Source organism: Ranitomeya variabilis, chromosome 5, assembly GCF_051348905.1.
Source record: "Ranitomeya variabilis isolate aRanVar5 chromosome 5, aRanVar5.hap1, whole genome shotgun sequence".
NCBI lineage: Eukaryota > Metazoa > Chordata > Amphibia > Anura > Dendrobatidae > Ranitomeya > Ranitomeya variabilis.
In genome coordinates, this window is record NC_135236.1 from 489,121,854 (window position 1) to 489,327,253 (window position 205,400).

At 44.7% G+C, this 205,400-nt stretch overlaps 3 protein-coding genes and 1 long non-coding RNA gene across 9 annotated transcripts; 2 read left to right on the plus strand and 2 right to left on the minus strand.

Moving 5' to 3' along the window:
• Window positions 1-28,898: 28,898 nt before the first annotated feature.
• ACTR6 (actin related protein 6) lies at window positions 28,899-60,749 on the plus strand. Its single transcript, XM_077265571.1, has 11 exons — window positions 28,899-29,461; window positions 40,226-40,343; window positions 43,922-43,990; window positions 45,207-45,330; window positions 45,412-45,547; window positions 46,916-46,972; window positions 48,632-48,730; window positions 50,402-50,480; window positions 56,051-56,222; window positions 56,526-56,664; window positions 60,467-60,749. Exons 1-11 carry the CDS (start codon window positions 29,262-29,264, stop codon window positions 60,594-60,596), a joined length of 1,323 nt encoding a protein of 440 aa, XP_077121686.1. The 5' UTR covers window positions 28,899-29,261; the 3' UTR covers window positions 60,597-60,749.
• On the minus strand, window positions 49,333-55,088 carry LOC143776318 (uncharacterized). The gene is made up of 3 exons (XR_013215803.1): window positions 54,637-55,088; window positions 50,101-50,249; window positions 49,333-49,792 (listed from the first exon to the last, which is right to left on the minus strand). It is a non-coding gene; the product is annotated as an uncharacterized LOC143776318 (long non-coding RNA).
• Window positions 60,750-76,489: 15,740 nt separating the features above from the next.
• Window positions 76,490-154,226, minus strand: DEPDC4 (DEP domain containing 4). 3 transcript variants are annotated; one of them, XM_077265579.1, is made up of 10 exons: window positions 154,160-154,226; window positions 151,515-151,685; window positions 126,483-126,873; window positions 110,998-111,146; window positions 110,265-110,445; window positions 108,537-108,763; window positions 107,499-107,641; window positions 103,296-103,421; window positions 84,783-84,861; window positions 79,971-80,957 (listed from the first exon to the last, which is right to left on the minus strand). In XM_077265579.1, exons 3-10 carry the CDS (start codon window positions 126,716-126,718, stop codon window positions 80,776-80,778), a joined length of 1,323 nt encoding a protein of 440 aa, XP_077121694.1. In that variant the 5' UTR covers window positions 126,719-126,873; window positions 151,515-151,685; window positions 154,160-154,226; the 3' UTR covers window positions 79,971-80,775. The 3 variants fall into 3 exon arrangements, with proteins under 3 accessions (XP_077121692.1, XP_077121694.1, XP_077121693.1); XM_077265578.1 differs by lacking the exons at window positions 151,515-151,685; window positions 154,160-154,226 and adding an exon at window positions 128,916-129,128 and having other exon boundaries at window positions 79,974-80,251; window positions 80,729-80,957; XM_077265577.1 differs by lacking the exons at window positions 151,515-151,685; window positions 154,160-154,226 and adding an exon at window positions 128,916-129,128 and having other exon boundaries at window positions 76,490-80,957.
• Window positions 129,250-186,574, plus strand: SCYL2 (SCY1 like pseudokinase 2). 4 transcript variants are annotated; one of them, XM_077265572.1, is made up of 19 exons: window positions 129,436-129,636; window positions 134,383-134,578; window positions 143,588-143,745; window positions 145,703-145,847; window positions 151,876-152,025; window positions 155,773-155,994; window positions 158,156-158,272; window positions 159,150-159,275; window positions 159,536-159,712; window positions 161,910-161,921; window positions 162,033-162,155; window positions 174,608-174,721; window positions 174,878-175,010; window positions 175,100-175,218; window positions 176,127-176,227; window positions 176,429-176,495; window positions 176,906-176,995; window positions 181,486-181,608; window positions 182,503-186,574. In XM_077265572.1, the coding sequence occupies exons 2-19, from the start codon at window positions 134,402-134,404 to the stop codon at window positions 183,154-183,156; spliced, it is 2,808 nt and encodes a 935-aa protein (XP_077121687.1). In that variant the 5' UTR covers window positions 129,436-129,636; window positions 134,383-134,401; the 3' UTR covers window positions 183,157-186,574. The 4 variants fall into 4 exon arrangements, with proteins under 4 accessions (XP_077121690.1, XP_077121687.1, XP_077121688.1 ...); XM_077265573.1 differs by having other exon boundaries at window positions 181,489-181,608; XM_077265575.1 differs by lacking the exon at window positions 161,910-161,921 and having other exon boundaries at window positions 129,250-129,636.
• Window positions 186,575-205,400: the final 18,826 nt, after the last annotated feature.

A 205,400-nucleotide genomic window follows, 5' to 3' on the forward strand; every position in this document is an offset into this window, starting at 1 on the left:
GGGAGCGGGGAGTTGCTGCGCTGCCGTTGTTGTGGAGACGCTGACAGACCGTGACCTCGGGCTGAGGTGTGAGGAATGCGCGCCAGAAATGCCGCCTGCTGTGCTGCTGCTGGGGAAGGAAGGCTCATACCTCCGTGTGTAGTGTGTGAGGAGGTCCCCACAGGAGCTGGGCAGCACATTCCATGGTCACTGGGGGCGCACACATCACAAACCTGCAGCGTGTCAGTTCTTTCAGGAAAGACGAGTCAGAAACACGTGTCGGCTGAGTCATACATAACGATACCGTTGCAACGTCACGCTTTTGGTGACGTAAGCAACGATCCCGCTTAGGCTAGTTTCACACTAGCGTTAACTGCAATACGTCGCAAATGCGTCGTTTTGCCGAAAATACGCATCCAGCAAAAGTTCTTGCTGGATACGTTTTTTCGTCATAGACTAACATTAGCGACGCATTTGCGACGCATTGCCAAACGTTGCGTCCGTTTTGCGACACTTGGGCGTGTGGTAGCGGACCGTCGGGAGAAAAAAACGTTACATGTAACGTTTTTTGCTCCCGACGGTCCGCTTTTTCCGACCGCGCATGCGCGGCCGGAACTCCGCCCCCACCTCCCCGCACTTCCCCGCACCTCACAATGGGGCAGCGGATGCGTGGGAAAAATGCATCCGCTGCCCCCGTTGTGCGGCGGAGACCACGCTAGCGTCGGGAACGTCGGCCCGACGCACAGCGACGGGTTGTTCCCGACGCTAGTGTGAAAGTAGCCTTAGGCTACTTTCACACTAGCGTCGGGCCCGGCCCGTCGCAGTGTGTCGGGCCGAGGTTCCCAACGCTAGCGTTCTCTGCGCCGCACAACGGGGGTAGCGGATGCATTTTTCCAGCGCATCCGCTGCCCCATGGGGAGGTGGGGGCGGAGTTCCGGCCGCGCATGCGCGGTTGGAAAAAGCGGACTGTTGGGAGCAAAAAAAGTTACATGTAACGTTTTTTGCTCCCGGCAGACCGCCACAACACGGCGCAACCATCTCACGACGGTTGCGACGTGTGGCAATGCGTTGCTAATGATAGTCAATGGTAAAAAAAAGCATCCTGCAAGCACTTTTGCAGGATGCGTTTTTTCTGCAAAACGACGCATTGTGACGGATTGCAGTTAACGCTAGTGTGAAAGTAGCCTAAGGCCGGCCTCACACTCAGCGTATGTAAATACGGTCCGTTTTTTATGGCCGTAATACGCAGAAAAGTCCCCAAAATAGTGATCCATATGTCATCCGTAGGCAGGGTGTGTCAGCGTATTGTGCGCATGGCATCCTCCGTATGTAAGGCTTCTTTCACACTAGCGTCGGGCTCGGCCCTTCGCCGTGCGTCAGGCCGAGGTCCCCGACGCTAGCGTTGTCCCCGCCGCACAACGGGGGCAGCGGATGCATTTTTCCAGCGCATCCGCTGCCCCATTGTGAGGTGCGGGGAGGTGGGGGCGGAGTTCCGGCCGCGCATGCGCGGTCGGAAAAAGCGGACCGTCGTGAGCAAAAAACGTTACATGTAGCGTTTTTTGCTCCCGACGGTCCGCCACTGCACGACGCATTCGTCGCACGACGGGTGCGACGTGTGGCAATCCGTCACAATGCGTCGCTTCATGTTAATCAATGGCGAAAAAACGCATCCTGCAAACACTTTTGCAGGATGCGTTTTTTCGGCAAAACGACGCATTGTGACGGAATGCAGTTAACGCTAGTGTGAAAGTAGCCTAATCCGTATGGCATCCGTACTGCGAGATTTTCTCGCAGGCTTGCAAAACCGACATCTAATGGATTTATGTGCTCAAATGTTTGTTAAAACATATATACAGTATGTATGTATATATATGTCAATGAGACACATATATATATATATTCTGTATTTATATTTAATTCAGCGCGATATATGTGAAAAGCCGGTAATTCAATTGCCGGCTTCTCATTTCTCCTTCCCAAACCCGACAGGATATGAGACATGGTTTACATACAGTAAACCATCTCATATCCCTTTTTTTTTTTGCATATTCCACACTACTAATGTTAGTAGTGTGTATGTGCAAAATTTGGGCGCTGTAGCTTGTAAAATAAAGGGTTAAATCGCGGAAAAAATTGGCGTGGGCTCCCGCGCAATTTTCTCCGCCAGAGTGGTAAAGCCAGTGACTGAGGGCAGATATTAATAGCCAGGAGAGGGTCCATGGTTATTGGCCCCCCTGGCTACAAAACATCTGCCCCCAGCCACCCCAGAAAAGGCACATCTGGAAGATGCGCCTATTCTGGCACTTGGCCTCTCTCTTCCCACTCCCGTGTAGCGGTGGGATATGGAGTAATGAAGGGTTAATGTCACCTTGCTATTGTAAGGTGACATTAAACCAGATTAATAATGGAGAGGCGACAATTATGACACCTATCAATTATTAATCCAATAGTACAAAATGGTTAATAAAACACACACACATGATTACAAAGTATTTTAATGAAATAAAGACACAGGTTGTAATATTTTATTAGACTCTTAATACACCTGAAGACCATCGTCCTGAAACAAAGTTAAAAAAACAACAATATTCCATACCTTCTGTCGTTATGTCCCACGATGTAAATCCATCTGAAGGGGTTAAATCATTTTACAGCCAGGAGCTGTGCTAATGCACTCGCTTGTGTCTGTAAACCCCGGGTACTGAATGGAAAGCTGGGTGATCTGTAGTTACCTTGAGTTGCGGTGAGGCGCCCTCTGCTGGATGTCGTCATGAACTGGAGCCTTGGAAAAGTTCCCACGCTCGAGTTCATATGAGGACATCCAGCAGGGGGCGCATCACCGCAACTCAAGGTAACTACAGATCACCCAGCTTTCCATTCAGTACCCGGGGTTTTACAGGCAGGAGCGAGTGCATTAACACAGCTCCTGGCTGTAAAATGATTTAACCCCTTCAGATGGATTTACATCGTGGGACATAACGACGGAAGGTATGGAATATTGTTGTTTTTTTAACTTTGTTTCAGGACGATGGTCTTCAGGTGGATTAAGAGTCTAATAAAATATTACAACAACATGTGTCTTTATTTCATTAAAATACTTTGTAATCATGTGTGTGTGTTTTATTAACCATTTAGTACTATTGGATTAATAAAGGATAGGTGTCATAATTGGCGGCTCTCCATTATTAATCTGGCTTAATGTCCCCTTACAATAGCAAGGTGACATTAACCCTTCATTACCCCATATCCCACCACTACACGGGAGTGGGAAGAGAGTGGCCAAGTGCCAGAATAGGCGCATCTTCCAGATGTGCCTTTTCTGGGGTGGCTGGGGGCAGATGTTTGTAGCCAGGTGGGCCAATAACCATGGACCCTCTCTAGGCTATTAATATCTGCCCTCAGTCACTGGCTTTACCACTCTCGCAGAGAAAATTGCGCGGGAGCCCACGCCAATTTTTCCTGCGTTTTAACCCTTTATTTTACAAGCTACAGCGCCCAAATTTTGCACATACACACTACTAACATTAGTAGTGTGGAATATGCAAAAAAAAAAAAAGGGATATGAGATGGTTTACTGTATGTAAACCATGTCTCATATCCTGTCGGGTTTGGGAAGGAGAGAGGAAAAGCCGGCAATTGAATTACCGGCTTTTCACTAACACCGCTGCGTATTTCTCACAAGTCACACTGCTGGTCCATGTGTAATCCGTATTTTTCTCGCCCCCATAGACTTTCATTGGCGATTTTTTTGCGCAATACGGTGACAAACGCAGCATGCTACGATTTTCTACAGCCGTACAAGACCGTATAATACGGATCAATAAAATACGGCTGATAGGAGCTGGGACATAGGGAATCATTGGGCCGTGTCTTATGCTTATTTTACGGGTGTATTTTCTGCGCTCATACGTCCGTAAAACTCGCTAGTGTGAGGCCGGCCTCACGATCTCGTTATGTGTGACAGCGATGAACGATCAGGCCCCTGCTGGGAGATCGTTGGTCGTTGGGGAATGATCAGAACCTTTTTTTGGTCGCTGATCACCCGCTGTCATGGCTGGATCAGCGTGTGTGACGCCGATCCAGCGATGTGTTCACTTGTAACCAGGGTAAATATCCGGTTACTAAGTGCAAGGCCGCTCTTAGTAACCCGACATTTACCCTGGTTACCATTGTAAAAGTTAAAAAAAAAAAAAACACTACATACTCACATTCTGATGTCTGTCACGTCCCCCGACGTCCACAGGGTTAAAACTGCTTTCGGCAGGAGCGCTGATAATATGCATGCGCTGCTGCCGAGAGCTTCCCTGCACTGACTGTGTCAGCGCCGGCCGTAAAGCAGAGCACAGCGGTGACGTCACCGCTGTTACTGCCGGTGCTGACACATTCAGTGCAGTGAAGCTCTCGGCAGCAGCGCGTGCATTACCAGCGCTCCTGCCGAAAGCAGTTTTAACCCTGTGGACGCCGGGGGACGTGACAGACATCAGAATGTGAGTATGTACTGTTTTTTTTTTTTTTACTTTTACAATGGTAACCAGGGTAAATATCGGGTTACTAAGCACGGCCCTGCACTTAGTAACCTGATGTTTACCCTGGTTACCCGGGTGTTGCAGGGGGACTTCGGCATCGTTGAAGACAGTTTCCCCTGATCGTTGGTCGCTGGAGAGAGCGGTCTGTGTGACAGCTCCCCAGCGACCACATAACGACTTACCAACGATCACGGCCAGGTCGTATCGCTGGTCGTGATCGTTGGTAAGTCGTTTAGTGTAATGGTACCTTAAAGGGCCACTGTCACCCCCTCCAGCCGTTATAAACTAAAAGAGCCACCTTGTGCAGCAGTAATGCTGCATTCTAACAAGGTGGCTCTTTTCGTTTTAGGTGCATGTAGTACCAAAATAAAGGGTTTTATATTTTCGCCAAAATACCTTTCTTTAGCCAGGGAGGCAGGTCCTCACCCCCCTGCTTGTAACGCCACATTGCCATCACTCAAATCTTCAGGGGCGCCGGGCACCGCCCCCTCAGCGCTGTTTACCCATGAAATCCGGCGCCTGCGCTGTGTATCGCTGTTTGGTGCAGGCGCAGTGAGCTCTGGCCGTCTGACGTCACAGCCAGGCTTGCAGACTGCGCCTGTGCGGCCGCCCTGCTTGTAAATCCCAGCCCCGCACTCTGCATAATGCATAACACACTGCGGGGCTGGGATTACCAAGGTGGGTGGCCGCACTCGCCGCACAGGCACAGTCTGCAAGCCTGGGTGACAGTGGCCCTTTAAGGTACCATTACACTAAACGACTTACCAACGATCATGACCAGCGATACGACCTGGCCGTGATCGTTGGTAAGTCGTTGTGTGGTCGCTGGGGAGCTGTCACACAGACAGCTAGTGTGACGGCAGCCTTAGGGTATGTGCACACGCCAGGATTTCTTCAGGAATTTTTGCGGTTTTTTTTGTGGATTTCCCTGATAAAAATGCTATAATACCGCATAAAAAATGAAATGCATACATTATGTATCCTATCATTTAGAATGCATTCTGCATTTTTTGTGCACATGTTGCGTTTTTTTCCGCAAAAAAAAAAACGCATTCCGGAAAAAGAAGCAACATGTTCATTTTTTTGCGGATTTCCCATTAAATTGGAGTGTCAGGAAAAAAACGCAAAAAATCCGCATGCAGATTTCTGGCAGAAATGTCCGGATTTTGTCAGGAAAATTTCTGCAAGAAATCCTGACGTGTGCACATAGCCTTATGCTGCACTTTTCCCGCCATCACATCAGTAGTTGCAGCCGATGTTTCCCCTTTAGGATGAGTGCACACGTTTAGGACCAGATTTTCTACTGCAACTACTGATTTGTTGGCAGGAAAAACAGCATAAAATACAGAGGGGTGGAAATCAGAAGCATGTCTGCTGAAAGAATCAGTGTGCTACAGTGATGATTTCCACCCCACAAGGAAAAATTACCAAGTATGGTTTCTCCTTGCGGAGATTGACATGCTAAGCATGGCGACACCTCTCACACAGCCAAACCAGATCTCCGCTTTGCCCTGACGAGGGCAGTACCCCGAAACACAGTGTCTGTAAACTGAGATTCTGGTTTGGCTATTATTCTAAGTCATGTGAAGGCTCGCTAAAGGGTCGATGTTGGCATGTAGGATTGCTACCTTTCAATAGGTGGCACTAGAGTTCTAGTCCTCCTCTCTGAAGAGACAATTTGCATAATTAGCAAGGAAAAATAAGCAGCATGTGCATGAGACTTGAGGAATCTCATTCACTTTGCTGGGACTAGGAAATCCTTCTGGTTTGGTGACAAATCTGCACAAAAAAACACACCTTGTGCACACAGCCTAAAATAGCTAATGTCACGGGTGTAACAACTCTGCTGGCATCACGGCATGGCCTCACATCTCTCACACTCTTACCCACTGCTCCAGGTCATGATGTGGTTTCTGTTTCATGCCAGCTCCATGTTCTGCTCTCTGCATACTTCATGGCTGTGTGTGTATAGGGGGGCGGCGCCAGAACTCTCTGGATCTTATAGGAATCAGGTGCATCTGTCCAATCTGTTCCTGACCAATTGCCAGGAGGCTTCCAGTATTTAGTGCAGCTCCACCCAGTGGTCTGGGCCTGTGCAATGTGTTAGCTCAGTTAGTGTTTAGCTTCTGAGTTTGCCAGGCCTTGCTCTATGTTACTCCCTCTCTAGACGCTTTTTTCCTTGCCTTGCCTAGATCTTGTTTTCCGCTCTCCAGGAGGCAGAATATCCTGGTCCCTGTGTCTTTGTCCTTGTTTCTTGTCTTATTTCCTTGTCTGAACTTAGTCTTATCTCGGTCTCCTTGTCTGTGGCTTCCTTCCCTGCTGTGTCTTTCCTCGTGTTCTCAGTCTGCTTACACTCCGCACTCTTGCGGCTCTGCCTGCTCTGTACCTTTGTGGCTTTACCTCTGCTCCGCACTGCTGCGGTTCTGCTCCTTTCTACTCTGCTTATCATCTGCTGCTGCAGTTATCCCTTGCTGCAGCTCCTCTCCACATTCCTTGTGGCTCCGCTCTGCTTCAGAAACCTCTCGCTGCAGCTCCTCTCCGTATTCCTTGCGGTTCTGCTCTGCTTAGCTTTTGTTGCTACTCTATCTCTTGCTGCTCTACCATTCCTATCCGCAGCCTTGTGGTTCTCTTCCTGTGTGAACAGGTCCCAACCTGTTCCTTCATTCTCCTTTCCTTCTGGCTTGTTTTTGTACCTACATCTCCTGTGTGAACAAGTCCCAACCTGTTCCTTCATACCTCATTCCTTTCTGCTTTTTTCTTTTCCTGCATTTCCTGTGTGAACGGGTCCCTACCTGTTCCTTCATATTTCATATCTGTTCCTGCACCTCTTGTGTGAACAGGTCCCTACCTGTTCCTTCATAAACCACATCAACCAGTCCTGTGTTCCCTGCCGTGCCTTCCAATCCAGTGTTCCTGCTGTGCCTTCCAGTCCTGTTTCCTGCCGTCCCTGCCAGTCCTGTGTTCCTGCCAGCCCTGTGTTCTCTGCCGTGTCTCTGCCAGCCCTGTGTCTCAGCCGTGCTAGCCTACTCGTCTGAGTTTCAGCCGTGCTCTTCTGCCAGTCGTGCCTGATGCCCGCACCAATCCTGGTGTTCCTGTCTCCCAAGTGGGATCAGCAGCCACAGCCAGACACCACCCTGCAGTAGCACCCGGCAGCTGCCTGCTGCACAAGCCTGACCTCACCATCAGAGGCTCCAGTGAAAACCCAGGCAGCTGTCAGTCGCGCCCCTTCCAGGGTAGTCTGGTTTGTGGTCCAGTGGGGCCACAAACCCCCCCCCCCCCCCCCCCCCTGAGCTCACGCCCACCAGTCAGGGCGTGAGAGTTACAACGGGGTTACTGCGATAGTGTGAAGCCAGGAGACAGCAGCATCTGATTGCTCCTACTCCGGCGCTGAGAAGCACTTCTCTCATTTTAATTTTTTACTTTTGGCAGAACAGGGGTTATCGGCCATGTTGGGAATCCCTGTGCTCAGTTGTCCACTCTTACCCTTTATAATCTGGTCTCTGTTACAAATCCCTGTCAGAGCTAGCTTTTGCTGCATGGCTACAGGAGAAAGAGGTGTTCATATGAGGAGAGTTGGAGGAGTTATCTGTGACTGTAGCTTGGTTTGTAAGTGTGGTAATTCCCTTTCTTTCTCTACTTTTGTTTGTTCCCCTACCTTCACACCCTGATGCATTCCTCTGTTATATGTGAGCGGATATTTTGTATGCCTGGAGTTTTCTGTTAACTCTTGTTTGTGTAGCTTTATTTGTGGGGTTGTTGTACAACGGTGCACAGTAGCGCTCCTTTTCCCTGGGTTGGGGAAGAGACCAGATGGAGGGCTAACTCAGGAGATAAGGCTAGTGTAGAGGCCCCAGTATCTTCACCTTCAGAAGTATCCCAGAAAATAGCGTGAGCTAGGGTGCTACCTGGTGGTAGGGCCAGGGAAGGAGCCCCTGGTCACCCAACAGCTGTGTATTGACAGCTAAGACTTGTATAGCAGAGGCCTATGTATGATCAGGCTCAGTCACTGATACATAGGACATTTCTGGACCTTGGCATTCCAGGGAAGAACAGTGTCCATGGTTTTGTTTGGAGGTCACAATGCTAAAATAAGATCACAATGTGTTCAGATGCCCATCGTTGTAGAAGATTTTGAATAATGCAGAAATTATCCCAGGAGCAGAGCATGTAAGGAGGTTCAGGAATAACTTCTCTTGAAGCAGTACTATAGCATCCAACCTCCTCTACAATGGTGCAATTGTAGCATTATCCTGTACAATCCACACAAGAGGAACCATGTTCTGTTCATCATGGCTCACTCTCTACACTTGTATGTGCATTGTTCATTACCACTCTAATCCCATGTCCACTATGTGTACATGTGTACACCTGCACCCTGTGGAGACTGACATGCAGCGCGTCTTTCCAGACCGCAGCATGTCAATTTAAATCTCACCGGTCCAATGTATAGCGCGGTGATTCCGCACGGTTCAGAACGCAGAATCACAAGCCGGCAGCGCATTGGACACAGCGGACCTGTGCTGCATCCAAAGCGCTGCCGATTACGGACCGTGGGGACGTAGCCTAATAACAATTGCTGTTTTGCTATAGAATATGTAGGTTAATTATGTTAATGCTCCTACATAGGCTGGTGATTGTGTGTGTGTGTGTATTTAATGTTAATGAGGGTATCTGGCTGAAGAGGTTGAACAAGGAAACGACACCTTTTTTATTATATATATATATATATATCTCTTACAAATCCGCATCAAATCCACGCAGAATTTGCGTTTTCTGCCAAGACAGACAGAATCCGCGCTGAGTTATACACAAGCAAATCTGCAACATGCGCACATAGCCTTAGGCCGGGGTCACACTAGACCGTAATACGGACGAGTGCTATGCGATAAAAAAATCGCATAGCACTCGGCCCAAGGTTAATCTATGGTTCAGCTCCCATCATCCGATATTTTCTCCACCGTATTTCGGATCCGAGGGAACTCGCAGCAGGCTGCGATTGTCAGCGTATCTCGGCCGAGACTCGCCAATGCAAGTCTATAGGTGCGAGAAAAAATCGGATTACACACGGACCATGCGTGTGCATTGCGAGAAATACGCAGCGGTGTTCTATAGAAAAGCCGGTAATTCAATTGCCGGCTTTGCATTTCTCCTTCACAAACCCGACAGGATATGAGACATGGTTTTCATACAGTAAACCATCTCATATCCCCCTTTTTTTGCATATTCCACACTACTAATGTTAGTAGTGTGTATGTGCAAAATTTGGCCGCTGTAGCTGCTAAAATAAAGGGTTAAATGGCGGAAAAAATTGGCGTGGGCTCCCGCGCAATTTTCTCCGCCAGAATGGTAAAGCCAGTGACTGAGGGCAGATATTAATAGCCTAGAGAGGGTCCATGGTTATTGCCCCCCCCCCCCCCCTGGCTACAAACATCTGCCCCCAGCCACCCCAGAAAAGGCACATCTGGAAGATGCGCCTATTCTGGCACTTGGCCACTCTCTTCCCACTCCCTGTAGCGGTGGGATATGGGGTAATGAAGGGTTAATGTCACCTTGCTATTGGAAGGTGACATTAGGCCAGATTAATAATGGAGAGGCGTCAATTATGACACCTATCCATTATTAATCCAATTGTATGAAAGGGTTAAAAAACACACACACACATGATTTAAAAGTATTTTAATGCAATAAACACAGCGGTTGTTTTAATAAATCTCTCAATCCATTTTCAGACCCTCGCTTGGCAAAACAATAAACACACAATATACATACCCTCTCTGATGTCCTATCACGTCCCACGAGGTAATCCATCTGGAGGGGTTAACTAATATTACAGGCACGAGCTGCGATAAACCACTCGCTCGTGCCTGTAATCCCCAGGTGCTGAAAGGAAAGCAGTGATCTATACTTACATTCAGTCGCGGTGATGCGCCCCTGCTGGATGTTCTCATGAACTGCAGCCTGGGAACTTTTTCCCACGCTCCAGGTCATATGAGGACATCCACCAGGGGGCGCATCACCGCGACTGAAGGTAACTATAGGTCATTGACCTTCATTTCATTCAGTCGCGGTGATGCGCCCCCTGGTGGATGTCCTCATATGACCTGGAGCGTGGGAAAAAGTTCCCAGGCTGCAGTTCATGAGAACATCCAGCAGGGGCGCATCACCGCGACTGAATGTAAGTATAGATCACTGCTTTCCTTTCAGCACCCGGGGATTACAGGCACGAGTGAGTGGTTTATCGCAGCTCGTGCCTGTAATATTAGTTAACCCCTCCAGATGGATTACCTCGTGGGACGTGATAGGACATCAGAGAGGGTATGTATATTGTGTGTTTATTGTTTTGCCAAGCGAGGGTCTGAAAATGGATTGAGATCAATAAATTATTAAAACCGCTGTGTTTATTGCATTAAAATACTTTTAAATCATGTGTGTGTGTTTTTTAACCCTTTCATACAATTGGATTAATAATGGATAGGTGTCATAATTGACGCCTCTCCATTATTAATCTGGCTTAATGTCACCTTACAATAGCAAGGTGACATTAACCCTTCATTACCCCATATCCCACCGCTACACGGGAGTGGGAAGAGAGTGGCCAAGTGCCAGAATAGGCGCATCTTCCAGATGTGCCTTTTCTGGGGTGGCTGGGGGCAGATGTTTGTAGCCACGGGGGGGGGGGCCAATAACCATGGACCCTCTCTAGGCTATTAATATCTGCCCTCAGTCACTGGCTTTACCATTCTGGCGGAGAAAATTGCGCGGGAGCCCACGCCAATTTTTTCTGCCATTTAACCCTTTATTTGAGCAGCTACAGCGGCCAAATTTTGCACATACACACTACTAACATTAGTAGTGTGGAATATGCAAAAAAAGGGGGATATGAGATGGTTTACTGTATGTAAACCATGTCTCATATCCTGTCGGGTTTGTGAAGGAGAAATGCAAAGCCGGCAATTGAATTACCGACTGTTCACAGATATCGCGCTGAATGAAATATAAATACAGAATATATATATATGTGTCTCAATGACATATATATATATATATATATATATATATATACACACATACATACAGGTCCTTCTCAAAAAATTAGCATATAGTGTTAAATTTCATTATTTACCATAATGTAATGATTACAATTAAACTTTCATATATTATAGATTCATTATCCACCAACTGAAATTTGTCAGGTCTTTTATTGTTTTAATACTGATGATTTTGGCATACAACTCCTGATAACCCAAAAAACCTGTCTCAATAAATTAGCATATTTCACCCGTCCAATCAAATAAAAGTGTTTTTTAATAACAAACAAAAAAACCATCAAATAATAATGTTCAGTTATGCACTCAATACTTGGTCGGGAATCCTTTGGCAGAAATGACTGCTTCAATGCGGCGTGGCATGGAGGCAATCAGCCTGTGACACTGCTGAGATGTTATGGAGGCCCAGGATGCTTCAATAGCGGCCTTAAGCTCATCCAGAGTGTTGGGTCTTGCGTCTCTCAACTTTCTCTTCACAATATCCCACAGATTCTCTATGGGGTTCAGGTCAGGAGAGTTGGCAGGCCAATTGAGCACAGTAATACCATGGTCAGTAAACCATTTACCAGTGGTTTTAGCACTGTGAGCAGGTGCCAGGTCGTGCTGAAAAATGAAATCTTCATCTCCATAAAGCATTTCAGCCGATGTAAGCATGAAGTGCTCCAAAATCTCCTGATAGCTAGCTGCATTGACCCTGCCCTTGATGAAACACAGTGGACCAACACCAGCAGCTGACATGGCACCCCACACCATCACTGACTGTGGGTACTTGACACTGGACTTCAGGCATTTTGGCATTTCCTTCTCCCCAGTCTTCCTCCAGACTCTGGCACCTTGATTTCCGAATGACATGCAAAATTTGCTTTCATCAGAAAAAAGTACTTGGGACCACTTAGCAACAGTCCAGTGCTGCTTCTCTGTAGCCCAGGTCAGGCGCTTCTGCCGCTGTTTATGGTTCAAAAGTGGCTTTACCTGGGGAATGCGGCACCTGTAGCCCATTTCCTGCACACGCCTGTGCACGGTGGCTCTGGATGTTTCCACACCAGACTCAGTCCACTGCTTCCTCAGGTTCCCCAAGGTCTGGAATCGGTCCTTCTCCACAATCTTCCTCAGGGTCCGGTCACCTCTTCTCGTTGTACAGCGTTTTCTGCCACATTGTTTCCTTCCAACAGACTTACCATTGAGGTGCCTTGATACAGCACTCTGGGAACAGCCTATTTGTTGATAAATTTCTTTCTGGGTCTTACCCTCTTGCTTGAGGGTGTCAATGATGGCCTTCTTGACATCTGTCAGGTCGCTAGTCTTACCCATGATGGGGGTTTTGAGTAATGAACCAGGCAGGGAGTTTTTAAAAGCCTCAGGTATCTTTTGCATGTGTTTAGAGTTAATTAGTTGATTCAGAAGATTAGGGTAATAGGTCGTTTAGAGAACCTTTTCTTGATATGCTAATTTATTGAGACAGGTTTTTTGGGTTATCAGGAGTTGTATGCCAAAATCATCAGTATTAAAACAATAAAAGACCTGACAAATTTCAGTTGGTGGATAATGAATCTATAATATATGAAAGTTTAATTGTAATCATTACATTATGGTAAATAATGAAATTTAACACTATATGCTAATTTTTTGAGAAGGACCTGTACTGTATATATGTTTTCCCGAACATTTGAGCACATAAATCCATTAGATGTCGGTTTTGCAAGCTTGCGAGAAAATCTCGGCATACGGATGCCATACGGATGACACACGGATGTCACACGGATCATGTGATGCGAGGAAATCGCATCCTCGCACTGCACACGGATCACTGTTTTTGAAACATTTGCGCGATTCTCGGCCGTGAAAAACGGACCGTTTTTTTATACGTTAAGTGTGTCCCCGGCCTTATAGAGAGGGCTTAGGAGCATAGTCCGCTCCAAAACAGGGCAAGCTGGAATGAGTTGTACAGCCGGCACCTACCTCTAACAGCAACTTTTTTTTTTTTTTTGCATTTTACAAGTTTCTGGGGTTTTCTTTTTGGAATACTAAAATAGATAAAAAAACCCACAAACTAAAGTTTAGTATTGCCATAATCAAACTGACCAGAAGAATCACGATGCAAGTTTTTTTTTTTTACCATACAATTAACATAAAAATGAAACCCCAAAAACGGTTGCATTTCTTTTCCATCGTTTCACCACTTTTGGTTTATTTCCCCGTTTTTTTCGGTATGAAATTTGGTAAATGTAATGGTGTCATTTAAGACTACAACACATGCTAAAAATAAATAAACTAAGCCCTTCGATGGCAAAATATAAAATTGGATTTTGGAAGAAGAGGATTAGAAAACAAAAGTACAAAAATGTGAAATGCCCTGTTTCCTGAATGAGTAATGGGAACCCATCAGCAGCACAGAAAAACTGTTCAGACAAGCACCAATGCTAAGTGAACCTTTGCTGTGGCCAAGTAGTCAACTGCACCTTTCCACTTGTTTTCCATTTGTTTTGTCCTCCTGTCCCTTAAACATCTTTGGTTTGACAAAAGACAGAGAAGGGTAGAGATTAGTGATGAGCGAATGTGCTCACTGATGTCTTCAGCGTGCTCGAAAAATATGCTCTAGTGCTCTCGGCTGCATGTCTTGCAGCTGTTTGACAGCCGCAACACATTGCAGACATTGCTTGTTTCTGAAGCTGAGCCCACTCCATATGGGGCAGATGCTGGCTGTATTATACAACCAACATTTACCAGTAACAAAACACCAGCTAACTCAGAACACTGTTTAATTATTTAAATGGACTGCTTGCCTGTGCCTCCATCATGACGCGGTCGCAGGCCAGTGGGTTACCATGGCATCCAGTGGCTTGATATTGTGCTCCGCCTATCATAGAGCAACATCGATTACACAATACATTGCAATACTGTAGTGTTGCGGTATACAGCATGTTCACTTGCAGTAGTACCCTTTAAATGGTTACCTGATGCACAGCTGACTGTTGGTGATAGTTTTCTCTGTGGAGACCAGCCTTGCAGGAGCAGCTCTCTGGTGTCCATCACTTCTGGTGTTTGGAGTTCTGTTGCTGTGCTATCTGAGGTGTGGAGCTCGGACATGGAAAAAGCCGGATAGGAAGGGACGGGGTTTGACTTTTTTAAAGGGAATCTGTCACCCCTAAATTGGCCTATAAACTAAGGCCCCCTGCATCAGTGGCTTATCTACGGCATTCTGTAAGGGTACCGTCACACATTGAAATTTTCATCGCTGCGACGGCACGATTCGTGACATCGCAGCGTCGTATAATCATCGCTCCAGCGTCGTAGACTGCGGTCACACGTTGCAATCACGGCGCTGGAGCGATGCCGAAGTCCCCGGGTAACCAGGGTAAACATCGGGTAACTAAGCGCAGGGCCGCGCTTAGTAACCCGATGTTTACCCTGGTTACCAGCGTAAACGTAAAAAAACAAACAGTACATACTCACCCGTCGGTGTCCTTCAGGTCCCTTGCAGTCTGCTTCCTGCTCTGAGTGCAGCCGTACAGTGAGAGCAGAGCGCAGCACCGCTGTGATCTGCTCTCACTTTCCGGCCGGCACTCAGAGCAGGAAGCAGACGGCAAGGGACCTGAAGGACACCGACGGGTGAGTATGTACGGTTTGTTTTTTTACGTTTACGCTTGTAACCAGGGTAAACATCGGGTTACTAAGCGCGGCCCTGCGCTTAGTTACCCGATGTTTACCCTGGTTACAAGCGAAGACATCGCTGGATCGCTGTCACACACAACGATCCAGCGATGTCAGCGGGTGATCAAGCGACGAAAGAAAGTTCCAAACGATCTGCTACGACGTACGATTCTCAGCAGGGTGTCTGATCGCAGTAGCGTGTCAGACACTGCGATATCGTAACGATATCGCTAGAACGTCACGAATCGTAACGTCGTAGCGATGGAAATTTCAATGTGTGACGGTACCCTTATGCTGTAGATAAGCCCCCCCCCCCCCATGTATCCTGAAAGATAAACAGGTTATTATACTCACCACGGGCGGTTCGGGTCCGGGGCCTCCCATCTTCATACGATGTCGTCCTCTTCTTTTCTACCTGCCGCGGCTCGCGACGCCCATCGGACCGGACTGCAACGGGACCTCCCCTGGTGAGTATAATAACCTGTTTTCCAAGACGTCCCTCCTGACAGCACCCTGGAGGACGTCCTTTGCTGGGACAGGAAACACACGAGTTTAAAAGGTCATGTCCCACCCCCAATCCTGCTTTTCCTGTCCCTGCAAGGAGGGACGCACGAGAGAAGCTGCGCAGACTTACTGGAGCTCAGGGGGATTGTGCGGCTTGCCAATACCCTTCCCCCTAACAAGTGGCTCAGGGTAGAAACTCTCCAGGTGGGGGGTCCCTCTGCTCCAAAGACCAGGAGTGGGACGAGGCTCCTGGTGGCAGCTGCACCTCCCAGAGGGAGGCTCTCGGCTGCGGACGCGGTTCCAGGTGGCAGGGAGTCGCGGCATTCAGAGCAGCGTCTTCCGGGAACTCCCAGGGAACCTCATCACTTCCGGTTCCCATAGCCAGGGAAATAAGAACAAGAGTTTCGTCTTCAGCCCCTCCTCTAAGTCCAAAACACAATGACGCCACATATATCGGGGGAGGGCTCCGCCACTTTGCAGGGAGTTGGGCCCAAATCACCCAGAAGCAGTGGGTCCTCCGGACGGTGGCGGAGGGATACAGTATTGAGCTTTATTCCCCTCCTCCAGAAAGATACATCGCACCTACGGTGGTCACGCGGGACTCTGCCATGCTGTCAGACTTGCAAGAGATGCTCTCTTCAGAAGTCATAATTCCGGTCCCGCCCCTAGAAGTAGGCCAGGGACACTACTCTTCCCTATTCTCCATCACAAAGCCATCCGGCGACTCCCGCACGATAATAAATCTGAAACCTTTAAATGCCTGGGTCAGGTACAAAAGGTTCCGTATGGAGTCCATACAATCAGCAATTCACCTCATAGACCAGGACGCTGTGATGTGCACTCTTGACCTGAAGAGTGCCTATTATCAGGTCCCCGTCCACCCCTCATCTCAGAGGCTTCTGAGGTTTGCTGTAGCTCTGCCGTCCCGGACCTGACTACCAGTTTCAATGCCTTCCCTTCGGGCTTGCCTCAGGCAATATAAATAGGCATTAGACCTACCGGTAATTATGTTTCCAGGTGTCCATCCTGACAGCACTGGTTGTTCCCTCCCTGATTTGATATGCATGATGTAATGTGTTTCTGACATATGATGCAATATGTTCTATTTATCATTAAAGTATTTTCTTGCATTTCATGAGGCGGTTCTTGTTACAACACTGAGGATTGGGGTGGGACATGACCTTTTATAAATAATAATCTTTATTTTTATATAGCGCTAACATTCCGCAGCGCTTTACAGTTTTGCACACATTATCATCACTGTCCCCGTTGGGGCTCACAATCTAAATTCCCTATCAGTATGTCTTTGGAATGTGGGAGGAAACCGGAGTACCAGGAGGAAACCCACGCAAACACAGAGAGAACATACAAACTCTTTGCAGATTTTAAACTCTCGTGTGGTTCCTGTCCCAGCAAAGGGGAGGAGGACGTCCTCCAGGGTGCTGTCAGGATGGACTCCTGGAAACATAATTACCGGTAGGTCTAATGCCTGTTTTTCTTATCTTTCAGGATACATCGGGCGGGGTGGCTTATCTACAGCATTACAGAATGCAGTAGATAAGCCCCTGATGACTGTGGCCTTAAGGTACCGTCACATTATGCGACGCTGCAGCGATATAGACGATGCCGATCGCTGCAACGTCGCTGTTTCGTCGTTGTGTGGTCGCTGGAGAGCTGTCACACAGACAGCTCTCCAGCGACCAACGATGCCGAAGTCGCTGGGTAACCAGGGTAAACATCAGGTTACTAAGCGCAGGGCCGCGCTTAGTAACCCGATGTTTACCCTGGTTACCAGTGTAAATGTAAAAAAAAAACAAACACTACATACTTACATTCCAGTGTCTGTCGCGTCCCCCGGCGTCCGCTTCCCTGCACTGTGTAAGCGCCGGCCCTAAAGCAGAGCGATGATGTCACCGCTGTGCTCTGCTTTACAGCCGGCCGGCGCTGACACAGTGCAGGGAAGCGGACGCCGGGGGATGCGACAGACACCGGAATGTAAGTATGTAGTGTTTGGGGTTTTTTACAGTTACAATGGTAACCAGGGTAAATATCGGGTTACTAAGCGCGGCCCTGCGCTTAGTAATCCGATGTTTAACCTGGTTACCAGTGAAGACATCGCTGAATCCGCGTCACACACACCGATCCAGCGATGTCAACGGGTGATCCAGCGACGAAATAAGGTGCTGGCCTTCTAGCTCCGACCAACGATGTCACAGCAGGATCCTGATCGCTGCTGCGTGTCAAACACAACGATATCGCTATCCAGGATGCTGCAACGTCACGGATTGCTATCGTTAAGTTGTTCAGTGTGAAGGTACCTTTAGTTTATAGGCCAATTTTGGAGTGACAGATTCCCTTTAAAAAGAAAGTACCCTTTTGTAGAGGAAGCGTCCTCTTCTTGGGATAAGGCCCCTAAATTGGACATAGCAGTGTCCAAGATCTCAAGATGATTCTCCCTGCCATTTGAGGACTTGGGGGTCGTTAAAAGAACCATTGGACAGTAAAACTGACAGCTTCCTTAATGGCGGCCTGGGAGTCCTCAGGGGGGCCCTAAGACCGGCCATCGCGGCTATATGCATGGTCAGATCTTTGAAGGTCTGGCTGGAGAACTTCAAGGACCAGTTGGAGCAGCAAGTCCAAAGGGATACAATCCTGATGTCAATTCCACCCATTAACCCCTTCATGACATGTGCCATACTAGTACTGCGCATGTCGTGTCTCCCCCTTTGATGTGGGCTCTAGTGCTGAGCCCTCATTATTCCTGGCACATGTTAGCTGTTTTGTACAGCTGACATGTACCCAGAACAGCTGCGGGTGGAATCGCGATCCATGCGCAGCTACAGCGGCATTTAACATGCGCTTCTGGCAATCACACCGGAAATCCTCCCATCAGTGACCCCCGGGTCACTGATGGGTTGGCATGACAACCAGAGGTCTCCTTCAGACCTCTATGGTTGTCATTGCTGGCTTGCTATGGACCCCACTCAGTGGCTGGCGCTCATAGCAAGTGAGGAATTCTGCTACATACAGGTGATCTGCTCATCGCCTGTATGTAGCAGAGCAGATCGGGTTAGGCAGCTTATAGTCTCCCAGGGAGACTATGGAAGCACGCCAAATGGAAAAAAATATATATATTAATATATAAAAGTTCAAATCACCCCCCTTTCGCCCCATTCAAAGTAAAACAAAAAAAGTAAAACTTGCATATTTGGTATCGCTGCGTTCAGAATTGCCTGATCTATCAATATAAAAAAAGAACCCGATCGCTAAATGGCGTAACAAGAAAAAGTCAAACTGCCAGAATTATGTTTTTTTCGGTCGCTACAACTTTGCATTAAAGGGAACCTGTCACCCCAAAATGGAAGATGAGCTAAGCCCACCAGCATCAGGGGCTTATCTAAAGCATTCTGTAATGCTGTAGATAAGCCCCCGATGTATCCTGAAAGATGAGAAAGAGGTTAGATTATACTCATCCAGGGGCGGTCCCGCTGCAGTACGGTCCTATGGGCATCGCCTCCCATCTTCATAGGATGACGTCCTCTTCTTGTCTTCACACTGTGGCACAGGCGTACTTTGTCTACCCTGTTGAGGGCAGGGCAAAGTACTGCAGTGCGCAGGTGCTGGGCCTCTCTAAGGCCACGTTCACACTGTGCGTTTTTTACCGCGGAGATTTTGATGCTGCGGGTCCGCAGCAGTTTCCATTGCGTTTACATTAACATGTAAACCCTATGGAAACCGCAAACCGCAGTGCACATGCTGCGGGAAAAACCGTGCAGAAACGCAGCGGTTTACAACCCGCAGCATGTCACTTCTTTGTGCAGAATCGCAGCGATTCTGCACCCATAGGAATGCATTGAACCGCTTACTTCCCGCATGGGGCTGTGCCCACGTTGCGGGAAGTAAGCGGATCATGTGCGGTTTCTACCCGGGGTGGAGGAGAGGAAACTCTCCTCCAGGCCCCGGGAAGCATAAATAGTGTAAAAAAAAAAAAAAAGAATTAAAATAAAAAATGATGTTATACTCACCTCTCAGCGCTGCACGCGGCCGCCCGGTCTCAGTTGCTGTGCGAACAGGACCTGTGGTGACGTTGCGGTCACATGACCGTGACGTCACGAAGGTCCTTCTCGGCACAGCATCTTTGGAACCGGAGCGCCGCGTGCAGCGCCGAGGAGATCCGGACATCAGAGGGTGAGTATAACCAATTTTTAACATTACTATTGATGCTGCATATTGATGCATATGCAGCATTAATAGTACAGGAGTAATCCCGCAGCGGAAACCGCAAAACAAACCGCAATAAATCTGCAGGGATAACCGCAGCGGTTTTGCCCTGCAGATTTATCAATTCCGCTGCGGGATAACCCGCAGAGGGACGCCGCAAAGTGTGAACATGGCCTAACCTTTCCCGGGGCCTGTGCACTGCAGTACTTTGCTCTGCCCTCAACAGGGCAAAGTACGCCGGAGCCGCAGCGTGAAGACAAGAAGAGGACGTGATCGTAAGAAGATGGGAGGCCCCGGACTGCGACGCCCATCGGATCGCCCACCCAGGTGAGTATAATCTAACCTCTTTTTCTCATCTTTCAGGATACAGCGGGGGGGGGGGGGGGGGGGGGGGGGGGGGGGGGGCTTATCTACAGCATTCCTGAATGCTGTAGATAACCCCCTGATGCCGGTGGGCTTAGCTTAACTTCCATTTTGGGGGTGACAGGTTCCCTTTAACCCCTTCATGACCCAGCCTATTTTGGCCTTAATGACCTTGCCGTTTTTTGCAATTCTGACCAGTGTCCCTTTATGAGGTAATAACTCAGGAACGCTTCAACGGATCCTAGCGATTCTGAGATTGTTTTTTCGTGACATATTGGGCTTCATGTTAGTGGTAAATTTAGGTCGATAATTTTTGAGTTTATTTGTGAAAAAAACGGAAATGTGGCAAAAAATTTGAAAATTTCGCAATTTTCACATTTTGAATTTTTATTCTGTTAAACCAGAGAGTTATGTGACACAAAATAGTTAATAAATAACGTTTCCCACATGTCTACTTTACATCAGCACAATTTTGGAAACAATTTTTTTTTTTTGCTAGGAAGTTATAAGGGTTAAAATTTGACCAGTGATTTCTCATTTTTACAACAAAATTTACAAAACCATTTTTTTTAGGGACCACCTCACATTTGAAGTCATTTTGAGGGTTCTATATGGCTGAAAATACCCAAAAGTGACACCATTCTAAAAACTGCACCCCTCAAGGTGCTCAAAACCACATTCAAGAAGTTTATTAACCCTTCAGGTGTTTCACAGCAGCAGAAGCAACATGGAAGTAAAAAATGAACATTTAACTTTTTAGTCACAAAAATGATCTTTTAGCAACAATTTTTTTATTTTCCCAAGGGTAAAAGGAGAAACTGGACCAGGGACGTTGTTGTCCAATTTGTCCTGAGTACGCTGATACCTCATATGTGGGGGTAAACCACTGTTTGGGCGCACGGCAGGGCTCGGAAGGGAAGGAGCGCCATTTGACTTTTTTAATGAAAAATTGGCTCCAATCTTTAGCGGACACCATGTCGCGTTTGGAGAGCCCCCGTGTGCCTAAACATTGGAGCTCCCCCACAAGTGACCACATTTTGGAAACTAGACCCCCCAAGGAACTTATCTAGAAGCATAGTGAGCACTTTAAACCCCCAGGTGCTTCACAAATTGATCCGTAAAAATGAAAAAGTACTTTTTTTTCACAAAAAAATTATTTTAGCCTCAATTTTTTCATTTTCACATGGGCAACAGGATAAAATGGATCCTAAATTTTGTTGGGCAATTTCTCCTGAGTACACCAATACCTCACATGTGGGGGTAAACCACTGTTTGGGCACATGGTAAGGCTCGGAAGGGAAGGAGCGCCATTTGACTTTTTGAATGGAAAATTATCTCCATCGTTAGCGGACACCATGTCGCGTTTGGAAAGCTCCTGTGTGCCTAAACATTGGAGCTCCTCCACAAGTGACCCCATTTTGGAAACTAGACCCCCCAAGGAACTCATCCAGAGGCATAGTGAGCACTTTAAACCCCCAGGTGCTTCACAAATTGATCCGCAAAAATGAAAAAGTAATTTTTTTTCACACAAAATTTCTTTTAGCCTCAATTCTTTCATTTTGACATGGGCAACAGGATAAAATGGATCCTAAAATTTGTTGGGCAATTTCTCCTGAGTATGCCGATACCTCATATGTGGGGGTAAACCACTGTTTGGGTGCACGGCAAGGCTCGGAAGGGGAGGCGTGCCATTTGACTTTTTGAATGGAAAATTAGCTCCAATCGTTAGCGGACACCATGTCGCGTTTGGAGAGCCCCTGTGTGCCTAAACATTGGAGCTCCCCTACAAGTGACCCCATTTTGGAAACTAGACCCCCCAAGAAACTTATCTAGATGCATAGTGAGCACTTATAACCCCCAGGTGCTTCACAGAAGTTTATAACGCAGAGCCGTGAAAATAAAAAAATAATTTTTCTTTCCTCAAAAATGATTTTTAGCCCAGAATTTTTTATTTTCCCAAGGGTAATAGGAGAAATTGGACCCCAAATGTTTTTGTCCAGTTTGTTCTGAGTACGATGATACCCCATATGTGGGGGTAAACCACTGTTTGGGCGCACGGCAGGGCTCGGAAGGGAAGGCACGCCATTTGGCTTTTTGAATGGAAAATTAGCTCCAATCATTAGCGGACACCATGTCGCGTTTGGAGAGCCCCTGTGTGCCTAAACATTGGAGCTCCCCCACAAGTGACCCCATTTTGGAAACTAGACCTCCCAAGGAACTAATCTAGATGTGTGGTGAGCACTTTGAACCCCCAAGTGCTTCACAGAAGTTTATAACGCAGAGCCATGAAAATAAAAAATAATTTTTCTTTTCTCAAAAATGATTTTTTAGCCCACAATTTTTTATTTTCCCAAGGGTAACAGGAGAAATTGGACCCCAAAAGTTGTTGTCCAGTTTCTCCTGAGTACGCTGATACCCCATATGTGGGGGTAAACCACTGTTTTGGCACACGTCAGGGTTCGGAAGGGAAGTAGTGACGTTTTGAAATGCAGACTTTGATGGAATGCTCTGCGGGCGTCAGGTTGCGTTTGCAGAGCCCCTGATGTGCCTAAACAGTAGGAACTCCCCACAATTGACTCCATTTTGGAAACTAGACCCCCAAGGGAACTTATCTAGATGTGTAGTGAGCACTTTGAACCCCCAAGTGCTTCACAGAAGTTTATAACGCAGAGCCGTGAAAATAAAAAATGTGTTTCCTTTCCTCAAAAATATTTTTTTAGCCCAGAATTTTTTTATTTTTGCAAGAGTAACAGGAGAAATTGGACCCCAAAAGTTGTTGTCCAGTTTCTCCTGAGTACGCTGATACCCCATATGTGGGGGTAAACCACTGTTTTGGCACACGTCGGGGTTCGGAAGGGAAGTAGTGACGTTTTGAAATGCAGACTTTGATGGAATGCTCTGCGGGCGTCAGGTTGCGTTTGCAGAGCCCCTGATATGCCTAAACAGTAGAAACCCCCCACAAGTGACCCCATTTTGGAAACTAGACCCCCCAAGGAACTTATCTAGATGTGTGGTGAGCACGTTCAACCCCCAAGTGCTTCACAGAAGTTTACAACGCAGAGCCGTGAAAATAAAAAATCATTTTTCTTTCCTCAAAAAAGATGTTTTAGCAAGCAATTTTTTATTTTCACAAGGGTAACAGGAGAATTTGGACCCCAATATTTGTTGCCCAGTTTGTTGTGAGTACGCTGATACCCCATATGTGGGGGTAAACCACTGTTTGGGCACACGTCAGGGCTCGGAAGGGAAGTAGTGACATTTGAAATGCAGACTTTGATGGAATGGTCTGCGGGCGTCACATTGCATTTGCAGAGCCCCTGATGTACCTAAACAGTAGAAACACCCCACAAGTGACCCCATTTTGGAAACTAGACCCCCGAAGGAACTTATCTAGATGTGTGGTGAGCACTTTCAACCCCCAAGTGCTTCACAGAAGTTTATAACGCAGAGCCGTGAAAATAAAAAATAATTGTTCTTTCCTCAAAAATTATGTTTTAGCAAGTAATTTTTTATTTTTGCAAGGGTAACAGGAGAAATTAGACCCCAGCAGTTGTTGCCCAGTTTGTCCTGAGTACGCTGGTACCCCAAATGTGGGGGTAAACCACTGTTTGGGCGCACGTCGGGGCTTGGAAGGGCGGGAGCACCATTTGACTTTTTGAACGCAAGATTGGCTGGAATCAATGGTGGCGCCATGTTGCGTTTGGAGACCCCTGATGTGCCTAAACAGTGGAAACCCCTCAATTCTAACTTCAACACTAACCCCAACACACCCCTAATCCTAATCCCAACTGTAGCCATAACCCTAATCACAACCTTAACCCCAACACACCCCTAACCACAACCCTAACCGCAACACACCCGTAACCCTAATTCCAACCCTAATCCTAACCCTAATCCCAACCGTAACCCTAATCCCAACCCTAACCACAACTGTAACCCCAACACACCCCTAACCCTATCCGTAACCCTAACCACAAGCCTAATCTTAACCCTATTTCAAACCCTAGCCTTAATTCCAACCCTAACTCTAATTCCAACCCTAACCCTAAGGCTATGTGCCCACGTTGCGGATTCGTGTGAGATTTTTCCTCATGATTTTTGAAAAATCTGCAGGTAAAAGGCACTGCGTTTTACCTGCGGATTTACAGCAGATTTCCAGTGTTTTTTTGTGCAGATTTCACCTGCGGATTCCTATTGAGGAACAGGTGTAAAACGCTGCGGAATCCGCACAAAGAATTGACATGCTGCGGAAAATACAACGCAGCGTTTCTGCACGGAATTTTCCGCACCATGGGCACAGCGGATTTGGTTTTCCTTAGGTGTACATGGTACTGTAAACCTGATGGAAAACTGCTTCGAATTCGCAGCGGCCAATCCGCTGCGGATCCGCGGCCAATCCGCTGCGGATCCGTGGCCAATCCGCTGCGGATCCGCGGCCGATGCGCTGCGGATCCGCGGCCGATCCGCTGCGGATCCGCTGCGGATCCGCTGCGGATCCGCTGCCAATCCGCTGTGGATCCGCTGCGGATCCGCGGCCGATCCGCTGCGGATCCGCTGCGGATCCGCTCTGTGTGCACATGCCATAACCCTACCCCTAACCCTACCCGTAACCCTAACCCTACCCCTACCCCTAGTTCTAACCCTAGTTCTAACCCTAACCCTAGTGGAAAAAGAAAAAAAAATATTTTCTTTATTTTATTATTGTCCCTACCTATGGGGGTGATAAAGGGGGGGGTTTATTTATTATTTTTTTATTTTGATCGCTGTGATAGAACCTACCACAGCGATCAAAATGTACCTCTAATGAATCTGCCGGCCGGCGGGCGCACTGAGCATGCGCCCGCCATTTTGGAAGATGGCGGCGCCCATGATGGAGGCGGACGGGGACCGGGAGCCTCGGTAAGTATAAGGGGGGGGAGATCGGGGCACGGGGGGGGCGTCGGAGCACGGGGGGGTGACATAGGAGCAGGGGGGGAGCGGACAGCAGGACGGGGGAGCCGGCAGGCGGACGGAGGGGACCGGACCCTATAACGGAGCACTGGGGGGGCGATCGGTGGGGTGGGGGGTGGTCACTTCAGGTTTTCCAGCCATGGCCGATGATATTGCAGCATCGGCCATGGCTGGATTGTAATATTTCACCTGTTTTTTAGGTGAAATATTACAAATCGCTCTGATTGGCAGTTTCACTTTCAACAGCCAATCAGAGCGATCGTAGCCACGGGGGGGTGAAGCCACCCCCCCTGGGCTGAAGTACCACTCCCCCTCTCCCTGCAGATCGGGTAAAATAGGAGTTAACCCCTTCACCCGATCTGCAGGGACGCGATCATTCCATGACGCCACATAGGCGTCATGGGTCGGATTGGCACGGGTTTTCATGACGCCTATGTGGCGTCATGGGTCGGGAAGGGGTTAAAATGCAATAACGGGTGATCAAAAGATTGTAACTACAACAGAATCGTATCATTAAAAACGACAGCTCGGCACGCAAAAAGTAAGTCCTCACCCAACCCCAGATTCCGAAAAATGGAGACGCTACGGGTCTCGGAAAATGACGCTTTTTTTTTTTTAACAAACTTTTGAATTTTTTTTTCACCACTTAAATACAAAAGAACCTAGACATGTTTTGTATCCATGAACTCGTAATGACCTGGAGAATCATAATGTCAGGTCAGTTTTAGCATTTGGTGAACATGGTAAAAAAAATCCAAAAGTTTTGGAATTGCACTTTTTTTTTGCAATTTCACCACACTTGGAATTTTTTTCCTGTTTTTGAGTACACGATATGGAAAAAACAATGGTATCGTTCAAAAGTACAACTTGTCCTGCAAAAAACAAGCGCAAACAACTACGCCACCAATGGAAAGATAAGCAAGATCTGGGGGAGAAGAAGCGATTTCACCACACCCATTTGACCAGACCACCTTGATTAACAGGCGAAAACGGCGACTTTGGTAAGGTATTTCGGCAGCATAGGTGGGGAATCAGGGTACACAAAATACACTATTGTCCAGGACAGCTCAGGCCCTATTTAATTGTATTTTTATCTCATACTGAAAAAACGGGGTGACAGGTTCCCTTTAAAATGTAAATACATTTCTCGTCATGTTTTGAATTAGAAAACCGTGTGCTATGTTCCCAATGCTGGAAATAAAAACAGGTATAAAGATTTTGTGATTAACTCATGGTTTTGAACACTACTGTATTAGATGTGCCAATTCTGGCGGTTTGCCCAGCTCTTCCCATTTGCCCTGTAGTGGTGGCAAGTGGGGTTCATATTTGTGTGTTTGATGTCTCGTTTGTATTAAAGGGACTCTGTCACCTGAATTTGGAGGGAACAATTTTCAGCCATAGGGGCGGGGTTTTCGGGTGTTTGATTCACCCTTTCCTTACCCGCTGGCTGCAATATTGGATTGAAGTTCATTCTCTGTCCTCCGTAGTACATGCCTGCACAAGGCAATCTTGCCTTACGCAGGCGTGAATAAAACACCCGAAAACCCCGCCCCTATGGCTGAAAATTGTTCCCTCCAAATTCAGGTGACAGAGTCCCTTTAACTAGTGACATAAAGCCCACGGGCTAGTAATAGAGTGACATCTGTAAGAGCCTACAGTTATATGGTAAAGACACAGCCAGTATAAAGTCCTTTATTTGAAAGGTTACTGCCGGTCACTGAGTCTGAATTCCCAACTGGGCTCAACTGCGGTGACCTCAGCACCGTGGGAAAAAGTCACTGAGTTCACCGCAGTTCAGCTCAGTGAGTTCACCGCAGATTACCATGAGAAAGAGCAGAAAAATGATGAGAGCTGTCTTCAGCACCAGGCGCTGTGGAATAGCGCTTCCCTGGCACACAGTTGCCATACGTCTTATACAAATGGACATCTCTGGTACTGTTTTTTTTTCTGGTACTGGAAAAATCAGGATGTGTGAAACAGGCCTAGAAAAAATACACAGGGCTTCTTAATTTACTAAGTATCGTATACCCCCGAGTATAAGTCGAGGCACCTAATTTTGCCACAGAAAACTGGGTAAGCTTATTGACTCGAGTATAAGCCAGGTATGCATTGTCCCCTCATCCCTGTCCTGCTATTTGTGGCTCCACCCCATCCTGTTCTGCGTGGCTATCCCCAGTCCCGTCTGTATGCATGGCTCGGCTCCCCCTTGGCCCGTCTGTATGCATGGCTCGGCTCCCCCAGGGTCCTTTCTGTATGGATAGCTCCGCTCCCCCAGTCCGATCTGTATGGATGGCTCTGCTCCCCCAGTCCAGTCTGTATGGATGGCTCACCCTCCCCCAGTCCAGTCTGTATGGATGGCTCACCCTCCCCCAGTCCAGTCTGTATGGATGGCTCACCCTCCCCCAGTCCAGTCTGTATGGATGGCTCACCCTCCCCCAGTCCTACTCACCCTCCTCGCTCTATCTCCGTCGTCCCGGCGCGACAGTTCTTCCTGTGCTCAGCGGTCACGTGGTACTGCTCATTAAGGTCATGAATATACGCTCCACTCCTATGGGAGTGGAAAGCGTACATATTCATCACCCTAATGAGCGGTACCATGTGACCGCTCAGCACAGGAAGGGCTGCCACCCGGACAGAGATGCAGGGACCGAGTTGCAGCGACGGCGTCAGGAGGGTGAGTATGATGTCTTCTACTCTGCAGGCCCCCTCACCCGCAAGCTTTCTGGACAATGACTTGTGAATAAGCCAAGAGGGGCGTTTTCGGCACAAAAAAAATGTGCTGAAAATCTCGGCTTATACATGAGTATATACGGTAGATTCTTGTTCTGTAGCATGTAGATGAGATTTCAGAAAATGACAACCACCACACCAGTACATTTCAGTCTTTCACCCCTATCACTCCAGTTAAAAGTTAAGAATTATTGCATGACATTCAGCCACCAATGCAATAAAGTCAATATAAGGTACTCCAAAACAGAGCACAAATTTTCCAGTATATTGTTTGAGAAAAAAAAAAGAAAAAATTGGTGACATTTAAAATTACAAGCTATGCTGCAAAAAAAAACAAACAAAAAACAAGGCCTCATACGGCTATATTCTTGGAATAATCCATACAATGTATATTTGCTTTGCAATCATGTACAGTGCATAGGCAGAAAGCTGCTAATCAGCACTGAGCCGGGGCTATACAGAGCTCATGAATATGGAGAACTACATGGCAGCAGGTTTACTAGTCCCCTAGTGATGATCTCCTGCTGGTAAAAGTCCTGTTATCAAAATTACAGCAAACAGCCCAGAAAGTGACACATTGCTGTCATCAGGGTCTCTGTCCCTACATTATGCTGGAGATAGATGCCCTATACGTGACATGTGCCTCTTCATGAATTTGGTGGATCTTATACCCAAACGCCGCTCTTATTGAATCTGGAGCTGTTGGAGTTTCTACTCTGCTCAGCAAAAAAAATTATTCTATGTAACCAGCCTGGAAAAGCACTAAAAAATGTAGGAAAGAATAAACAGGCATTTCTATGTAAAATGGGACTGGCTGTGCATGTGCTCGGTCTGACAACCAAAAATAAACCCACAGAAAACCGCTTCTGGTCAGAACACCAGAGTTTCTTGAAGCGTCTTTCTTCCGGAAAATTGGGAGGCTTCCCACTGAGCCCCAGACGCATTAGACTTGAGGAAATCCTGCAGGTTCTGTGCTAACTCTGTGCAGTTCCAGCGACAGCCCCGCGGGGTCAGGTGTGCTCAGAGCCGGCGTGCTGGGGAGACATGCCCCCTGGCTGAGCTCTCACACCTGGGCGTCGGCTCTGGCCGCCATAGAGAAGCCTTCCCTTAGGTAAAGGAAAGCTCCCAGAGAACAATGGCGGCACACTGAGGCGTCCTCCCGCCTGAGACACCACAAGGCGTGTCCGACTCCGCTTACTTCCACGGCGAGAAGTCACTCCCATCTGCTGTATTGCCGCGCCACGCTTTACGGCACACTCACACAGTGAAACAACCCGCAGCCAGACTCTCTATGCCCAAGGAGGTGAACACGGTCCTCCCAGTTCCCACAATGCAGCGGGAAGAGCGGCGCAGGGCTCGTACGGTTCACGTCACACAATTCCCGGATGATCCCTATACTGTGTGCGGGGTTTCCAGACCCGGGATGACCACCTTGGTGTTAGATAACGGGGCCTACACCGCAAAGATCGGCTACAGCAACGGAGAAGTCAGGTGGGCTCACAGCTGAGAGCAGCCCGCCGGCGGGCTGCCTACCATAGAGTCCGCCCAGAGTGGCCGACTGGAGGACTCTCTATCCTGCGCTCCTCTCACTGGCCCGATGTTGGAGGACCAGCTGCCGCCTATATAGCACCAGTAATCTGGGTAGTAGGCACGGCGCGGGAATGTGCACACTGACACTGCGGGAATGTGTCCTCTGTGCACACTGACACTGCGGGAATGTGTCCTCTGTGCACACTGACACTGCGGGAATGTGTCCTCTGTGCACACTGACACTGCGGGAATGTGTCCTCTGTGCACACTGACACTGCGGGAATGTGTCCTCTGTGCACACTGACACTGCGGGAATGTGTCCTCTGTGCACACTGACACTGCGGGAATGTGTCCTCTGTGCACACTGACACTGCGGGAATGTGTCCTCTGTGCACACTGACACTGCGGGAATGTGTCCTCTGTGCACACTGACACTGCGGGAATGTGTCCTCTGTGCACACTGACACTGCGGGAATGTGTCCTCTGTGCACACTGACACTGCGGGAATGTGTTCTCTGTGCACACTGACACTGCTGTCATGTATCCAGCTAATAGGAGCAGCAGTGAAGGCACGGTGCAGGAATGTGTCCTCTGTGCACACTGACACTACGGCCATGTATCCACCTAATAGGAGCAGCAGTGAAGGCACGGTGCGGGAATGTGTCCTCTGTACACACTGACACTGCGGCCATGTATCCAGCTAATAGGAGCAGCAGTGAAGGCACGGTGCGGGAATGTGTCCTCTGTGCACACTGACACTGCGGCCATGTATCCAGCTAATAGGAGCAGCAGTGAAGGCACGGTGCGGGAATGTGTCCTCTGTGCACACTGACACTATCTGCGGCCATGTATCCAGCTAATAGCAGCAGTGAAGGCACGGTGCGGGAATGTGTCCTCTGCACACTGACACTGCGGCCATGTATCCAGCTAATAGGAGCAGCAATGTGTCCTCTGTGCACACTGACACTGCTGCCATGTATCCAGCTAATAGGAGCAGCAGTGAAGGCACGGTGCGGGAATGTGTCCTCTGAGCACACTGACACTGCGGCCATGTATGCAGCTAATAGGAGCAGCAGTGAAGGCACGGTGCGGGAATGTGTCCTCTGTGCACACTGACACTGCGGCCATGTATCCAGCTAATAGGAGCAGCAGTGAAGGCACGGTGCGGGAATGTGTCCTCTGTGCACACTGACACTATCTGCGGCCATGTATCCAGCTAATAGGAGCAGCAGTGAAGGCACGGTGCGGGAATGTGTCCTCTGCACACTGACACTGCGGCCATGTATCCAGCTAATAGGAGCAGCAATGTGTCCTCTGTGCACACTGACACTGCTGCCATGTATCCAGCTAATAGTAGCAGCAGTGAAGGCAAGGTGCGGGAATGTGTCCTCTGTGCACACTGACACTGCGGCCATGTATGCAGCTAATAGGAGCAGCAGTGAAGGCACGGTGCGGGAATGTGTCCTTCTGTGCACACTGACACTATCTGCGGCCATGTATCCAGCTAATAGGAGCAGCAGTGAAGGCATGATGCGGGAATGTGTCCTCTGCACACTGACACTGCGGCCATGTATCCCTCTTATAGGAGCAGCAGTGAAGGCATGGTGCGGGAATGTGTCCTCTGCACACTGACACTGCGGCCATGTATCCAGCTAATAGGAGCAGCAGTGAAGGCACGGTGTGGGAATGTGTCCTCTGTGCACACTGACACTGCGGCCATGTATGCAGCTAATAGTAGCAGCAGTGAAGGCACGGTGCGGGAATGTGTCCTCTGTGCACACTGACACTGCGGCCATGTATCCAGCTAATAGGAGCAGCAGTGAAGGCACGGTGCAGGAATGTGTCCTCTGTGCACACTGACACTGCTGCCATGTATGCAGCTAATAGGAGCAGCAGTGAAGGCATGGTGCGGGAATGTGTCCTCTGTGCACACTGACACTGCGGCCATGTATCCAGCTAATAGGAGCAGCAGTTAATGCACGGTGCGGGAATGTGTCCTCTGTGCACACTGACACTGCGGCCATGTATGCAGCTAATAGGAGCAGCAGTGAAGGCACAGTGCGGGAATGTGTCCTCTGTGCACACTGACACTGCGGCCATGTATGCAGCTAATAGGAGCAGTAGTGAAGGCAAGGTGCGGGAATGTGTCCTCTGTGCACACTGACACTGCGGCCATGAATGCAGCTAATAGGAGCAGTAGTGAAGGCATGGTGCGGGAATGTGTCCTCTGTGCACACTGACACTGCGGCCATGTATCCCTCTTATAGGAGCAGCAGTGAAGGCACGGTGCGGGAATGTGTCCTCTGTGCACACTGACACTGCGGCCATGTATGCAGCTAATAGGAGCAGCAGTGAAGGCACGGTGCGGGAATGTGTCCTCTGTGCACACTGACACTATCTGCGGCCATGTATCCAGCTTATAGGAGCAGCAGTGAAGGCATGATGCGGGAATGTGTCCTCTGCACACTGACACTGCTGCCATGTATCCAGCTAATAGGAGCAGCAGTGAAGGCATGGTGCGGGAATGTGTCCTCTGTGCACACTGACACTGCTGTCATGTATCCAGCTAATAGGAGCAGCAGTGAAGGCACAGTGCGGGAATGTGTCCTCTGTGCACACTGAAACTGCGGCCATGTATGCAGCTAATAGGAGCAGCAGTGAAGGCATGGTGCGGGAATGTGTCCTCTGTGCACACTGACACTGCGGCCATGTATCCAGCTAATAGAAGCAGCAGTTAATGCACGGTGCGGGAATGTGTCCTCTGTGCACACTGACACTGCGGCCATGTATGCAGCTAATAGGAGCAGCAGTGAAGGCAAGGTGCGGGAATGTGTCCTCTGTGCACACTGACACTGCGGCCATGTATGCAGCTAATAGGAGCAGCAGTGAAGGCACGGTGCGGGAATGTGTCCTCTGTGCACACTGACACTATCTGCGGCCATGTATCCAGCTAATAGGAGCAGCAGTGAAGGCATGATGCGGGAATGTGTCCTCTGCACACTGACACTGCGGCCATGTATCCCTCTTATAGGAGCAGCAGTGAAGGCATGGTGCGGGAATGTGTCCTCTGTGCACACTGACACTGCGGCCATGTATGCAGCTAATAGGAGCAGCAGTGAAGGCACGGTGCGGGAATGTGTCCTCTGTGCACACTGACACTGCGGCCATGTATCCAGCTAATAGGAGCAGCAGTGAAGGCACGGTGCGGGAATGTGTCCTCTGTGCACACTGACACTGCGGCCATGTATGCAGCTAATAGTAGCAGCAGTGAAGGCACGGTGCGGGAATGTGTCCTCTGTGCACACTGACACTGCGGCCATGTATGCAGCTAATAGGAGCAGCAGTGAAGGCACGGTGCGGGAATGTGTCCTCTGTGCACACTGACACTATCTGCGGCCATGTATCCAGCTAATAGGAGCAGCAGTGAAGGCATGATGCGGGAATGTGTCCTCTGCACACTGACACTGCGGCCATGTATCCCTCTTATAGGAGCAGCAGTGAAGGCATGGTGCGGGAATGTGTCCTCTGTGCACACTGACACTGCGGCCATGTATGCAGCTAATAGGAGCAGCAGTGAAGGCACGGTGCGGGAATGTGTCCTCTGTGCACACTGACACTGCTGCCATGTATCCAGCTAATAGGAGCAGCAGTGAAGGCATGGTGCGGGAATGTGTCCTCTGTGCACACTGACACTGCTGTCATGTATCCAGCTAATAGGAGTAGCAGTGAAGGCACAGTGCGGGAATGTGTCCTCTGTGCACACTGACACTGCGGCCATGTATGCAGCTAATAGGAGCAGCAGTGAAGGCATGGTGCGGGAATGTGTCCTCTGTGCACACTGACACTGCGGCCATGTATCCAGCTAATAGGAGCAGCAGTTAATGCACGGTGCGGGAATGTGTCCTCTGTGCACACTGACACTGCGGCCATGTATGCAGCTAATAGGAGCAGCAGTGAAGGCATGGTGCGGGAATGTGTCCTCTGTGCACACTGACACTGCTGTCATGTATCCAGCTAATAGGAGCAGCAGTGAAGGCACAGTGCGGGAATGTGTCCTCTGTGCACACTGACACTGCGGCCATGTATGCAGCTAATAGGAGCAGCAGTGAAGGCAAGGTGCGGGAATGTGTCCTCTGTGCACACTGACACTGCGGCCATGTATGCAGCTAATAGGAGCAGTAGTGAAGGCATGGTGCGGGAATGTGTCCTCTGTGCACACTGACACTGCGGCCATGTATCCCTCTTATAGGAGCAGCAGTGAAGGCATGGTGCTGGAATGTGTCCTCTGTGCACACTGACACTGCGGCCATGTATCCCTCTTATAGGAGCAGCAGTGAAGGCATGGTGCGGGAATGTGTCCTCTGTGCACACTGACACTTCGGCCATGTATCCCTCTTATAGGAGCAGCAGTGAAGGCATGGTGCGGGAATGTGTCCTCTGTGCACACTGACACTGCAGCCATGTATGCAGCTAATAGGAGCAGCAGTGAAGGCACGGTGCGGGAATGTGTCCTCTGTGCACACTGACACTGCGGCCATGTATCCAGCTAATAGGAGCAGCAGTGAAGGCACGGTGCGGGAATGTGTCCTCTGTGCACACTGACACTGCGGCCATGTATCCCTCTTATAGGAGCAGCAGTGAAGGCACGGTGCGGGAATGTGTCCTCTGTGGACACTGACACTGCGGCCATATATGCAGCTAATAGGAGCAGCAGTGAAGGCACGGTGCGGGAATGTGTCCTCTGTGCACACGGACACTGCGGCCATGTATCCAGCTAATAGGAGCAGCAGTGAAGGCATGATGCGGGAATGTGTCCTCTGCACACTGACACTGCGGCCATGTATCCAGCTAATAGGAGCAGCAGTGTAGGCACGGTGCGGGAATGTGTCCTCTGTGCACACTGACACTGCTGTCATGTATCCAGCTAATAGGAGCAGCAGTGAAGGCACGGTGCGGGAATGTGTCCTCTGTGCACACTGACACTGCGGCCATGTATGCAGCTAATAGGAGCAGCACTGAAGGCACGGTGTGGGAATGTGTCCTCTGTGCACACTGACACTGCGGCCATGTATCCAGCTAATAGGAGCAGCAGTGAAGGCATGGTGCGGGAATGTGTCCTCTGTGCACACTGACACTGCGGCCATGTATCCAGCTAATAGGAGCAGCAGTGAAGGCATGGTGCGGGAATGTGTCCTCTGTGCACACTGACACTGCTTCCATGTATCCAGCTAATAGGAGCAGCAGTGAAGGCACGGTGCGGGAATGTGTCCTCTGTGCACACTGACACTGCGGCCATGTATCCAGCTAATAGGAGCAGCAGTGAAGGCACGGTGCGGGAATGTGTCCTCTGTGCACACTGACACTGCGGCCATGTATCCCTCTTATAGGAGCAGCAGTGAAGGCACGGTGCGGGAATGTGTCCTCTGCACACTGACACTGCGGCCATGTATCCAGCTAATAGGAGCAGCAGTGAAGGCACGGTGCGGGAATGTGTCCTCTGTGCACAGTGACACTGCGGCCATGTATCCAGCTAATAGGAGCAGCAGTGAAGGCATGGTGCGGGAATGTGTCCTCTGTGCACACTGACACTGCGGCCATGTATGCAGCTAATAGGAGCAGCAGTGAAGGCACGGTGCGGGAATGTGTCCTCTGTGCACACTGACACTGCGGCCATGTATCCAGCTAATAGGAGCAGCAGTAAAGGCACGTTGCGGGAATGTGTCCTCTGTGCACACTGACACTATCTGCGGCCATGTATGCAGCTAATAGTAGCAGCAGTGAAGGCACGGTGCGGGAATGTGTCCTCTGTGCACACTGACACTGCGGCCATGTATCCAGCTAATAGGAGCAGCAGTGAAGGCACGGTGCAGGAATGTGTCCTCTGTGCACACTGACACTGCTGCCATGTATCCAGCTAATAGGAGCAGCAGTGAAGGCATGGTGCGGGAATGTGTCCTCTGTGCACACTGACACTGCTGTCATGTATCCAGCTAATAGGAGCAGCAGTGAAGGCACAGTGCGGGAATGTGTCCTCTGTGCACACTGACACTGCGGCCATGTATGCAGCTAATAGGAGCAGCAGTGAAGGCATGGTGCGGGAATGTGTCCTCTGTGCACACTGACACTGCTGTCATGTATCCAGCTAATAGGAGCAGCAGTGAAGGCACAGTGCGGGAGTGTGTCCTCTGTGCACACTGACACTGCGGCCATGTATGCAGCTAATAGGAGCAGCAATGAAGGCAAGGTGCGGGAATGTGTCCTCTGTGCACACTGACACTGCGGCCATGTATGCAGCTAATAGGAGCAGTAGTGAAGGCATGGTGCGGGAATGTGTCCTCTGTGCACACTGACACTGCGGCCATGTATCCCTCTTATAGGAGCAGCAGTGAAGGCATGGTGCGGGAATGTGTCCTCTGTGCACACTGACACTGCGGCCATGTATGCAGCTAATAGGAGCAGCAGTGAAGGCACGGTGCGGGAATGTGTCCTCTGTGCACACTGACACTGCGGCCATGTGTCCAGCTAATAGGAGCAGCAGTGAAGGCACGGTGCGGGAATGTGTCCTCTGTGCACACTGACACTGCGACCATGTATGCAGCAGTGAAGGCACGGTGCGGGAATGTGTCCTCTGTGCACACTGACACTATCTGCGGCCATGTATCCAGCTAATAGGAGCAGCAGTGAAGGCATGATGCGGGAATGTGTCCTCTGCACACTGACACTGCGGCCATGTATCCAGCTAATAGGAGCAGCAGTGTAGGCACGGTGCGGGAATGTGTCCTCTGTGCACACTGACACTGCTGTCATGTATCCAGCTAATAGGAGCAGCAGTGAAGTCACGGTGCGGGAATGTGTCCTCTGTGCACACTGACACTGCGGCCATGTATGCAGCTAATAGGAGCAGCACTGAAGGCACGGTGCGGGAATGTGTCCTCTGTGCACACTGACACTGCTGTCATGTATCCAGCTAATAGGAGCAGCAGTGAAGTCACGGTGCGGGAATGTGTCCTCTGTGCACACTGACACTGCGGCCATGTATCCAGCTAATAGGAGCAGCAGTGAAGGCATGGTGCGGGAATGTGTCCTCTGTGCACACTGACACTGCTGCCATGTATCCAGCTAATAGGAGCAGTAGTGAAGGCACGGTGCGGGAATGTGTCCTCTGTGCACACTGACACTGCGGCCATGTATCCAGCTAATAGGAGCAGCAGTGAAGGCACGGTGCGGGAATGTGTCCTCTGTGCACACTGACACTGCGGCCATGTATGCAGCTAATAGGAGCAGCAATGAAGGCACAGTGCGGGAATGTGTCCTCTGTGCACACTGACACTGCGGCCATGTATGCAGCTAATAGGAGCAGCAATGAAGGCAAGGTGCGGGAATGTGTCCTCTGTGCACACTGACACTGCGGCCATGTATGCAGCTAATAGGAGCAGTAGTGAAGGCACGGTGCAGGAATGTGTCCTCTGTGCACACTGACACTGCTGCCATGTATCCTGCTTAAAGGAGCAGCAGTGAAGGCACGGTGCGGGAATGTGTTCTCTGTGCACACTGACACTGCGGCCATGTATCCAGCTAATAGGAGCAGCAGTGAAGGCACGGTGCGGGAATGTGTCCTCTGTGCACACTGACACTGCGGCCATGTATGCAGCTAATAGGAGCAGCAGTGAAGGCATGGTGCGGGAATGTGTCCTCTGTGCACACTGACACTGCTGTCATGTATCCAGCTAATAGGAGCAGCAGTGAAGGCACAGTGCGGGAATGTGTCCTCTGTGCACACTGACACTGCGGCCATGTATGCAGCTAATAGGAGCAGCAATGAAGGCAAGGTGCGGGAATGTGTCCTCTGTGCACACTGACACTGCGGCCATGTATGCAGCTAATAGGAGCAGTAGTGAAGGCATGGTGCGGGAATGTGTCCTCTGTGCACACTGACACTGCGGCCATGTATCCCTCTTATAGGAGCAGCAGTGAAGGCATGGTGCGGGAATGTGTCCTCTGTGCACACTGACACTGCTGCCATGTATGCAGCTAATAGGAGCAGCAGTGAAGGCACGGTGCAGGAATGTGTCCTCTGTGCACACTGACACTGCGGCCATGTGTCCAGCTAATAGGAGCAGCAGTGAAGGCACGGTGCGGGAATGTGTCCTCTGTGCACACTGACACTGCGGCCATGTATCCCTCTTATAGGAGCAGCAGTGAAGGCACGGTGCGGGAATGTGTCCTCTGTGCACACTGACACTGCGGCCATGTATGCAGCTAATAGGAGCAGCAGTGAAGGCACGGTGCGGGAATGTGTCCTCTGTGCACACTGACACTATCTGCGGCCATGTATCCAGCTAATAGGAGCAGCAGTGTAGGCACGGTGCGGGAATGTGTCCTCTGTGCACACTGACACTGCTGTCATGTATCCAGCTAATAGGAGCAGCAGTGAAGTCACGGTGCGGGAATGTGTCCTCTGTGCACACTGACACTGCGGCCATGTATGCAGCTAATAGGAGCAGCACTGAAGGCACGGTGCGGGAATGTGTCCTCTGTGCACACTGACACTGCGGCCATGTATCCAGCTAATAGGAGCAGCAGTGAAGGCATGGTGCGGGAATGTGTCCTCTGTGCACACTGACACTGCTGCCATGTATCCAGCTAATAGGAGCAGTAGTGAAGGCACGGTGCGGGAATGTGTTCTCTGTGCACACTGACACTGCGGCCATGTATCCAGCTAATAGGAGCAGCAGTGAAGGCACGGTGCGGGATTGTGTCCTCTGTGCACACTGACACTGCTGCCATGTATCCAGCTAATAGGAGCAGCAGTGAAGGCATGGTGCGGGAATGTGTCCTCTGTGCACACTGACACTGCTTCCATGTATCCAGCTGATAGGAGCAGCAGTGAAGGCACAGTGCGGGAATGTGTCCTCTGTGCACACTGACACTGCGGCCATGTATCCAGCTAATAGGAGCAGCAGTGAAGGCACGGTGCGGGAATGTGTCCTCTGTGCACACTGACACTGCGGCCATATATCCCTCTTATAGGAGCAGCAGTGAAGGCACGGTGCGGGAATGTGTCCTCTGCACACTGACACTGCGGCCATGTATCCAGCTAATAGGAGCAGCAGTGAAGGCACGGTGCGGGAATGTGTCCTCTGTGCACAGTGACACTGCGGCCATGTATGCAGCTAATAGGAGCAGCAGTGAAGGCACGGTGCAGGAATGTGTCCTCTGTGCACACTGACACTGCGGCCATGTATCCAGCTAATAGGAGCAGCAGTGAAGGCACGGAGCGGGAATGTGTCCTCTGTGCACACTGACACTGCGGCCATGTATCCAGCTAATAGGAGCAGCAGTGAAGGCACGGTGCAGGAATGTGTCCTCTGTGCACACTGACACTGCGGCCATGTATCCAGCTAATAGGAGCAGCAGTGAAGGTACGGTGCGGGAATGTGTCCTCCGTGCACACTGACACTGCGGCCATGTATCCAGCTAATAGGAGCAGCAGTGAAGGCATGGTGCGAGAATGTGTCCTCTGTGCACACTGACACTGCCGAGTCTCCTGCGTGTCTGCTGCCATGTATCCCTCTTCTAGGAGCAGCACTGGCCAATGACGGACACAGGCAGCGCCAGGTTCACCTGGTAACTGATGGGGTCAGACTGCCTGCCTGTCACTTAGCCCCTTGAGAAGAAATAAAGCAGTTCCAGTTAACCTCTTCTAATCACTTCTCTATCTTGTATTCATTGCCTGTTTTCACTGCTAAATTCTTCAAAATTTCACCGCTGTTCATGAAATTTGTAGAAAGTTAAAAAAAATATATATCTTTCTCCTTTTTGTCTTTATTTGTGACATGTTAGCACAATAGTCTCACGTTTCACAAGCTAGCACAGAAATTGCATAAAAAAGACACACATTAAATCGCTCCAGGGAGGGGACTGGAGCACGTCTGAGACAAATTTGTGACTTCTGGAAATGTCCCAAATGATGAATCAAGCAAACACACGTCGATGTAGAGTATTCCCATAATTGCAGACTGAAAATAAAGCACACAAATTGAAAGATTATGTAAAAAAAAACAAACATGTATTGGGGCTGTCGAACTATAGTGAGACAAGCAGCAGCGGGGACTCAAACATAATACAGCACACCGAAGCCCGTCTATTAGCAGTAGAGCATGCTCACATAACACCTCATCCGAGCGTGCTCGCTCATCACTAGTAATAATGAGTCGGGCCCTTAGGTCTTTTCAGGTTCAGATGGAGTCCCTGATGGCATCCTCAGTGCGCCCCAGGGTGGGCTATGCCCCAGGCCTTGGGGTATGTGCTCACCTCACAACGTTTCGTTCAGGTGGATTCCACCTGGAAAGAGCACTGCAAAAAATGAACCTAATGCACAGCAATGTAAAAGCGACACCGCTGTGCCCATGGTCAGTATTTTGTTATTTGTTTTAACCCTTCAGGCTTCTGAGACCATGATGCAGTTAGGAGACATACCGTTCCTTCTCCAGGCGTCTTCGTTGGGAAGCTGTGCGCTCTGCCCTGATAAATGCCATGAATGTGCCCACTAGCACAAGGACAGAGTTTGGTTTTGTCCGCACGTCGCTTCCACTCCTTCTAGAGCTTTTGATGTGTTTGTAAGCTTTCTTTTCCCAGTTACCATTAGCGCAGTAGGCCACATATTAGTAGTGTGAACAGGGCCTTCATTTCTCCGACATCTGTAACTGATGTTTTTATTTTTAGTGTGATCCCAAACTGTCAATTCAGATCAAAGACAGCTCGCTTAAAGACATTCACAGCCAATCAGATTGATGAAGTAAAAGATCCATCTGGACTTTTTTATATTCTTCCGTTTCAGAAGGTAATTGATCTTTTTTTCATAATAATGTATTGATAAATCCTCACGGTGTCCCCTTCAGTTATTTCCTATCTGTATTGGTTTCTCCAGAGAGTGGTTGAGAACTACTGTAACATGGCTCCCATTATATCTTGTCACCAAGTGTTCTTAGGCCACGGTCACACTAGCAGTATTTGGTCAGCATTTTACCTCAGGAAGGATGTGTAAGCCAAAACCAGGAGTGGGTGATAAATACAGAAGTGGAGCATATGTTTCTATTATACTCTTCCTCTGATTGTTCCTCTCCTGGTTTTGGCTTACACATACTGAGGTGAAATACTGACCAAATACTGAGCGTGTGACCATGGCCAGTCCTGATTGATAAATCGTATTAGTTATCTAGTAATACTTCTTCACTAATCAGAAGTGATGACCTTATTTGTGACAATATTGATTGTCATCCAGTTTACCTGAACAGATGTAACTGAAAAATAGGCTATATGACAATTATTTTTTTTTTTAGTTAAAACTTTTTTAATAAAGGCTTTTGCTTTTTGGTGGCTAATGAATTGTGATAAAATGGCAGATTGTGACTCTCTTCCCTGACTGATTACTCATTCACCAAATTCTCAATTTCCGGGTAAAATGTGTATTCAGTGAGGACAGACTGAGCTAGGAGATGGCGGTGGCTATTGGTGAGATTCTGTGCAGATGGGAAAGCAGGCAGGATTAGGTAGGAGCTCTGCCTGCTCCTCATCCCCCTCTGCCGCCTGCTCCTCATCCCCCTCTGCCGCCTGCTCCTCGTCCCCCTCTGCCGCCTGCTCCTCGTCCCCCTCTGCCGCCTGCTCCTCCTCCCCCTCTGCTCCTCCTCCCCCTCTGCTCCTCATCCCCTTCTGCCGCCGGCTCCTCATCCCCTCTGCTCCTCATCCCCCTCTGCCGCCTGCTCCTCGTCCCCCTCTGCCGCCTGCTCCTCGTCCCCTCTGCCGCCTGCTCCTCGTCCCCTCTGCCGCCTGCTCCTCATCCCCCTCTGCCGCCTGCTCCTCATCCCCCTCTGCCGCCTGCTCCTCATCCCCCTCTGCCGCCTGCTCCTCATCCCCCTCTGCCGCCTGCTCCTCATCCCCCTCTGCCGCCTGCTCCTCATCCCCCTCTGCCGCCTGCTCCTCATCCCCCTCTGCCGCCTGCTCCTCATCCCCCTCTGCCGCCTGCTCCTCATCCCCCTCTGCCGCCTGCTCCTCATCCCCCTCTGCCGCCTGCTCCTCATCCCCCTCTGCCGCCTGCTCCTCATCCCCTCTGCTCCTCATCCCCTCTGCTCCTCATCCCCTCTGCTCCTCCTCCCCCTCTGCTCCTCCTCCCCCTCTGCTCCTCATCCCCCTCTGCCGCTGGCTCCTCATCCCCCTCTGCCGCTGGCTCCTCATCCCCCTCTGCCGCTGGCTCCTCATCCCCCTCTGCCGCCGGCTTCTCATCCCCCTCTGCCACCAGCTCCTCATCCCCTGTATAGAGTTTGATCAGTGGTGACTCCCTTCTATCAGTAAGGTAACAGTCTGTCTTCACTGAATACAGGTTTTACCTGGGAATTGAGAATTTTGAGAATGAATCATCCGTCCAGGCAGAGAAAGATTTCTGTGATAAGATACATTACATAGTTTCTTATTTTCACATGTACTATTGATTTTATGCAATAAAAATTAAACTGACGATTATTCTTTAACTTGTAAAACAAGCCCTATAATGATTTTAGTTATGTCTATACAGACCTCAAATGGTGTGCTGGCAAATTAAAGATTCTCTAATATAATATCATGCCAATGTATGCAGGTACAGTTAGGTCCATATATATTTGGACAGAGACAACGTTTTTCTAATTTTGGTTATAGACATTACCACAATGAATTTTAAACAAAACAATTCAGATGCAGTTGAAGTTCAGACTTTCAGCTTTCATTTGAGGGTATCCACATTAAAATTGGATGAAGGGTTTAGGAGCTTCCGCTCCTTAACATGTGCCACCCTGTTTTTAAAGGGACCAAAAGTAATTGGACAATTGACTCCAAGGCTATTTCATGGACAGTTGTGGGCAATCCCTTCATTATGTCATTCTGAATTAAGCAGATAAAAGGCCTGGAGTTGATTTGAGGTGTGGTGCTTGCATTTGGAAGGTTTTGCTGTGAAGTAAACATGCGGCAAAGGAGCTCTCCATGAAGGTGAAACAAGCCATCCTTAAGCTGCGAAAACAGAAAAAACCCATCCGAGAAATTGCTACAATATTAGGAGTGGCAAAATCTACAGTTTGGTACATCCTGAGAAAGAAAGAAAGCACTGGTGAACTCATCAATGCAAAAAGACCTGGGCGCCCACAGAAGACAACAGTGGTGGGTGATCGCAGAATAATCTCCATGGTGAAGAGAAACCCCTTCACAACAGCCAACCAAGTGAACAACACTCTCCCGGAGGTCGGCGTATCAATATCCAAATCTATCATAAAGAGAAGACTGCATGAAAGTAACTACAGAGGGTTCACTGCACGGTGCAAGCCACTCATAAGTGTCAAGAATAAAAAGGCTAGACTGGACTTTGCTAAAAAACATCTAAAAAAGCCAGCACAGTTCAGGAAGAACATTCTTTGGACAGATGAAATCAAGATCAACCTCTATCAGAATGATGGAATGAGAAAAGTATGGGGAAGGTGTGGTACAGCTCATGATCCAAAGCATACCACATCATCTGTAAAACACGGCGGAGGCAGTGTGATGGCTTGGGCATGCATGGCTGCCAGTGGCACTGGGTCACTAGTGTTTATTGATGATGTGACACAGGACAGAAGCAGCCGAATGAATTCTGAGGTATTCAGAGCCATACTGTGTGCTCAGATCCAGCCAAATGCAGCCAAACTGATTGGTCGTCGTTTCATACTACAGATGGACAATGACCCAAAACATAAAGCCAAAGCAACCCAGGAGTTTATTAAAGCAAAGAAGTGGAATATTCTTGAATGGCCAAGTCAGTCACCTGAGCTCAACCCAATTGAGCATGCATTTCACTTGTTAAAGACTAAACTTCAGACAGAAAGGCCCACAAACAAACAGCAACTGAAAACCACCGCAGTGAAGGCCTGGCAGAGCATCAAAAAGGAGGAAACACAGCGCCTGGTGATGTCCATGAGTTCAAGACTTCAGGCAGTCATTGCCAACAAAGGATTTTCAACCAAGTACTAGAAATGAACATTTTATTTACAATTATTTAATCTGTCCAATTACTTTTGGTCCCTTTAAAAACAGGGTGGCACATGTTAAGGAGCTGAAACTCTTAAACCCTTCATCCAATTTTAATGTGGATACCCTCAAATGAAAGCTGAAAGTCTGAACTTCAACTGCATCTGAATCGTTTTGTTTAAAATTTATTGTGGTAATGTCTGTAACCAAAATTAGAAAAATGTTGTCTCTGTCCAAATATATATGGACCTAAGTGTATATGTGTGTGTATTAAATCTGTGCTGAATATACTAAAATAGTAGTAATTCAATATGTTTCTGCATTGTCAATGGTGATGCGTTCAGTACTTCTAATACTTTTTGTTACTTTACTGATATGTTCTTTTATTACCAGGGTTATTTGGTGAATTGGGATGTCCAAAGACAAGTATGGGATTATCTTTTTGGCAAGGAAATGTTTCAGGTAATGAACTGCATGTGATATGCCTGTAATATTGAGCTTATGAGTATTGGTAGTTGAGAACTTTTCATAAATGGATTCATTAGTTTTTATGACATTGAGTCCCATGCATTATTTATACTGGAACCAAAACCATCTGGAAATGTTTCTTATATTAAATTTCACAAACCATTTGATATGCAAGTTATAAGGCGTTTATAATAGGCTCGTTTCTTCTATGCAACACTAAAAGATCGTCCAGCGTGATTCTGCTGTACATAATGCAAACTTAAAGCAATCATCAACTATACATGCTGGAGACAAATATATGGTATGTACTATATTTAAAGGGAATCTCGGCAGGTTTTTGCTACTTATTTTGAGACCATGAATGATGTAGGCAAAGAGACCCTGATTCCAGCGACGAATCCCTTAGTTTACTAGGTGCAGCAGTTGTGACACAGAGTTCTTAGATGTAGCAGAGCTCAGAATGCTATCCCCACCCTCACCGCAGCTCTCTATGTACATGCCAGTGCTCTATGCAATGTGGTCCAGGCGGTGATAATCTCCTAGCGATAAAACCTTCATTGCATATAAACAGCTTAATCAATGACACACTGCTGAACTCCGTGTCTTTGCTGGCTCATGCTGTGCTTAGATTACATAGCAAAAATCTGCTGATAGATTCCCTTTAAGAAACCACTGCACAACAGTTAGTGTTGTCAAAAGAGAACAGGATGCCAGCGTTGTACAGAATATTGCTCATTTATTAACTTTTCCTGACCCTTGAAAACAAGAACATTTCAAAGCTGCCGCTTCAACAGGTTAGGTACTTTATTTTTTTTTCTGGTATCGAACATCCTTCCTGATGGGGGAAGAGGACGCTTGTGGATAACTTTTAGAACATGCCATGTGTTTTTTCCTCTCTTCATATAGGTCATGGGATATAAGTTGGGCGCTGGCCTAATCTCCTCTGAGCCTTCTAGTAGACATAAATATGAAGAGTAATCCCGCTAAGAATGCACCATTGTTGGCCATTGCGCAGCTATACAGTGGCACTTCACCCATTGGTAGCGTTTTTTTGCGGTGCCCAGCAGCAGTATACTGATGTTGGCTCTACAGATTATATTTTGAGAATGGAGCCCTCTGAAAAGCTCTGAAAATGTATTTCTTTTTCTTAACCACTATAGAATGTGCTTCTTTACATTTGTAAATGTAAAAGGTTTTATTTTTCTCTAAGGTGGACTTTGTGGAATCAAACATAATAATCACGGAGCCATATTTTAACTTCAGTTCAATTCAAGAGTCTATGAATGAGATCCTCTTTGAAGAATATCAGTTCCAGGCAGCGCTAAGAGTGAACCGTATGTATTTCCTGCAGTCATTTCGATATTGGGGTAAGTGACAGCCAGATGTTAATATTCTGCTCCGTTCTGTTTTGGAAGCTGGGGCTCTGAGCGCCCACCGATACTTTCATGACAACCCTTCAGAGCTGTGCTGCGTCATCGTAGACACCGGCTATTCCTTCACTCACATTGTACCCTACTGTCGCAGTAAGAAGAAGCAAGAAGGAATAATCAGGTAGGAGCATGGCTGAGGACACTGACCTGTTTCTTAACCCCTTTCTGACCTCGGACGGGATAGTGCGTCTGAGGTCAGAACCCCCGCTTTGATGCGGGCTCCGGCGGGACATATCAGCTGTTTTTAGTACAGCTGAAATGTGCCCGCAATAGCTGCTGGTGGAATCGCGATCCACCCGCCGCTATTAACTAGTTAAATGCCGCTGTCAAACGCTGACAGCGGCATTTAACTAGCGCTTCCGGCCATCGGGCCGGAAATGAGCGTATCGCTGACCTCTGTCAAGTGATCTGGGGGTCAGCGATGCGTCAGAATGACAACCAGAGACCTCTATGGTTGTTGATGCAGGATTGCTATGAGTGCCACCCTGTGGTCGGCGCTCATAGCAATGCAACAATTCTACTACATAGGAGCGATCTGAGCTCCCCTCCTATGTAGCTGAGGCAATCAGGTTGTGCCAGCTTCTAGTCTCCCATGGAGGCTATTGAAGCATGGCAAAAGTAAAAAAAAAAAAAAAAAGTTCTAAAAAATAAGAAATGTGTGTGTATATATGTATGTGTGTATATATATATATATATATATATATATATATATATATATATAATATTTAAATCACCCCCCTTTCGCTCCATTCAAAATAAAACAATAAAAAAAAATCAAACCTACACACGCTAAATGGCGTAGCGAGAAAAATTTTGAAACGCCAGAATTAGGTATTTTTGGCCGCTGCGCCATTGAATTAATATGCAATAACGGGCGATCAAAAGAACGTATCTGCACCAAAATGGTATCATTAAAAACGTCAGCTCAGCATGCAAAAAATGAGCCCTCACCCAACCCCAGATCACGAAAAATGGAGGTGCTACGGGTATCAGAAAATTGCGTAAATTTTTATTTTTTTTTTAGCAAAGTTTGGAATTTTTTTTCACCACTTAGATAAAAAATAACCTAGACATGTTTGGTGTCTATGAACTCGTAATGACCTGGAGAATCATTATGGCAGGTCAGTTTTAGCATTTAGTGAACCAAGCAAAAAAGCCAAACAAAAAACAAGTGTGCGATTGCACTTATTTTTTGCAATTTCACCGCACTTGGAATTTTTTTTTCCCGTTTTCTAGTACTTGACATGCTAAAACCAATGATGTCGTTCTAAAGTACCGCTCGACCTGCAAAAAATAAGCCCTCACATGGCCATATTGACAGAAGATAAAAAGTTACGGCTCTGGGAAGGAGGGGAGCGAAAAACGAAAAAACGAAAATACCCTGGGTCATGAAGGGGTTAAAGCTTGCTGCTTTCTAGTTAGAATGAGAAGTGCTAGTGTCTTAGTCGTTCTGGATATGCCTGTGTACCGTTGTCATTTGTTCTTTCAGGATTAATGTTGGAGGAAAGTTGTTAACAAATCATCTCAAAGAGATCATATCGTACAGGTAAGCTTCCTCTGGCATCGTAAAACCAGTGTAAGGTCTGTACCTTCAGATCCATCGATCACCTGTCCACACAGTAGGTGTAGAAATGTGGTAGTACTCGTGTGTGAATATCACTCCAACATTAGCTTTCTTGTAACGAGTGACGATAGCAGTTCTGTCAGTCCTACAGCAGTGAGCAGGTAGTAGACGTGTTTGCGAACTACCACTACAAAGGATATTGGGACCCTTGTTTTTGGGATCACTGTCAAATCCTCTAGGAATCATACATATATTTACCTATTCTGCCAATGGCTAATAAATGTGTTTTTCAGGACACTGTTTTCTAAAATATTTTAAATTGTCTCAATTTAAGCTTTAAAGGGAATCGGTCAGCAGGTTTATGTAATCCGAGGGCAGCATGAGGTAGAGGCTGAGACACTGATTTCAGCGATGTGTCACTTATTTGTCTACGTGCTCTTGTTTCAATGCAATGATTGTTTTAACAGCTCATGTAGTCTTGGTCCAAAGAACGCCCCCAGCTATGGTAGATTTTGACCCATTTATCTACATATATGTTTATTTTCAGGTTTTAGTAGTGTCTTATTTTATGCCAGGAATAGGACAGTCTCTGTTACATATACTTACCATTGTTATCCTATAGATTGTGCTAGCTAGCTGCTAATTAAAACCCTGTGTGCATCGTTTGTTCTGATTGGTCCCGCATGCTCCTGGTGGTGTGATGTCACCCCCAGGAGAAGGCAGTGCACCAAAATGCGCGTCGGGGCCTTGCACCACATCTCACATGAGGTAATGTCTCTTTCCGTACTTCTCTTTAGACTTTTTGTTTTTCTAGTTCTCTTGTTCCTGTTGGTCTAAGCTATCCTAGTCTGGTATGTTTTTGATACCATACAGTGTAAGTGTATAATACCTCGAGGAACATTGACTTGTTTTCTGTAGAATATAGACATACCGTACATGTGTTTTGACTTGCCTCCTGTTACATATTATATGTGTGATTGTGGCGCCATCTTGTGGTTTCCCAGTTTTTAACAATTTTTAATGTACAATTCTCTCTTCTTGTTGTAATAAACTTTCCATTTGCTTTTGCTACATGTGGTTCTTGTGTACAATTTTTGGTAGGATCCTAATGTTCACAGAAAGATGTGGTGTGAGCATGATTAGCTTTCTGAGCTAAAAACTCCTGCTGCCCCCAGTAAACTGAGTGATACATCGTTAGAATCGGGGTCTCTTTTCCTACATTATGCTGCTCCCAGATGAGGTAACAAAAACCGGGTGACCGATTCCCTTTAAGCTGTGTGTGCAAAATGTGAAGCATTAACATAATGTAAATAGATTTTTACCTAGATTATTTATGTCTAAAAGTCCTTATAGAAGTTGTTGGGATAGAAATAAGGGTCTTTCAAATTGTGGTCTCCGGAGAAGTTTCACTTTTCTATTTTGCCACGTTTTGATAATATTTACTTGTGAGCAAGCAAGGTGGCAACTGATTGAGACAGTGAGGCCATGTAAGAGCCTTTTTCTATCTGGGACAAGCAGTGATTTGCTGCCTTCTCTGACATGATTTTTTTTTAAACAACTATATTCAGTTCAGTTGGCTTCTTTTGTATCCATATATTTTTTTCTATATATTCAATATGCACATATTAATTTTTCCCACAGACAGTTGCATGTTATGGATGAGAGCCACGTAATCAATCAAGTAAAAGAAGATGTGTGCTATGTAGCTGCCGATTTTTATAAAGACATGGAAGTGGCAAAGTACGTATCGAGATGCTGATTAGATTTCTGATGAAACTGTGAGGTTTGGATGCCGCCTTCAAAGCTGTCCCAGCCAGCGCTTAGCAGGGAATGGCTCCTTTCATAAAGGATTCCAAGTGTCCCAAAATGAAGTGGGTTTTTTTTGCAAAATACGAGTTAGCAAACATACATTTTTCACCAGTTGTGGGCATGTCCTAAAATACAGGAATTGTGGGAGGATGTTCAAAAATGCATCCAATTTTCTTATGCCATTGCCTTCACCTTGACCTCACCGGAGTGGGAGATTTTTTATATACATTCAACAACTAATAGATGTCTTAGTGAAGTTGTCCACTACTTGGACAACTTCTGCTCATACCCCACGCTTGGCCCACATAGAATAATAAACCTTATACTCCCCTCCCGTGCCAGCGCCATTCCCGCGGTGTCGACACTCAGTCTCCAGGTGCTCCCTACTCCACGCTAGTGTCACTGTCCCCGCATCATGTCGAATTCAGCAGGAAGAGGAAGTCCAGGATTAGCTGCAGCCGAATTCCTCCTCTTGTTCGATTTGTCTGAAAAGCTGGGGCAGTGATGATTGAGCTCTGACGTCACATGTCACAACAACCGCACGGGAGAGCAAGTGCCGACACCGCGGGAACAGTCTCGGCACAGGTGGTGGTGAGTATAGGCTTTACTATTTTATCGTTGCCAAACATTTTGATCAAGGAGTTGTCCTAGTAGTGGAAACCTCTTTAAAGAGAACCTGTCATTAAAACTTAACCTGTTTAAAGTAAAGGTATGGCTATAATGGCCCTGTTATACTGATTTTAATAGATGCCTGTAGTGAAAAATCTGTAGGCTAGTTCTTGTTTATTTTACTTTAGAAAATTTGCTTCAGTAGCTGTTCGTGCATAGAGGTGGGACTGTGTGGGTAGGGTCTTCGGCTCTGCCATGGCCCCTCTGCATTTGCATGAGCCTCCATTTTCACATTTCACGCTAGCGCTGCCCTCTCCCATGTCTCCAGGGAGAACTAAAGAATCAGCCATTGACATTTAACAGGCTTCTCTCCCTCGTCATCATCTGTTGGAAAAGAGACAAGAGTCCAATGTTGACCTTTAGTATATCATCAAATAAGACCTCACGTATAATCTTGGAAATTGATTTTCAGAATTTGTATTGTGTTTATACATCCCATAGAGATGCTTTCCTGTACATTAGAAACATGGCTGCTTAAAGTAGCACTCTTCCTCCCATAAAAGGTTTTATCCTCTTAATATAGTGCAATCATCATATGCACTGTGTACTTACAATTACTCATTTTGCCTTTCTACCCATATAATTCTTCTCTTTACTATTAGGTCTATGATATCATGTGATTAAAAACTTACTAGATCAATCCTGCTAAACTCTGTGTAGAAAGGTGGCCAGTTTTCCCTGCATGAGTTATCAGTAATTGAAAAAGTCAATGGTAAGGGGGAGAGGCAGAGCAGCTGGGTTAGGAGTTGGAGAGTTTCTACCGGGACAAGATGCTTCCTGGCTGTAGAGAGAAGAAAGGCAAAATGAGCAATTGTAAATACAAGTTGCTATATAATATGATGATTGCAATATATCAAGAGGGTAAAAACTGTGATGGGAGGAGGAGTGCTTCTTTAATTTGCATATTACAGTGCTAACAAGTATGGTCTTTAGGTTAAAAGGGGAAGACAACTCTGTGATGGTTGATTATGTTCTTCCAGACTTCAGCACTATCAAGAAAGGTTTTGTTAAGGTACGTTGAATTTTGGTACATCACATTTAGAGGATGATGATATGCACTACAGACAAATATATATTTGAGAATATTGTACTCTTGCTGCAATTTTGCTAGAATCCCTTCCCACAATCTTTGTGCCATGATAATGAATGTGCAAGTAAGGCTACTTTCCCACGATGAGTTTTTGTTGTGTTTTTGACACTACAGAATTTTTACACCAATTATTTAAATTGGGTTACTTGCCTTGTTTCAACAAAGTTTTTCTGTATCACTTCATTGGGGACACAGGTAACCATGGGTGTATGCTGCCATTGCTAGGAGGCTGACATTAGGCAAAGATTGGGCTTCTCCTCAGCAATATACACCCACTGACTTGCACAAAATCCGACAGTTTTAGCTTGGTGTCAGTAGGAGGCAGACCTGGATCTGATTTCAGATTTGTCTTTTTCTCCTTAGGTCACCTTGTTGTGTTTTATTGTTTCTATTTGTTTTTTAGGTTCTTCCCTTCAGGGTAACAGGGTGTAACTTCTCACCCTAATTTCCCAAAAATAAGCGACCGAGAGAACCGTGTTGTGCTATCCACATTGTACCCTCTCAGGTCTGCGAGGCAGGACCTTACCCTTCAAGCGTGTCTCAGGGTGGTTTGTGGCAGTCGGTCTTTGCCAAGGAGAGGTGCGGGGAAGGAGGACGCCTTTTCCCAGTGACCCCTTTCCTCACCTGGGTTCTCCTGTTTCAGTCCTGGATATAGGAGGAGTTGGGTCCTTGACCAGACAGGCGCTGTCCCTCTTTTTCTCCACAATCCCTCTTCAAGGTGGTGGGGAGCATCAGTAAAGATAGAAGAGAATCCAGCTGCTCTCCTTTACAGCATGCGATTTCCGATGCGCCAAAAAGATCACCTAAACTTAGTCACCGGCTTTCTAAGACCTTCATTCTTTAGTCATGCCCCTTCCCGCTCGTGCGCACCAGCCACTGGCATTCAAGGGCTTTCCCTCCTATGGGAACGCTTGTTTCATTTCCTTGGCGGGCTTGTTCACACCCCCCCCCCCTCTTGCGAGCCAGCCGGATTAGGGGGGCAGTCTTCCTTCAACACAGAGTCCGGTGTCACTGGAACTCTTGGAAAACCTCTCTTCTAGTAGGACCTTCTAGCGGGCCGACCAGTTCGCATTCAATCTGACAATGTCATAGCAGTGGCATACGTAAACCTCCAGGGATACCGACAAGTCCGTCATGTTAGAGGTCTCACTGATTCTGGCTTGAGCCGAGCGGCATGTGCCAGCAATATCGATGGTGCACATTCCAGGCATGGGCAACTGAGTCACCGACTTCCTTAGTCATCAGGGCCCCTCCTCGAGCAAATGGTCCCTCATCCCGTCTGTGTTCTAACAGGTCTGTCAGGTGGGGCACTCCCGACGTCGATCTGATAGCCTCTCGGATGAATCATAAGGTGCCTCATTTCGTAGCCAGGTCTCATGACACCTGTGGTCATTCTATGGTCTCCGTTTAAACTTTCGTATCTTTTTCCACCTCTTACCTTGATCCCCAGAATCGTCAATGAGGAATAAGTTCCAGTCATCTTGGTGGCTCCAGACTGGCCCAGAAGAGCCTGTATGGAGAGTTAGTCTACCTACTTGCAGATGTACCCTGGAAACTTCCAGACCGACCAGACCTACTCTCTCAGGATCCCCTTTTCCACCAAAATTCTTTGTCTCAATTTAATGGCATGGCTCTTGAATTTGCAGTCCTGAGGGAGGCAGGCTTCTCATCCCAGGTCATACAGACCAAGACCGGGGCAAGGAAACTCTTTTCTTTCGCTGGTGTAAAGGCAGCCATACAGCTCCCATGACTTTTTCCCTTCTTTCCGTCCTTGCGTTCTTGCAATCAGGGCTAGAGTCCGGTTAGTCTCTTAGTACCCTCAAGGGTCAGGTCTCTGCATTCTCCATTCTGTTTCAGCAGAATTTGGCCTCGTCCCCAGGTCAAGAACTTCCTTCAATGAGTTGCTCTTCTAGCGCAACAATATCATCCCCCTGTGGACCCGTGGGACCTTTAACCTAGTTTTGAGCATTATTCAAGGACCTCCCTCTGAACCCCTTCAGGACATCATCTCTCCCCTTCTCTCTTGGAAGGTAGCCTTTCCTGTTGCCATCACTTTCATCAGATGGGTCTCAGAATCAGCAGCTCTCTCTTGCGGCTCTTCTTTCCTCGACCTCCACCAGGAAAATGTGGTTTGATGACCAGTTCCTTCATTCCTTCCTAAGGTAGTCTCCCCGTTCGTTTTCAACGAGGATATTGTCCTTCCTTACGCCCGTCTTCTGTCCATCCCATGGAAAAATCTCCACAAGCTGGACCTTGTCAGAGCCTAACTTCTCCACCTCTCAAGGACTACATACGTCAGACGTTCGGATTCCTTGTTTGTCGTTCCTGAGGGTTGTCGTAAAGGACTTCATGGCTCTAAGCCTACTATCACCTGCTGGATCCACTTAGCTATACTGGAGGCTTATTGAGTTAAGAATAGATCGCCCCCCCCCCCTCCGGGAGTGAGGGCTCACTCCATCCATGTGGTAGGGGCCTCCTGGGCCGTTCGCCACCAGGCCTCTGCAATCCGAATTTGCAAGGCCGCTACCTGGTCATCTCTTCAAACATTTGCAAGATTCTACAGGGTACATACCTACTACGCCTTAGAAGATACTGCTAACAGCGCTCGTCCGTCGCCCGACCTGATTTGTGCATGATAGTCTATTTCCTTCTTTGGGACTGCTTTAGGACGTCCCATGGTGACCTGTGTCCCCCAATGAAGAGATAAAGAAAGGATTTTTAGTATTCGACATAAAATCTCTTTTTTGGAGCCTTCATTGGGGGACACAGCAGCCTCCCTAGTTTGGGCCTGAGGGGCTCTGTTGGGCCTGTGTATAGTTCTTTGTTGTTGCTTTTCCCACTTCTTTTTCATTAACTGACATGCTATGTGCCAGTCAGTTAGTGCACACAGCTGAGGAGGAGCCAACTTTTTTTTTTTTTTGTTTTGTTTTGTTTTGTTTTTGCCTAGTGTCAGCCTCCTAGCGACAGCAGCATACACCCATGGTTACCTGTGTCCCCCAATAAAGGCTGCAAGAAAGATTTTACGGTAGCAAAAAATCCTTCTTTATCATGCGTTTTTGACGCTGTGCATTTTGTGGCTTTTTGGCATGACATGCTTTTAAGTATAGCTGCTTTGTTTGTTTTTACATACTTCCTGGTATTTGGCTTTGACAAAACTTTATTGATATATTTAGGTGCAGATTACATGTGTTTTTTTTTATGCATTTGTGCCGCTGAAGTGCACTAAAAATGTACTGTATGTGCGTTTTTTACCTGCGGATTGTCCGCATTTAATTCAAGTCTACGGAGAAAATCCACAAAGAAAACTCAGCGTACCTGCAAGAGAAATTTATGCACGAAAAGCTCACTGTGGGAATGTAGCCTAAGGGTATATTTTGATTAAATTGGTTTAGGGCAATCCACTCTCTACACTCCATTTTTCATTTTATTGGATCCCGTGTTGAAGATTTACAATGAGAAACTATTATGGAGGAACACAATTAAAAAAATTAATTTTCTCATGTGGGAACTTTTGATCCAGCAGTGGTAAAATATTGTGGTCCAGATCAGAATCTCAAGAATTAACAATGAATATATGCTAATGACTAACCTCTTGAAGGTCATTTTAAGATGTCCATACATGTTAGATGGTTGTCTGCAGAACAATGCTTCGACTGATCGTCCAGCAGACAGCGATCTCGGCCGACTCTCACATATGCTAGAGTGTTAGTTCGATTGAGCGCTCTTCTGTTCTCAATGGGAATATGTCTGCCTACAGCTCATCTCCAAAAGAACCAAGCGATCTGCAGTCTGAAATCAGACATTTCTGATTTTATATATTTTCCACAATGATCAGTTTTCTGGGGCCCCACATACACATTAGATGAACCCACCGATATCGTCTGCCTCGGCCGACAGTAGTCTAATGTATAAGGGGACCTTTGCTTGCATACCGGCATTTGACCAACAGCTCTATCAGATCTTTATAAGAGGTCGATAAAGTGCAGCAGTTCAAACCTGTAGACCCTAGTTCCTACTCAAGAATACTTATTAGTTTATGGGTTCCTTTATAAAAAGACATTGGTTTAAAATTGCGTACAATGTGTGAAAATGGAGAATTCAGATGTTCACCAAACACCTTAGATAGCTGTCAGCTGAACGTTCGTTTAGCAGATGGCTAACTCCTCCTTACACGAGACCTCGGACATGCAATTGTGTTTTCAACAAGAGTAGAGGAAAAGCGCTCCTCCAGACACCTGAAAATAAAAGGATTGAGTGTTAAATAAATTTTTGAAGCGATATTAATTCCATGGTGCTGTATATAGGAAAAGGGTTACATACTTATACTTGACATTAAGCACACTAACAGACTTATACAGAGGGGGGAGAGGACCCTACATTCATGGGCTTACAATCTACATTTTAAAGGAGAAGTAGGTCGGGTGGGTGCAGCAGCGCTGGTGGTAGTGAGATGGCTGGGAGGTTAGTGCAGAAATGAGTTTTCAGTTGTGCCTTAAGGTTTCAAATGTGGGAGACATTCAAACTTGTTGAGGCACTGAATTCCAGAGGATGAGGGATGCTTGGAAACAATCTTGAAGGTGGTTGAGTGAGGAACATAGGAGGTCTTGTGAGGACCAAAGATTACGTGTGGGGGAAGTATTGAGAGATTAGTTTGGAGATGTATTGGGGAGGGAGAAAACTGGATTCAATTGAAACTGGATTCACCAGAAAATTGGAAGCAAGTGAATGGATTGGCATATAAGTAGTGAGGAGAGCACTGCATTAATTAGACAGCAGCTTTTAAAGGGGTTGTCCACTACTAGGACAACTCCTTCTCAATCTGAATGTTTGCCCTGTTAAAGTAAATACACTTATACTCCTCCCGTGCCAGCGCCTTTCCAGTGGTGATGGCACTTGCGTTCCCAGGGCTCACGTGAGGTTGTTGCGTCATGTGGACCCCGCACTCAGTCAGCGCCAGCTTCACTGTCCCTGCAGACGTATAAGTAGTCAACAGGAAGCGAAAGCTGCGGCTGGCCGATCTCTTCCTTTTGATTACTTATACATCCGAAGGCAGGGACAGTGATGCCAGCACTGATCAAGCGCAGGACTTGGGACCTAAAAACATCATGTGAGCCCTGGGAACGCGAGTACTGACACAGCTGAAACGGCGCCAACACGGAAGGGGAGTATAGCTGTTCTTAGTTTAATGGGGGCAAACATTCAGATTGAGAAGGGGCTGTCCTTGCAGGATAGAGTGCCTAATGCCTCTCATCTTCAAGAGCATCTGTTGGGGGGCCACTAAACACATTAGATGGGTGGCCGAAGTTGGTGGTCTTTCATCTAATTTGTATTAGTGCCTTTAGAGTGAATACAATACTCTGATACAAATGTTTTGTATTTTGTGATGTTTTGGGTGTATAACTCCCTGGATATACAGTATGAGTGAAATTATAGATGTCAGGGAAGATTTGGGAGTATATTAATATGTCTATTTTACTTGCAATTTACAACAGCCAAGGGAAGAGATGGTGTTTAGTGGAAAGACCACCGCTGGAGAGCAGATCCTTCGTTTAACTAATGAACGGTTTGCCGTCCCAGAAATCCTTCTACATCCTTCTGACATAGGAATTCAAGAAATGGGTATTCCAGAAGCCATAGTACATTCCGTCCACAATCTCCCTGAAGGTAAGCCAGCAAAGAATGTGTGCGCCTGATTGCAAATGGATCCGAAACGTGGCTAGAAAGGAAAAACTTCCCAAACAGTCCTTTTGGCAATTGGTTACGTACTTTGTCTAAAGATTATTTGTTAAAATGCTCAAATAAGCTGATATACAACTGTTGGTTAGGTGTTCACTATGTACATCAGGTTGTGGCCTGGTTAGTCTTTTAGCTGCTCTGCTGATTTATAATGTGTATTAATCCAATAGACTTTCCTCCTTTAACTCATTCTTTAATTAAAATAAAAATTACCATTAAACTTTCTTTTAGAAATGCAACCTCATTTCTTCAAGAACATAGTTCTTACTGGAGGAAACGCATTATTTCCGGGATTCAAAGAGCGCGTGTACTCTGAAGTGCGGAAACTTACTCCAACAGACTACGATGTGTCTGTCATATTGCCACAAAAGTAAGTTTAGTGAACTCGTAGAATAATGATCCAGCATATGAGGCCTCCAATGCTGTGCTAAATTTAGAGGGATTGCCCTGTACGTGAAAACCCCTTCAACAACTGGCTGAGAGAGGGGAAAAAAATGCCTTGTGGATTGGCCCTTCTTCTTGATACTCCATGTGACTTAAGACGAGTATCAGTTTTTTCCCACATCCCATTTGTCTAGTAGCAGAAATCTTCATTTAATGACTGTTATTTTAACCAGTTTGGGACCAGGCTACGTTGCCCTATTCCTAAAATAACACATTTTCGGTATTTGTCGCAAATGCACTTTGAAATCCCCTTACATATTTTTTTTTACTCAGATATTCAAGTATTTTGGCCTCCTTTTTTGTCATGTGGCAACATTTTTATATTTTTTTCCACATTTTTCTGATATTTTAGAAAAATAGGAAATACATGTGTATTTTTCCACTTTTTTTTTTTTTTTTTTTTTTTTTTTTTTTACAATAACAAAGGACTTCTAAAATACATTTTAAATTGCATCCCCACTTTCCGTAGGTGATAATTTTAGATATTTAACATATTTTATTTTTTTTTACAGCACCAGGGCTAGAAATAGCGATTTGGACTGGCATTGTCTTTTTTTTTATTTATTCACCTTTACACTCTAAAATTATTGTATTAACTGACCTTTGTCTTGCATTTTATCATATTAATACATTCTTTTTATTGCTGATTTCCCCTGTAACTTTGGCTACTATATATACTCCAGTAACAGGAAATTCACTCACCTGCCTGAATAGCAAGGCTGATTGTTTATTTTCTAGGGCCCAGCAGCTCTTGCTTACCCCTATACTTAAGGTACCTTCACACGAAACGACTTTACACCGAGAACGACAACGATCCATGACGTTGCAGCGTCCTGGATAGCGATATCGTTGTGTTTGACACGCAGCAACGATCTGGATCCTGCTGTGATATCGCTGGTCGTTGAATAAAGTTCAGAACTTTATTTGGTCGTCAGACCGGCGTGTATCGTCAGGTTTGACACCAAAAGCAACGATACCAGCGATGTTTTACGCTGGTAACCAGGGTAAATATCGGGTTACTAAGCGCAGGGCCGCGCTTAGTAACCCGATGTTTACCCTGGTTATCAGTGTAAAAGTAAAAAAAACAAACAGTACATACTCACCTGCGCGTCCCCTGCCGTCCGCTTCCTGCTCTGACTGAGCGCCGGCCCTAAAGTGAAAGTAAAAGCACAGCGGTGACGTCACCGCTCTGCTGTTAGGGCCGGCGCTCACACAGTACAGGAAGCGGACGCCGGGGGACGCGCAGGTGAGCATGTACTGTTTATTTTTACTTTTACGCTGGTAACCAGGGTAAACATCGGGTTACTAAGCGCGGCCCTGCGCTTAGCAACCCGATGTTTACCCTGGTTACCCGGGGACCTCGGCATCGTTGGTCGCTGGAGAGCGGTCTGTGTGACAGCTCTCCAGCGACCAAACAGCGACACTGCAGCGATCGGCATCGTTGTCGCTATCGCTGCAGCGTCGCTTCGTGTGAAGGTACCTTTAGCAATAACAAGATTACTGGTTCCATAGGAGGAAGTGCTGTCAGTGGTTCCTAATCAGTGTACACAATATTTACTCAACATTGTATATACAACTATTGACACAGCACACAGGGTAATAAACCTTGTTTACCTCTTCTATGGAGAGTCTGGCTGTGTCTGACAGCCGACTCCCCATCCCCACCACTATTTAAAGAGATTGACTACTACACTAAATCAGTTACTGGTTTTGCCATGAATGCCTAAGGGAGCTGTCACACAGACAGCTCTCCAGCGACCAACGATGCCGAAGTCCCCGGGTAACGAGGGTAAACATCGGGTTGCTAAGCGCAGGGCCGCGCTTAGTAACCCGATGTTTACCCTGGTTACCATCGTAAATGTAAAAAAAAAAAAACGTACATACTCCCATTCCGGTGTCCGTCAGGTCCCTAGCCGTCTGCTTCCCACACTGACTGAGTGCCGGCCGTAAAGTGAAAGCTGAGCACAGCGGTGACGTCACCGCTGTGCTCTGCTTTTACTTTCCGGCCGGCAGTCAGTCAGTGCGGGAAGCAGACGGCTAGGGACCTGACGGACACCGGAATGTGAGTATGTACGGTTTTTTTTTTTTTACTTTTACGATGGTAACCAGGGTAAACATCGGGTTACTAAGCGCGGCCCTGCGCTTAGTAACCCGATGTTTACCCTGGTTACAAGCGAACGCATCGCTGGATCGGTGTCACACACACCGATCCAGCGATGACAGCGGGAGATCCAGTGACGAAATAAAGTTCCAAACGATCTGCTACGACGTACGATTCTCAGCAGGGTCCCTGATCGCTGCTGCGTGTCAGACACAGCGATATCGTATAGATATCGCTGGAACGTCACGGATCGTGCCGTCGTAGCGACAAAAGTGCCACTGTGAGACGGTACCCTTAGGATAATGTCCCTAAATTACCCAATTATACTTTTCTGCCAATTTTCATGTTTTATACCTTTTTTGTTTTACTTTTGGTCCTCTGGCTTAAGCTCTGTTGTCACAGCCATCACTTCATATTCAGAATCCTCTGCTCCCTTCTATATAAATTTTCTCCCTGTAGCTGCAATTCCAGTGCACCAAACTAACATGATTTAATAAACCCACAGGGTATGTGCACACGTCAGGATTTCTTGCAGAAATTTCCTGAAGAAAACCGGAAATTTTCTGCAAGAAATCCGCATTTTTTTTTTTTGCGTTTTTTTCACTTTTTTTTAGCATTTTGCAAGCGTAATTAGCTTGCAGAATGCTAAAGTTTTCCAAGCGATCTGTAGCATCGCTTGGAAAACTGATTGACAGGTTGGTCACACTTGTCAAACATAGTGTTTGACAAGTGTGACCAACTTTTTACTATAGATGCTGCCTATGCAGCATCAATAGTAAAAGATAGAATGTTTAAAAATAATAAAAAAAAATAAAAAATGGTTATACTCACCTGCAGACAGCCGATCTCCTCAGCGGCGTCCGTTCCTATAGATGCTGTGTGTGTGTGTTCAGGACCTTCGATGACATCGCGGCTTGTGATTGGTCGCTGAGCGGTCACGCGACCAATCACAAGGCCGTGACGTCATCGCAGGTCCTGAACACAGACCATCTAAAGGAACGGAAGCGGCAGCATGCCTCCGGGGCCATTGAAGGTGAGTATATCACTATTTTTTATTTTAATTCTTTTTTTTTTACCAATTATATGGTGCCCAGTCCGTGGAGGAGAGTCTCCTCTCCTCCACCCTGGGTACCAACCGCACATGATCTGCTTACTTCCCGCATGGTGGGCACAGCCCCGTGCGGGAAGTAAGCAGATCAATGCACTCCTAGGTGTGCGGAATCCCCGCAATTCTGCATTTTTAATGAACATGTTGCTTTTTTTTCCGCGATGCGATTTTTTCGCGGAAAAAAATGCAACATTTGCACAAGAAATGCGGAATACACTGTAAATAATAGGAGGCATATGTAAGCGTGTTTTTCGCGTTTTTATAGCACATGGCCTCACCCTTCAGGAAAATGGCATTGTTGGAGGTGACCGTTTCCCTTTTAAATATCTACAGATTATTACAAAAATGGCACGCTCAATTTTCCTTAAACCAATGGCACAAATCCAACATATTTTGCAGGTGTCCTCCCAACTTGCCGAGGAAAGATCAGGCTTCTTGGACTCAGTGTCAATCAGTTTTAGAATATACTGTACTTGTCAATTTCTTTAGATCACAGGCTGAACTTTTTTTTTCTTTTAGTCCCATTACATACTCTTGGGAAGGAGGAAAGTTAATATCCGAAAACGATGATTTTGAAGACATGGTGGTGACCAGAGAGGATTATGAAGAAAATGGCCATGAAATTTGTGAAGAGAAATTTGATATCTAGTATAATTTATACTGTCTTGTAAATATCATTTTTTTAACCCATTTTTTTAGTGATGTAAATATAGGAACTTGTCAAATATTTATTAGATACACTTGTCATTATTAATGAATTATTTGTATGCATTAAAGGCAATAATGAATTGCAGATCAATCTCTGATGTTAATATTGAATCATTCTCATTACTTGTACCATTCTGGCAAAAAGCAGACCCAAAAGCATCTAGGCCTTCAATGGCTTACTCCATCTTAAGTAGATTTCTGATGAGGAATGTGTATTGAAAGGCCTGGTTCACACACGTAGTTGTTCTATTAAAGAAGTTGTCCGGCGACATGCAGTTACACATCAGTAGGCAATCAGTGCTGATATTCCTATTCTTCATCGCCATTTGTTTGATGCCAATAAATTTGTGTCCCTAGATACCGCCAAGACATTTGCATCATGCACCAATCTTTAAGCTGTCCATACACGAGAGATAGCTGTTGGCCAAAGCTGCTGAATGCCTCTTACAACTTTTAGACATGTAGATCAGGAGAGCAGACTGTCAGTCATTACATGTCTCACACTGGAAATGCCACCTTTCATTTAGAAGAAGCTCTGAATGCAGATTCTTAGGGACATCTTTGTCCAGCCCTTAGTTTATTTTTATATTCTAGAGATTCTATGATTTTCTTCATACAATTGATTCACAAGTTGTTTCCAAGTTAAATGCCTAAAGAATTGATATATTGCCTTTTTTCCACCCTGAGAAATAAGTATGGAATAGATATGCACTGTAGGATTATTTCCTATTGAAATCAATAGGACGCTTATTTTAACACTAGGTTAGGGTGCAGGCAGACTGACGTATAAATCAGAACGTAGTGCATGAACTAACTGGTGGCTCTCCCTACCCGAGTGCGAGACAGCTGCATAGGAATACATGAAGCTGGCATGTCTTGTCTGGAGGGCAGCCGGGCAGTCCGTGCACTGGCTTCCAGTCTTGTTCCAATGAACATATGCATTTCTATGTAAAAAATGGTGGCTAAAAGAAGCGAGCAGACCATTCATCAGGCATCTCCTATTCAGAAGCAACGCTCAAAACAAACACACAATCTTTTTGAGCTTTTTTATTTTTCCAGCTAACTGTTTCTAAATTTTTGGAGAAAATAAACGATTGTGAAACACCAATACAATAGATGATTCAAGTCGCTAAAAAAATTCTAAAAAAAAAAAACTGGCAGTAAAAAACATTAACAAGTGCTAACGAAACCACCAAAAAATACTTCAGGACAAAAAATTTGGAAACCCCAGATTTTTATTTTTTTTTACTTTGATTTTGGAGCGGAATTCGATCTAATTTTTCAGAAATTGTGTTAAGATACCCTGAGCAAGACACTTTATATGGCAGTTTGTCAGGAGGCAAACACAGGACAAGGCCTGTTTTGACTTGAATGATTTTTTATTTTTTTTTTACAAACGGAAAAACCAGTGTCATAAGTGTTTTATCCAATTGCAGTCAGCATTTCAATTTTTGCCATGAGTTTCATCAGTGGTTTTCACAGATGAAAAAAATAAATTAGAGCGCTTGTCCTGTTCATGCCAATGTTAAAGGGGTTAACCTCAACTCATTCCCTATATTTGCTGTTCCAGCAGTGTCAGCACCAACTGTCCCAGTAATTGCATGACATTATGTCATGCCATCCCTGCAGCCAATCAGTGGCTGCTTCAAGCATGTTCTTGAGTTTCAATGGCCCAGTGAATGTTCAGACCTAAATGAAGCTATGGCAAGACTTGAAAATTGCTGTTCACAGACACTCTCCATCCAGTCTCACTGAACTAGTTAGTTTGCAAAGAATGGGCAAAAATTTCAGACACTAGATGTGAAAAGTTGGTATGTATTCGTTAATAGTGATGAGCGAGTGTACTCGTTGCTCGGGTTTTCCTCTGAGTATTTGACTGCTCGGAGATTTAGTTTTCATCGCGGTAGCTGAATGATTTACAGCTACTACCCTGCTTGATTACATGTGGGGATTCCCTAGCAACCAGGCAACCCCCACATGTACTCAGGCTGGCTAATAGCTGTAAATCACTCAGCTGCCTTGATGAAAACTAAATCTCCGAGCAGTCATAAATAATCAGAAGTCACCCGAGCATGCTCTGGAAAACCCGAGCAACGAGTACACTCGCTCATCACTATTTGTTAACACCTACCAAAAGTGGTCCAAGGGCAAATAATGAAGCATGAATAGGGTCATGGGTGCTCAAGGCATATTGATGCACGTGGTGAGCAAAAGCTAGCCTGGCTGGTCTAATCCCATACCAAAGATACTGAAACAGTAATTGCTGAAAAGTGAAACACCTGCTCTGGTGTCTCGGAGCTCATGCCAGAACTGGCTTGGCTTCTGTCAGTAGATTGGAGTTGGAGGGCACAAACATTGTTCTGAAGTAGTTTGAGGAGCACCCAAAAGCGTTCAAGGTTATGTCTTGACATCTATGTGATGTGGTGATACTACAGGTGTAAAAAAAAAAAGGGGGAAAGATTCATAGGAATACTCCTCTGGTTAAGTAGCAACAAGTGGATGTTTCCCTCTCAGGGTAAAACGGATGATATCTGTGCCCAGCCAATCTCTTCAGTCAGAATGCAAAAAATAGAATGATGTGTAGACAAAAAAAAAAACCCCACCCAAAAGTACTACAGCTATCTTCATTGTACCAGATACAACATGGCTAGATCAGAACTCACGTTGAGTCAATAGCCTTGATTCATCAAGACAGGCGTTTTGCACCTCTGTCTAGTCAGCTGCAAGCCACACGTGTCTTAATTTTGGTGGACCAGTCAGCTGCCATCTACAAGGCAGGAAGTGGCAGAAATTATACTGTTTCAGCAGCTTCATAAGCTTCGACCATTTAAAAAAAAAAAAAGTACTGACGTAAAGATGTCTCTAAAATTTGCTACATTTCAAGCTGTATTACGTAAGATTTACATCAAAAGGTTTGATGAATCACTTTTACTTGTTGTGTTGCCTTAACCTATAACTTCAGATATTCACTTAAAAACCCTTTAGGATATGCCTTTAGACGTGTAAACTTGAGTACTTTTCTCCTTGCAGTGAGCTAGCAGCCATAGATAAATTGAAAGAGACCCACTATATCAATTGCAGGGCAAAGAATTAAAATTAGTGGAAATTTGCATGCATTTGCCTCATCAGTAATCTGTCACCACTGGAAGAAGCCTGGACAACTGCCTCCTACCTGACTATCAACAAGTCTACTTTGAGTAGCTGGCGTGGAGTCAGGTCATATGTGCGTCAAGCCACCACCATGACATTGCGCCAGGTCGGCTAATCAAATGAACCAACAATGTTGTAAGGCAGAATCTCTTGAGGCTATGTGCACACGTTGCAGATTTTGCTGTGGATCTGCAGCGGTTTTGATGCTGTGGATTCGCAGCTGTTTTCCATGAGTTTACAAACCATGTAAACCTATGGAAAACAAAATCCGCAGTGCACATGCTGCAGAAAAAAAGGCGCAGAAAACGTAGTGTTGTTTATTCCGCAGCATGTCAATTCTTTGTGCGGATTCCGCAGCGGTTTACACCTGCTCCATAATAGGAATTCGCACAAAATCCGCAAAAAAATTGCGGTAATCTGCAGTGCGGTTTACCTGCAGATTTACCAAAATCAGTCTGGAAAAATCCACCAGACTTTCCGCAACATGTGCACATAGTCTGAGGCTCCCAACCAGTGGCCACAGATTCAAGATGCGGCCCATGGACCAAGTCTTGTGAACGGATTCATATAAACTCTACACAGAATTCGTGAGCTAGGAAAGAGGTCTGTAGGGCAGTGTTGCCAACCTACAGCCTTTTCTGTAATGGACACTTCTGAAAAAAAATAATTTAAGTTTGTCAAAGATTGCAGCTGGGGTGGGGTGTTATGCTGAACTCATCGCGCTGTCACCTTTTTGTCACGAACAGCACTCTGCTGCCCCTTATTGTCAGGACAACTGCGCAATTGACTGGCGATTTGTGGAGTAGGCCGCAGGCTGTTACCACTACTAGGCCACTTATCGGGGAAATCAGTGAGCGTATTGTATATACACAACCGATTCCAACACATGGAAAATTTTATACACACACACTTTCACCCCTCAGTTCAGTCACTGCCAACTCCACAATAACCCAAGAAAGATTATTAGCTGCCACCAAGAATCTATATATATATAATCATATAAGGGTCACTTCCTTCTGTTTGTCTGTCACAGAAATCACACATCGCTGACTGGTCACGACCGCCAGGCACAGTCCGGCCGCGAATTCGCCCCTTCCTACTCGGTCAGTGCCCTCTCCATACTCCCCTCCAGTCAGCGCACACACAGGGTTAATGGCTGCGTTACGCCGCGGTGTAACGCAGTCCATTAACGCTGCTATTAACCCTGTGTGACCAACTTTTTACTATTGATGCTGCCTATGCCGCATCAATAGTAAAAAGATCTAATGTTAAAAATAAGAAGAAAAAAAAATCATTATATACTCACCTTCTGTCATCTGGGTAATTTCGCAATGCATCGCTGGGAACGGAAGCTGGCGGCCGCACCGCGCGCATAGGGACAGCTTCGCTGGACCCCGGAGGGTGAGTATATAACTATTTTTTATTTTCTTTTTTTTTTTTTTTTTTTAACAGGGATATATAGTACTTGGGCTGTTATATACTGCAAGGCTGCTATATATTACGTGGGCAGTGTTATATACTGCGTGGGCAAATTTATATACTACATGGGCTGTGTTATATACTGCATGGATGCTATATATTACGTGGGCTGTGTTACTTACTACGTGGCAGTGTTATATACTACATGGGCAGTGTTATATACTACGTGAGCTGTGTTATATACGTGAGCTGTGTTATATACGTGAGCTGTGTTATATACTACATGGCTGAGCTATATACTACGTGACTGTTACGTGGCCTCTGCTGTATGCTATGTGGCTGCTATATATATGTACATACATATTCTAGAATACCCGATGCGTTAGAATCTGGCCACCATCTAGTTGTTTATACAGACCTATTGGACACCTAACAGGTAACATGGCTTTCAGGAGTGCAGGATATTGTTATGAACTGGTGGCCTAGGAGCAGCATGGACAAGCTGTGGAGTAAGGTGGCCTCTATACTGACCGCAGACCCTGAACTTAACACATCAACTAGAAGTAGCCGTGGGATGTTCCTGTCACTCCCTATACACCTCGTCACGGCCGGAGGACTAATTACACCTAAAGAAAGAAACAGGAATACTATCTTGCCTCAGAGAAAATTCCCAAAGGAAAGGCAGCCCCCCACAAATATTGACTGTGAGAGGAGAGGGAAATTACAAACGCAGACTGAAAACAGAATTTAGCAAAGGAGGCCACGCTACCTAGAAAGAAAAGACAGGAAAGAGTACTGTGCGGTCAGTATAAAAATACTACAAAATCCACCACAGAGAATACAAAAATCTCCACACCTAACTAAAGGCATGGAGGGTAACTCTGTGACTCCAGAGCTTCCAACTTGGCTGAATAAATCTTAACACAGACAAAGCTGGACAAGAAAAAACATAGCAATTCACAGAACTATTAAGTCCACCGCATGTGGACTGCAAAAACAGAGCCAGGACTTATCTTTGATGATTTGGACAATCCAGAAGGAGAAACCAAGCAGAGATGTGGATCCCTAGAAAACAATGGACAACTGGCACTCACTAAAGGAAGGAGCCAGACTAAATAGCCCCGTCCAAAGTGGAAGCAGCTGATGACTGTTGTGAAGGACAAACAGCAGCACTACCACTTATAACCACCGGAGGGAGCCCAAGAGCAGAACCCACAACAGAATTCACAACAGTACCCCCCCCTTGAGGAGGGGTCACCGAACCCTCACCAGAGCCCCCAGGCCGATCCGGACGAGCCAAATGGAAGGCACGAACCAAATCGTCAGCATGAACATCGGAGGCAACAACCCAAGAATTATCCTCCTGGCCATAACCCTTCCACTTGACAAGATACTGAAGCCTCCGTCTAGAAAAACAAGAATCCAAGATCTTCTCCACAACATACTCCAACTCCCCATCAATCAACACCGGGGCAGGAGGATCAACAGAGGGAACCACGGGCACCACATATTTCCGCAACAAAGATCTATGAAAAACATTATGGATGGAAAAAGAGGCTGGAAGGGCCAAACGAAAAGACACTGGATTGATAATCTCAGAAATCCTATAAGGACCAATAAACCGAGGCTTGAACTTCGGGGAAGAAACCTTCATAGGAACATGACGAGAAGACAACCAGACCAAATCCCCAACCCGAAGCCGGGAACCCACACGCCGATGACGGTTGGCAAAACACTGAGCCTCCTCCTGAGACAACACCAAATTGTCCACAACATGAGCCCAAATCTGCTGCAACCTGTCAACCACAGAGTCCACCCCAGGACAATCAGAAGACTCAACCTGCCCTGAAGAAAAACGAGGATGAAACCCAGAATTACAAAAGAATGGTGACACCAAGGTAGCAGAACTAGCCCGATTATTAAGGGCAAACTCGGCCAATGGCAAGAAAGCCACCCAATCATCCTGATCGGCAGACACAAAGCATCTCAAATAAGTTTCCAAAGTCTGGTTAGTTCGCTCGGTTTGGCCGTTTGTCTGAGGATGAAATGCGGAATAAAAAGACAAATCAATGCCCAGCTTAGCACAAAAGGACCGCCAAAACCTAGAAACAAACTGGGAACCTCTATCGGACACAATATTCTCCGTAATGCCATGCAAACGAACCACATGCTGAAAAAACAACGGAACCAACTCAGAAGAGGAGGGCAACTTAGGCAAAGGTACCAAATGAACCATCTTAGAAAACCGGTCACAGACCACCCAGATAACAGACATCCTCTGGGAAAGAGGAAGATCCGAAATAAAATCCATAGAAATATGCGTCCAAGGCCTCTCAGGGACCGGCAAAGGCAAAAGCAACCCACTGGCGCAGGAGCAGCAAGGTTTGGCCCGCGCACAAGTCCCACAGGACTGCACAAAAGAACGCACATCCCGTGACAAAGAAGGCCACCAAAAGGACCTACTAACCAAATCTCTGGTACCAAAAATCACAGGATGGCCAGCCAACACAGAACAGTGAACCTCAGAAATCACTTTACTAGTCCATCTGTCAGGAACAAACAGTTTCCCCGCTGGACAGCGATCAGGTTTATCAACCGGAAACTCCTGAAGAGCCCGTCGCAAATAAGGGGAGATGGCAGAAAGAATCACCCCCTCCTTAAGAACACCAACCGGCTCAAGAATCCCAGGGGAATCAGGCAAGAAACTCCTAGAGAGGGCAGCAGCCTTAACATTCTTAGAACCTGGAAGATACGAGACAACAAAATCAAACCGGGAGAAAAACAGGGACCATCGGGCCTGTCTAGGATTCAGCCGTTTGGCAGACTCGAGGTAAATCAGATTCTTATGATCGGTCAAGAGCACAATACGGTGCTTGGCCCCCTCAAGCCAATGTCGCCACTCCTCAAATGCCCAATTCATAGCCAACAACTCACGATTGCCGACATCATAATTGCGTTCCGCAGGCGAAAACTTTCGAGAAAAGAAGGCACACGGTTTCATCAAGGAACCATCAGAATTCCTCTGAGACAAAACGGCCCCTGCCCCAATCTCAGAAGCGTCAACCTCAACCTGAAAAGGAGGAGAAACATCCGGCTGACGCAACACAGGGGCAGAAGTAAATCGGCGCTTAAGCTCCTGAAAGGCAGAAACGGCCGCAGAGGACCAATTAGCTACATCAGCGCCCTTCCTCGTCAAATCGGTCAGGGGTTTAACCACACTAGAGAAGTTGGCAATGAAACGGCGATAAAAATTAGCAAAGCCCAAAAATTTCTGAAGGCTTTTCATGGATGTGGGCTGGATCCAATCGTGAATGGCCTGAACCTTAGCCAGATCCATTTCTATAGATGATGGAGAAAAAATGAAGCCCAAAAAAGAAACCTTCTGTACTCCAAAGAGGCACTTAGACCCCTTCACAAACAAGGCATTATCACGAAGGACCTGAAATACCATCCTGACTTGTTTCACATGAGACTCCCAATCATCGGAAAAAATCAAAATATCATCCAAATATACAATCATGAATTTATCAAGATAATTCCGAAAAATATCATGCATGAAGGACTGAAACACAGATGGGGCATTAGAGAGTCCGAATGGCATCACAAGATACTCAAAATGGCCCTCGGGCGTATTAAACGCAGTTTTCCATTCGTCACCCTGCTTAATACGAACCAGATTATATACCCCTCGAAGGTCAATCTTAGTAAACCAACTAGCCCCCTTAATTCTGGCAAACAAATCAGAAAGCAAAGGCAAAGGGTATTGGAATTTGACCGTGATCTTATTCAAGAGGCGATAATCAATACAGGGTCTCAAGGAGCCATCCTTCTTGGCAACAAAAAAAAAACCTGCTCCTAATGGAGAAGAAGATGGCCGAATATGCCCCTTCTCCAAAGACTCCTTTATATAGCTCCGCATGGCGGCACGTTCAGGCACAGACAGGTTGAAAAGTCGGCCCTTAGGAAACTTAGAGCCTGGAATCAAATCAATAGCACAATCACAGTCCCTATGCGGTGGAAGGGAACTGGACTTGGGCTCATCGAAAACATCCTGGAAATCTGACAGAAACTCAGGAATTTCAGAAGAGGTGGAGGAGGAAATTGACATCAGAGGAACGTCATCGTGAACCCCCTGACAACCCCAACTAGTCACAGACAGATTTCCAATCCAACACCGGATTATGTACCTGTAACCATGGAAACCCCAGCACAACAGCATCATGCAAATTATGCAACACCAGAAAACGACAATCTTCCTGATGGGCTGGCGCCATGCACATGGTCACCTGTGTCCAAAACTGAGGTTTATTTTTAGCCAATGGTGTAGCATCAATCCCCCTCAAAGGGATAGGACTCCGCAAAGGCTGTAAGGAAAAACCACAACGTCTGGCAAATTCTAAGTCCATTAAATTTAAAGTGGCGCCTGAATCCACAAATGCCATGACAGAGAATGATGATAATGAGCAGATCAGGGTCACAGATAACAGAAATTTAGGTTGTACAGTACTGATAGTAACAGAATTAGCGATTCTCTTGGCATGCTTAGGGCAATCAGAAATAACATGAGCAGAATCGCTGCAGTAAAAGCACAACCTATTTTGACGTCTGAATCCTTGGCGTTCCGCTCTAGACACAATCCTATCACACTGCATTGGCTCAGGACTCCGCTCGGAAGACAACGCCATAGTGTGCACAACTCTGCGCTCACGCAAGCGCCGATCAATTTGAATGGTCAGAGACATAGAATCACTCAGACCTGCAGGCGTGGGGAACCCCACCATAACATCTTTAACAGATTCAGAAAGACCCTTTCTGAAAATTGCCGCCAAAGCATCCTCATTCCACTTAGTAAGCACAGACCATTTTCTGAATTTCTGGCAATATGACTGCCGCTTCTTGACCCTGATACAGGGCCAAAAGTGTTTTCTCAGCATGCTCTACAGAGTTAGGTTCATCATACAATAACCCAAGCGCCTGAAAAAAGGTGTCTACATTAAGCAAGGCCGGATTCCCAGATTCCAGGGAAAATGCCCAATCCTGCGGGTCACCACGCAACAGAGAAATGACAATTTTTACCTGCTGGATGAGATCACCAGAGGAACGGGGCTTAAGAGCAAAAAACAGTTTACACTTATTTTTAAAGCTCAAAAATTTGGACCTGTCCCCGAAGAACAGATCGGGGGTAGGAATTCTAGGCTCTAAAACAGGAGTCTGCACGATATAATCAGAAATACCCTGTACTCTAGCAGCAAGTTGATCCACCCGAGAAGCAAGTCCCTGAACATCCATGTCAACGCCTAACTCCTGAGCCACCCAGAAGTGAAGAGGGAAAAAAAAACACAACAGAGTACAGAAAAAAAAATGGCTCAGCACTTTCTTTCCCTTCTTTTGAGATGCGGTTAACTCATTGTTGGCCAGTTGTACTGTTATGAACTGGTGGCCTAGGAGCAGCATGGACGAGCTCTGGAGTAGGTGGCCTCTATACTGACCGCAGACCCTGAACTTAACACATCAACTAGAAGTAGCCGTGGGATGTTCCTGTCACTCCCTAGACACCTCGTCACGGCCGGAGGACTAATTACCCCTAAAGAAAGAAACAGGAATACTATCTTGCCTCAGAGAAAATTCCCAAAGGAAAGGCAGCCCCCCACAAATATTGACTGTGAGAGGAGAGGGAAATTACAAACGCAGACTGAAAACAGAATTTAGCAAAGGAGGCCACGCTACCTAGAAAGAAAAGACAGGAAAGAGTACTGTGCGGTCAGTATAAAAATACTACAAAATCCACCACAGAGAATACAAAAATCTCCACACCTAACTAAAGGCATGGAGGGTAACTCTGTGACTCCAGAGCTTCCAACTTGGCTGAATAAATCTTAACACAGACAAAGCTGGACAAGAAAAAACATAGCAATTCACAGAACTATTAAGTCCACCGCATGTGGACTGCAAAAACAGAGCCAGGACTTATCTTTGATGATTTGGACAATCCAGAAGGAGAAACCAAGCAGAGATGTGGATCCCTAGAAAACAATGGACAACTGGCACTCACTAAAGGCAGGAGCCAGACTAAATAGCCCCGTCCAAAGTGGAAGCAGCTGATGACTGTTGTGAAGGACAAACAGCAGCACTACCACTCATAACCACCGGAGGGAGCCCAAGAGCAGAACCCACAACAGAATTCACAACAGGATATGGAACAAAAGGAACAGAACTATTACATTTATTTTTCATCCAGGAAGATAGGCAATGTTTAAAAAAAAATATACAATTATTTTAGAGGGGACAAAACAATACAGCATATACAATTACATAAAAGGTTTAACAAAAAAAAAAAAAAATACCACTAAACCTGACGTCATTGCAATGGCTTCAGATTTATGGGAGAAAGGGGGGTGGGAGCGCTCCTAATAACTGTCTGAAAACGTGGATCAAGCCTACACAGCAATGAAGATATTCCGGCACTGAACACATAATTTGTCTTGTCTTTTTATCAGCACCTATGCTCCACCCACACACTTCCCCTTGATGACTCATAACAGGGCTGGTCATGGGATGTGACTTCAGTTTCAGAAAATTATGATATTCCCAACATTCATGATATCTTTGCTCCAGCGGGTTGCAGACATATTTAATTGGGATTTTATCTTTTCATAGATAGCAAACATGGCAGGGCTGTTGTCAGGTATCTTGCCACTATTGATTTGGGGCTGATTGGCATGTCTCAGTGATGAGAAAATACACCATGACATTCTTGTCCTATTAGTCCTGAAGTTGAATATATGTCCCATCAATACTAACCCTAATCTATATATATAATTGTCTAAGGGTTTTTCTGTCTGTCCTGGAAATCCCGCGTCTCTGGTCGAGGCCGCCAGGCCTCGACCAATCAGCGACGGGCACAGCATGGCGACGATGATGTCATAAAGGTTGCCTCAACCAATCAGCGACGGGCACAGTCTGCCGTGAATTCGCCTCGACCAATCAGCGACAGGCACAGTATCGACGTATATTGTTGATTTTTTATTTTTCCTTTTTTACAGAACGAAGGTCTTCAGGTGGATTAAGAGTATAATAAAATATTAAAACACCCTGTGTCTTTATTTCATTAAAATACTTTTTAATAATGTGTGTGTGTGTTTTATTAACCATTTCGTACTATTGGAATAATAATGGATAGGTGTCATAAAGATCAAGTGTCTGCTCAGATCCACAGCTGGACGCTCTAAAAGGAAGATTCCATCCTTTTTAGTGTAGGAAATGATACAACACACTGCAATATATTTTTCAGTAAAAAGACAGACACCATAGAATTCTGGAATCATCATTGTCCATATACTACGGGGACATGCATATTCTAGAATACCCGATGCGTTAGAATCGGGCCACAATCTAGTCTACTATATAATTAATAACAAAACCAGGCGACATTGTAGCAGGTAAATTAAAGCACTGAATAGTGCCGTAAGAACCCGCAACCAAAAGGAAAAAATAGCTCCATGTAAACCATTATAAAAAAGGAGTACCAACGGAGCAGAAAGAATGGTGCAAAATATAAATATTTATTTAATTTACAAGCATAAAGTGCATATATATATATATATAGTAAGCGATACAACAGGATGATTAAAATGAAGCGAGTCTCCCCCGGTGCACACACTGCCAGAGTGCCGTATAATAAGCATAAGTACCGCAATAGAGACAGCCGGATAAATTTACCAAGTCACCACCGTGGGTATACACCATCTACCAACGGAATCAAATGTCAGTGACAGAAGGCGGCTCTTACCAGTAAAGTATGCAGGGGCAGCGTGCACCGGACAGGATTCAACTCGTGAAGAGCCCCCGACGCGCGTTTCGCTAACGCGGATATTTAGCTTCCTCAAGGGGAGTTGCCCCAAGACATACCAGGACCCCTAAAGTAGGCACACTCAGACACACGTGACTAATCACGTGGAGCGTCTCGGCCACTCACAGCCGTGTGCATGGCGCATGCGCGCCCGGGGCGCCTCGTCCCACGTCAGAGACGGCGTCACGCATCGCTCAGCCGTTGTGGGAGAGGAAAAAGTCCCACAGCGCCTGCGCGAGGCATAGAAGACACCGCTCGGACCGGGGACCCAGGAGACCAAGAGCAGCACATGCGCACAGGCTGGACCTGTAGGAAATGATACAGCACACTGCAATATTTTTTTCAGTAAAAAGACAGACACCATAGAATTCTGGAATCATCATTGTCCATATACTACGGGGACATGCATATTCTAGAATACCCGATGCGTTAGAATCGGGCCACAATCTAGTCTACTATATAATTGTCTAAGGGTCACTTCCGTCTGTCTGTCACGGATATTCATTGGTCGCGGCCTATGTCTGTCATGAAATCCAAGTCGCTGATTGGTCTCGGCAGCTGCCTGTCATGGCTGCCGAGACCAATCAGCTACGGCCACAGTCCAATTAGTCCCTCCCTACTCCCCTGCAGTCAGTGCCCGCACCATACTCCCCGCAGTCACCGCTCACACAGGGTTAATGCCGGCGGTAACGGACCGCGTTATGCCACGGGTAACTCGCTCCGTAACCGCCGCTATTAACCCTGTGTGACCAAGTTTTTACTATTGAGGCTGCCTATGCAGCGTCAATTGTAAAAACATCTAATGGTAAAAATAATTAAAAAAATATATAAAATCATTATATACTCACCTTTCCCGCTCCTCGCGACGCTCCAGGCAGGTTCCGGTGGAAGGATGGTCTGCGAAAAGGACCTGCCATGACGTCACGGTCATGTGACCGCGAAGTCATCACAGGTCTTGGGCGCCTGCGCGAGAAAGACCTGCCGTGACGTCACGGTCATGTGACCGCGACACGGTCATGTGACCGCGACACGGTCATGTGACCGCGACACGGTCATGTGACCGCGACGTCATCACAAGTCCTGCGCGAGAAGGAGACGACAGAACTACTAGGGTACCCTCGGAAGGCGAGTATATGTTTATTTTTTAACCTGTCACATACGTGGCTGGGCAATATACTACGTAGCTGGGCAATATACTACGTGACTGGCCAATATACTACGTGGCTGGGCAATATACTACGTGGCTCTGTGCTGTATACTATGTCGCTGTGCAATATACTACGTGGCTCTGTGCTGTATACTACGTCACTGGGCAATATACTACGTCACTGGGCAATATACTACGTGGCTGGGCAATATACTACGTGGCTGGGCAATATACTACGTGGCTCTGTGCTGTATACTACGTCACTGGGCAATATACTACGTCACTGGGCAATATACTACGTGGCTCTTTGCTGTACACTACGTCGCTGTGCAATATACTACGTGGCTGGGCAATATACTAAGTCACTGGGCAATATACTACGTGGGCTGGGCAATATACTATGTGGACATACATATTCTAGAATACCTGATACGTTAGAATCGTGCCACCATCTAGTAATTCATAAATGTACATTTGGTACAAAGTCTGGGGAGGGTCTTTCCTCATAGCGGCTAATCCCTGAGAAGAGCCTATGTCTCTGCCTTTTATTAAGCAAACCCCAGACTTCATGTCCATTCCCAGCAGATATACTACACCAGGGGGTCCTAGCCTCACTGGGTGTTTTTAGGAGGTTTTTCTCACCTCTTCGCTAAACATAATTTCTTCTCTTTCCCTATGTTAACCATAAAAAAAAAAAATTGTAAGCTTTCTCCTTCTGTAGTTGACTTATGGATTTTAATGATTTCTCTGACAAGTTTTAAATATCTTTATAATGAAGATACTAAAACTTATCAGCACCACTGACTGAACTATAAAATATTGATAATTAAAAAAATACACAAACTTCTCCATTCTCAAAATCATTGACATGTCAATTTTATTTTCACACAGTCCAGAATTTCAATGACGAGAACAACAATGTAATGATTTATTATTTTGATGTATGTGCAAACAGAAAAAAACACCAACAACATTAATACAATAATTAATATTTTTATTTTCCATGAAAAAGTTATGAGTTCATTTTGTAATTAAAATTAAGGTAAACAATAATTTTCCCTCCTAATTTCGGCTTTTATACAATATAGCTTTATTTCCTGATTTTATTAAAAATAAAAACCTCAACATCTAGATGTTGGATATGTAGGAGAAAAGGCAACATTTTTTTTTTTAATACACTTATCAATATTACTCAACTATACAGTTCTATATTAGTGTGTACAGTGCAGAGTTTATTGCTAATCCATTATCAAATCACAGCTATGAAATACTATGCTGATAAATGTTCTTCGGTGGTGTCAGAAATGTGTATTAGTGCCATGATACTGGTAACCAGTGTTTTAAAAAAAATCTAAACGTTGCAAATCAGTATTATTATCAGCTATATTATTATTACTATTACTAGCAATAATACAGCTAGTAATAATAGTATTATCCGGAGGTAAAGGAGTTGTGTTGGTTAGAGATCCCTGGTGACAACAGCTCATTTTGATGGAGGCTGTAGTGGATTGCTAATTTGTGATGAACGGAAAGGCCGGATACACCCCCGATTAAAGTCTGTATTCCCTCATCACCATTCATTTATCAAACAATGATCTTCCTAAAACTCTAGGAATTCACTACATCTAAACTTATCAGCAGAAATAAAACTATTAAATTCCTACACACACACAATTATTTGCACTTATCCCATGAAGGTGAATTGCTACATAAAGGTACCTTCACACGAAACGACTTTGTAACGATATCGCTAGCGATCCGTGACGTTGCAGCGTCCTCGCTAGCGATATCGTTTCGTTTGACACGCAGCAGCGATCAGGATCCTGCTGTGATGTCGCTGGTCGCTGAATAAAGTCCAGAACTTTATTTGGTCGTCCGATCGCTGTGTATCGTTGTGTTTGAAAGCAAAAGCAACGATACCAGCGATGTTTTACACTGGTAACCAGGGTAAACATCGGGTTACCAAGCGCAGGGCCGCGCTTAGTAACCCGATGTTTACCCTGGTTACCAGCGTAAAAGTAAAAAAAACAAACAGTACATGCTCACCTGCGCGTCCCCCAGCGTCTGCTTCCTGACACTTACTGAGCGCCGGCCCTAAAGTGAAAGTGAAAGCAGAGCGGTGACGTCACCGCTGTGCTGTTAGGGCCGGAGCTCAGTCAGTGTCAGGAAGCAGACGCTGGGGGACGCGCAGGTGAGTATGTACTGTTTGTTTTTTTTACTTTTACGCTGGTAACCAGGGTAAACATCGGGTTACTAAGCGCGGCCCTGCGCTTAGCAACCTGATGTTTACCCTGGTTACCCGGGGACCTCGGCATCGTTGGTCGCTGGAGAGCTGACTGTGTGACAGCTCCCCAGCGATCAAACAGCGACGCTGCAGCGATCGGCATCGTTGTCGCTATCGCTGCAGCGTCGCTTCGTGTGAAGGTACCTTAAGTCTATGGCATTTGAGTAGCCTCTTTTAGGCTAAAGGTAGAATAAATTAATTTATATAGTAAAGTGTCATCCCAGCTATGTATATACCATAGAATGAAGAGAAATGGTCTCAGCATGCAACACCTGCACAGAATGAGGGTTCAAGACTAGTACAGGCGCTCGGTGCATCATGATGAGGTTCAACAATTAACCCCTTAGTGACAGAGCCAATTTGGTACTTAATGACCAGGCCAATTTTCACAATTCTGACCACTGTCACTTTATGACTTTATAACTCTGGAACGCTTTAATGGTTCCCACTGATTTTGAGGTTGTTTTTTCGTGACATACTGCACTTCATGTTACTGGTAAAATGTCTTCGATATGACTTGCGTTTATTTTTTGAAAAAAGTGGAAATTTGGTAAAAAATGTTGAAAATTTTGCAATTTTCAAAGTTAAGTTTTGTACCCTTAAATCAGAGCATGGTGTCACACAAAATAGTTAATAAATAATATTTCCCACATGTCAACTTTACATCAGCACAATTTTGGAAACCATTTTTTGTTTGTTTGGAAGCTATAAGGGTTAAAAGTTGACCAGCAATTTCTCATTTTTCCAACAAAATTTACAAAACCATTTATTTAGGGACCACCTCACATTTGAAGCGAGTTTGGGGGGGTCAATATAACAGAAAATACCCAAAAGTGACACCATTCTAAAAACTGCACCCCTTGAGGTGCACAAAACCCCAATCAAGAAGTTTATTAACCCTTCAGGTGCTTCACGAGAACTAAAGCAATGTGGAGGGAAATAAATTAACATTTTACTTTTCACTAAAAATGTACTTTAGACCCAAACTTTATTTTCACAAGGGTGCAAAGGTACCACAAAATTTGTTGTGCAATTTCTCCAGAGTATGCCGATACCCCGTATGTGGGGAAAAGCCACTGTTTGGGCACATGGGAGGGCGCCGTTAAAAAGTGGCGCTGAGGAAAAAGTACCCTTAACTGCCGCCATTAAAAGGCGTATCGACAATTGTTGAGGGGTTAAATACACGTTTACACCTGCATGGTTCCCATCTATCACCGCCCTTCTCGGGCTCTATCAAGCTAGAGCTGTCTATCAAAGAAGAGGGGAAAAGGTGGTGATAGAGGGAAATAAGCAGGTGGGAAGGTGCACTTAAATATTTGGCCATGCCATGATGCACCGAGCGCCTGTACTTGGTTTCAATAGCCATTTTGTGCTGGCAGACTCCTTTTAAAGGCGATATTCGGGACTTTAAAAAAAAAAAGCATGTAGTTACTAAGAGGCAACTGTCTGTTGTACCCGATGCCGGTCACTAGAGATTCAGCTATGCCCTGCCAACATAGCAGCAGTTTCTCTTGACAGGTCAGGACTACTGGTGTCATGTTGATTGACAGCCGGCCTCCCCCAATTAGGCAGCAGAGACACAGCTCTCAATATCAATGACCGGAGCCAGGTACAACAGGACTGTAGTTGCCTCTGTTAGCAACGACGTTTTTTTTTCTTTCATTTTTTTTTAAGTCCCGGATATCCCCTTTAGACATCAGTCTTCAGGTAAGAACACAGAGCAGCAAAGGGTCAATGCTTGTCAAGGGGGTCATACAGGTTTAGAAGCTCAGGGCTTCCCTCTTCCAAAAGCAGAACTACTCCTGTAAGCAGGTTGCGTGTTCTTATACAGTCTACAGTCATTAGCTTCAATAGAATGGAAATTCAGTAGAAGACAACCCACTGATAGGTATTTCAGTTTCTGACAGCCACATTTTTCTCATCCTGAACAAACACTTTATGCAACATTCCCACATGTTAAACTTTTTTTTTTTTTTTTTAAAAGGTAAAAAATGCTTGATATTTTAACCCCTCCTTGTTCCATGACATACAGTGGGAAAAATAAGTATTTGATACACTGCCGATTTTGCAAGTTTTCCGACTTACAAAGAATAAAGAGGTCTGTAATTTTTAGCGTAGGTACACTTCACCTGTGAGATACAGAATCTAAAAATGAAAACCAGAAAATCACATTGTATGATTTTTAAATAATTAAATTGCATGTCACTGCATGAAATAAGGATTTGATCACCTACCAACCAGCAAGAATTCTGGCGCTCACAGACCTGTTAGTTTTTCTTTAAGACGCCTCCTATTCTGCCCTCATTACTTGTATTAATTGCATCTGTTTACACTTGTCACCTGTATAAAAGACACCTGTCCACACACTCAATCACACACCAACCTCTCCACCATGGCCAAGAACAAAGCGCTGTTTAAGGACACCAAGGACAAAATTGTAGGCCTGCACAAGGCTGGGATGGGCTACAGGACAATAGGTAAGCAGCTCGGTGAGAAGGCAACAACAGTTGGCACAATTATTAGAAAAAACACAAGATGACTGTCAATCTTCCTCGGTCTGGTGCTCTATGCCAGCTCTCACCTCGTAGAGTAAGGATGAGTCTGAGAAAGGTCAGGAATCAGCCCAGAACTACATGGCAGGACCTGGTCAATGACCTGAAGAAAGCTGGGAACACCGTCTCAAACATTACGGTTAGTAACATACTATGCCATCATTGATGAAAATCCTGCAGGGCAAGCAAGTTCCCCCAGCACGTCAAGGCCTGTCTGAGGTTTGCCAATGACCATCTGGATGATCCAGAGGAGGCACGGGAGAATGTCATGTGGCAGATGAGACCAAAATAGAACTTTTTGGTATCAACTCTACTCGGTGTGATTGGAAGAAGGACGAGCACAGCCCCAACCATCAAGCATGGTGGAGGAAACATCATACTTTGGGGGGGCTTTCCTGCAAAGTGGACAAGGCGACTGCACCGTATAGAAGGGAGGATGGATGGGGTCATGTATTGCGAGATTTTGGCCAATAACCTCCTTCCCTCAGTAAGAGCATTGAAGATGGGTCATGGCTGGGTATTCCATCATGACAATGATACAAAACACACAGCCAGGGCAACTAAGGAGTGGCTCCGTAAGAAGTATTTCAAGGTCCTGGAGTGGCCTAGCCAGTCTCCAGATCTGAACCCAATAGAAAATCTTTGGAGGGAGCTGAAACTCAATGTTGTCCTGTGACAGCCCCAAAACCTGCAAGATCTGGAGAAAATCTGTATGGAGGAGAAGGCCAAAATCCCTGCTGCAGTGTGTGCAAACTTGGTGAAGAACTACAGGAAACATCTGACCTCTGTAATTGCAAACAAATGTTACTGTAACAAATATTAAGTTCTGTTTTTCTATTGTATCAAATACTTATTTCATGCAAAAAAATGCAAATTAGTTATGTAAAAATCATACAGTGTGATTTTCTGGTTTTCATTTTTAGATTCTGTCTCTCATAGTTTGAGTACCTACGATAAACATTACAGACCTCTCCATTCTCTGTAGGTGGGAAAAGTTGTAAAATCAGCAGTGTGTCAAATACTTATTTTTCCAACTGCGTATCATTAGTCCTGAAGTGGGCTCAGGAGCTATACCTGCTCCACATGGAGTAGACACGGGTTTGTGCGAATACCAACAGCAATGAGCAGAGCATTTAAGTTTGTGGTGTGCTGATGGGATGTCATGGCAGCTGGCTGTTTGTAACATTTTAAAAACCTGTAAGAAAAAAAAAAGTTACCAAACATAGTGAGACCTTAAGGTAATTTTTCTGCATTTACTGTATACACTATATCATGGCTGTCAATCATGGCAGGTCAATGAAATTGAATACCTATTGTATTTCACAGCTTCAATGTTAAGAATCACAGACCATACTCATCAGAAGAAAGGCAGTCAACCTCTGGTCCTATCACATCAGTCCATTTACTTCCCTTTAAGAATCAGTAGTTACTCACAGTACAAAGTATACCAGTGTAGGTACAAAGTTCTCTCTATAGAACCACATAAAAGAGCACTTGGTCAGTCTCTAGTAAAGAGCTTAATATACCATGGAAAGCATTCACCATAACTACTAGAGCATTTCCCAAATGACAAAAAATTGCATTGGTCATGTATTGCAAGGACAATGCTCCTGATCACATTTTTATGTACAGTAGATGGAAAACCTGGGTTCATAGGTGGGCACAAACCCACCTACTCGTAGTGCAAAGGGCCATTTCATCAAAGCAGATCGGTGAACCTTAGTTGCTGGAGGCTGAAGGGTGATACTTTTGGAATTCTTTCATTAATTTCTTCCTTTTTTTCTCAGGAATAACAGAACTCCCGTCCACCATAATTAGTAACCGATGAATTTCCCTTCTTGTGTAATCATACCTCTGTGCGTCGTATTCTTTAATGGTTAACAGTTCACAAAACGTAAAACCTGTAACATGGATGCAAAAAATAAAAAAATATATAGGCATTTCGGGATATCAATGAACATAAAACTAGCAGATGGCTAGTTAAAAACTTAAAAAAAAAGTAGTCACAATTCCTTCTTAGACGGCTGCACATGTACACTGCACCCAGCCGCTGCAAATATTGGGGTCTTCTCAATACTGTACATGCTTTCTAACCAGTGCAAAGATAAAATTAACAGATGGTTACTGGGACACCTTTTTCCAGGGTTAGGCACTCATTGCCCTCTTACCCAGGCCCGACTAAAGAGCTCTGTAATAATTGTGACCTATATTATACATGTGAACCCTGGTAAGACTGTTTCATTATTATTTGGAGCTATTTATTGTATATACTGGAGTGCTGGATAACTCCTTTAAAATATAATTATATATTACATAGATACACAGTTGTGTGAAAAAGTGTTTGCCCCTTCCTGATTTCCTATTTGTTTGTATGTTTGTCACATATAAATGTTTCAGATCACCAAACAAATCTAAATATTAGAAAAAGATAACACAAACACAAAATGCAGTTTTTAAATAAATGTCTATTATTAAGAGAAAAAAAAAATCCAAACCTACAGGGCCCTGTGTGAAAAAGTGATTGCGTTTCCAATAACTGGCAATGAGTCTTTTACAACGCTCTGGATGAATTTTTTCTTGGTGAACAAAAAGAACATGAACCGCACCTCCAAAAATTCATACATTGATCTGACGCTAGGCAAAATATATATTACTGAACATGAAGTTCTTAGTTTAACATTCTTCTCGGACTGTATGAAGTCCACTGCCACGTCTAACCGCTCAGTGGGTTCCTATCGCCTTAACAGACTGGAGTCATGCGCTGACCACCGCTGCAGCGATAATGCACCAGGAAGAGGGGCACGGCCTGGTGCCTCACAGCGCCCATGCTGTAAAACTGCATCTCCGTAACTCCAGACCGCACCGCACCACCAATGGCCACCGCACAGCACCAACAAGGAAGAATTTTGGCCCACTCATCTTTGCAGAATTGTTGTAATTTGGCCTCATTGGAGGTTTCCGAGCATGAACCGCCTTTTTAAAGTCACAGCATCTCAATTGGATTAAGGTCAGGACTTGACTAAGCCACTTCAAAGTCTTAATTTGTTTTTCTTAAACCATTTAGAGGTGGACTTACTGGTGTGTTTGGAATCATTGTCCTGCTGCACAACCCAAGTGCACTTCATCTTGAGACCAGACATTCTTCTTCAGGATTTTTTGGTAGACAGCAGAATTCATGGTTCCATTTATCGCAGCAAGTCTTCCAGGTCCTGAAGCATCAAAACAGTCCCAGACAATTACACTACCACCACCATATTTTACTGTTGGTATGATGTTCCATTTCTGAAATGCTATGTTACTTCTATGCTAGATGTAATCTTCCAAAGAGTTCAACTTTTGCCTCGTCAGTCCACAGAGTATTCGCTCAAAAGTCTTGGGGATCATCAAGATATTTTCTGGCAAAACTGAGAGGAGCCTTTATGTTCTTATGGCTCAGCAGTGGTTTTCGTCTTGGAACTCTGCCATGCAGGCCATTTTTATCCAGTCTTTTTCTTATGGTGAAGTCATGAACACTGACCTTAACTGAGGCAAGTGAGACCTACAATTCTTTGGAGGCTGTTGTGGGGTCTTTTGTGACTTTTTGGATTAGTTGTCGCTGCGCTCTTGGGATAATTTTGGTCGGCCAGCCACTACTGGGAAGCCTCACCACTGTTCCATGTTTTCACCATTTGTGGATAAAAGCTCTTACTATGGTTTGCTGGAGTTACAAAGATTGAGAAACGGCTTTATAACCTATCCCAGACTGATAGATTTCAATCACTTTGCTTCTCATTTGTTCCAGAATTTCTTTGGATCATGGCATGATGTTTAGCTTTTGAGTATCTTTTGGTCTACTTCACTGTCAGGCAGATCCTATTTAAGTGATGTCTTGATTTAGAACAGGTGTGGGTGGGGAATTTGAACTCAGCTTCCCAAAGATGTGATAAACCACAGTTAATTAATGTTTTAATGAAGGCGGGGTGGGGATCACTTTTCTACACAGGGCCCTGTAAGTGTGGATTTCTTTTTCCCTTAATAATAAAGACCTTAAATTTAAAAACTGCATTTTGTGGTTACTTGTGTTATATTTAAAAAATGTTTTCAGATCACCAAAAAAAAAGTTTGAAAAACATGCAAAAGAATAGGAAATCAGGAAGGGTGGCAAACACTTTTACACACAACTGTACATATATACTATGGGCAGCTTCTTTTACTCTCCATGTTGACGGGGCATAACCGCTAACATTATGCTGATTGCCTTACTGCAGGGAACAGACTGTTAATCAGCATTACATTGGAAGTCACGCACCACCGACAGAGCAGCCCAGAAGAAGAGGAGCTAATTTGTTAATGTGGAGCCGCTGAATCGCAGACAGGAGCGGTCTGACTGCTCTCAACCGGTACTGGGTAGAACAGGCAGCAGGTAGTTGCCTCTGTTAGAAGCTACCTGACTGTTTTCATGCCCATAGTAAAAAAAAAAAAAAAATATCTAATAATAATAGAACTGGACAACCCCTTGAAGATTACATGCACTTACACAAATGTTTTCTCAGTTGGCAGGCTTTTTTTAGTGTGAGTTTTGCCTTTGCATGCCTATAATTTGGTGGGACATGGCTGTCTGATAGGCCTGGTGTTAACGCACCAAGCTGCTATGAAGAGAAGGTCTTCAGATGGACACTTGTGAGTAGCTCCACACAAAAGACTAGATATGAATGTGCAAAAAAAGGGTGGTATAAGTAAGTAAAAAAGGGAGACAGATTGATATTCAAAATACCAGGTATCCAAACCTTTTTCATGAATTAGAAATGCACCCTTGGGCAGAGTGTCTAAATAAGCGCTCTCCAAGACATGTCCGAGGAAGGAGAATGTCCCTGAACTTACTTCTTAAAAGTGTCAATATGGAGCAGATGGAAATATACTGCTAAAAGGGGACATGAGCACATGGGTGAATAGTTCCCATATATTATCTTTGCATCTATAACTGTCCTCATTGAATGATGTGCAATGTGATTTGGATCTGGAATATGTCACTAGTACATGAAATCACTGTGCGCACATTTTAGATAGAATGATATTGCCAGTTAGAGGAGTGCATGAAACTGTATGCAATCGTGTGGTGAGCTCAGCATTGATCTGAGAATACTGAATGGGGGGGTAAAGTGGAAACCACTATATGTATGTATACTGCCCACAAGGGAGGGGGGCTCAATTGTTGGAGTGGGGAAGCTTTGTCTGTCATTAAAATGGGAGACTCGACTTGGCTCGCCACCATCTCATCATTAAAATGGAAGACTCGACTTGGCTCGCCACCATCTCTCAGAGCAGAATGTGGCTCACAAATTGAGAAAGGTTGGGGACCACTGGTGTAGAGGGAAAGCACTATAGCCGATTCCTCTCTCCCATGTAGAATTTCTCCTATTACCACAGATTTTGTGAAGACTAAAGACATTTAAAAACATTTAGAGAAAGTGCAGTGAATGGTCAATTACAGGCTGCATGAGGGCAAGAAAGATGACACTTTCCTCTACAAATATATTAAAATATCTTCATATATTCACATTTACCAATTCATTTCACCTTGGCAGTAGCAGAGCAAAGGTCAGATACATCAATCTAAAGAATTAGACCTATGTATTACCACTATAGACCCTAAACCCTGGCAAGTATAAAATGCCAGGGAGACTTGTATCATTAATAAAATTAACTTTATCCTTTAACTCCTTTATAAGTAGCTAATGAACAAGTACCTGAAAAGTCATCTGGGTCTTCTCCACTCTGCAGGCTCCTTAGCTTCGTGCTTACAAGGTCAAGTAGCTCCATGGGTGTCTGCAACATATTATTAAAAAAGAAATAAATGTGCAGTTTCAGTAGTGTAGCAATGCCGCACAATATAGTTTTATGTCCTACTAGAAAAAAGCATTCAAACAATCCTTTAAAAGGGAGCTGTCAAAGTTTTTGCTGTGTAATCTGAGAGCAGCATCATGTAAGGACAGCTTGATTTCAGATTTCTGATCACTTACTGGACTGCTCGGTGCAGTTTTGATAGAAACCCTGTTTTCTCTAGTCACCTTCCACGACGGCATATGGAGGTTGTCTCTTTGCCCTAATGGGGAACAGGAAACACAGGTTAAAAGGACCTCCCACTTGCCAGTGTCTTTCCTGTTCCCCATGGGACAGGGAGAGGTTTCCATGAACTGTAGTGGCCGGCGACTGCAGTACCTTCTCAGGCTTTGCCTGTTAAAGCCGGGCAGCTGGCGGTCGCTTTCAGCCTCCTCCTTATGCTGCTCCCGTCGCCCTGTGTGCAGGTGCCTTGGGGACCCCCTCCTGGCCTTCCCGCGCCCCCACAAGGGTAAAGCAGGCCTGGGATCCCCGACCAGGTTCCTCCTGGAGCTGCCCGGCGTTTCTCCCCCTCCATGCGGTCAGCTCGGCGTTCCAGAAGTGACGTCAGCGGCTCTCGCGCGTCACTTCCGGTTTCTTCATATCTCACTGAAGCCGGTACTTCCGGGTTTCGCCGGCCGGCGTGTCGGGCCTGGGAGCTCCCTCACATGGATCCTGGAGGGGGAGGGGGATGCCTAATTGCTGGAGGCAGGTGCTAAGGACGGCGTCCATAAAATCCTGCTGAACCACCACTGAGGTAAGGCTAGTTCCCCAGTATGGATGGTTCCTCGTGCCCTGCGTCTGCGGAGCCCAGCACTACCCCTGCTACTGTGAGTGTTTGCAGGGGTGGGATCCGGGAGGAGTATTGTAAGGGGGTTAGTTGTCCTCACCCCTCTCTCCCTTTGTATATTTCAGGGAGAAAAATCTGCCCCTAAAGCCGCCTATAGGAAGAAGTGCCCAGTTTGTTCTGCTAAATTCCCTCCTAACTGGGATAAAAAAAACTCTGCCAGCCATACACTGACAGGGTAATAAAAGCTGAGCAACCATCTCTGCTAGATGAAATTCGCTCACTGGTAAAACAGGAGGTACAATCTTCCCTGGCAGCTTTTACACATCCACCTCCGCCGCTGCAACCTCATTCCCCGGCTAAGAAGAGAAAAATTCAGGTCGTGGAATCTGATTCTGATTCAGACCTCTTTCATGCCTCATATATTGGCTGGGAGGATCCAGTATCACCTAAAGCTGAGGTCAGGAAATACCTTTATTCCTCAGATTATATTGAGGATCTAGTCTCTGCTGTCCGTAACACTATGGGACAAGAAGAGGAACCTGTACCGCAGTCCATACAGGATCAGATGTTTGGTTGGCTTAGATCGGAGAAGAGAGTGGGTTTCCCAGTTCACGCTAACATTGTTAGTATGATCGATCAGGAATGGGAACTGCCTGAGAAACGACTCAGTACCCCTTCAGAAATGAAGCATAGATTTCCTCTAGAGGGTGAACTTATTAAATTGGACATTCCTAAGGTTGATGTGCAGGTGGCTAGGGTTGCCAAAAGAACTGCACTCCCCTTTGAGGATTCTTCACAATTGAAGGATCCTATGGATAGGAAGATTGAAAGTCTCCTGAGGAAATCATGGGAAATTTCTACGTCTGTCCTTAAGGCTAACGTCGCCTCTACTTGTGTGGCCAGGGCCCTCTCCTGCTGGCTAGAAAAATTGGAAACCCACATATCTCAAGGTACCTCAAGAGGCGAGATATTGGATTCACTCCCCATTCTGCATAAGGCTACGGGGTTTTTGGCGGACGCTTCTCTAGAATCTGTAAGAGTCGCCGCCAGATCCCTTGTACTTTCCAACTCTCCCAGAAGAGCTCTCTGGCTTAAATTATGGAGCGGTGATATCACCTCTAAAGCCAAGTTGTGTGCCATACCCTTTAAAGGAGATTATGTTTTCGGTCCAGCCTTAGATGACATTCTTGACAAGGCTACCGACAAGAAAAAAGCGCTCCCGGAACAAAAACAACCTAGGAAACGTTTTTTTCGTGGCCCACAATCTCAGCCCTCTCAAATGAGAGGTAAAGGCAAAACAGGCAGATGGAGCTACGCAAAGGGTAGGGGAAAAAATATTTTCGTCCCACAACAGCAGCAGCAGCAGTCCCAACAGGACAAACAATGACTCCGACCCGGTGGGGGTAGACTCTCAAAATATGTGGGTCAGTGGGAAAATATCACCAGTTCCCACTGGGTTCTCAACGTTATCAAGGAGGGCCTTTTAATAGAGTTAATTTCTCCCCCCCTCAGGGTCTAAAAATTACTACCCTTTCGACATCAAGAGATCGCAGTTTGTTGTCTTTGGGTCTCAAAGATCTTATGAGGTCAAACGTGATCTCCCCAGTTCCACAATCGGAATGGGGAAAGGGACATTATTCCCGTCTTTTCCTGGTTCCCAAACCTTCAGGGGACGTCCGTATTATTATAAACTTGAAGGGTCTAAATCAGCATGTGAAATATCGCAAGTTCAAGATGGAGTCTGTAAGATCTGCAATCCCTCTGATAGAACATCACACCTTTATGGCAACCATCGACCTAAAGGATGCGTATTTCCACATTCCTATTCACCCGAGACACAAGAAATATCTCAGGTTTGCGATACAGGGGAGTCATCGGGTGGAGCACTATCAGTTTGGAGTCCTTCCCTTCGGCATTTCCTCGGCACCAAGGGTGTTCTCCAAGGTAATGGCAGAAGTAGTGTCATTTATCCGGAAACAAGGTGTCTGCATAGTGCCCTATCTGGACGATCTCCTGATAGTAGCTTCCACCGAGATAACCCTGATATCCCATGTCTCGACCACCCTAGAGATATTGAGATCCCTAGGTTGGATTACAAATATAAAAAAATCCCAGCTTCAACCCTCAAAAACCAGGAGATTTCTCGGAGTGATTCTGGACTCAGCAAAACAGATGTCCTTTCTTCCAGACGATCACAGACTTCCTTTAGTAGCAAAAATCAGGAAGTTCAAAGAGATGAGATCTCCTACTCTGCGAGAGGGAATGTCGCTTTTGGGCTCCATGACAGCCTGCATACAATCGGTGGCTTGGGCTCAAGCTCACTCAAGGACCCTCCAAGCCCACATTCTATGCAATTGGGATGGTCGACCTGGCACTCTTACCAAGAGGATCCACACACCGGGCAGAGTGAAAGCTTCCTTGACATGGTGGATGAATCCCAGAAACCTCCTGAAAGGCGTGTGCTGAATTCAGTTTCCTCTGACCACGATCAAAACAGATGCCAGCAAGAGGGGCTGGGGAGCCATAATAAACCATGTTCCTTATCAAGGTCTTTGGAACCAGTCGATCAGCGAGAAATCGTCAAACTTCAGAGAGCTCAAAGCTGTGGAAGAGGCCCTATTAGCGGCAAGTCGTCAGATTTCTGGACAACATGTTCAGATATACTCAGACAATATGACCACGGTGGCTCACATCAGGCACCAGGGCAATACAAAGATCCTCAGTTTAAAAAAGATCTCCGCTCGAATCTTTTCTTGGGCCGAAAAACACTTACTGTCCCTGACGGCAATTCACCTGAAGGGTGCTACAAATATTTAGGCGGATTACCTAAGTCGCCAGGATATTCATCCTGGCGAATGGAGCCTGGATCTTCAAACATTCAACATGTTATTACACAAGTGGGGTCGTCCAGATGTCGACCTCTTTGCCTCTCACCAGAACGCAAAAGTCGAAACCTTTTTTTTCTTGAACCCAAGAGGCAATCCCAGGGGGGTAGATGCCTTGATCCAAGACTGGCATTTTCACCTAGCTTACGCGTTTCCACCAATCTCAATTCTTGCCAAGGTTCTACGGAAGATACGAATAGAAAAGACTCCGACTATTCTGATAGCTCCATTGTGGCCCAAAACAAGTTGGTTCAACTTGATCATCCAACTACAAGTGGATGGGCCGGTAATGTTACCAATAAAACACAATCTCCTCTCTCAGGGTCCCATTCTCCACTCAGACCCTCAGAAATGGAACTTGGCGGCATGGTTGCTGAAGCCCAGGTATTAAAAGCAAAAGGATTATCGATCCCTGTCATAGCTACTCTCCAAAAATCGAGAAAGCCAGTAACCAACGCCATCTACAATAAGATCTGGAAAAAGTTTTCATCATTCTGTCTGCCTAACCTTCCAGACCCTCTCAAGCCAAATATACCTATCATATTAGATTTTTTACAAAAAGGCTTGGAAATAGGTCTTAGGCCCAGTACCCTCAAGGTCCAGGTCTCTGCACTTAGCTCTGTTTTTGATCAAGATCTAGCTGGTCATCGCTGGATTAAAAGGTTTATGACATCAGCAACTAGAATGAATCCTAGAAAACAAATCATAGTTCCCCCATGGGATCTCAATGTGGTGCTCCAAGGTCTGACTGGTCCACCCTTTGAACCATTGTCTTCCTGTTCTCCACAAAATCTGGCCTATAAAACTGTGTTTTTGGTAGCCATAACTTCGGCTAGAAGGATTGGTGAATTACAGGCCTTGTCTATACGAGAACCTTATCTTCTAGTAAGAGATGGTTCAATTGTGCTTCGTCTTGATCCTTCTTTTCTTCCGAAGGTTATCTCTGACTTTCATCGTTCCCAAGAGATTGTTCTACCGACCTTTTGCCACAAACCTGCAAACTTGGAAGAAAGAAGAAGATTTAGCACTCTAGATGTCCGGCGTATTCTATTACAGTACTTAGATCAGACCCGTGCTCTCAGAATTGATCATAACCTCTTTGTCCATCTCTCAGGACAAAATAAAGGGAAGAAAGTAGCCAAAAGTACCATCGCTACGTGGATCAAGAAAGCTATAACGGAAGCCTACCTCGCTCAAAACAAATTGCCTCCAGTAGGAATCAAGGCCCACTCAACCAGATCTACATCAGTTTCCTGGGCAGAAAGGCAGGCACATCTCCAGAGCAGATTTGCAGGGCAGCAACGTGGTCTTCACTCCATACCTTCTCTAAGCATTACAGATTAGATGTATTGTCCAATAAGGACTTAGCCTTCGGCCGTAAAGTTCTCCAGGCCGTTGTCCCTCCCTAGTGCCAAATTAGTTGGTATTCCTCCATATGTCGTCGTGGAAGGTGACTAGAGAAAATAGAATTATTCTTACCGTTAATTCGGTTTCTAGGAACCTTCCACGACGGCACTAATTTCCCACCCGATACATATTCCTGGATTAGTTCTGGGATTCTGAAGGTACCGGTGCTATGGTCTCAGTTGTAAGTCACTGGCAAGTGGGAGGTGGGAGGTCCTTTTAACCTCTCTGTGTTTCCTGTTCCCCATTAGGGCAAAGAGACAACCTCCATATGCCGTCGTGGAAGGTTCCTAGAAACCGAATTAACGGTAAGAATAATTCTATTTTTTCTGCTGTAGATGTAACAGTGGTCAGAATGCCAAGATGTATATAGCCAGTTCACACTCCTGATTGGCAGCTTGCTGACAATGTACATAGGAAGTTTTCAATCAGTGGGGGGCAGATTTACAGAGATTAGCTTGACTGGCTTGCACGTAAAACCTAGTCCTCCAGTAATGATCGCCTGCTAATAAAACACTGATTGTATTGAAACTACAGCACACACCCTAATAAGTGACAAATCCCTGAAATCAGGTTCTCTGGCCCTAGCTTTTGCTGCTTTCAGATTAAATAACAAAAATCTGCTGACGAATACCCTTTAAGAAATATTTATATATAAAAGTAACATTTAAATAGGTAAAAAAGGGCATGGACAGCACCTTCAAAAAATCATGCTGCTAGGCAAAAATATATATTACTGAACATGAGGTTCTTAGTTTAACTTTCTGATCAGACTGAACCTCTCAGTGGGTCCCCATTGCCTTAAAGGAGCAGCGTCGTGTGCTAACCACCGCCACAGCGACAGTGCACCAGCAGGGCGGGTGGCCTGATGCCTCACAGCACCCACGCTGTATTATTTAACTCCTTTCCGACATGTGGCGCAATAGTACGCACATGTTGGACTCCGCCTGTTTGGTGCTGGTTCCAGGCACTGATCTATACAGCTGACATGTGCCCGCAACAGCCACAGGTGGAATCGAGATCCACCCTTGGCTGTTAATTAGTGAAATGCCGCTGTCAATATCCAAGAGCAGCATTTAGCTAACACTTACAGGAAGCGCGTCACTAATCCCACCCATCGGTGTCCCCATCACATGATTGCAGGTCACCGATTAGTCAGCATGACAACCAGATGTCTCTATGTTTGTCACTGCCAGATTGCTATGAGTGCCGCCCGCTGGTCGGCACTCGGCACTGGTCGGTTATTAGCAAGTGAGCATTTCTGCCACACACAGGCGATGTGAACATTGCCTGTGTGTAGCAGAGACGATCATAGTACTGCAGCTTCTAGTCTCCCATGGAGACTATTGAAGCATGCAAAAAGTTAAAAAAAAAAAGTTTTTGAAAATAAAATATAAAAAGTTCAAATCACCCCCCCCTTATGCCCCATTCAAAATAAAATAATTCAAATATACACATATCTGGTATTGCCATGTTCAGAATCACCCAATCTATCAATACAAAAAAAATAATGAACATGATCGCTAAATGGTCTAATGAGAAAAAAGAAATTCAAAGGCCAGAATTACGTTTTTTGGTTGCTGCTACATTGCAACAAAATGCAATAACGGGCGATCAAATGACCTTATCTACACCAAAATGGAATTAATAAAAATGTCAGCTCGGCGTGCAAACAAATAAGCCCTCACCCAGCCCCAGAAAAATGAAGAGACAACAGGTCTCGGAAAATTATGCCATCATTTTTTTTTTTTTTAAACAAATTTTGGAGTTTTTTTTCACCACTCAAATAAAAAAGAACCTAGAAATGTTTGGTGTCTGTGACCTGGAAAATCAAAATGGTGGGTCAATTTTAGCATTTAGTGAATATGGTAAAAAAAACAAAACAAAAAAAAACAACAACTGTGGAATTGCACTGTTATTTGCAATTTCACCGCACTTGGAATTTTTTTCCCGTTTCCCGTTACATGACATGCTAAAACCAATGGTATCATTCACAAGTACAACTCGTCCCGCAAAATTCAAGCCCTCACATGGCAATATTGACTGAAAAATAAAAAAAAGTTATGGCTCTAGGAAGAAGGGGAGCAAAAAACAGAAATTCAAAAACTGAAATACCCCTGGTTGTTAAGGGGTTAAATAAGGTTTACATGTACAATTCCAATCAAAATTATTCAACCTCCATAGCAAATAAGGTTTATTAGCAAATGTTACAAACTAAAATGACACTTCTAATGACTATTGCAGTCTCAGAATTAATCAACCCGTTCATTATAAGGGTTTTTAGTATTTTGAGCACCTTCTGGCTGCTACGACCTGTCAGCTTCTGACAGCGTTCTGAGAAATATTAGATCATGACACTTGGACTGTGACCTCTAGGTCACTAACATTTTTGGGTTTCCACGCTGCAACAGCCCTCTTCAAATCCAAACATTTTTTATGGGTTTTGCATCCGGTGACTACAACAACCATTCCGAAATTTTCCACTACTTTTTACGAGACCGAGCTTTGGTGAACTCTTGGGTACACTTGGAGTTATCCTGAAAAAAAAATGGTCCAAATAAAGATTTGAATTTTTTTATTTTGATCAGGTAGCACAAAATATTTATCTGCTCCAAGGTTTCATTTTTCTCTAAGAAGGCAGTATAATACCTCATAGGATTTCCTGATGCTTGACCAAATCCATCTTGCCTTCCACATGCTGCAGGTTTCAAAACGCCAGAGGAAGGATAAGAGCCCTCAGATCATCACCGAGACATCAGCATGCTTCACTGTAGGCTAGATGCTTTTTTTATTGTATGATTTGTTCTTGCTACTCTAGACATACCGCTGACCCCCTAGGCCTGAAAAGTTCTGGTTTTATTTCATCACACCACAGAACAGAATTCCATTTCTGTGGCCCATCAATATGGTTTTCAGCACTTTGGAGAGGACACTTCTTGTGTTTTTTGGATCAGTTGTACATCTTGGACCAAATTATTCTGCTGATCTTTTTAAAGGATTTTTGACCGCTGCCTGCTTCCTCAGGAATCTGGTGGCAGCCAGTGATAACCTCCTCTTGTGATGTATGCTTCCACCTGTCTCTCTATGAACATTCAATAGATTTGCTACTATTTTGTATGCTTTTCTTCCTTGGTGCAAGAGAATGATATATTCTCTTAAAAAGGGGTTGCTTCATGTTCTTAGCATTGCAAAATGTTGAAAATTGCAACATGCATGTAAAAACAAGTAACTTTGCAATTTACCTCTTATTAAAATTTCTTTTAAATCCCAATAACAGGACTTTTTAACTCTATAATTTTCCCTGCATTCTTAAAGTGGCTGGTTATCCTGGCAGTAAAGCATGTCCGGCTGGCAGACTCTTCCCTTTAGAGCCTGCAACTGCTGCTCTGACGCAGGCTGGATCATTGGATGCGGCTAGCTTCAGTGCACAGTTCAGACTGGCTGCTCAGCTATGCTACCGGTGTAAAATGGCAATCTTCTGGAGCGCACCCACCAAGGCAGCCAAGAAGTGTGAAGGAACAAATTATGAAAGGTTCTCCATTTTGTGCTAGATTCTCCATTTTGTGTTTTTGACTCCATTTTCTTGTTGCTTAAAGATAAATTCTGTTATTTAATTAGGTAAAAGGTTACAGCTGCCATGAAGTAACTTTATCTTTTTGTTCACAAGCCTGGTATGCAACTAGGCTATGTTTCATAATTGGTATAAAGACCTTGAGTTTTCTGTCTCGAGCCAGATAAGAGATTCGGGGGTGTATCACTATACAAGACTGAGGCATCTGTTAGAAAAACACATACTGTGCCAAAAAGACATGACCATATCTGTAGTTTCCATTTTTCCTGTATCCTCATGGGTTAAGTTTTTCCTGCATTCTTATAGGTTAAGAACTGTGAGCGTGTTCTTATGCTGATTGGTTGAAGTATAATTTCTGTGACAATGAAAACTGATATACAAAATAAACGGGGGCCAGAGATCAGCTCGATCCCCCATACAGAGACACACGTCTCCGTCTGGTCATTTTCAGTTGCCGGCAACACCTTGTATATTAATTTGGAAATCACTGGGTTAACCGTGAAGGATCAATTTAAATCCTCCCTCAACAGTTGGCGCTTAACGTGGGGCTCCAAGCAGGAACGCCTCTGCCGCCCGGAGGACAACAAGACAAAGGACCCTCGGACCGGACACAGGCACTGGAAAATTGGGACTGATCATCCCCCACAACAACCACGGTAAGTTGGCAGTTATACTGTCCAGACTGACCGTTTGGTGTGGTTTTCCTGTGTTTGTTGCTGCAAAGAGGATCTGAGGTTTGTCCCCGGAGGTGGGATGATTTTTGGGTGGAATCATATAGAGGTGTAGTTCCGTTGGAAGCCCAGTGCTCGAACCGTACCTCATAAGGGACGGACACCCCGGATTGACCAGTGATGTAATTCTCTTTATAGTCAAAATATCCTGAATTCCTGATCACTGTTAGAATCAGGCGCGGTGAGGTGATCGAAGATTGGGTAGGATGCGTAACTCAGGAATCATATATTTATGTATTTCCAGGGGTGTCCGGAGGGTTAAGTCTAAGACGCCCTCCTCCTTTCACTGAGTACCGCGTTTTTGGGTTGTCCCAGCGGGGGACAGAGAGAGACCCAGTGGAATAAAACCGTAAGGCCGTCGGTATTATGCACAACTAAGAAGGATATTTAGCTCTAAAGGAGAATCCGTTTTTGTGGAAGGAAAAGAAGTCTTTGAAGTTGTATTATGAATCTGATATTGTTAGCCCAAAAAAATGGGGAAAATATTCTCAATTATAGGTTTTTCTAAGGTGTTCTGGTATGTGAATTGTGTGATGAAGGTTTCGTAGAAATTAATTAAGTCTAAGAACTGCTATATTTTGTGTCTGTGTTTGTCTTTGGAATATCCGATGGGAGGGGTCGCGTAGCTGCGCTATTGCTTGTCTCTTTTCTCTGTGTAGAGGAATGCTGTGATCTCTCTTGTCTCTGTGTCCTTGGAATGGAGAGAGCACATACTGTAACGGTGTTCTCTGTATTTTCTCTGGTAGATCTGTGTCTTGTTTAAAGCGACAACATTGTTTTTAAGTATAAAGAAATATTATAATCTGGAATTTGAAAGTGAAATCTAGTGTCTAGTTTTAGAAGGAAATTTGTAAGTGATTGGTAAAAGCAAGTTGAGTGGTTGATATATAGCAAATTGAGGATCAACAGAGAAAATGAATTCTGATTGTTTTTTGCTACATTGAAAAATGAAAGCTGTCTACTCCTATGATAAAGTCTGGATGTTTTGTGGTGCAGGAAGGTATTGAGAAAGCGTTTGAGAATAATGTGTCAGAAAGACAAACAATTAAAAATGATGATCTGGAACAGGGGGTCTCCCTGCTTGAAGATAAGGTCCCTCCCCAGCCCCATGTCAATTCTCAGATCAAGAGCTTGTTTTAATTAGAGTAGATGACAGACCCAATAAATATACTCTTATAAAACCTAACCCTGTGGGACCTTTCCCTGAACTTACTGCTCAGTTCGTAATCTCTTCCTCATGTCCGGTAAATTTACTGGGGGCAGATTTATTATCACAGTTCCGCTCCAGAATACAATTCCAAGATGATGGTCAGATGGTCCTTGCGTTATATAACTCCTATGCAGATGAATATAATGAGATCTGTATCCTACATGCCCTTCCCACAGTTATGATGGTCCTGATAGACCCAGATTCTCCCCCAATAATGCCTGTAGAACCAGTAAAAGTGTTTCTCAAACCTGGTGACCCTTTTTCTAAAGTCCATCAATACCCTTTGAAACATGATCAGGAGCAGTGCCTCAAGGGGCAAATACAAATGTTATTCGATAATGGTGCCCTGGTACCGTGTTTCCCCATGTAACACGCCCTTGTTTCCCGTTAAGAAAAAGACCCCACCCGGCCAACCCCCTGTGTACCGGCTGGTACAAGGTCTACGGGCAGTTAATGCAGTTACTGTTCCAGAAACTCCGGTGCCTAATCCACATACTCTTTTGTCCCAGATATCTCAGGATGCTGCTTGGTTCACAGTTATTGACCTTGCCAATGTCTTCTTCAGCATTCCATTACACCCAGATTGCCAGTTTCTGTTTGCATTCACTTATCAGGGATGACAATTGACGCGGACAGTTATGCCACAGGGGGCCCAAAAAAAAAAAAAAAAAAAAGAAGTCCCAATCAGTTTGCAAAAAATATGGGAGAGTGTCTTTTGCCCTGGCAATTAGAACACCCCTATGTCACGCTGCTTCAGTATGTGGATGATCTTTTGTTGTGTGAACGGACAGAGCAGGAAACCATTGTTGCCACTGTTAGTTTTCTCAAGTATCTGGCAGATCTGAACTGTCGGGTTTCGGCCTCGAAATTTCGGTTCTGCCTTGGTCAAGTGATATTTTTGGGTCACTGTCTCCTTCAGGGTGCCAGACACCTCACAAAAGAAAGAAAAATAGCCGTCAGCTCCCTTCCTTTACCAAAAGATGAGACTGAACTCCAGCGTTTTCTTGGACTATGTACTTATTGTTGTCAGTGGATACCGGACGCATCCCGTATAATGCAACCTTTCTACAATGCCCTCAAAGACGGTTCAAGATATGCTGATGATTTGGGCAGATTCCACCCGGATACGCTGTTACTACGGAAGATACTGTAGTGCACGGAGCTGCACTCCCTCCCTCACTGTCAGCACAAGAAGTAGAACTTCAGGCTCTGCCTACTGCATGTGTTCTGGCCAAAGACAGGCGGGCTAATATATACACGGACTCACAGTATGCATTTGGTATTGCTCATGATTTAGGAGCCCTATGGGCCAATCGAGGGTTTATTACCACCGCTGGGACTCCAGTGAAGAATGCTGAAGCTGTTAAAACCCTCATGGACTCAATCAAATTACCCACTGATGGTCCATACCCCACACGATGTATATAGTATCCCTAACCAAGTATAATCTAGCCACATGTCCATGACCAGACAGCTGCGACTTCGGTGTGCTATTCTCATGCCTACTAATGTGACTTTGAAAAGGTGCACTGTCCTAAACCCCGTTACTCTTCTCCTAGTTCCTATGGATCCAAAGGGGGGAGGAGTAGGTGACATGAAAAAGGACACTCTTTTTCTTTCTAAAATGGATCCAGAGGAACAAGATTAGGTTTCCAAACCATATGATGTCTAGAATTGATGTCTCAGGAAACGGCTGGTCTCTAGTGTGCCCATTCTAATGCTGATTTTGAGCTTTTTGTAGATGGATCCCGTCACCAAGATGACCAAGGACGCTACTGTACCAGATATGCTGTGGTCTCAGAACATGAGGTAATCAAGGCAGAGTCAATGCCAGCTTATATGTCTGCACAAGAAGCAGAGCAAACTAGTAGAAGGTAAGACTGTAAATATCTACACTGATTCCAGGTATGCTTTTGGCATTGCACACGATTATGGGCCTATCTGGAGAGCCAGGGCTTTCCTGACAGCAAATGGCCACCCCATTAAACATGCTGAGGCAGTCCAGCAACTTATGAATGCATTACAGTTTCCCACCCAAGCAGGCATCATAAAGGTAAAGGCACATACCAAAGGCACTGATGGACTGACAAAAGGGTAACGCACTGGCAGACCAGGCTGCCAAGAAAGCAGCAAGCACTCCTGTGGCTTCTAGAGTACATCACCTAGACACCCCACCATCTCCACTTGTGTTGAAAGACATCTTAGCCCGGTTACAAGAACAGGCAAGTAAGGAGGAGAAAAATAGGTGGCAAAAGATAGGGGCTTGCTCTGATACCGTTACCGGACTATGGGGGAGGGGTGAAAAGGTCTGCCTACCACAGGTACTGTACCCAATGATGGCACAGGTTCTGCACGGGAATGTGCACCACTCGAAGACGGCCATGTGTGACACCCTACAGAAACAATGGATTGCCCCCGGGTTTTCCACCTGCGCAGAAAGGCAGGTACAGAGCTGCATGATATGTGCCACACATAATCAGGGTAGGACAGTGAAAACCCCATCTAAACACACTCCCCGGCCCTTTAACCAATTCCAGAGACTGCAGAATGATTATATTCAGTTACCCAGGGTAGGGACGTATGAGTATGTGTTGGTCTGCATTGATTTATTTTCAGGTTGGCCAGAAGCCTACCCAGTTGCCAAAGCTACGGCTAAGACAACGGCGAAGAAACTGATGGCTGAGATCATATGCAGGTATGGAATTCCTGAAGTCATTGAAAGCGATCAGGGTTCCCATTTTACTGGAGAGATCATGTCAGAGGTAATGGCAGCACTGGGGGTAAGTCAAGCATTGCATACTCCATCCGCAGAGTAGTGGAAAAGTGGAGAGACTAAATGGAACTTTTAAGCTTAAAATCCAGAAGGCAATGACAGAGACTGGTAAACCATGGACAGAATGCCTTCCTCTAGCTTTGTTTTCAGTAAGATATACCCCAAACAGGAAGACAGGACTGTCACCGTATGAGGTTCTGTTTGGCAGGAGCCCCAATCTTGAATGTTTCTTTCCACAACAGTTGCAGCTCAAGTACCAGGACTTGACTAGCTATGTGCAGGCCTTACATGGACACTTTGTCAAAGTGCATTTAACTGTCTTCAGTTCTCTTCCAGACCCAGACAAGGTTCCTGGACACCATCCCTTTGTGCCAGGAGACCTGGTGTATGTGAAAAAGTTTGTGTGCAGAGATTGTCTCCAGACAAGATTTGAAGGACTTCACACGGTGATCCTGGTTACCCCCACTGCAGTAAAATTTGAAGGAAAGAGCACCTGGATCCACGCCTCACACTGTAAAAGAGACCGAACCAGTGTTTAGTCACAGTAGTGACTGAAGGGAAATGTTGCTGTTGTTTTTGATCCTGGAACTGAGGGCCATCCTTGCCCCTACCTCTTCGGCCCCTATTGTAAATAAGAATTCTGGCCCCACTATTCTCTGGGTAAACCTGACAGCCCCGGTGAATATCTGGCGATTTGATTTCTGTGATGTAGTCAAGTGCCTCGAGACTGAACGGGTGGTAGAGGGGATCATCCAGTTTTATATATGTGTTACCAGAAATGACAACAATAACTGTTATTATTAGACAGATGCTGCCTGGAATACGGGAGATGATTGGGGATATAAATCTAGTGAAGCCATGTTCCCAAGGATGGGACGGGTAGCAGTCTTTGTGAGAGAATGCATCTAACAGCCCTTCTGCAACCACTTAGGGGCTGTAAATGGGGTAGAAGCTGTCACCCCCTCCTCCTAAATCTTGAAAGCCCCCAATCTGCTGACCTGCAGACATTTGTACTGGGAAGGCATTATAATTATGTATTTAGTAGTGGATACCATGGGAATTTAGGCCATATACAGCTCCGGGATATTAGCTTCAGACCAACCATGACCCCTGTTACCAGTATACCTAAAACAAGCCCAGGTGAGCGTTTGCAAAATGTAGTTAATGAAGTGATACCCATTCCAGGTCTCAGTTGGCAAGAAGTTTTCTCCATAGAAACACAAACAGCCCCAAGGAAAAACCTGTGGTTAGAATGGGTGAGATACAATGTAAGAGTCCAGAATATCTCTGTAGGATGTATTGCTTGTGCTGCTGCGAATACACACCTATACACACATGCATTGCTTTTCCCTGATGACAACACCACTGCCTGTGTCATGAATCGTTTGAAAGGTTTGAAGTCCACTGATTGCCCAGATTATGTCCCACTAATTCATAAGGAACCTAGACTAAAGGTCCCAGGAGAAGTAACCGTATTAGCTGACAATTACACCTGCTATAATTCCCACGACACCACAGGTACACCAGTAGGGATCTTCAAGACAAGTTTCTGCAAAGAGAACAGTTCTCTAGATACTGATTTGCTAATTAAACATACACAATATATGTACACCAAAGATACCTGATGAACCTACCAGAAAGAGGAGAAGTCTCGATCAGCTCCACATGAGTTATGAAGAAGATCCACTAGTATATATTGATGCCATTGGAGTGCCAAGGGGGGTGCCTGACCAGTTTAAAGCCCAGAACCAGATTTATGCCGGCATTGCTTCTATAATCCCACAGGTGCAGATTAATAAAAATGTTGAATGGATCAAATATATATATATTACAGTGAACAAAGATTTGTCAATTATAGCTGTGATGCCTTCTAGGGTATAGTTGAGGATTTGGGCCCTAACACTTGTATGACCCGTGCTGCAACCCGACCTAAGAGAATTACACTGAATCCTGTCCAGACAAGATCACATGCAGTGATATAAGAAGCTGACACAGGATTGTGGTTGGTGGATAGTGGGGACATTAACTTTTGGGAGTAGGCTGACAGTAATCCTTTTGGGAAGGAGCTGTAGACCAGTATGTCATGTCGCTCCCACCACCAGAGAACCAACCACATCAGGTAGGGTAAGACAGATACAGGAATATTATCCCTGGAGGCCCTCTGACTAGCTAGCTATGCAAAAACAATTGGCTGACCCTGAGAACCAACCTTTCTCATTTTACAAACAAATAATGACAATATGATAGATGTATAAGTACACCTGGGCAGGCCTAGGTAGTTAGTGAAAGCAATCTCGACTGGCGCCTTCCTCAATCAAGAAGTAGACCCACCAGAGTATGATGGTACTGATCCAGGGGAGATCCCTAAGTATGTCCCCCTCAAGAGAGTAGACAAAAAACCCCATTCTCAGATGATGCTAAGAGATTTAGTTTAGGGACAGTGGGAGAACTCCATGTGAGGTTAGTGAAGGGTTCAGCTGCCTGGAGGCCTCTCGCTAGGGGAGAGTTTCTGAGGTGTCTGGATGAAGAAATCCACCTCCCCTTCTCCCATCACATGGACAGTCTCGAAGGATCTTTCTTTAAGGGAAAAACTTAGTGTTTAGGGGGATTGTCAAGGTGAAAATATATTTTCTTATATACTTTTTGTACTGCTATATCTTAGACTGTGAAATAATAAGATTTTTCCCTCGCTTGTAGATATTAATGAAACGGTATTTAAAATGGCTGGTAACATGGCACCAGTCATGTGAAGACCAGTACCCCTCGAGCTTAGAGCTCGGGATAGTATCTCTGATGCTGGACAATAATTAACAAAATTTATCTAGGGGGGAATGTGAAGGAACAAATTATGAAAGGTTCTCCATTTTGTGCTAGATTCTCCATTTTGTGTTTTTGACTCCATTTTCTTGTTGCTTAAAGATAAATTCTGTTATTTAATTAGGTAAAAGGTTACAGCTGCCATGAAGTAACTTTATCTTTTTGTTCACAAGCCTGGTATGCAACTAGGCTATGTTTCATAATTGGTATAAAGACCTTGAGTTTTCTGTCTCGAGCCAGATAAGAGATTCGGGGGTGTATCACTATACAAGACTGAGGCATCTGTTAGAAAAACACATACTGTGCCAAAAAGACATGACCATATCTGTAGTTTCCATTTTTCCTGTATCCTCATGGGTTAAGTTTTTCCTGCATTCTTATAGGTTAAGAACTGTGAGCGTGTTCTTATGCTGATTGGTTGAAGTATAATTTCTGTGACAATGAAAACTGATATACAAAATAAACGGGGGCCAGAGATCAGCTCGATCCCCCATACAGAGACACACGTCTCCGTCTGGTCATTTTCAGTTGCCGGCAACACCTTGTATATTAATTTGGAAATCACTGGGTTAACCGTGAAGGATCAATTTAAATCCTCCCTCAACAGAAGATGGAACGCAAGGAACGGTGTATAGTCTCTTGATAACCCAAGCATGCTGGTGAACTGGAGGCTATTGCCAATGAGGAACTTGCTAAAGAGGCTTGGCATGTAGAGGCTAAATAATTCTGAGGCTGCAGTTGTCAATATATGTGGCATTTTGGCATGAATTTGGAGAAACCACTTCTCATTAGTTGTGTTCAGATATTTAAGTTATTCTTGCTCCATTAGTTTATTGCAAACAGCAGAAATTTGTAAATTTTTATAATAAACCCAATTTGCATTGGGGCTGATGGGTAGGTTTTGAATAATTTGGATGCCTACTGGAATTATTTAAAGAGGGTTTTCCCATGACCGAAGTATATTTAAATGACAAGTTCTACTGGATGCATTGAAAATAAAAAAATTGTCCCTGTGCTGATATAATCTTATAAATGTGCCCTGCTGTGTACTTTAATAACAAGCAGCAAAATCTTTATGCCCTGCTGTGTACTTTAATAACAAGCAGCAAAATCTTTATGCTGCCGTCACACTAGCAGTATTTGGTCAGTATTTTACATCAGTATTTGTAGCCAAAGCCAGGAGTGGGTGATAAATGCAGAAGTGGTGCATAAGTTTCTATTATACTTTTCCTCTGATTGTTCCACTCCTGGTTTTGACTTACACATACTGATGTAAAATACTGGCCAAATATTGAAAGTGTGAGGGCAGCCTTAAGTTACCGTCACACTAGGCGATATCGCCAGCGATCCGTGACGTTGCAGCGACCTGGATAGCGATATCGCTGTATTTGACACGCAGCAGCGATCTGGATCCCGCTGTGAAATTGCTGGTCGCTGCTAGAAGGTCTGCACTTTATTTGGTCGCTAGGTCGCCGTGTATCGCCGTGTTTGACAGCAAAAGCAAGGATACCAGCGATATTTTACACTGGTAACCAGGGTAAACATCGGGTTACTAAGCGCAGGGCCGCGCTTAGTAACCCGATGTTTACCCTGGTTACCAGCGTAAAAGTTAAAAAAACAAACAGCACATACTCACCAGCGCGTCCCCCAGCCTCTGCTTCCTGACACTGACTGAGCGCCGGCCCTAAACTGAAAGTGAAAGCACAGCGGTGACGTCACCGCTGTGCTGTTAGGGCCGGAGCTCAGTCAGTGTCAGGAAGCAGAGGCTGGGGGACGCGCTGGTGAGTATGTGCTGTTTGTTTTTTTAACTTTTACGCTGGTAACCAGGGTAAACATCGGGTTACTAAGCGCGGCCCTGCGCTTAGCAACCCGATGCTTACCCTGGTTACCCGGGGACCTCGGCATCGTTGGTCGCTGGAGAGCGGTCTGTGTGACAGCTCTCCAGCGACCAAACAGCGACGCTGCAGCGATCGGCATCGCTGTCGCTATCGCTGCAGCGTCGCTTAATGTGACGGTACCTTTACTTTACAGAAAACAGCCGCTGCGATCTCATGCTGTCCTGGTTGTATACTCTTGCTTGCACCCCTGTCAGTAGCGCTCCTCTAATCCATGCGGCTACATGAAATTAACAACTTGTCCAATATAATCAGATCTGGTTTTGGAACAAAGGCCTAAAACACACAATCCTAAATCCAGACTTACCTTGAAGAGGTCCTTTGAATGATCCAGTAGAAACATAGTGAATTGTTCGCTTTGTCCTCTTGATACTGTGGGGTTGTGAACTATGACTTTTGTGAATGTTTTTAACACTATCACTTTGTTATCAAACTGGACAAAAAAAAATAAAGAGAGGGAGTAGATTTGCAATAAAACATATAGGCATTTTTTATTATCCACATTTAAAAAATGACTGTAAGGCTGTGTTCACATGTCCAGTAGTGACCAGTTAGAACGGACCCAGCAGAAACCCGTTGGCAATAAAGTAGTGCAGACAACTTTTTAATCCGTTTTTAAATAACTGATCTCTACTGGTACCCTTTTTATAACATTGAAGTCTATGGAAAATGGATCCGTTAATCAGTCACCTGTTTTGTTTGTTTTTATTTGTAATGGATCCGTTACTGGATCCAGTAAGCGAAAAACGTACCCGTTACAAAATTATGGAAAATGGATATGTTAATCAGGCATCCATTTTTCTTTAGACTCCAATGTCAAAAAACGGTACCAGCAGAGATCAGTTATTTAAAAACGGATTAAAACGTTTTGCCTGCACTACTTTATTGCCAACGGATTTCTGCTGGATCTGTTCTAACTGATCACTGGACATGTGAACACAGCCTTACAGAAATAAGCAGTGATCAGCATATCAAGCCTATCACTTTAGCACACACCTAAAAAGTTATTACTTTTCATAATAGCAGCTCTGGCAACTTTCGGTTAGAAGAGGTTCTCACCTATCCACTGGATTGATGATAACTTTTAAATCTGACTGCTGGGACCCCAGTCGCTAGAACTAGGCACTTTCACCACTGACAGAATGGAGTGGCAGTGTGCATGTTTGAGCTGCACGCCAATGATTCTCTATTGGACTGCTGAAGCTCTGGACTTGTCTTTCTCTGGCAGTCCCATAGTGAACAGATGGAGTGGCGGTCGTGCATGCACTCGGCGGCTTTATTCTAATGGAGGACAAAATAAGCTGTCCGTTCTGGCAATCATTGGGTGGTCCCAGCAGTCAAACCCCCACTGATAAAGTTATGATCTATCCCGTGGATAGGTGATAACATATCTACTGGAATATCTCTTTACATCAGTAGTGCACAGGCATTTCTGGCCTAAGGGCCACATTTAACGGCTTACAAGGGCTACAATAAAGCTGAAAGGGGTATTACATTTAGAGAGGTTTATGACATTAAAAGTATATACCATAAATGGAGAATTGGGGTCCTCTTCTCCCCCAAACAGTACTGTAGAAAGGAGGGAACCCTGCATGCCTGTAACTCTCTCTATTGAAGAGTACGGGTGTTGTAGTAGCTGACTTCATGTTACAATTGTGAATGAGTAACATCAGCACTGAGAACACAGGAATAGATGGATTGCTCAAGTGATATCTTATTACATTAGTAAGTAGAAAATACTTGGCACTCAGAAGAGTTTTTTTGCAAACTTGAGAAATAGATTTTTATTCGGTGCATCCAGTTCAATATTTAAACGTTTTCGGTCTTATACAATCAGACCTTCATCAGAAATAGTTGTGAAACTGGAGACCACAATCACAAAATAAGCGGATATAACCATACACTGGTTAGGAGTCAGCAGGGGAGCAGGAGCGCAGGGCGTCTTATAGCAGGCGGTGATGGGTGACCAATACGCTGAAAAGGGCAACAGACTGGCCGGGACAGAAGCGCTGTAACCGCCAGTGTAGAGGACGCCGTACCGCGAGGAAAATGCGCTCCAGGGCTGCCCCTTAATTCCCCCCTCAATAATGGCACTTGTAGCTCTCGCTTTCCCCCCCACTAATGGCACTGTAGCTCTCTCGCTTCCCCCCCCCACCCCCCACTAATGGCACTTTTAGCTCTCTTTATACCCCCCTCACTAATGGCACTTGCAGCTCTCTCTTTTCCCCCTCACTAATGGCACTTGTAGCTCTCTTCCCCCCCACTAATGACACTTATAGCGCTCTCTTTCTTTCCCCCTTCACTAATGGCACTTGTAGCTCTCTCTTTAATTCCCCCCTCAATAATGGCACTTGTAGCTCTCTCTTTAATTCCCCCCTCAATAATGGCACTTGTAGCTCTCTCTTTACCCCCCCCTTACTAATGGCACTTGCAGATCCCCCCCCCCACTAATGGCACTTGTAGCTCTCTCTTTCCCCCCCTCACTAATGACACTTGTAGCTCTCTCTTTTTCCCCTCACTAATGACACTTGTAGCTCTCTCTTTTTCCCCCTCACTATTGGCACTTGTAGCTCTCCCTTCCCCCCCCCTCACTAATGGCACTTGTAGCTCTCTCTTTTCCCCCCTCGCTAATGGCACTTGTAGCTCGCTTTTCCCCCCTCACTAATGACACTTGTAGCTCTCTTTTTCCCCCCTCAATAATGGCACTTGTAGCTCTCTTTTCCCCCTCAATAATGACACTTGTAGCTGTCTTCTCCCCCTCTCACTTACAGCACTTGTAGCTCTCTTTCCCCCCCACTAATGGCACTGTAGCTCTCTTTCCCCCCTCACTAATGGCACTTTTAGCTCACTTTATACCCCCCCTCACTAATGGCACTTGCAGCTCTCTCTTTTCCCCCTCACTAATGGCACTTGTAGCTCTCTTCCCCCCCTTACTAATGGCACTTGTAGCTCCCCCCCACTAATGACACTTGTAGCTCTCTCTTTCTTTCCCCCCTCACTAATGGCACTTGTAGCTCCCTCCCCCCCCCCCCACCCCACTAATGACACATAGCTCTCTTTCTTTCCCCCCTCACTAATGGCACTTGTAGCTCTCTCTTTACCCCCCCCCTTACTAATGGCACTTGCAGATCCCCCCCACTAATAGCACTTGTAGCTCTCTCTTTCTTTGCCCCCCTTCCCCCAATGGCACTTGCAGCTCTCCCCCCCTCACTAATGGCACTTGCAGCTCTTCTCCCACTAATAGCACTTGCAGCTCACTCTTTCTCCCCCTCACTAATGGCACTTGTCGCTCTCTTTAATTCCCCCCTCAATAATGGCACTTGTAGCTCTCTTTACCCCCCCCCCCCCTTTACTAATGGCACTTGCAGCTCCCCCCACCACTAATTGCACTCGTAGCTCTCTTTCTTTGCCCCCCTCAATAATGGCACTTGTAGCTCTCTCTTTACCCACCCCCCCCAATGGAACTTGGCGCTCTCTCTTCCCCCCCACCCCCACTAATGGTACTGGTATCTCTCTCTTTTTCCCCCCACTAATGGTACTGGTATCTCTTTATAATTTTTTTCTTTCTTCGCATTTGTTAGCAAATGGTTGACATTTTTCTCTTCCCTTGATTTTCCTTTTTCCCTTATCCTTCTTTTCTCTTTTTCTACCTTTCTCTACTCCTTTACTCTTTACTATATTCCTTGTTTTCATATACATTCCTGACACAGCACGACAAGTCCCACATTCCAGGTGCCACATGTCTGTACCGACCTCTACACCATACAGAAAACCTAGATGAAGGCGGCCAAAACGTTGGTTTAGTTTTTGTCTGTCCCACTGGCCGGAGACTAATATAATAAAATATCACTTGATAAATCTATCTGTTCTTGCGTACTTCCTGTGTCGGAGCTACTCATTCATATTCATAGACATTACGTCATTCTTCGGGACACAAACCTTTCCACTACTGTTGGCATCAGCCACCTCTCTACTGTATGCCTTTGTACAGTGCTAGACAGGGGTCAAGCAACCATGGTCTCTTGATGTGTGGAGGACCCAGCTTTGGTCATACAGTGCTGTATTAGTGTCTGCCCATTTCTGCTCCTGAACAGTGTGACTTCTTCTCTCATGAAACCTACTGTATACAGAAGGTTGGAAATCGCACAGAAAGGTACCCATGGAAATATGTGGTACATACTCCACCCCTGCTTTAAATTTTTTTTTTTTTTTTTTTTTTAAAGAAAACCTTAATTATGTTACACAGTATGATGTGTGGTTACCACTATGCACTGTACTGTAGTAATTTTTCTATTTAATGTGTACCTGTCAGATGTTTTGATCTGTTAAAGGGGATAAGACCCCATTGATTACCAGAAAGAGGGGACAAATGCTCAGCCCTTTGTCTCTGAACTGCACCTTTTGTCACTGGTCTTCCCTAAGAAACCAAACAATAGCAAATTCGCTCAGTTTTGACATGTGTCATTAACTAACTATAGCAGGAGCGGCGAGGCCCCGATGATCACCTTACCTGCCTCTGCAGCCGGTAGGCATCAGCTTCAGAAGCAGCCGCCAGGAAAATAATTAAACGACGAAATTCCTCTCTTGCTTGTGGCATGAGCAACCTAAGGAAAAGCTGGACAGCTTCCAAAGCTTGGCTTTGCTTTCCATTTTCTGCAACAAAAACACTATTAACACCTATTAAATAAATATAGTGGTTACAGTAAGTAAAGCATCACGTCACTGAATGTCTGTATATTGCACATCTTGGTGTATCAGACCGTGGCATTGACATGTCATGCCTGCTCACTGGAATGAACCCATGATGGGAAAGGTTTGTTCTTTCCATACAGGGTGAATACGATGGATACATGCAGAGCCTGATCATGATGGCAGCTGCCCACATACTGACCATGTATCAAGCTGCAGATTGAGAAATTCTAGGGCATAATTATTAACACTATCTAATCCTTGAACATTACAAACTTACACATGACAGTCTTAAAAATCGCCAGATTTATTTTGACAAATTTAGCATATTTTAAGACTGTCTGGTGTAACTTTGCAATACCCATTAGATTACTTTGTGCCGTAATTTTGGTGCACAGTGTTGCATGTTAGGCAGCGTCCCTCTTGTGACAAGGTCCGGGACAAGGCACACAGTACAGGGACTGATGTCTACATTGATAATCTGTACAGGGTTACTGAATATGTTGCCTCTACACAAGCAACATGAAGAAATAAAGGAATAAATGTAACATTTCTCATTAAAACATCAAATCACAATGGTAAACGACTGAGTCACAGTATTCTTGATATATACCTCCAATGTATTCCACCATAAAAGCATCAGAAAAATAAGCTTTTCTGTTCAGTTACTTAAGAAAAAAAAAAGGTCTAAAAATTATCCCTACAGATGCCTGCCTGATAGATGTGAATAGCACACTTGTCATTGCTCCTGTCAATGGGCCACTACGAATAGACTCACTGTATGTGTAATGTGAATATAATGGAAAACCCTCACTGGTTACTGGTCTCACTTCTCAAAACATAGAATAATGGTTCTTACCCAGAAGCTCCACAATTCCCATAAGAATCTGAACCATTCTGCAGTCCAAAAAGGGATCTCTTTCCTGGGAGTAATATTTAGTAATAACGTCAAAAAGCATCTTCTTGTACAAGTCCAGATTGTCACCATTCCCATTAGTCTGAGATAACTCCTGGCTCAGCATCACAATTTGTTCATCTGGAAAATACTCCAAACACTCAACGGCCGCAGCGAGCCAACGGTCCAGCCTGAGAAAAGAAGTCATATTGTTAGATAATGTTATTACCACCGCCTGTAGTTCTAAAGGCAGAATAAAGTAGCATTTTGCATACAATGACCGCATGGCTGGTAAGGGAATTGCTATTTATGCAATACACTAATGGAGAATGAAGATCTTGCAATCTACACGTTGGCCACTAGGGAATTTTTTTTTTTTTTTTTTTTTTTAGACCAACTTCCCATAGCATCAGGAAACAACACATGCACATTGACATTGATCCCAACTGTATCTTTTGTATTACACAGAATTTAATGAACCTGTACAAAGGTCATTGTGAAGGGGAGCAAGGTCAGCGGTGACATTGCCTATTGTGATTGATGGACCCTGTGTTACCAGCTGTGTGTAGAGGCCATTGTAATCCTGCCTCTGCTGACAAGGAGCTTGGCTGAAAACTTTTACTGAACAAACAGGAAGTATTAGTCTAAAAAGCCCCAGTGACCGATGTGAAAATTGCAATATTACAGATTAGGTTTTAAATAAATATATGGTGATATGAGGAAAAAAAAACAAAAAAACGAAACATTCCATCCATGCACTTTCCATTTGTCACTGAATAGTTAATTGCAGAGGCTTTGTATTTTTTTTCTCCATGTTTGAAAGATGGATGACATGCGGACTCCAAAAACTGACACATGGACTAATAAAATAAATCCCGGACTTTAGAAAAAAAAAAAAAAAAACACCCCGATTTTCCCCATCCCCCCTCCCTCGCACGCAAAACAGTGACACAATTTTTAGGAATCTTTTGAATTTTCATCTGTTTTTGCTCCATGTGACTGTTTTTTACCATCCCATTTATCAGTTTCTCGTATGCAAGAAAAAAAAAATAGTAAAAAAATATTTATCTATTTAATGCCATGATCTATTTTAATGACAAATTCCCTATCCTTCCCCAACTACACTAACTGGTTTATTCTCCCTCTCCTTTTTGAGGACGCTTCATCTGAGAAGTGCATGCTGGGATACTCAAAGAAGTGTCATCAGGGGGCACTTGTGGAGGCAGAGTTTGTTTCTGCCTGCCGCTGGGTATTCTGGCAACCCGCTCTAGTGCTGACTTGTTACTGCTGATCTGAGCCAGCAACAGAGTGCACTGTCATTGTGCAGATTTCACAGGGACTAGCACTGCCCCTGAACTAAGTGTCACTGATGATGCTTCGCTTCAGGGAGGGGGCTGATGATGATTCTTTGAGTATCCCAGCATGCACTAGGATTCTCAAATGTTAATAGCTGTCAATAGTTATAGATCACTCCACCTATCAAAGTTTTCAATGTACTATATGTACACCAAAATGATGCTATTTAACTACATGTACGGTACTTGCCCTACAAAAAAACACCCCCATATGACTACATTCTTGGGAAAATGAAAAAGCTTATGGTTCTTGAAACACAGTAATAAAGAATCAATAAAAAATATGCTGTGTCCTTCGGGCCCAAGTTAGTTAGAATTGCATATTTTAATGACTTACTTGGGTAAGTTTAGAGTCTGTAGGACTTCTCTGTCAAGAAAGGTGTTGGATACAATGAAATCTGCAAAATGCTTCTTGTATTCGGCCTTAACTGGGGAGTCCAAGATGCCTTCCAAGACAGGAATGTGAATTAGCTGAAGAAGCCGAACCATCACTTGCTGTTTCCACACATTTTCAATGTCTTTAAGGATAAAGGCAAAAAGATTAACCACTTGGATTATTAAAAACAAAAACACACCATAAGGCTATGTTCACAAGTTGCATTTTTGCTGCGTTTTGTTTCTGCAGTCAAAACCTGCTCTCTTGGCTGTAAAGAGGCTGCTTAAAAAAAAAAAGCAGGTTCTGCTGAGTTTTTCATGCTGATACAGTTTAAGGCCTGTTGTTGCTGAGTTTTCTGCACCAAAATCTGATACCTGATTTTTGCACTCACTCATTGCAGTCTATGGGTGACAAAAAGCTGAAAGAAGTGACATGCTGCAGTTTTCAAAAAAGGAGCAGTTTTCCAATTTAGTCAGGAGAAAAAAAAACTTACACAAAATAAAAAACAGTGTGTGCATGAGATCTGTGAAATCTCAGACTTTGCTGGTACTGTAAAACGCAGCTTAAAATGTGCATTAAAAAAAAGCAGCGAAAAAGCAGCGTATGAACATAGCCTAGGCAGCCAATGATTATTTCTTTGTAAAGAGAGACAAGGAAATGTCCATGCAGCAGTTAGCACTGTCAGATACGTTACCTTTAGAAGAGGGGGTGCTGTGAGGTTTATGGGGGTCTTGGTGAAGATGTGCATTCGGAATGTCACAGATACAGTGAAGGAGTTGGCTTAACTTCTCATTTGCAGAGTCGACAGCGGATGGATTATAGATTGTTACAACAAGTCCAGTCCTGTATTAGTGACATTAAAATAAAGCATGTGACAACAATGTATTCAGTACTCCACGTCATGCAATCCACTGAGGTGTAAGCACATATTTGGGAATTTCTAGAGGACATAATATAGAAGTGTAATTGCTTCTACAGAAAAGAGCAAATTCCTCAGTTATAGCATGTAAATGTCATTTCCCGTAATTCAAATATCAATTAAAAGTACCTTTTAAAAAAAGAATTGTCCCATTGAGAATGATAATATATATATATATATATATATATATATATATATATATATATATATATATATATATATATATATATACACACATATATATACACACACACACATACATACATATACACACACACACACACACACACACACACACACACCGTATATATATATATATATATATATATATATATATATATATATATATATATATATATATATATATATTTTATTTTTTTTAAAGTTTTCTTTAAAAATAATATATGTATGTATATATAATTTATTGAAGTGCTTGTCTCTAGATTTTGCAGCTACATACTTATTATGGCCGCCCTTCCTGTGCGGTCCCCGAAAGGCTCCTCTGGCCTTCGTGAAAAGACCAATACTTTCACCCCTTTCCCACTGCAGCTAATTTTTTCATTTTTGGACTTTTGTGTTTTATTCCCCGTTTCCTAAGAGCTCTAACAGTTATTTTTCCATAGACATAGCCTTATGAGGACTTTTTTTTTTTTTTTTTTTACAGGACAAGTTACAGTTTTGAATGACACCAAATAATGTACTGTAAAACAAGAAAAAAATCCAAATGCTGCAAAATCGCTGAGAAAAAAAAAATGCAATTCCTCTATTGTTTTTGGGGCTTCATTTTTAAAGCTGCTCATTTTGCTTCTTTAGGTCGGTACAATTACGGAGACAGCAAACTTGTATGGTTATGTGGTTACTTTAGCTGAGACATTTTTTTTTGTTTGTTTTAAGAAATTGTTAAATGCAAATGCCAGCTATGCATCACGGCCAGAATCTGTTGGCTATAGTACGACGGCAGCTCCTGAGCCCATTCCATGCACCCACACCCAACATGTGAAGTACATGTATGGCGGGTGTCAGGAAGGGTTTAAAGACCTATTATAGTTGGGAGCCCTCTTGTGGATTTTGTTTTGGGGCTCACAAGTATCAATATACGGCCCTGCCGGTTCACAACTGCCATCCTCTTGTATACATGAATTGTAGAGTTTTCGGTTATTCTGCTGGGCCAATCAATGCAATATGAATGGCTGCAGAAAAATACAAGTTATGGCTCTTGGAAGATGGGCTGGAAAATAGGGATTTTTGTGTACTCACCGTAAAATCCTTTTCTCCGAGCCAATCATTGAGGACACAGACCGTGGGTGTATGCTGCTGCCACTAGGAGGCTGCCACTAAGTGATACAAAGAAAGTTAGCTCCTCCCCTGCAGTATACACCCTCCTGCTGGCTCTCAGCTAACCAGTTCGGTGCAAAAGCAGTAGGAGATCCATAACAATATATGAGCGTATAGCATGTCACATTATATATGACAGTATAGCATGTCAATTTATAAAACAAGCACAAGCTAATAATAGGGTGGGAGCTGTGTCCCCCAATAAATGGCTCGGAGAAAAGGATTTTACGGAGTACACAAAAATCCCTATTTCTCCTTCACCTCATTGGGGGACACAGACCGTGGGACATCCCAAAGCAGTCCCTGAGTGGGGACAACATCAGATCAAGCCTTGTGAAACTGCTACTTACAAGTGCGCCACCGCGGCCTGCAGAGTCCAACTGCCCAGACTCACATCTGTGGAAGTCTGGGAATTATAGTGCTTCAAGAATGCATGCTGACTGGACGAACCTGCAAGCTTGCAGGCGTGCTTTGCTGACGCCTGGTGCCTAGAACCCAAGAAACCTCGATAGACAGGGAGATAGGCTGACATCTAACACGGAAGGACTCCTGGATGGTGTAACGAATCCACCAGGCTAACATAGCCGATGAAGAGGTTAAACCCTTTCTGTAACTGTCAGGAAGCCGTCCTCTTACCGTGAGGTAGCCCAAATAAAGTGTCCTACCTTCGGAAGGACGCCGTCCTTGAGACGTACCTACTCAGAGCACTCACCACGTCCAGAATATGGGGAACCCATTCTGTTTTGTGGACTGGTGCCGAAAGAGATGAGGGAAGAAAGATGCCCTCATAACTGTGGGAATACAATACCACCTTGGTAACAAGGGACGGGGATGGCCTGAGGGCAACCTTGTCTTGATGGTAATAAGGGAAAAAAAGTCTGAAAGAACAGAGCGGCTAGCTCCGAAGACTCGTCAGGATGACAAGATCGCAGAGAAAAAAAGGGCGACCTTCCCTGATAGTAAAGTCTGTCCGGATCAAAAGGAGTCTACTGTAAGACTCCCAGGACCATGAAGGTCCCAAAGATCTACCGGTATGCGATAGGGAAAAACCACATGTGAAGACTCACTGGAAGGAAGTCCATATTTGCAGTTTTGTTGCAATAAGATGGAAAAATACTAGTTCAGCAAACGAGAAAAACCTGACATGGTCAGTGCGGATCTCCCAGGATCACTGGGGCCCTTCCTGCTTCTGAAAAGATCTCGGAAGTAGTGGAAAAGGGGTTATGGAAACTGGTACCATGGAAGAACCAGAGCATGCACTGCGGTGGCTTTTGGATCTGGAGGCCGAACTATGAACTTAGAGTACATTGGCGTTCAGTCTGGACGCCATCCGACCTACATCTGGAGTGCTCCAGAGAAGACAGATCTGATGGAAGACTTCCGGGTGAAGTTCCCACTCACATGAGGCGGGACCCTGACGGCGTCTGCTGCCCAGAGTTCTACTCCTGAGATGTGTAGTGCCGAGATCACAGAATGATAGATCGTGGCCCAACAAAGAATGTGAGGTACCTCGGCCATGACGCCTGAGCGTGGGTAGATGATTGACGTATGGCACAGACGTGGGATTGTCCGATTGTATCAGATGAGGTGACCCGCCAGAAGGCAGTGAACCTGCTGTAGAACTAGCCGTACAGTTTGGATCCCCGGAACAATGATTAGGAGAAGAGGACTGGCATCGGTAGTCACTAATAACCACTGAACTGGGAGAAAGGATATCCCCTGGATGAGGAAAGAGATCAGAAACTACCCTCTGAAAGCCTGTTTGACCTGCAGAAAACGAGAGGAGCGAAGGAAACCACTTCCACTGTCGTCACCAATTTTCCTCAGAACCCTCTAGCAAATCGAATGGAATGAGGGGATGAGTGAACAAGTGCGCAAGCTCCCTGTTGAAGGGCCATGGCCTTGTCTCAAGGGAGAATCACCAACCTTCTGGAAGATTCCAGGATCATCTTGTTACGGAACCCCTCAGCACCCAGATTATGTTGTGCAGTTATATATGTATAATAGTTTCCATGTGAGAGGCATGTCCCTAATGCATCAGCCCACAGGCTGCGCCCCTGGGCAGAGCGGACAAGATATCCCCCTTCTGACCTCTCCCACCTTTGTAAGTCCCACAGTAAATATCGGCAGGCTCCGGCCCCCTGCGTCTATTGTAATGTATGTCTGGCCTTCCGCTTTTCAATAGGCCTGCCCTCTGTACCTGTGTGATATATATTCTGTGTCCTGTGAGTAAAGGGTTGTCATACTGGAAATACGTGGAGAAGCAGTGATATTTTATATGCGCCCATGTAATCAAGGAATTCCAGCCAGCGTCCTTCATTCAGACTCCAGCTAAAGCAGAGTGGACCTCCTGAAACACGGGGTGGTTCCAAAGAGGTACTCCAGCACGGTAGACCCCGTTACAATCCTCAAAAAGGATATCTGCTGGGCTGAGGAAAAACTTGTCTAAGTTTAGCTGCCAGCCCAGGAGAGAGAGGGTATCGCAAGAGATATAGACGACTCAGTGCAGGGCTGGAAGAGCGGCTAGAAAGTCGACCAGATAGGGCAGGACGACCACGCCTCTAGGGTGCAAGAGGAACATGACAGCGGCCATGACCCTTGCGAACACTCTGGGTACGGTAGCAAGGCCGAAGGACAAGGTCGTGATTTGAAAATGCTGTTTGCGAAAGGGAAAGCGAACAAATTTTTGAAGAGGGGAAAACATAGGAATGTGTAGGTAAGCATCCCGAATGTCGGTGGATGCCAGAAACTCCACCTTTTTCCGTTGAAGTAATGGCTGAGCGGAGGAACTCCATCCAAAGAAGGGGGACCTTGTTAAGCTTGGTAGAAGTTTAAGGTTCAGGGTCGGTCTTACTTTTTGGTCCCCTTTTTGGAAACAATATCCCTTAGATCTAGACCGTACTGGACAACTGATCCACTGCTGGTTGGGTCTATAGGAAACATGCGAACCTTTGTTCCTGCGTGGGGAACACTCCCATCTTCACTCCCTTACCAGAGTGATCGGTCGGTGAGATGTCAGAGGCCTTTTGAACACAGAGTACGCTTCCATTCTCTGAGCTATAATGTCCTTCTGAGTGTAATGGCATTTGCTGCTGACAGCGCCACGCAAGTAGACTCATCCGAGTCAGCTAGTCTCCTCGCTCTAGAAATTTGATTGACTAGCTGTACCGTCTTCGGGAAAAGTTTACTGTTGGAAATCAAAATAGTTAAGGTCTCTGACCAGGAGACCATTGCTCTAGCAACACATGCGGCGGCTAAGGAAGGGTACAGCGCTGAACCGGAGGCCGCAAGACGGAACGAACCAGATTATCTGACAGTCCGTTGTATTCTTAATTGATGACCCATCAGGCAGGGATACTGGTAGGTATACCAAAGGAGATTCTACCCGGTTAATATGCCAAGTGGCAGAATGCGCAGCTGCATGCAGAAGGTCAGGAAAAGCCGTCTCTTACTATCGCTGCTCTCTTTTGATGGTGCAGAGTTGAAATGATGAACCCTTGATCCACCATCCTCTTAACATGGAAGTGGAGAGGGATCGTCCGCCTTCTTGCATCATCTGCTAAATAGTGGAGATGCAGAGGGGGGTGTTCGGACGCCAAAAAGGGTGCCTCTGTACATCCACAGAGTTCAGGCCACCGGGTGGACAGGGCTGGTTGTCCGGCGTTAGGCCTGGCTGTAGAAGAGGATACATGGAGGCGACACTCCATGTGCTCGTCTATTGATGGCGTGGGGAGATTGGTGCCCTTTAAAAGGACTTGTCGTCCTTAAGAATCAGACCAGGCATGGCATCTCACGTCTTATGTGGGTATATGTGGAGGACAAACCCCACGTGTTTGCATATTGGCTGAAATAGGATACCGCGCTTGCAGAGGTTTCTGTCCAGTGGATCGCTTATCCGGATGCTCCCTGTCTGGGTGAATGACAAATGCTCCGAGAGGGAGTTTAGTTTTCTCACGAGGGACACTGCGTGATCTAGAGTAGAACCGAAGTCCTCGTCAATCTACAGAGATTGATTGATGATATAAATTGGCGAATCCAACTTTTCTGAAGTTCTGGTGAGTCCAGAACCAAGGCAATATCCGATCCATATTCAGAGACTTGTCCTCAGCAAATCATTGGTGAGGGATCAGGAAATGAAATTTCCCTTTTCTAGTCGCCTGTACGTTTCTAGAAAACATGTGGCTCCTGCTAGCCGACGGCTTGCATGAAGGAAAGGGACCATCTATATTGGTCCTGCGAGCACTCCGAGCCACAGAGGGTTCAGGGAGGGATTCAATCTCTTGGTCAGAGAATCCATGAGTTGCGGCAGTGACGAAGCCAACTCTGGGAACTAGGTACTCTGGGATAAGTTGGGATCGGCGGAGGGCTCCTGAGCTCATTTAGGGTGACTGGCTTCAGACTGGTCATGTGCCTTTAAGACAAGGGAATATTGGTCATGAGCCTTTAAGACCAGGTAATACTGGTTATGTGCCCTTAAGACCAGGGAATGCTGGTCCTGTGCCTTTAAGACCAGGGAATGCTGGTCACGCGCCTTTGAGACCAGGGAATACTGGTCACATGCCTTTAAGACAAGGGAATGCTGGTCCTGTGCCTTTAAGACCAGGGAATGCTGGTCCTGTGCCTTTAAGACCAGGGAATGATGGTCCTGTGCATTTAGGACCAGGGAATATGGGTCATGTGCCTTTAAGACTAGGGAATACTGGTCATGTGTAATAGAGTGCAGGGTAGAGTATGTCACCACGGAACAGACAGACCAACTGTTGAGGGGGGCTTATTAACAGGGGCAATATTCTCCTCGCAGGGAGAAAACAGTAGAATATAAACTGATGAAATAACGGTGCAAAATATATGGGAAGCAGTATAAGGTCCCAGACAGTCAAACAGTATAACAGTAGTAAACGGAATCTCTTGGGAAAACACTTATCAGTCTGATGAGGACTTGCTTGTAGGGTCGTCTTCTCCAACGTAGCCGTCGAGAAACAGCGGCACTTGTCGTCCCTCTGTTATCCATGGGCTGTGTAGTCTCTAGGAACCCACAATCTGGGGTTTAAGGGGTTACTGTGGTGAGCAGAGGGGATGCTAGGCAAACGGGGTCGCCTGTGCTCTGAGTCTTTTGCTGCAACAGTGCAGCCTATCCCGGGAGAACGATGCTCAGTCTATTATTGGGTCTCCCAACAGGAATCAGGGCCTCTGCACTACTACCGTGGGTACTAGGGGTCACTGTCTCTGCACGGGCGTCAGGGCGCATCTCTCCAGTCACAGCAGAGTCCGCTTTCACGTTCTCACAAGATGCAGTCTTTCTGGACAATCTCCCGGTCCTCCGACCGGGAGCTCTCTCTCTCTTCCCCGGAGCGCAGCTGCGTGCTGTTCTGTCCGCTGTATCCGCTGCTCTCCCAGCTGCGCCCGCTGCTCTCTCCACTGCACACGCTGCTCTAGCCCTGGAACGTGCGCCTTTTTCACCTCTCAGCCCGGCTTCCTTCCTGTCCCGGTCTCTAAGTCAGCCCCCAGGGAAACCTGCTGCACATCTAAGTGGTTCCAGGCCCGGAGCAGTGAAAGTAACCCCCTTACATTCCCCCCTCTTTTTCCTCGCCATTCCATGGGCGAGAGTTCCCGAAGTTCCTGTTGGCAATCTTCCAGTCCTTGCACAATATCTGCTGCCAGATGACCTCGTCCTGATTGTAGCGAATGGGGGGGGGGGACACCAGCCATTGAACGTTCAGAGCGTCTCAAATCAGCAGAGGCGGTGATGTCAACTGCTGTAGGAGGAGTGGGGGTTGAGGTCTCCTCTGATACGTTGGTAATTCCAGGCACCAGCTCTGTTTCTGGGTTCCCTGGGAGAAATTGGGTGTCTTCCTCATCTTCGACATCAACATTGATCACTGGCGCAGCCGGTGAGGGCGCTGGGGCCAATTGAACCGATTCAGGATCTCGAGACAAACATGGACGCAACATATTCCTGTGCAGTCTGCGAGTGGGGGTCCCCTCTTCCGTTTCGGGCTGAACCTCATAAACGGGACTCCCGATGCAGAGCCGCCGCTTCACTCGGTACGGCCTCTTCTCCCACCGGTACCCCAATTTGTTGTGTGGGCGCTTTTCCCTCACTAAGACTTGTTCTCCAGGCCGCAGGGCTGTCCCCCTTTGAGGAGCTACCTGGGGGTGTTCCAATTCTTGTAGACGGTTCTGCACTAGCCGTTGAATGGTCCGCAGCCAACGACGGTGTTCTTGAACCCAGGAGTACACCCCCGTCTGTGGGTAGTCCTCCTCAGGCTCCAGCTCTGCCAGCCCCTTCCCGGGTCGGCCGAAGAACAAAGAGTAGGGAGTGAATCCGGTGGTGCTGTGTTTCCAATTGTTATACGCCCATACCAATTCAGGGACGGACTCAGTCCACCTCACCTTCTGGTCCTCTTCCAGGGGCCTCAGCATTTGAATCAGAGTGCAGTTAAATCTTTCACAAGCCCCGTTCCCCTGTGGATGGTAAGGGGTGGTCCGTGACTTATCGATCTTGTACAGCTGATGCAACTCCTCCATCACTCTTCTGAGGAAACAGGCCCCCTGATCAAAATGGATGCGCTTAGGACACCCGTACACCTGTATGAAGTGCTTGCAGATTGCGTGAGCAGCAGACTCGGCAGTCTGGTCACGTGTGGGCGTCACTACGGCAAATTTAGTAAAGTGGTCTATCATCACTAAACAATGCTCATAGCCTTAGTGCGCTGGTCCAATTGTCAAGTAATCTATGGCCAGGAGGTCCTTGGGGCTAGAAGACCTCAGCGTCTCTGTGGGAGCTCGTTGTTCTGGTGGTTTGACCAGCTCACAGCTCCTGCATTGCTGGCATACTTTCTCCACAATGTTCCTCAGGTGGGGATGATAAAATAGGCGCTGCAACCACTGGAAAGTTTTTTCCGGCCCATGGTGTGCTCCCTTCTCATGCGCTTCTTTAGCCACCTGATCTATCAGGAATGAGGGAATAACCGTCTGCCATACAGGACCGAGTTCTGTTTGCAGGAATACCTTCCGGTACAGGATACCATCCCGCAACTGGAGCCTCTCCCACTGACGTAACATCTTCAGCACTACAGATGACATGGATCTCCTCTCGTGACAATTGGGCATTTGTTCAGACACGACCCACCGCCTCAACTGAGCTAGTTCCTGATCTTCTTGCTGCACTCGGACCCACTCGTCGCGGGGCTGCTCCAACAAACTCACACAGGCCTCTTCCTGTTCAATTTCCCGAGCCGCTGCCATCGTCCTGGCAGTCTCTCCAAAACCTGGAACTTCCACATCCTCCAGTTCTTCATCCTGGCTGGGTGTTGGTTTGCGATAGTTCACTCGAGAAATGGCATCTGCATGAACATTCTCGGCTCCTCTTTTATACGAAATTCTGTATCGAAACTTGGCCTTTCGGGCTACCCAACGTTGTTCTAGGGCCCCTAACTTGGCAGTCTCGAGATGGGCCACCGGATTATTATCGGTGCGTACATGAACTTCTGAGCCAGCCAGATATTCCGCGAACTTCTCAGTCATTGCCCACACCAGCGCCAACAACTCCAGCTTAAATGAACTGTAGTTTTCTGGATTCCTTTCCGAGTCATGCAAAGACCGACTGGCGTATACGATGACATGCTCTTTTCCGTTCCTGCATCTACGATAGTACTGCCCCGAGGCCCTGCAGGCTCCCATCAGTGTGCAAGATGAATGACTGCGTGAAGTCGGCGTAGGCCAGCACAAGGGCCTCCGTCAGAGCCTTCTTCAGAGCTAAGAATGCCTCTTCCTGACACTGCCTCTTCCTGACACTGCCTCTTCCTGACACTGCCTCTTCCTGACACTGCCTCTTCCTGACACTGCCTCTTCCTGACACTGCCTCTTCCTGACACTGCCTCTTCCTGACACTGCCTCTTCCTGACACTGCCTCTTCCTGACACTGCCTCTTCCTGACACTGCCTCTTCCTGACACTGCCTCTTCCTGACACTGCCTCTTCCTGACACTGCCTCTTCCTGACACTGCCTCTTCCTGACACTGCCTCTTCCTGACACTGCCTCTTCCTGACACTGCCTCTTCCTGACACTGCCTCTTCCTGACACTGCCTCTTCCTGACACTTCCCCCCACTGTATGTTCCTGTTTTTGGCGCAAGAGGGCACTCCCCTCAACAACTCCTGGAGTGGTTTAGCAAGGCGAGCAGTCTTTTACGAAGCGTCTGAAGTATCCTGTGAGTCCCAGGAACGCACGCACATCCTTGACAGTTTTTGGAGTTGGCCACTCTTGCACCGCAGCGATCGTCCCCTGGGAAGGCCTAACCCCCTCAGTGGAGACAATGTGCCCCAAGTATTCAATCTCAGTCCGGAAGAGGTGACATTTCTGAGGTTTCACTTTCATGCCGTACTTCTGTAGCCAACTCAGAACTTGCCCCAGTCTCTGCAGATGCTCCTCAAAGGTGGGGGGCAAAGACGATGATATCATCCAAGTAAATCAAAGTAGCTTCAAAGTTCAAGTCTCCCAGACATCTCTCCGTGAGTCGCTGAAAAGTTCCAGGGGCATTGGCTAGGCCAAAGAGCATTCGGTCGAACTCATACAGTCCCATCGGAAGGATGAAAGCCGTCTTGGCTCGGTCTCGCTTGGACATGGGCACCTGCCAGTAGCCGCTGGCCAAGTTTGACGTGGAGAAATACCTGGCATTCCCTAGTGCCGACAGGGAATCCTCTATCCTGGGCAGTGGGTATGAGTCCCGCACAGTGCAAGCGTTGAGCCGGCGATAGTCCACACAGAACCGCAAGGACCCGTCCTTCTTCCTCACCTAGACTATAGGGACAGCCCACGGGCTCTGACTCTCACGTATGACTCCCTTCTTCAACATATGTGACAGAATTCCCTTCATCTCCTGGTACATCTGTGGGGGTATGTGGCGGTACTGTTGCCGGATTGGGGCCGCATCCCCGGTGGGTATCTCGTGGGTGATGGCCGTGGTATGCCCAAAGTCGTCTTCTTCTCTGGCGAACAACCTCCCGATATTTCTCCAATAAGGCTTCCACCTTAGGTACTTGCTGTGGGGTAAGTTCTGAGAGCTCCGCCTTCATGCGTTCCAATATCTGTCGCCCTTCTTGCAGCAGTCTGGGGTCCGGAGCTGCCTCCGCTTTGACGGTCACCAGCCATGGATCTTCTGGCCTAGCGGTCAGCTGCACCATTTCCGATGGGACCAGCTCGTCTGGGAGGCCCAGGACCTGGGCACTTCACTCCTGGGTGGTAAAGTTGCATCTGTCTCCCCCAAATTCATGCAGCGCACAAGGACAGTACCGTCCTGCACGGTAGCCAGGGACCGCGCGACCAATATTCCTGACGGCAGCTGGTCGACTCTGCTGGGCTCAATCTGGACTTCCACCCCTTCCAGCGGGATACCAGTTCGTATAGGCAGGGGAAGGACCGTCTGTCCAAGGGGCAACACTCGATTGACAGAGGCGGGGACGATGACTTTGCCGAGTTCCTTTCCGTCGCTGTATGCTTTCCAGACCTGTCCGTATCAGCTGTTGAAAAACCCTTTTCTGGGGTGTTTGGTCGCTCCATTGTAGGAACTGTTCCGGGGACTCGTTGAAAAGAAGGCTCCCGAGGTCTTTTAACACATTCATGCCAAGGGTCACGGTATGGTCTTTAGCTACTTTTCCATCCACCAATACTACTCCTCTTCTCCCGACATCTTTACCGCAGACCTCTATGTTCATCCATACCACCCCTGCGACTGGGATTGGCAAGTGATTGGCCGCCATAAGTTTGATCACAGGGCCCCATTCGGGCCGTAGCGCCTCCGTGAAGTGACGGCAGAAATATCCCTCAGGCATGGTGATCACTTGTGAGCCTGTGTCCACCAGGCACCGCACTGCTCTTCCATTGATTTCTGCCCAGACCAGGGGGCACCTGCAAACAAGGCTGGGGGGACTTTTACTACTCCTCTTCTGCTCTCCACGCTCCGAGCGGCGTCCCTCGAGCTCGGAGCCACCTAGTTTAAAGGAGGGCGCAGGGATGGTCGGCTCCGGTGGGGACACCACCAGGCGATGTGGCCGGGCTCTCCACAGGTGTAGCATGTAAGAGGGCTTCTCCTCCTGGTAGCTTCACCCTCCTTTCAGGGGGCAGCTTCTCTGCCTGGCACCAAAGGGCCGGGCGCTACTGCCAGAGTTATTCTCGAGGCCGCCATTTCTTCACGGACCTGCTTAATCTCCATTCTCAGGCCCTCCACCCATTGAGGGATATTGACTGCGGTGGTGGTTACCTCCCCGCTCCGTACCCTCCCCACTGGCCCTGTCACTCCCTGTTCTTGTTCTCGCACACGTGCCTCACTGCCAACTTCCGAGAAAGTCATGTCTGGCTTCACCTGCATGTGCTCTCGTAGTGCCTGTTTCATCATTGTGTCACGCAATCCGGTCACCAGCTGATCCCTGAGCACCACATTAACTGGCCCTACACCTACACCTACACCGTCTTTCCGTCTAATAGCAGTGTGAAGCTCTTGTAGGGTATTCATAAATTGGGTCACGGTCTCGCCCTCTCTTTGTACCCGGTGAAACAGTCGCATGCGAAGTTCCCCTACGTCAGTGGGGTCACCATGTGTCTCCTCCAGTATGTGCAGCACTTTGTCTAGGGTCTCTCTCTCCAGGGGGACCTATGCATGACAGAATCCAGGGCCATCAATGCAATTTTTGCCTCCAGGGCTGGTGTCATGGGGTGCATCAGCATCATTCCCTGGATACGCTCCGTCCAACTCCACAGCATCACATTGCTCCCAGTGAATCTTGGCAAATTATTCAACATGGCTCCCAGGGAAATGCTAGACCTGGGAGCTTCCCCATCTGCTTGGTCTGCCCTTTCCGCGCTATCGTGTGACATCCTGCCGACTACGCCAAGTGTAATAGAGTGCAGGGTAGAGTATGTCACCACGGAACAGACAAACCAACTGTTGAGGGGGGTTTATTAACAGGGGCAATATTCTCCTCGCAGGGAGAAAACAGTAGAATATAAACTGATGAAATAATGGTGCAAAATATATGGGAAGCAGTATAACAGAAGTAAACGGAAGTTCTTAGAAAAAACACTCATCAGTCTGATGAGGACTTGCTTGTAGGGTCGTCTTCTCCTACGTAGGCGCCAAGAAACAGCGGCACTTGTCATCCCTCTGTTATCCGTGGGCTGTGTAGTCTCTAGGAACCCGAAGCCTGGGGTTTAAGGGGTTACTGTGGTGAGCAGAGGGGATGCTAGGCAAACAGGGTCCCCTGTGCTTTGAGTCTTGCTTCAAAACTGCAGCCTATCCCGGGAGAGCGATGCTCAGTCTATTATTGGGTCTCCCAACAGGAATCAGGGCCTCTGCACTACTACCGTGGGTACTAGGGGTCACTGTCTCTGCACGGGCGTCAGGGCGCACCTCTCCAGTCACAGCAGAGTCCGCTTTCACGTTTTCACAAGATGCAGTCTTTCTGGACAATCTCCCTGTCTCAGTCCTCCGACCGGGAGCTCTCTCTCTCTTCCCCGGAGCGCAGCTGCGTGATGTTCTGTCCGCTGTATCCGCTGCTCTCCCCGCTGCGTCCGCTGCTCTCTCGCCAGTACATGCTGCTCTAGCCCTGGAACGCGCGCCTTTTTCACCTCTCAGCCCGGCTTCCTTCCTGTCCCGGTCTCTAAGTCAGCCCCCAGGGAAACCTGCTGCACAGCTAAGTGGTTCCAGGCAAGGAGCATGGAAAGTAACCCACTTACACATGTACCTTTAAGATAAGGCAGGAGATACTGGTCATGTGCCTTTAAGCACAGGGGGAAGATGCAGGGGAAGAGAGCAGTACTTTCTTACCCGGTTGCAGAGTCGTTGTGCCCCTTTAATGCAAAACAGTCGCCCCTGTGTGTGCCAGAAGGGTTGACCAAGATGGCCACCAGGAATTGCAGAGTTCGTAAAGTCTCGCAGAGAGCGACAGGCGCCAATTCGGTGGGCGGAGCCACAGACGCGATGTGGGTGGAGCCTCGTGACTTGCACGAATAGGCCCAAGCCAGGGCCTAAATTTCTACAGCCGGCGTGAGCAATACCAGGGGTAGAATAGAGGGGCGTTGCCGAGAGAAGCGATCGCTCCCATGCCAGGGAAGAAGTGCCAGAAAAGGTGGGCGGAGCCGCCTTAGCGCGCCATAGTGCGGGCGCGGCTTCCGGGATGCGGCCTACACCTTGGCCCGAAGCCGGGGGCTAAATTTTTGCAGCCAGCCGGACCGTTACCTCAGGGAGGGGGGCCACAGGGAAACTGAGGCTGCCTGTCAGCATGTGAATATCCCACTGCAGGGGCCCATCGCTGACTCGATCCACTCACCATCGGTGCGCGTCCCGGCATGGAGCCGCCGCAGATGACTGGGTTTCAGCGCCGAGGAAAGCGCACGCACTCTATTGTTCTGCTGCAGGTCAGGTATTGCAGCGTGGACGGTGCAGGGATAGAGGAATAAACCTCAATCCACCATCCCTTTGTTAGGGAGATGGAGAGGAACCGTCCGCCTCCTTATGCCATCCTTTTTAACAGTGGTGGGACTGTGGGGGCTGCTCGAGCGCCCAAGAGAAGGGCCTCTGTACATCCATGGGGTTCAGCTCCCGGGTGGACAGGGCCAGTTGTCCGGCATTAGGCCTGGCTGGGGAAGAGGATACGTGGAGGCGACACTACATGTACTCGTCTGTTGATGGTGCGGGAGATCGGTGCCCTTGAAGGGACCCGTCACCCCTAAGAATCAGCTCAGGCGTGGCAAGTCGCAGGAGGAGGTACATGGAGGCGACACTCTTCGTGCTCGCCTGTTGATGGTTCGGGGAGATCGGAGCCTTGAAAGGATCCGTCGCGCCTTCGTTGTAGAAAGTAAAATCAAAAATGTAAAAAGGTAAAAATAAAATAATAAAGAGTTTTGGGTCTGAATAGCAGACCCGTCCATGTGCCTCCTACGGACACTAAGCAAGAACTGGTTAGCTGAGAGCCAGCAGGAGGGTGTATACTGCAGAGGAGGAGATCACTTTCTTTTTATCACTTAGTGTCAGCCTCCTAGTGGCAGCAGCATACACCCACGGTCTGTGGCCCCCAATGAGGCGAAGGAGAAAAAACAAAAAATGCAACACTGGACACTTTAGGTTGATGATTTAAGGAACAAATCCTACGATAACACCATAACAAGTATGTAACAGCAATGTCTAGACACAGGAGCACTGAATGAGGTTCTGTACCATTTGGGCTATTTGTCGGAGTTATATGCTTCATCAACAGTATTCACTGGATTTCACTAATGTCATTAAATTAAAAAAAATCTGTTCAATATGTATTTCTGCTATAGCCCAAGATATAAGAACGTGAGGTCTGCTGTGACTTTCTATAAAGCGAAAAAAAAACAAACATGCCAACGTATATCAGCCAAATCCAGCTCATAGTATAAAAGAGCACTGTCTTACGAATAGATGCATTTGGCTTTGTTCAGAGCGTGTGCCACAACCTTTACTGGTTTACCTGTTTGTCAAATGCAATGTGAACAAAGCCTTAGCATCCGGTATCAAAGGCAAAATCCGTGTATATACTAGAAGAACAGCTCTTACGGGAAATAGAGATCAAAAGTTAAAAATGGAAGTCAGCACTACTCACTCCGTATTATCCAGAAAACCAATATAAGAACGGTTTCTGACATATGTGATACTCAGAGCAGACTTTCAAAGTGTAGTAAAAATTACATCTGAAAAGAAAAATACGAATGCACCGCACTCACCAAACCTTTGTAGGAAAAAAAGACACATTAGCCGGGACAAGGGATGTGATACCAGCTGTCAGTCCACGACTGTGTCAATCTCAGAATACATGTGTCTCCATGCCCAATAAACATATGGACTGGATTTGCTTTTATCATAGAATTTATGGGAATCATGAAGAGCAGCAAGAAACAAGCGCCTACCTTGAGCGCCTCCGCTCTCTACCAAAGCTCTTCTCACTTGGGGAGCATTCGGCAGCACCTCTGGATTCTACAAATCTATAGAAATGACTGTTACTGTCCTCAAACACATGCTCCACTTCACTCTTAAAGAGTTTGGCACCAACAGGTTCAAAGACTTTGTGGTCCATGAGGGCCTGGCACAGCTGCACCCCTTTAGTACGTGAAATATCGTAGCTGCTTAAATACATATTCTGCATCAGGTGGCAAAGGACAACATCCACAGCATCCGAGCCGATAAAGCAGTTGGGATACGTCCGCAGGTGTTGCCGTCTGTTCTTCACTTCTACTTGGATTTTCAGGGCCTGGATAATGCTGTTCCACAAATGTGTTGCCTGGAAGGGTCCAGTATAGCCTGTAATAACACAACAGGACAAACAAAAAATAAAATAAAATATATAAAGTATGATAACCATAATACACTGAATAATTATGAAAACTAATTCATTTTTCCTTCTGACTCCACATACACCTACGTGCTGGGCTTTGCCAATATGGAGGCAGCAACTCATCTTATTCAGGACAAAGGATCCTTCTTCTACCCAACATCTGCTGAACAACCAATATACAGTAGATGGACAGCCGACTCGGCAGAAACGGGGACTGACAGGGTGACCTTAGTCATTGGACACAGCACCATCCCTGGCACTGAACCATTCAGGCCTTGTCACCTGGCATCACTACATTCAGTAGAAAACTTTTACATTTTAGGTCCAAACGAGCCATTGGTAGAGGCCTAAAAACCCATAAGAAGGACTATGGCATCCTCATACTCTGAGCATAACTAAGTGGGACATTGATGCAACTGAACCCACACTTTGGGGTATAAAAGTTCTTTGTCCAGTACGAGGAGACCTGAAACATGTATGATATCTGATTAGTCGCTTTCCCTGATCACACTGCAGCCAAGGAGCTCATGCCAGTTATATACATCGGCACTAATGGGTTTCCCAATCCTGTGCTATCAATTAGAGAAGTGTCCACAGAATAAGTGATTCCTGTGGGGTCCCACTAATCAGGACATTGCACATGCTCCCTTCACACTCCCCTGTATTGCAGTCATGCAGTGCAGAAGACCCACCTTTCTAGTGATCAGTGGGGTCTCCACAACCAGACATTGATCACCATTCTGTTTATAGGGGATACATATCTATCTAGGGAAATCCTTGGAAAATTCAGTAACGAAAATAGGATGTAAAATAAGTGAGAAAGTTTTCATATCCTGTTAACTTTTCCATATTTTTTCCCGTTATACCCACAAACTTTAATATATTTTTTTTGGATTTTATGTGATAAACAAACACAAAGAAGCACGTATTGGTCGAGTGTAATAGAAACGATACATGGTTTTCTAAATATTTTAAAAATTTTAATCTGAACATTGTGACCTGCATTTGTATTCAACACCTTCTTCCACATAATAGCTGTGTCTACTACATGGCATGTGGAAAGAGCTCTGGTCAGATAAGACCAAAGTAGAACTTTTTGGGCTAAATGCAAAACTCTGTGTGTGGCGTAAAACTAACACTGCAAATCACCCTGAAAACACCATCCCCACAGTCAAACACGGTGGTGGTAGCATCACGCTGAGATGGGAAGATGGATGGCACTAAATACAGGGCAGTCCTGGAGGAAAACCTGTTAGAGGCTACAAAAGACTTGATCCTGGGGTGTACTGTAGGTTCACTCTCCAGCAGGACAATGACCCTACACAAGAGTCATACCCCAAAAGATTTGCAGCAGTAATTGCAGTGAAGGTGGTCCTACAAAGTATTAACTCAGGGGGGCTGAGTACAAATGCATATCAATTTTCAGACTTATATTTTTTAAATATTCAGAAAACCATGTATCCTTTCCTTTTCAGCTCATGAATACTTGCTACTTTGTGTTGGTATATCACACAGAAAAACAAAAGACATTTACATTTGTGGGTGTAACGTGAAGAATATGTGGGAAAGTTGACAGGGTATGAATACTTTATCAAGGCACTGTACACAATGTTTTCATGATGTTACATTTAAAGGGGTTGTCTCATGATCATCAGGAGGAGCGCACTGCTCACCAGGCTCCTGACTTCTGGATTGCCGTGGGGCAGTGCCCTCCTGATTAACATTTCGGACCCCTGACTAGAACTGGGCGCTCTGCAGCATCGGAGGAGCACAGGTCCCGGATCGGGAGCCAACAGTGCTCCAGCCACCGCTAGTAGTCTGCAGAGGTGGTCGGTGACCTAGGTAACAAGCAGTAAACTATACAATTGACAATTCCTCCATTCTTGAGAAGGGCGAGGATTGTGAATCCGTAAATTGCACAGCTGCTTGTTTCTAGGACTCTGCCCCATAGAACACAAGAGAGAACCCCTCTCCCTGGTGATAGCGTCTATGCCTGCAGCTCCATTACCTCTCCTGCGGGCTCTCAGCTCTCCCACACTGCGGATCCGACGGAACCTAGGAGTCAAATCTGCCGCCATCCACCTGCTGAGGTCACCTGCTGCTGCCAGCTCGCGTCACGTGACGCTGACTCTGGGAGGCGGGGTCAAACGCTCTGCGTCATGGCGGCGTAAGCCTGTTCACGGCAGCCATCTTTAGTGCTGGCTCGGCCAGCAGGTGCTGAGCGCTGTCTTCCAAGCGTTGTGCTGTCTAATAAATGGTGCATTGTCTGCGTGTTACCTGAGTCAGGGTCAAACATATTGTTATATGAAATAATAGGCCTGAGACAAATGGAGAAGTGGCCGCCGATAGGTGACGTAAACAAGGAAGAAGCCTTTCTGGTTTCAGACTAAGAATATTAGTCCTCGTTATACGTCACTGTCGCAAGAGCAGAGGAGAGTGGCTTGTTTGTTTTCCGGACACCTTGCCGTCACCAGAGCGTCCCCTGCGCTGCAGGCCGGCGTGTGGCGCGGAGGACATGTTGTTGTAGCCTCCGAGAGTGCAGTCTGATTGTGACCTACGGGAAAATGGCGGCACAAGTCATGTACTGCTGTAGACACTAGCCCGACCTCTAGTGACCGGGGGAGGCGGTCAGCTGACAGCAGATGTGGAGCCACCTGAACGAGGAAAGAAGTGGAGCGGCCTGACGGGAGGAGACGTATGTGGTGATCACCGCTCCGAGCCGGGGACAGGTACGGGGCCGCCTGGGCACGGGGAGGAGGGGATGGCGGCCATGCTGTGACCTGCCGCGGCCGTGTCAGCTCTCCGGCACTGGCTCACACCTGTGGTCCCCTGCCAGGAAGCAGCTGCACCCCCAGCCATAGCGGTGGGACCACCGGAGCGGCCTATGGGGGGGCAGTGGTGGAGGAGCATCCTCACGTCTCTAATTCCATCCTTTAGAGTTTGGGCTAAAGTGTCACACACTGGACTGTGCGAAAGTCTTAGGCAGGTATGGAGGAACCAGCAAAGGAAGAATGCTTCCGAACACACAAGTGTCAGCAGGTTATCAATATGGGAAAAAGAGAGATCTAAATCACATGAAGATTTGGGGTCACAGTGACCCCTCTTGGCCTGCGGAATAGCATCCACTCTTCTAGGTACAGTGACACACGGGGAACTCATCAGGGAGCGCTCTCCTAACATCTTGGAGAACTGACCGCAGATCTATGGATGTAGGAAAACCCCTCTGTCTCTAGGAGTAATCCCACACAGACGCGATGATGCAGAGATCAGGGCACTGTGGGGGCCACGTCATCACTGCCCGGACTGATCACTCTTGGGAGTGATGATGTGGCCTCCATAGATCTCTGATGTCAGCATTATCGAGACAGGAGGGTTGGCACAAGCCTGCATCCACCGAAGATCTGAGGTTAGATCTCCAAGATGTTTGGAGCGACCTCCCTTCAAAAACTGTGCAAGTGTACCTAGATGAATTGATGCTGCTCTCCCCAAATATAGATGTGATGTGGATTTCTGTTTTGATCATTAACACTTCAGTTTCTGAAAGCATACAATGTATAAGATAAAATAGATTACATGAGGTGTCAGTCGATATTTTGGCCAAAATACATAAGCTTGCAACTCACATCGAGGGTCCTCACGCTTGTGAGTCCTACCAGTAAAATTAAAAGCTGCTGACATAGGACTTGTCCCCATTGGGGACTTTGCCATGGGGGTCCGCTGCATCCTGCTAGGGCAGTTGTATTCTGATCTGGTGTTGGGTAAGGCAGTATCTTCATCTGTGATGCTTTTTGAAATATTGTCCTATTTTAGCTGTTTCTTTCACTTGAGAGTAAAACTTTCGCCCAGTACTAACCAAATGTGTACAATATGCATACATGTTACTGTGGCTCCATAAATATTTCATGGTACTTGTGTCCTGTCAATGGGGACGGAAGCCAACGACTAATTTACAGGTGGTTTGGTAAAATATTAAAACAGATCTGTCCGCTCCCTGACGTAGTAAAATCTTGTGTTCCCTGGAGTATATGTGGTCACGTTCCTCGAGCACCTTTTTCTTAGTGAGTTTTCTAGTAGAAATGACTCCATGAAACTCTTGATCTTTGGAGAGTTTTTTGTTTCCTGAAGCATTTTGAAGAGGTTTTTGAAGCAGACTCAAGGGAGGGCTATATATACAGTAAAAAAAATACTGGTGGCAACGTTACTGCAAAAATGGCCACCAAAGAAGATGTATCAGGGAAAACCCCCAACCGTGTTTTACTGAAGTAACTCAGTGGGTACGCCGGCGTCTTCCACTTATGAGCCTTCTTTAGAACTCACTTTTGCGGATTGGAACATTGCCCTTCTGAATGTATAAGTTACTGGCCCCTCGCTTTATGTAGGGTCTCCTGATGATGGGGTTTGCTGTGGGCACAACAGATCCATTTTTTTCTGATTGTTTTCTTATCTGTCAGGCATGGCACCCCAAGAATGTTGCCGTTAAGCTGTAGTGTCATACTCATTGTGAGAGCTGTTCTTTGCTTGGTTTTCAAGTTGTTTGCAGTTGAAAGCAGTTTGACTGTTAACACCCAACCTTGGCGCCAATCACTACCGTTAACCACTTACATACCGATCTAAGCAGCCACTCTCTCGTCTATCAAATATATTATTTAGATTTTTGTAGGTGTATATACTGCTGTCAATCTCTGACAGCGGCATTTAAATGGAGCAGTCACTGTTACTTGCGCTCACTGGCTCATGCGGGTTCCTTGTGCTGTAATCGTGATAGGTTAATATTAGTGATGAGCGATGAGGTGTTACTCTGAGCATACTCTGGTGCTAACAGAGTGTCTTCGGCATGCACAAATGACATGCTCGAGTCCCCGTGGTTGCATGTCTCACGGCTGTTCTACAGCTGCAGCACACGCATGGATTGCCTAACAAACAGACAATCCCTGCATGTGATGTCGCTGTTGAACAGCCGTGAGACATGCAACCACGGGGACTTTGAACATATTTTTCGAGCTTGCGCGGAAGATAATCTATTAGCACCTGAGCATGCTCAGATAATACCTTATCCGAGCACGTTCGTTCATCACTAATTACCATGACACTTAGGGGCATGCTGAAGGCCCCGCTGCTGCCATCTTGCTACTCCTGAGAAAACCAACCTCAGGCTGAGCTTCCTGGCTTACCCCATATAATGCAATATTATGGTATTGCAGTATATAGAACAAGCATTAAAGGATTTCACATTCAAGTCGCCTAAGGGTACTGAAAAAGATTTAAAAAAAAATATGTAAAATATATTTACATATCTTGTATTACCACCATTTCCCCCCATTAAATATAAAGAAATAAAAAAAAAACAAAACCATATTTGGGGTCTCTGCATCTGTAAAAGTTCGGTCTATCAAGATATAAAATTAAGTAATCCGCTCAGGGTAAACACCATTACGAGAAAAAAAAAATCAAAATGTCCAAATTGTGTTTTGTTTTTGTTTTTTTGTTCTTTTTTAGGGGGGGGGGGGTGTCACCAGATCTCCTTGAAATATAATAAACAGCCATCCAAACGTTCATATATTCATAGGGATCAATAAAACCGTCGGCTAGCCACACACATCACAGGTACTCACACAGGTCCATTGACGGAAAATTAAAAAACATTACCAAATCCTTTTATCTATATGTAGCGTTATCTCAGTTGTGTCTAGTTCAGTTATAGTCACCCATATCGGCGTGATTGGAGTAAGAGGCTTCTCCCAGCCAACTAAATGCATTGCCGGCGTACGTGTCACGGTGGGCCGCACAACCGGAAATGACAACCAATGGCTGAGATGTACTCAACCATACTGTGAGTCTCCTAAGCTACCCAGATGCTTTTTAGGCGTTATACAATAGTTCCTGTCTGACCATTTCTATGTGATACCCTTGATTGTATTATATGCATCGTATTTCAGGCATACCATCTGACTATATAGTTTTTCAACATACCCATTTTTATTTGCTTTATAGTCCACAAGTGACCGACCCCCTTCTTCTGCCTTATACTATTCTTTGTGCAGTTCTTTTTATTCTTTTTGTTCTCTCATCTTTAATTTTAGAGATCATTTTATCTTCACCTTGCTTAACTGTTCACAATACGAGTAATTTTGACCAGGGGTGCTCTAACTTTTACATTGCAGTCTATTTTGCTTCAATAATAGATTCTCATGATTAGCACATCTCTACATGAAAGGTATAATTTTTATTGAGGGACAAGCACCTTCACACACTGCTGTGGAGGCAGTATAAACTGGACCGACTCCTAAAGTGTATAATAAATTGGGTTCGGTAGTTCAGTGCAGGACGTGCTGTAAAGGTTTTCATAAGCCTTTGGGAAAGTTATGAAATGTTCTATAAATGTCTGTTCTGTTCCTGATCAAAGGATCTTGGCTGTTGGTTGAGATGAATCTGTGCTGCACTTTATGTACATGCTCAGTAGTGAAGCTCATCCTCTACAGATCAGAGGAACAAGGCAATGGGAAGGAATGCCTGCACTCATCTCAGAACTTTTAGAGTGAACAGGAATTTTTTTATTTTATGTTCTATCTAAATAGCTTGATTATTGCATCATAATGGTGATTATCATTAATAAATTTATCACTTAACAAGCCATGTATGAAGGAGTTGGAGATTTGGCTTACCGACTCCATAGCCCTGCACTACCATAGCACTGCTTCCATTTGTTACACAGAAACACTATAGGGGAAAAAAAGCGCCAATAGGGTCTATCCGATGGTAGTTTCAAATTAATATTTAGTTTGCACTCGCCCGATATTCCAGAGTGTTAGAGCATATAGGACTCATCAGAGTCGACAGCTGCCGCAGATCCACAGGTCAGACCACTGACCGATTCGTAGTATCAAATTGGAAAAAACGTGGATATTACCCACGCTGCTGTAATAATGACGATCCAGTTATGACCAGGTATAATGACCACCTCAGGTATGCATCTCCTGAGGAAGAAGTCTGATTGACTTCGAAACGCGTTGATAAAAGGTGATGTTTTATTGTCTCAACGCGTTTCGAAGTCAATCAGACTTCTTCCTCAGGAGATGCATACCTGAGGTGATCATTATACCTGGTCATAACTGGATCGTCATTATTACAGCAGCGCGGGTAATATCCACGTTTTTTCCAATTTGATACTACTTCCATTTGTTAAAAGTTGATGACAGGTTCCCTTTCAGGGTGATGTTTACTTGAATAGTACCTTTCCGACATATGATTTTCTTTTTATAATTGTGTCCTCATAGGATGCAAAGCAAAAGCACATATCTAACATTTACAAAGCTCACAGTTTGTTTGCACTGTCTAAATTATTAATTGGTAAAGAAAAAAATGCGGTAGAAACTGACAACCTTGTTCTCAAGCACTTGATCATTTCTTTCAGATCTCATCTTCAATTCTCCTTGCTTTTTCACTGAATGCTACTTTTCTTTCCCAATATGTACAAGGTCAAGCAAGAAAACCAAAATGGAGTCCATGTTGAACAAGCTGAAAAGTACAGTCACAAAGGTGACCGCTGATGTTACAAGCGCTGTAATGGGAAACCCTGTCACCAGGGAGTTTGACGTGGGGAAGCATATAGCCAGCGGCGGCAATGGTCTAGCCTGGAAAATCTTCAATGGGACGAAAAAATCTACTAAACAGGTACCGGTAGATATTCAATGATTGCTAGTAGTAAAGGTAGTCAGTTCGCTCTCAGAATATGCCATAAAGTAATATCAGTGATTAATGATCCGATTGTAACCTAGCCTCGATGATGGACCAGCCTTTATATATAACACTTATATTCACATTATGTCACAATTGGTGATGAGCGAATGTACTCGTTACTCGAGATTTCCGGAGCACGCCCGGGTGTCCTCCGAGTAGTATTTTTTAGTGCTCGGAGATTTAGCTTTCCTTGCCGCAGCTTAATGATTTACATCTGATAGCCAGCATAAGTACATGTGGGGGTTGCTTGGTTGCAAGGGAATCCCCACATGTACTTAAGCTGGCTAACAGATGTAAATCATTCAGCTGCGGCAAGAAAAACGAAATCTCCGAGCACTAAAAAATACTCGGAGGAAATCTCAAGTAACGAGTACATTTGCTCATCACTAGTCACAATCTCTTAACCTACCGCATTTCATTGCAGATAGATTAGTATGATAGTGGAACAACCAAGCACATATGGCCATAAGCTCTCATGCTTTTCATTTGCATAACACAATGTATTAACAAGCAATAATAATTTTTCCCTCAATAAGCGAGTGGTTGTTGGCACACTAAGTTGTTAAATCTGTTTAAATTGCTCGTCTATCATCATTATGAGTCATTAGCACTTGAATTTGAGAAGTTATCTATTTGTCTGAATAGACCAAAAGGCATCTGTGGATAAGCCATGAATGCTAATACCCTGTTAAAGACTAAAGGGTTGCTGTCCTCTTCTTTCTTCTGGAGCTCACCGCTCCTCATCCCATCCACTTCCTGCTTGCTCAGAGGGTGGGTGTATATTCCTGAGTGACGGTGCACTCTCTGATGCTGTTATATGATGCAGTTTTGCCGCTGGATTATCAGAAGCCTTTTGGGGATGAAATTGTTCTGCATCAGGAGCATACATTATGTTCCAGCGATCCTGGCCAGCATTGATGCAGTGCTTACAAGATCTCTATGAAAGAGTTTGTAAGCACTGCGCTTGGTCAGTTGTATAATCTATTAATGTACATACAAAAAGAGAATATACCGGCACCGAAGCGGCGTTCACTTGTGAAATGTCCTTTATACGAAGATCCTTCCTTTGGGCTATCGGGATATAGCAATTTTAGAGACGACTAAGGTGGTGCTATGCAAACACATGCGGCAATCCAAACAGGTATGTGGAAAGAAAGAAAATTGCAGCACTCACCGTGAATTCTTCATCTCTTTTATTCAATAAAACGAACCTTTGTAGGTTGTGGCATTATAAAAGGCTTTAGGCGTTACGAGGGGAGCGGGGTTGTGCAGGAACGAGACGGACGACGGCCGTTTCACGCTGTTGCGCTTCTACGGGTCCATGTGTGTTGTGCTTGTGATGTCATATCCTTTTATAGGATTGAGACATCTTACTTTCTACTTCTAAGTGCAAAAATACAGTGATGCATTAAAAACAACAATAAACTCGGACTGCACAATAAAGATAAACAATCACTAGATGAAAACCGACATGTCAATTTTTTCATTGAGACCCCAGGGGCCCTGCGCATTGGTTTTTAAAATCCACCTGGCTTCTCTTTGCAGGAGTAATCTACTGCGATCGCCTCCCTGTTTTGGGAAGGTAACCATTTCTAGCCCCGCAAATTTCAATACATTAGGGTTACCACCATGACCTTCGTGTATGTGTTTGACTAAGCGAACTCTCCCTTTTCCCGTAAGGATAGAATTATAGTGCTCTCGAAACCGCACCATAAGGGGTCTTATGGTTTTCCCTATATAAAAACGATTGCAGGGGCAGAATACAACATAAACGATAAATTTACTCTTGCAAGTTATAAAATCCTTCACAATATGATGGTGTGTGCCTATTTTTAACAAACTATCTGTCATATGAAAAGCGCACATACTGCAATTTCCGCATTTGTGATTGCCGGGTGGAGCAGATTTCTCAATCCAATTTAAGTCAAATTCATTTGACTGAATGGAATACTGCGCTTTGTGTGATCTGGGTGGAACACATACGGCTTTTTTTGCGGTTTGCGGACGACATCTTTATTATTTGGGACGGGGGCGAAGAGGTCTTTAATAGCTTTGTAAATTATCTAAATGAAAATGAGGATAACATGAAATTTACATCCATCTTTGGAGGTAATGAAATAGATTTCTTAGACGTCAAATTAGAGATCCAGGAAGGCGTATTAATAACAAGTGTCCACAGAAAAAGTACGGCAACAAACAGTGTGCTGCACTATAATCAGGGCTGCCACTAGAAATTTCGGGGCCCCATACTGGCAAAATTTTCGGGGCCCCCTTGAGACTCCACCCAGGCTCCACCCCAGCCCCGCCTCCATGCTCCACCCCTCGAACTGTCCACAGTCCCACCGCTCTCTCTTGGAAAAACTCCACTTCTCACCAATCACACATTGAGGGTACGTGTCCACCTTCAGGATGGCCAGCGGTTTCGTCAGAGCGGCAAACCCGCTCGGCGCTAAGCCCCGCCCCCTACTGTGACGCGATGATGCCGGATGTGTTCATTGCACACATCTGGGATCATCGCACCCCACACATAGGGCCCTGTGTTATAGCTTGCGGCGTCGCAGCTGCCGCAAGGAACACGGACATGCTGCGATCTTAAAAGAAGCACCGCATGTCCGGAGTCGCAGGGCCGACGGGTGCGTGTTACCACGCATAGTGGAGACGAGATTTCCTAAAATCCCCTTCACTATGCTGGAACATCTGGACGCTGCGTGTTTGACGCTGTGGCCCCACCCACGCAGCGTCAAACACGCAGCGTTTACTTAACGTGGACACATACCCTAACAGTTCCCATCACCAGATCACACATATAGCCGGCAGCTTTTGTAAGCCGCCACCATAACACGGTAGACTCTTTTGGCCGGGCACTACTCTGCTGTAACCTATTAAATATTTGTTAAAATATGCAAAACAATTTAGGTATATTTTTATTTATTTTTCAATTTTTAAAATGACCAATAATATCACATAAAAAGAACAAATACCGCTACACCATGACAAGATGACATATTACCACCACAGTGATCGAATAATATCACATACAAAGAACAAATACCGCTACACCATGACCAGATGACATATTACCACCACAGTGATCGAATAATATCACATACAAGGGACAAATACCGCAACACCATGTCCAGACCACATATTACCACCACATAGTGACTGAATACTACAATTCTGATCAGTAATAAAAAAAAAGCACCACACTATCACCATAAGTGCCATTATACACAGGAGATCTCTACTTAGTATGCAGTGTCTGTGTACAGATAATACAGTGATCACTAGTGAAATTATACACAGGAGCTCTGTATATAGTATACAGTGTATAGTGTCAGTGTATAGGTAACACTGACTCACCAGTGACGTCTCTATGTGAAGTCCTTCATCTTTCATCCAGCACAGACCGCCATCATGTCTTCCAGCCAGGACTCGTTTCTGCAGGAAATAACACAGTTATCTCGAGCTCCGCTTGTAGAACACATTACTTAATTTTTCCCAACTTCTACATTACACCGCATAAAGAAAAAGAGGCGACATAGTGTCACTCTACACAGTAACAGGACCGCCCCCTCATTTCAAACACTGTCCTCAAAAAATAAATACATCACTGCAGTAATAATATCCCTTAATTAGCCCCTATGGTAATAATATTCGCCATCCTGGCCCCCGTGTGTCTCATTCCTGGCGTCAGCCATATGTTCTCCCATCCTGCCCTCATGAGTATCCTTTCTGCACCATATGATCTCCCCATCCTGCCCCATCTGTCTCCATCGTATCCATCCTGCACAACCTGTCTCCAATTCTGCCCCCAGTGTCTCCAGTCATGCCCCCATGTCTTTCATCATACCCCATATCTCCATTCTGCCCCTGTGTCCAGCATCATAGCCCCTGTGTCCAGCATCATTCATAGCCCCTGTGTCCAGCATCATTCATAGCCCCTGTGTCCAGCATCTCAGCCCCTGTGTCCAGCATCTCAGCCCGTGTCCAGCATCTCAGCCCCTGTGTCCAGCATACTGCCCCTGTGTCCAGCATACTGCCCCTGTGTCCAGCATCTCTGCCCCCTGTGTCCAGCATACTGCCCCGTGTCCAGGATCTCTGCCCCCTGTGTCCAGCATCTCTGCCCCTGTGTCCAGCATCTCTGCCCCTGTGTCCAGCATCTCTGCCCCTGTGTCCAGCATAATGCCCCCTGTGTCCAGCATCTCTGCCCCCAGTGTGTCCAGCATTCTGCCCCATGTCCAGCATCTCTGCCCCTTTGTCCAGCATACTGCCCCTTTGTCCAGCATACTGCCCCTTTGTCCAGCATACTGCCCGTGTCCAGCATCTCTGCCCCCGTGTCCAGCATACTGCCCGTGTCCAGCATCTCTGCCCCTGTGTCCAGCATACTACCCCTGTGTCCAGCATCTCTGCCCCTTTGTCCAGCATCTCTGCCCCTGTGTCCAGCATACTGCCCCTGTGTCCAGCATACTGCCCCTGTGTCCAGCATACTGCCCCTGTGTCCAGCATCTCTGCCCCCTGTGTCCAGCATACTGCCCCTGTTTCCAGCATCTCTGCCCCTTTGTCCAGCATTCTGCCCCGTGTCCAGCATCTCTGCCCCTTTGTCCAGCATACTGCCCCTGTTTCCAGCATCTCTGCCCCTGTGTCCAGCATACTGCCCCTTTATCCAGCATACTGCCCGTGTCCAGCATCTCTGCCCCTGTGTCCAGCATCTCTGCCCCTGTGTCCAGCATCTCTGCCCCGTGTACAGCATCTCTTCCCCCTTTGTCCAGCATTCTGCCCCTTTGTCCAGCATCTCTGCCCCTTTGTCCAGCATACTGCCCCTTTGTCCAGCATTCTGCCCCCTGTGTCCAGCATTCTGCCCCCTGTGTCCAGCATTCTGCCCCCTGTGTCCAGCATTCTGCCCCCTTGTCCAGCATACTGCCCCCTGTGTCCAGCATCTCTGCCCCTTGTGTCCAGCATCTCTGCCCCCTGTGTCCAGCATCTCTGCCCCCTGTGTCCAGCATCTCTGCCCCCTGTGTCCAGCATCTCTGCCCCGTGTCCAGCATCTCTGCCACTGTGTCCAGCATCTCTGCCCCCTGTCCAGCATCTCTGCCCCCTGTGTCCAGCATCTCTGCCCCCTGTGTCCAGCATCTCTGCCCCTGTGTCCAGCATCTCTGCCCCCTGTGTCCAGCATCTCTGCCACTGTGTCCAGCATCTCTGCCCCCTGTGTCCAGCATCTCTGCCACTGTGTCCAGCATCTCTGCCCCCTGTGTCCAGCATCTCTGCCCCCTGTGTCCAGCATCTCTGCCCCCTGTGTCCAGCATCTCTGCCCCCTGTGTCCAGCATCTCTGCCCCTGTGTCCAGCATACTGCCCGTGTCCAGCTTTCTGCCCCAGCATGTCCAGCGTTCTGCCCCGGGCCCCACTCCCCTGGGATCGCCGCTCTGAAAAAAAAAAAAGCCGAGTTCTTACCTTGCCATGCTCCTGCGGCGGGGAACCTCACTTCCTCCACGCAGCCGCAGGTGAAGGACGCACTCGCCGGCGGCTGACAATGACGTCAGACGCCGGCGAAGTGCGACTGCGCACTGCGGCCGCTGAAGTCAGCTGCCAGCCTCCGACTGGCTGGCGGCGGCCGGCGGCTGTTAACTATTGACGTGCGGGCACGGGCCCGCACGTCAATAGTGTCCCGCAGCGCCGGCAGGGGGGGGGCCCGCAGCGCCGGCAGGGGGGGGCCCGGTGAGCAGATTAGACGGGGCCCGATGCGGGCCCCCTCTGCTCACCGGGCCCCATACGCCAGTCATGGCTGTCATGCCCTGATGGCGGCCCTGACTATAATAGCGCCCACCCAGATCACACAAAGCGCAGTATTCCATTCAGTCAAATGGTTAGATTAAGGAAAATCAATAATAATAATGAGATCTGCAAAGAACAGATTCAGGATTTAAAGGCGCGCTTTAGGGAAAGAGGTTACCCGGAGCCTCTGCTTCAACAAGCTGAGGCACGAGTGTCTAGTTTATCTCAAGTAGATCTTCTAAAAAAGGGTAACAAAAGGAAAAACTATAAAAATAAGGGGTTAGAAAACCATAATAAAAATCAGAGATTTCCCTTTATTTTTAAGCATACTCCTGTAGATAGCTTAATTCATGCAGCGATCCGAAAAAACTGGCACATCCTCCAAAAGGATCCAGATTTTACAGCAGCGTCCCCATTATTTTCGTATAAACGATCAAAAAATATAGGAGATCTAGTGGTGAAAAATCGCATAGAAAATCGCAACTTAAATTGGATTGAGAAATCTGCTCCACCCGGCAATCACAAATGCGGAAATTGCAGTATGTGCGCTTTTCATATGACAGATAGTTTGTTAAAAATAGGCACACACCATCATATTGTGAAGGATTTTATAACTTGCAAGAGTAAATTTATCGTTTATGTTATATTCTGCCCCTGCAATCGTTTTTATATAGGGAAAACCATAAGACCCCTTATGGTGCGGTTTCGAGAGCACTATAATTCTATCCTTACGGGAAAAGGGAGAGTTCGCTTAGTCAAACACATACACGAAGGTCATGGTGGTAACCCTAATGTATTGAAATTTGCGGGGCTAGAAATGGTTACCTTCCCAAAACAGGGAGGCGATCGCAGTAGATTACTCCTGCAAAGAGAAGCCAGGTGGATTTTAAAAACCAATGCGCAGGGCCCCTGGGGTCTCAATGAAAAAATTGACATGTCGGTTTTCATCTAGTGATTGTTTATCTTTATTGTGCAGTCCGAGTTTATTGTTGTTTTTAATGCATCACTGTATTTTTGCACTTAGAAGTAGAAAGTAAGATGTCTCAATCCTATAAAAGGATATGACATCACAAGCACAACACACATGGACCCGTAGAAGCGCAACAGCGTGAAACGGCCGTCGTCCGTCTCGTTCCTGCACAACCCCGCTCCCCTCGTAACGCCTAAAGCCTTTTATAATGCCACAACCTACAAAGGTTCGTTTTATTGAATAAAAGAGATGAAGAATTCACGGTGAGTGCTGCAATTTTCTTTCTTTCCACATAATCTATTAATGTGCTTTAACCTGCATCTTTATTTTATCATGTTACGATGGCACAGTAGTCCTTTTTCTGAGATTCTTATGTTTCTGACAGTAATCCTGTTCATTTCGGCAGGTATACAGTACAGTGTTCCTCTTGTCTCTGTGCTGTTTGCTCTTACTTCACTACACAAACACTCTACCTTACTAGATCAGCACTATGTCACTTCCCTGGGATTAGTGCAGTTGTCATCCACGTTTACATTGCTGCTGGCCCTTTATAAGAAGCAGATTTTACTACGAGCTAATGTATACAGCTCTGCCAAAAATTAAGAGACCACTGCAAAATTTTCAGTTTCTCTTATTTTTCTCTTTATAGGTATATTTTTGAGTAAAATGCACATTGTTTTATTCTATATACTACTTACAACATGTCTCCGAAATTTAAAGCTAAAAATTTTGAATATGCAGCGAATGAGAAATCGATAAAATAATAAAATAGAAACAGTACTTCCAGACCTCAAATAATGCAAAGAAAACAAGTTCTTATTCATGTAGAAACAATAATACTAATGTTTTAACTCAGGAAGAGTTCAGAAATCAATATTTTGTGGAATAACCATGATTTTTAATCACCGCTTGCGTCTTTGCATGCTTTCCACCAGTCTTTCACACTGCTTCTGGGTGACCTTATGCCAATCCTGGTGCAAAAATGTAAGCAGATCTTCTTTGTTTGATGGCTTGTGACTATCCTTCTTCCTCTTGATTACATTTCAGAGGTTTTTAGTGGGGTTCAGGTCTGGAGATTGGGCTGCCCATTACAGGGTCTTGATGTGGTGGTCCTTCATCCACACATTGATTGACCTAGCTGTGTGGCATGGGGCATTGTCCTGCTGGAAAAAACAGTCCTCAGAGTTGGGGAACATTGCTTGAGCAGAAGGAATAACTGTTTTTCAAGGATAACCTTGTTTGCGGCTTGATTCATACGTCCTTCGCAAAGAACAACCTGCCCAATCCCGGCCTTGCTGAAGCATCCCCAGATCATCACCAATCCTCCACCAAATTTCACAGTGGGTGCAAGACACTGTGGCTTGTACGCCTCTCCAGGTCTCACTCTAACCATTAGACGACCGGGTGTTGGGCAAAGCTGAAAATTAGACTCATCAGAGAAGGTTACCTTACTCCAGTCCTCTATGGTCCAATCCTTATGGTCTTGGGCAAACTTCAGCCTGGCTCTCCTTTTGCTTCTCATTGATTGAAAGGCTTTTTCTATCTTTTACATGACTTGAGTCCTGCCTCTAGGAGCCTGTTACGAACTGTTCTTGCAGTGCACTTCACCCCAGCTGCCATTTGCCATTCATTTTGTAGGTCACTTGATGTCATCCTGCGGTTGCTCAGTGACATTCGAATAAGATGATGGTCATCCCAGTCAGTGGAGAGTCGCTTTCGCCCTCTGCCGGTCTGTAGCTTTGTTGTCCCCAATGTCTGCTGCTTGACCTTATTGTAATCGACTGCCGTCTTAGAAATTTTAAGGCTGGAGGCAACATGACACTCACTGTGTCCCTCTGCTAGTAAAGCCCGAATTGAGGCCTTCGTTTCTCACTCAAGACTTTTCTTTTCAACTCCTTTGACATGGTTAAAAGTTATTTTTTCATTCCTTTTACTTTTGGGATATTACTACCACTTGTTTTGCCATCCAGCTTGTCCTATTGCAAGAGGATTGTGAACAGAATGCTGTAGATAAGCCTCTGATGCTGGTGGGCTTAGCTCATCTTCCATTTTGGGGGTGACAGGTTCCCTTTAAGTCATCCAAACTGTGTTCCAGCCCATTAACGTGTTAATGTAATTCAAAATAAAGTTCTCTTAGAGCAATGTTTTCATGCTGGATCATTTACACACATTTTATTATTTTATTTATTTTTTTTATTAGGAAGTTGCAGTTTTTGTGTTTGACAAAAAGTTAATTGACAAGTATCAAAAGTATGAGAAGGATCAAATTATAGATTCTCTGAAGCGGGGCGTCCAACAGTTAACAAGGCTCCGACATCCACGGTTACTGACTGTACAGCATCCACTTGAAGAGTCTAGGTAAGGCAGACCATTGTGGGCTCATATTGTACAGAATGAATTTAAGACCTCATTCACACGTTCATGTTTAACCCCTTTACCACCTTGGGTTTTTGTGTTTTGGTTTTTTGCTCCCCTTTTCCCAGAGCCATACATTTTTTTATTTTTTTCAATATAGCCATGTGAGGGCTTTTTTTTTTTTTTTTTTTGCGGGACGAGTTATACATTTGGATGACGCGATTGGTTTTACCATATAATGTACTGGAACACGGGGAAAAAATCCAAGTGCGGTGAAATTGCAAAAAAAGTGCAGTTCCACAGTTGTGTGTTTTTGTATTTTTGCCATTTTCTCTAAATGCTAAAACTGACTTGGAATTATGATTCTCCAGGTCCTTTTGAGCATGCTCATTGAGTCTGTTTTAACCATCAGTGTGTCCATGAATGTTGAAAGATCTGATCTTTCAAAATATAAATCTGTGAGTTAAATTGTACAGTAAACACCAGAGAGAGTGGAAATAAATGAAATACCATTATTGCTGTTTTTCCGTTGATGCACCTCTCACAAAAAATGCAGTAAAAATGATGTATACTCAAAAATGATGTATGTGAAAACAGCTAGCCAAGCAAACGACAAGTCATGACAGCTCAATCTTTGGAAAACCAAAAACATGCTGCATCTCAGAAAATGGCGACAAAAAAATTATTCTAGAGAGATCTGAATTTTTTTTTTTTTTTTACTTCTGAAATAATAATCAAAAAAACCTATACAATGTTTATACTGAATGGAAAAAATTATATTGTCATCTAAAAGTTTTACCTTACAATAAACAGCATGAAAATAAAACACACAAAATATCGGTATTGCATTATTTTTTTAGCGATCTCGTCATATTTGGAAATTTGGGGATAAGGGAAAAATGGGTGGCGGACGTGGGTCCTTTGTCTGAGTCCCAGTGGGAGTCCATGCTACAATACATCCCCAGGGCTTCCCTGAGTGAGGCTAAGAGGGTGTCAGAGTTATACCTGGTGTATAGGGTGTACAGGACCCCGGCATGGATGAGGAAGGTAGGACTGAGAGGTGACTCGGAAGGCCCAAGGTTCGGTGAGGAGGATGCAGATTTGATACATATGATGTGATCGTGTGCTCGCCTCCAACCCTTTTGGGTGAAGGTGCTTAACTTGATTCAAGAGTTGACAGGCGTAAATGTGGTGCGTAACCCGCTGACCTGCCTTCTGGGTCGTATGGATGATATTGGTACGGATGAATGTGGAAGGTTGATGATTGCAAGATTGTTTTATGCTGCGAGAAAGCTTATTGCGATGCATTGGTTGGATGAAAGACCACCAGGTAAAAAGGAATTTATTAATAAAATAAATTTTATTTGTCCTTATGGCTGCTCATCAATGTGCCTCATAGGCTATGTGCACACGTTGAGTAAAGTACCTGCACCATTTCTTGGCAGGAAAAACGAGCGTTTTTGCTGCCACGTTTTTGGTGCGTTTCTTGACTGATTTGAATGAGGTCAATGGTGAAAAACTCACAAAGTGCATTTCACCAGGCAAAAATGCACAGAGAACTGACATGCTGCAGATTATTTTCTGCACCATATCTGCAAGTCACAAATACTCAATGTGTGCACGATACGTCGGGTTTCTCATTCACTTTGCTGGCATCAGGATTGCATCAGGTTTTGCTAGCAAATCGGCAATGTGTGCACACAGCCTTAGGCTATGTTCACACGTTGCGTTTTTTTTAATGCAAATTTTAATTAGCATTTTACAGTACCAGCAAAGTCTATGAGATTTAAGAAATCTCATTTTTTGTAAGCCTCTTCTTTACTGCCAAGACAGCAGGTTTTGCGTGCAGGTAAAAAAAAACTCAGCAAAAATATAATGTGTGAACATAACCTTAGAAATATTACATAATTGACTTTTACAGGGGGTGTAACATTTTTTATTTTCCTGTTTCTTCCTACAGGGATTGTCTTGCCTTTTGTACGGAGCCTGTCTTTGCCAGCTTAGCCAATGTTCTTGGAAGCTGGGACAATCTCCCATCTCCGCTCCCTGCGGATATTAAAGATCATAAATTGTATGATGTGGAAACTAAATACGGCCTGCTTCAGGTAAGAAATGCTCCGTGACTATAGTGCTGTTATTGTATATTCCGTAGCAAAAATCGGTACACCCATTAGAGGACCCTTGCCAAGCCGTAAGCCTGACCTCGTCCCCTCCTGAAGGAATATGTGAAGTATGCTGGTATTTTTTTGAGTTGTGATTATGTAACATAACAGTAATGAAAGTGATTACAATTTACGCATCATAGAACATATGCAAATGAAGCCGATAAGGTAAAAAGTCTCGAGCCACGGAATTTTCATTACGTGGGAAGCCTGAGATGTATACAATCATAATATCATCCATTGTATTGTTATCTGATGATATTGATGATATTGATGATCTGATATGGCGAGGGATGATGAGAACCGTGAGCCCATCAGCGCGCCTTTTATTTGCATTTCAAATTCATTGTTGAACAGAAAAAAAAATTGTTCACAAAAATTCAGCGTCTATTATGATGTTGTCGTCATATTTGCTGTATTTATTGAAATGATGTTCCAATGCTTTTATGGCCAGAATGTGTGGGATGCTAGACTACAAATCCACTATATCACAGGTGAGAAAATTGTATTCTGCGCACCACCACACACCAGCCATATTCTTCAAAAAGGCTCTGGTGTCTTTCCGAAAACCAAGGGTTCCATGAACTAAAGGTGACAGGTGATCATCAACCCAAGCACTTAGGCATTCAATAAGAAATCCAATTCCAAGTATTACTGGATGTGGGGAGCGGAGGAAAAACTTCCTTTCGAATTTTAGAAAGATTGGCATTAAATATTCTGCTGTTTTTTGGGGGGTTTTAAGCAAATACCTCAATGTTCATCTTGTCCTCCATTAATTTGGCTGAAGTTATAATATATTCCCTGTACAGTTATTTCTAATGCATCTGTACGTTTCATTATATCTAAAATGCTGTAAACCTGCCTACAGTATATGCTATTGTCCACAATTACATCCAGTGTTATCACTTTTTTATATAATGTTATTATCTTTGAGTGGATTGGATAGCACTCATATGTGACAGCGAGATGTTTCGGATTTCGTATGTAGCTTCCTAAGTTCTTTCTCAATTTATAGTTTGCAAGGTGTCTAGTGCTAGCACACATGATTTTAATGGATAACAAGTGTGAATTGATGTCTTAAATGTTACCATTTTATCAATTAAATTATCTATATTTTCACTTTCCAAACCTTTGAGCGCTATTCAAGCATTCTGCTTCTGAAATAAGATTGTCAAGTTCATTAATATTCTCAAGTTCAAAAGTATCATCAGGATTATCCTTTAACATCACTAGAGAAAAAATATTTCTCCTTCACCTCATTGGGGGACACAGGACCGTGGGTGTATGCTGCTTCCACTAGGAGGCGACACTAAGTGAATACAAAGAAAGTTAGCTCCTCCTCTGCAGTATACACCCTCCTGCTGGCTCTTAGAGAATCAGTTCATGCTTAGTGTCCGTAGGAGGCACACGGGTCTGGTCTTCAGACCAAAAATCCTTTTTTATTTTAACTTTTCAATTTTGATTTTTACTTTTTTCTTTGGATGAAGGGGCGACGGATCCTATCAAAGTTCCGATCTCCCCAAACCAACAACAGGCTGGAACGTGGAGTGTCGCCTCCATGTACCTCCTCCTCCTACGACATGGGACGCCATGTCTGGGCTTATTTTTAGGGGCGACAGGTCTCTTAAAGGGCACCGATCTCCCTGCACCATCAACAGACGAGCACATGGAGTGTCGCCTCCATGTACCCTCTTCTGCATCCAGGCCTAATGCTGGACATCCAGCCCTGTCCATCCTGGGGGATTGAACCCTTTGGATGTACAGAGGCACTTTTTTGGCGTCCGTGCAGCCCCCACTTCATCACCACTGTTAAAGCGGATGATGCAAGGAGGCGGACGGTCCCTCTCCACCTCCCTATGAAAAGGATGGTGGATTGAGGGTTCCCCTTTATCCCTGCACCGTCCAAAACCAGCAGCGACAGCAGGAGGACCTACTGTATCCCGACCTGCTGCATACAGCTGCGTTGTCCTTAATAGAAAAAAGCAAAGCCGCACAGCTGTCCCACGACCTGAGATAAGCTGCGGTCCGTCCAAGGCATGTCAAACAGGAGCCTGATGTCCAGGTAGAGGTGCTCGTATGAACAAGATGTGCAACCAACAAAATGTATAGAACAAAGCGGCAACACTCACCGGTCCAGGTGTGGTCTGAATCCTTTTATTGAAACATGTAAAACAACGCCGTCCTCTTCACGGCTCGGGGTGGTAAAACAGAGGAGGAGGTGAGCAGGATGTGACGACGGCCGTTTCGCGCTTACGGTAGCGCTTCCACGGGTCGTCACATCCTGCTCACCTCCTCCTCTGTTTTACCACCCCGAGCCGTGAAGAGGACGGCGTTGTTTTACATGTTTCAATAAAAGGATTCAGACCACACTTGGACCGGTGAGTGTTGCCGCTTTGTTCTATACATTTTGTTGGTTGCATACAGCTGTGTTACCTGCCACCCGGCAGCTTCTCAGGGTAAGTGCCGGGGCTGGAGGGCTCTGAGCAGGCGGTCCAGGGCGGTGCTGGCATTGGGGTCCTATCCTGGCAGCCAGAGACTCCGCATGCACTATGACACGCTCCGGCGGCCCCGCTCACTATTCCGCCTATGCAGATTATGGCAGCCATCTTTCTCCTTCCTCTGCCGCCTCCGGACACACACTGGACATCCGGAAGCGGCTTCCTGGCACAAGGATCCAGAGGCATCAGCACTCAGGACAGCACTAACCACATCAGAAGTGCCGCACTGCAAAGAAGAGACAGGGGACACAGGATCTGGGTAAGGGAGCGCTGCACTATCACGCTCCCACACCTCTGCTGTAACCCATACTCTGTAGGAATCCCTATTAAATGGGCACACAGAGGGGTACATCATGTCCCAGCCTAAGGCCCCTAAAAAGTCTCATAAGACTATTAGTCTTTCTCACTTCATGTAACTCCTGCCAATCTGCGTTTCCTAAAGCTCGGAGTTCGACTCTCTGCAAAACCTGTGAACCCAAATACACTCAGGAGCCCCTCGCTGCCACCGAGCCCAGTGTACTTAGTCCCCCTGAGTGGGTTTCGTCACTGTCGCAATCCATAGCTTCTCTGGCCAAAGCTATAGAATCCTTCTGTGTTCCTTCTGTGGATCACGACCTTTGCATGACTGACGTAGATTGATCCTCCCCTACACGGAAGTCGTCGGCCAGCAGGGGCTGCAAGCACTCTAGAAACGTACAGACGTCTAGAAAACGGATCCGTAGTACGTCATCCGAGCAATCGTGTGCCTTGGCGTCCATGAGCTCTATTTCTCACTCTCCCTCTCCAGAGGTTTGTAGCAAACATGATTCTGAGTATGAATCTCGGACATCTCCTTGGATCTGGATTCGCTAGATTTTCAGGAAACGGTGGATTCACTGATTGAGACTGTCAACCAGACTCTGAAGGTTGACGAAGACTCGGGCTCCGTGCCGGATCATGCTGTGTCCTTCAAGAGGACTAAACGCCCTCAAAGAGCATTCGCCATTTACCCGAAGTTTTGGGCTATAGATAATCGGCACAGGGAGCGATCAGATAAACACTTCACAGGACAAAGACCTCTTGAGGCGAAGTATCCTTTTTTCAGTTGATCTAAGGAAAGATTGGGCTGAATCTCCTGTAGTAGACCCGCCAGTGTCCCGCCTGGCATCCAAAACCCTTCTATCCCTGCCGGATGTATCATTCATTTAAAAACCCCACGGACTGTCCAGATAGGCAGCATGAGTAGCTAAAGCAATGGTCTCCTGGTTAGAGACCTTGGCTAATTCCATTCAGAGCAGTAATCTTCCTCCTGAGGCAGTGTATCTGGCCAGCCAGATTTCTCAGGCAGGAGATTACCTGGTACACGCATCTTTGAATGCGGCTAGCTGTGCTGCTCTGTCAGCGTCAAATGCCATCACGATCAGAAGGACATTATGGCTCAGAAAATGGAAAGCGGATTCTGCGTAAAAAAAAAGTCTCTGCCATCCCTTCCTTACCAGAGTGGCTGTTTATTTGGAAAAAAGCTGGTTCAGGTTATCTCCAATGCTACGGGAGGAAAGAGCAAATTTCTTCCCAAGCAGAGGCTTAAGTGTCCTTCTCTGCATCAACAACAAATCCGTTTCCGATCCTTTCGCGCCAATCCGGGCTGGTCCACTACTACTACTACTTTTTCTAGATCAGGGCGCTCACCACGCAGGGACAGAGGACCCCAGGCCTCCTATAGGCTGAACATGCAATGGAAAATTCGACCCAAACGGTCTAGATCTACAGGATCTAGGTCTTGGAGATTTTCCGCCCAATGACTCCTGGCGTTATCCGGTAGGCAGCCGCCTACTTCTGTTTCGTCAGGTCTGGCTTTCTGTCGTCCACGACGAATTGGTCAGAGATCTGGTGTCTCCCAGATACAAAATCGATTTTTCTTCGCGTCCTTCAACACGTGTATGTATGTGTGTGTGTATATATATATATATATATTTATTTATTTATTTATTTTTTTATATATAATAAATGTGTTTGTATGTATACTGTGTGAGCTCCCGTTGGCCTGGCGCTCTGCTGTGGTCCCCGAGACTTCGCTTCTGGTCTGGCCAGCGTGTACATGCTAGCGTGATGACGTCATTGCGCCGGCTCCAGCTGATGGTGTCATCGCACTGACACGGCAGAGGTGACGGGACCTCCATTGGAGCTGTGCTGCCATTCTACATCGTCTGCAGCATAGCGCCAGGAAACCTCCCTGCTGGTATTTGTGCACCACATTGGCGGCGCACAAAACATTATAATGAGGGCTAGATTGCCCTCATAATCTGCCTATGTGTGCATGAGATTTTAAAAATCTAATTACCGGTAACTTTGCTGGTACATATCAAAAGGCGCAATGTATGAACATACCCTTAGACCATGGTCACACATTCAGTATTTGGTGAGTTTCTTACCTCAGTATTTGTAAGCCAAAACCAGCAGTGGGTGATAATACAGAAGTGGTGACGTGTTTCTATTATACTCTTCCTCTGAATGTCCCACTCCTGGTTTGGCTTACACATACTGAGGTAAAATACTGAGGTAAAATAATGAACGTGTGAACTTTGCCTTTATGAAGGAAACATTGCGTGTAAAAACTGGCCAAATGACTAGTTGTAAGTGGCCGAGCCCCAATGGTTTCTCTCCGTCCTGATCCCGTAGATTGACAAGTCTCTCCTCTTACATAGTGAAAGACCTGTCAGTCATGCTATCCTAGTCCCCTGTCGGTTTTCAGTTTGTTTTCCATGCACCACAGCAGTGTTTCACAGTAAATCATGTATGTTCGCAGTCACGTGTGTGTGATTAATGCTGCCCATGGTCCTGGCAGCACACATCTCCTTTTAATCTCAGCAGGATCAAATAGTTTTTTTCTTTTTTGTTGTGTGAAATTAAAATTTCAAGTATAACTGTGTGCAAATTGACCTGTGGTGCGGATTTTACATTTGTAACAATGGATGAGATCCATAACAACATTTTTACATTAATATTTTGATTTTGACATGGATCTGCAGCAGACTCCAAGAAGGGAAAAATATTTTTGTATTATTTATACATATCACACATCTTAAAGAAAGATTTGTTTTGAGAAAATACCGTAGTTGGGTGAGTTACTTACCTGGTTATCTGGGGGGCTGGGTTTCTATATATAATCTTTTTTTGTTTTCTTCTTACCCTCCAGCATGGTAGTAGAGAGGGAAACATGAGGACTGATCACACAGTTTACTATGGGATTGTACCCATTCATCCGGCGCTGGCCCCTTCAGAAACTGTACATGTTGTATTTTATCTAGTGGAGAAAAGCTGGATGACAGCATGGAGTATACTTTGTGTTTTTCATCTTCTATGTCCATCATGGATTCTCTCCCTCTAATTAGTGTCACTGGCCATTTATCATTTTTCGTCTTTCTTATGCCGCAGAAAGGATTGCCTGACATTTCAACCACAGGTTTGCTAATACCAGTTTTGTGTCCCTGTAGGTTTCTGAAGGCTTGTCATTTTTACACAGCAGCGTCAAGATGATCCATTCCAATCTCACCCCAGAAAATATCATTTTAAACAAAAGTGGCGCTTGGAAAATTATGGGTTTTGACTTCTGTAATCCATCAGTAAACCCATCAGAGCAAGAGGTAATTCTGGGGAGACAGAGCACAGAGTGTCTTTCTTGTAGGTTATTCCATATTGGACGTCCTGTCTGATGAATACTGTGGTCAGTTTTACATGGACAGGGTCTCTTCATGTGGCCAATGCTATCCACTAGATAGAACAATATGAATAACGGTTCCCACTTCTCGAATCCTGGGACTGCAGCAGTGAGCCAGACAGGACCCTGAAGTGCTGTAGGTATTACTAGTCCTTTATCAAACAACTTGTGACAAGATTATGCCGATGATTGGAAATCTGACGACTTGTGAAACCTCCATTACTGAGATTGAGCAGCATTGATAGTATGGGGAATAGTTTGGGGGACTTTTCTCCTTTTGGAGAGGGTTTCAAGACGACCAGCATCCTAGTGCACTTTTTTTGTGGCACTTAGTCACTAATTTAAGTGCACTCGGGTTTAGGCACAAATTTGGGCTTTCAAAAAATCAAAAAAAAAACTATTATTGACACTGTACAAGCGGTTATGGAAAATAATCGGATCACTCCCTCCTTGCTTTAGTCACGTTTTATCAGCATAACTAATAAGTGAGTGCTGAGGGGGTGGAATAAATATTGTCATTTTAGAAGGCGCTACTCCAGCTAGCATAGTGTCATACTGACGACTGTCTTTATAAGATACTCCTGTGTAAGTTGTCTTTTTCATCATTATGTATAAAATTAACTTATAATGTGGGATAATTCTCATGGAAGAGCTATTGGGACAGGGCTGCTATACTGAAAAGTCACGTTATCTGTCGCATGTACAGATTTGATTGACTTGTCCCTGTGTAACTATCAGCCTCTGCTCTTGTGAATGCACCTTTACCTTTTTCTTAATGGGTATCTGTCGCCAGATTTTTCCTACCTAATCTGAGAGCATCATTATGTTGGGACAGAATCCTTGATAACAGCAATTTGCCACTTACTGGGCTGATTGCTGTAGTCTAGATAAAATTAGTGATTTATCAGAAGAACTGATCTGTAGAAGACTAGTAAACCTGCTGCCATGTACTCTTCCATATTCATGAGCTCTGTATAACCCCACCCCCACATCTGATTGGCAGCTTTCTGTGTACAGTGTGCATAGGCAGAAAGCTGCCAATCAGTGATGTGGGCGGGGTTATACAGGCTCAGCATTCAGGGAAATGGTAGCTCTGCAGCAGATAGAAGTGATTTTATCAAAACTGCAGCAAGCAGCCCAGTAAGTGATGATCATTGGGAATCGGGGTCTCTGCCCTCCATCATGCTGCTCTCAGATGGGGTGACAGATTCCCTTAAACAGAAAGGTGCAGCGCTGCTTGGTGCATTCCTTTGCAGTGGCGAAGTCTGGCAGAATACACCTTGCTGCACTAATCATGCCCAGAGACTGCTAGACATTAGTACATTAATGAGGCTTGGAGGCTAATGGTGACAATCCATGATCAGGGAATGTCAGTCAAGCCTGGATAGAAAAGTTTGAGAACCGAGCTGCATGACTTTTCCGGATAGCTGCACTACCCCAGTAACTCTTCAGCAATATCTAACATACCATACAGAAGAGTCTATGAGCAAACAGAAGTTAGGATATAGTGTGTGCAAGTTCATTTTATACCCTATGCTGAAATGGACAATTTATTCAGGACCTCTTTATACAGCCATTTTCTAAATTTCCTTAGTATTTAGGTTATTTTCAGGGCATAAGGAATGGCCATAGGTATTTTACAATGGGACATAGTAAATGTTTTGAATCATACTGTTATTTTTTCGGCATATAAATTTGTTCCCCCAAATTTTGAGGGAAAGTGGGGGGTACGTCTTATATTCCGAATCTTTGTGCTGTAGAGGAGGGGCGCGGCTCTGGAGTGGTGTCAGGGGGCTGGAGTGGGCTCGCTGCGGGCTGCAGAGACAGCGGGAGGTCACGTGCTCCTGCTCATTAGCCTCATGTAATATTCACTGCACCCGCTGTCCATCACCTCGGTGCTGAAGCCGAGTTGGATGACAGGGGAGCAGCGCATATTATATGTGCCTGCACTCCCCCCTCCCATCATGAATATGCCCCCTGCTGGCACACACATGCCCCCCCAGTCACTACTTGCCCCCCTGCTGGCAGGCACATGATAAAATAGCAAAGACTTAACTCACCTTCCCATGATGGCTCCGTGCTCCCAGTTCTCCTGTGTCTCTTCCTGTGTCTGTGCCCACATCCGATCATGTGATCGGCACAGCATAGTGATGTCATAACTGTGTGCCCAGGTCACATGATCCGATGCCCGGGAAGCAGGAAGCACAACTGAGGAGCTGGGAGCACGGAGCCATCATCAGAAGGTGAGATAAGTGTTTGCTATTTTATCATGTGCCTGCCAGCAGGGGGGCATGTACTGACTGGGGGGGAATGTGTGTGCCTGCAGGGGGGCATATACAAAGAGGGGGGCCATGTGTGTGCCAGCAGGGGGGCATATATAGAGAGGGGGGCCATGTGTGTGCCAGCAGGGGGGCATATATAGAGAGGGGGGCCATGTGTGTGCCAGCAGGGGGGCATATATAGAGAGGGGGGGCCATGTGCGTGCCAGCAGGGAGGCATATATAGAGAGGGGGGGCCATATGAGTGCCAGCAGGGGGCCTATAGTGATGGGCCATATCCAGGATGAGATGGGGGCAGTGTGCCAGCAGCACAGGGGGGGGGGCAGGTGTGCCAGCAGCATAGGGGGGTTGCAGGTGTACCAGCAGCACAGGGGGGGGGGGGCAGGTGTGCCAGCAGCACAAGGGGAAAATGTGCCAGTGTGCCAGCAGCACAGGGGGCCATGTGCCAGGATGGGGGTTATATAGATACCAGGATGAGGGACATATATATGATTTGTAACACGGACACTGGCATTATAAGACAGACCCCCATTTAACATAAAATTATTTTTTTTCTCTTTTTCGTCAACAAATTTGGGGGTTGCGTCTTATAATCAGGTGCGTCTTATAAAGCGAAAAATACGGAAATTTGTTTGTGGATTTCTTGAAGACGGGAGTTGAGAAGCGTTACTATCACTAGCATGATCTGCCAGTGATTTTTATTTGAAACCTTTTTGGTGGTTTTTTTTTATATCCACAATAAAATAAATAAATAAAAATAATCTCGAAATATTGCGGTTTTCACAATATACAGGCACAGTAGACTCAAGGTTTGCTGTATAGACTGTGGCATAATAAGCAGACTGACCTCATTATCCTTAGTGGATAGTCCGTTTAATAAGTGACCTTTCGGCAGAGTAACCACACTATACCCACATATAAGGCTCTGCATGCATCGCCCCTGTCACCCTCTACGGAAAGAGCTTTACTCCGTCTCTCTCTGACTTACACGTCATACATGAGACATTCCTCCTCTGTATGTACAATGTGTTTTATCTAGGGCAGTAAGGGTGCATTTACATTGCACGACTGAGGAAATGAGCATTTCTGTCAAGGAACACCTGTTTCCTGATAATGGCGGTGTGACACCCCCCCCCTCCCGAGGAACAAGTAAGACCCCTTTTGTTAGGTAAAATGACTTAAGTTTTCATTTTTGTTTGCAGCACATTGTCCCGAATAATAAACAAGACGTGCTGCCGAGAACAATCTTCTGCCGCTGTGTGTGGGAGACACGATCTGCCTAACCATTTAGTTGATCGTCGGTCGTGTAACGCTGCAGTTGGGTGGTCTAAAGGAGCCCCAAGTTGTATGTACTGTTGTTAAAACAGTGATAACATTGTGTCCTCTTTCTGCAGATAAAGTACAAATGTAAGGAATGGGACCCTAATTTACCTTCACTGTGCCTGCCTAATCCAGAATACCTGGCACCAGAATATATATTGTCAGTAAGCTGTGACCCCGCCAGTGACATGTACTCGCTTGGTGTTATCATACATGCAGTGTATAACAAAGGAAAGACCATCTTTGAAGTGAACAAGCAGGACATTTACAAAAGCTTTAGCCGGCAGCTGGATCAGGTATGTTCTGCAAGCACTGGCCATTGCTTTTCATAGTGAGATCACTGAAGGAAGGAAATGCCCGACATTTGTGCGGGAAGAATATGAAGGCACCGATGGTGATTCCCCAAGACCTCTTGCAATGTCTAGTAGCTTTACAGGCACTTTGCTCCCACCCACAATGTGACAAGTGGAAACCCCTTTAAATAACACAGTATCTTTAAAATAGTATAAAGTCCAAAAAAGAAGGCAGCACTCCATTTTCCATATAACTGTGCAGAGTTTAATCAGACCACATGTCTGTGCAGCGACGTTTCGGCTCTGAATGAGCCTCTCAAGCAGTGGTTACATCAGCTGTGTGCATATTTATACCTTTTTAACATGATCCGTAATAGGTGCCATTTGTGTTCAATAAAATGCAATACAATTCTAAAAATCCTTCACATGTTCAATTTGCCCCCTAGTGGTATCTTTGTAAGGTGCATATGTGCTTTTGTGTAAAATAGGTTATATATTAGTAAACTAATCCATCCAAACATTGTACTGTATATATTATGTTCATATTCCACTTGTTCTTTACCCCCAGTGTGACCCGCTACTAATGGAGGACAGCATTTTTCTCGGCGTTCCTACAATTCAACTGCGCATGTCCAGCGCGTCATATAACTATGTCGGAATACCGGCGCATGCGCAAACGCGCCATATGTCGCCATCTTTGTAGTGGCATATCATCCTATTATGCTAATCCATTATTCTATGACGGGCGCGTGCGCTTAGGCATTCAACACCGTCTTGATCACATAATCTTACTAAATAGCGGGCAGTCTATTCCAGCACCACCAACTTTGTAGTGTCATCATCTGAAGATGCCCGCAATATTTGTTAGATACAATGTGCATAACACTGCCCTGACTCCCCAGGCTCAGCCTTCCCCAGGCCATCTCCCGAGGGTCACATAGCGTTCCACCAGTTGCAATTAACCCTCTCAGGTCAAACTGCCCCAAGTTTGAACCACTATATAGCAGTAGCACTTAAAACCACCTTTTCTTTATTTGTGATCACACTAGAACAAAAGAGTAACAAATAAATGTCAAAAAAAAAAATATAAAAGAGAGACATTATATATATTTAAACTGCTTTTATTGGCCCACAGTCCGACAATTTAAGGAATAGCAATATAGTTTTACCAAAATTAGACTCAATACTACATACTCAAATAGAATATTCAAAATATGCTTTTCTGAATGTCCTCCATATTTGCAGGGTCCCTCTGGGTAATCATCAAGTCTTGTTTGGATACTAGACAACATCTAGATAAAACAAATATAAAATTAGGAACATACATATTGACAATTATATCAGCATGCTCCTACATTTAAAAATAGTAAATACTATATCTAAGGACTTCACCATATTAGGTATTAGATTACTGAGCGTTCTCATAATATTGTATGTATCTTAAAATCTGCATTGAGGCCCCTGGGTCTAAGGGTATTTAGTTCATATATCCACATCAATTCTCTTTTTTTAAGAATCTGTTCCCTATCCCCTCCTCTTCGCTGTATTGGGACAGCATCTATAATCCTACATTTTAGATCTTTTTCCATGTGTTTACATTCAACGAAGTGTTTGGGGACTGGGAGGTCCATTCTATTTTTTCTAATGGTATATCGATGTTGATTCATTCTCGTTTTGAATTCGCAAGTTGTCTCACCCACATACCATAAATTGCAAGGGCATGTCAACAGGTAAATTACATACTCAGAGCTACAGGTCAGGTATTGTTTAATTTCATATGTTTTTCCTGTTACTGGGTGCTGAAAAGTAGATCCTTTGATTATGTGTTTGCAATTTATGCAATTCAGGCAGGGGAAACATCCCTTTCTCTTATATCCTGTTAGTGACCTTTGGGTACTTTTTTTAGAACCAATATCTGATTTAATTAGGATGTCCTTTATATTCCTATTTCTTCTGTATGAGTTTAGTGGTGGCATTCTGAACTCCTGGACATCAGGGAGACATCATCTTCATCTAAAATAGTATATATAGAATTTTATAACTCGCTCTTTGTGCCCTTTGCATTGCAAAGTATAAGACTTGTGTAGGAAAGATGTTTGATACTCCGATCTATAGACTATAATTGCTTTTGCCCTGTTCTCTGATTTGTTTTTATTTTGTACAGCTTAGTCGTCTAAACCCTAATGTCCTTGTCAATATCCCAGAAGAGGTTCAAGAACATGTGAAACTTCTCCTCAATGTTACTCCAGCAGTCAGACCAGATGCCGATCAAATGACAAAGGTAGGAGCAGCTCGGCGAGAATGTGTGAAGATTGGTTCTATTTACACCGGCCATCCGTGGTAGTTAAGTGACCGCCGATCATGTAAGACTGTCTGCGGTCATTTAGAGGATGGTTTAGATGGTCTGTTTCCATAGAATATTATTGTTTTTGGTAGCACATGTCCAGTTTCCATGGGATGATGAGCTGCCGAGTACAATGGTTTTTCAGCAAGTTTAAAAATCATTTAATTTGATGGACAAGCGTTAATCATTCATAGGGTGATTGCCTGTCCCTTTAAACATGCCCTATAATCTGGAAGCAGACGCTCCAAGGAATGCTTTGCTTCTGATTATTGCCCAGCACAAATGCACCCATCATTGCTTTGACATCTGTTATTTTGATATTTCCAACCTGTTTTCAAATGGTTATTGGCATCTGATATCCTCAACACCCCTCAGTAAAAGGTACCTCTTGGATTCCGCAAGCCTCCAAAACCGCCACAATTGCTACTTAATATTCCTAAAGGGAACTGTCACAAGTTTTGTCACATAGCGGCTAAAAATATCATCTTGCTCAGCGTCTGCGCCGCTTTCCCTATATTTTTATATAACCCCCTAACTTCCCCTGTATAGCACCAAAAACCTTTTGATTTCCCCAACGCTGTATGATAATCTGGTCCATCCGGTCCAATGGGCGGGGCTTCTGTCCTCTCCACCCCTCCCCCTTACTGCTTGCCGTCCTTGACGTGTATGATGCCGCCTTCATCATCCTCATAGCCATTGGATATCTTGCGCCTGGGCAGACGTTTCGCGCTTGCGCGGTATGCTTTGCCCAACTGTGGGCATGCGCACTTCTGCTTTTCATTGTAAACATTATGCACTTGTTTGGTCTTTGCAGATTCCATTTTTTGATGATGTTGGTGCTGTGACTCTACAATATTTTGATTCTCTTTTTCAACGGGACAATCTCCAGAAATCCCAATTTTTTAAAGGTTTGCCGAAAGTTCTTCCCAAACTGCCAAAGGTTTGTATTGAGAGCAAATACTGGTAGACATTGGCTAAACACCTAGACAAACTGACCTGACATTTAGCAATGCTTTATGAAGCACAGAAATGCACTTCAAACATATACAGCTGTCAATATATAGCTTTATGGTAGTAGTTTGTATACATATTATTTATCAGCATCCCAAAATGCTATAATAAATGTTGAGATTGGGGTGCAAATTGCAAATCCGTTGTACCCCAGATGTTCACAAATCGAGTCTTTGCTCTATTTTACAGCGTGTTGTTGTGCAGCGTATACTACCAGCACTGACTTCAGAGTTTGTGAACCCAGACATGGTGCCATTTGTGCTACCCAATGTTTTGCTGATAGCAGAGGAGTGCACCAAGGAGGAGTATACAAAGCTCATCCTGCCAGACCTTGGGCCTGTTTTTCGGCAACAGGAACCTATTCAGGTTTGTTTGCTTCATCTTTCTCTGCTTTTCTTTTGTTATAGTATAATTTTTTTAAGATGAGATTTGAATGTGTGTGCTTGTGTTAAGGTGTAACCATTTTTTCAAGTGAACTTGTAGCAGCGTATCTGTGTCTGCCGCTGCCTCCTTGGCTCCTCCGCTCTTCATAGAACTCAGGAACTGGTGGATCTGCAGCAGAGAAAACCATTTTTAATAAAACAATGCAGCAATAAGCCCTGTAAGTGCAATATGACTGGAATCAGGGACTCTGCCCCTCCCTCATGCTGCTCATGATGGGGTTGCTAACCTGCTCTTTAAGTGCTTCTGTCGAGATTTAGCAATGAATATATCTACATTACACTGTGTTCCAAATTATTATGCAGATAGAGTTTAGCAGTGATAAGGTTAGAATTTTTTTGTTTGTCATTTAAACTCATTGATGGTGATGTGTGTCAGAGCTCTTTATATCACTGAAAGCAATTGCAGATACCTGTGCACATTAGTTTGGCAGGTGTGTCCAAATAAAGGCAAGACTACTTAAGAAGGCTGTTCCACATTATTAAGCAGCCTACATTTTTTGCCAAAATGGGAAAGAAAAAGGATGTGTCGGCTGCTGAGAAGCAACAAATTGTGGAGTATTTAGGTCAAGGCATGACTACAATCAACATTGCCAAGACACTTCATCGTGATCATCGCACAATCAAGAAGTATGTAGCTGATTCCCAGCACACACGTGTGCGTGCTGATAAGGAAAAATTGAGGACTCTTTCCAACAGACAATTGCGTAAGGTTAAAAGAGCAGCTGCAAAAATGCCTTGTCATAGCAGCAAACAAGTTTTTGAAGCTGCTGGTGCCTCCAACGTCCCCAGAACAACAAGATGCAGGGTCCTTCAGAGGTTTGCAGCTGTGCGTAAGCTATCCTGTTGACCACCTCTATCCACTGCACACAAGCAGAAGCGGCTCCAGTGGGCCAAACGATACATGAAGACTGACTTCCAAACTGTTTTGTTCACCGATGAGTGCCGTGCAACGCTCAATGGTCCAGATGGATGGAGTGGAGGATGGCTGGTTGATGGACACCCCATGAAAACACGGCTAAGGCGCCAACAAGGAGGAGGTGGAGTAATGTTTTGGGCTGGAATCATGGGGAGAGAGATTGTCGGCCCCTTTATGATCCCTGAAGGGGTAAAGATGAACTCCATAATCTATGTGGAGTTTCTAAAACAACACTTCCTGCCATGGTTCAAGAGGAAGAACCGTGCTTTCCGCAGCAAGATCATTTTCATGCATGATAATGCACCGTCTCATGCTGCAAAAAACACATCTGCATCTCTGGCTGCTATGGGCATAAAAGAGGACAAACTTATGGTGTGGCCACCATCTTCCCCTGACCTCAACCCCATTGAGAACCTCTGGAGCATCATCAAAAGGAGTGTCTATGATGGCGGGAGGCAGTTCACATCTAAGCAACAGCTCTGGGAGGGTATTCTGTCCACATGCAAAACAATTGAAGCAGAAACCATCCAAAAACTGACAAATTCAATGGACGAGAGAGTTCAGAAGCTTCTTTCGAACAAGGGGTCCTATGTGCAAATGTAACATCACCTAGAATAAAGTTTTTACTTGAAAACTGTTTGATTTCATTTTGTAATAAGCTGATAATGCTTATAACTTCACAATTGACCATTTTTTTGTTCAAAATAAAAAAAAAAGGTTGAAAACTCTGCTGTGCATAATAATTTGGAACATGCATTTTGAGTGTTTATTTTTTTTTTAAATATACTGTTTTCATAGGCAGTTTGTTCCAAAACATTGCAATTATACTAGAATAGTAGATGACTGGAAAATAACAATGACTGCAATTCAGATAGGTAATTTAGAGAAAATATGAGGAAATATTATTTGCATAATAATTTGGAACACCGTGTACATTGCTTAAACATGATTACGAGTTTGAGATCCAATTTTATAGCCCCAAGAGATTGGAATTGCTCATGTGTGCGTTTTTTTATGATGCACCCTCTGATAAGTTGACTTCTAATGTTTAAGTCTTCATTTGGTGATGGCAAAAAATAAAACTTATTGTAGCTTATTCAAAGTGAAGTAAAATAAGTCTCGTCATTGTGTGTTTTTTTGTTTAAATACTTAACTTCTTTCTATAACCCTTGTTCCAAATGTCTTCCATTTTCCATGCCATCAGGCTAGCAATATGGTGAGTGGTTGTGTTTCATTATAAATAGTAGTCTTGATGTCTACGTCTGTTTAAGCAGTTTTAAGATTAAGTAATCTATAATCTGACTCCTATTTTTTTTTTCATTCTTAGATACTTCTAATATTTTTGCAAAAAATGGATCTTCTTCTGACTAAGACTCCATCAGATGAAATCAAGAACAGTGTGTTACCCATGGTGTACAGGGCCCTAGAGGCACCGTCTATACAGATTCAGGTAGTTACTTACATGTGACTAAATCATGTAATCATATGTCTAACCCATTCATTACCATTTTTTCAGTAGTAAGAATTAATATTTCCTGGAGTAGAATTAACTCTGTGGTGTTTTAAAGTCTTCTAACAATAGCAAAACCTATTTTATTCCAGCGAGCTCAAATCTTTATTTTACTATTTATAAGAGTTAAATACATTGTGTGGAATACGTTTTGAACACGTCACCAATTTTCTAAGTAAATATATTTATAAAAGTGCTATTGACATGAAATTCTCATCAGATGTCTGTAACAACCCATCTGATCCACACAGGCAAAGAAATCAAACCATAGATGTCCATAAATTACGTGTAATAATGAGAAATGACACCAGGAAATAGTATTTTACATATGAATAAAGAGATGTGCAAAAATACATGGAAAGTCATGAGTCCAGATGAAATCTATCAGTAATTATTGAAGCAATCGTGCCAGCTGGTGAAAAAAAAAATCATCTGGTTTAACTGATGGCTTATAAAAAGGTGTCTCATTACCAAGGGGCTACGTAAGAAACATCTCTTGGGTGAAACCAGTGAGCAGTCTCAAGACCTTCACAACCTTATTGTTGCAAGACATACATCATTGGTTACAGAAGAATTTCTAAACTACTGAAAGTTCCAGTAAGCATGGTTGGGTCCATAATCTGGAAGTGGAAAAAGCATAATTTCAAAATAAGCCGGTCACGACCCGGTGCTCCCTGCAATATTTAAGATAGAGGAATGAAAAGAATTATCTTGACGAGTTGTTCAAGATGCAAGGACCACATGTGGAGAGCTACAGAAAGACCTGGAATTGGTAGGTACAGATGTTTCAAAGAAAACAATAAGTAATGCACTGACCATGCAAGACTCCACTACTGAACAAAAAGCATGTTCAAGCACGTTTAAAATTTGTTCTACAACATTTAGACAACTTTGAGAAATAATGGAAGAATAGAATCTGGTCGGATGAGACCAAAATAGAATTATTTGGATGCCAGTATACATACTATATTTAGAGGCCAAAAGTCACTGCATATCGCCCCATAAACACCATGCCAACAGTGAAGTTTGGAGGTGGGAACATCATGGTGTTGTGATGTTTTTCAGCAAAAGTCACTGGTAAATTTTAAAGGATGAATGGACAAATGTATTGAGACATTTTTTTATAAAAATCTGCTGCCATCCACCAGGATGATTAAGATGAAACGAGGATGGAAATTTCAGCAAGACAATGATCACAAACACACAGCCAAGGAAACTATTAGTTGGTTTCAGAAAAAGAAAGTAAATATGCTAGAATGGCCCAGCTAATCACCGGACCTGAATCCAATAGAAAATTTATGGAAGGAAGTAAAGCTCAGAGTTCATAGAAGGAACCTTCAGGATTTAAGGTTATGTTCACACGTTGTGCTATTGCTATGGTTTTTGTGCAAATTAAAAGCTGTTTTTACAGTGCCGGTAAAAGCTAGGAGATTTCAGAAATATCATACCCATTACTCGCTTTGCTGGTCGCTGAGGCATACGCTGGGACACTCGGGGTTAAAAAAAAGTCCATTCGGTTTATTAGTATGCAGTAGTGATGAGCGAGTGTACTCGTTGCTCGGGTTTTTCCGAGCACGCTCGGGTGACCTCTGAGTATGACTGCACAGAGATTTAGTTTTCATCGCGGCAGCTGAATGATTTACAGCTACTAGCCAGCCTGAGTACATGTGGGAATTCCCTAGCAACCAGGCAACCCCTACATGTACTCAGCCTGGATAGTAGCTGTAAATCATTCAGCTGCCTCGATGAAAACTAAATCTCCGAGCAGTCATAAATACTCGGAGGTCACCCGAGCAACGAGTACACTCGCTCATGACTAGTAAGCCGCATAAACCACTCCTCAGGAACCAGTAGTATGCAGCAGCCAGTACACAGTCCAATACACATTTGGCTCTATAGCATAAACAGTTTCTCACTGACCCCGGTCAGCATAACACGGATTCCTGTTCGTTACCTGTTGGTGTTGGCCACACAGGTTCCCGGATCCTTCTCCTCAGAGGTATCCCACAAACCGTTCTCACTGACCCCAGCCATTATCACTGACCCCAGCCAGTATCACTCACAGTTGTCAGACCATCCATTCTGGAGGTATCTCACAGACCTCCTTCCTCTGGCTCAGACTAGCCAGCACTGCTTCCCAGGCTGTGTGATGTCCAGCAAGCAGGTTTTGGTCTGGAGCCACACACGCAGGAACACTTCTCCTTAACTGCACGGAGACCACTATGTAGTGTCCAGCCTGGACACATGGAAATCTGTCCACACTGACAGACTCCCAAACACTCACACCCATGTGCCAAACACACCTCCATTACACAACCATCTTAGGTGTTCAGACACACCCCTTTGGGTGGGTACGTAGGCGACTGGACCCACCCATCTCTCCAAGTCACCTGGAAGCCTCCCAATCTAAGATATAAAGCAGAATGTCTGTTTGTGTGTGTATGTATGTGTGTATGTCTGGGATTGGCATCTGCACCGTCGCAGCTACAGCCACAATATGTTGCACAGTCACACATCTGGACCCCGAGAGCGTCATAGGCTATGTTGTGAGGCAAAATTTTAACCCCGAGCTTTCCAATTCACCAATCTATTTTGCCCCTATCTACATAATGGGGGAAAAAGTGAAAGGAAAAGTGTTGGAGGCAAATTGACAGCTGCCAGATGTGAACAAGGGGGACTTAAAGAATGAGAGCGATGGCGCCAAAGAGTATATACCGTACAGTTGCTAAGGTGGGGCCCCGACATGGGATACTCACCACACACGGGATATGAACACACACAAAATGTGCCACACACTACCACGTGCTTGAACACGTATACCACCCTCAGCACACATTTCACCACACATACACCAACCTCGCCACATAAGTCGAAACACAAAAGTCACCGCTCAAAACTCGCCACGTGCAAAATTCGCCACATGCAAAACTAGGCTCACGCAAAACTAGCCACACGTGCAAAACTCAGCTCATGGAAAACTCGTCACACGCAAAACTTGCACACGCGGAAAAATTGCCACATGCACAAAAGTTTCAACACATGCAAAAGTTGCCTCACACAAAACTTGCACATACTCAAAACGCACCACACATAAAACTCGCCACGCGCAAAACTTGCTGCACACAACTTGCTACACTAACCTGTCACATGCAACTCGACACACAAAAAGTTGCTACACGCATGTCGCCACACAAAACTCATCTCACAAAAGTCGCTACATGCATGTCGCCACACGCAACTCAACACACACAACTTGACACATGAAACTCGCCCTAAAACACACACAAGTCTGGTATTATCCTTCAAAAATAAAAATCTGATTAATAAGCAGACAAACTACAAGAGCAACAAATGTACCATATAGGAAATACGGCAGCTGTCAGTCACATGAGCTGTCTATTATGTGTATGTGTGAGCTAATATATACTGCCAGGGGGGAGGGCTTCCTGTTGGCTGGGGATTTATCAGGCTGCAAATTTAGCTTACAAATACTGAGGTAAAAATACTGACCAAATAATGTGTGAACGAGGTCTAATACAGGAGTAGATGACATACAGGTACATACTATATACAGGAGGAGATGACACACAGGTATATATATCTATATACAGGAGGAGATGACATACAGGTATATACTATATACAGGAGGAGATGACACACATATATACTATATACAGGAGGAGATGACACACAGGTATATACTATATACAGGAGCAGATGACACACAGGTATATACTATATACAGGAGGAGATGACATACTGGTATATACTATATATAGGAGGAGATGACATACAGGTATATACTATACACAGGAGGAGATGACATACAGGTATATACTATACACAGGAGGAGATGACATACAGGTATATACTATATAAAAGAGGAGAAGACACAGGTATATAGAGGAGGAGATGACATACAGCAGGTATATACTATATACAGGGGAGATGACATACAGGTATATATTATATATAGGAGATGACATACAGGTATATACTATATACAGAAGAGATGACACATAGGTATATACAATATACAGGAGGAGATGACATACAGCAGGTATATACTATTTACAGGGGAGATGACATACAGGTATATACTATATACAGGGGAGATGACATACAGGTATATACTATATACAGGAGATGACATACAGGTGTATACTATATATAAGGGAGATGACAAACATGTATATACTGGGGAAAATGAGAGGTGTGAGGTGAAAATGAAAAGGTGTGAGTGCAAAATGAGGAGTGAGGGAAAATAGTGGAGTGATCAGAAAATAACAGATGTGAGGTCGAAATGACAAGTGTTAGGGGGGAATGAGAGGATTGAGGGGGAAAATAAGAGGAGTGAGGGGGGAAAATAAGAGGAGTGAGGGAGAAAATGAGAGGTGTGATGGAACAATAAGAGAAGTGAGGTGCTATAACTAACCACAGATATTTACTATGCCCAGGCAACGCCGGGCTCTTCAGCTAGTGTATAATAAAACCCTCAGCAGTAGATCTGCTGAGAAAAACATGCCCAGGCTTCCATCACAGGGCCACCCACCTCTGTGATACATACCGCCCATTAATCACATGACCAGTCGCCATACCACACAGTTTTTTTTTTCCTAACTGAATTGGAAAACTGCTTTTTTGAAAAGTGCAGCATGTCAATTCTATTAGTGTTTTTGCAGCATTTTTTTTATTCTGTATAAAGCAATGAGTAAGTGCAAAAACGCAGCACAACATTGCCATCGGTTTTTTGCTGCATTTTTAGTGGAAAAAAAGCAAGTACAGCAGTATGTGAAACCGTTTTATTTTGGGAATTTTTCCCAAGTTTAAATCAAAATGTCTTGGTCTCCTCACCTGAGCATTGCAGTTAATATTAGTACAGTTTAATTAAATTACCGTAGTGATGTGTGCTAAAGTAAACATTGGCCGACCAAAGTTTAAAATTGAACAATGCCTGACCAACTCAAGGGTATGAATGTAAACGGTGGAGCTGGCTGTGCTTTCCAGAGGACTCTCATTTTGTCCTACTAAGGCCCTGGATAAAACTGAACTCTGCAGTGATATGGAACATTTTTTCAGGAGACTGCGTCTGAGGGAATATTTCAATGATACAGAAGATTCAGAAAACACTCAGACTGAAGGAAAAGGGATCCTAACAACAAAGAAGAGGTCAGACTGGACACCTCCACCGGGACGCAACCCTCATTTGGATAACTATATAGACTCCTTCAGACATTTGATAAAATCCACCATCATAGATACTAACAGGACACAAGCATTCAACATCAGTGCCCAGGAGAGAAAGGCCATACAGTCTCTGAAAACCAACAAAGAAATCATCATCAAACCTGCTGACAAGGGTGGTGCAATAGTCATGATGAACACATCAGACTACATGAAGGAAGCAAACAGACAACTTATGGACACACGCTACTACAAAACATTGGAGTCGGATCCTACACAGGACTATTACAAGGAACTAAACAAGTTAGTATCTTGTCTGCCTGACGTATCCATAAGAGCCAATGACCTGATACCAGAAAGTCCAAGAACAGGGACATTCTACATGCTTCCCAAAATCCACAAATCTGGAAACCCAGGAAGACCAATTATTTCATGTGTGGGCACCCTTACTGAGCAGGTATCTGGATGGGTAGAGGGTATTCTTAAACCCCTAGTAAAAGATACACCCAGCTTCATTCAGGACACAACTGACCTATTGAATAAACTATCAGCAATTGGTCCTCTACCAGAAGGAACCATCCTGGTCACCATGGATGTGGAATCTTTGTACTCCAATATCCCACATCAGGATGGATTAAATTCCTGCAAATTCTTCCTGGAAAACACAGGGACTGATGCAAATTCTGTGGTGAAACTTATAAAATTTATCCTCACCCACAATTACTTTGAGTTTGACAAGAAGATCTATCTACAGGAGACTGGCACAGCAATGGGAAGTAAAATGGCCCCACAGTATGCAAATCTGTTCATGGCCAAGCTTGAAAGCGACTTTTTGTCCTCATGTCCCATCAGGCCTCTGGCGTACTACCGCTACATTGATGACATTTTAATCATCTGGACGGAGTCTGAGCCACAGCTAAAGACGTTCCATGAACAGTTTAATCAATTTCATCCTACCATCAACTTGACACTCAACTACTCCTGCACTGAAATTAACTTTTTGAACACCATCATTAAGCTGCAGAACAATAAAATAGAGACGTCCCTGTATCAGAAGCCAATCGACCGTCCAACATACCTTAAATGGGACAGTTTCCATCCAAAACACATAAAAAACTCCATTGTCTACAGCCAAGCCATCAGATACAATCGTATATGTTCCAACCCAATGGATAGAGATGAACACCTGGGTCGCCTCAGAAAGACCTTTTTGAATCAGGGCTACCATCCAAGAACAATTGAAAATCAGATTACAAGAGCCACCAGAATATCAAGAAATCACCTGCTACATTACAAAACTAAAGAAGAAAATAACCGGGTGCCTCTAGTGGTCACCTACAATCCAAATCTGGAGGCGCTAAGGGGAGCTGCACGGAAATTACAACCTTTACTGCAAAAAGATGCCCGCTTACAATCCATTTTTCCAGACCCCCCACTACTGTGTTTTAGGCAGCCCCCAAATCTAAGAAGCATCATTGTCAGAAGCTCCCTGTCCTCTCCAACAGCTGCAGGTACCTTTCCCTGCAATCAGAAAAAATGTAAAACCTGTCCATTTATAATGACCACGGACAAGATAAAGATCCCCAATTCACACCAGGACTACAAGATACCAGGTACATTCAGCTGCATCACTTCTAATGTGGTGTACCTAATTATTTGTACTAAATGTCCAACTGGGGGTCTGTATGTGGGGGAGACAGGGCAGAAACTGAGAACAAGGATGAACTCTCATCGCCATACAATAAAAGAAAAAAGAATGGATATACCTGTGGCAATACATTTCTGTCTCCCAAATCATAGCATTATGGACATGAAATTACTTGTATTGAAAAGTAACTTCAAAACTCAGAGAGACAGAAGAGTCTGGGAGTATAAACTGATGACGACCTTTGACACTCTAAATGCAGGAATGAATGTGTCACACGGATTTATGTCTTTTTACATCAACTAATGAACTTGCCCCTCAGACCATGTGGGGTCATCACAACAGAACGAGACCCTAATCACAGGACAATAAAACAATCCTTATCTAAGAATTGGCCCAATATTTATGGACGTAACTGTTTATCACCCATGGTAATTCTGCTTCATGTCACCTAGCTTATCCATGGTTTTTTTTCCCCTCCTTTTTTTTTTTTTTTTTTTTTTTCTCTATACTATGTTGTGCATAAATATGTGATTCTTCAGAATTTGTTTTAGTCTTTGCCTGATGAAGAGACGTATGTAGTCTCGAAAGCTTGAAATTTGTTACCATCTTATCAGTTAGCCATTAAAAGGTATCAACCACTGAGGACTCTCAATTCTAAATATTTTTCTATCTACTGGCTAACACGGTACCAAGATATATTTCTTTCCTGTATCAAAACGGTGTTCTACAAACTCAATGCTCTGACAATGTCTTACGTAAGCTATTCCTGACAAATTAAACTCACTCCGTTGTTTTTACTTTTGTAGTTGTGTATTTTTCATGACCTCATATGAACTATTTTTTCAGGCATAAAAATCTTTTACCACTAAATAATTTGATCAAATTGCCCCTTTTTCCAAAATGGTTTTATGGTTTCATATATGTCTTGCATTGGTGACGTAACACCTTGCATTGTTCATTCGTCTATGGTGGAAGCAATGCAGAACTTTGTGATCCTGAAAAACGCAGCAAAAAAAGCAAACATAACCTCCTTTTCTCTAGTCACGCTCCACGACCGCATCATAGGAGGATACTCCCTGCCCTAATAGGGACAGGAAACACAAAGAGGGCAAATAGCCCCACCACACTTCCTCTCTCCAGAGTATTTTTTTTTTTCCTGTCCCTATGGGGCACAAGGAGGTCCTCATACGGTGCTCTGTGTCGGATTACAGAGACTACACAATATACCTTTTTTTTTTTCAAAGCCGGGCAGCTGAGCTGATGGCTCCAACCTTCCCCTCCTGAAAGCTGCTCCCGTTTCTTCTGGACACGGAGCTCTTCCGCCCTTCCTGTGCCTTCGAGTAAAGCAGGGTGGCAGGAGCCGGGTTCTATATGATCTCCCCGGCTCTCCTCCTCCTCTCTTCCGCCTCGCGCGTGTCAGGGGTGGTGACCGGAAGTGATGTCAGATGTGGAGTCGTGGTCAGCTGGCGTCACTTCCGGTTGCGTGGAACGCACCGCCCTAAGAAGCACTTGCAAGAGCACGTGCGCTTGATGGGGCATAGTGGCAATGCACCTGACATCCTGGGAGCACACCACTGATGGCTGTATTCAATATCTGCATCTGCAGACATACCACGTGCCACTTTTTGCGGTTAGCAGCATTTGGACCACCGGATACACGTGCGAACTCCTGAAGGCGTTACACACACACTATAGGTCGGTTTTTTCTGTCACTGCATCTATTGTCTGATGAAGGTCATAAAGACCGAAACGTTATATAAATTGTTTTTGGGATCATAAAAATAAATAAATAAAAATTCATTATTTTTTGAGTGCAGGATTTATATTCTATTATTTCAAAATCCCCTATCAACAGTCATAACAGACGCCAGTGAAGAGGATGGGGAGCCACAGTCTCCCATGCCACATTCCAGGGATTATGGTCCTAAGATGTCAGTCTTCGCTCTTCCAACTTCAGGGAGTTTAAATGTGGTAGAGGAAGCACTAAAGGCTCCAGTGGACTTGGTAAAAGGGACTCATATAAAAATATATTCAAACAATATGAGCACAGTTGTTCATCTGCAAGGGAGCACGAGACGCGAAAGCCTGAAGGCAATTTCAAGCAGGATCTTTGATTGGGTAGAACAATACATATTCTCCATGTCTGAATTCCATCTAAAGTGGTCTACCAAAGCTCAAGCAGACTTCCTCAGCGGAAAAACTATACACCCAGAAGAATGGAACCTAGGTGGCGGAGTATTTCAGGTGATGGCAAAAAAATGGGTCTACCGGAAGTAGACCTGTTTGCTATTTGTCTAAAAACTACACATGCATAGTGGTGGATGCTTTCGGCCACCCCTGGAACTTCAAGTTGACACATGTCTTCCCTCCTATTCCTCTCCTACCAAAGACATTGCAGAAAATCAGGAAGGCCAATAAAAAAAGAATAGCGGGCACCACATAAATAACTCGGGGATCAACCTTATGCATATATGAAGACAGTACATATAAAGAAAAGAAAAAGATATGCATACCAATGGGATCAACCGCAAAAAATATTATTTAGTATAAATACCAATACAAAGTACAAGAAGACAGGAATATTAAAATACATTTAAAACCCCAAAACTGGCAGATAAGCCATAGATTCCCCCCCAGGCAAAGAAACAAATATATAAGCACCTCATAACAGATGACTTGACCAGACAAGAAGTATGAATGAATAAATACAGGACACAACAAATACCCTACCAATCTGCTGCCAGCTATACCCGGTCACATTTCGACACAAAATATCTTAGATAGTTAAACCCCAGATATTGGATACAAAAATGTCAGTATGATCATATTTACCAGGATCGCTGTGCAAAAATCACGGCAAAAAGGAGATCCAAAACACTACCAAGGAACCTGTAGTCATAAATCAGGCTAGTAATATAAAGCCCTCAAAGTCTGGATGGTCAGTTGAAAATACTAAGACCCATAGTTAGGTGCCAGCCACAGGAGGAAAGAAGAGCTAAAACCCCACGCGTATCGACGCTGCTAAGGCGTCTTCATCAGTGGAAATGACATGTGTAGCTTACGAAAACCAGAAGTTGGTACCTCCAGAGAAGTTTACAACACACTCCACCAGAGCTGTAACAGCCTTTTGGGCTGAGATGACAAGAGCCTCCATTGAGCAGATCTGCAGAGCTGCCACCCTGTCCTCGGTCCATACTTTTTCAAAACATTACAGACTAGATTTAATGTCTAATACCAATTTTGGCCTTTGCAAGGAAGGTTCTCCAGGCCATTGTCTCTCTTCGTAAAAATTATTCTTTGGCATTCCTCCTATAGTATGTCGTGGAGGGTGACTACAGAAAATAGGATTAGACTTACTGGTTATTAGATTTCTAGGAACCCCTCATGACAGCAGGGTTAATCCCACCCTATTGTTTTGTTGTTTCATATGGGTGATGTAAATATTGATGCATTCATACCTGTGTAGTCCTTTATAAAAACACCGGAGAGAGGAAGGGAGGTGGGGCTATTTGACCTCTTTGTGTTTCCTGTCCCTGTGGGGAGTATTCTCCTATGGTGCTGTTGTGAAGAGTTCTTATAAATCACATTACTGGTACGTCTATTTCTATTTTTTTCTGAATATTTTTACTGCCAAGAGATCAGGTTTTTGCTGCAGAAAAAAGTATTAAAAAAGAAATCTGACCATAGCCTATCGAGTGTGTAAAAGAATAGGCCAAAATCGCACCTGAGCAATGCATGCGACTAGTTTCTTCATACAGAAGGCGTCTTGAAGCTGTCCTCACCAACAAAGGCTTTTGTACAAAGTAGTAATTTAAATGTCAGTAAGCATGTTTCAATACTTTTTCACTGTCATTTCTACCTCTTCCACGCAACTTAATTTATGGACATCTATGGATTGATTTCTTTGCCTGTGTGAGTTGGACTGGTTGTTTAGAATTTCATGACTAGCACATTTAGAAATATATTTACTTAGAAAACTAGATGGTGGCCCGATTCTAACGCATCGGGTATTCTAGAATATGCATGTCCACGTAGTATATTGCCCAGCCACGTAGTATATTGCCCAGTTACGTAGTATATTGCCCAGTGACGTAGTATATTGCCCAGCGACGTAGTATATTGCCCAGCCACGTAGTATATTGCCCAGCCACGTAGTATATTGCCCAGCCACGTAGTATATTGCCCAGCCACGTAGTATATTGCCCAGCCACGTAGTATATTGCCCAGCCACGTAGTATATTGCCCAGCCACGTAGTATATTGCCCAGCCACGTAGTATATTGCCCAGCCACGTATGTCACAGGATAAAAAATAAACATATACTCACCTTCCGAGGGGCCCCTTGTAGTTCTGTCGCCTGTGTTCGGTTCAGGCGGCAGCTTCCGGTCCGAGGGTGTGATGACGGCGCAGTCACATGACCGTGACGTCATGGAAGGTCCTTGTCGCACACCAACCTTAGCACTGGAACCTGCCGCTTGCATGGACCGGTCACCGGAGCGTCGGAAAGGCGGCGGAAGGTGAGTATATAATAATTTGGGTTTTTTTTATTATTATTTTTAACATTAGATGTTTTTACTATTGAGGCTGCATAGGCTGCCTCAATAGTAAAAACTTGGTCACACAGGGTTAATAGCGGCGGTAACGGAGTGAGTTACCCGCGGCATAGCGCGGTCCGTTACCCATGGCATTAACCCTGTGTGAGCCGTGACTGCGGGGAATATGGAGCGGGCGTCGGGCAGTGACTGCAGGGAAGTAGGGAGGGACTAATCGGACTGTGCCCGTCGCTGATTGGTCGCGGCAGCCATGACAGGCAGCTGGCGAGACCAATCAGCGAATGAATTTCTTATCTGTGACGGAAGTTGCCGACAGAAAGACAGAAGTACCCCTTAGACAATAATGTATATAGATTGGTGATGTGTTCAATACTTGTTTCACCAGCTGTATATAATGAAAATGTTGCGCTAGGTTCAAATCCAACCAAAGTGCAAGGAATTTCTCTGTTCACTGTGTTTTAATTTTTCCCTTGGTCTGGTTTTCCTCAGTGCTCAAAACATATTAATAGGGTTAATTTGAAATTTAGATTGTGAGCCACCCGATAGGTTGGGGACATGTGAAATATGTTGGTGCAATATACATGAAAAGTTCTGAAGTGACGCCTAGTGGCCAGAACAAATATTACACATTGGAATTGTTAATGGTGATGGAATTTATGTAAATTGGAGTTTTTCTCCTATTAAGTATTTATAGACTCTGCTTAAGTTACACCCAATCTGGCATTTGTCAGACATTGTTAATAGAGTGTGGGAGTTACATAGTTGATAATCATTTTGTGTGTATATATGTTTTTCTCGGTTTTCGTCTTGAGGCTTTGTGTCCTGGTACGGTACTGTATTTTTGTAGATCGTAATTATTCTTTGTGGCCGTATGATGAGCTTTCTAATGACATAACAGATGTCATTCAGCTAAAATTAACAATTTTGAAGAGTATTCCATTATCAAAATTATATTTTATATTTGATTGTTATTTGTTAACCTAAATATTTTTTTCTTTCTATCTGTAGGAGCTGTGCCTAAACATAATCCCTACATTTGCAAACCTGATAGATTACCCATCCATGAAAAATTCTTTAATACCAAGGATTAAATCCGCTTGTTTACAGACCTCCTCCCTTGCTGTAAGTTGTTCTGAATATTGTTTTCTTCTGTTACTCCTCCCAGTTCACATGAATTTATCAGCCCTTATCCACATTGATGGATGCTCGCTGTTTTAGATTATATCCGTGACAACTTGTCCAAAACAAAACTGACATGTTCTTTTCTATTTTGTACAGGTTAGGGTTAATTCCTTGGTGTGCTTAGGAAAGATTTTGGAGTACCTGGATAAGTGGTATGTTTTGGATGAAATTCTTCCTTTTTTGCAACAAATTCCATCCAGGGAGCCGGCCGTTCTTATGGGAATTCTAGGTATTGATCTTTCTGTCATACACAAATTTGGTTATTCAGTAAGAATTTCACATACTTGTAATTGTAAAAAATGTTATTTGTATTGCCAGGAATATATAAGTGTACCTTTACACACAAGAAGCTTGGTGTTACCAAAGAGCAGCTGGCTGGGAAAGTGTTGCCACACTTAATTCCTCTAAGCATTGACAATAGCTTAAATCTTAACCAGGTGAGCAAGGTTGTACTTTATACTCTTACTAGCAAAATAGGACATGGAAATGTTTTGTCTTTGTTCAGCTATCTGACAAGGTTTTTTACCCCGTAATCCGAGAGCAGCATAACCTAGAAACGGAGACCCTGATTCCAGTGATTTGTCACTTACTGGGCTGCTTGCTGTAGTTTTGTTTAAAATCACTTTTATCATCAAGAGATTGTCACTAGATAACTAGTAAACCTGCTGTCATGTAGTCCTCCATTAACCTCACCCCCCAACAACTGATTGGCTTCTTTCTGCCTACGCACATTGTACATCGCTTCCAGTCAGTGGTGTGGGTGCAGATATACCCAGGCAACATTCAGAGGACAGGTAGATCTTCAGCATACGAAACAGGGATTTTACCACAATGGCAGCAAGTAACCCAGTAAGTGATACATTGCTGGAATCAGGGTCTCTGCCCCTCTTATTCACCGATTATCTGCTCATCTAAATTTGCCTTTATGCTCCCTTAACACAATGAAGGCTCCATCGCAGACCCAGTTCTAGCACTATTTTTACTATTTTATCCCGGTATAGGTCAGCATCATCCATCAGATATTGAGCAAGTCTTCTAAAGTTGTATTTGTTTTGTGTCTCAACCATAACGGTTTGAACAATCGATCGGGCTAGTTTCTATTTGAAAACAGCGTGAGAACTCGGCCAGACCGTTCTCCGCTGCTTACTGTGAGCGAGAGTGGCAGATGTGAAATACTGGCACTAACCTCTAGGGTATTGATGCAGGTATCCTAACTCCATGCCGGTTATATTTGGGTCATGTATCTCCCTATGCAGGTCATTGGAGTCTTTTATATAAGTAATGTTTCCTTGTGTCCTCTGTACATTCACATTTGACTAAATAACCACTCTTTTTTTTCAACTAGTTCAATTCATTCATGGCTGTGATTAAGGACATGCTGAACAAGTTAGAGGCAGAGCATAAAACAAAGCTAGAGCAGCTTCACATCATGCAAGAGCAGCAGAAGTAAGTGGCTCTACCATTTATATCCTACGCATGGCTATGCTGTCATGTATGAAGCTCTTTTGATTGCAAGTATAAAAAGACTTTACTTGCTCCTTGATCATGATTGCTCAAAATATGTTTTTTTCATTATTTTCTAAATTTGATGTGTACAGTGTGTTAGTATGTAGAACTGAGACACTGATCATTCCCAATTTCTTCTAGATCGTTGGATATAACAAATCAATTGAACATATCAGCAGAACAACAATCTGGTAAAGCAAACAATCAGGTAATACAACCTAAAAAAAAAAACAGTGCTTAAGTATTTACATCTTTCTTCAACTACAAAGCTTTTGCCAATCCTTTAGCATATAACAATTAAAACGTTGATTTCTCAGTAATGGAGGAGCGGACCGGCCATGAAAAGGTATTACTGGACTTGTCTTTGGAAGAGCTGCATGCACATACATAGTTTGGGAGTGAAATCTGAGTGTGTATTTGGTACAAACGAAGTATTGCATTCATTAAATTGCCTGCACAATATACAGTTATTGGCATTTATCAAATCACATTGTCCTAAAGGATCACTTTGTCTAAAGACCCTATAACACTTACTATTACTTTAAGTTGTCCAGTTGTCATCCAGGGAGCATTTCACGTGTTTCTTACTTACTAGATATGAATATTTTTTTTCTACAGACAGATAAAGTATTTGACATGAACCAAGACTTTCTGACAGGTTCAAGTGAGAAACAAGAAAATGGACATGTGCCAAAGCAGCAAAGCAAGGTGAGACATCGGAGTTTGTTTAGCTATAGGGTATACAGTTTTTAGTGAAAATCTTCTGACACTCATCCCTTTAATTAACTGCTTCTTGACTGCCCACTGTAGATAATTGTCAGCGCTTTCAGGGCTTTGTCCAGCACCAATGTTTCTCTACAGTTTGTTGTTTGGCAGCGCTCAGGACCCCCCAGGGTCCTGCAAGCGCTGCGATTCCGGTGCAGATTGGCAGCTCTGACATGTGACATCATCGGGACTTGATTGGATCAGGTTCCAATGATGGCAACCCCTTGCTATCTTTTAGATGCTGCGGCATTTAGAAGATAGCAGAGGGAGAGTGCTGCTTTACAACCTCTCAAACACCCCCTCGTGATGAGATGTGATCACATCACAGGGGATCCAAGCGTTGTGGTGGCAGCTGAAGGTCGCATGATGTCATCTGGATCTGCCAGCTACGGTGGCCTATTAGACTCAGCCAGCAGCTGAACCTGACAGTGTAAAACTGACAGGTCTCATGCATTGCAATATATGTGTAAGTTTCATTCAGGAACTAATTACAAAGTTAAAACATTTTTTACAACTATTCAAAAAAAATCACATAACATACAAAAAATATTAAACTAATAAATACATATATTTATATAAAAACAAAAAAGTGCACATATTTGGTATCTTCGCATCCGGAACGACCCAACCTATAAAACTGTCTAGCTAGTTAACCCCTTCAGTTCACACCCAGGGGCGGTCCCGGTACGATGGGCATTGCGTCCGGTCTGGGGCCTCTCATCTTCATAGGATGACGTCCTCTTCTTGTCTTCACGCTGCGGCTCCAGCGCATGCGTACTTTATCTGTCCTGTTGAGGGCAGAGCAAAGTACTGCAGTGCGCAGCGGTGGGCTTAGCTCACCTTGCATTTTGGGGGTGTCAGGTTCCCTTTAAACGACATGTTTGGTATTTCTGTAGCGTGTGCATGTCTCCAGAAGCATGAGCTGGGCATTATGTTCTTGTCACTCTAAGGTACTAATCACTACAATGGCAGTTTGCATTTTCCACTCAGCAACATCCACTGATGCTTGTTTCTGGAAGACACCTATGGAGTGGAATGCACGACCCAGGTTAATACGATTAATCCCCAATCCACACAGTTTTAAGCGGGGCCTAAAAACACATTTCTTCTGGCCTACCGCCTCAATGCATTTACCTAACTATTCCTGTGTTGCCCATTCAAAATTCTTACCATAACCAGGTTCCTCGCATCATGTTCTCATACGCTTTATGCAGTTAATAGCCCTCTGTGTCTGTACAGTTACATACTTAGGCTGATGACCGGTTCATGCAGCTTTACACCCGATCCTTACACTATGGCTGGTCCAAACAATGAAAGCAATTGTTACCATCCACCTTTCGTGTCTCCCCTTTCCTCATAGATTGTAAGCTTGTGACCAGGGCCCTCAATCCTCTTGGTATCTGTTTTGATATATGTGTTTATTGTTATGCTCTAATGTCTATTGTCTGTACAAGTCCCCTCTATAATTTGTAAAGTGCTGTGGAATAGGTTGGCGCTATAGAAATACAATTATTATTATTATGGAGTCAAAATTGTCACTACACTTGTAGATAAATTCCCAAAGGGATATAATTTTCAAAATGGGGTCACTTGAGGGGGATTCTGCTCTTAGGGGCTCTGTGTATGGAGTCCGCAAACTATTCTACAATAATTTGTTCTCCAGAAGTCAAACAGCGCTCCGTCCCTCCCGAGTCTCGCTGTGTGGCTAAGCAGTACTGTACAGCCACATATGGGGTGTTGCCACGTTCATCAGAAATTGTGTGACACATTTTGGCACCATTTGTACCCATTTCCCCTTGTGAAAATGTAAAATCTGGGGCTAAAGCAATTATTTGTGGTTTAAAATGTAATTCTTCACTGCCCAATGGTATAAAATTCAGTGACACACCTGTGGTGTCAATATCACTGCATGTCTAGATGAATTCATTGAGAGGTTTAATTGGTAAAATGGGGTCACTTATGGGGGTTCCTGCTGTTCTGGTACCTCAGGGGCTCTGCCAGTGTAACATGGCACCCTCAAGCCAGTGCACCAAAATCTTTACTGTAAAAATATGGTGTTCCTTTCATTCTGAGTTTTGCATTGTTGATGTACTCAGGGGAAATTGCACAAGATTTTGTACTGTTCATTTTCTCCTATTACCCCTTTTGAAAATTGCAACCTTGATGTCAAAGCAACATTTTAGTGGAAAAATAGTAATATATATATATTACTCTGCTCAATGTTTTACAAGTTCGTGAATCACCTGAGGGTTAAAAATACTCATTACTCCCCTAGATGAATGCCTTGAGAGGTGTAGTTTACACAATATGATCACTTGTGGGGGTTTCTGCTGTTTGGCATGCCAGGGGCTCTTCAAATGTGACATGGTATCCGCAACTTATTCCAGCCAAAATAGCGCTCATTCCCTTTCCAGCCCTACCATGTGACCAAGCACTCATTTACCAACAAATATGGGGTATCGGCGTAGTCAGGAAAAATTGCACAAGAAATTTTGGCATCCATTTTCTCTTTTTACCCTTGTGAAAATAAAAAAAAAATTGGGGCTAAAACAACTTTTTTTGTGGGAAAAATTTTGTTTTTTTTGTATAGCTCAACATTATAAAATTCAGTGTAGCTCCTGAGGGTTCAAGGTGCTCTCCACACACCTAGATAAACTCCTTGAGCGGTCTAGTGTCCAAAATGGTGTCATTGGGGGTAGGGATGTTTCACTCTTTAGGCACCTCAGGGGCTCTCCAAGCGCGACATGGTGTCCGCTATCGATTCCAGCCATTTTTCTCATTCCAAAATTCAAATGGTACTCCTTCACTTCTGAGCCTTGCCGTGCTCACAAACAGTAGTTTTCCACCACATATGGGGTATTGGTGTACTCAGGAGAAATTGCACAACAAAACTTATGGTGCATTTTCTCCTATTACCCTTTTGAAAATGAAAAGTTTGTGGCTAAAGTAATATTTTTGTGGGAAAAAGATAAATGTTAATATTTACTTCTACATTCCATAAATTCCTGTGAAGCACCTGAAGGGTTAATAAACTTCATGAATGTGGTTTTGAGCACCTTGAAGGGTGCAGTTTTTAGAATGTCATGTTTTTTTTTTTGTTTTTTTTGTCATATAGGTCTGTCAAAGTCACTTCAATTGTGATGTAGTTCCTAAAAAATTTTGTAAATTTTATGGAAAAATTAGAAATTGCTGATTAACTTTTAACCCTTATAACTTCGTAGCAAAAATAAAAAAGTTTCAAAAATTGTGCTGATGTAAATCGGACACGTGGGAATTTTTTTTATTTTTAAACTATTTTGCGTGACATAACACTGGTTTAAGGGCATAAAAATGAAGAGTGTGAAAATCGCGAAATTTTCACCAGATTTGTTATTTTCAGAAATAAATACAAGTTATATGGAACAAAATGTTACCACTATCATGAAATACAATATGTCACAAAAAACATTCTCATAATCACTGGGATCCGTTGAAGCGTTCCAGAGTTATTGCGTCAAAGTGACAGTGGTCAGAATTGTAAAAATTGGCCTGGTCACAAACGCGAAAACTGGCTCTGGCGCGAAAGGGTTAAAAGGAGCTTGCTATAAAATGGACCTCTCATCTGTCCACATGATAGATGATAAATGTATGATGGCTTGGGGTTCTACTACTAGGACCCCCATCTATTCCTCTAGACTGGATCCCAAAGTCCTCTGTGTAACTGGAGCCATAGTGCTCATGCTTGACCACCACTTTCACTTCTAGGGGACTGTTTCATCAGTGCTACATAAATGGTCATACATGGTCAATACACAGTGCTTATTCCTGCTAGCCAACATGCTGAAGAACATTTTTTGATTGATTCTTGGGGGGGTCTCAGGAATTGGACTTACTGATCTCATGCATGTAAGAAGGGATGCAATTTCAAATAAAAAGTATAATGGGGGCACGTTCAATGTGTTTCCTATTGGGTGCTAAATGCGCTAACAAAGCTATAACGCAGGACAATGTGCTGTTTGTTTTGTTGTTTTTCCATCCTCTATTATGATCTGAGCTGCAATGTATGCTGCCATTTAGGCCATACACACAAACTGAAGAACGCAACTTGCTTAGAATCTACTGATCCTTTTTTTCATGTTGCATGTTGTTGCTGCGTTAGTTTGGGTCTTGTTCAGGTTGGCTTTCTCTTTTGGGGAAATGAGTAAATAATTTATCTGCTTAGTTATTTTTTAGGTAAATCTATCTTTTCTATAAAACGAGTAAATAACAAGTTCTGCAGCTTTAGAAAACCAGGTCATGGTGATTAAATGTGAGCAGTGTAATACATTTGTGTCTAAGTAGTGTGGTGTCTTTATTGGTTCCTAGCCGTATATAAATAAAGGAATACATTAATATAATGTATGTTGAGTTGCATATTGTCTGATTTATAATATTTTTAATTTTTTTTGTCCCAGAAGTTATCACTTACACTTGAAGAGAAGCAAAGACTTGCAAAAGAACAAGAACAAGTGCAAAAGATGAAAAGTCAGAAGCCACTTACACCTAGCACAATGACACCTGCGGCACCTGTGAAGCAGGTAAAATCTGTAAATTCAGTCTATTGTTTTATTATATTTCCAGCAGTATCAGGTCTAATGTGTTGTAACAGGGCATTTACTGTGTAACAGCAGCTGCCGAGAATTGCACGTTTGCTTCTCTTATTGTAAAAAGGAGCTGATATGATATGCAGAAGCTGCTACACATTAAATGGAGCTGTGCGGTTCAGCTTTATTCATTGTTTACATCCGGCGGTGGTGCTGCAGGTGTCAGATCCCCACTGATCTGATATTGATGACCTATCCTATAGGCTACCATACCCATTAGCCTAATGTCCACTGAATCTGCCGATCTTGTCGGATTCAGCTGACTGTCTAATGTTTATGTGGGCACCAGCCGATTGATATTCAGTGAAGATGTTGATCATGTCCGATTTCTCATTGCCTGTCCTATTTTTCTCCTGGAGTTACATCGGCTGCTGACATGTCAGGCGGTGGCTTTCTCATAGGCCATACATAAGCGCTTGGCCATAGGAGTACTCCTATGTATGGGGGAGATGGCTGTCGGCTGATCGATCAGTCGATTAATCATTCTACCAACAGCCACCTAATTTGTATGGCCAGCCTAAGACTAGGTCATCAATATTAAATACCCAGAATACCGCTTTAAGGTATTATGCAAGATAATTGTCAGCATTAGACTGTAAGCCACATGATTTGACAGCCTGCACTCTACCCCAATGTCTGTGCTATCTCCTGACACATGTCATTTCCAACCATGAGGATTTTCATCCGTGTGACACATTTAGTTGCGTCAAGGTTCTTTTGCTAAGGCAACTTCTTTGATATTCATTACATTTCCAACTCTTTGCAACACTATTATATGGCACATATGACTAATGCAAGTGCATCATGCTGTCTTCTTCATTCTTGCAGACAAAGGATCTAACTATGACACTCATGGAGAATATGTCCTCTCTGAACAGTTTCACAAGTGTTGGTACCAAACCGGCGGTGGCAGGGTTTCCTCCAGTCACTGGCATGCCAGGAAGCGTTGGATTCCCAGGATCCGTTGACAACATGGCTTTGAACAGAAACCTTCAAAATGGGCTTAACTCCAACACAGGGTTCCAAGCTTCCGGCTTTAGTATGGGGCCAATGAATCCCAACCACAATTTCTTTAGTGGAACCGCCCCCATGGGAATGAACAAGGTACCACCAATGTCCACTCCTGCTACCATGCAGAACTACAATACTATCAGCAGCCCGCCTGGCATGCAGCAGCAGAACTCATTCAGCAAACCCGCCTCAGATATGTCCTCTTTAGACAGTTTGTTTGGTCCACAAAAACCCAAAGTGAGTATGAGCCAGATGTCTCAGCAAAAACAAAATCCATGGATTAACCAGTATGTACCACCCCAAGCTTCTCAGACCATGATTGGCAATGTAACTCAAACAGGAATGGCGGGACAGGCTGGATTTGGAGTCCAATCCAACCCTTTTTTCAATCCACCAAACCTCACACAGCCTGCAAACACAATGAAGAGCAGCAGTTCTGCTAGCAACGATTTAAAAGACCTTTTTGGCTAAGAACACTTTTCTTAAAGATTGTTTTATACTCCTGCTTAGCCTGCTTGAATCTCTTGGGTTTGTACTGCCATTCTGACAAGGTTTCAAATGAGTTTGTTCTGTTCTATCGCTCTCTTCTTCCCTTCACTTTTGTGATGCTCCTGTGGTTCTAGGTGATGAGCTGATTTCACTATTCAACATCCTTTTATACTTTTACTGTGCGCATATATTATTACACAGAACTCGACGAAAAGAATTTTACATTATTTGCAGTAAACTTTGATTATATAAGATGTATCATCCATGCACGATCTCCAAGGGAACCTGTCACATTGTATGTGTTGTCCTATCGTTGGACGAATGGTATAAATCAGTAAGCTCTGAGCAGATTGATAATATGGTTAACTGGAAAGATTCAGGATAACTTGTATTGTACACTATTTCCATGCTTAGGAGTCTAGTAGTCGGTCTTACTCAGTCATTGACATCCTTCACTATGCGACTGTCATGCAAAGATTGCTGCGGGTCACTGATTTGGACTGCCTACTGAACGCTGAGGCATAAAAAGAGTAAGGCTTTGGCATCCTTAGCCAATTGATTTTATTCATATAAAGCCTTCCTCTTACTATGCTAAGGAGTCCAGTGGGCGGTCCTAATTAGTGACTGAAAGCTTTCTCTGTATCAGTCACACAGGGAAGGCTGTCAGTCACCACGTAGGACCACCTACTCAACTCCTAATATGGAATCCTTTCTTACAAACTTCTATAAGCAACTCGTTCTGCTCTAGTTTATGCTGCCAGCAGACCATTTTGTCAGGTTCCCTTTAAATTCATCAATATCATGTCCCAATAGAGTTTAATTCCAATTATGCATATATTTTTTTTTTCCCGGAATATTTTATTATGATATCTGAAATATGAGGAATTTTATGGTAGTCTCTTATAATTTTTGGTTCCACTAATCATTCCTTTGCATCCTCCTCAGGGTTCACACATTTGTGAAAACCTTTTATTCTACTGTCACTTTAAATTTGAACTACTGAAAACCGTACAACTAGAAGAAACCATTTCCTAACATTGAGCAGCACTTTGTCCAGCCTTAAAAAAGTCCATTAAAAAGGACGCCACCAAATAGTATGAATAGTTAGACGTACATTCCTTTTTTTTTTTTTTTGTGCATGTCCCAAGCAACATACGAAACCAAGAGATGAGATTTTATATTTGATTACCTCACTTAATATGTGATAAACCTTGGCATATATTGAGCAACATTTTTTTTTATTTTTAATTTATGTAAAAATAGTATAATTTTCTTTTGAATGTAAACATTTTAGTTGTACTTTGTTGCATCTGGCACTTTTACCTAATTGCTTTAAGGAATAGGATATAATACGGTATGAGGTATGCAGTGTAGGAAAAATAAATCGTGAAAATTACAATATAAAATATGATTTAAAAAGAAAAAATCAGTAGAAAATCATGAGCAGTATAGTTTTGTCACTTTTGTCTGCCAGTTGTCAATGACTTCATAATTTCTTAATGCTTCTTTCCAGTCATTAGAACTGTTCTGTTATTGAGCTCCAAATTCCCAGCTTCATGGCACACAACCATAGCGTAAAAAGGTTGTCCAGAATTAGAAAAACATGGCTGCATTTTTCATTGGTTGTGCCTGTTATTGCCATTCATCCCCTTTGAAGTGAATGGCGCGAGGTGTGATACCACACGCCACCCATGGTCACTGGTGGCGCTGTTTTGAAAGACAGCTGTCCTTTTTTTCAGTCCCTTTTAAATTCTAAAATAATAAGTTAATAGGGGTTGTCCCTTTTCAAAAAAAAAAAAACTTTGCTCTTAGGCCCAGTCAAAAAGCAAGCTGAGCTCTGCTTGCCCTCGTATTCATTGCGGTTGTCCCAGTGTGTGTTGTTTGGCTGCAGTGGTGATGTCACACCAACAGCACTGCAGCCAATCCCTGAGCTCAGCAGCTGCCTCTGTTTTTAGGTGTCTGCAGCAGTGATGTCACAACGACAGCCCTGCAGCTTATCACTAAGTCTCATGGTGTTTGGCTGCAGCGCCGATGTCATGTTGACCGTTTACATCGGCCGAGCTCAGTAAAAGTAATGTCCCCAGTCCAGCTAAACACACAGCCCTGTACATGGAGCCGAGAGAATTGTAACGTTAAAGCGGTGCTCACGTGTTCTCCTTTGAAGGATGTCATAAGATTTCAGTGTATGCGTTATACCCCACACAGTGCTAACTGTAGAGATCAAGGATGTGAGAAGTGTGAAGACAAGCGGGGGATTTGGAGCTCCGTAACTGTGATCACTATAAGGGATATATTGGGACACAGAATTTTGGACCTATTTAGATAAAACAAGGCATCACTGCTCTGTAGGAGACCTATCGGAGAAGGACTTGGAGGGGGTAAAATGATTCACTTTAATCATAATGGCTGAAGCAGTGTGCGAAAACTCCATCAAAGGTTTTACGAAAACATTGCTCAAGTTCCCTGCATTCTTATTCCGTGTAAGTATGGATTCCTGAATATTGGAAACTTTTTTTTTTAAGTCTTTATACATAGTGAGATCTGTTTTGTTCTAGATTTTCTGTATATAAAGTGAATGTAATTTTCAGTACTAGACTAACTAAACAGCACCTGCATATCCGAATATCCATAGTGGTCAAACCCTTAGTGTTGTATCCTAATGGACATTGTTAGACGGGTTGTGGTATTCTCCTATTAATGACCTTTTCACTTGTACATTATTCTAATATTTATTTGGAATCTGTAATAAATCTTGGTCTTGCAGATATTCTGTAGGTTTCATATTTTCTCTGCATATCCATTAGCTTGGCATGTTTCTGTCACAAATGCAGCATGTAGTCTACATTTATTTCATATTAAACTCTTCATCATTGCCGGCACTCAGGACTGGAGTTTGCTGCTGCATAGAAATACATACAGCCACTTACAAATACTCGGAGATCACCCGAGCAACGAGTATACTCGCTCATCACTAGTAGTAAGTACTGTGAACAGCCATGGCTCAACTTTTTTTTTTGTTTTCAATTGTAACAGGACATTTGTTTAACGTAATAGTGATGCTTTAAGATTCCTTAAACTTAATATGTTCATCCTTTGGACATGGCAAATATTGATGAAATGGACTCACCATTGACTTTCCTAGAATGCACCTTCATCCTTTTGATTTTGAAGACCACGGGGCCTTACGGTGTAAACGGATTTGTTACATAATGTTGAAAGACTTAAACACGTACCTTAATTTATATATAACTGTGAATCATGGGACTTGTTTCATATCCTATTGAAGGTTTGTGTGTCTCGTCTTTACTGTTGATCCTGTGCTGTTGGTATTTACTTTTTGAACAAATTGTTTGTAAGGAAATCATTAATAAATGATGCCTGGGTAAGACGATACACTGGACAGGATAATTGTGTTTCCCTTTATTAAGAATGCATGCATTTTCTTTCATGAGTTAGCAGATTTTTACAATTGTTAGGAAGAAAGTGATAGAAAAAGATGGTGTTCCCATTACATGCAGAACTAGCAATTTAGAAGTTTTGATGATGGCAAACAGGAAGTCCCAATGGCCAAATATATCTCCTCCATGCCATGAATGTTTCTTTTATACATTGTTTTTAAACGTTTATATGTAAATTCACCTACCCTGGATGGCCACTTGGGCATATACCATACCCTTTCACAATTGGAGCTGCCCTTTATGGTTTTTGGAGTGCAGCATATAATCAGGTTTCCATTAAAATGCATAAGCATATGTTCTAAGGAACTTCACACGCAGCATTGTCAAAATTACTATTCTGGGGGCTAAAATTTCAAAAACTGGCAAACTTTTCGGTTCCACTTCATCAAAGCAGAGACTGGTGTAAATTGCTTAGAAAATTGCAAAATTTTGTCACAACTTGGAGTTAATCAGATATTTGGTGACTTTTATATAGAGTTTTTGCGCAACTTTCTCCTAGCTTCAAAAACACTTAAGGATATAAAACTTCTTTATAAAAAAACTAAATAAAAAACATCTGTATTGTCAATTATTAAAAAGACATATAGCTCTGGAACAAATTAAGAGACCACCACATCAAACCCCTGTCATGGGCAGCCCAATCTCCAGACCTGAACCCCGCTGAAAACCTCTGGAATGTAATCAAGAGGATGATGGATAGCTACAAGCCATCAAACAAAGAAGAACTGCTTACATTTTAGCACCAGAAGCAGTGTGAAAGACTGGTGGAAAGCATGCCAAGACGCATGAAAGCTGTGATTAAAAATCATGGTTATTCCACAAAATATTGATTTCTGATCTCTTCCTGAGTTAAAACATTAGTATTGTTGTTTCTAAATGATGATGATCTTGTTTTCTTTGCGTTATTTGAGGTCTGAAAGCACTGTTTGTTTGTTTGTTTTTTTTAATTTTGACAAAAAAAAAATTATTGCCTGGAAATTCAGAGACATGTTGTCAGAAGTTTATAGAATAAAAGAACAATTTACATTTTACTCAAAAATATACCTATAAAGAGAAAAATCAGACATACTGAACATTTTGCAGTGGTCTCTTAATTTTTTCCAGAGCTATTTATATAAAACCAATATCATAATAGATCAAGAAGAATGGGATAAACAAATACAGGAAACAGAAGGATGGGGTACACCTGGGTAAGTACAGTGTATAATACACTGTATAGTCCATATGAAAACCGTGAAATACAAAGAAGCATTGTGCCAGAAAAGTGTACATGTGGCAAATCAGAAAAGGTGCTAAGTAAAGCGTGAATAAGTCACAGTGACAATCTTGCATAGCACAAATCTATCTAGCAACATATAGACCACACACATAGGACTAATAGTAAAGGTAACGTTACACAATGCACAATGCTTATTTGTATTTACAAGAAACAGGAAAAAAAAGTATTTCAGCTCACCAGAGATTCATCCAATTGTGGTCACTCCGGAGTTAATAGAATGCGGTGCACGGACATGGAGATCCTGAGCCGACTCCCAGGTGAATGAAACATACACAAAAAGGATAACTAGCTTATGGTTAAGGACCTTGTGTGGTCTGAAATGGCGTAAGCAAGATGTTTTATGGAATTACAATAAAGGACAAAGGATTTTTTAAAATCATGGCCTAATTTTCCTCTACCTAATACGTCATTTTGGTGATGACTAGACTTCCTCCTTTTTGTGTACTTATTTGTATTTATTGTAACTTTTTAATATAGACTATACAGTGTATTATACGCTATACTACCCAGGTGTTCACCATCCATGTAATAATGTCCTTGCCCTTTTCTGTAATGAGGTCCCTCATCCTGGGCCCCTTCCTGTAATAATGTCTCTTATCCTGGGGTCCTTCCTGGTATATTGTGCCCCATCCCGGGCCACTTCCTGGTGAAATATCTTAAATTCTTGATCTTTTCCTTATATAATTTCTACCTTTCTTGTATAATGTATTTTATCCTGTGCCCCCTTCCTGTTATATCATCTCCTGTCCTGAACCCTTTACTGTAATAATATCCCCGATCCTGGGCCTTTTCCTGGTATAATGTACCCCATCCTATCCCCTTCCTGGTAAAATGACCCTCATCCTGGTGTAATGTCTTCCGTCCTGGGCCCCTTCCTTGTATAAAGTCCCACATCTTGGTTTACTGCCCCCCATCCTGGATCCCTTCCTTGTATAATATCCCCCATCCTGGGCCTTATTCTGGTATCCTAGGCCTCTTCCTTGTATAATGTCCCCCCATCTTGGTATATTGCCCCCCATCCTGGGTCCCTTCCTTGTATAATATCCCCCATCCTGGGCCTTTATTCTGGTATCCTAGGCCTCTTCCTTGTATAATGTCCCCCATCTTGGTATGCTGCTCCCCCATCCAGGGTCCCTTCCTTGTATAATGTAACCCATCTGGGGCCCCCTTCCTGGTGTGATCAAGGTAAAAATTTGCATTACGTATATTGTTAGGCCCCCTCTCTGACCACTTAAAAACTGCCGAACCTCGTTTACATTAACTCTATGAAGACATGGATTTCATACAGGGACATAAGCCACAGTGCAACTGTGAGATCAGACCACTGCATGGGATGTGTATGGGCAGCTGCAGCTTTTGTTAGTCTGGACTTTGCAGTGAAGGTAGACATACAATGGTTTGCAAAAGTAATTTATCCTCCCTTTGCATTTTTCGTGTTTTGCTACCTCACAACCTGGAATTTAGATCTTTGTTTTTTGAGGATTTGCATCAGTTCATGTAAATAACATGCCTACAACTATGAAAAATTTGGTTTTCATTTTAGTATGAAGCAAACCTCATATAGGACAAAATAACTGGAATCTTCTGTGTACATATCTATTCACTCCCTTAAAGTCAGTACTTTGTAGAGCCTCCTTTTGCCACAATTACAGCTGTAATTCGCTTTGGATATGTCACTCTGAGCTTTCACCATCTTGCCACTGGGATTTTTGCCCATTCCTCAAGGCAAAACTGCTCCAGCCCCTTCAAGTTTCCTCTGGTGAACAGAAATCTTCAAGTCTGACCTCACACTCTCAATTGTATTAACGTATGGGCGTTGACTAGGCCAGTCCAAAACCATTACACTAGTGATGAGTGTTTGTGCTCAGATAACACCTTATCCGAGCACGTTTGCTCATCACGAATTTACACGTTTCCCATTAAACCAGTCGAGTGTTGCTTTAGCAGTATGTTTTGGGTCATTGTCTTGTTGGAAGGTGAACCTTCGTCCCGGTCTCAAATCACTGTCAGACTGAAACAAGTTTTGCTCAAAATATCCCTGTATTTTGCACCATCCATCTTCCCCCTTGACTCAGACCATTTTCCCTGTCCCTGCTGCAGAAAAACAACCACACAGCATGATCCTGCCACCACCATGTTTCACTGTGGGAGTAGAGTTCTTGGGATGATGAGCCATGTTGATTTGGCACCAGCTATAGCATTTACCGTGGTGGCCAAAAAGTTCAATGTTGGTCTCATCTGACCAGAGCACTTTCCTCCATATATTTGGGGAGTCTCCCACATTTCTTTTTGCAATCTCAAATGAGCCATACAATTTTTTTGTGTAAGTAAAGGCTTTTTCTGTCCACTCTCCATAAAGGCAGACTGTATGGTGTGTACGGTTTATTGTGGTCATATGGACAGATACTCCAGTGTCTGCTTGGGAACTCTGCAGCTCCTTCAGGGTTACTTTTGTCCTCTGTGCTGACTCTGATTAATGCCCCCATTGCCCTGGCTAAGAATTTTACTGGGTGGTCCTCTCTTGGCAGGTTTGTTGTGGTACCATGTTATTTCCATTTGATAGTGGATTTGATGGTGCTCCGAGGGATCATCGGAGATTGGGATATTTTATTTTTTTTTATAACTGAACCCTGACTTGTTCTTCTCAACAACTTTGTCCCTGACTTGTTTGGAGATCTCCTTGGTCTTCATGGTGATTGGTTAGTGGTGCCTCGTGCTTAATGGTGTTGCAGCCTCTGTGGCCTTTCAGAAAAGATGTGTATAGACTGACAGACCATGTGACACTTAGCCTGTTTGTTGGGGTCTCCATGCATGTGCTGTGACTGTCACACAGCTGTGACACATGCAGCTGTGGAGCCAAACAGCTGATAACAGAGCGCACCAGAAAGCCGGGTTCCCTCTGCAGCTTATTCAGTAAGCTCTATAGCTTGCCGAATAAGCCCTGACCTAATCAAATTCGCTCATCTCCAGTTGTAATGTAACAAAATAGGTAACAAGCCAAGGGGAGGGGTGTGAATACTTTGCAAGCCACTGTATACTTGAAAAGGTAATTCCTATCTTTTTTTTTTTCCCTTAATTAGCTCAGTACTTCCCAACTTTCTACTTGTGGGGGGAACAGATGCAGCTGCCTGAGTGGCAGTTCAGGACAGCTACGTTGTAGCACTGGTGACCCACACTGTGCTCTTCCAGTGCCGCTATATGAGGCAGCTTAGTCTGCTGGATGGGATCAGGAGCTAGCAGTATGCCTCCAGCTATCCTTCACAGCCTCAGGACAGTGCTTACAAGTTCAGTAGGGAAGGACATAAACAGTTATGTGCGAAATATTAGCAATCTAACATCACTAATGTGTTTAATTTCTGGGGGGTTTTTTCAGGATCTAAAATAAAAACAAAAATGAGTAAATACCCTGTAGTATGTACTGTAAATAAATAGTAATATGGTAGCACATGTAACATAGGGTACTTGGTGAACATTGTTTTGATAAAAAAAAAAGTAAAAAGCCATCCTTTCACGACAAGGTGTACCCCAGTTGGGATGGTACCTAACTTGTAGTTAATCTCACTGTGTCAGCAGATGTAAAAATTGATCACGGTAGAGTAGGACCTGAGTCCTGACTGTTCAGACGCCTGTCCATGAAAAGCTGTATATAAACTAAATGAAGAGTCCCAAAAAAAAGGGGGAGGCACGCCCTAATTTGTACAAAACACTAACCAAAATTAACCCCTTCACGACATGTGCCATACTGGTACTGTGATTGCCGTGTCTCTACCTTTGATGTGTCAAACTAATAGAGAACCGTGTGCACTACTAAGGAAGGTGCCGTAGTAGGATCCCACACCATGAAGTAATACAAAATAAACTAGGCACTCAACTTAAGGATGAATTTTTGGACTTTTAATGTAGTCAAGGCAAAACGTTTAGGCTGCATCTGGCCTTTATTATAAAGGCCAGATGCAGCCTAAACGTTTTGCCTTGACTACATTAAAAGTCCAAAAATTCATCCTTAAGTTGAGTGCCTAGTTTATTTTGTATTTCTACCTTTGATGTGGGCTCCGGCGCTGAGCCCACATCATCTTCGGCACATGTGCTCGCAACAGCCGCCGGTGGAATTTGAAACCACCTGCGGCTGTTAACCCGATAAATGCCGCTGTCAAACCCCTGCTTTAGCCCCTAAGCTATATAGTTGTCCCTGGATTAGCCTCTAAACTATATAATGACCCTCACGTTAGCCCCCAAACTATATAATGGCCCTGCATTAGTCCCCACTATATAATGGCCCCTGCATTAACCCCCAAACAATATAATGGCTCCCGCCTTAGCCCCAAATTATATAATGGTTCCCGAATTAGCCCCCAAACTGTATAATGACCCTACATTAGCCCAGAAACTACATAATTGCCCCACATTAGCCCCCACATTGACTCCTATGTTGTATACTGGCCCCACACTTTGAGGGGCATTCTCACACACTTCTATAGGGCCCTCCACACTGTATGAGAGTCACCCATTGTTTATGATGCCCCCATAGTCACACTACAAGTTTTAATAAATATAAAAAACATACTCAACTTATGCAGGGTCCTGACTCTTGAGGAGTCTATAGGCTAGGCTTTGGCAGACCAGTGAGCCGATTTCAAGGCGCCGACGCACACACAGAACATTAGATGATGACCCTATGCCTCCAAGCAATCAAACATTTTGAAGTTGTCAAAAATGTGACAGAGAATCTGCAGTTAAACTGGCTTAAAGTCTTGGATTTGACATTCAAAAGATAACAGAGTAAAGAGGTACCTGGGTGCCAAAGACTCCTTCCAGTAGGTCTCTCAACAGCCTTCGCTAAGGCCCATGGGGTGAGCTCACCCCAAACTTGGCAGGTAATGGATGTGTGTTACAACCAGAACCTGTTTCAAACCAGTAGGGTGGCGCAAAATACCACCCGCAATTGTTAACCTGTTAAATGCAACTGTCAATTATTTAATACAAAAAGTGAAACTCAGTCAATACAAAAAGTGAAACTCATAGTCATTACAAACATAGTGATCTATTTCAATTGTTTATTGCTGTTAATATTGATGATTAAGGCTTACAGCCAATGAAAAACCAAAAGTCATTTTCTCAGTAAATTAGAATACTTTGACACCAGCTTGAAAAATGATATTAAAATCCAAAATGTTGGCCTCCTGAAATGTATGTTCAGTAAATGCACTCAATACTTGGTCAAGACTCCTTTCGAATCAATTACTGCATCGATGTGGCATGGCATGGAGGCGATCAGCCAGTGGGACTGCTGAGGTGTTATGGAAGCCCAGGTTGCTTTGATAGCTGCCTTCAGCTCGTCTGCATTGTCGGGTCTGGTGTCTCATCTTCCTCTTGACAATACCCCATAGATTCTCTATGGGGGTAAGGTCAGGCGAGTTTACTGGCCAATCAAGCACAGTGATACTGTTGTTTTTAAACCAGGTATTGGTACTTTTTGCAGTGTGGACAGGTGCCAAGTCCTATTGGAGAATGAAATTTACGTCTCCAAAAAGCTTGTCGGAAAAGGGAAGCATGAAGTGCTCTAAAATTTCCTGGTAGACGACTGCACTGACTTTGGTCTTGATAAAACACTGCACCTACACCAGCAGATGACATGGCTCCCCAAACCATCACTGATTGTGGAAACTTCACACTAGACCTCAAGCAGCTTGGATTGTGTGCCTCTCCACTCTTCCTCCAGACATTGATTTTCAAATGCAAAATTTACTTCCATCGGAAAACAACACCTTGGACCACTGAGCAACACTCCAGTTCTTTTTCTCCTTGGCCAAGGTAACACACTTCTGATGTTGTCTATTGGTGACTTGACACAAGGAATGTAATGTGACACTTGTAGCCGATGTCCTGGATACGTCTGTGTGTGGTGGCTCTTGAAGCAATGACTCAAGCAGCAGTCCACGTCTTGTGAATCTCCCCCAAATTTTTTAAGGGCCTTTTCTTAACAATCCTTTCAAGGCTGCGATTATCCCAGTTGCTTGTGCACCTTTTTCTACCACACTTTTTCCTTCCACTCAACTTTCCAATAATATGCTTGGATACAGCGCTCTATGAACAGCGAGCTTCTTTAGCAATGACCTTTTGGGGCTTACCCTCCTTGTGGAGTGTATAAATGATTGCCTTCTGGAAATCTGTCAAGTCAGCAGTCTTCCCCATGATTGTGGAGCCTACTGAATCAGACTAAGGGACCTTTCTAAACACTTAGGAAGCCTTTGTAGGCGTTTTTTTTTTTTGTTAATTATTCTGATTTACTGAGATAATGACTTTTGGGTTTTCGTTGGCTGTAAGCCATAATCACCATTAGCAGAAATAAACACTTGAAATAGATCACTCTGTTTGTAATGACTCTATATAATATGAGTTTAACTTTTTGTATTGAAGAACTGAAATAACTAAAGTTTTTGATTATCTAATTTTGGGAGAAACACCTGTATGTTGTATCACCGTATTCAGAAAAGTCCATTCTATCAAAATCTAATTATTTTTTTTTACCTGATTGGTAAACACCGTAAACAGAAAAAAAAAAAATCAAAATGACAAATATTAGTTTTTTGGTGTCTGCAATACCACAAAAAAAGCTGTAGCAAGCGATCAAAATATCAAGTAAGCTGTCACATGGCTCCATTGATCAAAAATTGAAAACGATATGGGTTACGGAAAAAGGCACCACAACCCAAAAACTGTTTCATAACACTTGCAATTTTTTTCCTGTTTTCCAGTACACTATGCGGTAAAATGAATGATATTATTCAAAAGTACAATTCGTCACACAAAAAACAACTTCTTATATGTCTATGTGATCAGAAAAATAAAAAGTTATGGCTCTGGGAAGAAGGGGAGGAAAAAAACGAAAACACAAAAATGGAAATTGGCCCAGTCAGGAAAGTGTTAAACCATTATAGATAATACTCTAAGAATCAAGCATACTTGGCATAGTCATGTATGACCAATGAGTCTGAGGAAGGTTGCCGCTGATTCTGCATCTGGAAGTTTACATTTTTAGATCACAAATCTTTTTTCCACCATTTGCTTAGACCACGTGATTGCAGCTAATCCAGGACGAGTGAAGCACAATGGGCTGTGGGATAATTAGGCTCTTGTTGACATATGATTGTATTCTCCTCTGGCGCTGCATTCATCCTGTTTAGCCTTTAACGCTAACATAATGGAACAGCTGTTTTCTCGGCCAATTATTATAAGGTATTCAGTATATTTCAATAATATTTAACTGTTTCTCTGGCTTTGTGATCACATCTCCCAATGTGGTGCAACATTAAACTGAGGATGAAAAGTTTAGTGTCTGACCTATTCCAATACTTTAGATGTCTTTTTTACATGACCATGCACAGATTCTGATCTATGTTCATGTAACACCTGACATATATTCTTTTTTTTTTTTTTTTTTTTTTTTTTTTTTTTTAGTTTGAGCTTGGAGACCCACTGGTAAAGCACCTCCAGCAGTGAGATGCAGGATTACTACATATGTGTATAGAAACAATCACACTCTGATCATGACTATAGATTAGTGCCAGCCCATATACACTGCTCAAAAAAATAAAGGGAACACTTAAAACAGAATATAACTCCAAGTATATCAAACTTCTGTGAAATCAAACCGTTCACTTAGGAAGCAACACTGATTGACAAACTATTTCACATGCTGTTGTGCAAATGGAATAGTGGACACCCTCAATAAAGGAGTGGTTCTGCATGTGTCTGCACAAACGGTTAGAAACCGACTCCATGAGGATGGTCTGAGTGCCCGACGTCCACAGATGAGGGTTACATAATTACATAGTTATTAAGGTTGAAGGAAGACTTTAAGTCCATCTAGTTCAACCCATAGCCTAACCTAACATGCCCTAACATGTTGATCCAGAGGAAGGCAAAAAAACCCATGTGGCAAAGAGTAAGCTCCACATTGGGGAAAAAAAATGCCTTCCCGACTCCACATACGGCAGTCAGACTAGTTCCCTGGATCAACGCCCTATCAAGGAATCTAGTATATATAACCTGTAACATTATACTTTTCCAGAAAGGTATCCAGTCCCCTCTTAAATTTAAGTAATGAATCACTCATTACAACATCATACGGCAGAGAGTTCCGTAGACACGGATTCTTTACTGTAAGAGCAGTGAGACTGTTATTATGCTTAAACCTTCTTTCCTCCAGACGTAGAGGATGCCCCCTTGTCCCTGTCTCAGGTCTATGATTAAGAAGATCATCAGAAAGGTCTTTGTACTGTCCCCTCATATATTTATACATTAACATAAGATCACCCCTTAGTCTTCGTTTTTCCAAACTAAACAGCCCCAAGTGTAATAACCTATCTTGGTATTGCAGACCCCCCAGTCCTCTAATAACCTTGGTTGCTCTTCTCTGCACCCGCTCTAGTTCAGCTATGTGTTATACACCGGAGACCAGAACTGTGCACAGTATTCTAAGTGTGGTCGAACTAGTGACTTGTATAGAGGTAAAATTATGTTCTCCTCATGAGCATCTATGACTCTTTTAATACATCCCATTATTTTATTTGCCTTTGTAGCAGCTGCCTGACACTGGCCACTGAATATGAGTTTGTCATCCACCCATACACCCAGGTCTTTTTCATTGACGGTTTTGCCCAGAGTTTTAGAATTAAGCACATAGTTATACATCTTATTACTTCTACCCAAGTGCATGACCTTACATTTATCCCCATTAAAGCTCATTTGCCATTTATCAGCCCAAGCTTCTAGTTTACATAAATCATCCTGTAATATAAAATTGTCCTCCCCTGTATTGATTACTCTGCAGAGTTTAGTGTCATCTGCAAATATTGAAATTCTACTCTGAATGCCCCCTACAAGGTCATGAATAAATATGTTAAAAAGAAGAGGGCCCAATACTGACCCATGTGGTACCCCACTGCTAACCGCAACCCAGTCCGAGTGTGCTCCATTAATAACCACCCTTTGTTTCCTATCCCTGAGCCAGCTCTCAACCCACTTACACATATTTTCCCCTATCCCCATTACTCTCATTTTATGTAACAACCTTTTGTGTGGCACCGTATCAAAAGCTTTGGAAAAGTCCATATACACTACGTCCACTGGGTTCCCTTGGTCCAGTCCGGAACTTACCTCTTCATAGAAGCTGATCAAATTAGTCTGACATGAACGGTCCCTAGTAAACCCGTGCTGATACTGGGTCATGAGGTTATTCCTCTTCAGATACTCCAGTATAGTATCCCTTAGAATGCCCTCCAGGATTTTACCCACAGTAGAGGTTAAGCTTACTGGCCTATAATTACCGAGTTCAGTTTTTGCCCCTTTTTTGAATATTGGCACCACATTTGCTATACGCCAGTCCTGTGGTACAGACCCTGTTATTATGGAGTCTTTAAAGATTAAAAATAACGGTCTATCAATGACTGTACTTAATTCCTGCAGTACCCGGGGGGTATTCCATCCGGGCCCGGAGATTTGTCAATTTTAGTGATTTTTAGACGCCGCCGTACTTCCTGCTGGGTTAAGCAGGTGGCACTCAATGGGGAATTTTTGTTATCACTGATCATATTGTCTGCCATGGGATTTTCTTGTGTAAATACTGATGAAAAAAAGTCATTTAGCATATTGGCTTTTTCCTCATCCTCATCCACGATTTCCCCCAGACTATTTTTAAGGGGGCCAACACTATCATTTTTTAGTTTCTTACTATTTATGTAGTTAAAGAATATTTTGGGATTATTTTTACTCTTTCTGTCAATGAGTCTCTCTGTCTCAATCTTTGCTGCCTTGATTTGCTTTTTACAGAATTTATTTAATTTTCTGTATTTATTTAATGCCTCCTCACTACCTACTTCCTTTAATTCTCTAAATGCTTTCTTTTTGTCACTTATTGCGCCCCTTATAGCTCTATTTAGCCATATTGGTTTCCTCCTATTTCTAGTATGTTTATTCCCATACGGTATATACTGTGCACAGGTCCTATCCAGGATGCTAATAAACGTCTCCCATTTTCTTTGTGTATTTTTATGTCTCAGGATATCGTCCCAGTTAATTGCACCAAGATCATCTCTTATCCGTTGGAAATTTGCCCTCCTGAAGTTTAGTGTCCTTGTCACCCCTCTACTACACATCTTATTAAAGGAGACATGAAAACTTATTATTTTGTGATCACTATTCCCCAAGTGACCCCCAACCCTTATATTTGATATGCGGTCTGGCCTGTTTATTAATATTAGGTCTAGCAGTGCCCCCCTTCTTGTTGGGTCCTGAACCAGTTGTGAAAGGTAATTGTCTCTCATAGTTGTCAAAAACTGATTACCTTTGCTGGAAGTCCCCCATAATAATGACTTCTCCTTGAGTCGCAGCTTCATCTATTTGCTTTACGAGGATATTCTCCATTGCTTCCATTATTTTTGGAGATTTATAACTAACCCTTATCAGTAATTTATAATTTTTTCCCCCTCCCCTTATCTCCACCCACAGGGACTCTACATTTTCATTAAATTCACCTATATTATCACGCCGGATGGATTTTAAGGACGATTTTACATACAGACACACCCCTCCCCCTCGCTTATCTGTACGGTCATTTCTGAACAGACTATAGCCCTGCAAGTTAACAGCCCAGTCATGGCTCTCATCCAGCCATGTTTCAGATATCCCCACCATGTCATAATTATGCTCCAACAACATTAGTTCTAATTCATCCATTTTGTTGGCGAGGCTTCTGGCATTAGTATACATGCACTTGATGTTCCTCTCTGTACCTCTATTGCTTCTTAAATTAATAATTGTTCTAACCCCACCCCCCATTCCTCCGCCACCCCCAACTTCCTTATTTGTGCCCAGGTCTCTATCTGCCCTATCTTCCCCTCCTATAAATTGAATACCCTCCCCCCAATCCCTAGTTTAAACACTCCTCTGTTATGATCCCAATGGCAAAGGATCTCAGAGATTACAGCAAAGTCTGCAAACATAAATACCAGCTCATAGGGACGTGGTAACTAGGCTAACCATATACCTGATCCTAGCACAAACACTAACAGTAGCCGGGGAACGTGCCTACGTTGATCCTAGACGACTCGCGCCAGCCGGAGAACTAACTAACCCTATAAGGGAAAATAAGACCTCTCTTGCCTCCAGAGAAAAGACCCCAAAGTAATACAAGCCCCCAACAAATAATAACGGTGAGGTAAGAAGAAAAGACAAACGTAAGAATGAACTAGATTTTAGCAAAGAGAGGCCCACTGACTAATAGCAGAATATAGTAAGATGACTTATATGGTCAGCAAAAACCCTGCAAAATATCCACGCTGAATATCCAAGAACCCCCAAACCGACTAACGGTGTGGGGGGAGAATATCAGCCCCCTAGAGCTTCCAGCGATATCAGGAATCACATTTTGTACAAGCTGGACAAAAATATAAACAATGCAAATGATCAAAAATAAGAAAGCAGGACTTAGCTTATCTTGCAAAGAACCAGGACCTGAAGACAGGAGCAAACAGAAATGAACTGATTACAACGATGCCAGGCACTGGACTGAGAATCCAGGAAGTTTAAATAGCAACACCCCAGGCCTAACGAAGCAGGTGAGTACCAACCTGGTAAAAGACAATCCAAGTGCCAAATCACTAGTGACCACAAGAGGGAGCCAAGGAGTATAGTTCACAACAGTACCCCCCCCTTTAAGGAGGGGTCACCAAACCCTCACCAAGGCCACCAGGGCGACCAGGATGAGCAGCATGGAAGGCACGAACCAAATCGGCCGCATGAACATCAGAGGCGGCCACCCAGGAATTATCCTCCTGACCATAGCCCTTCCATTTGATCAAATACTGAAGCCTCCGTCTAGAGAGACGAGAATCCAAGATCTTCTCTACCACGTACTCCAACTCGCCCTCAACCAACACCGGAGCAGGAGGCTCAACAGCAGGAACCACAGGCACAACGTACCGCCGCAACAAAGACCTATGGAACACGTTGTGAATGGCAAACGACACCGGAAGATCCAAACGAAAAGAAACCGGGTTAAGAAATTCCAAAATTTTATAAGGACCAATAAAGCGAGGCTTAAACTTAGGAGAGGAAACCTTCAGAGGGACATACCGAGAAGACAACCAAACCAAATCCCCAACACGAAGTCGGGGGCCCACACCGCGGCGGCGGTTGGCAAAACGCTGAGCCTTCTCCTGTGACAACTTCAAGTTGTCCACCACAAGAGTCCAAATCCGCTGCAACCTATCCACCACGGAATCCACCCCAGGACAGTCAGAAGACTCAACATGACCCGAGGAGAAACGAGGATGAAAACCAGAGTTGCAGAAGAATGGCGAAACCAAAGTAGCGGAACTAGCCCGATTATTAAGGGCAAACTCCGCCAATGGCAAGAAGGTCACCCAATCATCCGAGAAAACCAGAATATCATCCAGATAAACAATCATAAATTTATCCAGATACTTCCGGAAGATATCATGCATAAAGGACTGAAACACTGAAGGAGCATTAGAGAGCCCAAAGGGCATCACCAAGTATTCAAAATGACCTTCGGGCGTATTGAATGCAGTTTTCCATTCATCTCCCTGCCTAATGCGCACAAGGTTGTACACACCACGAAGATCTATCTTGGTGAACCACTTGGCACCCTTAATCCGAGCAAACAAGTCTGACAATAGTGGCAAAGGATACTGAAACTTAACAGTGATTTTATTCAGAAGCCGATAGTCTATACAAGGTCTCAAAGACCCGTCCTTCTTGGCCACAAAAAAGAATCCCGCACCAAGAGGGGAAGAGGATGGACGAATATGCCCCTTCTCCAAAGACTCCTTGACATAAGAACGCATCGCGGCATGCTCGGGTACAGACAAATTAAATAATCGTCCCTTAGGAAATTTACTGCCAGGAATCAAATCTATAGCGCAGTCACAGTCCCTATGAGGAGGAAGAGCACTGGACCTGGTCTCACTGAATAAATCCTGATAGTCACACAAATACTCAGGAACCTCTGAAGGAGTAGAAGTAGCAATAGACACCGGTGGAGAATGGTAATGAATTCCCTGACAACCCCAACTCGACACCGACATAGCCTTCCAATCCAAAACAGGATTATGGGTCTGTAACCATGGCAGACCTAACACGACCAAATCATTCATTTTATGCAGAACAAGAAAACGAATCACCTCCCGATGTTCAGGAGTCATGCACATGGTCACTTGTGTCCAATACTGCGGTTTATTTTCCGCCAGTGGCGTAGCATCAATTCCTCTGAGAGGAATAGGAACTTTTAAAGGCTCCAGGACAAAACCACAGCGCTTGGCAAACGACAAGTCCATAAGACTCAGGGCAGCACCTGAATCCACAAACGCCATAACAGGGTAGGAAGACAATGAACAAATTAAAGTCACAGACAAAATAAATTTAGGCTGCAAATTACCAATGGAGACAGGACTGACAACCTTGGTTAGGCGTTTAGAGCATGCTGATATAACATGTGTAGAATCACCACAGTAAAAATACAGCCCATTCTGTCGTCTATGATTTTGTCGTTCGGTTCTAGTCAGGATTCTATCACATTGCATTGCTGGATCGGGGTTTCTATCACATTGCATTGAAACAGGTGTCTGTTCAGACAACACCGCCAGAGGATTAGCGGATTTGCGCTCCCGCAAACGCCGATCAATCTGAATAGCCAGCGCCATAGAATCATTCAGACTTGTAGGAATTGTGAAACCCACCATCACATTCTTAATGGCTTCAGAAAGACCATTTCTGAAATTTGCGGCCAGAGCACATTCATTCCATTGAGTAAGCACGGACCATTTCCGAAATTTTTGGCAATACACTTCGGCTTCATCCTGGCCCTGAGAGATAGCCAGTAGAGCTTTTTCTGCCTGAATTTCAAGATTAGGCTCCTCATAAAGCAATCCGAGCGCCAGAAAAAACGCATCAACATCCGCCAATGCCGGATCTCCTGGCGCTAACGAGAAAGCCCAATCCTGAGGGTCGCCACGCAAAAAGGAGATAACAATTTTAACTTGCTGAGCTGAATCTCCAGACGAACGAGGTTTCAAAGATAGAAACAATTTACAATTATTCCTAAAATTCCTAAATTTAAATCGATCTCCAGAGAACAGCTCAGGAATAGGTATCTTAGGCTCAGACATAGGACTGCTAACAACAAAATCCTGAATGCTCTGCACTCGTGCAGCAAGCTGATCCACACTAGTAATCAAGGTCTGAACATTCATGTCTGCAGCAAAGCTTACAGCCACTCTGAGAAAAAGGGGAAGGAAGAAAGAGGAGAAAAAAAAAAACAAAAAAACTCAGAACTCCTTTTCTTTTAATCCCACTTCTGCCATGCATTAACTATTCATAGGCCTGGCATACTGTTATGATCCCAATGGCAAAGGATCTCAGAGATTACAGCAAAGTCTGCAAACATAAATACCAGCTCATAGGGACGTGGTAACTAGGCTAACCATATACCTGATCCTAGCACAAACACTAACAGTAGCCGGGGAACGTGCCTACGTTGATCCTAGACGTCTCGCGCCAGCCGGAGAACTAACTAACCCTATAAGGGAAAATAAGACCTCTCTTGCCTCCAGAGAAAAGACCCCAAAGTAATACAAGCCCCCAACAAATAATAACGGTGAGGTAAGAAGAAAAGACAAACGTAAGAATGAACTAGATTTTAGCAAAGAGAGGCCCACTGACTAATAGCAGAATATAGTAAGATGACTTATATGGTCAGCAAAAACCCTGCAAAATATCCACGCTGAATATCCAAGAACCCCCAAACCGACTAACGGTGTGGGGGGAGAATATCAGCCCCCTAGAGCTTCCAGCGATATCAGGAATCACATTTTGTACAAGCTGGACAAAAATATAAACAATGCAAATGATCAAAAATAAGAAAGCAGGACTTAGCTTATCTTGCAAAGAACCAGGACCTGAAGACAGGAGCAAACAGAAATGAACTGATTACAACGATGCCAGGCACTGGACTGAGAATCCAGGAAGTTTAAATAGCAACACCCCAGGCCTAACGAAGCAGGTGAGTACCAACCTGGTAAAAGACAATCCAAGTGCCAAATCACTAGTGACCACAAGAGGGAGCCAAGGAGTATAGTTCACAACACTCCTCCAACCTTCTAGCCATTTTCTCCCCAGCACAGCTGCACCTTCCCCATTGAGGTGCAGCCCGTCCCTAGCGTAGAGCCTGTAGCCCACTGAGAAGTCGGCCCAGTTCTGCAGGAACCCAAACCCCTCCTTCCTACACCAATTCTTGAGCCACTTATTAACCTCCCTAATCTCCTGTTGCCTCTCTGGCGTGGCACGTGGTACAGGCAGTATTTCGGAAAATACCACGTTGGAGGTCCTTGCTTTCAGCTTGCAGCCTAATTCCCTGAAATCATCTTTAAGGACCTTCCACCTACCTCTAACTTTGTCATTTGTGCCAATGTGCACCATGACCGCTGGGTCCTCACCAGCCCCTCCCAGTAATCTGTCCACCCAATCAGTGATGTGTCGGACTCGAGCACCAGGTAGGCAGCACACCGTCCGACGATCCCTGTCTTTGTGACAGATTGCCCTATCTGTTACCCTAATAATTGAGTCCCCCACTACCAGCACCTGTCTGGCCTGCCCTGCTCTCCTATTTCCCTCCTTACTGTAGCAGTCACTCCTCCGGCTTTCTGAGGACATGTCTGGCTGCAGCAGTGCTGCCCCTGTACTGGCACCCCCCTCATCTGCCAACTTAGCAAACTTATTGGGAAGTGCCAGATCAGGACTAGCCTCCCTGGCACTCTTCCCTCTACCTCGCTTTCTGAATGTCACCCTGCTAGCTGCTTCACTGTCCTGCAGCTCCATCCTACCATCCCCCCTGATCCATCCCATTGAGCGTCTGCTCAGGGAGCAGAAGACTCCTCTCCATATTGTCTATGGATCTCAGTGTTGCCAGCTGCACATTTAGATCCAGAATCTGGGCTTCCAAATGCTCAATGTGCTCACATCTCGCACAGCAGTATGCACCCTCGACCGGCTGCTCAAGGACTGCATACATGTGGCAAGATGTGCACTGGATGGCATTAACAATAGTGGAGCACATTTCCTAATGGGGATGGCACCAGACAGAAAAATAAATACAAAGTATTAATAAAATACAGACAGCAATTCAGCAATTCCTCCCTTGGAAACTCCCTGAATCCAAAGTCACTGAATCACAAGTCACACACTTACCGCCGTTCACACTTACGCTCAGGTCACACTCAGCTCGCTCACACTCGCTAAGCTGAAGATTTAAAGATTTTTTTTTTTTTTCCCCTCAGCAACAATCCACCTTGCTGTTAAATGCTCACAGCCCAACTCCGTGCAGGACGCTTGGCATTTGCCACAGAACACCAGGATTGGCAAATTCGCCACTGGTGCCCTGTACTCTTCACAGATGAAAGCAGGTTCACACTGAGCACATGTGACAGAGTCTGGAGACGCCGTGGAGAGCAATCTGCTGCCTGCAACATCCTTCAGCATGACCGGTTTGGCAGTGGGTCAGTAATGGTGTGGGGTGGCATTTCTTTGGAGGGCCTCACAGCCATGCGCTCGCCAGAGGTAGCCTGACTGCCATTAGGTACCAAGATGAGATCCTCAGACCCCTTGTGAGACCATATGCTGGTGGGGATGGCCCCGGGTTCCTCCTAATGCAGGACAATGCCAGACCTCATGTGGCTGGAGTGTGTCAGCAGTTCCTGCAAGATGAAGGCATTGAAGCTATGGACTGGCCCACCCGTTCCCCAGTCCTGAATCCGATTGAACATATCGGGGACATCATGTCTCGCACCATCCACCAATGTCACGTTGCACCACAGACTGTCCAGGAGTTGGCGGATGCTTTAGTCCAGATCTGGGAGGAGATCCCTCAAGAGACCATCCACTGCCTCATCAGGAGCGTGCCCAGGCGTTGTAGGGAGGTCATACAGGCACATGGAGGCCACACACACACACACACACACACACACACACACACACACACACACACACACACACACACACACACACTACTGAGCATCGTTTCCTTGCCTTGAAGCATTTCCACTAACGTTGGATCAGCCTGTAACTTCATTTTCCACTTTGATTTTGAGTATCATTCCAAATCCTGACCTCTATGGGATATTCATTTTGATTTACATTGATCATTTTTGTTTTATTGTTCTCAACACATTCCACTATGTAATGAATAAAGATTTGTAACTGAAATATTTAATTCAGTGATATGTAGGATGTGGTATTTTAGTGTTCCCTTTATTTTTTTGAGCAGTGTATATTTTGGCTACTGCCTCAGATACAATCAATAAAAAGAATGTTTTTAGTGTGGAGCTTAATTTTCAGTTCAACCCATTAACGGGTTCCCAGTGCCCATTTACATTTTTATCAATCTAAAATCTAACTCAGGCTTTCTGGCCCTA

What these genes read in the sequence shown, in the direction of transcription:
- ACTR6 (XM_077265571.1), top strand. Translation starts at nt 29,262, where the DNA reads ATGCCCAAGGAGGTGAACACGGTCCTCCCAGTTCCCACAATGCAGCGG. An exon ending in ATATTCTTCCGTTTCAGAAG is followed by an intron (nt 40,344 to 43,921) that starts GTAATTGATCTT and finishes TTTTATTACCAG; the next exon opens with GGTTATTTGGTGAATTGGGA. An exon ending in AAAGAGATCATATCGTACAG is followed by an intron (nt 46,973 to 48,631) that starts GTAAGCTTCCTC and finishes TTTTTCCCACAG; the next exon opens with ACAGTTGCATGTTATGGATG.
- DEPDC4 (XM_077265577.1), bottom strand. Translation starts at nt 128,985, where the DNA reads ATGGCGGCAGATTTGACTCCTAGGTTCCGTCGGATCCGCAGTGTGGGA. An exon ending in GCTGAGAGCCCGCAGGAGAG is followed by an intron (nt 126,874 to 128,915) that starts GTAATGGAGCTG and finishes GTGTTATTACAG; the next exon opens with GCTATACTGGACCCTTCCAG. An exon ending in AGACCCAGATGACTTTTCAG is followed by an intron (nt 80,958 to 84,782) that starts GTACTTGTTCAT and finishes TCCATGTTACAG; the next exon opens with GTTTTACGTTTTGTGAACTG.
- SCYL2 (XM_077265572.1), top strand. Translation starts at nt 134,402, where the DNA reads ATGGAGTCCATGTTGAACAAGCTGAAAAGTACAGTCACAAAGGTGACC. An exon ending in CTAAATACGGCCTGCTTCAG is followed by an intron (nt 145,848 to 151,875) that starts GTAAGAAATGCT and finishes GTGTCCCTGTAG; the next exon opens with GTTTCTGAAGGCTTGTCATT. An exon ending in ATGCCGATCAAATGACAAAG is followed by an intron (nt 158,273 to 159,149) that starts GTAGGAGCAGCT and finishes TGGTCTTTGCAG; the next exon opens with ATTCCATTTTTTGATGATGT.